This window comes from Cryptomeria japonica, chromosome 4, assembly GCF_030272615.1.
Source record: "Cryptomeria japonica chromosome 4, Sugi_1.0, whole genome shotgun sequence".
In the NCBI taxonomy this organism is placed as follows: domain Eukaryota; kingdom Viridiplantae; phylum Streptophyta; class Pinopsida; order Cupressales; family Cupressaceae; genus Cryptomeria; species Cryptomeria japonica.
Window position 1 is genome coordinate 717,128,452 of NC_081408.1, and position 288,358 is coordinate 717,416,809.

The window sequence follows — 288,358 nt, forward strand, 5'->3', positions numbered from 1 at the left end:
TGATTTTTTATTTACTATTTCAATTTTTTTTGTTTTTCTTCAGGACATTTATCTGAATGTTTTTGGTGTTTTTCTGATATGTATGGGAGCCTGATATTGTGTATAGGTTATTTACAAAACCATTTGAGGTGGATGTTGTTGATTGGATCTGCTAGCAGTTCTCCTTCTAAAGTAGCCAACTAATATGCCCTAGACCCAAATACAGCAGTTATAACATATGGACCCAGCCAGTTTGATTCAAAATTTCCCTAATGTTCTCTGTTTGGTTGGTTATGAGGATTCTCTCAAAGAACAAGATCACCTACCTCAAATGTACAAGGTCTAACTCGATGATTATAGCTTCTGCTCATGCGATGTTGATATGCTTTGAGGTGGTTGTATTCAGTTTGTTGTTTCTCATCAAGTAGTTCTAAATCTTGGAGATGTGAGACTCGGCATGCTTCATCATCTATCAGATTATGCAAGAAAACCCATAGAGATGGTATCTCGACCTCGATAGGTAGGATGGCTTCTACACCATAAACCAGTGAGTAGGGAGTTGCGCCTGTAGGTGTTCGAATGCTAGTTCGATATGCCCATAGTGCTGGATTTAATTGAACATGCCAATCACGACCAAAATCATTGACTGTCTTCTTGAGGATTCTCAATATGTTTTTGTTTGATGCTTCAGCCTGACCATTTCCTTGTGGGTAATAGGGAGTGGAAAAGCGATGTTGGATGTGAAACTTCTCACAAAGCTCACGGACATCCTGATTTTTGAAAGGAAGTCTGTTATCTATGATGATGGACATGGGTACACCATACCGGCAGATGATATAATTTAGAATGAATGATGCTATCTTCTTACTGGTGACTTGGGTAAGTGGAATAACTTCGATCCACTTTGTGAAATATTATGTGGCGGTAATGATGAATTTGTGGCCATTGGATGAAGATGGATGAATTTTACCCACAAGGTCAAGTCCCCATTGACAAAAAGGCCATGGTGTTGTGATTGGTTGCCATTTTTATGCTGGTGCATGTATCAGGTCTCCATGAACTTGGCATTTCTTGCATTTTCTGACAAAATAGTAGGAGTCTTTTTCCATGGATGGCCAATAGTATCTAGTGTGCATGAACTTCTTGGCTAAGGATGGACTGCTTACATGAGTCCCACAAATTCCTTCATGTACCTCTTTCAAGGCCTTTGTTATCTCATCTTGTTCTAAACATCAAAGGAGAGTACCATCAAGACTGTGTCGATATAGGGTTTCAACAATTATGGTATATCAAGCAGTTTGGCGAATGAAGGTTTTGCATTGGTTATTCGATTGGTTAGGAGGAAGTGTGTGATCATGGAGGTAGGTGTAGAACTCACTGTACCATGGGGATTCAGAACTGACAAAGTGACATATCATCTCAGATTCAGGGATATCATAAGCGGGAATCCAAAGTTGTTAGCTGCCCAATTCTGATCTTTGGGTATCTGTTCAAAGGTGATAGTAGTAAATGATGCTTTTAGATTGTCCACCATTTGTTTGTACGACATGAGTTTGTCATCCTTGGTCTGATATTCATCTGTTACTTGTCGGATGACCAATTGGGAGTCACCATATATCTGTAACTCTTTCAATTTCTATTTTATGGCTAGTCGGAGTCCTATGATCAAGTACTCTACTATATTGTTTGTGCATGGAAATGTGAGTCCGTAAGACTTCGAGATGTTGTCACCTTGAGGTATGATAAATAGAATGCCTGCCCCCGAGCCATGCCTAGTGTATGAACCATCAAAGTACAGTTTCCATGGTTGTGTTGCTATGATCATGAAAGATCTCTTCATCTAGAAAATTGGAAATGAGAGGATGATTGCCTATGAGAGGTGCATCGGCCAATTGATCTGCAATAACTTGACCCTTGATAGCCTTACAGTCCATATACTCGATGTCAAAATTCACTTAGAATCATTACCCATTTGGCCAAGCGGCATATCAATGTTGCTTTGTTGAGTAAGTATTTTAGTGGATCGATCTTTGCAATGAGTTGTACTTTATGTGTTAATAGATAGTGCCTCAGTTTAGTGGCTTCCAAGATTACTGCTAGGAAAGCTCGCTCAATAGGTGTGTAATTGACTTCATAGCCGACCAGTGTGCGAGAGATGTAGTAAACAACACACTCTTTCTCTTCTGCATTGTGTTGAGCCAGTAGTACTCCCAATGTTGTATTTGTTGCTGAAATATAGAGTAATAAAGGTTTACTCGGATCTGGTGGGATCAACAATGGTGTATTTATGAGATAGCCTTTAAGCATCTAGAATGCTTGCTAGCATCGGGTATCCCATTGAAAGCGTCTATTCTTGTGTAATAAGTGTGTAAAGGGGTGACACTTATCTGCCAGTTGTGCAATGAATCTTCAGACAGATTGTAGTCATCCTTGCAATGTCCTTAGCTGACCGATGTTCCATGGAGGTGGCATGTCCATGATTGCTTTGACCTTTGCAGGATTGACCTCAATGCCTTTGCTTGAGACAATGTACCCTAGAAACTTCCCTGAGGTTACTCCAAAGACACATTTCTTTGGGTTGAGTCGAACATGATATTGTTCCAGTCTATCAAATATTTTATCTAATATTTCCAGATGACCTTCTCTTGTGAGTGATTTTGCCAGTAAGTCATCAACATAATCTTCCATTATGGTATGCATCATATCATGAAAGATGGTTGTCATTTCTCTTTGATAGGTTGCTCTTGCATTCTTTAGTCCAAAAGGCATTACATTCCAAAAGTATGTCCCCCATCGACATGTGAAGGTTGTCTTATGTTGATCCTCTGGTGCGATCTTTATCTTGTTGTACCCTAAAAATCCATCCATGAGAGAAAGCATGGCATGTCCTATTGTTAGGTCTACAATTATGTCAATGTTTGGTAGGGGGAAATCATCTTTAGGACATTCCTTGTTTGGATCTCTAAAGTTAGTACAAATACGGATGCCCCCATTGGGTTTTTCGATAGGAACAATGTTGGATATCCAATCTGCATAATCAATTGGTCTAATAAAACCAACATCCATAAGTTTCTTAAGTTCTGCTTTGACTAGTACTACAATATGGGGATGCATCTTGTGAAGTTTCTATTTGACAGGCTTCGATCCTTCTGCTACAGTGAGATGATGAATGACCAAATCGGGATCAAGACCAGGCATGTCTGCATATGACCATGCAAAGTTGATCTGGCATTTTTTGAAGAATTCAACAAACTTAGGTTGTTCCTTTGGATTTAAAAGAGATGTCAGATATATGTGGTGAGGACTTTCAGGAGTCCCCATGTTGAATTCTTGTGTTTCTTCAATAAGGATTGTTGATCGTTCATGTTGTGTACTAGAAGGAAGGATGTCAAACCTTTCATCTTTCGACACCTTAGAGAGGTTTTCACCATTGGATACGCTCTTTCTTTTTACTTTTTTAGGATCAAACAGTGCCACAGTATGGTTTTCACTAGAAGATCCATGTTTTATTGTTATATTTTTGCAGCTGAAAGGTTTGGCATCCACTCCAAAGTATGTTGCACTATTAAGTTCAATGGTGAATCCAGCTTTGTGATCCTCGCTTGGTATGTTATCCTGTAGGTCCAAAAGGTCAATGATTGCCTCATTGTTTTAAAAGTGGTCAAGGCATGGGGGATTAGATTGGTTCCATTCAATGAGTTTAGGATGGATAATGGGCATTACCTCATCGATCAGGTTAAGTTCATGATATGTTTCAGTGAGGATCAAGATGTTGTGGTGATGGTCGTTGATGGTACTCTCCCTGTCAGAATTAGGCATAGGATGTGACATAGGGTCTGTGGAAGATGTTTCCAGTTCAAGAACCCAAGAGGTTTTTATCTGTGCTTCTATGTAAACAGGGATGTCTTTGTGAGGTGGAGGTAGTGATGCATCTTCCTCATCTAAAGTATTAAGTTGGATAGAATCAAATTCCCACTCATGCGAATCAGTCTCTGAGTCACTTTCCAGTATCCGATTACTATACCATACTAGGATGTCCTTTGAGTTAGACACTGCAGGTGTGATCAGTTGATGTACCATTGTAGATGAAATGATCGGTGCTGCAAGAAGGATTATGGGGATCAATGAATCCGATACAGGTAGTATCAACGTTGGTGAATCTGTTGCTTTTGCTGGAATTGTCAGTGTTGTCGATACTGTTGGTGGTTCTGAGACTAATAATGGTGTTGTTGATGTGGTTGATGTTGTTGATGGGGTGATTGGTGGGATGATTGGTGTTGTGGATGTTATTACTAGGATGTGCAACCGTATTGGAGTAATTGGTGTGGTTCTAGGTGTTGCTGATATAATCAAAGGTGACCTCTTTATGTTTGCAGTAGGCTGATATAGAGGTTTATTGGGTTTCCCTTTGAATATGAGTTTAGGAAGAATCTCCTTTTGAAAGCCTAGTCCCGTGTTATCTTTGGGTTTTAATTCCATCTGCAATGGCTCATGTCGTCCTTGCTTGCAAGGTCCCAAGGCCCTCTGACCATCATAACCCATTCTTTGCATAATGAGAAGACATTTTCCATACTAATATGTGGGAAGCTTAGCTTGTGGGACGTTCGTGGTGATTGGGTCTTTATAGATCCATTCTGCTAAGTCTTCATCTCTGGTTTCTTCTTCTTGACTCTTTCCAAGGATGAAAGGCGTTAAAGTGCATGTTGACTTGACCACTGGCATTTGAAGTAACCGTTGAGGTTTACTATTAGTTCTAGGAGAAGTGGGCATTTGTCCAACACAAAAGAGTTGGCTTAAATTGTCCTCTCTAGGACCTTCCTCTTCCATTTTCATCTTGAGCTTCTCTTGCTTGGGTATAGTGGTGTTTGAACTGGAAAGAGAGGTTGCACTAACGTATGATGTGGATGAGGTGGCTTCTTTGTTGTTAGGAACAGTAATCTTTGGTTGATGGTTGATATTGTTACAATATGCAAATGGATTTGCATCACCCAGGACTGTAATTTATACACCATTCTGAGTAAACTTGATACACTGGTGGTAGGTGGATGGAACAGCTTGCATGGAATGTATCCAAGGTCTTCCTAACAATAAATTATATGGCAGAGGAAGGTCCAAAACTTGACATATGATGTGCTTCACCACTAGGCCCACTCGGATTGGTAGCACAGCTACTCTTTTGGATGAATGCTCTGCATCATCATAAGCTTTTATGATTATCTTTTTGCGGGGATCCACTGATTCAATTGCATACCCCAATGCGGTGACCAATTGTAGTGTATAGATATTTAGGCTTGCTCCATTGTCGATCAAGACTAGCTTGATCCTATGTTGGCTGATAAATCCTTCAATATGGAGTGAGGCATTATGAGGTTGCTGGAAGGATGTATTATCACTTTCAGAGAACGTGAGACATGGTGATGACCTCAAATTTCCAATCATAGCTTGGAATTGATCAGTATTTAGATTCACAGGGACTGACGCCTCTTGGAGAGCTTGATCCAAGATTGTTTTATGAGATGGGGATAGGCGCGAAAGCTCTAAGATGGAAATAAGTGAAAACGTCTTATCTAACTATTCCACAAGGTTATACTACTTTGGGATGGAATGGGTGCCTTGTGGAGCTTCTTTAATGGTGATCTTGTTGCGACGCGTAACAACATTGCAGGTTTGAATTTTTTATGGTAATGGTTGCAATTTGTTCATTGGCATCATATAGGTGATTCACAGTGTAATTATAGGCGGCTCGTGTATAATCAATGGTATCTGTGTTTTGCCCTGAAGTGGAAGGACCCCTTTGATCTTGTGATGGAAGTAGATTTTTAAACATAAGATGATCATTATTTGTTGTTTTGGGGTCATGTCCTTCAATTTCAATCTCGCCTCGATCAATAAGATCATGAATAAGATCTTTCAATCTATGACAATCGCTTGTTTTATGCCCTTTCCCTTGATGGAATTCGCAATGTTCATTGTCCCTCCACCATGAAGGTTTAACCTGAGGTTCGTAGTTGGACGTCTTTGGTAAGGTCACTAGATTTGAAGAGACCACTAACATAACACTGTTTCAATGGGTTCCCCTAAGGGAGTGTACATTCATTTTTGTTTATAATTTTGTTAGAGGAACTGTGTTGGTCTTAGGAGGGGGGTTTTTCCCTGCAAATCGGACCACAGGTTGTGCACTTTTAATAGTTCTTGCATATACAACCCCATCATTGATGATGTTCTTATTTTTATTCCAGAAGTTAGGTTTATCACTGTTGAATCGCGAGCGAGGCGCATCTTTGGGTTCATTGTATATTTTGATAAGCCCCTTTTTGATGAGGGCCCTTTCACTTTTTAAACCCTATGTGATCATGTCATTGAAACACTCTGTACCTTTCATGTCTAAATGAAACTCCATTTCTTTGTTCAAGTTGAAAATAAATATTTCCACTAGCTCTTTCAGGTAGCTGAAGGGAACGCCTACTAGACATTTGTCGCCATCATTGCAGGAAAGTTGAAAATAGCTCCCCTGGTTTTTGCTTAGTGTTACACAGATCGGCCATGGTGATATCGTGTTCAATGTTATGTGAGTAATGTGCAATAAATTTCTGGACCAGTTCTTCAAATGTCCTAATGTCGCCTGTTAGTTAGGAAAACCATTGCGTGGTTGTCCCTACCAAACTTTGAGGAAAGAGTCGCATTAGGTATGTGTCCTCATATGCCACTTCTAGGTGAGTTGAATGAAATTCTCTAACATGATCACGAGGGTCTCCTTTTCCTCGGTACTTTTCAAAATTAGGTGTTTCAAACCCTCATGGAAAAGGTGGAATATGTATATTCCTATCAAAGGGATAGGGACAAATATCATTAAGTGAAAACAGGTTTGTTTGCACACCACTATGGAGTTGTTGGGCTAAATTTTTCATTTGTTTCTGCAACATGTCTATATCATTGGAGGGGGAGGAGGTGGGGGATTTCCTTGATGAAGGTTGTATCTGATGTGATCTTGACCTCTTTCTTCCTTATTATGAGTTTGGCATTCCGATGCTTTCCTTAGTTGTGCAATATCAAAATCAGAGGGTAGTTTGGCTCCCTCTTGGGCAAGTCTTAAAAAGTGAGCATCAAGGTTGCTCCTGAGTATCTCGTCAAAAAGTTGATTAAAGAGAGGGTTGTGTTGTGCCCTTTCTATTACTGCAAGAGTAGGAGTACTTGGATTTTCATCATTTGTGTTTCCTCCAAGAGCTTCTTGGAATTTATTGAGATTTTCCTCATCTTCCTCTTCAATTTCTAGTTGTCTAGACCTTGATCTGGTTTGAGCCATTTTGTTTACAAGTTTTTGTTGAAGTTTGGTGAAAATGATGATGAGTTGGTGATGAAATGAAAGATTGATGTTTGGTGAAGTGTTTTGCATATGGATCTCTAACACTAAAGGTATATGTTACCAAAGTCCTTCCTTGAATTGCTTGTTGTGTTTTGTTGACAATGTTTGATGTGATAAGGTTTAGAGAGGCCTGAGATGTGTTACAAACCCAACTACTTAGTAATGAGAGGATGCACTCATAGAGTAGTTTTAACCTACGTAGAAATGTCTCTTAGGATGAGTTTACCCTAGATGTAGAGACACTTTAAAAAGTGATATGTTGTGTTTGATGCAAGAATATCTAAGAAGAACTTAGGACAAGATCTCTTTATGTTTCGAGAGTTGGAATGGATTGATGATGTGTGAATGGATGAAATGTTAACTTCAATAGAAACTTTGTGTTACAAAAGGAACAAATTTTTCCTCTTCTCTTTCAGGGGTTGGTGGTTCTTCTCTAGCCAATTTATATGTGATGCAAATGTCTGGAAAGAAGGCAGGATTGATTTTGCCTCCCTTATTTTTATGATAACTCAAAGCTCTATATTGAGTAAAAGCTCTGCAGTTTAATGACTCTTGATCAAACTCGTTTGATTTTCCTTGAAGATATAGACGCATTTGACGTAAGAAGGTTCTATGTGAGACAAAGATTTGTCTATTAAGATAGAAGAATTTCCTTCTTTTGATGAAAGCCCTTGAGCTCAATGGTCTTTTCTTCAAGTTGTTATGTTGATGAATATTCTTCCTTCTCAAAATGTGAAGAATGGTCATATAGTTTGATACTTTGTTTTTTTGCCCTTTATTTTTTATTTTTGTCAAATGTTGGTGTTTTGAAAATTCTGTGTTGGATGAATTTACTTATTTTGGAATTTGGTGTTTTATTTTTCTTTGACAAGAAAACAAAGCAAGCACACAAACACAACAATGTTGCCTCAAAAGGAACAAATAAGTGTGGGTCTCAATCAACCCAATCTTTGGACTTTTATAACCCTTTCTTTCCAAATGTTTGAGTATGTTTTTCCAAAAATCCTGAAGTCGGCTCAGTTTATCACTGGTCTTGACACAAAACGAAGACACTTCAAACATATTTTATCCCTAAGGTCAAATGGCCAGTTGTGATAATTTCAGCCCACATCTTGATATTTATTCAACTTTGGTACTACATACCTTATGAATCTCGCTATGATAGGTAAGGATGTGATATACTAAGTCTTGCACGAGTATAACAAATAGATGATCCCTATGATGGGGGAGTCACCACTTTTATCAGGCTACAAGTAACCTTTCAAAAAGCTATGTTTCTACTCAAGGAAATATGTATGGTGAGTATCTTGGGAGCAAAACCATCTATGCTCTTGCACTAAACTTCTCACAAATATCCTCAATCAATAGAACGGGTGGGCTACAACTTAAAGGTGTTTAGTAATTTTAAATGTCTTTGGACATAAGTTCATTCTGCAGTGACTCACGTAAGAGCCTTGTAACTTGTGGTGGGGCCCATTTATTCTTTCGACAAGTTAAACTATAGAAACAGGTATACCCAGGGCTACAGCTTTCGCTCACACCTAATTTATATAGCAGCTCGAAGGATTTACTGGGCGAGGTCATTCCCAAGAGTGATGTGTCTCTTGGCAGGCCTCTCTTAAAAAGATAAAATTGTGAGTGTTATTAACACTTTTCTCTTGCACCTAGGACCACAAAAGCCAAGGGAGAGGATAGTGTGTGTTAGAAGTAGGACCACTCTACAGATTTTGCACAAGCATGCCAAACACAAAAGACATTTGTTCTTTTTAACCCATCATCGCAATGTGATCTATTTGCTACTTGGAGATGTTGATCCAACAACCATGGTGTTCTTTTTAGCCAAGATAGCAAAATGAAGTGTTCGTTTTATCCAAGATTTCAAAATGATTGTTCTTTTTAAACTCAAAAAATAACAAGTTGATCGTTCTTTTTAGCCCATATTGCAAGATGTGAATGTTCATTTTAGCCAAGATTGCAAGATGTGAATGCTCATTTTAGACCAAGATAGAAAAGTTTGTTTGTTCATTTTAGTCCAAGATAGCAATGTGTGATTGTTCGTTTTACCCAAGATTGTAGCAAAATGACAATGTGATTGTTTCTTTTAACCAATATTGCAAGATGTGAATGTCCTTTTTAGCCAAGATTGCACAATGTGAATGACTATCCTAGGATTAATCCATTTGCACTATTAAAGCATGTTAACCAAAAACAAGATTGGCAAAGTTGAAAGTCTATCCAAAACCTACAAGCAATGTGTTAAAAAAACGCTCCTTGATGTCCTGCACAAGATGTAAACCCAAAATTAGTCTCTAAAGTCAAAAATAGATTGATACTATCAAACAAATTAACATGTTGCCAAATATTAATCTAATCACACTTACTAAAATTAGACCTAAATAAAAAAAAAATCTAAATAAAAGAGCAAAACTTAACTACCAAACTGAAATTTAAAACTAATTAACAAACTTAAGTTTAAAAACTAATTTAAAAAATAAAATTAAAAACTAACTAAATAAAAGAAACTAATTAAAATCTAACTAATTAAAAGAAACTAATTAAAAACTATTTTTACAAACTATTATAAAAGCTATTCTAAAAAAAAAGTAAAGGAAATAGTACCCCCACGTGGGCTTTGAAAAAGGCTTCCATTTTTTATGTCTAAAATGGATTTGTTGAAAGAGTTTTAAACACATTCAAACAAATATAATTTGGGCAACACCCTTCCTGTACGTGAACTTTTTGCCAGCACCCTTATGATAATGAAAATACGTGGGTTGTAGGAGGCTTCATGAGACTTAATGGAGAGGCATGACTGAGTTTTGCTTTTGGCAGAATGCCTCAAAGAGACGTCATTGTTTGGATTGTAATTATGATTATCTGCGTTAGAAACTTTCGAGCAAATTCTATTGGCAGGGGTAGAAGCGAAAATTTTACAACCGTATTTTACAAAATGCCTGACAGAGATGATGTCATTTCAGAGATTGGATATGCATAAAATGGATTTGTTGAAAAAAAGCGTTTGGGAATTTGCTCAAGCAAATCCAATTGGTAGGTTGCAAACCAAAGTTCACAGGCTTCACCAATGTCCTCACCACCTGCGCTGGAAGGGATATTGTGTTCTTTAGACAAAATGCCTCAAAGAGATGTCAATATCATGGAAATGCATCGAACACATTGATTGTAATATAATTCTTCAGTGATTTGTCAATATCATGGAAAGCATTTTGAAGTGACAATGTTAAAGTTCCCTGCCAAAAGAAAATACACCAGAGTCGTACATGAAAATCAAAAGAAATAAGGTATGATCAAACATATACGCATTGTTGAAATCTCTTCTAAAGCACTCAAAAATAAAGAAGATTGTGACATGATGACAGAACAAGAGATCGAGTTATCTAAGCAAATATAACAAAGTAAAGATGGATTTTACAACTCAAAACGTATCTGAAAAATAGACTTTATGGAAAAAGCAACTTGAAAATTTATGCCATCAGTGTGTATATGTTCTAAAATAATGCATAAATCTTTCAAAGAGCTGCAATCTTGAGGAATACAATGATTTAACAATGATGGAAATGAATCTGCATACAAATGCGTTAATGGATTTCAAGAAAATGCACTTAAGAATTGTTAAAAAAACTCATTTCTACAACAAAGAGATATTAGCTCACAAAATGCCATAAGTGCAGGATCCGGTTCACGTCGGGTTCACCAAATGTAACGTCATAAAACGGTTAGTCTGGGGGTTAGTCAAATCAACATAAAACTAAACCATTAAAAAGCATTATCAAGAAAGATTAAGCATAGAAGCATATGAGAGATAAAAATGAATAAACATTAAGACTTCACTCATGATGCTCCCTACACCATTAGCTCTCCCTTGTTCCTCTCTTCTCCAAGCTCCCAAATGAGTGTAGCTCTCAGTAGCTTTTTGCACTATTTTTGGATGTCTTATGAAGATTCAAGAGTATGAAGTAAATGCTCATGAAAATGCAAACATGAACAAGCTAAGAAATGAGATATTATGTAACTAAGATTAATTTTAGACCAAAGTGAATTATGCTAAATGCTCTCTATTTAAAAATGACTCTAAGGTAAATGCATACAAGTTTTTAGGATCTAGATTATGAAGAAATGGGCTCTATTTATAGGAAAAATGGAGCAATGGATGGTGGAGATTGAGTAATCTCAACAAGGGTCAGGATTGAATGGTTTGAGATCCATGTGAGGGCTTTCAACCCCATCCAAGGATGACAAGTGTCAACATGAGATGGGTTGAGAGGAGAGGGAAGAAGCATTAAATACTTAACATGACCTAAGGGTTAACTTGGGAGGTAGGGTTAAAGTTGGGTTAGAGTCATCCATTGGATAAAGCTTTTATCCAAGGGGTAAACTCTTGTGCAAGGGTTAATTAATAACCAAGGGTTAAGATGAAGGTTGAGTTAGGGGTCAAAGTCTCTAACCATGGGTGCAAGTGGATTTAACCATAAATGGTCATGTAAGAGTCATTAATGATTTGGAAGACTTTAGAGGTTAACCATTTGAAGACTTCAAGCCTTAAATGTTTTTCAAAGACTTTGGAGTCTTTGAGAAATTACTCCAAGTTGCTTACGAATGTGACAATATCTAGGGGATGGATTAGGCTAATTAGGAAGGGGTTAGAAGAATCTAGAAGGGGATTAGAATTACAAGTGGGTTTGGTGGGTGAGGGAAAATAGGATTTTTATTAAAATAAAATTCATTTATTTCAACAAATAAGTGCAAGTTGCATTTTTACGAAAATGCAAAGGGGGGAGATTTAATGATTTGAAATAAATATTTTATTTAATTTATTTAAAAGAGGAAAGGGGATTAAATTGAATAAATAGGATTTATTCATTTAATTGATTGTGAATTTGGTTTAATGAATTAATTAAAATAAATTCAATAATTTATTTAATTAATAGGAGAATGTTTGAAGATGAATTAACTAAATATTAATTTAATTAACTGATGGCTAGTGGGTGTTTAATCAAATAAATCGCAAATATTCATTTAATTAAAATGGACAGATTTATGTGACTACAGTAAGCATGAAGGAAGGTGCCCAATAAATTTCATAAAGCCTACAAGCAACTCTAATGAGAGAATTCAAAATGTCGACATCATGTTTTTGTTGGAAAAGCAAGTGTCTCCCAATTGAGTCAAAGTCCTTAGAAAAGTCTATAAACAACAAAAGACTATGGAAGAGTGGTGGTGAGCCTTCTCAAAAATAGCCTAGAGTGTAAATATGTGGTAAATGGTTTGACAATCTCCCTCGAAGCTAGCTTTCCCACAAGCTTGAACATTACCTTTCTCTAGGTACTCATAAAAAAATTGCATGTCTAACATTGTGGCAAAAAGTATGACAAATGTATGACCAATCATTATAGTACTATAGTTGCTAGGATTGGAGAGATTCCTAGAGCCATGAATAGAATGAATTTATATTGAGATCAAGATTGTGGAAACCTTGAACAAACAACTCTGTTGAAAATATTTGTCGAAGGGGAGGCCAAGGAATTCAGATCATATTTGATAAATTCAACTTGGAGGCGTTAACAATCAGCAACTCTATTGGTACCTCACCTTAGAATGATTGTCTAAACATTACTTATGGAGGAAATGGTAGAAGTTGGTAGTGAAGTAGGGACCATGACAATAGGTCAGTTAGGCACATCGTAAAGAGAGAAAGCATAGGGAATCCACTCATTAGGGCTTATGTTAAAAGTATATTGGTAGGTTTTATTGGGAGAATAGTTTGCGAAAAGTTTGGGCGAATGCTAAAGATTAGCAAGAAGGGCAAGGTGTTGAGATGTTAGAAACTCCTGATATTGCACAAAGTCTTAGCATTTTTTATTCTGTGAGAGACATCAATTGAATTCAAGAACACAAAATAGCCATTAGAAGCCACTAGAAAGTTGACTAATATGTGGCTCCTTATATCTTTTCAAAGTCAAACAAAATATTTCAGCCCTTTTTGTGCCTAATTCTTTTTTGATCTTCTCCCATCACCACTCTATGTTTCATGACTTCCTTCAACTAGATTCTAGTCAATACATTGGGATTAGATCCCATGAACTTTTTTGACAACCAATGCATTGGCCAATGATTTTTAATATGGGTTCCTCACAACATTGAATTGTATGTTATAATACCAAAAATTTGTAGGTGACACCCTTGTCTCATGATGTTTCTCCTAGTTATAAGTAGTCTCCTTATTTTGTTGTTCATTGATATTGTCTGGCATGGTCTTTCTTCGCAGGCAAAAAAATCGGGTTATAGAACTAGTTATATAGAAGTTGAAATGTTAGTTATGAAATCACATTTCAGTATAATATACCAAATTAAATTACTTGAACATAGAAATAATGCAAATTGAACCAAAACCATTTAACTCTTCTTTTTCATCTCAAAATATATCTAATGTCTTTGTGGTGATTTAGAGTAGGTGATATGCTAATGGATTTGTGGTATGCAATCCTTGTATCATATCTTAAGTTGACTAATGTCTAATTGGGGTAATCCATAAGTGTCTAATGTGAATTCTTTATCAATGTTGTGAAGTCATCTAGAGTATGGTGATAGTCATCCTTATAGGATCCTCTCAATACTATCCAAATCAGTCTAAAATGAAAGTAACTATCCACTCCCATTCTCATGCATAATTACATGACTAATGATGCCCTTGTGTATCCTAAACATTAGAGAGACCTTATTTGACTTGCCTAATCAATATGGTTGTTGTCCTAATATGAAATATTGAGTTCTACCCTTGCCTCTGCATCAAACTTCTCACATCATGTTTCTTCAACAAAACACACTATTCTGATCCCAATCTTCCTCAATACCCTCAATGGAGGGGCATGTATAATGGTTTCAACATACAAAGTCAATGATCATACAATCCATTCTTCTACACACCCTTGGATACATTACTTGGCTTCTAGGCTTGGGAAAACTAATATGAATTGAGCCAACACCATGAGGATAGGGTCAAGTATCATGGCAACTAATCATAATACGTGAAGACAGGGTTCACACCTAAGTGTTGGCTCTCAACAATGCCACACTTCCAAAATTGTTAGTCTCAAGACTTCTCCTATTGGGTCAACACTCATTGATGGTCACAAGGCCAAATCAATGTATCTAGGCTTCAAACTCCTCACTCTAGGCTTGGAGGACCCTACACAAGGTCTAGGAACACTCACTTGATATTACAATAGAAAGAGCCTTCCTCTAGAACATTGTTTGCAACACACACATCATTGGTAATCATTGCTATGATGGATGGTCTATTAGGTCAGTAAATAAAATGCTTATTCTTTTTCCACCCTTTGAAACTACAACAAGGTATTTGACTTGGCAGGGACCCACACATCACTTCAACACCAAACATTAGGCAATTTAACCTTTTGCCTTCTCAATGCATTTTTTTTGTCTTTCACTAGTTTTCTCAGTCTGATATATAGGGATATCAGACCTTTCATGGCATCATCATGATGAATACTAAGAGGGGGGGGGGTGAATTAGTATACCCAAAAACTTTACCAAACACTTAAGTAATTTTATTGCAGACCAATATAGCCCTTTCAACAGTAAAATGATTAATACAAAAACAAGCCAAATATCAAATAAAAAATTCACCCACAATAACACAATCACCATAACACAAGGTATTTTGACATGCAAACCCAAATGGGAAAAACCATGGTGAGTAAAACTCACAAGTCTACTATCTACAGAATAGCAACCAGATAGATTAAGGTCGGACCAGTTAAGGCCTTACAATATTCTTCATCAGAACAGATCTTGTTAGGAATCCTGATCTCTGTCAGAAGATAAGTCCTATTAAAGACTACCTTGTTAAAGGATTCCAGATCCACAACTGTGAACCACCTTGTTAGAGGATTTAGAACAGGCTTAACTAAGCCTACCCAGTTAAGGGTTTCTGACTTGTCGAAGAGATTAGTAATCAACAAGTGATCTAGAAAGTAGCACAAAATGTTTAGTTAGATCCTTGATTTCTCTCTGTTAATGCATTGCAACATTACTTCAGTCTTTTATCCTTCGCACATTCAATCTCTGTTGCAAGATACCTTCTTACAAAGAGATAATCTTCTTACGCAACTTTTTAAAACCCTAGACATGATGTCCTCATATAGGAATCTGATTTCATGTCGGTCCAATGAGATTAGACTACAATTTTCTAGGTACAATGCATCTAGACACAATTTGTAACATGACACAGAATCACTACATCGGTGTCGATGGATGATAACTCATCACACTTTACAATTTTGTCGGTTAACAAAACAAGGTATATCAATTACCGGTTTACAAACAAAGACTAGTGAACAGGAACATAGTGTTTCGATCTAAAAAAGATTGGCTGCCGCTTGGGGTCCTCGTACCGCTTTGAGGTCCTTGGTCATGCTTTGACCGGTAAGCTCCTTCTGCAAACACCAATAGTCTTCTACAAACAAATACTATGCATACAATGGCATATTATACCGATTTAAATAATACATCACATACTACCGGTTGAGAATAACTCATACAACAAATAAGTATGTGTCTATCAATGACAATCACAACAAAGTACAAACATCATCAAAATGCCAACAATCTCCTCCTTTGGCATTGATGGCAACACTTAGGAAAATTTGACATCTAAGTGCTTACAAAACAAAAATGATGCTATAATCAAAATTACTCCCTCTAAGAATATACACTACTCCCTTTGCCAAATTACAAGCATGTAGATGTAAAATTTTCAATCAATACTACTCCCCCTTTGCCAACAATGACAAATGCAAACATGTCGCAGAGAGTTACCAAAATCAGATTGCATAACATGAAAACAAAGTATATGTTTATAACAATAATGAGTAAAACTTTTCAAAAAGGAATTTAAAGTCTTTCAAAAATTCCTTCATGTCTGTAGACCAAGTATCTAGGAGTGTGGCAGCAACTTCACTCCGATTCTTCATCTGGAATGCTAACTCCTCCATGGCATCAATAGTGCTCAATTCTTGAGTGACAATAATGGTGTCCATGTTCAGAAAGAACTTATGAAGAATCTGCAACTTAGGTAATAAAAGCAATTGAAGCTCCTGCAAATCTTGAGTCCACTTGCAGATCTCTGAATCAATTTTGGCAATCTGTTGCATGTAAGTCTATACAGTTTAACCATACACTGTGAAGGAATCATATGGAACTTTGAAGTTCTCTATATACTACTTTAATTCTGATTGAAGTTGACCTTTCTTCTTCATAGCATCATCACAGAATAGATCGGTCTGGCAGATTTTGCTCAAAATTTTATGTCCTTCATCCATTGCCAGACTGATAACATCTCTTTGATGAATCAGCTTGGCTCTGTCTTCCTTAAATTGTTTCACCAATGCAACTTTTAGTACCTTTGAATTCTTTTTCTCTGTAGTATCCTGGGTAGCATCTTCCAATGTTTGCACTTGATCACCCACTACTATGCATAGAAGCTTCAACTGGGCCATTGAGGAATCAGTAATGGAAAGATCAGTATCAGGGACTAAGGTTGAAAGAGTATCAACAACAAGTTGAATAACATCTTTTTATTTCTTCCTTCTTGGTTCCTCCAATATTTCTTGAGCAAGTTGAATACTTCTAAGTAGCTCATTTTCATCTATAGATTTGGTGAGACAGGCAAGAGTCAATTCACTATGACCGGTGAGATCAATCAGTTAGCTTGAACTTCATCTCCAGTTGCCTTGGGAGTCTTGGGAGTCTGTCCTCCTTCCTTTGCTTTGATCTCCTCTTGTCTCTTCTTCTCCTGCTCTTCGTTCTCCTTTTCTACTTTTTCCTTCTTCACTTTCTCCTTCTCCTCTTTTTCCTTCTCCATTTTCTCCTTCTCGGCTTTCTCCTTCTCCTCTTTCTCCTTCTCCATTTTCTACTTCTCCTCTTTCTCTTTTTTCGCTTTCTCTTTCTCTGCTTTCTCTTTTTCCTCTCTCTCTTTCTTTGCTTTCTCCTTCTCCTCTTTCTCTTTTTCCTCTTTCTCTTTCTCTTCTTTCTACTTCTCATCTTTCTCTTTTTCTGCTTTCTCTTTCTCCACTTTTTCCTTCTCTACTTTCTCCTTTTCAGCTTTCTCCTTATCTATTTTCTCTAGTTTAGTACCTTCATCATCTAATGCATCCACATCGATAGGGTCATTTTTCTCAATTACTCTTTCTCCCTGATCATTGAAGGTTTCGTCTAGTTTTGATTGGGAAGACGCTTGGCGTATATATTTGCTTTAGATACCTTTTTCATCTTCACAACTTTTTGAACCTACAGATGAGTGTCCTTTTCTACTTTAGATATTTTACCTCCAAGTAACTGAAGTCTTCTCTTTCTCATGAAAAAGATCCCTTTGTCCCGATCAAGAATCTCAAATAATTCAAAATTAGAAGCATCTAGGAAATATGGAGCAAGAATTTTCTCCCTAATTGTTTGCTCCTTTTCAATGACAATGCGCCATTTATTATCCAAAGAATCATACATATAATTAGAAACTATATGTTTAATGTCAATTCGAGACCGATCATTATCACATAAATACTTAATAAGTTCTTGCTCTACCTCCTTTTCAATATCATTAAGATCATCAAAATAATCTTTTAGATCATCAAGAATTTTCCTTCTAATATTCTTTACAATCCTTTGAAAATGTGTCATAGGCTTGTAAGAAGCAACGTGTATATTTACCAGTGCAGAGGTTGTAGGTACATTACCAGTTAGCTTGGTCTTCTTACCTGATTGCCTCTTCTTCTTCATTTCAGCTTCTGGTTCAGTGTCTTCTGAATCCTGTGCTTCATTCTTAGTTTTCCTCTTCCTCTCAAATACCTTTGGTGGAATAGCCTCTAGTTTCTTCTTGGTTGGTGACCTCTTGGTCACTTTTGGACTGGCAGTAGATGTAACTGGTGTCGATGTCGATGGAACAACTTTCTTCTTCCTCTACTTTGATACTTTAGTAGGATTAACCCTCTCAGAGTAGGTACCGGTCCTCTTCTTTGGATCAAGCGGTGAAGTAAGTAGAGTAGAGGCATACCCAATGAGTATATCATTCACCACTTCATAGCCCATAGGCTCAACTGCTTCCATTATGCAATGATCCACTTTGATCATGAAACAAATATCATCTTCATACTTCTTAACCAGGTCACCTGATAGCCTTGTTCTCTTGTTCATCTTTAATCTAAACTCATCAAAATACCTATTCAGAGTCTCCAGATAAGTAGATCCCACTGCTTGTAGACTCTCCTTGATTTGTCTTGTAACCGGTAGGTCACTTGACCATTGAACATCACCAACTCTTGGAAAATACCCTTGAAAGTAGAAAAACAACCCAACAAGTAGTTGACCAAACTTGAACCTTAGTGCCTTGTCCTCTTTGATGGATTTCAAATTCTCCATGAGTTATTTTTGCATGCAGGTACACAAGTCGCACTCTGCATCTTCCTTGATCATTCGATAAGCAGCATGCACCATAGCTATAGGAACAGAATTCATCCAACTGGCATAGAATACTCTATACCCAATCACCATGCATGTATACTTCACCAAGTCATCTTTTATGCTGTTTACAATCATTTCCTACTTGTCGCTCACAGAACCTATGAGATCTTCCACTTTGTCTTTTGTGATCTTACAAAGAACAAGGACTTCTCCAATACTGCAGAAACTAGTCACGACATGGATTATTTTAAATGTGATATCATGGGTTCGCTCAAGATACATCTTGTCACCATGAACCCTATGAAGAATAATTCTTATATGATATTCTATGAATTCCTCAAGAAAATATACTGCATTGTGGAGTTTCTTCTTCTCAATCATGTTATACTCTGGTTTAATCTTCTTATCTTCTCCACAGAACAATCTCAACTGGGAGTGAATCACTAGAGACCCTAGGTCTTCCAGTCTGCAATCAATATAACCAGAAACATCCCCTTCGAAATGACTCTGGTGGGAATTTGAGGTAGGGCATTGTATTTCAACTTGTTTCTAAGAGATTCGGATGACTCCTCAGGTGCGGAAGAACTAGAAGAGACTTTGGATGTAGAAGCCATGTCTAATAATTCCGAATGATAAGAGTGATTCGATGAAAAATACCTTTGCACTCTGTTCGTCGATGTCGAGCACAACACACTTCTCTAAAAGATTTCTTTACCACTCTGACCTCCACTTTGGATAACTTGAAATGATTATTAAGTCTTGCACAAGATTTCTTTCTAGATTTCTTTGAATGCAAGATTGATCGCTTTGTTGTGTTGCTCAAGTTAGACAAATGCTTCTTCAAAAATAGGTAAGTAAAAATGACTACAAGCGCTACCTTTATACATGCTCCTACCTACCATAATAAATGCATTATCGTTAGGGTACAAACCCTAATTTTACCTTTTACCACTTCATTTCTTATGTCGGTTGACAGGTAACCAAGATCGATAAAAGCACTTTACCGATATACTCTGGGGGTTCAAAACATTGTTACCGATATGTTCCCCCTTAAGCTTTTCGAAGCTCAATTTGTCGATTCAGAGGTCTCCACATTGGGTGTAGAAACCGGTACATCTTGTGGCTTCTCTTCAGATTTATTTTTCTAAGTTTTATTCATATCTGCCTGAATGGTTTCAATATTGATCTTTCCTTTACCTTCTGTGTCAACCGGTTTGTCTTTCGATGGATTTTGTCTCAGTCTGCATGCTTTGGCAAGATGTCCCAGTTTGTGATAACGATAACATACCATACCAGGTGGTCTCCATGGTCTAGTGTTCACCTTTCCATTTTTTCTCCTACATGTTGCACCAGTGTGACCACTACCACGACAGATCACATGGGTTCCACGCCAACTGTTTGTCGCTCCATAACCATTTGACCATTGGTCATAGGTTCTATACCATTTTGGGTTCCGGTTCATAACAGGTTCATGGACAACTCCTTTTGATCTCAGTGCATAACCTCTAGGGTTGTTCATAACCGACCTGTACTCAAAGGATCTATGCCCAAACTTGTTGCATGCATAATAATGACCATTAAATCTACCATTTCTAGCCTTGTGGTCATACACATTATTTTGTATGTAAGGGAAATTATTATAAATCTTTCTCCTACACACATTGCCAGTATGTCCTTCCTTATGACAATTAAAGCATACAAGTTTGAACTTTGACTTACTTTTTCTTTTGTTGTTGTTCTCAGGTATTGGTTGCTCTTTTGGTGCCTCAATCTTGGTTCCAAAGGATTCACCTTCCTCATGTGCAGAGAAACCAAGTCCAATAGTATCCTTTGATGGCTTCATTGATTCCAGCTATTGGTCCAGTTTTGTAGAGCTCAGGTTGAACTTTGCAAGTATCTCCTTCATCTCAGCAAGTTCTTTGAAAAGAGCTTCATTGGTCTTCATTAGGGTTTCATTTTGAGAAATGGTTGCATTGAGTTCTGCTTGCATTTCTTCTTTCTCCTCCTTACCCTCTTGTAGATAAGCGGTAATGGTACCAATTTCTTGATTCAACTTAAATATCTCGTGATCCCTGTCCTTCACTAGATCCTCAACTTTTCTTCGATTTTCCAATTCCTGACTCATCCTAATGGTCAGTCCTTCCAACTCCCTCCACGGGTTAGTTTTGGACTCATTCAATTTCTCCACTTCTTCAACTAGGGCATCCATGTCTGCTTCATCAGAAGAGTTGTTTTCAGTAATTTTCAGCCTTTTCTCAGCAAGTTCTCGTCTTTTGGCTAAAGGGGCTTTATACTTGACCTTAAGTTCATCATAGGCTCTCCCAGATTCATCCAACGGTGAGGGAGTTCCCTCATGTTGTATTCCCCCATATCTCCTTTCAAGTGGTTAGACTTCAAGAAAGGTTGGCTCTAATACCAATTGATGAATACTAAGGGGGGGTGAATTAGTATACCCAAAAAAATTACCAAACACTTAAGCAGTTTTACTGCAGACCGGTATAGCCCTTTCAAGAGTAAAATGGTTAATACACAAAAAAGACAAATAGAAAATAAATCATTCACCCACAATAACACAATCACCATAACACAAGATATTTTGACGTGGAAACCCAAATGGGAAAAACCACAGTGAGTAAAACTCACAAGTCTACTATCTGCAGAATAGCAACCAGACCGATTAAGGTCAAACCGGATAAGGCCTTACAATGTTCTTCATCAGAACAAATCTTGTTAGGAATCCTGATCTTTGTTAGGGGATAAGTCCTATTAAAGACTACCCTGTTAAAGGATTTCAGATCTACAACTGTGAACCACCTTGTTAGAGGATTTAGAATAGGCTTAACTAAGCCTACCCGGTTAAGGGTTTCTGACTTGTCGAAGAGATTAGTAATCAAAAAGTAAGTGATCTAGAAAGTAGCACAAAATGCTTAGTTAGATCCTTGATTTCCCTTTGTTAATGCATTGCAACATTGCTTCAGTCTTCTATCCTTCACACTTCAATCTCTGTCGAAAGATACCTTCTTGCAAAGATCTAATCTTCTTACGCAACTTTTTAAAGCCCTAGACATGATGTCCTCATATAGATCTATTTTCATGTCAGTCCAATGAGATTAGACTACAATTTCCTAGGTACAATGTGTCTAGACACAAGTTGTAACATGACACAGAATCACCGCATCGGTGTCGGTGGATGATAACTCATCACACTTTACAAGTTTGTCGGTTAACAAAACAAGGTATACCAATTACTGGTTTACAAACAAAGGCTGGTAAACAGGAACATAGTGTTCCGATCTAAAAAATATTGGCTTCCGCTTGGGGTCCTCGTACCGCTTTGAGGTCCTCGATCATGCTTTGACCAGTAAGCTCCTTTGGCAAACACTAATAGTCTTCTACAAACAAAGACTATGCATGCAATGGCATATAATACCGGTTTGAACAATACATCACATACTACCAGTTGAGAATAACTCATACAGCAAATAAGTGTGTGTCCATCAATGACAATCACAACAAAGTACAAACATCATCAAAATGCCAACACATCATGTGCACAAACTTCCCCATATGTCCCTATAAGTCTAAGATATTAAATACATTTCACCTAGCACTATCTAGTATAGATTTTTGTGTCCTATCCATATAGGATGTTTGCACACCACACTATCATCCTTGACTCATGTGTATGATGCAGAGGTAGGGGCATGTATAATGGTTTGAACATACAAAGTCAATGATCATACATTCCATTCTTCTAGACACCCTTGGATACATTAATTGGCTTCTAGGCTTGGGAAAACTAATATGAATTGATCCAACACCATGAGGATAGGGTCAAGTATCATGGAAACTGATCATAATTTGTGAAGACAGGGTTCACACTCATTGATGGCCATGACAATGCCAAATCAATGTATCTAGGCTTCAAACTCCTTACTATAGTGAAAGTCCCAAATCATCTTTGGTGGTTCCTTAGTGAGAATACAAATGTGTCTCATGTAGCATAGGAGCTCATTTTCTATGTGAAAATCAAGAACCTACCACCTAACTGTGAATTTTTGGTATATGTCAAAAAATTGAAGATCTCTAATGTTAAGTTAAGGTCATTATAATGTTTCATTCTTGTAAGAACCAAGTGTTGTTATCAAAGCTACAGATGAAAGATAAGTCAAGCATATATCTCTTTGTTATATTTTAGGTACTTACCCACTATGTTATAAAACATCTTATTATGGTAAATAGAAAAAGTCTCAGGTGACACTATGTCAGAAATGGCTCACCATTGTAGGTATATGGAGAACCTTTGATGGTCATTTTGCAACTCACCTTGAGTCTACATGAGCTGCAAAAGCTTGTGATAAGTATGGATGATTCTCTCCTTCCAATATGTAGTCCTTTCATTGTATACAGACCTAAAAAATAGCATAAATCTTTGTCATATTTTAGGTGCCTACACACTATGTTAGAAAGCGTCTCACTATGGTAGGCAACTAGATGCTAGTGTTAGCCATGATTTCTCCCCATACATGCTCTAAGGCATCTATTTTGATCTCAAAGGATTGCTAAAAATCAGACAAAACAAAGAGTGGTATTGAACAAAACTTCTATTTCAATTGAGTGAATTATTGTTGTTGTGGCCCTATTCATATGAACTTTTCTTAGGCCCCCCTTTTGTTGCATGTTTAGAGGTGATGCAATGTGAATAAATGTGAGCAAAAACCTAATGTGGAATTTGGTTAGCCCCAAGAAACTCAAGATTTTTATGAGAATCCTAGGAACAATATATTCTTTATAGATCAAGATATTCTTTAGGTCAACATGTACACCATCTTCATCAACAATGTACTTGAAGTACTTGATCCTTTCCATGATAAAAGAGCATTTCTCTATATTGGCATAAAGCTTAAGCTTATGCAAGTTCGAAAGAACTTGTCACGTGTTATTCCCATATCTTTTTTAACATAAGAATGTCATCCAAGTAGACAACCACAAACAACCTATGAAGAATCTAGGTACATCATTCATCATCCAAATGAATGTTGTTGGTGTAGACACCCAAAATTGTCTAGTCTAATTAAATAAATATTTTATTTATTTAATTATCTAAGCTTAATTCTTCTATTAATTAAATAAATCTTTATTTATTTAATTAATTCATTTATCCTCTTCTAGCCTTATTTCTCATTTAAATAAATACATTTATTTATTTAAATTATCATTTTCCTAAATTAAATAAATATTTTATTTATTTAATTATCCCGCTTCTTCTATTAATTAAATAAATCTTTATTTATTTAATTAATTCATTAACCTTTTCTACCCATGACACATGTCATTCATCTCTTAATTCATACACTACCTACCCCTTTCATTATTCTATTATTTCTTTTACCTACCCTCTAATCATAGCCAACCGCCTTTTACACCTCTCAATCTTATCCCTCCATTTCATATAGTTTCTTCTATATAAGGAGATGCTTCCTTCATTATCAAACCCTAATGACCCTAATCGTTCTATGCATCCTAACTACTTGATCAATTGACTACACTACGATCCTACTTGCAACCACATTCCGTTCTTTGTTGAGCTCTTGTGCATATAAAATCTGAGAGCAAATATATCAAGCAAGATCAATGGAGATAGGAAGAATGGAGATCAAAACCCTATTGGACATGTGATGGTATAATCTTTGTGATTTCATTTGATTTGCATTGTCTTAGGTAATCCTCATATGTCATGGTGGATCTTTGTTGTTGTTAGGCTAGGGTTTTGTGGTTGAATTCATTTAGCCTTTCAATATTGTTGTTATCCATTTTCACCATATACAGTTGGTGTAGTGATTATGCCAAAGGGCATCAATAACCACTCAAACAAGCCCTTCTTGGACTCAAAGAAAGTCTTCTAGATTGTAATTATCTCAACAAGGAATTGATGGTTCCCTAATTTCAAATCAATCTTGTTGAAAAATTCATCTCCTTGGAGTTGGTTCAACAAGGAATTGATAGTGGTCTTGATTAGGACCCAATAGTCGATTTGAATCACCATGTCTCATCTTCTTATTGGAAAGTACAAAATGGGCATCCACAAAGAAAAAGTAGTTGGTCAATATGACCCTTTTGAATCAACTTCTCAAGTTGTTATTAAGTATTGATGTAGTCAAATATAAATTTTCTCTCACAGTTGCCACAAAATTTACTTTTCTTCATTTGTATCTTTTGGAAAAATCTTCCTTGATGACCTCCATGAAACCACCCAAACTTAAATTAACCTCCATCACTAAATCAAGTGGATATACTTCAACTCCTCCTTGTCTAGCAAGCTAACAACCCAAAATTGTTGAACTAGAATTCTAATTTAAGTAGGGCATACATAATTTTCTCTAATATAAGAAATTACAAAGAAATACATCTCCAATTTAGAAATATAATCATCAACAACATCTACATCAATTTTCCCATCAAACTTAGGGATGTCACAACTTACCTAGGCTCTGAAGGGAGTCCAATTGCTAAATGAACTTTCCAATGGGGCCCACTACTTATTTTGGTTACTTTGGATCATCAACACAAGTCGGTTCATCATCCTTGATCTTTGTTTTCATCAAACCACCTAGATCAACAACTTGAAGGAATTCGAGGAGTTAGTAGCTAGTTCTTCAATATCATTGAATCTCATCTTTAATTCAAATATACAATATCTGACTGCATTTGATGGTACATGCAAGAGAAACTAGGTTGTGATAGCACGTATCTAAATTAAGCTAGTAATTTGGGGAACAATACACTAGTTGAGAAATTTATTGTACCGAAAGTAAAAATTGAACAAAATAAAACACAAAATTAATAATTACAATATAGCTGAACAAAATGATCTTTATTTTAATCGAGTGTGTTCACAAAATGGGTAAAATTTGTAGTAGAGATGAATGCCTTCTATTCTTGTTACATGATACAAATTCAGCCACTATATAGCTTTCAGAAAAAGGAAACCTTACTAAAAGTAGTATATTAGGGATCTTGGTGGAACCAAAGAATCATCACACCTAGTACTAACTAGTGTCCTTGGAAGTTGAAATGAGCATTCAAATAAGGACAAACCTAATGGAAAACTTAAAAATGTTGTTGGAAAATTATTTATTTGGCACCCCTATTTGTCAAGGCCATAACTCTTGTCTATAACTGCCATTAAGATGAATTGAGATATTTTCTACATCACAACACCACTTCCACTTTAAGCTATCTCTAGAATAGTTATACTATTAGGAGCCGGAGGCAACTGAGAAGAGGGGGGGTGAATCAGTTGTCTACTAATTTCATCCCAAATATACTTTAGCCAAACTTGATACTTAATACCGATAAACCAAACTTAATGTTGGTAAATAGATTAACAGTTAATAACAGTACCGGTGAAACTTAGTGCATGAAATAGAAAGAGAAACAATATCCACAACACATAACACAGAGATTTGTAAGTGGAAACCTTGTAAGGGTAAAAACCACGGTGGGAAACCCTACCCACAATCAAATGATACTACTGCAGATAGTATGTGTATACAAATGGGGTCTGCACATACAAATAGGCCAGCTGCATAGAGCTCACTGCTCAATCACAAAATGAGAGTCACACTGACTACAATTGGATGATTAAATCCAATGATAATGTACTGCTCAAAGTAGCATCTCCAATGTTGGATTCAGTACCAGTTAAGCTTTGATTGTCTCCTTCAAACCTTCCTTGAATCTTCAAATGATGTCTATGTGAGTATATCTTCTTATATTTGCATATATTGAATATCACAACCTTATAATATCTTATTTTATCTCCTATCCTATATCAATCTCACAATTGAGATCGTACATATATACCAAAATCTAAGACCAAATGTGTAGGTCGGCTTACTAAGAATAATATAATAAAATCTATTACAAGTAAATCAAGATGTGATGCATCATTTCAGCTCAACAACAATATTAATTGATTAAACCATCTCCATAATGTGTCGTGATGATCTGGAATAGATAACGCTTGTCGGTCCATAACCTAGACCAATTTGCCAATAACAACAAATATGTCAACCCGATTAGACCAATAACCAAATCTCTAAAACCAAGTGTCCAAACCATGTCTTCGACATAACCAAGTGATTTCCAGATGATAACAAGTCATCCTCAATGTTGGTGAACAATATAACCTATCGGTGAACCAGATACCGGTGACTGTGCATAAGTCACTAAACTTGTCGGTGAACATAACCAAATATCTTCAGAAGGATAAGTGTTGATAAGTGTTGACATCAATGACAAAACCAATGCAACATATCCATAATACCAACAATCTCCCCCTTTGGCATTGATGGCAACACAAGATGGAAAAACCATCTAAGTGCCAAAGCAAAAATGCCAAAAACCAAAAACCAACAATCTCCGAAATAGATCAATACCAAAAATCAAAGTACAGATCATCTCTGCATCTGTATAATCACTCCCCTAATAAATAATCTCTCCTCAAAGGATAATGTGTTTTTCCATAGATATCTCTCCCCCTTTGACATCAAATGCCAAAGCAAAAACAAATACCAGATACAACCAATTACAAGTACCAACTTATCCAACTACTCCCCCTAAGAAGTAGCTCTCCTCCATCAAAGCCAGAAAAAGGTTTCTCTGTAAATTCTATCGGTTTGATGCCAAGCATCAACTGTCTAATTCTCTACCGGTGAGGGTGTGACCCCAAGCTTCTCTCTGAGATATTCAAAAGTTTCCTTAGGCAAAGGCTTAGTAAAGATGTCTACAATCTGCTCTTTAGTATTCACATAAACCAATCTTACTTCTTTTGCTTCTACATTCTCTTTCAGAAAATTTTATTTGATAGAAACATGTTTAGTTTTAGAGTGAAATATTAGATTCTTAGATATATCAATTGTTGTTGAATTATCACAATAGATGATTATAGGTTCTTTGCATTTTACCTTTATGTCCTTCAACATTTGTTTAATCCATAATACCTGAGTACAATTGGTTGTTGTTGCAATATATTCTGATTCTGTTGTTGATAATGATGTACAACTCTATTTCTTACTCAACCATGAAATCAATCTTCTACCAAGAAAGAATGCCATGTCGATGGTGCTCTTTCTGTCATCTACATCTCCTGCCCAATTAGTATCAGTGTATGCACATAAATCAAAATTTTCATCTTCATGATACAATAAACCAAGATTTGTTGTGCCTTGTAAATACCGAAAAAATCCTTTTTACTGTTGATTCATGATTTTCTCTAGGATTACTTTGAAATATTGAAACAATACACACTTCATTCATTATATCAGGTCTTGTTTGTGTCAAATACAGTAAACCTCCAATCATAGATTTGTATCTTGTCAGATTAACAGAAGCTGAATCATCTTTCAATGATAGTTTATCAGTTGTAGTCATAGTAGTACTTACCGGTTTAGAGTTTTCCATACCAAATTTCTTCAGTAATTCCTTCAAATACTTTGATTGACATAATAATATACCTTTATCAATCTGAGAAATATGCAATCCTAAAAAGAATTTTATCTCCCCAGTCATAGACATTTCAAATTCTTCCTGCATCTTGTTAGAAAAGTCTTTACACAATCCATCTTCTCCTCCAAAAATGATGTCATCAACAAAAACTTCAATAACCAAAATGTCTTCATTAGTCACTTTTAAATATAAGTTGTTGTCAGCATTACCTTTAGTGTAACCAAGTTTCATAAGATATTTGTCCAATCTAGCATACCAAGCTCTAGGAGCTTGCTTCAATCCATATAAAGCTTTCCTTAACCTGCAAACCATATCCTTATCATTTGTCAATGAAAATCCATCAGGTTGTTCAATGTAAACTTCCTCTTCAAGATCACCATTCAGAAATACACATTTAACATCCATTTGATATACTTTATAGTTTTTGTGTGCTGCAAATGCAAGAAAAAATTTGACTGCCTCAATTCTAGCTACCCGTACAAAGGTTTCATTGTAATCAATTCCCTCTTTCTGTGAATATCCCTTACACACTAGTCTTGCTTTGTTTTTGATTACCTTACCATCTTCATTAAGTTTATTTCTGAATACCCATTTAGTTCCAATTACATTTTTATTTTTAGGTCGGGGAACCAATGTCCATGTATTGTTCTTTTCAATTTGTTCCAATTCATCTTTCATAGCCTTAATCCAATGTTTATCTTCACATGCCTTAATGACAAATGCTGGTTCAATTTGATAAATTAAACATACCTCTTCATTTGCCAGTCTTCCTCTTGTCATAGCTCCTTCATACTTATTCCCAATTATCTGACTTTCAGAGTGATTCAATCTTACATACCTGGGTGTGTTCATTTGTTGTTGTTCTTTAGTCACTATGAAATTCTCTGATGATGTCGGTGTGACTGGATCAACATTCTCTACTGGTGCACTCGGTATAGGTTCATTTGTGATTATCTCAACTGCCCATTCAGAATCCATAGACCTTGAATTTCTTCTAAAATGTTCATCAATATTCACATTTGCACTCTTAATGATTTTCTTCAATCTCTTATTAAAACATCTATATGCTTTGCTTTTAGATGAATACCCAAGAAATATTCCTTCATCACTTCTAGGATAAAATTTACCAATATACTCATCTCTCCTAATGTAACATTTGCTTCCAAATATTCTGAAGTACTTAAGAGTAGGAATATTACCAAACCATAGTTCATAGGGTGACTTACCGGTTTCACCTTTGATGTGAACTTTATTGAAAGTGTAAACCATTGTATTCATTGCTTCTCTCCAATACACATGAGGTATTTTTTTTCTTCTGATATCATGCTTCTAGCTACATTCAAAATAGTTCAATTCTTCCTTTCCACAACTCCATTTTGCTGAGGTGTCCGGGGTGCTGATAGTTGTCTTCTTATTCCATTCACTTCACAAAATGTATTGAACTCCTTAGATGTAAATTCACCTCCTTGATCTGATCTTAAACATTTGATTTTCTTGTCGGTTTCATTCTCTACAAGTGCCTTGAATAATTTGAATTTCCCAAAAGCTTCTAATTTCTCCCTGAGAAAAGTAACCCAACACATTCTAGAATAATCATCAATGATTAGCATAAAGTATCTATCTCCCTGTAGACTTCTTGTTCTTGTCAGACCACATAAGTTAGTATGAATTAAATCAAGAACATCATTGGTTTTCTCATAAATACTCTTCAAAAGTTGTTCTAACTTGCTTTCCCATTTGACATTCCTTACATACCGGATTATGAGGTTTTACAATCTTAGGTAAATCCCTTACTGCCTTAGATGAACTAATCTTCACAATGCAATCAAAATTTACATGACAGAGTCTTTTGTGTCATAACCAACTTTCATCAATGTGTGCAATCAAGCATGTCTTTTCAATGTTATCCAAATGAAAGATATTACCTCTAGTCTGATTACCGGTTGCAATTTCCAAACCAGTTCTATTCATGATTTTGCATTTACCATTCTTGAATTGTAATTGAAATCCCTTTTCAACTAATTGACCAACACTCAAAAGATTGTGCTTCAAACCTTCAACATAATAAAGATTGTCAGTGTTGTGCTTACCATCAAAAGATATAGTGCCTTTTCCTCTGATCAAACAAGCTTTGTCATCTCCAAATCTTACTAGACCTCCATTGTATTCTTGAAAAGATAAGAATCTACTTTTATCACCAGTCATATGATGTGAACATCCAGAATCTATAATCCATTCATCCTTTTCTTCAATTTTAGCTGCCAGGGCCTACTCTACCGGTGGAATAGTAGGTGTCGGTTGATCTTCTGTTATTGCAAGAAAAGCCCATCCATTGTCTCTCAATTCTTCATCAAAATCAGTAACTCCTTCATCAGCATAGTAACAAGATTTGTCTCTATTTTTCTTGAATCTGTATCTCTAATATTCAGGGTTAGGCTTGTATGTTCTTTTAGCTTCTTCTCTTAATCTTGCATGTCTATCCGGACATCTAGATGTCATATGACCAATTTTATTATAGTGAAAACATTTAAAAGGTGCTTTACCTTCATACTTACTTCCAATAGAACCTTTAGTCATTTTCCTTGGAAATAGTGCTTCAAGCTCTTCAAGTTCTTCATTTTCCCTCCCGATGTCTTCAAGTTCTCTTGCATAAAGTGCTTTCCAATCAGATTTATCAGTTGATGATGAAGATGTTGTAGATGATGATGCTTTGAAAGCTAAATCTATCTTAATTGTAGCAACAGAACCAAATTCCTCAAGCTCAAATGCTAAAAGTTTTCCAACCAAGGTATCTCTAGGCACTGATGTATTAGGCATAGTTCTTAACTCATTAATAGCAGTTTCTTTCATTTTGTATGTCGGTGGCAATGCTCTTAAAACTTTAGAAATAATTTCATCTTCACTTAAGGAACCTCCACAACATTGTATTCCCAAAACAATTTCATTAACTCTTTCCATAAAAACAAAAATTCTTTCATCTTCTTCCATTTTCAGATTTTCATACCTAACCTGGAAGCATTCCAGTTTTGCAAGTTTGACAGTGGTATCTCCTTCATTCAATGTTTCCAATTTGTCCCAAATGACTTTAGTAGTAGATCGGTCTAATAATCCCATGATTTGCTGATTTGACAAGGCGCTCAAAAGTGCTTCTCTTGCTTTGCAATCATTCTCTTGATCCTTACCCAATGTAGGTGGATTAGGTTGATTCGGTGTAGGACCAACATAACCATTCTGTGTAACATCACATATGTCTCTTCCAATGCAATTTAAATGAGTCTCCATTATGATCTTCCATATGCCATAGTTAGTTCCATCAAGTTTCAGACTATCCTTCCTGAAATAGTTAGTTGTCATAGAATCTCCTCAAGTTGTTAAACTTCTGCAAAAAGAGGACTAGGCTTTGATACCAATTGTTAGGACCCGGAGGCAACTGAGAGGGGGGGGTGAATCAGTTGTCTATTAATTTCATCCCAAATATACTTTAACCAAACTTGATACTTAATACCGGTAAACCAAACTTAATGTCAGTAAAGAAATTAACAGTTAATAACAGTACCGGTGAAATGTAATGCATGAAATAGAAAGAGAAACAATATCCACAACACATAACACACAGATTTGTATGTGCAAACCTTGTAAGGGGAAAAACCACAGTGGTAAACCTTACCCACAATCAAATGATATTACTACAGATAGTATGTGTATACAAATGGGGTCTGCACATGCAGATAGGCCAGGTGCCTAGAGCTCATTGCTCAATCACAAAATGAGAGTCACACTGACTACAATTGGATGATTAAATCCAATGATAATGTACTACTCAAAGTAGCATCACCAATGTTGGATTCAGTACCGGTTAAGCTCTGATTGTCTCCTTCAAACCTTCCTTGAATCTTCAAATGATGTTTGTGTGAGTAGCTCTTCTTGTATTCGCATATATCGAATATCACAACCTTATAATATCTTATTTCATCTCCTATCCTATATCAATCTGACAATTGAGATCTTACATATATACCAAAACCTAAGACCAAATGTGTAGGTCGGCTTACTAAGAATAATATAATAAAATATGTTACAAGTCAAGATGTGATGCATCATGTCGGCTCAACAATAATATTAATTGATTAAACCATATCCATAACGTGTCATGTTGATCTGGAATAGTTAACACTTGCCGGTCCATAACCTAGACCAATTTGCCAGTAACAGCAAATATGTCAACCCGATTAGACCAATAACCAAATCTCCAAAACCAAGTGTCCAAACCATGTCTTCGATATAACCAAGTGATCTCCAGATAATAACAAGTCATCCTCAATGTCAGTGAACTAGATACCGGTGACTGCGAATAAGTCACTGAACTCGTCAGTGAACATAACCAAAGATCTCCAGAAGGATAAGTGTTGATAAGTATTGACATCAATTACAAAACCAATGCAACATATCCATAATACCAATATCTACTAATGATTGTGGATCGATTTGGCTAGAAATAATTAAAAGAAAATCCAAATTAGCATGAAACCAATAGATAATGTCTATAGAATGATCAATATATCTCTGACTGAGACAAATGTCTTGGTAAATCCTACGATAAGTAGGGACCCTCTCCATATAAATATGGATATTCTTAGCAATTGATTAAATAACTTGAGCTTGGTGAATAAGATACTAGTGGTCCAAAAGCGAGAATAGGGTATTCTCGTAATCAAGAAACACAATGAAGAGATTACATAGTATCAAAAGGAAATAAAATAGTCTTTTAGGTTTCAATTATTAATCCTCATTATCTAAAATTAGTTATCAACAATAATCAATAATCAACTATTGATACTCATTATCAACCCCACAATCAAAGCTTTCCATAAAGGCATCTTTTAGACACAGTCAAATATTTAAATAAACATTGAGAAAACAATTTAACAATATTTATTTTTGTCACTTATATTGACAACCCTAGCCACCTTATTATCTACATTTATTGTTGTCAATTCAACCTAGGGTATTGGCTAATAAGAGTTAAGTTTCATGCTTCAATACCTTGCATGGTAGGTTCCAAAAAAGTATTATGTTGCATCATACTATTTCCTTAACATAGATATACCTTAGAAAAACATGTAATCTTATAATAGAAAATATATTTTGTATTATTTAGAATTACACAATCAACCATTTGCATTGAATTGCAAGTGTGATCTAATCTTACACTCTTAGATTCTCAAGGCTTATTTGTTAGATACATCTAATAAATTAGTGGGGGGGAAATGTGGAGGTACATATTTTTAGAAGAATGATTTGATGGTATTAGATATTATGTTTCTTGATAAAAATTTGTAGGTATTTTTAGTGTTAACTTTGATGGAGACATGTACATAGTTTGTCTTTTGGTTTGAGGATATTGATGGTATGCATGTGAGACTAGGATTATTGGTTTAGCGATAAGTACGGGTACAACAGTGATGATAACTATGATGTCATAGGTATTTAAGAATGTTTGAGAATTGACACAACATAATCATATATATGATTAATAAAATTATATTTTTATATTTTGATGAATTCATGATTATAGATGATAGCATGGTTTAATATCAACAAAATTGTTCTCATCTTCTATTTTCTTGTTTGGTTCCTAATAGAATCCCTACAATTTTCCTAGGATCTCTGATCTATCTTTCACTTGCCAAGAAAAATTGCCTAAGTGATAGAATTTCTGAGTCCTAACAAGCTCCCTTAAACCCTAATTCCTAGCGTTGTTGTGACTTGTTACATCTAGTTTCCTTGCTTTAAGTTATGATTTGAAGTCTTCAACATTATTTGTTTACTGATCTCCTTGCCTAGATACCATTTTGTCCAGTCAAGCTTTATTTTTTCTTAATTCTATACTCTTTTGATGAGGCCTATTTGATCAAGTTTGCAGCTGATCTAGCTTAACAACAACCCTAGTTGTGATTGAAACCCCAAGTCTCTACTAAGTGCACAAAAATGAGACAATCAATTGGACAAACTTCTACCTCAAGAAGAGGGATTGATGAACATCTTATATAATTTGGCGGATCATCAAATGAGACCTGTGAATGAATTGGTTTATTACCTCGAAGGTTGCAGAGCTGCAAATATACTAGTCACTACACTTGCATAGAAAGAGACAAACTGACATTCGCATCTTTAAGCTAGTTCGTGCCCCACACCCCTACTTTTTTTCTTGAACCGGATCTTAGCGGCATCCCCCACCCCCAACTATGGAAATTGAGAGATTGATTCCTAGGATTAGAGATCACCAAAGAAACTATAGGCCCATCTGAGAGATCGCCAAAGAAACTATAGGGTTGGGGTGGGTGGTAGGCCCTATCTACCTATCCTAGGTGACCTCAATCCAGAAGGTTCTATTTCCCTCCTTGTAATGCTTATGTTCTGGATTTGGGGAAGCTGGCAGTGCCCAATATCTTTGTGGATGCCAAAGGTCAATGAAGTCTAGGCAGGATTAATGATTGAGCAAATGACTTGCCCTCTTTCTTTTTTTTTCAAGTAATGCCCATGGTTGTCAGAATTTCGATGAACGCGAGCACTTTTTTTCAAAAAAAAACAAATTTCATTACTAATGTCTTCTCCGTCGCAACCAAATGTGAAATTATCGTTGGAATTCCGACGAATTTGGGCATTTTAAAAATAAATAAAAAATTGGTCACAATATACCTTCTCCGTCGGAAACCTTCGTCGAAAGTTTAGGCCAAATGTATTAGTGACATTGAAGATTATGATGAGCTAATTAAGCTAGATGAATATGAAAAAGCATGTATTGATATGATCTAAAACATAATGCAATTAAGCTAAATTCTATTATGCTAATGATAGAAGGCTTGGATGCTTGAAGGTGACCAATGAGCACCTTTGATGACCTGCAAAATACTATAATTTTGATGCACAAGATTGGGATCCTTGAATTGAATAAATGAGCTCTATTTATAAATAAAATAGAGAGATGGATGGTTGAGATTGAGTAATCTCGACAAGGGCTAGGATTGAAAGTTATCAATCCATGGGAGAGATACAATCCAATCCCAAGTTGACAAATGCCACCTTGAGAGGGCTTGAGAGGATGCTAAACAAGCATTAGATGTTGAGAAAGCAATTAGGGATAACCTCAAGGAGTGGCATCATTAGATAATGCCATTAACCAGGGAGGCATGCTATTACCCAAGAGGTAAACTCTTGTGCAACATGGGAAAATGGTTAAAGGGACGACCATAATGGCTAAGGGGTGTGGGCTTGTAAGAGGCATTAAATGTCTTTTGAAGACTTTGGAGGCTAACTTACTCAAAGAGGAAAACCACTAATGATTTATGTAAGAGCCTTACATGTTTGGAAGGCTCAACAAGTTAACTTGTTGAAATAGATAAAGTCTTAAATGTATTTTGAAGACTTTCTTCCAAATTTGGAGAAGTGACTCCCCCAAATTTAGGGAAAGGACATGATTAGGAGATTAGACATGATTAGGATGGGATTAGGAGGTTTCTAGAAGGATGATTGTGGAGGCAAGTGAGAGATGTAGGATTTTGCAAGTGGGTGAGGAAAATAGGTATTTTAGCAATTTAAAATAATTTAATTTAGCCAAAAGGGATGCAACTTGTATTTGTAGGATTTTGCAAGTGGGGGAAGTATTCACAAATAAATAATGATTTATTTATTTGCAAAGGGGATTTTCAATTAAATGTGAATTTAATCAAAAGGGGAAAAAGGGATTTTAATCAAATAAAAAAGATTTATTCAATCAAATGGCTAAGGGTACTTAATCAAACCTTAGTTTAATTAATAGGTTGGGCTAGAAGAAGGAGATTTAATCAAATCTTTAATTTGATTAAAAGGTCAATTAGAAGAATAGGGATATTAAATAAATCTTAATTTAATTAATTGAAAGAATTAGGGATAATTAAATGAATAAAATTCACTTAATTCATTGTGCAACTTTTAGGTGTCTACACAAAGAATAGGTTTGTACCATTCTCTTGATTCTATTATGGGCATCCTGGGTCCACTAGGTACCTATAGATACACACAACAACAACAAAAAAGAGGGTTGTGGATAGGGTTTACCAAGGTCAAACCCCAAGTTTTAAATTAACCCTAATTGAAATAGAAATTGTACCTCAACTGAAGTGGAAAATTTATCTTTTGAGGGCATGACTGTATCTAGAATTGAAATGCTTGAATTTAGTTTATTATACCTTTAATAGGTGGTGCAATTCTTGTAGAATATGTCCTCCATGTGTTGATGCAATAACATGATAAATCACATAAAATTCATCATGAAATCATAGATGAAACATAAATGGAAGATGCCTTGATGTACTTTGTTTCTCCTTGAATCAGATTTGCTCTTGAAGTGTTGGAATATTAGCATAAAGATGAGATAATAATAGAAGTTGAAATGAATTGAAAAGGATGCCTTAAATAGGGATTTCATCATTGAAATCACCTTTAGACCGAATTAGATTTGATATATTTTCACACATAATGAGATTTGAATTAGATAAGACCGCCACTTTATCCTCTTGAAATTGGGGGAAAAACATGCGGGACTAGGAGGGTATGGTGACCTAGTCCCGAGAATATTTTTTCAGCTTTCAAAGAATGAAAGATAACAAGGTTCTATTGCTAATTCCAACTCAGTGGATCAAACTAGGATGCATGGATATGTGAAATATGCTTTAAAAAATAAAATTGGGGTAAGATTAAGATTAAATCAAGATTGAACAATAAAAAGGGGAACACCTAAGATCAAGGGCTCAATTTATGGAATATGAATTGATTAAAAAAGGACGTAGGTTTAATTAAATTGTTAATTTAATGCCTAAGGAAGTCCTATAATGCATAGAGGAAAGGAAAATACTAAAATAGGTGCTAGGAGAGTGTGAAATTGGACACACTAATAAAGGTGTACAATTTACAACGTTGCATTTAGCACCCACATTAGTAGTGTATGATCTTACAGTCATACTCTTGGTAAAGTATAAATGAAGAGATATAGAATTTGAGAGAAAGATAAACCAAGGATAAGATAATACTGAGGAATGGCCAAGCCCCCAAGCATAATATTCTATCATTCCATGCAAGTAACCTTCAAATAAGCACAAAATCAATTGCTAATATCATTCTTTTGCACATTATTGCAAGAGAACAAGTGGACTTATATAAAGAACAAGGACATACACCAATTGAAAGCACAATAAACCATGATCCAACACTAGCAAATTTTGTTATGCTATGGGTTCATGAGAGAGGGAGAAGAAACATGGATTACACAGGCTAGTAAAGTGTGTTATGCTTCATGGAGGAAGGAAGAGTCAAAATAGTCTAGCCAGTTGTGTTATGCTAGTTTCACTCACCTTGATATTGTTGTACAAGGAAGGTTGAATGGTCTAGTAAGTTATGTTATGATAGTCAACCTACCTTAAAGAAGTTGAAAAATGAAGATTTGAAAGGTATAGCAAGTTGTGTTATGCTAGTCAACTCATCCTACTATATATGTTGTCGCCTTGATTCAAGAGTTAAACATCTCATCTAAGAATTTAGGTATGGTTTTGAGCATGCAAAAACCTATATAAGACACATGATGGAAAATATCTGGTTTCAAGAATGCAACATGAGGATGCAACAACCCATCCAAGACAAATGATACCTAAAATGAAGATGAAGCATGACAATGCCACAATCCCATAAATGATAGATAAGATAGGAATAAAACATGAGTACGCAACAATCCGATAAATGGTAGATAAAATGAGTATTAAGAATGAGGATGCAATAATCCCATAAATTATGGATAAAATAGAGATGAAACATGAGTATGAAACAATCCCAAATTGCTAGATAAAATAGTTGAAATGCAACTAGGAGGCCACATATATGCCCCCCCTTAAGATGTCAACATAGTCCCATGTTGATGTCATCAGGTAGATACAAAAAAGTATACCCACTGTCAACACTAAGGAGATATTTGTTAAGCAACAATGAATGCATTCCAAGCTAGGAATAAAGATGCTTGAATAGGATTTGTTTCTTTAAGAAAGGAAGAGATAATTGGAAAAGAGATATCCTGCAACAAATGTAAAGGGATCCTTTTGAGTGATGAATAATTGACAAAAGAGGAAGAGATATTTGCATAAATATACCTACCTCCAAGAGTATAAGAGATCCTTAATAAAGATGACATCTTGGAAAGGAGAAGGGGACTCAAAATACACACCTTCTCCAATGTATAGGAAAAAGTGGATTCTTAGTGAAGGATTGCACACTTTCACTGAGGAGAGATTACTCATAAAAGACAAACCATTTCAAGGAAGAATATGTCCTAAACAAGTGATGCAGAACATACACACCAAAACCACAATAGGGAGATTTATTTCTCCCAACTTACCTATTCAATAGGTCTAATCCTTCCATAACTTCACAAATCCCTCACTAGGCTCTTAATCCACTCACAAGGCTACAATAGCCCAAACACATCCAATCTCCTCAAACCCTTATCCAACCACTCACACACATTCCTCTATACATATTCAACCATCTTGAACCCAAATCCATGCTCTAAAGCACTCAAATACCTTCAAACCCCATTATGGTCACTCAACCTAGACTGTCCCCTATTAGGACTTTCACTCTTCCACCAATGCCAACTCACAATATGCAATGGTTCCTCACAAATACGCATACTCTCTTTTCACTCCTAAAAGGCTTCTCAACATGTTCAAGCTTGGGTCTCTCTACCCACCCAACCTCCTAAAATGACATAACAATATTTATTGAGGATTTATTGTTTTTAAGATAGTCAACAAAAATGGAGATGTTCATATCACTGTCAAATTAGGATAGTCAACTAAGTGTAGGGACAATTATAAACTTTCTTGGTTTGATTAGTGCTTAGAGTTTCCAACCTATTGGAACACATTTGAGACACCTTTAAACCCTCTTCTAATCCTCCACCAATCTTTCCAAATTCTCCTTACACTTCAACACATTTAAACACCACCAGTACACTATTGTTCACAGTCTGAGACACTGAAACCAGTCACATTACCGTCTACTTGCACGTGCCAACATTGATATGAGACCCTACAACAAAAGTAGAAATAAAATACACGACATTTCCATCCATTCCACCAATTTTTGTCCCTTGGTCAACGTGGAATGGAGGCTATTTACATTTTTTTTGAAAACATTGTTTACCCTACCTAGGGTTTTAACAGTTTTTACAAAAATTAGATCTCTCTCAAAACTTAATGAAAGGAAATGAAACAAAGATCAAACTACTGATAATTCACCCTTATATCATTACCAAATGCCTTATAATGAAAAAGAATGAATTTCCAATGAGAAAAACAAGAGAAATCAGTTTGTCACGTCTGAAACATACAACGGAAATGCAAGATATCACAATCTTTATTGATGTTCTTCTTCAATACATTGAACAACCAACCACACTCAACATGGGAAGGGACTTTGAAACATTCTCCAGGCCTCTCATCAATTGTAACCACCTTTACAACTTTATTTGAACAACCAACACATAATTACCTCCAAAATGAAAATTTTGCTTGACAACTTTTCTGTCAACTTTGACAATTTTCGCTCAAATGGAACCTAGACCTAATCAAAGACTTTCACGACCCAACAATGACTTAAATAGGTAAAAATAGGTTTAAAACACATTAATACATCATAAAACTCCATACTAGACCCATTTACACACATTTGTGATATCTTGATAATTTTTTACAATCTTGTCAATATGACCTCATTATGACTCAAAACCCTAGCTAATGACCTCAAAGATACTTATTACATCAAAAATGGTCATAATTGACGTTATTACATAAAATAAACTCAAAATCCTTAGGATATTTCATCATGGCCTCATTAAGGTATGAAGGCCTATTAGGTGCTCCTCCACCACCAAGGAACACACATGCACTCGCATGAAGGATAATTCTATGTAAGAAACAATGTCAATTTATGAATGATGCAAATCAAAAAAGAAAAATTGAATCCTTAAAAAGAAAGAATTATTGAAAGGCTATTCTTGCCAACCAATTATGGAGACAAAAATAATTCTATTATGTTGCTACCTAAGTATGATTGCACCTAATATTGTACCACCACGAATGATAATAAGCCCCCAAAAGTAAGCTAGCAATGTCACATAGCGAGGAGAAACATAATAGGAACTAAAATGTTATGTAAAAGGAATATGATGACAGTCCAACTTATTGTTTTCAAGTATTTGAATGATACCAGTTACAATAAGTTGTTGAAATTTATCTCAAAATCATGATGTTCATTGGTGTAATGGCCATGGATTTGCCGATACTTGCAAAAAGAAATATTGTGTTGATTTTTCTTACGATTCTTTCTTTGATTTTTTAAAATGAGAATAATCAAGTTGTCTTTAATAAGTTCATGCAAAATACTCTCTTGTTGTGATGAGAAGTTGTAAGAAGACATAGATGTATTAAACAATGGGCGAGGGGATGGCAACAAAGGAGGACTTTGGAGACCAAAACCTTCTTTGAAAAAGTGTGATGTATATTTCTCATGACCATCAAAACTTTGTTGTACACATCCTAAACCATGTCCATTATATCCTTCTGTAGAGTTAGATATAAGTGTCAAAATGTCTAGAGGAAATAGTTCACTCTTAGTGTCAAATTCTAAAGAGCTCTAATAATCATCAAGACATGTTGGCAGGGGAGATGGGAATTGATTTAGAAGAAGCTTGAATAAATGATACACGAGGCTTCTTCAATGCTTCATTCTTAGATTGAGGGATCTTATACCCATTGAAGGAGAGTTTAAAGTTTAAAGTATCCCAATTTCTTTCTAAGGAAGTGTCATTCATAGGAGATTGTGTTTTTGAAGGAATCATAGTATAAAAGGGAGAAAAGAATCCTACTTCATCATGAACAAAATTAGAAGGATTAGGATCAGCCTTGATTGCATGAAGTTCATTGTTATATATGAATTTCATTGTGCAATGAAGAGTAGAAGAGACTTCTTTCATAGAATGAATTCATGGTCTACCTAGAAGAAGGTTATAATTGAGATGGTTAGGTGTGACATGAATTGGAGTAGGTAAAGTGGTGCAGTCACAACAGGAAAGTCCTCAAAGAGAACAGTCTGGACCGTGTGACAAGAGTTACACATCAGAAACAACTCAATGTGATGGAGGCAATGCAGAAATAGACTGTATTATATCATGAAAATCAATTACAAACTGTCGGCAACATGTGGGCTAACAAGATTTGGCACACTGGCCTAATTGCATACATGCTCAAATATAATATCTAGGCTCAAGCAAGAATGTGAGCCAAATCTGGACCTCCTAACCTTCAAATCTATCTTCTATGTTTTAATAATTGACTTCTACATGCTTGATTACACGGATTTATATGATCAAGGATGATCCGTGTCGGCCCAAGATGAAACAATAGCCAATGAATCAAGATGTAACGTGTAAAACAACCAGGTTAGCCACAAGCCAAGGAACATTGGAAACAACGAATTGAAGCTTCGCAAGCTATGAAAATGATCCGCAAGATTCGCCAAAAGCAAATAGGTCCAAGCGGTTCTGATGCTCCAAGCTAGAAAACTGTCTCAGATTCCGGAAGCGATAACTTGTTGAAAAATGATCCAAACGTCTCACAGACTTAGGATAAGGTAGATAAATATGTCCACAATCAAAATCCAGCTCCACAAGATCCGGTGATCAAACGCAAAGAAACGCAGAAAGAAATGTTGAACTGCAAAACAAGAAACAAACTGAAAGAAAATGTTTTTGGTTGATGCAAGATTGCCAAGAACCGGGGATTCTCTTGCATCATAAAGTCACAGCTCCTACTTTGATAGGTAATATTACTATACAAAGTGACTCTCTACGAATATTATCAAACCCACAAACACAAAGAGAATCAAGCTGAATAGAAGAATAATCCCAATTTATCTTATCTAATAAGTCAATGCCACAAATGTTAAGTGTTGACCCATTATCTATTAAAGTACATCAGATCATTTGTTCATAAATGTGAGGAGTAATCATAAGGGGATCATCTCTATTTTTAACCTTTATAGAAGGCACTTCATCTCGCGAGAATGTAATATCGTGTGGTCTAGAAGAAGGATGAGGAACCACCTTTTGTAAGGCTTCTTGAATTAACTTATGGTATGAAGGTGAAGTTTGAATTAAGTCCCAAATGGAAATCTTAGCTAAGGTATCATGAAGTTTCTCAACAAGATCCTTATCAATGTGTTTCCTAGGATAAGGAGGGCAAGGAAGGGAAGTGAGAAGAACATTGGGATATTTCTTTTTGACACAAGCATTAAATGTGTGATGTATTTTGGAACCATATTTTTGTTCTAGTTGTCTTTCCATATCACCTTTTCCACATAAGTCTTTTGCAACTTTTAGGATATTGGGAGGTTTCTTGGGCTTAGGATTCTCATAACTAGAAACATGAATGGCATTGACTTGTTTAGGTTATTTTTTCTCCAAGGATGCATCTTTAGAAGGGAGAGAATAAAGTAAATTGCTAATGATTCCATCCTCTTGCTCCAAGGTATCTTTATGGGTAAGACAAGCTTTAGGAGAAGGACATACATAACTCATTAATAATTCATCTCTAGTGGAAAAATCATTGAAATGAAAAGAGGGTATCATATCGCTAGAAAAGGCAGCTACAATATCATTCGCTTGCACCAAATGATCCACATGGGAGAGTTACATTTTAGGAGAAAGATGAACACCATTCTTCAAAGCTTCATCCTTAGGAGGGAGTTCTTTGAAAGAAGTGTTCATAATCTCTTCTTGCACTAATGTGCCCTCATTGGTAAAGCCAAATTTGGGAGAGGGTAAATCATAGCTACAGAAGAAAGGAATAGCTAAATTGTCATCATATACATAAAAGGGAACGTCATGAACATATTGAATAAAAATTGAAATTGAACTAGTAAAAGAAGATAACAACTCCATATGCAATTATGATCAAACAAGATACTCATAATCCATAAAAGATGCAACCAAAGCAATGTTGACTCAATGTATGTAAAGAATTTATGCAAATTCACATTTGAAATCAGAAAAATATGCAAGTCTAGGAAGAGTCAGGTTCACCAAAATGTAAGGTGGTGAACTAGACCTCAAAATGCATGTAACTATAAGTGCATAAGATATATGTTTCAGAAATGATTGAAAATATGAATCAATTAGGTGCATAAGAATCAGATTTGAAAATGAAAATTAGAAGTAATGCAAATGTAAAAAGAGTTGGGTTCACTGGAAAATGTAATAGATTAAAATTTAGGGTTTCACAAGTTAAGCTTTGTATACTAGGAAATGACCTAAATTCCACACACATTACATTAAAGGGGGGAAGAATTCAATAGATTCAACCTTAATTATATTAGAAAGAGAGTTGAAAGCTTATTGGAATCTTTTTTTTGTTTGTTTGAGTCAAAGATGATCAATTGAAAGGATGCAAATTGAATGCAAAGAATTAGACTGGGAAGTGTACTCATAAACTCGCAATTTAGACTAATTTTACTAGCTTATAGTGGAACAAAAACTTCACAATAGGTGCAGAATTGGATAGGTAATTTAACTATGCACTTGTTACTAAAATATGAAGTTGATTTGGCAGGTTAAGGGCACCCAAAATGCCCTGGTCTTCTAAGGTTGAGTTGTTATTGGAAAATCTGCAACCTAAAGCAGACTAAAAGCCACCCATGAAATTTGATGATAAATGTAGAGGACAGGGATGCCCCCATCACCCTGGTCTTGGGGAATCATTTCCAAATCCTGAGAACAGGTTTGTACTAGGATCCTGATGTTGTTTTGGTCTTCCTAGCTCGATTGAGTACCTGTAATTGCACACAAGAGGAAAGAAAGAGGGTTGTAGATAGGGGTTTGCCAAGGTCAAACCACGGGTTTGGAATTAATCCTAGAAATTGTACTTGAATTGAAGTGGAAAACTTGCCTTTTGAGGGCAAGGCTATATCTAGAATTGAAATGCTTGAATGTAGATGGTTATACCCTTAATAGATGATGCAATGATCTTAGGATAAGTCCTCCATGTGTTGATGCAATAACATGATAAATCACATAAAATACATCATGAAATCATAGATGAAATATAAATGGAAGATGCCTTGATGTAGTTTGTTGCTCCTTGAATCAAATTTACTCTTGAAGTGTTGGAATATTAGCATAATGATGAGATAATAATATATGTTGAAATGAATTGAGAAGGATGTCTTAAATAGGGATTTCATAATTAAAATTATCTTTAGGCTAACTTAGATTTGATATATTTTCACATGGATTGGGATTTGAATTACATAAGACTACCAATTAATCCTCTTGAAATTCGGGGAAATAAGTGCAGGACCAGGAGGGTAGGGCGACCTGGTTCCGACAACATTTTTTTGACTTTCGAGAAATGCAAGATAACAGGGTTCTATTATTAATTCTAGCTCGGTGGTTCAAACCATGATATATAGATATGCAAAATATGATTTGAAAGTTGAAATTGGGTTAAGATTAAGACTAAATCGAGATGAAATAATAAAAAGGGGCACACCTAAGATCAAGGGCCCAATTTAAGAAATATGAATTGATTACAAAGGACAAAGGTTTAATTAAATTGTTAATTAAATGCCTAAGGAAGTCCTATAATACATAGAGCAAACGAAAAATACTAAAATAGGTGCTAGGAGAGTGTGAAATTGGACACACTAATAAAGGTGTACAATTTACAATGCTACAGTATTCAAAGAAAATTACATCTCCAATCATTAGGAAAATACCTTTTAATTGAGCAAAGGGTTTTCATTGATGTCAAAGGTGCTTGTCAATTTTGTCATTGATGTCAAGGAATCCAAAATATTGCAATTATTGTCATGTTTTACCAAAGCATCTAGGTTCCAAAAACATAGAGTCAAGCATATTTAATAACTCTACTAATATTATCATTATGCTCCAATTTTAGTTGCTCTTGATTTCTATCATATGGTGTTTTCTGGAAGTATTTGTGGTATGCTTCTAAGATTTGTTGCTCAGGAACAATATGTGCACTCAGTTGTATTGTTATGGTGTTGTGTTCTGCATTCTGTGGTTTTGAAGGAAAGTAAAGTTGCATATGATGTATTAGATTCTAGAGTTTTAGAGGTTGACCTTTAGTGGATAGAAAGTTAGAAGTGATAGAGTGTTCACTGTGTTAGTTTATGGACCGAAGTGATGTTTCGACACAATTGTAGCAAACATTATTATAATTTGGGCAAAAATTATATCTTCCTTCTTTAGATCTAGAATCTATAACATTATTACCAAACTTATTGCATGTATAGCAATAGCCATGGAAATATTGAGGGCACATAGAATTGTATCTTTCGGATGCGGCTGATATCCTATTCATGTGATCATTTCTTCTCATTCTACTTCTACAATCAAGGGCTTTATGACCAAACTTATTCCAAGAATAACAATAACCCTCAAAGAATTAAGAACACCTAGGATTTGCAATTTGTTTAGGGAAAGATCTCTTGAAGCCTTTCTTCTAATCACTTGCCTTTGTTTGCTTAATATCCAGTCTCTACTTGATATCTTTGGTGCTCTTGGACTCCTTGGCACAAGCTTCAGTCTTCTTTGTATTAGGAGTTCCTTTAGAAGTATTTGACATTGAGTTTTGACCCTTTTCAAATCCAAGACCACCCTTATCCTTCTAGTATTTTTGGCTATTGATTATTTTATCAAAAATGTTTGTGTTTTTCTTCAATTTCGTGACTTTGTCAATTTAATCTTTTGATGCTTCCAACTCTATCCTTAGAGAGACAATCTCTTCCTCTAGATTGGAACATTCAAGTGATTTGTCATTGATTTAGTATCCAGACAATCCTCAATTCTTTTTCCTTCTTCAACTTGAACTTTCAAGTTGGTGATTGTCTCCTCTAACTCTTTGAGTTTGATCTTAAGCTCTATATTTTCTTTATTTGCTACATCGAGATCTTCTAGTTTAGATAAGATTTCTCCTTCCATGTCAATCTAACAGTCTTCTTCATTGAAGTCTATCATGTCATTATCATCTTCCAAAGGGTTAGGCAGTGCTTTAGACACCATGTGTTCTTATTCCAAGTTCTACCTTAGTTGTTAGGCTTGTTCAAAGGAACCTTGCTCTGATACCAATTGTTGTGTGCATTCGGGGACTAGGAGGGGAGGAGGTGAATCAATATTTATTTTAATTCTGATTAGTTATTCATTCAATATCTTTGATTTAAACAGTAAGGAAAAAAATGCATAACCATAACACCAGATTTACTTGGAAAGTCCCACAAGGGAAAAATGATGGTAAGAAAAGTTTCTTAGATCTACTGTCGAAATCCAACCTCACAAGTGAAAACAACAATACATTATACTTTATGGGCTACAACACATAGGAAGCTCCAGCTCCCTCAAGACAACAAGTCTTTACAAATATTGACAATTTGAATTGTTATAGAAATGCATCTCTTCTATGTGGATGACACGGTTCTCTTCCTTTGCACACTATTTCATTGCCACTTTTTTGCAAATGATTTGATCTTCTATATATATCCTCCATGACTTCTCAAGTCATCAACTAGGTTGGCTCCAAGATAGCTCATATTTGAAAGCATGAAATATATTGACAGTCGGCCCCAAACATTTATATCATAAAAAAACAAACTATGGATCAAGATAAGGTTCCATCAGGCCAACTTTCCACCACATCCTCCAAACCAAGTGCAAATGATCAAGATCGAAGTATCAGTGAGATTCATGCCTTGTCGGCCTAACAATAGCAAATCACCAAACACTATCAACATTTATCCCTTGCGCTACTAAAGAGAGGCAAAGATCATTATATGAATCAAGATATGAACATTGTAGTTATTGCAAAGTATCCCTACAACCATCTTCTATAGTATTCAACAATTATGTGATGGCACAAGTAAAGAAACAATTTATACTAATGGAAACAAAGCATGTTGAATTAACTATATCAAACTAATTCTTTGGATCTTGCATTGCGGTACACCAAATCATCCAAAACTTGCATGAAACATACTTGAGACTTTATTGAATAGGTCCTCAAATCCACATAGCCATATCTACCATTCTAGAGTAATGCAAAGCAATCTAGTTTATCCCCTAAGACCTTTACTTAGCCTAGATGCAATCCGGTAATCTATCAACTCTAACTCTTTGTGCGAAGGAAGTTGTCACCCGAAACATTAGATATAACATGTTACTTGCTCAATCAACTTAATACCAAAACTGCAAGATCATATCTTGCTATGTGGAGGAATGCAAACCCAAACTCTGTGCCTTAAAATATGCTTAGTTTATGCCTTGGACAACTTTTCAAATCATATCACAAAATGCGATACATAAGACTAACAAGGTAATACTATGAACATGAAAACACACCCAAACAAGTGCACCCATCTCTGCATCATTACTTTAGACACCCAAAATAGACAATCCACCACTTTCAAACTATTTCATGTCATCTATAATGAACTTTCAGACGGCTTAACTAACCCATCAACCTTGTTGACTCTATGTATGCATCAAACCATCTACACAAACCCATCTCTTATTTATATCTGCACCAAATCATCTCATCGTCATACTATAAGTTGACACCAATCACATCATACTACAACAATCTCCCCTTAGACATACAAGTGTGTTAGCTAGTGTAGCATGGTTGACATCAAAGGCCGACATTAATGACAACCTATTGCATCCTATCTGCAACACCGCCTTTCTTTGATTGTCTTTAATTTATCAACATCCTAATCATACTCGATCTTTGCATAGGCCAAATCACAATACCCTTTATAGGCATCATCTACCTTTGTTATTTTAGTTAACATGTGATTAACTAAATTTATGACCATCTCGTTTATTCTCTGCATCTTTTATGCTTTCATTTTCTCTACTTCAGCCTTCATCTCTTTAATCTCAATTAGCAATGCATCTCTATCTAATGGAAATATTGGAGCAGAAGTTGAAGGGGCATCTACAACTTGGACTAGAGCACTTCAAAAACTCTATCTATTATTACAAGCCCTTATTCTCTATTACAAGTTGTATGCATTTGTTCTTCAAGGCCTAATGATCTAAGAAAATATTATTAGTTGTTTCCTTGCTAAACAATGCAACATTAAATGTTAAATTTATAGCTTTTGGTGTAGGGGTGTCTAATATCATTTTTACCAATGCACTCCCTTTTAAGTTCTCTACATTCTAAACCAAATTTGGCTTATTTGTATTGGGAGCCAATGCCCACATCACTAGAGTTTCATATTGTGGACTAAAAATAGAACCTAAAAACTCCTCCACTTGCTCTTGTGATGAATACATTGGTTTCTCAGACTTTCTAAAATTGTCAAATGCTAATGTAGCGCAGAGATCCCAATGTAACAATCCTTTCCTACTCTTAGGGTGGTGCCTTATTTCTTTCCTCTACAACCTTTTTTAGATACTCGTCTTACCTCAATGATATAACAAAGTCTCCGAACTCTTGTGTTTGCACAAAATTGTCATCATCAATAAATCAATTACAAGCCAATGTTTTGATATCATTTGTATGGTCCTGTAAAATCTTCAAATTTTCCAATGTTCTAAAACATAACAAGAACAATTACCCTTGATGTACTAGAAGGTGGTGAAGATAGTGGAGAAGGATGAGAAACAATGGGGGAAGATGGATCATTGTGTTGTTCAAGCTCAACAACTTGCACATCCTCTTCCAGGTCAACAATTTCAATGCCTTTACCTTTCTCATGCTCAAGAACAATTAACTTTACCTTTTAGCAAGTGACTCTTCAACTTTTTCTTCTTTTACCTCAACAACAATAGGTCGTTTATCCTTCTTGACAATTTTCTTTTGAATCAAAGTATCTACATGTTCTAATAACCTCTGAACCCTTACAAATGGATTGTGTTCTTTAACAAAGAATCCAAGGAAATTTGGATTGTCTAGTCTCCTCATTTCCTCAACCTTTATGTTTGTATTCCATCTTCTTCTCTTCTCATAAACTTCTTCAATTGTGACACAAGTTTTAACCACATCTTCACATAGCATCACACGGGCCATAAGAGGCCTCTCTTTCAAAGCATTGATATATAAAATGAACTTTTCTAGATAAAAATCCCTAAGATTTCCATATCTCATCCTATAGCATTGTAATATTGAATATTCCAAGCCATCCTTATTTGCAGTAGTGAAAACTGCAAATTTTCTTGAAGTAGGGACCATATAACCCTTCTTTGGCCTCTTGGATGTATTTTTTTTGCTTCATTCAATTGCTATAGCACTTATAAGAAAACAATCCTCCTTGGTACACACCTTGGCATTACATGAGGCTACACATTAGATCCATAGACTTTGATGGCAATAGTATTGGTATAGAGATAACATTTTCTCGAATTATGTGAAATCCCAAGATCCAGATATCTATCAGCAAGTCTAAAGAAATCCAACACATCTCTAGGAATCTTTATCTATAATTTTCAAAACTAGCTCACGGTGTTTTTAACAAAGTGCTATTTAGATGTCACGAAGTCAACATTTGGACAAGGACCATGTCACCTTTGCTATCTCTCATTTGGACCTGAAGCTTATTATGTTACAATCATCTTCCTGAATTTAAGAACATATGCCAAAGCAATGAATACCACTTAAATTCAAATTTCCTTGGATGTGGTTTTAATATAGCCATCTTTTCATGAATTCTCTCAGCCAGAAAAGTTGCAAAATCAAATCCAATGTTGACCATAGGGTTTTAAATGTCAGTTGCTATTACATAAAGAGAATTGGAATTTTGGCCTTACCATCATGGTCTAAAATTTGACACAATGTGTAATAGGTCTTCACAAAGTAGTCCTTAAATGGAGTCAACCCCAAATGGTTCCTTCTCAAAATGTGAAATTGGAAGCATTGTTCTCTGAAGACCCTTGATTCTGAATATAGGGATAGTCACACTTCTAAATACATAATTATGTATTTCATACTCTTCTTTGAAATGGTTGAAATTCATTTGCTTTGAAGCTCCCATGTTTAAGCCAAATATCTAGGAAATTGCTACCTTAGAAAAAAATACCATCTCACACCAAAAGCAGAGTACAACTCTCAATTTGATATCATACCTCTTCGCTACTACTTTTATAAAATTGGCATTCATATATGTGTTTGGCTTAGCTAGCTTCCCCATTACTAAGGGGAAACTTAGAATTTATCTTGTGATACAAGTGCTCAAATAGACCCCACCCTATCTCCGGAAGTTGAGCATCTTGAACTCCAACCTATTCATCCAACAACTTATCATTCAAGCCCTTAAGACAACTTAATATTGTTGAACAACAATTCTCCTCTTAAGAAGAAGCGAAGTCAAAGATGTATGCAAGAATTCTTCCAGTTCATGAAAGGAATATGAGGGAACAAAATATAAGATGTGTGAAGTCTCAAAACACTACTCAAGTGTCCCCATGCCAATGTTGAAAGGTGCCACAAGCGAAGTAAGAGTTTTGGACCTAATTAATGAAGGTGAATAAAAAATCTTAAAGAAATAGATATAGAACATAATCCAAAGATGGAAATAACTACAAATATTGCTCAAGAATCTCCAAGCCAACATCAAGCTCTAATAACTAATCATGAGAAAGAACAAGAGAGTTTGAAGTTGCACTCATGGCATGTGAAGGAGATAATGCAACTCCATAGGAGCTAACAACAAAGACGAAATGAATATCTCGAACAATGTCCTCCAAGTTGGAAATAAGACAATAAGACTTGCAATGTCTGTCATATAGTCATCCCAAATAGACGTATCTAAAATATGATGAATATTCAATTACACTAAATCATTACGAGCCCCATTCAAAGCAACACTAAACTTTGAAGAAGCAATAGGAGATCAATATAATATATAAATGCATGTCATTTCACTACATAACTCATACCATAAAGATGTGTCCACACAAGATCCTTGAGTGTGAACGTCAAGTGAATCTACTGGTACTAGAATACAAGAGTCCTTTACCTCAAGATGTTGACTCATAGATAAAGAAGATGAACTCTCTATACCTATATTAGGAGTCAAGAAATCAAAGTCTCAATTAAAGTATTTAAAGTAATATCAAGAAAAGTTGCTATGTCATCACTACACCATGAATTTCCCAATGATCAAGCACCATAGTTATTTTATAATTATATGGTGGATTGGCATAATCATCTAGTGGAACAAGACAATTAGAGGCAAGATCTTTTGGAAATGGAGGACTATTTGTATCTCTTTGCATCTCCAAAATTTTGATTGAAAGACATGAAGGTGCTCAATGTCAATTGTGATAGATGTTATGTAGTAATCAATATTATAGCCAATAAAACCAAAGACGTGATCAATCTACTCTTGCCATTCAATTATTGATGCAAAGCACTTAGTTTGAGAAAAAGTCCGTAAAGTTAGGGAAAGAGATTAAGCAACCTTGTTCCTTACTTTAGTTCCTTGGTAGGTCATAGCACACAGATGGGATTTCATTCAAATATACAAGCACTTATAATTGATCTAGCATTGACTACAACACACCAAAAATATCACACCTATGACTTGATTAATCATCATAATATACTTCCATAGAGGTGATGCTTGATCATATTTGAGTTGTCTATGTATCTCTAAGCCGAATGAACTAGTAGTCATTATGGATAGATTTACATTACAAGGAAAAAGTTTAAAATATGACCCTGAAGTACATTAACTTAGAAAAATAAAACAATACAACACTATAGTACATTTAAACATAATAAAAGTAAACATTTTTTTTTTTTAAAGTAACTCAGAATCTTTTTTAAAAAATCACAAAATATTTACATTTGATCAATAAATCTCCTTTGTACCAGCTCAATACTTCCTATAACACTTAGCAAACACCTTTACAATCCTTCACCTTCAAAAAGGGGAACCAAAAAATAAATAAATCAAACTCTAAAAATGTGAAATGGCAATTTGGAATGATATTGGAGGTTTTCATGATGTGTTTGTCAAATGAACCCAGAAAAAAGTGGTTTGTGTCACCTTTAGGGTTTCAAAATAAATTTTCGGCTTCTTTAAGAAACAAATTTTATCTCAATTTTAATTTTTATAAGTTCATTTTTTAATGTTTTTAAGCATTTGTCTCTCATTCACTATTTATTCTCTTGAAAACGGTTGGGCATGGCCTAACTTTGGCTAGGGTTCATCATTTCTGCCCCAGTACCATACCAAAGATGACAGGGTTAATCCCTAGGCATCTAAATGCCACTCCCACTCTCATTCAATATGGTGATAGGTCCATTTCTACAAGGACACAATCACTTGGTTGAAAAACATTACCTTTCGTGGGGTTTCCATCTTAAGAAGACAATCATTTTCCTTTTTGGCAGGGAAAGATGGCCTGATAATCTTCATATGAGGGTGGCAAAATATAAATTGCAAGTAATCTTCCTTTAAATCTAGTTTGTGTCATAGAAGACAACAAATTATGTAAAGGAAATTACATTCAAAGGGGGATTGCTCAGGTAAACTTCCTTGATTCAATCAGCATGAGATGAGCAATCATTTAGAGGGGGAGAAGATCTGAAAGAGTCTTGGCAGCTTCATATCTGAATTCCCAATTGTGCATTTGATAAATTCGTCTTGGCCTAATAGTGGTGAAAAAAATATTTTGAATCATCAATAATTCTTATATTTAAGGATAATTCATGGAAAAAAAATTATGCCATGATGTATACCCTCTGTGTTTCCTGAAAACCAAAACAAACTGTAAACAATTATAGATTTGATATTTCTACAGATCCATTACAATGAATTAGCATGCTTTTGGTAGAAAATTGTGTGCAAGTTTTTTGTATCAGCATCTCAGGTCACTCTGTGATCCTTCAGTAGATCATCTGATGAAGGATCACAATTTGTTAGAAAATTGTGTGCAAGTTTTTTGTACCAGCATCTCAGGTCACTCTGTGATCCTTCAGTAGATCATCTGATTAAGGATCACAATTTGTGATCTGAAACATTGATTTAAAAAATTGCTAAATCATAAACAACTTCAAAATGAAACAACATGAATAATTTAAAACATCTTCAATATAAACCATAACAAGCATTGGAGATAAGTCTATCTGTAAGATAATTTATTTTCTTCTCAACGATGGAAAAAATAAAATCCTATTATATTTCTGGGTCTTCCAAATTTTAGGTAATATAATAAACTTCTGAACTTTTGAAATAAATAATCAATAATGTAGAATTTAATAACTAGTTTTTTCATTCCCTTTGCACTAAAATTTCTTTTGCATGCCATTACTTATGATAGTTGCTCCACGTGAACAAGAGCCCCTTGTTTAGCACTTGACTGGAGCATAGCTTCAATCACGGCAACATCACGAGCTCCTTCAAGCAAGGAACTTCGAGAATCTGGGGAACTTGGCCCTTCCTGTTAAAAAGAATAAAATGCAATACAATAAGGACCCTATTTTTAATTTCAAATCTGTATGAACACTAATATCATAAAAGAGACGAACATTATATGGTTACCAACATCTAGATGCTAGGAATAATACATCAATGTGGTTTTCCTTATGTTTTTAATTCTGCTATAATAACTTCGAGCAAATAGTCATATATATGTTTGATGGTTTCAGGCAAAATGATGTCAAGCTTGTAATATTGCTTTTAAAATCTTGTTAAGTTTGTAGTAATGAAAGTTGTCTATACTAGAGTGGGAAAAAAAAGACTGTTTATGAAGATAAACAACTAAGAAAATGTTTTTTTTGAAACAACGATGGAGAGCAACATTCAAATTTCAAATTCCCTGCAAGGCGGGAACTCTGGTTCCAATGGTGGGAGCGGCCAGAACGATGGAGCTGGTCCTATGGGGGAGAAGGACAAGCCTCCGGATATTCCGAAGGCGGATGATATTCCGCAGGCTGTTGGTACTCTCCAGAGGAGAAAGTGGTTTTTGAAATCATGAGGGGGGGGTCCAGCCCACGTGAAGAGGCCTTGGAAATTGGAATCGAATCTAGAAAATGGTCATCCCTCTTTGGAACAAGACCAACTGGAAAATCCTCTTTACCTCCTGTCAAGAATATATCTGACCCTACCGGTGGTAAGTTCGCTATCTCTATCCCTGATTCGGTTCTGGACCATAATATTAGCAGCATGTCAACTCATTGTGTTGGTTGAAAATTTTTTACACTTGGGGAAATATACAAAATTGTGGTTTCAACCACAACACACGAGTAAAAGCTCTCCTAATTAAGGGAAGGCTCCCCCTATCTAACTAAAACTGAAATAAAAATAGGATGGGACAACAGTCTTCCTTCTTTTTTCAAGAAAGACAATATCCTTTTCTCTTCACAGAAAAGGATAGCGATTGAATATGAACAATAGTAACCACTTTCAAGTAAAATGAGAAAAAGGAAATGAAGTTTCCTGAAAGCTCAAAGACTCCTGTCACTTCCTTTGGGACGGGACAACAATATCAAGCTCAAAGACTTGACTATTGGAAGTCCTATCTACCCTTTGCTATACTAAATTTTACAACGAATAAAAGATAACAGCTCAAAGACTGGAATAATCTATTCTTTCAACACAAAGACAAGAACTAATGCAAGCTCAAAGACTTGCTGCTATTTCTTATCAAACAATAATTTTTCCTCAAGAATAGACGCAAGCTCAAAGACTTGCTGCTCCTTCAAGAGAGTTTCCTATTTTAATTAATCTTTTCTACTTGCAGCTCAAAGACTTCAAATCAGATTGGACTAAGCTCCTTTAGAAACACTTGGCATAGAAGAAATAAAAGATTCAAACTAAAACATGTAGCTCAAAGACTCAAAACTTGAGTAATCCTTCTTTATTATTCTTCAAAAACTTTCAATCCACATACATAAGCTCAAAGACTTCTTGCTGTAAATTTGGCAGAGTTTTTGCTTGCTTTCCAAAAGATATCGATTACAATGGACTCCTCAAGTATTTATACAAGAAGAGCCTTGAGAAAAAGGTGGGAGGATCCTAACTAACTTGAAAGATTCTCTCAACCACCAAGACTCATTCAAAAACTAACTGAGACTTCATTAACTAACTAAGAGTTACTCTAACCAACTAAGACTTATTCCAACTACAGTCCTAACCGGACACAACTTGTAGTTGATTCACATGTAATTATGAAAGTGCAAGTAATGTGTAACTTGCATTTTACAAAAAATACTTTTACATGCAACTTGTCAAAACTAAAATACAACTAAAGATTACAAAAGAGAGAAAATTCAACTAAGTGTTGAAAAAAACACTGAAGTTGCATTTTGTGAAGACACAAATCCTTGAAATTTCCCTATGCTCGCTTGTAGTTCCTCAAGATTTGGTTCATGCGTGTTCTTGGCAACAACCATAGTCTTCACAATAGTGTCATGACAGCGGAGGAGTGCGGAATTGTTTTTATCCAGGATAGACTGGACTTCATGCAAAAAGGCTTGGTGTTTCATCAATGCTTGAATTGAAGCTGCCGAGAATTGTTCGCTCCTCCATTCATTATGAATCCTCATCTGTAAATCAGCAAAAACTTCTTCTTCTGGAATCAGCTCTCCATCCTGACTTACTATATTGCAAGAGGCCCTTTCACAATGTGAGACAATACCTCGGTAAACTTCATCCCGGAATCTCCTTGCATCATCGATCTCCTCAATGAGAGATTTAAGAACAAGGGTCTTGTTTTCCATGAGTTCTTCAAATTCCAAGTACATGACCCTGGAAGAGATGATGGCATGCTCCTACAAAATACTCAGCTATTGTTGGGGTATGGTATGCCAGATTGTCAGACTTTTCTCAACACTTTCCACATTCTTTTTGAAAGTGTTAGAAGTCTGATCCAATTTCTCCTCAATGGTTTCCAACTTAGACATTATTTGAAAAATGTCTTTTACTACTTGTACACATTGATCATGAAGTTGATCAACCCAGGAATCCAGTGCTTGTACTTTCTGAGTAGCCCTTTCCACTCCACGAATCGATTCTTGGGAACCAGAAGAACCTATGGAGTTACTCCCTTCAGCAGCAGGTTTTGTGATTTTATGAATGGCTGCCATAAGCTGTCGGTTTTCCTCTTCTAGCTTGTCTTTCTTCGCAAGAAGATTGTCACACCTTTGCACCAGTGAAGCAACAAAATACTGAGCATCATGTTTAATGACCTCATGTGTTTGCTTGCCCAATTCTATCCTTGTAACCTTATAATCAGCTGACATTTCATCAAGTGGCTTATCTGCAATAGGCTCCACAATTTCAGCTACTTTCATCTTGTTGCTATCAACAGTTACCCTAGAGATAGTCTTGGCCTTCTTAGCAACTTTGGATCTGGACTGTTTGAGTTGCTGGTAATCAAAGGCATCTGGAGAGATCTCTTGCTTTTTCCTTTTCGGGGTGAAAGAACTAAGCCATGGAGGCAAAGTCATCAACTCACTTCCAGTAACAGCCGTAGGCAAAGGAGAAGCAGTTTCTGTTTGAATTACCGTGGTCACCCTAGGAGGAATATCTGTTTGGACAGCAACTACGGTTTGCTCAGTTACCAATGGACATGAAGATTGCCTCATGAATTCTTCAAAACCAGAAGTGGAAGTATCAATTTCTGATAACTGAATGCAAGTGGGATTATCTTCAGGAACTTTCAACACACTTTCTTTTTGTCGATCAGGAGAAAGCTCGTATGCTGAAATGGGAACTGCATTCTGAGGAGACTCATCTACGAGCAAATCAGGAGGAGAAAGAGGCGTCTCAATGGAAACTGGAGGAATGACCTCGTGAGGCGAGTCTGAAACTGGAGACTTAGGAGCATCGTCAGATTGCTGCCCCTCTTTTGAATTATCCAGATCGATCACCTGAACATGGAATCGTGATTTCTCCTTCCCACGAATAGTCATCTCCTCAGGAGGAAGCACTACTACACGACTGACTCGTAACTTGATCCTTGTGCCCAAAAATGAAGCACCCTCCTTGTTATCAATTTTGAATCTCAGATTTTCGTCCAAGAGGCCCCATAGAATCATCTTCTTTACCAACCTTGATTTTGATAAGTCTAACAGCATTACTTTTCAACCATGCGTTAGTGTTAGCCAAGATAGGCTGAAATCTGTCAAGGATGGAGACGCACTCCTTGTGTGACCATTGGATCAAAGGAAGTGTAGCTTCCTCAACCCTCCGTGAAGTGTATTCAGGATCAAGTATATGCCCGTCATCAATGCGCCAAGTTCAAGTCAACAATTTGCTCAACAGTGAGCCTGCAGTAATCCATCTTCAGAATTTCAGCCTCTGTGCGGAGATCTACCCAAATGTCTTCAATGCGATGGACATGCACAAAGGATTTCTTGATCTTCTCCTTCATACCTCTATAATCAAAATCAGCTCTAAGTTTGAACCTCTTAAGCTTGATTTCCTGCAATTCAGCCTCCATGGCCTTAGCCTTCATAGATGTGACAAGGGAGTATCGACCAATTTTCAATGGGTTTGTGGTAGAGATCCCCATTCCAACCTTGTGTCTAGCATACTGAAAAGTATGAACAGCCATGATCTGTCTTCCCAACTCCATAAGAATTATCTTATCAGTTGGGTATCTTGGAAGCATGTATGGCTGACCATCATAGCATCCAATCCTCATATAAGTGAAGGTGGGAAATTGCAGGAACAAACACCCATACTCAAACACCTTGACCCATGCCTCATTTGATACTCTTTTGTTCCTGAGATCCATGTCAAACTGACACATGAAATATCCGAAGAATGCATCTTGGACCCTTCTACAATGCGGTCTGCTGGGTTTCAATGGCAACTGGTCATAATATTCCCAAACTGGTATAAGCGAGCGATCACCCTTGGTAGAAAGATCTGGAAAGTGTCTAAGTGATGCTACTAAATATACCAAATAAGAATTCATGAAGAAGGTCATGGTGGTACGAACTGCTGCAAGTTGTTTGCACAAGGCATCGCTGATGACTTCCCCCCATGAAATGTGATGTGACTGCCGTATGAACATAATGAATTGATACATCCATGGCTCAAAGACATTGGAATGCTCAAGGCCCATCATCTTGCTGAGAAGAGTGATGGTGTCTCCTATCTCCCATTTGAAATCACAACGGTACAACTTTGCCCACCTTGAGAAGGAAGGACGTGGCTCTTGGATCCACCTATTTATGTGTCGCTTGCAATTTTTTTTCTCTTTTCACATAATACTCTACTGCACTTTCTTTGGTGATTTCCATATAAATAGGTGCAGGAGGTATTTTGAAGACCTTCTCGATTGTATCCGCATCAAGACGAATTATAGCTTCACCATCATCATTTTTTATGACTCTTGATTCCTTGTCAAAATGATGGGCGCATGCAAGAACGAACTCAGGTTCTAGGGCAGCCACTGGAAAGGAAGATGCATGATGGATATGGCTGTCCAACAGCCGCTGCAAGTTGTTATCCTGCGGATCTTCTACCCTGTTGATGAATTCAGCCATATCAACATGCCCTATCTCTGTGTTTCTGATGCGATCCAAAGGAAAAGAAACCTGGGAAGGTGCAACCTCATTCTGATATTTATCATATTTGTATTTCATTTTCTTTGGAGTTGGAGATGCCGGCAAATCTGACATTGATTGTGAACCTGGAATGCTTTCTTAAAAATGCAAATGCTTCTCCAATAATGCAACAATTCTTGGAATGAAGAAGCAAAACCGGTCAACAAACCCAAACCGCAATGCCAAACCCTTTACACGTTTTTGCAAGAATGTCTTATGTGGCAGCAAAATGCAAACTTGGAGGCACAAGAAGAGGTCAAATCTTCCTCAAATCCCAACGCCTTAGAATGGAAAGCAAAAACAATTCCTCTTATCAAAGATTCGTGGCATTTAAACCCTTCAAATTTGCAGCCAAAGGAATCACGTTTTTGCAAAAAACGTGGTATTCAATACATCATTAATGGATCATTAAATAGCTTGAATCTTATCCCAAACTCCACGCCTAGGTGAGAGAAGGGAAAACGATTTAGGAGAATGCAGATTTGTGGAGTAAAAAACGCCCAAAATGTGGATTGAAAGAACCACGTTTTTGCTGATTTAGCTCCAAAAACCAGTAATAATAAACTCTAAATGGCAAAAAATGTGTTTGTAAATGCATGAGAATAGGATAGCATCCTAAATGCCTTGCATCTCCAGCAAATCTCCCCAAAAAATCGCTTTGACATCTTCAACAAATCCATTTTTCATGCAAATCGGGTTTTGGAAGAAAAACAACAAGTTCGAATTGCCCAAAATCATGCAAATCGGGTTTTGGGGAGAAAATAACAAGTTTTATTTTCACTTTTTCCACTTACAAGCCAAAATCGGGTTTTTTTAGACAAATTGCAAGTTTTAGTTTTTACTTTTTCCACTTACAAGCCAAAATCAGGTTTTTTTAGACAAATTGCAAGTTTTATTTTTTACTTTTTCCACTTACAAGCCAAAATCGGGTTTTTTTAGACAAATTGCAAGTTTTATTTTTTACTTTTTCCACTTACAAGCCAAAATCGGGTTTTTTGGAGCAAACTGCAAGTTTAAAATACTTGTAAAAGGGAAATAAAATCCCTACAACAAGTTAGAAATACTTGCACATATGTAATAGGGATTTAAAATCCCTATTACATGTAAAAACCATTAAAGTAGGGGTTTTTTGACCAAACTGCAAGTTTACTTGCAGTTGAGCCAAAAAATCCCTATTTTAACTAAACATGACCAAAAAACAATAAAAAGATAAAAACAACAAAGGGGAAATTTAAAACAAATTACAAGTAACATATTTGAAATAAAAGTGCACATGTAATAAGTCAAAAATTCCCCTACAAAGACCAAAACAACAAATATCATTAAAACTTGCAGTTTGAAGAAAATTCTCCACCTGTAGTCGGGGTTTTAAAACCCACAATTGAAAGAAAGGCATAGCAAACGAACCCAGAATTTGATGAAATTCGAAACGTAGTTCGAGGATGGACTGAGGATTAAGCCAGTCCAAGGATTAGTTGAAATTTTGCCTCGGGAAGCATGCCATAGAGTAAAATTTTTCATTTTTTTACAAAAATTTTACCATAGTGGTCCTTCATTATTGGAAACAAAAATGAGGACAACACACTGGTAGGCAAGTTTATGGGTCCGCACCCAAACATCGAAGTTGTAAGGGCTTATGTTAAAAGGAAATGGGCTTTGAAAGGTAATGTCAAAATCTCGGCCTTGCCCAAAGGCTTCCTTACCTTTGCTTTCTCATGTGAAGAAGATAAAACAAGGATTCTCTATGGTAGTCCTTGGATGGTCGGAAAGACAGCATTGGTCCTTCGGAAATGGCATCCAAATCTAAACATGAATGATTCTCTTCTGGCACAGGTCCCAAATTGGGTAAATTTACCAAGTCTGCCTCTTGAGTATTGGGCAAAAAGCATTTTCTCTGGAATAGCAAGCTCCTTTGGCGAGCTCCTCTCAATAGACCCAGTCACAGCCTCAAAAAGGAGGCTTACTCATGCTAGATTTTGTGTAGGGATAGCTCATGATGCAAATATGCCGGAAGAGATAGACATTGTGTCAAAGTTGGGAACGTGGAAGCAACTGATAGAATACGAATCTATCCCCTTTGCTTGTTTTCATTGCAAGAAAGCAGGTCACTGGGCTAAATCTTGTCCTCTCAAGCCTAAAGGGGAGCTCAAGCAAGCCAAACCTTCGGCTGAAAGTAAAAAGGCTCCAGAAAAAAAGGTATGGCAAGTCAAAAACTCAAAAAATAAGGACGCTGACTTTGTTGATAATAACTGCTTTGGAACCTTGGGGGAAAATAAGGAAGTGGTATCCTCAACCCCCGTCTCTAATCTCCCCACTCAGGAAGTCCTGAGGAAGGAGTTAACAAAAGTAAACAACCCCCTGGAAGGGCAGATCCAAATAGAGGAATCTGAAGGACAGCCTGAATCCTTAAAAGAAATAGCTGAGATGGTAATTGTTGATACTTTGGCCAGCAAGGAAGCGCCCAACAGAGAGGAACAACCTGAGGAAGGGGAGATCACTAGCTCTCAAGAAGAAAAGACTGACTCTTCCCCGCTTTTGATTAGTTTTGAAATGCAAGAAGCTCAAAAATGTGCCATATTGGGAATGAATCTCTCGGATTCAGATCAAATTTCTAAAACAGTCAATAGTACTTCACAGGACTCCAAATTTCCTAATTGGGGTAATGAAGAAGAAATTTCCAGAATTCTCAGTAACCCTGAAGCTGTTCTTGAGAAAGAAGCTAACTGAAAAATACCAAAATACAGGAATAAGAAAGGATCCACTCCCTCAGCTTGCCAATTAAGGAAGTCTAGCAGAATTGCTCAAGTTGATGTCGGGTATGTTTCCTCTTCTCTAGGATGACCTTCAAACCACAAAGTCGGAGACAAGGAGGCAAGCAAGAACATAGCAGATGGGACTCAGAACACTCTGAAGGGGTTAGGAATTGGTAAGTAACTATGAAGATCATCTCTTGGAATATTAGGGGACTAAATAATCCCCACAGGCATGATATTATTAGGAATATGATAAGGGATAGCAAACCTGATATTTTTCTTATTCAAGAAACTAAGATGAGTAGAGAAAAGGTTGAATCTTTGAAGTTCTTTAAATTTGGAAGCATAAGTGGTGGTAGCTTGGAAGGTGCCTCTGGAGGCATTGCAACCATTTGGAATCTCAATAGTGTTAAAGGTCATGTTCTTATTCAAGAAAACAATTTCTCTTGCATAAAATTTGAGCATTTAAAAGATGGAACATCTTGGATCCTCACTAATATTTATGCTCCTAATACCTTGAAAGCCAAAAGCAATTTTTGAAATAAGGGTCAGCTTCAAGAATCTAAGCTGGCTGGTCATGGGAGACTTCAACACTCCCTTGAGAGAGGAGGAAAAATTTGGAGGAAGTCCCTCTCAACTCGAAAGTAGACTGGCACTCATGGATTTAATAAACTCTCAAGCTCTCAATGATATGGATATACAGGGATGCAGTTACACTTGAACTAACAAGAGGACTGGAAATGACCTTATTCAAGTTCGCCTTGATAGGGCTCTTATTTCTGATGACTGGTACAGACATTATTTTTGTTCCCTATCTACCCACATCCGGGTTGGGCCTGACCACTATCCCATAACTTTTTATGCTAACCCTATAAATAGAAGAAGGCACTTTCCTTTTAGATTTGAAAAAATGTGGACTCTTCATCCTGACCTCATTCTTGAAATTCAAGAATGGTGAAACATCAAAGTTGAGGGCACTGGTATGTATAGAGTTGTGAAGAAACTCAAAAGTATCAAAGACAATATAAGGTTATGGAATAAAACCAACTTTGAGAACATTTTTGAGGCCAAAGGAAAAATTCAGGAACACCTCAATAAAATACAGGTTCAAATTCAGAAGGATGGTTTCTCTACTATGTCAATTGCTGAAGAAAATGAGATCCTCAAAAAATACCATGAAATCATTGCTAAAGAAGAAACTTTTTGGAAGCAGAGATCAAGATGTACTTGGCTGAAGGAAGGAGATAAGAACACAAGATTCTTTCATATGTCGACTATTAAACATAAAGCGGCAAACATGATCACTAAATTGGTTGTGGACAATGGGGAGCTGGTTATGGAGGATGAGATAAGAAATGAGGCCAAAAGATTCTTTGCTGATCTCCTTTGTAGGGATCATAGACTGGATGTCGATGCTCAAAGCTCTTTCCCAAATAATATTCCTAGCCTCATTGATGAGCAGATGAATGCCTCCCTTTCTTCTATACCTTCGAACCAGGAGATCAGAGATGCTGTCTTTTCATTTGATGGTAACAAAGCACCCGGACCTGATGGCTTCCCCATGTTCTTCTTCCAAGAATTCTGGGATATTGTTGGGAAAGATGTTTCCAGTGGAGTCAAAGAATTTTTCAGGGCTAGAAGACTTTTGAAAGAGATCAATGGAACCTTCATTGCATTAATCCCCAAAATTCAAGGTGCCAACTCCATGGATAAGTTCAGGCTAATTAGCTTATGCAATTCCTTTTATAAAATTATTTCTAAGGTCCTTACTTCCAGACTCCTGACTGTTCTTCGGTCTTCCTCCTCTGATTAATCATCAGCAAAATGGTTTTGTGCCAAGAAGACAAATCCTTGATTCTATTATAACTATTCATGAGAATATTCATTCACTTGTTACGGCTAAGAAACAGGGTTTCATCCTGAAGCTTGATCTCTCTAAGGCCTATGACCGGGTTGATTGGTCTTTCCTCGTGAAGGTTCTTTTGGCTTATGGCTTCTCTACCAAATGTGTGGATCTCTTCAAACAGCTTATTGCCACTACCTCCTTTGTTGTTCTTATCAATGGATCTCCCTCCACCTTCTTCAAGCTTCTAGAGGACTAAGGCAAGGGGATCCCATTTCTCCTATCCTCTTCATAATTATGGCTGAATGTTTTGGTAGATCTATGGAAAGTATGCCGATGAGAGGAATTTTCAAGGGACTCCAACCTTCTTTAGTAGATCATACATGCTCCCACCAACAGTTTGTGAACGATACTATTGTCATGGGGGACTATTGTGACATATTCACACATCGCCCCATTATAAATGGGGACCCCTACTTTTTGTTTTCTGGGGTTTGTTTTTCTAGGTTATTTAGGGTTTTGTCTGTTAACCTTTGCATTTTGAGTGTCACCAAGGGGATCACTAGGATGGCAAGGTCTGTTTGAGCCAGGGTGAGTCCTCGGGGCCCCAGAATTAAGGTTTCTTTGAGAGTCTTCCTTAGGGCCTGGTTTTGCTCTTGTTGCTAATTGTGTCTTGCTTGGTGAGTGAGTATCATCCTTGAAGGTCTGAGTTAGGTCAAATTGGTGAGTGATGAAGTCTGGAATGTCATCCTGATCTTCAAATACCCTGAAATTTGGCTGTCTGGAATGCCTTCCTGATCCCGAAATTTGACTAAGTCTAGAAAACTGAAGAATCCTCCAAAAACTAGATTTTGCATTATAACTCCTGGAGGTCCGAAACCACTCTCAAACATCCTGACAGTATATATGGAATATAACTTAAAGTATAAGTGATCACTTATACTTAAATGTTATATTCCATACATGGATCTTGACAGAGAGACCAAAATGTCAAATTTCGCTCCTGACCCTTCCAAAGGATCCAAAGCGAATTTCGCTCCAGACCCTTCCAAAGGGTCCAGAGCGAAATTCTCCATAAGACATTCTAGTTTGACCCAAACTTAGAAATAACTCATTCCCAGGCATTATTGAGGGCAAAACACTTGTTTGTATGAAGAAATGTGAGAAATGAAATCAAGATTTGAGCCTAAATGTGAATTTTGCTCCTGACCCTTCCAAAGGGTCTAGAGCGAAATTCTCCCTAGACAGCTTTTTTCTCCTTGTCTGCATTGGAAACCTTGATTCCTTGGGCATGTTAAGGGCAAATTGACATATTCTTGCCTTAGGAAGTGATTTGAGGTGTTTGAAAGTGCGGATTTTGTCTAAAGCATGAATTTCGCTCCTAACCCTTCCAAAGGGTTCAAAGCGAAATTCACCTTTTCCTCTATTTTGCTCTTTCATATGGCCAAGTTTTGGATTTTTGAGGCATAGTTGAGGAGACTTGGATGCATGTTTGCCTTGGAGAGAAGGTTTAAGACTACAAAATGGTGAAAATCAACCTAGAATGGATATTTCGCTCCTAACCCTTCCAAAGGGTCCAGAGCGAAATCTTCCATTTGACCTTCTATCTTGCCTAAAATGATGAATAGAGTTTGAAAGGACCTTGAAATTGATCAAGTTTGAGAGAGAATTGGATAAATCAAAATTTTCGCTCCTGACCCTTCCAAAGGGTCCAGAGCGAAAATCCTCATAACGCTCATTTCCTTCCTAATTTTGGCTAAAGTGTTGGTCTCTAAGGCATGTTGGAAGGTAGATTGATGTGTTCTTGCCTTGGGGGATGATTGAAAGCATTGAAAAGTGAAGATTTTGTCCAAGAATGGGAATTTCGCTCTTGACCCTTCCAAAGGGTCCAGAGCGAAATTTCCCATAAACCTCATTTCCTTCCTTGTTTGGACCTACATTCTAGTTTTGAAGTGTTGGGATGTAAGAATGTGAAGGATTTTAGCCTAGAACATGAATTTCGCTCTTGACCCTTCCCTTACAAACCTATTTTGTGCCAAGTCTAGTGCAGACTAAGGTGCATTGTGATGGGAGAGGTCCTTAGGAATGACTTCAAGTTGCTAAGAAATCATGGAATTTGAAGGAATTGAGCTAAACCAAGATTTTCGCTCCTGACCCTTCCAAAGGGTCTAGAGCGAAAATTCTACAATCACCTACTTTCCCTGCAAGACAAGTCAAACTTTGGGTTTTTATAGCTTGGATGAGTGTGAAGAAGTGTTTTCTTGCCTTTTGAAGTAGATTGAGGTTGAAAGATGGAGGAATAAGCTCGAAACAAGATTTTCGCTCTTGACCCTTCCGAAGGGTCCAGAGCGAAAAACCCTAAAACCATCCTTTCTCCAAAATTTGTGTGAAGTCAAGCCTAGGCCAAGGTGAGAGAAGCTCTTAGGATTGCCCTTGAATGATTTTTGACCACCAAAAATGTGAATTTTAGGCTAGGACAAGGATTTCGCTCCTGACCCTTCCAAGGAAGGGTCAAGAGCGAAAAACCCTAAAACCATCCTTTCTCCAAAATTTGTGTGAAGTCAAGCCTAGGCCAAGGTGAGAGAAGCTCTTAGGATTGCCCTTGAATGATTTTTGACCACCAAAAATGTGAATTTTAGGCTAGGACAAGGATTTCGCTCCTGACCCTTCCAAAGGGTCCAGAGCGAAATTCTGGATAGATCCTGTCCCTAGCTAGGTTTTTGAGCGAATTTTCCTTTTCAAACCCTTTTGAGGATCAAGCGAATGTTGCCAAGTTGAGAGATGGATTCAAAATGAGGGAGTCTAGAGGAAACAAAGTGAAGAGAATGGAATTGAGTGTGGATAAGCAAGCAAAAGGTGAATTTCGCTCCTGACCCTTCCAAAGGGTCCAGAGCGAAATTCTTCAAATCCACTACTTCCTCCTTGTGTCAAGTTAGGATTTTGATTCCTAGGGTGTGGTTGAGATTGGAGTAAGGTTATTTAGCCTTGCAAGATGAGTTGAAGTGAAGAAGATGAAGAATTAGGCCTAAAAGGTGAATTTCACTCCTGACCCTTCCAAAGGGTCCAGAGCGAAATTCTTCAAATCCACTATTTCCTCCTTGTGTCAAGTTAGGATTTTGATTCCTAGAGTGTGGTTGAGATTGGAGTAAGGTTATTTAGCCTTGCAAGATGAATTGAAGTGAAGAAGATGAAGAATTAGGCCTAAAAGGTGAATTTCGCTCTTGACCCTTTCAAAGGCTCCATAGCGAAATTCACAAAATGTCATGTTTTCTTCAAGATAGTGTTGAGCCAAGTCAGTGATCAAGGTGAATGGACCTTAGAGATTGCCTTAGAAGAGATTGTCAATGAAACAAAGATGAGTTTTGACCTAACGAAGGAATTTCGCTCTTGACCCTTCCAAAGGGTCCAGAGCAAAATTCTCATCATCACCTAATTTGCCCATGTTAGAAGCTAAAGAATTGAATCCCTAGGCTTTGTTGAACTAAAACTAGCATATGCTCACCTTTAAGAGGATTTTGGAGTGAAAAAATGAGGCAATTAAGACAAAATCAAGGAAATCGCTCCTGACCCTTCCAAAGGGTCTTGGGCGAAATCCTTGAAAACTCCTACTTTTCACCTTGTTTGGGCCAAGCGAAGAGCTAGTTGTGAGATAATGTTGAAAAGAGGTCTAAATTGGGCAAAATAGCAAATTTTGCTCCTGACCCTTCCAAAGGGTCCAGGGCGAAATTCTTATAGGGCCTGTCCCTGGGAAGGATTTTGAGCGAACTTTATTTGAAGTCTTCTTGTTGGTGATTTAAGGTGGAAAATGCTTTGTTGAAATGAACATGTCATATGTACTTAATCGCCTTTTGGTTTATTTTGCAAACGGAGAAAATCAGGCCAGGGCAAGGACGACCACTTCCAGTCCAGCATCATCAAGGACGACCAATTCCAGTCCATCATCGTCAAGGACGTTCCACAGGCAAAAGGGAAGACTCAAGGTGTTTAAGGAATTGCCAGCTACCTCCAGAACCTTCACTTTGCCACACTACGGAACCACAAGATGACAATGAAAGGTGTTGCCAGCATTTCAAGGAAAGGTACACCACCCATCCATCACGTCAAAGACAGAGGAGAATCATGCAAGGGTCCATTGAAGAAGCAGATAGTCTCAGAAGAGTTAATCAAAGTTAGTTTCTCAGCATCATCAAATTCAACATCAACCAAGTTACAAGTGTCAGACAAGGTGGCATCCCAGTCATCATTCCTCCAGTTGGATTGGTCCACCTCAGCGTGTCCAGATTCAATGTACCTGACTCGTTGGGGACAACACAAACTTCGAGGCACCTACCCCTTCTTCCTATTGGTCCTCACCCTTGGAATGTAATTTTCTAATTGACTAAGGAAGTTTGTTGCAACAAACCCTAATTAGGGTTTCTATCTTGTAATCCTAGCCATTGATTCTAAATCAATCAGAGTCGTCTATTTGTAAAGGGTTCTCTATATAAAGCCCTAGCTCCTCATTTGTAAAGGTTAATGGTGGGTTAATAGTTGTTGGTTAATAGAAAATAGATAGTAGTGAGTAGTCAGAGAGTAGGAAATAGTTAGAGTAGAATAGAAAGAGAAGGCAAAGATTGTTGCCAAGATGTTGTTGTAAAGGACTTGTAAACTTCATTGAAGAAATGGTGAATTCTATGAGTCGATTCAACAATTTGCATGGTCTCTATACTTCTCAAATTTGATTTCATGTTATTAGATGAGTGGAAGAAATGTGTATGATCGATGGTGAAATTTGTATATCCATACTACTAGCATTTGTTGATTGCAGACTTGCCTTGTGTAGTCAACTGGAATCATTCGGCTTAAGCTTAACTTCAATTATCACTTCTTCATTGATATGCATCAGCCTGATGGTGTCCATGCCTGTAGCGGTGATCTGAACATCATAAAGCTTTCCTCAGAAGATCACACTAACCTTGTGGAGATGGTCCTGGGATGTCAAAGCAAGACTTAGTTCGAATTTCATCAAAGGTCATTCATTGCTCTTACATTCTTAGTATTAGAAATAGATCTCGTTTCAACCCTTCTCCTTTTTTTTTTTTTTTCAAAATGTAGGATCAGTAAAATCTCACGTTCCAGCAATATCCAAAGCAAATCAGACGTTCAGGTCGTCAAATGTAAGTCCCCTTGTGATTCCAGCAAAATCACATCATACTGCGAGAAGCTTATCCACACGTAGAGACCCTACATACAAGAACCTTGAAGTTACTTTGACTGATCCTTCGGCGAGATCTTCAGCAGTCGGGAACTTTGTTCAAGAGAGGATAAGGTACCTTTAGGTATTTTATTCTGTGTTCACATGTGCATGAAAAACACATCAGCAGAGACTCAAGCATCTCAGAAGCCAGAACTCTCAAGTACACTCTGTGTAAGTTTGCTTCTGCTTCTGGCCATCTTATCAATTGGGTTAAAAGCGAAGTGTTTTTCATCAACACTCCTGATAGGAGACAACATAGAATCAGCAGAATTCTGGAATGCCAGAAGGCTGATCTTCCGGCCATTTATCTTGGTCTCCCTCTGGGCATTGCACCGCCTGATTCCTTTTGGAGTTCTCTGGTGGACAAATTTCAAAAAAAACTAGTTGGATGGAAAGGTGCCCTTTTAAGTCAGGCTGGAAAGCTCCAACTTCTAAAAGCTTCTCTTCAAAGCATTCTTATTTATGCCCTTAGCCTCTTCAGAATTCCTGTTAAGTATGCTGATGCAATTGAGAAAATTCAGAAAAAAATTCTTTGGTCAGGGGTCGAGGAAAAGAAAAGAATGTCTCTTGTGGCTTGGGAAAAGGTGTGCAGACCGAAAAGTAATGGAGGCTTGGGCCTGAGAAGAATCCAGACCCTCAATGAAGCTCTCTTGTCTAAACAGGTTTGGAGACTGTTCCACTTTGACAGTGAATGGTGTAAAATCTAGCGAAGTAAGTACTCTCTTTTGTCTTCTTCTCTTCCATCTTTTATCAATTTTGATTTCAATATGAATGGGTCCCATATCTGGAATCATGCCTCTAAGTGTAAAGATAACATTGCCAAAGGGGTTAAATGGAATGTTGGCAATGGTAGGAAAGTTAGATTCTGGGAAGATCCCTGGCTTTTCGATAAACCTTTGGTTGATATCCCTGAATGGGCCCCTTTTGCTCCCTCCTATATTAGAATCTTTGGCCCTTTGGTTGAGGGGTATTGGATAGGTGATAATGGAAGAACATTGAAAGTATTCACTTGGACCTTATTAATCTTAAGAACCATCTTTCTTCTGTTTGGCTGAATAAAGAGGAAGACTCCCTTATTTGGAAATTTGAACCTAAAGGCAACATCACTATCTCTTCAATGTATGGTGTTCTTTCCCCTGCCCCCTCAAAGAAACCTTTTTGGTCTAAAGCTTGGATAAAGGGCCTTATCCCTAAAATCAATTTTTTCTATTGGACTATCCTTCAAAATAAAATCCTGACCTTAGATAATCTTAAGGGTAGAGGTTTTTCTTTCCCTAATATATGTGCTCTCTGTCTTGAGGAGGAAGAGTCTGTGGACCATTTGGCTATCCACTGCTCCTTTACTACTTCAATTTGGGAAAGACTTCTTAAGAATTTTTGCATTGATTGAGTTTTTCCTAACACTATCAGTGATTTGTTCCATTCTTGGAATTATCGCTGGGCTAACCCCTTTTTGAGATCTTTGTGGCAGCTATCTCTCCCTCACATTCTGTGGGGGATATGGAAAGAAAGGAACAACCATATTTTCAGGGACACTTCTCTCACCCAGGATGTTGTTTTCCAAAAAATTCAATGGGCTATTGTGGAGAACATTGATATCATTGGGAATCCTTGTATTTCTGCCAACCCCATAGAAACTCACATTTTAAGTTCCTAGAATCTGAAGAATGCTGGTAGTTTTGATCCCACTCTAAACAAAAGACTAGAAGCTAGATGGCATACTCCACCACATGGTTGGCTCAAAGTCAACTTCGACGGTGCTGCAAAAGGCAATCCTGGTCCTGCGGGATGTGGTGCAATCCTCAGAGATGAAAACGATAACTGTAAGGAAGTGATTGATGTTCCTATAGGGAGTCAAACTAACCACAAGGCAGAAGCAATGGCTGCACTCCAAGGTATTCTCCTGGCCAAAAGATGGAATTGTCCCTATCTATGGATAGAAGGGGATTCTAATAACATCATCAAATGCCTAAAGGGAACCTCTAAGCCTTCATGGACTATCAATAACATAATAAAGGCTGCTAGAGATCTCATCAACACTTTTGAGAAATGCTTCATATCTCATATCTATCGTGAAGCTAATGGTTCTGCTGACTAGGCAGCCAACGTGGCGGTCATTCAAGATAAAATGATCACATGGAAGGGTGAAGAGCACCTCCCCAATGACGTCAGATCAATCATTTTTAAGGATCGATACATTAGTACCCAAAAGATCATAAATGGACAAAGTAATGATGAAACGGATTAATAGGAGTGCTATTAGTAATTATAATAATGTCAGTACCATTTATTGCAAGACTTATGCTATCGCTTCCCACGCTTTTTGGGTATATTTGGTAGTTCCAAGAAATTTCTTGCCTAAAGTTCTCTACAATTCTCGACCTTTTGCTCTGAATAGTGAAAAAATGGGAGGAAATCGACGCCGCTGCAAGGAGTGGAAGCAAAAGGAGGTTGTCTGGAATATTTTGCAGAAGGGCGGGTTTTCGAAGTTTATGGAGAGGCTCCATGGGCGTGACGCCACAGTTACTAATTTCTTCTGTAAAAACTGGAGAAGGGCACTCTGAAGATGGGAGATCAATCAATCTCCATAGATGAAGACCTCATTGCTCAAGTTACGGGTCTCCTCAGGAAAGAAAGCAATTACTACAGAGACAGGAAATTGAGCAAGGAGGCCATTGAAAGATATCTTGAAATGGCAAAGGAGAAAAACCGCCTGGTCAAGCTAAGTAAAACTTACTATCCACCTAGGGCTTTTGTTAAACCATGGAGGGAGGTCTTATTTGCTATAATGCGCTATGTAACTTTGGAAGGTAAATTCACAAAAGTGTATGGCTACCATTTTGTTTTGCTGAACCATTTTAGGTATGATGAAAAAGTTAATATCTCATATTTTCTATTGTGCTCTATGAATGCTACCATTAAGGCCCATAAAAAGAATCCTAAGGGTGATACAGCCATGCATCAAGGTCTCATGGTATTAATTTATGACCACCTAAAAGCCAAACAAATTGCCTGCCCTCAGCCTTCTATCTCGGAGTCTGAGGAGGAAGGGTCAGATTCTGTTTTTTCTATGGGTGAGGAGTCAGATAGTGATTCGATGAGTGAGTCCGAAAAGAGTCTGGATGACTCTGAAGCGGAAACTGGTAAGAAAAGAAAACATGTGAGAACCAAGCCTTCCTCTCGAAGGGTAAGAAAAAATCTAAAGATAAAGTTCTCCAAATTAGCTCCTCCTCGGAGGAAGAAGTCTTTGAGGATTCTGAGGAGGAACCCCAGTCTCCTCGGAAAAAGAAAAAGAAAATTTCTATTCAAACAAGGAACAAACAGAAGAAACAGGATGTCAATGTTATGGAGCTTAAGGAACACGTGCAGAGAAAGAATCTAGATGTCGACCAGAATTTGGAGGAGGAGACCACTGGGGAAGGTTTTGAATAGAGAATCGGAAAAGTTGGTAAAATCACTATTGGAGACATCTCCAACAAGGAAAAGGACAACTCTGGTGAGAAATCACTCCTATCTAATCCTCCTCCTAAGGGTCACCCTCATCCAATCCTCCTCCTGAGGGTCTGAAAGGCTTTGTGGACACCATTGATTGGCTAATTACCAGTTACAAGAAAGTTGTGGAGGATGTTAAGAAGCTCAATCAAAGAGTCCAAATCTTGGAGACTATCAGTTTTGGCGGAGGCAAGTCAATGGCAGAACAGGTTGAGGATTTGACTAAAACTGTTGCTAGAGCCGAAGAGATCAGAGATTCCTTTAACCCCAGGTTTGAGCAAATCGAGAAAGACTTGACCGAGAGGAAAAATAATGATATTGGTATGGATCAAAGAATGGAGGAAACTGATAAAAAAGTCAATAAAATTGAAGAAAGCCTTAAAAGCATTGTAGAACAAAGCTTAAATATTTTGAAGGCATCAGCTGGCAATACAAAAATCCTCATCAGCAAAATGGAGGAGGAGAAGGACTCCCTAGAGATTGAACCTGACATTGATGGCACGGGAGAAGTGCAAGGACCTAGAACTAGGACCAGAGGTAAAAAGAAGGAGAAAAAGCCAAACAAGGACATGGAAGAATTCAAAGTTGTCGCGGCAAACTATGATCAGTTGGTGAATAAGGGGGAGGAGCTCCTTAAGTCTTTTTAGTTGTGTTGTGTTTTCTCTGGTTTTTCTGCTCTGTTGTTCCTTTCTTTTGTTGTCCTTTCGGTTGACTGGTTTTTGCCAGTCGTCTTGTAAGTTGTTCCTAGCAGATCTGGATGCTTTTTGATGAACTATTTTAAGCTCCTTTGTTAAAGATTTCGGGTCCTTAAAACCTGTTTTTCTTATTAATCAGAACTAAGAAAATGCTTTACTAGTGACATTAATGAAGGTGCCTTGGAAGGTTGTACTAATGAAATTAATATTCATAAAGATTAATTGCAGAGGCTAACATGGAAAGAACACATTCCTGAAGCAATATAGTCAATTACATTGCAGGGGCAACTTAACGAAATAACATTTTTCACTGGATATGGCATCTTTGATTTTTATACATTATAGATGTAAAATGCAGAATGGGAATGTGACTATGATACTGCAAATAGGAATTTGAAAAATGTATCTATTGCCTAAAATTTTATTTTTTGAAAAGGGCTCCCAATTAAATTTAAATATAAAAAAGAATAATACAAGGAGGAATGCATACAAGGACAAAACTAGGCATTCTCATGAGGTTATCTGATCCAAGAGTCTGAGCTGTTCCTTTATAAATGTATCTATTGGAGCCAACAGTGAAGATAACTAACCATCAATGATGTATAGGAGAGGAAAAATCCGGAAGTTTAAAAAAATTAAGTAATGATGTTAGAACATGTTTTGGGGACATAATCAAATTTAATCTAGCTGAGATACATAATTATTCCAACATATTAACATGAGTTGGCCTTAAAATGAAGGTTTCTATACTCTAAAGTGGAGTTCACCTGTCTGAATCTTAAGGAGGTAGAGTTGCAAACCTCATTTGAACAATATATAAAGTAAATGTAAAAACAAACCCCTTGTGGATTGCATAAATGGTTCCTCGTACACCAAATCGATGTCTCACTAGGCAGTGACCTAAAAAAATACCTTTACCTTCACCTTTATAAAAGCAGATGATGGTATGGCAATCTATCACTGAAAAGTAGAATGACAGCAGAACCATTGGATTGTAAAACCAGTGGACTTTTTTCATTCTAGTGAACTTCACTGTAATTAAATTCTTTGCAATGCTAGAATGCCAAAAAGGAAACTCTGAAACAGAAAAATGTAAATTAGTCATCAAGATTCCACCCAGAACTCTACCATGAGCCAGAAGACTGCATGTAGAAACTCAGAGAGTATTCATTTGCATTGTAAGAAAAACCATTAGCTTGAAGGGAGATGACTTTCCTAATGGGTTTGTTGATATGACTGAGCAGGAGTAGCATTGAGGTTGGGCTGATGCATTGGTCGCTGCCAAGTGACCACTCTCATAATTGCAGCAGAAAATCTTTCACCTCTGGTGACTTTGCACTTCAGGTATGGGTCAACCTCAGCCTGCTCCTGCACAATCTCAGAGATCTTCCTTCAACTATACTCTAATAAGAGAAGACAGTTGATGTCTTGGAGGATTTTCTCCTGTAGCTCTATAATAAAAATCATTATATCAAAGTTGTTCATTGCTTTAATTCTTTCTTGGTGTTTGTTGACGACATGGAGGAATCAAATCAGACCTGTTTCCAAATATATACGGCTCTGACAGAGGAACATTTTCTGGACATTTCAATGGCCTCAGCAATCTAACGAAGAGCATGCAGCAGGTTAGGATCAGCCTCTGTCTAAGTAGCAGCTGACAGAAGGTTGGCTATGACACTAGAGGTGCTTTTCCAAGCACTTTGGAAATATGAGATATCAAGCATTTTAATGGGTTTGGAGTTCCCAGGGGAAAATTAGGGAGCTTTTAAAAAACCAATGGTCAGTGAAGCAGCATTGGAGGCTCTCGGAAGATGAACTCACTTGGGTAAATGCCAAATCTAGTAAAAGTAGTGGGGAGGGGCACATGAGCTTTAGCATGGATTTGGCACATTTCAGCTAATAGAGCTGTTGTGGAGCAAGAACCGTGGATAATTGAGGAAGTGTTCTGGGGTTAAAAGATTTATTTGAGCTGTACAGTTCAAAATGAATCTTCTCAAGCTATGGGACTTTCTGAACAAAATGGAGCATAGTAGGACAAGTTTGTGGCAATATACAAAAATTACAGCCAGTTCAAAAATGGTTATAAATGTTTACTAGTAAACAAGATCTAATGGAAAAATTATAATATTGACTTCCCATAGACAGAGTTGACAAGGTGTTGATGGGCTTGTTAAGTCTACAAACACTCAACTTCCATTGTCAAGTCTAAATATCCACAAGTACCACATCTATCATCATGGGATCAAAACATTGTTCAGTAATTAGTGTCAATCAATAATAAAAAATACTAGGTTCCCCTGAATCTCTCCATCAAAACTATAATTATGGAGCAAGTCAAACCACGAGAGAGACAAGAGCTTTAAACTTTAAAGACAGGAACAGCAGAATCAAATAGAAACAGTCTCATGACAGGCATATTCAAAACTGCACACCTTACAGAAGGTAGAAGCAAAGGTCCAAATCCCGTGAACAATGCAAGACTCAAGAGTGGAACTTGCACAGGTTACAAAAGATAGATGCAAATGTGCAAGTTCTCAAACACAAAATACAAACACTCCAGCACGTTCAAATTGAGATAGGAGGATGTGCAAGGTGCTGGATAGTAAAACTTGATACATCATAGAACCTTTGACAATAAGACCTCATCAAGACCATTGATGATAAGCAATGACTTAATGCCAATGAAATAAGAATGCAGCATACATAATCAAAGTTGGAAACCACTAAAGTTCTATTAGAAAAATATTAAATAATTATTTGAAGATAAGGCTTACAGTTGTAATAAAGTCACCTGAGTGGCAAGTGTCTTTTTTCTGTTTTTTAGTTTGCTATTTTTAGTATTAGGTGAATCATGTCATGTTTATCCTTTTGCATGATTTCCTTCTCCATTCTCTACATAAGGAGATGAATCTCTTTGTAATTAGTATCTTGTTATTTAATAGAATATTCAAATATTGTGTTCTATTATTTTTTATAATATGGTGTCAAAGCATGGGGTTGCATGAATTGTTCTTCATATCTGAGCTCACTTATGATGGTTTGTATTTCCTCATTCAACATCTCAACTTGATTGTGTTCTCCAAGGGTGCTATTTGAAACCTCTTGCATTTCATTCTCAAGGATCTCCTTTTGTAGCATGAATGAAAATTCTTCAAGGAATGAGCCATCTTCTTCTTTGATTGCTTTCTCAACACTTGGATCGTCCTTTATCACTACTTGAGCATTCTCAACTACTTCTTCAACTTTCGTTTCATGGCATTCTTCTTTAGGTGCAAGGCATGGTAAGCTACCCACTGTAATACATTGGTTATCAGGTGCATTTGTATCGTCGACGTGCAACTAGTTCTTCTCACAATCAGGTGCTGGAGCAATGTCTTGTTCATAGGTTCTCCTGAATTCAGCTGCGAGATGTGCACCCCAAGATCTGTTCACAATACACTCTTCCTCGGACAAAGCCGGCATTCTAAACTGATATCTGACTTGGTTGATGGCCATTTCACATACTGAGCAAGTAAATTCAGGGTGAGATGCGTTATGAATCCTACACCACAATGGTAATAATATGCCCTCTAAATGCATTTCACCATTCAAAATAAGTTGACTCTCGATCATCCATAAGAAGCTTGAAAGAGGATCTTTGCTTTCTGGGATGCTGAAACTACCTTCTTCTACTTTTGGCCTGGGGACATCCCAAAAGAAGATTTTTCCCTCCGTTGTCGATTCCATCCTTAATAAGTATTTCAAGCAATGCATTTCATCATGTTCATTTGTCTCATGGATTCGACATTGCCCTGGCCATGCAAACTCGGACAAAACGGCGTGGATGAAGTTGTGTATTCAATCTCCACCAAAGTTGAGGAAAATCAACTTGTTTCTCGTCATGAAACTGTTGTTGCTCCATTGAGAAATCTTTCTTTTTTTATTTTTGGACTTTTTTATTTTTTGGATTTTCTAGTTTTTCACTTTTTTTTTTTTTTTTTTGGTTTTTTAACTTTTTTTGGATTTTCTGGAATAAGAGGGATCTTGAATATCTCAGATTCAACTTCGAAAGCTGAACTAGTTCCATCTGCACAAAGTGCTTCCTTTCTTCGCAAGTCCAATTGATGACTCAACAATCACCTTCCTTCTCTATACCACTTCGGTCGAGCATTGAAAAAAGGCTCTCCACTGATCTTCCTTGGATTCAAGAGTTCGCATTCGCTCACCTTTCTTCTGCTTCAATTTTGTTGAGCGTGAAGAGGGTAAAAAGCTCTGGATATCTCCTCTAAATATAACAATAACATCTGGATTTCAGTTGCTCAGTGTTCATCGCGATCAGCACTCCTAGCGCCAATTTTGTTGATGTGTTTTTTATGCACATGCAAACACAGAATAAAATACCAAGGTATCTTATCCTCTCTTGAACAAAGTTATTCAAATGTTGAAGGTTTGCCTAAGAATCAATCGAAATAACTCCAAGGTTCTTATATGTAGGGTCTCTATGTGTGGATAAGCTCAATTTGGTCTAATGTGATTATGTTGGATTCACAAGGAGACTTACATTTGAATGCTTGAGCGTTTGATTTGCTGGAACTCAAGTCCTATCTACTCACCGAGAAATAAAGAAATATCGAAAGCATAGGTTTTAGAGAATCTATTCTAAGATCTAGAATGTAAGAAGGTAGATGAATGATTAGGTGGAGTCCTACTGGGCTAGGTCTCACCATCAGACCGACCAATTTGACACCAGCTCAATGCAATCTTCTAAGGGATGCTTCGAATATGTTCAAATCGTTACACCATCAGACACTGATCACCATTCAAGTTAATGCATGAACAATAGACGCATAACAATTCGAGATTAAGCTCATTCAATATCAGTTGACCATGCAGAGCGCCCTTACAATCAGCAAGAGGCTAGTGGTATGGACTAGGCGGATTCCACGCGAGTGCATTCAGTAACTTCCTTCATTCAATCTAATTATCTATCATCTAAAATGAAGATTCAACAAGAGACCATGCACATTGCAAAGAAACGACATATTTCACCATATCTTCAATGAAAATGGGGTTCATTTACAATCAAGGCAACAATTTCTTGCCTTCTCTTCCTAATCTACTCTAACTTCTATTATATTCACTATTAATCATTAGCTATTGACTGATCTCTAACTATTAAACTTTACAAATGAAGAGCCAGAGCTTTATATAGGGAGCTCTTTACAATTCAATGGCTCGGATTGATTTACAATGAATGGCTAGGATTTCAAGATGAAAACCCTAATTAGGGTTTGTTATAACAAACTCCTTTAGCCAATGATAAAATTACATTTAATGCTCGCGAACCAATAGGAAATCGGGGTAGGTGCCTCGAAGTTTGTGCCATCACTGGTGAGTCAGGTACATTGAATCTGGACATGCTGATGTGGACCTATCTGACTGGAGGAATAGTGTCTGGGATGCCACCTTGTCTGGTACTTGCTCATATCTCTTTTGATACTCAATTTGGTGATGCTGAGAAGCTAACTTTGATTAACTCTTATGAAACTATCTACTTCTTCAATGTACCTTTGCGCTGGCTCTGGTTGATCCTCCTCTATCCTTGATGTACTCGATGAATGATGTACCTCCTTGAGTCCCATGTATTTGATGAAGCCTACTTCCCGGTCAAGTCACTCCTCCTCTAGTAGCTCATATCGCTTTGAAGTTTTATAAGATCTTTCTTTTGATATCTTGTGGTTTCTCCATGTGGTAGAATGAAGATCTTGAGGATAGCTTGCAACTCCTTGAACACTTTAAGTCTTCCAACACTTTAGAAGCACCTTGAGTCCTCCTCCATGCATTTGAGGCGTCTTTAATGATGATGGAACTGGAATAGGTCCTCCCTTGTCCTGGCCTGAGCTTCCTTCTAGCATGGCCTTCTTGATCTACAAAGAAAACAAAAGATGATTAAGTATACATAATATATTCATCTTAACACGGTATTTCTTAATTCAAACCATTAATAAGAAGGCATTAAGATCAATTTGCTTTGGACCCTCTCCAAGGACAGGACCTATAATAAAATGCGCTCTGGATCCTTTCCAGGGATAGGACCTATCTAGGAATTTTCGCTCAGGACCCTCTTTAGAGACAAGCCCTATAATGAAATTTTCACTCAGGACCCTTTGGAAGGGTCAGGAGCGAACTCCTTCCTTTAGGTTGAATTCTTCCTTCTTTTCACTTCAATTTGCATTGATTTTCACCTTTCGATCCCTCTCTCATGAAGACATCACATATTTGACCCTCAAAATGGCCTAAAAGAAGGACTTCACTTTGGACCTTGGGCAAGGTAGAGGCCTCAAGAAAAATTCACTCTAGACCCTTTGGAAGGGTTAGGAGCGAAATTTGCATTTTAGCTCAAATTTCATCATCTCTTTGCCTCAAATCACTTTTCAAGGGAAAGTACACATCAATCTTCCCTCAACTACGCCATAGGAACAAAAATCTTGGTCTCAAACATGGAGCAAAATAGAGGTTTTAGGAATTTCGCTCTAGACCCTTTGGAAGGGTCAGGAGCAAAATTTGTATTCTTGGCTCAAATTCATCACTGCCTTCACCTCAATTCACTTCTTAAGGCAAGAATATATCAATCCCCCCTCAACCATGTCCTAGGAACAAAACTTTAATTTGAACAAGGAGGAAATATGTGTTTTTAGGAGAATTCGCTCTGGACCCTTTGGAAGGGTCAGGAGCGAAATTCTTACTAGGTGTTAATGCATGATAGCCTCGGTAAGATAAATGATTGAATGAGAGATAAATGAAGTCTCTCATTCAAACATTTATTATCGTAAGGGGGCACGATCAAGTGATGTCTTGATCAGCCATGTCCAAAAGACATAGCCGGTCAAGGCATCGCTTGACTGTACCCAGCCCACTACATATACCAAATGAAATGTGTGAGAATGGACATTGAAATAAAAATGCTCCTCCTCTCCTGCAACATAAGAGAAGACAATCAGATTTATACAACAATTCAGTGATAGATAATACATAGAACAAGATAAATTTTAATTCTGATCCACAAAATTAACATGGTATCAGAGCCAGGTTTCCTTCTATAAAGCCTAACCGCCTGAAGGAAGATCCGATTAAGATCAGATTGATATCTCCTTGAAAGTCTCGAATATGGCCACATTGCAAGAACTTGTCCTCTCAAACTTAAACTACAAGCGTCCCTTGCTGAAGTCAGAAATTCAGACGTATGTTCAGAAAAATATGTTCTCTAGAAGAAACTCAAGATACCTTGTGATTGAGAGGGAGCTTACTAATCAAGATTGAGCACTTCTGAGGTAAAAATTGTAAATATTGATTATTATTATTAATACTAATAATTATTTTATGGGCCCTGTGTAAATCATAAGGAAGTGATGACTTCCAAATGATTTCCAATTGTATTTTTGAGGTTATTGGAAGGTGATGATCTTACAATAACTCAAGATTGTGGATAGAATCGCCAACTGAGGCAATCCACGTAAAAGCTTGTGGATAGAATCGCCGATAGAGGCAATCCACACAAGAGCTCATGGATAGAATCGCCGACTGAGGCAATCCATGTAAGAGCTTGTGGATAGAATCGCCGACTGAGGCAATCCACACAAGAACTCATGGATAGAATCGCCGACTGAGGCAATCCACGTAAGAGCTCATGGATAGAATCGCCAACTGAGGCAATCCACGTGAGAGCTCATGGATAGAATCGCCAACTGAGGCAATCCACACAAGAGCTTGTGGATAGAATCGCCGACTGAGGCAATCCACACAAGAGCTTATGGATAGAATCGCCGACACAGGCAATCCACTCAAGAGTTTGTGAATAGAATCGCCGATAGAGGCAATTCACATCTTGAAACTATGGTCCCAAGATAAGCATCATACGATTTATGAATATTGCTCCCAATACCTTTTACATTTATCTTACCTAGCTAAGAGGGAGTGTTAATGCATGATAGCCTCGGTAAGATAAATGATTGAATGAGAGATAAATGAAGTCTCTCATTCAAACATTTATTATCGTGAGGGGGCACGATCAAGTGATGTCTTGATCGGCCATGTCCAAAAGACATGGCCGGTCAAGGCATTGCTTGACCGTACCCAACCCACTACATATACCAAATGAAATGTGTGAGAATGGACATTGAAATAAAAATGCTCCTCCTCTCCTGAAACATAAAAGAAGACAATCAGATTTATACAACAATTCAGTGATAGATAATACATAGAACAAGATAAATTTTAATTCTGATCCACAAAATTAACACTAGGCTCAATTTCTTCATCCATTCATCCTTTCTTTGTCTTGAATTTAACTTACTACACCTCCCATCACTATCAAGTCAATTTGCTATCAAAAAAAGGTTTATCTAGTACATTAGGCAAAATAGAGTCTTGCTAGGAATTTCGCTCTAGACCCTTTGGAAGGGTCAGGAGCTTAAAAAGAATTTCGCTTTGGAGCCTTTGGAAGGGTCAGGAGCGAATTTTACATTTTGCTTGATTTTCCTTCACAAAACTCCATTTCTCATCCTTTAATCATCAAAAACAAGTGTTTTGTCTTCAAAAATGCTTGGGAAAGAGTAAGTTCATAGGTTTGAGCAAGATATAATGTTTTATGGAGAAATTCGCTCTGGAACCTTTGGAAGGGTTAGGAGCGAAATTCATTTTTTGGCTCAATTCTCATCCTTTTTCACTTAGCTTGCTTTAGACTTGTCTTTTTTGAATCCCTTCATTGCCATGTATGCCCACCATTTGATGTCCCTAGTGAAGAAATAAGCCATTTGAAGGATTTCGCTCTGGACCCTTCAGAAGGGTCAGGTGCTTAAAAAATTTCATTCTGGACCCTTTGGAAGGGTCAAGAGCGAAATTTGCAATTATGTTCAAATCCTTAACTTTTCATCACTTCACTTTGTTTCACACATCAATACTCTCTCAACTACGCCATAGGGATAAGGTTTATGAGGCAAATTTGGACCAGGAAGGGAGATATAAGGAAATTCGCTCCGGACCCTTTGGAAGGGTCAAGAGCGAATTTGAGGAATTAGTCTTAAATACCTTCCAAACACTCAATCTTCACCCTTATTCACATTATTCTCACCTCAAGACATGTTAACAAATCACTTTAAGGAGGTGCCTAGCTCAAAACATTGGATCAAAAGTGCATCTTAACCATTTCGCTTAGGTACCTTTAGAAGGATAGGACCTATCTAGGAATTTCACTCTGGACCCTTGGAAGGGTCAGGAGCGAAATTTGACTTTTTTGCATAAATTCCTCACTTTTCCTCATTTCACTTGGTTGCAACTCATTTCCAAAGGCATAGATAGATCATTTTTCATTCAATCAAGGTGTGGAATCAAGGATTTTAACCAATGTTAGAAGCAGGAGAGGCTTTTGCAAAAATTCGCTCTAGACCCTTTGGAAGGGTCAGGAGCGAAATGCATGTTTTAGGTTCAATTTCATCATCCCATCTCGTTCCAACTTGTTCACAAGGCAAAAATAGGTCATTCCTCACTGAGTCAAGATGTAGGAGCAAGCTTTGAGGTCTAGACTGAGAGCAAAAGAGGTTTCTAAGGAAATTCGCTCTTGTGCTCAAATTCTTCATCACTTCCTTGACTAAATGCCCTAGGTCCTAAAGGCAAGGCCACCCTAGCAGGATATAAGGACTTCCTCAAACTCAATTAAGACCTAACCTAGAAACAAAAGCAAGGCCTGACCTAGAGAAGGCTTTCAAAGAGACCCTAACCTGGACCACCTACTGACCCACCTCAGCTCAAGCAAAGCCTGCTATCCTAATGAGCCCCCTGGCGACCCTTCAATGCAAAAACTAATAGCCAAGACCAGGCAACCAAGCAAACTAAACTAACCCTAGAAAGCAAAAAGTAGGGGTCTCCATTTGCAATGGGGCGATGTGTGAATACATCACAACAATACCCAAAGTGCAAAGTCGTTAAAAGCCTCCTAAGCCAAAATTTGAGGAAAGAAGCAAAAATCGGCCTCAAAGGCCAAAATGCGAGCTCAAGACTCTAAAATCAGCCTTTAGACCTGAAGTGCAAGGTTTAGACTCTAAAATCGGCCTTTAGACCCGAAGTGCAAGGTTAAGACTCTAAAATCGGCCTTGAGACCCGAAATTCAAACAAAGGCTCAAAATCGGCCTCTTAACCCAAAATTCATAATCATTTAAAAAAACTCTCAAATCGGCCTCCTAAGCCAAAATGAGAGAAAGTTTGTCAAAATCGTTGAAAGCTAAAATCGGCCCAACACACCAAAATGAGAGCAGAAAAGACGAATCAGCCTAAAGGGCCAAACTGTGAGGTGTAAAAATGTTTTAAGAAGCCGAAATTCAAAAATCAGCCTCCAAGGTAGAAATAGTATAAAAAGAAGCTTACGAAGCCCGTCAAGCCGAAAAAATAACAACTCGAAAAGTTCACAAGTCGCCTTTATAAGCCGAAAATGATATGTTAAAATCACACATTTTCCCATAATGAGCTGAAACTCACCAAAAAGAAAGAGAGCTCGAATGTTAAAATCGCCAAAATCTCCCTCATAGGCCGAAAATTATGAAGCTTCAAAATCGCACAACATCGGCTAATGAACAAAAACTGAAGTAGAGGGCTAAGTCGCGCATTTTGGCCACTAAGGTTGAAAAACTCAAAAGCTCCCAAATCAGCTAGGTGTGCCGAAATTGCTAAAAGGAACAAACTTGCAAGGTGAAGTTCCAAGCCGAAAGTCGAAGAGACAAAAGAGAACTCGCACCGTATAAAGCTCGTTTAAATCGAAGAAAGGAAGTTTTAGAATCACGAAAAGGTCTTTCATAGCCGAAAATCTTCAGAGTATCAAAATCGTGAAGCCTTCATCCAAGCCGAAGACAATCATTCAGCTTCCAGGCCAAGCAAGAAAGGTTTTCTTAGAGAGCCGAAATCATTCAAACCCCCAGGGTGCCTAGAAATTCAGCCTTAGGCAGGATTCTTCCAAAGGGTTCAAGTCGCACCTTTTCCCTCCATAACCCAGAAACTCCAACAAAGAACAAAATCGAACAGGAGAAGTCTACTGGGCAAAGTTGTTTGAAACCAAAATCGCTAGGTGAGTTCGATTTTCCCCTCCAAGTGGCTTAAGTTTGTGTAAATTATCATGTTGTTAACCTAGGGTTTAAAATGCGAGATAAAGTTTCAAATTGATTTTTGAAAACCGAAAACCCAAGTAATCAATCAGCACAACCGTAAACTGTCAAAATCGACCCTCTAGCCAAAAAATTTAGACTCAGGCAAATTTAGCAATTCTGGTCCAAAAAACTGCAAACACAGGATCATCTTTTCAAAGCGCACATTCAACACAATCAGCACGATCATTGAAAAATTAAACAATTATTCACACAAGCCAATTGTATTGGCAACATTCAATCCTCAGCATATGATTTAGATTGTTTAGGAGGCCTGTTCAAAATGCTTTTAAATTTCAAAATTGTGTGGCTGTTTAAATAATTTCTCATGCTAACGCTGTATGTGGGCACTACTAACCCATATTTTTGCATTAAGGCTTGCCTCGTAATCCGTGTCTGGGTGTGCAGGATAAATGCCTAAATCGGCAACAGAGTCTTAAAAGGCACCCCACCGCGCTAGGAGCATCGCAGACCTCCAAAGTTGACATCCCTCGCAAGCTCGAGAAAATGAAATATCAGTACCAAAGAGGAGTAATCAAAGAGTCAAAAGTCCAAAGTGTGGGACAATATAGGGGATACAGACCTTGGACACATAGACATTCAGGATTTCAAAAACAGGGTGTACTCTCCTAATGCATATGGAAAACCCAGACGGATGCTAGAAAGTGGTATTGCTCAGGCTGCTGGTTTCCCACCAGTCGTGCAGAACTATGAGCTTGTGGTTGAAGCCTCTAAGCATTATCAATCGGAAACCAAATTAGTGGTGGTAAAGGGAATGGTGATGGCTGACTTCACACCTGAGGCTATTGGATAAACATTCGATATCCCACTTCCTGAGCACGCCACTGCAATAACCATTGATGAAGCCCAAATTGCTTATGACATGAATCCTAGTCAGTGCAAAACATTGATAAATGAAGAGTGGTTTAAAGAAAGAAAAGCCCTGAGCACTAGGATTGGCAAAAAGACCCGCAGAAGCGAGTTTAACAACAAATATGGGGACATGGTTACCATGCTTATCCGGGTCATGGGACTTCCGCACTCCAACCTATTTGAGGAATGGATGTTCTACTTTACCGAGCAAGTCTTCGATGGGAAGGCTAAGTTTGATTGGGCTCAAATCATCAACAATAACATTCATACACAGCTGGTTGAGCTCGAGGAGAAAAAGTACTTCACCATGACCTCCTACTTAGTCTATATGTTTGCTCGGCACCAGCCGCTACCAGGATTGATCAAAAGGGGTGAGATTGGGAATGGGCAAAATCAAGTGAAAGTATATGACTGCTACCCCCAGTTGCATTACTATGACATAACTCAGAGAGACAAGAACAACATTGCATATGCGATTGGTCAGTATGAGCATGTAAATAACGTTTTTACAATGCGCATGGTTGGGTTAATGCAAGGGGTTGCACATAAGACTATCAAAGCAGGCTACCACACTGATTTGGAAGTGCATCGTTCATTCAGTTCCCTAGATTCTCCTATATCAAAATATTAGGCTTTGAGGGAACACTGTATCGGCTTTCCCCGTTACCCATTAGATGGATTGGTCCTCATGGAGGTTGCACGACAGGCACACCCAACAGGCAGCATACTTAGGGACAAAAAGCGGTTAGGATTCATATTCCCTATGATCATAGGCAACCTTGATGTGCACTTCAAGAATTTTGTGCAAGCCGAAGAATCATTCGACGAGCTGGCATCATATTGTTTGCCGGAGCACTTCCCCAAGAAGTACTTTGATCATGCTGGATTAGGAAAGAAGGCCTATGGCAGGCATTAGAGGGCTAAGGCGTCCATAGAGGACTGCTGGAGAAATTCTTCAAATGATTTGAGGTCCGTCGGCGAGAATACTCAAGGTTGAGTGTTCAACAAATGCGACTTTATGAGTACTGCCAGGTCCTAGATCAAGTCACGGACTATGGGAATTGCTTGCAAGTTCAGGAGTTTGAGGTAGTCAATGACCTCCAGCCAGCCATTGATTGGGTTCAAGACCCAATCACAGACTTTGAAGCCGTCATGGAGGGTCCAAGAAGATATACAGACTACTGGCTAGCTGTTGACATGTATTTTATACACAATCATACACAGAATAAAATACCTAAAGGCATCTTATCCTCTCTTGAGAAAATAGTCTCTAACTGCTGAAGATTCGCGTAAAGGATCAGTTAGGTAGACTCCAAGGTTCTTTTAGTGGGGTCTCCACGTGTGGACAAGCTCCAGTGGTATGATGTGATTTGCTGGGATCACAAGGGGACTTACATGTGATGATTGAACTTCCGATCTGCTTTGCTGGACACAGGCTCTTACTGACTTAGATTTGAAAAAAAAATGGAAAAAGGATGAGGGCGAAGAGAGGATCTAATCCTAATACTAAGAATGTAGGAGCAATGATTGGATTTTTGATGAAACTCTAACTAGATCTTGTTTTGACATCAATGGAACATCTACACAAGGCTAGTGCGATCTTCTAGGGAAGCTTTATGATGTTCAAATCATCACCGCAGGCATAGATACCATCCAAGTTGATGCATATCAATGAAGAAGCGATAAATTGAAATTGAGCTTGAGCTGAACGATTCCAGTCGACTACACAAGGCAAGTCTGCAATCAACAAACTGCTAGTAGTATGGATATACGAATTCCACCATCAATCAATCACATTTCCTCCATTCATCTAATCATCTACCATCTAAGATTGAAGACTCAACAAGAAACCATGCAAATTGCAAGAAAAACGACATATTTCACCATTACTTCAATGAAAATGGAGTTTGTTTACAATCAATGGCAACAATTTCTTGCCTTGTCCTCCTATTCTACTCTCTAACTACTAACTACTTTCAACTATTTCTATATTATCTCTCTAACCATCTAAAAATTAACCTTTACAAAATGAAATGCCTGGGCTTATATAGTGCCCACAATACAATTTGATGGCTTAGATCAATTCAAGATCAATGGCCAAGATTTTACAATGAAAAACCCTAATTAGGGTTTGTTACAACCATTACATAACATTTAATGTTTGACCAATGATAAAATTGTATTGCTTGGACACATGTCCCTTTTAGAAAAATTGACCAATGGATAGCCGGGGTAGGTACATCGGAGTTTGTGCCACCTTCCATGAGTTAAGTACATTGAATCTGGACATGCTGAGATGGACTTCACTGATTGGAGAAATGATGACTAGGACGCCACCTCATTTGACACTTGGAACTTGGTAGATATTCAACTTGATGTTGTTGAGAAGCTTGCTTTAATTAATTCATCTGGAACTATTTTGCTTCTTCAACGAGCCCTTGTTCTAACTCCTTGCGTCCTTGATGTGCAGGAAGATGATGTACCTCGCCTTGGAATGCTGGATTGAAAGAGGTCGCCCATGTCCTGGCTAAGACCGTCCCGGCGAAGACCGTCCTTGATCCGGCTTGATTTTCCTTGAAGAGACCTCCATTTGATGCCTACACAACATTTCAAAATTAGTACCATGATTTTGCAATACATAACATAAATTAGAGAGCAAATTTTAGGAAACTTAATGATAAGTCCTTTATTAATCATTTCCTAAAAAAGACTGAGCTTATTGAAATTCAAAATTTCAAAATTCAAAATTTAAGCTATGACGATCAACGTTCAAAATCAAAACAATAAATTCATATCGCCATACCTCTCTTAAGAGCTTAACTCTAAAATGCAAAATGAGGAATTTGCCTAGGCAAAATTTGAAATAAGATGGTCTTGATGTGATCTTCAAAAGAACGTTCCTCTTATCAACTTCGCCACCCTTGGAATCTTTGATGTGTTCTTCAATGTCCTTGGCAAGTTCGCCTAACTTGAAACTTCAAGTTCGCCTCTCCTTTGGATAGTAGTTTCGCACCACCTTTGATTGAATTCGCTCCTCTTCTTGAATGATAATTTCGCCCTTCCTTTGTATGAAATTCGCTCCTCTTTTGCCTTCTCCAAGTTGCATATGAGAGATGATAAATGATGATGTGAAAATGAAATAAACACCTTCCTTTATAGGCGCTCACCTTCATATTGACCTTAGGCCGACTTTTTGCAAAATATAGCAATTAAAACAATTTTTAAATAAATAATAAAGGCCGACCTTGACAAAATAAACCCAAGCGCTCCCTTTTGATTTTTATTAAATTAATAATTAATTATTAAATGCCTTTATTTTTAATTAATAAATTTCGATTTTTTTACAAAGGCAAAAATAATTAATAAATACATACCATGCGCTATTTAAATGCTTTTAATTAAATATCGATTTTTTCTAGCATTTAAATAAATTCAAAAAATGTGTTTTAAACGCCAAAATGAAAAAGTGAGAAGATACGTACCTCATCGCCCTGGTCCCTGACTGAGGGACAGGAGCGATCCATCAATTTGGTCATGATTCTTGCAATTTTTACGTCCAAGGTCTTCATCCTTACGTCCAAATCGCCATTTTAGCTGGGTCCTTTGAGTTAGATTGACTTGCATGTGTGAATGAGTGCCTTTGGATGTAATATCGCCCTGGTCCCTTCCTGAGGGACAGGAGCGATCCTAGTGTCCTGGCTCAAATTTGCAAACTTTTGATCTTTGTTCTTCATTCATTGTCTTCCAAAGGACGTCCTTGACCATGCCTATCTTTGCCTTGTCTTGGTTTTGACGGAACATGAGTGTTTTAGTAAAAATCGCTTTGGTCCTTGTCCAAAGGACAGGAGCGATATAGGCTCTTTGTGCAAATTGGTAGCATTTTAACGTTCAACACTTTGGTATATCACCTTCAAAAGACGCCTTAGACCTTTTACCATCTTGCAAAACCTTGGCTTGACGTAAATTTTGAGAGACTTGGCCAATATAATCAATATCGCTCTGGTCCCTTCCTGAGGGACAGGAGCGAACTTCAAGTTTTTAAGCTTGTCCTTGCGTTCTTCAACTTGCCATTACCTTCAATGCGTGAAATGACGTCCCTTGATTCCTCTTGGTGGCTTGATACTTGTTAAACTTTCAAAATCTTGGTCTTTATGGAAATTTCGCTCTGGTCCCTTCCTGAGGGACAGGAGCGAATTAGGATATTTTAGAGCAAATCCCTCAATGTGGCGATCCTTGTAACTTTGTGCTTGATGGAGATGCTTCGAAACGTCCTTGGTACCTTGTTCTTCGCCTTGGAGTGTCCTGATCTTGGAGGGATGGCAATATAATCATCATATCGCCCTGGTCCCTTGGAGAGGGACAGGAGCGATCTTGGCTTTGTATGCTTCACTTCACTTTGCTAGCTTCCAGATTTATATTCAACGGGTTCATAATGCGTCCTTCCATTCATCCATGCCTTGGAATCGGTCGTAACTTGGCGAGAAAATCATCTATAATCAAAAAATCGCTCTGGTCCCTTCCTGAGGGACAGGAGCGAACTTAAGCATTTTATTGTTTTGATCAAGTCTGGATGCTCTATCATGCTCATTTCGTCCTTCACCATGCCTTTGATGTCTCGATTCGTCCAAACAAGGTCAGGAATGGCTCAACTAAGCATTTTCGCTCTGGTCCCTTGGAGAGGGACAGGAGCGCATTTCGCTCTGGACCCTCGGAGAAGGACACGAGCGAAATTTGACTTTTCGCACTCTCGATGAGGACAATTTTAATGGAATATAACATTTAAGTATAAACTTATACTTTAAGTTATATTCCATATATACTTTTAGGATGTTTGAGAGTGGTTTCAGACCTCCAGGAGTTATATTGCAAAATCTAGTTTTTGGAGGTTTTTTCAGTTTCCAGACTTAGTCAAATTTCAGGATCAGGACATTCCAGACTTAGCCAAATTTCAGGGTCAGGATATTCCAGACTTAGCCAAATTTCAGGATCAGGGCCTCACTCAAGCCGGACTTGCCACCCTATTGATCTCCCCGACAGCGCTTCAAGTTATATTCATTTGATAAAATGCACCTCTTTGGACCTTTTCACATCGTCAAGACGTTAAAATCCTGCAAGGACAAAGCAAAATCGGATTTGTAGCTCCGGTCCTTCACTGAGGGACAGGAGCGATTTTGCTCCTGGAGGCATTTCTGTGCTCATGAAAATCTTCAATTTATATTCAATGGAAAGATCTCGCCTTTCTCCATCACTTCCAATTCGTAATTCATCTTGACCCTGAAGGAATAGTAAGATATTTGAAAACGAGCTCCCGTCCTTCACTGAGGGGCAGGAGCGATTTTGCTCCTACAGGCCAAAATATCATGATTTTACACATTTTATCACTTTACAAGGCGAAAACAAATCATTTCCAATGCCCAGGATCAAATATCAAAAATGTCAAAATTTGGTCAAAAATATCCAATTGGACAAAAATTCACATTTCATCTTCAACACTTAAACAAATTTAAGCTCTGCATTCAACATTCCAATTGAAAATTAGACCATTCTGGCGAATTCATTGCATTCAAAATTTGCATTCTAGAAAAGGAAAATCAAAAAGCTCCCAAAACCGACTGGATTTTGGCCTGAAAAGACAAAATTTAAAACCCTAAGGCTTGGCCCTAAATCCAGACAACTAACTGACTAACAAAACCCTAAAAAAACAAAGCGAAAACGAACAAAACGAGCAAAAAAAACATGGGTCCCCATTTGCAATGGGGCAATGTGTGAAAACGTCACAACACTAGCCCAGCAAATAGAGAGGCTAACCCACGAGGGAACCTAATTTACATATAATATGATGGGTAGTCTAGAATCCCAATCTTCAAAAGATGAGGGAACATCAAGCGCACCGAGAGAGGAGGTTGAAAAACTTGAAAAGAAAAGAAAGAAGGCAAGGGCTAGTAGAGGAACCCGGATGTCAAAAAGGACAAGGGAAAAGATACCAATCAAGCGGCCAGAAGTTACTACCTCATCCAAGAACCCCAGTTCGGAGGATGATGTGGTCGAGCTTGATCACCTACCAACTCCACCTCCACAAAATGATTTGATTGCATCAGAGGCAAATGATCCGCAAACACAAAGTGAGCAAGAAATAGAGGCAAGGATCATTGGTTTGGATGGACCTGAAAATCAGGTCGAGGACGGAGAGATTGCACCAAATCAAGGGGCTGACAAACAAGAGTCCACGCAAGGAAGCAAACATGAGTTGCGGCAAGAGGAAGGTGGCAACAAGGATGATACCACAGTTGAGGGAGAAAAGGAAGAAGATAGAACCCAAGAACCCAGTAGAACTGAGGAGCATCCACTACTAGAAGCTACCCAGCAGTTGCTCAGTGAGGTGGGAGAAAACTCAACCGTAGTAAAGGATTGGACACCGCACTCATTCCTCCTTCTATGTCCGATCAATTGCAGATAGGCAGTGAATCGACTGGGGCATCCAAAGAACAAAGTGGGGATTTGGCAGTCACGTCTGGACAGACCATCCCTCATGACTGGTTGATAGCTCGGTCACAGCGGAAAGTGACCGTCAAGTCACCGATTAACCTGGAGGATATCTTCTCTCGGATAGGAGAAATGAAAGCGAAAGGAAAGAAAAAGCCAAAGACTTACTCCAGGATTACCAAGGATGAGAAAAGGAATTGAACGATTCATATCGCTGCCCCACCTGCAAACAAACCGGCAGATCAGGGTGCATTGGCTGACTATAGGGTCACGTCCATCCCAATAGGGCGAGCAACCAAAGAGCAGGAGAGGGAACAATTCAAGGATTCTGTGCAGAACGTGCTTAGACAGCTAGATGAAATAACTGCTGAAAGGGATATGTACCGAGCTCGTGCTGAGCAAGCCGAGAGATACATAGATCACCTGTTAAGACCGCTGCAACATACAGCTGAGTCCCACATTCCTCCATTGGTGTTAGCACAAAAGACTACTGCTGAATTCGAAGGAGTGCGTGACACCGCCAAGGATGTCAGAAAGTGGATCCAGGACATCAAAAGAAAAGGAGAGAAAATCATTATGGATGTGTGGGAAATGGCCGACAACCGAGAGTCCATTCGCGTCAAAGTGGTTGAGGTAAAGAAAGAATGTTTCAATGTCCAGGAGATGGTTGGCATGGTTTTGCCCATCATAAGGGCCCTATTTTGGACCCACACTCAGATTCCCACACTACATACTATCCTAGATCCCCATGACATCAACACTTTCAAGGAGTGGTTCTGGATTGTCAACATGAAAAATGATATAAGAGACACCATAAACAAAGTGCAGGAGTGCGAGGATGCTTTGGCTAGCATTGAGAGTATTGGGGAAAAGATCCTCAGAGCGTTGGTTCCTGGTTGGAATAGTGGCATGAAAGATAACGATTTCATACCACAGTGGGAGGATAAAATGAGAATTGATAAAACCACGTACTCATAGAGGATCTGGAATTTGCCAATGAGTTGTATGCAGACATGCTGGGTTTTGAGGCTCGTCGGTCAGTCTCGAGGGAAGAGCTGAAGAATGTGGATCGCCACTGAGAGGGTATGCAGTACCAAATACATAATCCTCCTATGCCTCCCAATAAGGAATTGTTCCAATTGTGCATAAGATTCCAGGATTATGTTCGGGTAGAACGTGCAACAGGTCGAGACATCTGCAAGGACTACTTGCAGGGGGGAGTTGAATTTTTGGAGAAAGAGTCTGCCTCGAGAAAAGAAAAAGTGCTTTCTTAAAAAGTATTTGTTTCCTTTAAATTTTAAATGCACTTTTTCAGGAAAAGTTTCTTTCCAACTACCCAAAGTCATTGCAGATTTCGAGCTCCGTGCGGGTGCACTTTTTGGGGAGCAAAGTTGATAGTTGGTGGGGGATATTTTGTTCCTCATTAATAGGTATGGGCAGCCATATTTTGTAGGATGAATCTGGGCCACTTGTAAGAATAGATCTTGGCCATTCATCCATTTTTGAAAATCTATATATGGTATGGTTTCTCCCTCATTTTGTTAGAAGTTTAAGATTGTTGCTGAAACTCTGGCGAAATTTATGCAAAATTAATGGATATTAAAGTTGTCTTGTTTCCTTGTGAGTGCAAGGTCTCCTTCACCTTTCAATTTTCTTGTTATGTATTTTGATTTCAAATAGTATTTTTTAGGATCATATTTGATAGAAACCTTAGTGTTCATACCATTAAGGATTGGCTGATTGCCATTTCCTCTTGCATGGTTAATCTGAACCAATTTTTATGCTCTTGTTCGGTTGTTAAACATCAAATGAATGGATGTCTGATTCTGTATTTATGTTTAATAACATGAAAATCCAACTCCCTTCGAAGATTGCACTAGATTTTACAGAAATGTGCTTTATTAGCTGATAATGTTTAATCTGGTTTTTTCCAAGGTTTTTGTCTATTTTTTTGAATATGCTATCTTAGGTAGATTAATTAGATATTCTCTCTCTTTCCCTTTCCTTTTCTCCTTTTTTTTAATCAAAATTGGAGTCTAAACAGCATCATGTTAAAGTAAAATCTGATGGAATCAAAACCGTAGAGTCTTAGGGAACTCGTACGAACAGAACCGATTTTGCCTAACCGTAAGTCACCTTTGTGTATCCAGCAAAGCACATCATACCGTTGAGTTATCCTGCAGTCATGATCTGACAGTCGAAACATTGAGGTTACGCCCAAATGATCAATCTAAACAACATTAGGGATCTCCTTATTTCAAGAGAGGATAGGATACTCAGCTAGTAAATTTTATTATGTGTTGGCCGGATAGAGTGGTAGCGATATGACTTTCACCACGTCAACACGTACTATCAAAGAATATGGAATTGAGAGAAAATTAAACAGAAGGAACCGTACAGGAAAAGACAAGAACACGACATAGGAAGTTCGTACACCGTACAAAGAGCACGAAGTTTGGTCACGAGGCTACTTCTGTACACCGTATGGGCACAACAGTGGAAGGCAAGAAGGGGTCGTGGAAGGAGTGGGTCATTCACTGTACGGACACAACAGGAGCGTACAACATCCATCGTACGGATAGAACAACAACATACATATATCTTACAGACACACCTTATGCCATCCACTGTCCAATCAAAATGGCATATGCCATCCACCGTACAGTCAAAACGACGTATGCCATCATACAGAACCATACAGACTAGGCCAACGTCGCCTTGTGAACCCGTACGATCAAAGCCAGCTGGGGTGAGAGTACCATATGAGGCTGTATGGGTGGAAAGCATCTCACAGGAATTGTCGTACGGATTTGTGGCAGAAAAATTGTCGTACGAATCCGTACGGGATCACGAACTTGTCAAGAGAGAAATATTTCATGCACAACCAAAAGGATGTCGTACAGACGGTACAAACAGTAAAGACATCCATACAGCAGTAATCTATACGAAGCATGAAGGAATACATGAAAAATTTGCAGACATCCGTACAAGGTTGGAGGGAGTCTGTATGGAGTTGAGAAGCGATTTTGGTGAAATCTATACAAAATAGTCAGGTAAGTTCAGAGAACTTTGGAAACCCGTCCAGGAAGTTGGAATATTGAATCCATACGAAGACCAATCAGACAAGGAATGGCAATCGAGGAAGTTCTTTCGACATGAAGCAAAAACCGTACGTGGGGGTAGTTTGCAGAAGGTCGTATGGGGGCAAGTTGTACACACAAAGATGGCAAAGAGAACTATACGGCTGGTTATACATTGCGAAATCTTCATTTTTCGGCTTCATCAACAATGTTTTTGGCCTCTTAAAAAATCAGAAAAATGATGTACGCAATCGAGTTTTGTATGGTTTTGAAGGTCTAAATTTGGTGTTGGCGGTGCCTCGAGACCCCGCGAGGGGCGCTACCCCTTGACCCCGTTGGGAGCGTTGCCCCCAAACCCCCATTTCATTTGGCAGGTCCATTACAAGTTGGGGTTGTCCAGTACAAGTCATTTCCTACACCCTTGTCATTAGTCTTTCCAGGTGTTAGTTGATGTTTACTTGTCGTCTAGAAGACGACTTTTTCATTTGGGGGGGATAATGTAGTTGGCATAAAATGCATATAATTATTTTTGGTTACCCGACAGTGTATTTATTAATTCTATTAAGTGGGTTGTCACTCTCGAGTAGTTGTGTTTGTTGGTCGACGGTTGTGTACCTCTCGGCAACCGTCGGGTCCTATAAATATGTTGTGTATCGCCAAGGAAAGGAGTACAGTATAGTCGGGTCTACTGTAATCCTTGGCCGACCATCTCTGGTCTCTTCTCTGTAATAATTGCATGTGCGAATGTTGTGACCTTTTCACACATCGCCCCATTGCTAACGGGGACCCCCTCTTTGTCGGCTTTCTGTGTTGTTAGGTTAGGGTTTTGGCTGCTTAGTGCGTAATTTTGCATTTCCCGTGCCCAAGTCTTGGAGTTTTGATCATGCCTAGTGTCGTCTAGGGTTTTTTTTGAAGTTATAGGATCAAGTTGTAAAACGTTGATATTTTAAGGATCCTAAGTTTTGTCTAAGTGCAGACCTATTGAACATTAACGTGTTTTTAAACATGTGCATCAGTGACTTTAAAGTGCCAAGATATTCACGGATCTTTTTGGAGTTGTTTTCTCGCTCCTAAGGTATTATTTAAATTGATTTCGCACTTTATTCCAATATTTTCCTAGCGTTTCGCTCATATTTTGGAAAATTAGCCTAAGTTCAATTTGAATTTAATGTTTCTAAGTGATTTTGAATGGTTAAAATGATAAAATCCCAAGGGAAATCCTTATTCCATGGGTTAAAGGGTCAAATTCCATGCTAGAGGTGCTTTTCCCCTCACATTCCAGACTACCCAACCTGTTCCCCCACTCAAAATCCACACTACACATGGGTTTCCCCTGGAATCCATACTGGCTACTATTTTCTCCCACTGTTTATCCATACCTGGTTCGAATTTCCCCTGGAAGTGCTAAAATTTGGCTAAGTGTCAGGATTTATCCAAACTGCCATCGATTTTCCACCAAGAGTGCAGACTAAAGTGCGGACAACGTTAAGGATAATTCCATGTCTAGGTCGATTTTCCACCAGGATTTTTGTGACAACTAAGTGAGGATTTTTATTCGGATTTCCATCCAAACAGGGATCAAATTTCCCCTAAGAGCATTTGTAAGGATTTTTGTCTGGATTTTCATTCAGACAGGGATCGATTTTCCACTGGGAATATATTTGAAGAATTTTGAGTCCGGATTTTCATCCAGACTGAGGTTGAAATTCCACCAGGGAGGTTTTTTTCCAAGTTAAGTGAGTTTTGAGTATGGATTTTTGTCCAGACTAATATCGAATTTCCCCTGGGGGTGATTTTTTGCAAATAGAGTGCATTTTTGTCTGGATTTTTGTCCAAGCTCATATCGATTTTCCCCTAGGAGGTTTTTTGTGTGCATTTTGATGAAATTGAGCATGGATTTTTATCCAAGCATGGGTCGAATTTCCCTTATGGAGTAAATTTTGACACTTAAATGATTTTTGAAGGGATTTTTCAGTCCCAACCCAAATCGATTTTCCCTTGGAGGCTTAATTTTGGATTTAAATTGCAATATTTTAATTGATAAGCCCCATTTTAATTGCTTTTAAATAATTATTAATGATTATTTAATATTTAAAAGCAAATTGAATAACTTGCAATAATTATTTAATATTTAAACCTTCTAGAAGCAAGTTAGGTTTTTACCAAGGAAGTATTTATACAAGTGTTTTATCCCACATTGCTTGTGTGGTGAAAGTGAGAGGTGAAAGCAAGTATTTGAGAGGAGACTTAGCATTATTTTATTATTATTTCTGCCAGGTGTCTCCATGAAAGCGATTTTTCTCCAAGTTGGGCGAATTTTTTAGCAAGGCGTTTTTGTGAGGTGTGGGATTGAGGATTTATTTTCCTCCATTTTTTCCAGCTTGCTGATCTATTCGTCTTGGTTGCCATTAAAGACCAGTTTCAGAATTTCGATTTTGCTAAGTTTGACGATTTTTTCAAACTTTAGCATTTTTTGGTGAAAATTGGCAATTTCATGTTTGGAGACTTGGGCGATTTTTCCTCCACCATTTTTGCTTGTTGTTCAAACCTTCATTGTTGCAGATTGTTGTCATTAACAACATTTTTCAGAATTCTAAAAATTTTGATTTTTGCCAAGGAAGGCGATTTTTTGTGTTTGGGGTATCCAATCCCAACTTGGGCGATTTTTCAGATTGCTGCCATCCTTGCTACTGCAGATCAAGGTTGCCATTGACATCAATCTTCGGATTTCAGTTTGGCACCATACTTGGGAAAATTCAATTTTGCTTAGGAGGTGATTTGGTGCCACGTTTTGATGGTTTTCGTGCATGCTTGTTGGCTGCCATCATTTCTAGCCTGCTGATTCGCTTCAGATCTGAGGTTTGCTTCAGATTTTGACCTCCATTAATGGCTGCCATTAATTTTCAAACTTAAGTTTTTATTGCCCAGCCAATTCCAACTTAAACATTTAGCATTTGGAGGTGTTTTATGGAGTTTTTTGTGCATTTTTTAGACCATTTTATCGTTGTTGCAGGTTTGAAACTCCATTGTTAGGCGGTTGTCCTCAGAAATTTTCATTTCCAGCCACCTAACCAATTTTGGCAAATTTGCTTGGGGCTATTTCCTTGGCAATTTTTCATCATTTTCAAGGATTTAAACCACTTTGCAAGGTGCTAGTAAGTCTGAAGTATTCGATTTTCAGACTTGTCCTTAGAAAACTAAATTTTACCAGCCATACATTCCAAAAAATGATTGTTTTCATCAATAAAACTGATTTTTATTGATTTTATGCACATTTTGAAGATTACAACATGTTTTAAAAGTCTGATTTTCAGGTTGTCTTCAGAATTTTGACCTCCATTGTTGACTGCGGAAGGTGTCTTCAGACATTCATTGTGTGAAAACACAAACCTTTCACACCTTTCCTTAGTCATCATTTATCCGGTATACTCCTTTGCATTTTAGCTTGCATATTTTCTAAGCATAAGGAGGTATTCAATAAATTTTATGGAAGGCTTCCATGCCTTAGTGTTGTCACACTTTGAACTTAAAATTTATCAAGTATATAGATTATTTTCCTGACTCCATGCTCTGAATTAACTAAATCTTTAGAAAGTCAGGAATTTTATTACGAATGTTTTCCTAAGTCTAACTTCAAGCTTCATACAAGTGCGATGTCAAAGTCAGGATATAAGGAAAGAAAAGAACTGCTGAAGATGTTGGAGACTGGATTTTATCCAGAGTTTAAGATTTTATCCAGATGGAAGGAGATAGCTGACACAAACATGCATTTCCTGGACTTCGACCAGATGTAGCGTCGGATGTTTGGAGTCAGAGATCAGGTTCCCTCCCCAGCATATGCGAATATTATGAAGAGTGGCATTTTCCATGCCATTGGATTTCCACAGTCCATACAGTGTAGTGAGCTTATCCTGGAATGTGCACGATGTTACGATCCACTCACGAGAATGATTAAGACTCCTAAGGGCGTTGTCATCGCCTACCTTGCTGAGGATGCCATTGTTGTGGTGTTCGGAATTCCATGCGGAACAAACATGAAGGATGTGACCAAGGAGGATTATGCAGAAAGATACACGAAGAAGATGGGTGTATGCAAGAATTTAATTAACAAAGAGTGGATGATTGAGCCTAGGTTTCATCATTCCAAGGCTCCCAAGACACTTATGTGCATAGATTTTAAGAAGGAATATAGTGATTTGATATTCCTACTCGACAGAGTGATGGGGATGCCGCAGGGAGCAATATTTGATGGATGGATGTTCTACCTCATCCAAGATTGTCTTAGAGGAACACTAGTGAATTGGTCCAAGATTATAAGTGACAATCTGGATTTTCAGCTGAGGAATGTAGAGCGGTCCAAGTCATTCGCCATGACTTCTTACCTGGTGTACCTGCTTGCACGATTTGTTTCATACAGAGGATTAATATGCAAAGGTGAAGTCAAGAATGGGCAAGGACAATTCAAGAACCCCAGCTGAGCATGCATAGAATTGAAGACTATAAGAGAGTGAATGATGCATTCACTATGTACATCACACGAATGCTGCAAGGCGGAATCCACAGAAGATTGTCCAAGCAGGCAACAGAGTTAATAGAAAAACATGGATCGTGGTATATACAGTTTCCCACTTTCACATACCTCAGGATTCATGGGTTTCAATCTGAACCCTACAGACTTCCTAGGTATCCAACTGACAAAAAGATATTGTTGGAAGTGGTGAGACAGCTTCTAGAGTTCGCTATTATCCAAAGAGAGAAGCATAGGACAGGAATGACATTCCATATTTCAATTGGGAAGACGTCAGAGGTTTGCAATCCACCATAGCCGCCAGCACTGCGGGTGAGGAGCTTGCATTCTATCGATTTGCTACCTATAAGAAGAGAGAAAGATTCGATCCAGACAAGAAGGTCAGAAGGATCAGAGGAGAAAAGTTCACTCATAAGATTGACATAGAAGATTATTGGGCTAACCTGATGGACGAGCAGGCAGTGAAGAGAAGAATGTGGTCCAGAATGTCAGTGGATTTCATGAGGAAGTGTGGACTTTTCCTCATTCCTGATCAGGTATTAGATGATAGAGATCATACAAATCCATAGTATGAGAGTGAAATGAAGAAGGCAATCCTATTGCCTAATTGGTCAGAGTCAGAAGAGATTGACCTGAATATATTGATGAGAGAGGTCTTAAATTTCTCCCGCCTATGGGTGGATATACAGATGAATAAGTTAGTTGACATGGGTGTTCCCTTCACTTATGAAAAGATGAAACTGGAAGAGTCTACTTCCGAGGATGATTAGAGGACTGTCAGTGATGTCGGGATTCATGCAGACGAAGAGAGTCAAGCTCCCAAGAGAAGGAAGAACATGCCAGGAGAAGTTAAGGCCAGAAGGAAGAAGATTGAGGATGTGAAGAAGAAACAAAAGACTATCATTCCTCCACTCATCATTCCTTCACCCCCTCCTAGTGTCTCATCAATCGAAGTGATTGAAGTAACAGAACAGAATAAGAAGACTCAGTAGTGTTCGAACACAGTGATACTACCAGAGAATATTCAAGAATTCCATGCCACAGCGACATCTGCACCTCCTGATGAGAATAATGATCAGTCGGAATCCCCTACTCTCCTTTTGGAAGTTAGCTTCGAAAATGAGGTATATGATTGGACCAGGGATAATCCTAATGACAATGAGGATGTTATCTCGGCACTGAAAGGACTTGATCGAGAAATATGTCTCGATGATGGTATGGAAATGGCCACTATTCCTGAATGGCTGAGGAGAAGTATGGAGAAAAGTAAACAAATGATAGAGGTACAGCCTATTGATGATATTGATGACTACCTAGCTAGAAGTGCTAAGAAGAAGGAGCCCAAGAGAGCGGAGATTTTGTCGCACATAGCTAGAGATGAGACAGGAATGCGGATTGCGCAGATTGTTGTTCCTATTGCAGGCGTGACAGCGGACATTGCTACTCCTATGGATTTCCAGATCACTTCAGTCTCCCTTGGTCGTACATCCAAAGAACAAGAATTCCAAGAGATTGGTGACAACCTCTAGGCAATCAATGCCGGTTGCGGAAAATGAAAGGTACAGAGAAAAAAATATTAGACTCAGACAGTATATTACAAGGACAAGGCGTGGAGATCCCACCCTTATTTCCCCTATTGCAGTTGACCATGGAATACATTCACACTGCGAGGTAGCGAGAGGTACACACTCAGAGGTGGAAAAGTGGATTGAAAGCACAAGAAAGCAGGCAGATGATTTCCTTACTCAGTTTGTTCATGCATATGATAGAACAACAGGGCTTATATTCAAAATCTAGTATTTTGAGGGAGTTTGGGAAGAATTCTGGCCTATTCAAGACAAGACTATTCCATGCCTCCAAGCATTGAAGAAGATTCCTAGTTCCACCTTGGTCAGCTAGAACATTGTGCACAGTGGAGACAAATACGATTTCCATGGCTGGCATTGTTCACTAGCCGTGAAGAAATCAACTTATGAGAACGCCCAATCGAGTTGCATGGAGATGGAAGGATTAATTCAGGACATTCAGATGAAGATCCTTGCCTCGATTGAGGAATTATTGGGTATTGATGTTAGTGATGCTAGTGGTTTACACTTAGCCGAATTAAGAGACAAGATGAAATTTATGTATTTTTGCCAGTTGGACTCTTTGAAGAAGAGTCAGATAGATGACTTGGTCTCTTTGTTGATTCATGTTCATAGTTCGCAGAAGCTCATGCCAGAATGGGAGAACACTTTGAATGCTTGCTCGGATTCATTGGACGTGATTGATTTACAGCAGGATACCTTGCCTAGCATTTCCATGGAGGAGCTAGATTCAGTATTGGCTAGATTCTTGGAGTATGCTAGGAGAGAGAGAGATGCAGGGAGGAATCTTCTAGAAGATTCCCTATATGATGACTAGGTATCTTTTCATTGGGCCATATGTTGGTGGCGCCATTTTTTATGTAACCCTAATTAGGGCAATTCTAGGGTTTTGTTGGCATGATCTCGATCGTTGATCTTAGATCGATCTAGGCCATCCATTTTGTAAGAGACTCTATATATGCCCCCTTGTCTCTCATTTGTAAGAGAGAGTTTTTGTAGAATTGTTGATATATGCTACAACTATTTGAAACCTAATCATTGTTCAATTGTTGGTGATTTTGCTCTTCAAGTGTTGTATTTGCATTCATGGTTCTCAATTCCTCCAAGTTAGATTAGAATTTAGATTATAATTTATTTTCATGTATGTTAGATTGAGTGGAAGATTTGTTGAATTTATTTGTGTGGAATCCTTAATCCATAACACTAGCCTCTTGCCGCTGGTAAGTGTGCCTTGTGTGGTCAACTGGAATTTGAGTAAGCAAAACTTCAACTATTATGCGTCCATTGACAAGCATCAACTTGGATGGTGTCTATGTTTGATGGTAATAGTCTGAAAATCTTTAAGTATACCTTAGATGATTGCACTAAGCTTGTGTCAATACCTGATTGTGAGACCTTGCCTAGTTTGATTCCACTAGATCCATTCATCATTTCCTACATTCCTAGGCTTAGAATAGATTTCCTGAACCCTATTCTTTTTCCCCCTTTTTTAGCAAGAAGTAAATCCAGAGCCATATTGACAAATCTTAAGTTGTCAGCACACCTATTCCGCATCATTCATGATAATCCAAACATTTCAGTAAGGCCCCAAGTGAAACACAGCAATTCACATCAACCACTAAACTTACCCACTTGTCAAGACCTGACATGTAGAAACCTTGGAATCATTTTAGTTGATCTCATTCTTAGCATCTAAGGTGATTTTGTTCAAGAGAGGGTAAATTACCTTGGTACTTTATTCGGAAATGTTTTGTGCATAAAAAACACATCAAGAGCGAATAAAGATATATTTTACTGTCGTGTCTGGTATGCATTGTAATGTACATTATTATTTCTTGTATTTAATTTATCAGTTGTAGCAGTAAACATCACCGTTGAAAAATTCTCAAACTCGGTGGAATGGAGGATTTGCATGTGCTTTCCATGATTTTGAAGTTGCAGGGGCAGGGGATGGAGTTTGGTGTGTTTTTGTTGATACCCTAGCCTAATATCTTCATGTATTAGGCTTAGAAGTGACAGGTAGAAGGAGGGTTTTGTGAATAGGTGAGTTGGTGGACGTACCAGTTGTTTCAGACCCCATGTGACTCGTTTGAGGCCTTGGAGTGAAGGATGGTGGTTGGAAGAGAGTCTACCCCATACTTGCTTTGTAAAAGTGGCCTAATTAGGCCTAGTCCACTACATAGCAATCAATTTGTTGATATGTTGTCATCTCTTGATACGTAGCAAACAACCCCATATCATCTCTTGATATGTTGTCAAGTGCCCAAAAGGGTATGTAAAAGTGGTCTTAGTTTACTGATATGGAACCTGATCTGAGAATTATGGTCCGTTGGCCCCTTCTGGAGGGCTACTAGGCTAGAGGCCTAATTGTGAGGAAAAGAGGGTTAATCCATGCTCGTAGGAAATAGTAAGTGTTTAATTGTGTTGAAAACAAGTCTCTGATCCCCTGCTCTGCATCATGCAGCACCAAAAAGATCAACCACTATCATGCGGACCACATAGAGACATTCTATGAACATTCAACAGCATTTCTATACACTTTTTTCATACTAGCATGCCAAAACAAGCCGACGCAACCAAACAAATACAGAGTTCTTTATACTCGAAAGGCCCAAAAAACACAATTGTGAGATAGAACATATCAAACATACTTGTTGTACACTTCATCGCCTAACTAAGACACTGCACAAACAATATAAGCACATGCACCAAGCCCCAGGAGCAAAAACAAAAATGTGGCGAAATGCAGAGCATTTTTCGGACCAATCCTAACAAGCAACCAAACTGCCAATATACTGCATTCACCAAAAAACTTATACAAGCTGACACCCAAATTGCAAGAGCATATATTCAAGCATGGAGGAATGTGGATCATTCTCCCAAATAGTCTTCAAAGCATTTTCCTACATTTTCACACTTCACCAACCTATAGAGACTAAAACATCCTTGTAGCACGATTTGCTCACTAAGGAGCAATAAGAGAGATAGACTAATAGCTTGTAGCATGCACAAGATCATCAACATCATATCCACTTCATCACAATGCTTCTAATCCTCATCTTAATATGATATCATCTTAATAACATCTCTGCTAACAACAAACAAGCCATGACATCCAATCACAAACTTCATCACCATTATTGCTTTTCAACATAACACATCATCATTATCACAAGTATCATCATACAAGTGCAAGCGTCAATGACACCACAACATACTGAGTATAGACATCAACATCATTGAGGGTTGACACCCAACCATAGACCTCATCAGCTTAGCAACATCTCTACACACAATTGCACATGACAACACAACACTGAGGGTTGACATCAATGACAACACCACAGTAGCATATGAGATATCAATGACAACACTAGTCTTCAAAAAAGATTACTTAGATCTACAATCCAAATCCAACAACAAAATAAAATACTCTTGCAAATTTTTGTAGGCACCAACCCACCAGAGACACCAATCCCCACTACTGAGCACCAACTTAGCAAGACAAACCAATCTCTTTTATTAGGACGCATCAACCTCCAAATGAGAAAATTCTTCGCCTTCTTGAAAATTGCTTCTTTGGTGTATGATGATCATTTAAGTCTCCTTCATAAAATCTGCTTGTAAATTATACAAAGGGGCAGCATAGGTCATCGATGGATCGGATTAGGATGGTCTCTCGGCTCTTCGCAATCGAACTATAGATGGGATCGATTGTGCAATAGGGATTGGATTCCATGGTTGGTTCTGACCTCTCCATACATTGATCTGCTGGATCGGAATTCTGCACAAATCGACCATTCGGGGGAACAGATCAACCATTTGATCCCCCTCTACTGTATTGTATATAGGATAGGGCAGCCAGCGCCGGATATGTAGATATGACCGAAGGCCAGATAGATAGCTATATAGTCTTCCGATGGATGGATTTCAACCCCAAACGGCAGTTATAGTTGCCTCCCCCCTACCCCTACTATATACAGCTTCGAGAAAGAGGAGGGGCCCTACTCCAACTTGTATTAGGTGATATCACCATTTTTGCTTGTATTACTCCAACTTCTTCCTTCCTTTTTATATCCCCCATATGCCTCTTCATGAAGAGGGGCAATTCCTCAAAGGGGTCGGCCTCATTTGAAAATAATAAATTTAATTTACTTCCACCACGAGGAGCAACTTCTCCAAGAAGGTTGTCCACTTTTTCAAAATAATAATTTTAATTTAATTGGTAAGACTTGAAATATGGTCCCATTCTAATAGGTTTGAAAAATAAATATTGTTTAATTACTAAAGTCTAAAAAGGGGGGAATTAAATTTAATTATTTAATATTATTACCAAATGGAAAACCAAAAGGTAATATTAAATAATTATTTAAGTGACTTTAGAAAATTAAAATTAATTAAAGTCACTTTTAATCATAATGGTTCGTAAATTGAAAAGTGCTATTATATTATTGTTCTCGGGATTGGTGAAGGATATGAATGGAATGATTTTATAATTTCTTCAATTGATTTGAGAAGTTTCTCAAATTTATTTTCTTGAGATGTGTGCTTGAGAATTCATTTTCAGCAATGAAAGACTTGCTCTAGATGGCCTTGGAGTGATCATCCGAATTACTCAGTTGGAGTAACAGTCAAATTGCAGAATAGAGGTATTTTTTATGGAAACCTGTGGAGGTTGGAAATTCAATTGACGATTCAATCTCAAATAATATTTTACTGGAGGAGTTGATTTTATAAGGTATGGAATATATTTTATCGAGTTGTGTATTTTGGTACTAGAATGATGCTTGAAATTAAATTACAAAGTGTATAGTCCACTATTGAAATATTTGGACCAAAGAAATGAGACTCACCAGAACTTGACAAGTCCCAAGCTAGGTAACCCTGGGCGAGTCCCAAGGGCACAAAACTCAGACTCGTTTGAGTCCTAGTGAGTCCAAGGACTCATCGACTCGGCCCGGACCCAACAAATCTTGAAGCTCGGACTCAACCGTGTTGGTGTGTTTATTATGCACGCGCAACTCAAAATAAAATACCTTTGAGATATCCTATTCTCTCTTGATCAAAATCTTCTAATTGCTGATCAGATGGCCCGTGTGATCACAAAGATGACTCCAAGATTCCAGATTCAATGCAGATAGTCTCAGTTGGTTCATTGTGAAAATGTTGGTAATCTCAAGGATACTTACACAGTTGTTCAAGCCTCAAGGAGATGACTGGTTTAAAGATTGTGCTAATTTTTTTGATTTATCTCTTTTTTGGGACGATTTTTGAAAAGTTCTACTACTACTTTGATTTTTTAAAAAATGCAAAAGATGAGAGTTTAGGAAGATAATTCTAACCCTAAACTAATTCTATGAATTCAAGAGACAAAAATTGCAAATGCGGAATTAAAAACAATTCTGGCTTCGCCAAATTCAACAACTAAGCAAAAATGGTACAATTTACTATGGAATTCCAAAAGATTTTCATATTACTTCCATTCACCAACATTTTGAACAATGAATGAAATAATAGAAGTTAAATTTATAAGTACTGGTTCAAACTAACTTTGCACAACGATTGAAAATCATTCAACCATCAAAAGTATGAACACACAATTCCACATTGAATAATTTCTATCAAATCCTTCATTCAATCTATCAACTTGGAAATAAAATATATTCTAAGGAGAGCCAAGAAACCATGCTAACTTGCAAAAGTAGACAAAAATTCACCAACAATTGAACAATGAATTATGTCTTGGCACTTGAGAAGTATTATTACACCAATTTCTCAGAAATCTCTCTTTACAAATGAGAGGAGGGTTTATATAGGCACCCCATTACAAAGCAATGGCCCAGATTGATCCAAGATCAACGGCCAAGATTAATAGATAAAACCCTAATTAGGGTTATTCGCAAAAGAAACTCTTTCTAACCAATGAGAAAATTACAACACTTCGGATAACCAATGAGAAAATAGGAGCTACTCATTTAGTCCGGTTCATTGCAACTAGACACGTCTGACTTGAAGCCCTTGGATTGGTTGATTGATGATTAGGATGCCACCTCAATTTGCCTTGCAGATTTGATTCCCCATAGGCAATATCTCTTGATACTCAACATTGTTCCAATTGCATCATGTGATGAAGCATACTCTGAAATGATTAACTCTTCTAGAAATTTCCCTCCCTTGGACTTGGAAGGTCAATGTAGAGCCTTTCATCCTTGGATGACTTAATCTTCTCGAATGTCTTGATGAAGTGTGAGTCTTTATTTATCCCATTTGTCCTTGGATTTCGGCTTGAAGCGTGAATGTTGTTCTTCCATCATCTTTTCAACTGGTTCCTTGTTTCATCGACACCTTCCTAGAAGTCTCTTCCTTGAGTTGACATCAAGAACCTGGAAATATGAAAAATTTCTAAGTTTAAACAAAATAAGTTTGATGTTATCTTGACAAATTTTGAAAGAATAACTCTGATTTTCTGATTAAAATTTCAAAATCAAACTCAGATTCAGACTGAGTATGGTTTGAGAAACAAAACTCAGAGCTAAATTGAATGAAGTTATGAAATTTATGCCTAATTTTGAACTCTGAATCGAAAATCAGGTCTACAAATGCTCTGGAAACTTGAAATCAGACTCAGAAAACTATGAAAATCTTGAAAGTTAGTCTGATTTGAGACTCCAGAGATGAAATTAGACAAATCGAGGTTCTGAAAATCAAAATCAGACCTCATAAACACCCTGGAAATTAAAATTAGACTCAGAAAATTTCAAATTTTAGGGCTAATCAGACCTGGAAAAAGGTCCCAGAACTTGAAATCAAACCTTATAAACATTCTGGAATTCCAAATTCAGACTCAGAAAATTCTAAAATTTGAAGAACAGAGCCTGATTTTGGGAAATTTCTGAGATAATTAGATTAGGCAATCAAATTCAGGCTTAGGAGTCATAACTTTGTAAAAACTAAGCCTGATTTAGGTCATCCCTGCATCAAATCACAAAAAGCACCCCTATCCTCCTAATGAAATTCGAAAATTAGGTGCAAAACACCCAAGCATTGGTCTGATAATGAGAATTTACAAAGAAAGGAGAGAATTTGGAGGTGAAAATCTCAAAATTTTGCCTTAGAAGTGCTTCAGACCTGCAAGAAATAGAGAAAAAATATCAGAGAATGTTGATGGTTGGTCTTTGAATGCCTTGAATTCTTCTTGAAACTTGCAATTACACCCCTAAATTGCCTATGAGAATGTGGAGAGGAACTCATAGAAGTTTGAACTTCACAAAGATGAGGAAAAAGTGTGAATAATGAAGTTGCCAAGACTTATAAAAAACTCGAACTCCTCCTAGAAGTGATTTTTGTTTTAATGAATCCTTTTGAGGCAATGCACTTGGTCACAATTTGGCCTTCAATTGAACTTTCCTTGTTTTATTGTTTTATTTATTTCAAAACTTTTTGCAATTTCATCTTTTAATCCTTCTAGAAGCCTTCTCTCCTAGGCGAATTCCTTCATGGGATGATAATATGCTTTAATCCACACCTTCTTCTCATCTTGGGCGAATTTTGCTTTTCATTGTTTTATGTTGACTTTGCCAAGTTCACAAAAAATTTTGAATTTCTCTTAGGCTGGGCGAATTTTTCCATGCCCTGGCCTTTGTGTTTTAATTGCTTTCATCCATTTCCATCTTGCCAAAAATTACAAATTCTTCTCAAATAGGGCGAATTGTTTTTTTGTCATGCTTTGGTTGCTTTTCATCTTTTCTTCATTGCCATTGCTTTTCCCTCTTCCTCGCCAATGGCAGACTTTGTGTATGCCTTAGGAATATTTCTAATTGGGAGGCGGACTTTGCAAGTGTCTAGGGAAGATATTAGTCATGCCAAAGGCGGACTTGGAGATAGATTGAGGAACATTTGAAGTACGCCTGGGCAGACTTTGCTTAGGGTTTGGAAATTTCACCAAGGAGGGGGTGGACTATGCTTGAGGGTAAGGAAGTCTATATCATTTAGCTAGGCGGACTTGACTATGCCTTCGGAAATTCTATCTCTTGCTAATAGCAGACTTGGAGTCTTGATAGGGATTTATCATGATGCTATACTTAGACAAAATTCCAAACCTTTCTTCCACATTCAATCACCTTCATCTCCCCTTCTTGGACGGACTTGTCATGTATGTCAGGAAGAATTTGATCATGCCATGGCGGACTTAAGCATGAGGTGAGGAAAATTGGATCAAGGCATGAGCAGACTTCATCCATTCCAAGGAACTTTTCCACCATGTTTGGTCCTTGCTTGAAAATTCTGCTTTACTTAGGTAACCTAGCGGATTTGAACAAAGTGACCTTGGACTTAACCATTTCACCATGATTTTCAACTTAGCTTCTAGAACACATCTTTTGAATTTGAAATATATTTCACAATTGGTTCATTCCGGATGAATTTTCCCAACCTAACACTTCCTCTGACCCTGAAGCAATCAAAGACCTCCAAAAAAAGCAAAAAGCAACTTTCCAGAAAAAACAACTTGCTATTTTTAGAAAAGGCAAGCCGAAAAAGCAAGTCGAAAAAGCATGTGCTCGGATTGGCCCCAAAATGCCAAAAACAAAACTTTCTAAATTTATAAAAAAAGAAAAGAAAAAAAATCCTAAAAAGCAAGTTGTTAGAATTGACCCCAGGAAATTGCGATTTTACTCCTTCATCCCATTTGAGACCATTTGTAGTATTAAAACATTCTTTTGACTATTCCTTCACTTTTTGACTCTGATGACTCCTCCAAATTTCATAGAACTTGACTCATTTGCAGAGGCTAGAGACTGGAGACCAACCCCAAGACGCAAAGACACAACCCTAAAAAGAAAAAAGAAAAAAGAGGGGGTCCTCATTTGCAATGGAGCGATGTGTTTACGTCACAACAGGTCGATGACAGCAAAACTTAAAGTCAATGAAAAAACATTAAAATAACGTGTTTTCAAATTATTATTTTTTGAAGAAGAGTGAGTTGTGAGGAAAAACCATAAAAGTGAGCTCATTTCATTATATTGGCAAAATAGGAGAAGAGTGAGTTGTGAGGAAAAACCAGAGTGCATTGTAGGGCAACCAGCAAGGAGGAAGACCAAGAGTTTGTCAACAAATCACATCGGGCAGTGTAATGCTCACATTTGGTGCATCAAGAGCTCCATACAAAGGATTGGAAAGAGGTTGAATTTCATTTAAGTTTGTTCTAAGAGGTAAGATTGAATTTTTTTAATTGTTTTGTGTTTCGTAAGCAAAAATTACATCTTTTTTGAATATTTCTATCCATTCCTTTCAAAGAAAGAGCAAACCCTACCTTCTTTTTTTTGAAATAAACCCTACATTGTTTTAAACAAACCCTACATTATATTTTGAAAGAAAACGTACAAAATTTTTTGTATTGATTTATAAATGACAATTCATAAACGTTCATTTTTTTGTAATATAAATGGCAATTCACAAATGTTCATTTTTTTGTAATTGTCTTATTGCAGTAGCCTTGAGCTTTTGAAAATCATATTTTTCACAATGTCTAGTGATAATCCTACTCCTAGAACAATCCTAGGTAGAAGGGATCCAGCTTAGAAACATACTGAAAGTTTTCCTAGGCCAAAAAGAGGAGAGACAAAATGTAAATATTGCAAAACAATTTTTCATGGAGGCACAAATAAATTGAAATACCACCTTGTCAGCATACACGGCCATGATGTTGACCCTTGCACCAAAGCACTTCCTAAGGCTATTAGTGAGTGCCATGTGCAACTAGAAACATTTGAAATGCTAAAAGAAATGAAGAAGACACAAAGGGAGGAGTTGGCTAGCATTGGTTGCAATGGAGAGGCTTCTACCATTTGTCCATATCGTCCTAGTGCTAATCTAGTGCACCTACCAGTGGTAGTGGGACTATTAGCATTGGTCATAGAGTTCGTAATTCTAGGATGGATTCGTATTTTGAGCCACGCACTATCCTAGTGCCCAATCGTCACTTGAGAGTATGGGTTGGAACAAGGAGGTACATGATGAAGCTAAATGTGCAATTGGGAAATTTTGGTACTGTTGTGACCTAATCACACATCATCCCATTCCAAATGGGGACCCCCTAATTTTTAGGTCCTCTTGGTCTTTTAGTTTTGGTTCTTTAGGTCTTTTAGTTTTGGTTCTTTAAGTCTTTTCATAGCAATCCCTTCGATCTCCCCATTCTGCAAGTGTTTTGGTGAAATTTGATCAAGTCTGCAAGTCGTTTGAGTGAATTAGGTTTTGCCATTCAGACTTAGGTTTGAGGTCTTTTCCTTAGGGTCTTGGAAAATTTGAACGTTGCGATGAAATCAGGGCCCCTCAAAGAAGCTACCAGTGAAATTTGAGCGAATTCTGAGAACTTACTATTTTTAGTAAGTTTCACTGCATCCCACATTGTCTTTATTTGGCCAAAAATCAAACTTACTATTTTTAGTAAGTGTCACCTTGTCCTAGTTTGCCCTAATTTGAAGTTTGGAAGTACTTACTAAGTAAGTTTATTTTTGGTAGGTCCACCTAAGGCAGTGGTCACGAAACTGAAGGCAAAGCATTCCTGAAAATCTATCTAAATCTCACAAGGCACAAAAATCCACTTCATCCTGAAATGGCATCAAAATCTGGAAAATGAACAAATCTATCACAAGTCAGGAAAGAATGACCAAATTCCAATTAATTCCTTCTCGATGGCCAAAATGGGTTCCAAAAGAGGAAGGGCACCAAATGAGGGTCTTGGAGGAATTTTCCTCCAAGACAAAGAATCCTTCACATCATGGTTTCAGCGCCCAAGTCAGAGACAGCGCCAAATTTGGATTATGGAGGAATTTTCCTCCAAGTGTGAAATTCCTGCAAAGCATCATTTTAACGCCCAAGGATGGTGAGCGCCAAAACACGGGTATGGAGGAATTTTCCTCCAAGGAACAAAATCCTGCATCAAGGTCAAATAGCACTCCAGGTTGAGAATAGGCGCTAGAATGAGGTCATGGAGGAATTGTCCTCCAAGCCAAAACTTCCTTCACGAGGTGAATTTAGCGCCCTACATAAGGATAGAGCACCAGAACAGGGTATGGAAGGAATTTTCATTCCAAGACTAAAATCCTCCTTCACATAGATTGGCATTCAGGAGGAAAAATCAAGAAATCATGAATTCCTCCACAACATGAAAATGGCGCTCATGGAAGAAAAGGAGCTAGAGAGAGGTAATGGAGGAATTCCCAAGGATTTTCAAAAAATTCCTCCTCAGGGGCGAAATTTCTTCCAACGATAAAATTGAAAAGAATTCCAAGAAAGGAAGAAATTCAAAATTCCTCTCTCAAGGATAGATTTCTTCCCAAGAATGAAGAAATTCCAAGGCACAAGAAAAATTGACCAAGTGAGAGAATTTTCTCTCTCCTAAATTCCAGAGCTCAAAAATGAAAAACTTCCTTAAAAATAGGAAAAGTGATGGATTGATCAAAAATCTCCTGTAGGTCAAGATGAGCTTAAAAACACAAAAAAAATCCTTCAAGATGAAAAATTCTCTCTACAAGAATTCACTCCAAAAATCCAGACGAGCAAAATTCCTGCCGAAGTGGATAGATTTGTTAAAATTCTTTCAAGGAAGGAAAATCTTTCAAAATATCCTTTTGAATCCAAAATGGAAAGATTTTAACAATCAATAAGTTGGCGACAGGCAAAGGGAATATTCCGCATTTACGGCACATAACTTAAGAATTTATGGAGATTTCCATTTTTGAACTCAATGTTGATGATGGGGCCCGTTTGCATGGCGAGTTGTCAAGGGAAACATGACGCATTTTAAATGCAACTACCAATTTTAAACTTTCGCCAACTTAGCAACTTGGAATGGCAAAATCCAGCAAGGCTGCAAGCACTTCCTAGCAGACACAGATCAAGAATGAGATGACAGGATTTCTTCCAAAGTCCAAGATTATTTCAAAGTGGAAGGAAATCATTGACACCAACTTAGGAACTTTCCAGTTGGGCGCGTTCTAGAACAGGATTTTTGGAATAGCTGGACGTGCTCCGTCAGCCACTGCTATCAAGTTTGTCAAGAGCGGAATTGTCTTAGTTGTTGGCTTCCCTCCAACCATTCAATGCCCAAAGCTGATTTTGGAGTGCGCAAAGCATTATAATCGTGAAAGAAGAGTAATTTTGGCATTGGATGGCAAGCTTCTGGCTAACCTGACAACCGAAGCAATTGGAAAGACATTCAAGATTCCAGCATACCAATCCATGACTTACAGAACCAAGGAAAGAGAAGCAATGATATATGATGTTGGCGTGGAAATATGCCCTGAAATAATCAACAAAGTCTGGATGCAGAAGTCAAGACCACATATTTCCAAGATGCCCAAACATATAACTGGTTTTGACTTCAAGCAGGAGTATGCTGACCTCGTGATGATGTTCAAAACATGGATGTTTTTCTTTATCAATGAAGTAATGGAAGGCAATGGGATAGTGGATTGGGCAAGATTGATCAACCACTACTTGGACGAGCAGCTGAAGAATTTGAAGCAGAAGCATACCCAATCTTTTTACGTGAGTTCATACATTATCTATTCGTTAGCAAGAATGGGCAAATTCAATGGCTTGCCAAGAAAGGGACCCAAGGGATGTAGACCAGGTCAATTGAAGGTTCACAAATGCTATCCATAGTTACATCTATACAGCACTACATCTTTCAAGTTTGTCAGCGACACCTTCACCATGCATTTAACCAGATTATTACAAGATGAACCCCACACAAGGTTGCCGTAGGCAGACAGAGCGTTAATACAGAAGTACGGAGCCTGGTATATTCAATTTCCAAAGTTTACCTATATCTAGGTCCAAGGATTCTCTTTTCAGTCACATAGGCTACTGAGGCATTTGGCGAACAAAATGGTTTTGCTAGGGATCACTAGACAGCTGACCGCTTATGACAAAAATTAGAAGAAGAAAAAGTTGTCAATTGAATTTCCTATTGTCATAGGTGATTATGTAGAAATGTGTCCAACATTGGCGGCAACTGAGAATTATGTAGATGAATTGGCATTTTATCACCTAGCATCCCATACGGCCAGATCCTACTTTGATCCGTACAACAAAATAAAGATGGTTGTCAGAGTGAAGTTCAAGCACAAAGTCCAACTGGAGGATTATTGGGCCAACGCTAGGGATGATCTTAAAATCAGGAAAAGAATATTTTCCAGATTATCCCTTGACATGATCAAACTTTGTGAAGTAATTCGGGTGCCAGATCAGGTTAAGGATGGAAATATGGTTCATCCAGGATTTGAGAATTTGAAGGATAGGCCTATTCAAGCTCTGGATTGGTTGGAACCAAAAATTGATGATTTGGATGTTTTGACTAGACCGGTCCTAAAATTCACTAGGCATTGGGTTGATCAGCACATCACGAGGCTAAAGGCAAGAAATGTTCGCCTAAGTTACCAATTGATGGGAAACCTGGATTCCCATAGTGAAGCCACGAAGGGGTCATCACAGGCCCAAGTTGAAGGGGAAATTCCATAGGGAGGAGCTAAGCAAAGTAAGGAAAATAATGTTCCTAAGAGGACATGAAAAAAGAAGAGGAAAGAGGTCCAGCTAGAAGATCCGCAGTAGAAAAAGCCAAGGGTGGAGGGAGCACCATCGTCGGCTAGTTCGTCCAGTGTGCAAGAAGTTGAGATGTTTGCACAAGAAGTCCCGAGGAATCAGCCACAAGACAATGTTCCTGATAATGTACAAGCACAAGATATGCTCAGCATCAATGCTTCTCACAAACCGGTTCAGCCCGAAATTCAAAGGCAAGAACTTCCTTCCAGTCCAAAGCAGCAGGAGCAGGATGGTTTCATAGAAACAATTCTTGGAGACTTGGAGGAAGTTTTGCAGGAGCAAGTGCACATGGAAGTTCAGGATCAGTCAGCAACCACTCTAGACTGGTTGAGGCAAAGAATGAGGAGAGAGTCAGAAGAAGAAATGGATCCTACACAAGAATTAGAAAAATTTTGAGTGAAATGGACAAACCTACAGAGAAGGCAACCAAGAAGTTTTCAAACATTACAAGGGACGCGTCAGGATCTAGAACATTGCATTTGGCTGAGCCTAGAGTAGATAAAGATAGAAGTGAAATCATGCCCTATGAGTATAAAATCAGAGAAGTCAATTTAGGGCGTGCTTCCTGTTGGTTTTCGTTTTATCATCTAACAAACATTAGAATAAGATACCCAAAGGTATTCTATCCTCTCCTAAAAAATCACTGCTGATTTCAAGGTCTATATGTGCAAACAAGCGACTTTAGTGGGATAGCTACTTGGGTAGTGAATGTTGAAAATCTCAAGGGGGACTTACGTTTATGAATGTCTTTCAAGCTTCTAGACTTACATGGACTTATCAATTTTAGGTTCTCTCTTTTTTGGATTTTTCGAGATTTAGACTTTCAAAAAAGGGAAAAAGGAGATAGGGTTAAGAAAGTTGATCTAAACCTAAGAATTATGGAGACGGTATTAACTAGGTGTTCTCGGGAAACCACACTTTGCTTCGCCACACTAAGAACAACTACACAAAGCAGGTGCAATCTTCAATGGGTTGTGCTTATGATCAAAGTTTTGACATACGCAGGGGATAGGCTCAAACTAACTTTGCATAGTGAAATGGAAATCATCCATTCACCAAAAGTATGAGCAGAGATACACCGTCAATTAATACTTATCAAATCCTTCATTCAATTCTAACAACTTTGAAAGCAAATCTAAATTAATTTTTAACTAATGTGTTGAGGAAATTGAAACCATGCTAATCACTCAAATAACAGAGATTACAAAGCCTTAAGAGAAAGTGCACATGCAATGTATTATTTGAAAAAATGACCTTCATGCAACAACATATCAAAAAACTCACACCCTCCAAATGAGAGGAGGTAGCCTTATATAGTTTTTCAGAAAATAATGAACGGTCGAGATCAAACAGTGATCAAAGGCCTAGATTGAAAGCTACAAACCCTAATTAGGGTTTTCCAAAACTAACCCTCTACCAATGAGAAAATTACATTTGGGACACCTGTCCTTCTTGCTAAATATGAACCGACAATAAAAATAGGTTGTTGCGTTGTGAAGTGTGCCCTTCTAGAACTTTTGGATAAGTCAGGTTCATTGAACCTAGATATGCTGATTTCGAACAATCTGAATGGTTGGAAGATGATGAGGCGCCACCTCAGCGTGTTGGATGTCTTTTCTGAATTCTCCAATTTGTGTGAAGAAATCGTCTAAGTATGGAAATTTGATTTCTTCTTGTCACCATTTGATTCTAATTGGGAGCTTGTCTTTTAAATTTGCTCAGGAGATGAAACCCTTCAAGAAGTTGGAAATTTATTTAGCTTTTCCATATCTTCACCAAGTCTAAGAACTTTTCTTTCTTGATGCCTTGAGATTCTTTCAAGTGTCATAATAGCTCTTCCCATACTTAACCAAATTTTGGCCATCTTTATGCTCGGACGAACCTTTCTTGTAGACTTGTCTGAATTTGGCTTGAAAATCCATTTGTGTTTTATGCGATGATCCCGCCTTCAGCTGCCAATTTATGTTGCGTGGGAGGAGGGTAAAAAGCTCTGGATAACTCCTCACAAATATGAATTGATATGATCGAAAGTTCTGTTGTTCATCATCCAAAACCTACAAAACCAAAAGAAAATAAATTAGAATCCTCATTTTGATAGTAAACTTTGAAGGTTCAATGGCAGAGTTCTCTGATTCTCCACTTCCGCAAAACTTTTAGCTTTCAACAAGCTGCGAACACTTAGGAATTTTAGAAACCCTCAAAAACTCATTCTGATTTAAAGGTTAGGGAGTGAAATTTGTCTTTGATTGTTCTGAGCAACTTAGTCCCAAAATTTGCGAATGTCAAAATCAGATTTGGATACAGGGAAAATATGTGAAAATCAGACTAAGTCCCTGAAAACTCCATCCAAAATTTGAAAACCAGGTTGAAAACTCAATAAATCTTCCTTAAATACCCCTGACATCTTTAGAATCTCAAAAATATGTGAATTTGCTCTTCAAGAATCTCCTTCAATCTGCGTGTAAACTCAGACCTGCACAAAATCTCTCAGAAACTCTTCTTTTGCTATCCAAAACTCGAACTTCATGTGAGAAAATGAAAGAATGAATTGTATTTGTATTGAAGTTCAGAAATCTCTCAAAAATTTGTTTCTAATTCATCCTCAGTCTTTCAAATCTGCAAGGAATGTTTCTAATTCAGTCTTTAGTTGACTTGTCACTACTGAAATCTTCATCTTGTCTTTCCAATGCAACTTTCTAAATTGATTTTCAGTTCACAATTCGAACCAAATCTGCAATATTCTTCTTTGAAAAAACCTTCTAATTTGGTCTCAATTCAAACTTTATCATCAAATCTTGCTAACATCACTCAAGAATATTCCTTTTTCTTCAAACTTGGCATGTATCCCTCTCCCTTAGGCGGACTTTGGAGGGGTTGGATTTGTGCACTCAAAACCTTGCAATCAATACAAGGGCGATCTTTAAGGCATAGGTGGAGCAAAACTTGGAGCAATCCTCAAGAAGGCGGACTTTAAGCCACTCCTTAAATTGCATATGTTCATCCTAAGGCAGACTTTGTAGGCTTCATGACACAAGGCAAGGAACTATTCTATTCATCCTAAGGCGGACTTTCAAGAGATCAAGGCAAAACACTTATAAAACTTTTCTTCACTTTACAAGGCAGACTTAGGGAGATAAGTGGAAGAAGACAAAGCCCCACACCCAGCATAGGGCGGACTTTAAGCAATAGGTGGAACTAAACAAGGCACCACACTTGCTCATAGGGAGAACTTTGAAGGCTCTGTGTCACAACTCTTGGCACCTCCATCATCATGCTTGGGCGGACTTTCTTGAAGACTTGGAACTCAACCATGAAGAGGGCGGACTTTTTGGCTTCCTAGGCAGCTTGGAGGGCGGAGTTTGAGGGGTACACCTATCATGGCGGACTTTGGAGTTCTTGGGCGGACTTTCTTGAAGACTTGGAACTCAACCATGAAGAGGGCGGACTTTTTGGCTTCCTAGGCAGCTTGGAGGGTGGAGTTTGAGGGGTACACCTATCATGGCGGACTTTGGAGTTCAACTTGGGCAGAATTTCTTGACTTCCTAGGCAGCTTGGAGAGCGAGTTTGAGCTGGTTCAAGACAAGGTAGGGCAGACTTTTCCCATCTCAGGCACCACATACCAAGGCGGACTTTTCTCAACTTGGGCACCTTCTTCATCATGGGCAGACTTTTGATCTCTCCTGCCATAACATTCACCATCACACATTGATTAGCCAGACTTAGAGATTTGGAAAACTTCAAAATTTCACAATTTCTCAATTTTAACCAGATTAACTTGAAATTTGAAATACATACTCAAGCAACCCATCTGAAGCGTCATGACCCTTAAAATGTAGGAACTTAGTTTTTTGGGTCAAAACTTGAAAATTTTCAATCGCAATCGAAGCAGGTCAGTGGTACCAATGCAAACCCTAGGCCCCCAGTTCGAAAAAGCAAAAAATAGACATCCCTAAAAAATAGGGAAAACTTTCTAAAAATAGCCATACTGGGGATCAGGCTAAAAATGTCAAGAACAAAACTTCCTAAAAAATAGGAAAAAGCAAAAAATCAAACTTTCTATTCAAATCAATTGCGTTCTTTGTCCTTTGGCATTTCTGGGCACTTCGACGATGTTTAGACTCTGTTATCACTTGGTTTGCAAAAACTGACTTTCAATCCTTAGGACTCAAATTGTTCAAAACTTGACAAAACTAAGCAAAACTGAAGCAGAAGGCCATGGGACACTAACAAAAACTCTAGAAAGAAGGAAAAAGGGAGGGTCACCATTTGCAATGGGGCGATGTGTGAAAAAGGTTACAACACTTCCACAACACAAGTGCTAGAAGATTTTGATGAATCTTCCTAAGCACCGAAGGAGCAAATGAAAAAGATGAAAGAAAAGATTAAGAGGTTGAAGGGCAAAAATAGCGCTTTATGAGAATATGTGCGGAGTTTTAAGCATCCACTCAGAGAGGAAGATCCATTCTTTGTACTTCCCTCCTTGCTTCCTAAGGAATCTATTGATGGTGTTGAGGAAGTCAGGAAAAGAGTTCAATTCTCTAAGGAGTGGGTGGAAGATGTCTTTGTTTCAGCCGGAAAATTCATCAAAGACTTGGCTCAATTCCAGTGGAAGATTCAGGCTATCTTGAACAGATCGGAGACTGTGGATAGTTCATGGGAGGATGTGCATATTTACGACTATTCCACAACTTAGAGCATTAATGAAAATCCCTAGGCAGATGCTTATTGATGGGAACGTTGTCCTGGAGAATGAGATTTATGACTTCCCGTGGTGGTTTTATGCCATTTGCACTAAAAAGGAATCTTTTGAAAGATTCAGTAAGGAGTTTACATCTTTGAAGGACTCAGTAAGGAAGACACAAGAAGTCCTCAATGCAGTTGAGGCATTATTTGCTAGGTTGACTGAGGATGAGTTGACAATTGACTTTTTACATGAATATTTCATTATGGAATCATTTTCCAAGGCACATCTGGAAAATGTTTCCTTGTTCTCCAGCACGATGCGGAAGACTCAGGAGGCAACGATAGGTTGGCAGAAGTTTTTTTCCAAGTGCGAAGAAGATATTTCCTTGCTGGAATTCCAAATGGAGAATTTGCCAAGTGTCTCTGTAGGAGAATTGGAGGTCGTCATTGCTAGATTCATTGCATTCGCCATTAATGAGCGAGATAGTGGTCATCCAATTTTGGATGAGAATCTTTTGACCACATGAAGTGGTGGAGCATTCATTATTGGGAATATTTGACCAAGGTGGTAGCTAATTGATTACATGGCAGTCGTCATATGAGATAGTGGAGCATCTTTTGCATGTAACCGATTTTTGAGGTGATGGTGCATTTATTGCACAATATGCGGTTCTAGCTTGATGGGGCATTTACTACACATTAGGCAAATTTGAAAGAAATGGTGCATTTAATGCACAATGGATGCCATTTTTGGCAGGAATGTAATTAATTAATAATGGGCATAGTGGGTCATTAATGCTTATTCCCACCTTGTTGCATCATGTGTGTGGAATCTTTTGGGTCAAACCCTAATTAGGGTTTGCATGTAATCAAGGTTGGAGGCCTATATAAGGGGGTGACCCCTTCATTTGTAAAAGGGGGAGATTGTATGAAATTGTTTTGATTAATAAGACCAAAACCTTTAACATAGGAGATTAAAAAAGATCATCATAGAGTATCTAGACCATATAAAAACAGCTTACAAAACGACTGGCAATAAAGCCAATAAACAGAAAGGACAGCAAAACAACAGAACCCAGGAAAACACTGCACAGTTATAGAGTCTTCAAGAGGTCCTCCGCCTTAATCACCAGCTGGTCAAAGTTGGCCGCAACAGCTTTGAGTTCATCCAGGTCCTTATTTGGCTTCTTCTCCTTCTTTTTACCTCTGGTTCTTGTTCTGGGTCCTTGAACATCTCCTGTGCCTTTAGTGTCAGGGTCAATTTTCAGGGTGTCCTCCTCATCCAATTTGTTGATGAGGGTTTTGGTATTGCCAGCTGAGACCTTCAGAATGTTTAAGCTTTGCTCTGCTATACTTTTGAGACATTCCTCAATTTTGCTGACTTTACTGACAGTTTCCGACATTGTTTGATCCATAGCATTAGCATTTGCTTTCCTCTCAATCAGGTCTTTCTCCATTTGCTCAAATTTGCGATTGAAGGAGTCTCTTATATTTTCAGCTTTAGCAACAGTTTTGGTCAAATCCTCCATATAATCTGCCATAGTCTTCCCTTCGCCAGTGTTGATAGTTTCCAGAATCTGGATTCTATGGCTGAGCTTCTTGTTGTCCTCCACAACTTTCTTGTAACTGGTGATTAACCATTCCATGGTGTCCATAAAACCTTTCATACCCTCAGGAGGAGGGTTTGAGGAGGGATCTATCTTACCGGAGTTGTCCTGTTCCTTATTTGGGGTGTCACCAATAGTGGCTTTATCTTCAGCCCTATGTACTTCCCCAATGGTCACCTCCTCCAAGTTTTGGTCAGCTTCCGAAATCTTTTTTTGCTTTTGTTCCTCCAGCTCCTTCACATTCTCATCCTTTCTCTTTTGTTTGTTTCCGGTCTGAATATGGAGTTTACTTTTCTTTTCCAGAGAACCTTGGGGTTTCTCCTTGTCAGAATCTTCAGAGACCTCCAAAGAGGAGGAGGAGCTAATCTGGAGAATTTTGCCTTTAGATTTCTTGCCCTTCGAGGAGGAAGGCCTGGTTTTCAAATGTTTCCTCTTCTTACCTACTTCAGCTTCCGTGTCATCCATACTCTCCTTAGACTCGCTCGTTGAATCATTGTCAGAACCCTCATCCAAAGAAAAAACAGAGTCCGACCCTTCCTCCCCAAACTCAGAAATAGAGGGCTGAGGGCGGGCTATTTGGTTAGCCTTGAGGTGGTCATAAATAAGAACCATTAAGCCTTGATGCATGGCAGTGTCACCCATAGGGTTCTCTTTATAGGCCTTAATGGTGGCATTCATAGAACATAACAGAAAATATGGAATGTTCACTTTGTATGAAATTGCTGCAATAAGCTATTGAAGTAATAAACTGTGATACATTGATCTCTGATGGTGTACACTTGTGTTATTTCTTAGTTTGGATGGTTTCACTTTCCTCACTTAACATAGATTTATTTCAGTTATTTAGGCAAACGAAGTTGATTGCAGTGTTCTAAGGAGAAGATCATATGCTCATACCTTTTGTTGGTAGATGATTTCTATCAATAGTGCAAGGTTGGACTGAGCTATTTTTATGTGTATGCTTAACCTGAATTGTTGGATGAACATTGTTCTCTAATGGTGTTCATTGATTGTTTAGAATCTTTCAAACACATCCCTTGAAGATTGCACCCACTTCATGTAGTTGTCTCCTAGTGGCAAAAAGAAGTGCAGTTGATCCTATCCTAAACATTGCTATCTATTGAGTTCTTTGTTTTAGAGTAGCTTTTTCTAAAACCCTCCCCTTTTACTTTCAGCTTTATTCAATCAAAAAGTCGCAAAAAAGAGCCAGTCATAGCCAAATCATTCGTGAAAATTTCCTTGAAAGTTATAAATTTGTTTAAATCTTCTTCAAAGTCTGTGCAAATCCCCTTGGATTACCAACGACATCAACCACACAAGCCTATATCCACATAAAGTCGCTAGTACGCAGTCGGAACATTGGAGTCATCATATGATCTTCTTGCAATCTTAGCATATATTTGACTTTGATCAAGAGAGGATAAGGTAGCCGTTGGGAAACTTTATTCTATGTTGGGTGTGGTCACAAAACGCACGTCAACAAGTACTATTGCACCATTCCATTCTTTGTAGCCAGGTAATTCCTTTTTATTTGATTGTTTTAAAATTTGTAGTTTGCTTTGTCTAATGAATTTAATTGGACATAATTATTTAATTTATTTGTGATGGATCTCCTTATTGATAAAGCATGGTTGATGCCATCACTATTTGTGGGGCGAGGTACAAAGGCCCTTTTGAATCTAACTAAGTGGCCCAATTTTGACAAAAATGATGCCTAATGTAAAAGCCACATAAGAGGAACCAGCGCGAGATATGGAGCAAGAAGGGTTGCACCATCATGACAAATGGTTGGACCAATAGGAGAAATAGGATGCTCTTGAATTTTCTTGTTTCTTTTGCAGGTGATTGATCATTCTAATTCCCTCAATACATTGAATAATTTGAATTTGATTTAGTGATTAGTACTTTAATTTATGATCTATTGAATGATCGTTGATTTTGCTTTATTTTCAAATTTCAGGTGGCACCATGTTCTTGAAGTCCATTGCTGCTTTCGAATATTCAAAAAATGCCACATTCCTATGCGAGGCTATAGATGAGGTCATACATGAGGTGGGTGAGGAGAATGTAGTACAAGTGGTGACCGATAATGTAGCAAATTATGTTGCTACAGGTAAATTTTTGATGGAGACACACCCATCTATATTTTGGTCTCCATGTGCTGCCCATTGACTTGACCTCATGTTGGAGGATATTGGCAAGCTTCCATGGATCAAGACGTCTAGAGAAGGCAAAAAATATTTGCAAATTTGTATACAATCATTCATGGGTCCTTTGCCTAATGAGGCAATACACAGGGGTAGGAGTTGGCTCATCCTAGAATCGCTAGATTCACCACCAATTTCATCACATTGCAATCCTTGATTTGGTGTTGTTGTGACCTAATCACACATCACCCCATCCCAAATAGGGACCCCCCTAACTTGTAGGCCCTTTTGGTCGTTTGGTCTTGGTTTTTGTGGGTTTTGGTGGCAGTCTCATCCGTCTCTCCGCTTTGTAGGTGTTCGAGGGTCATTTTGATTTAATCTGCTTTTCATTTGAGCAAGTTTGGTTAAGTCTAGGGCATGTTTTGTCTTTTTTAGGGTTTTTGCCCTTTGACCTAGAGTTTAGGGGTTTCTGTTAGGTTTTTGAAGAAACTAAGCATACAACTAGAATCAAGACCCTTCAAGGGACCTCCCAGTAAAATTTGAGCCAAAACGGAGCAACTTTCTATTTTTAGAAAGTTTCTATTTTTTAGGGATTTTATTGTCCCGAAATGTCATCATTTTGCCAAAAATCAACTTACTATTTTTAGTAAGTTTCTATTTATAGTAAGTCATTCTTGTGTCCTATCTAGGGATCTAATGCTGACACTTTAAAGGTTTCTATTTGTGGCAAGTTTGTTCTGACAGGACCATTCGGGCAAGTTGACAAAGGTTAGGCATTTGCGACTACTTCTAATTCCAGAAAGTCAGAAAGTAGACAGAGAGAGCCAAAAAATGGTTGAGTGCTGGAAGCCCATTCCTGAAATGGAAAGCTCGGGAAATTTGTCTAAGTCTGGAAAATCATCCCAAATTCTTATATGGTGGCCTAATCTGGAAGAGGCTCAAAATCCATCCAAGTCTGGAAGAAGCATGAAAAGGTGAATTCCTCCTCCACAAAGAAATTCTGCCCAAATCCTCAGCTGGGCGCCAAAATGAAAGGGTCATGGAGGATTCACAATTCAACAAAATTTCTCCTCCACAATGAAATTCCGCCCAAATCCTCAGTTGGGTGCCAAAATGAAAGGGTCATGGAGGATTCACAATTTAACAAAATTCCTCCTCCTCAGTGAAATTCCGCCCAAAACCTATGGAGGGCAACAAAATGGAGGTCTCATGGAGGATTCACAAATTGATGAATTCCTCCTCCACGGTGAAATTCTGCCCAAAACCTATGGAGGGCGCCAAAATAGAAGTCTCATGGAGGATTCAACATTCAATGAAATTCCTCCTCCAGTGCAAGTTAACGCCCAAGATGAAAGGAAGGCGCTAGGAGTGAAGTGTCATGGAAAATGGACAAAATTGTGAATTCCTCCTCCTAGGTGATATGGCGCTTGGACACTATGAAGGGTGCTAGATTGAGGATTTCTTGGAATGCGCAAGGAAGTTAGTGAATCCTTGACCAAGTCCAAATATCGCCTGGAAATAAAGGAAGGTGCCAAATTGAAGAATGCTTGGAAGGAAGGAATGAAGTGTTAAAGGAAAGTTTGAAAAAGGTGTGCATTCCATGACCAAAACAAAATGCCGCCTAGTAATGATGGAGGGTGCCAAAATAGACATTCCATGGAGAGCGTGGAAAATGCAAAATTCCATGCCCTATGAAGAATTGCGCCAGGCATCAAGGAAGGGCGCCAAAGTAAGAGTGCGTTGGAATTCATTCAAAACTTTAAAATTCCCTCTCTAAAGTGTAGATAACGCCTAAGGAAGAATATAGAGGCCAAACAGAGGTATCCATGGAGAACATGAAAGAAAGAATTTTATCCATCAAAGTCAAAATCCTATGCCCAGTCAGGAAAATTGAAAATTCTTCCAAGGCTTGGAAGTGATAAATTCCACCATGAAGAGTGAATTCCATGCTCAGGATTGAAAACTCAAAAAAATTGGCTAAGGCATGAAGAATTTCCTTCCTCAGGGGTAAGGAACAAATTTCTTTCCAAAGGAGAATCCCTTCACAACATGAATTCCATGTCGAGATGAATTGAAGGCGGAAAAAAACAATTTCTAAGGCAAGGAAGAAATCAAGGATGAATTGAACAAGAAATTTTCCCCCCAGGGAAAAATTTGAAAAATCCATTCTCACGCATCAAGAATCATCCGAATTTGAAAATGATGGTAGACTTGGAGTCGTGAGGGAATTTTCTCTCTCCTGGACCATGGAACCCTAATTTGTGGAAAATTCCTAAAAATTAGGAGATGGTGGAAAATCATTAAAAATCTCCTCCAGAGCAAGGAAAGTTCGAGAAACTTCAAGAAAATTCTTCATGGATCAAATTCTTCTCCCTGAAGTTTTCTCTCTCCAAGGTTTTCTCGCCAAGTCAATGCACACTGAATTAATGAAGCATCTCTTTGCATGCAGCCATCACATTTATGGCATTATGGCAGATTCCTTCTGCATGCAGCCGTCACGTTCAGGAGATGATTTATGGCATCATAGGCGATTTTTGCATGAGGGTACATTCATTGCATAGTGGGCACTTTTTGAATGTAATGGTTAATTAATGCTTTATGGGTGCCATTTTTGGAAGGATTGTAATTAATTGTATATGGGCTTTATGAGGTATTTATTGCTCACTCCCACCTTGTTGCATCTTGAGTGGGGAATCTTCTACGGTGAAACCCTAATTAGGGTTTTGCATGTAATCATGGCCTGAGGCCTATATAAAGGGATGACCCCCCTCATTTGTAAAGGGAGGAGAGATTATTATCTAAGATTGTTGCATCAGGATTGTTGAAGTAGCCAACTTAATACATTGTTCGATTTTGATGGTGTATTCTTGTTCTCTTTTAGCAATCTACATGGTCTTGCTCTCTTCAGTTAGATTAGATTTGCTTACATGTTGTTAGAAGAACCGGATTTGATAGGAGTACTTGTAGAATCCGAGCTCATACTTTTGGTGTGCAGCTGATTGTTGTAAACTGTGCAAAGTTAGCCTGAGCCTTTTGTTATGTGTGTATGCTTAACTTCGACCATCAGTGAAAATTGTTTGATCCGATGGTCCATATTGGTGATCTAAAAAACCTCTACACACCCTTTGAAGATTGCACTGTCTTTGCGTAGTTGTGCTCTGCTGGCGAAGCGAAGCGTGGTTTGATTTTGCATGAGTGATCCCGTCTCCTATTCTTAGGATTAGATTAGCTTTAGCATAGTTCTCTCTACCCTACTCTCATATACTTTCTGCATAATTCGAAAATCAAAAATCTAAAACTAGGGCTTTCATTGCAAATCATCCATATAGAAATCCTCCAGCTTGCATAAGTTTATCATCTTCTTCAATTGAACACACGTAAGGCCCCTTGGGTTAACAGCAAACCCATCAAACAACTGAGTCACATCCACGCACTAGAGGAACCTTAGAATTAGTCGTTTGAACTTTATGCAATCTTAGCATACAGACTAATTTTGATCAAGAGAGGGTAAGGTGACTGTTGGTAACTTTATTATGTGTTCGACGCTGTCAAAAAAAACACGTCAACAGGTGTAAGGTAGCTTTGAGGCGCATGTTTGTTGGTGAGTGAACTTCCTCATCCTATGCTACAACAGTTGCAGGGATTGATGCGGCAGATTGAATTTTTTATGAGCCAGGCTTTTGGGCCCCTTGTGCACACAAATTGTAAAGGTAAAAATTTTATAAATTCTACATTATGTTTTAATTTTAATTCATAATTTTCTTTTATTTGCTTATTTTCATTCACACCTAACTGATAATGTTTCACAATATTTGCAATTCATTGAACACTTGGTAATTCTCCTACGAGTTGCTAATGGGGAGAACCCACATTGGGCTCTACATATACGAGGGCATGGATAGGGCCAAGGAGGCCATCAGATCTATCTATGGAGGGGATGAAAGTAAGTATCGTCCCATTTGGGATATCATTGACAGGAGATGACAAGTCCAGCTTCACAAGCCCCTCCATGCAGCTGCTTACTACCTCGATTCGGTATTCCATTTCCACCCTAATTTCAAGGCAGATGAGGAGGTTCTTAATGGGCTCTACTTAGTGATAGAGTGAATGTCGCCTGGTCATAGTAGCACTATAATCCACAAGTTAGAGGCCTTTTCTAATGCAGGAGGGGAGGTCTTCTCTCGTCAAATTTGCAAAGACAATCGGACAAATGCAACTAGGTAAAAGCATATTTTAAGAGCATAATTTTAATTATATTATTCAATTTATTATTAAAAGAGACTATTTTTTTTCAATGTTCCATGGGTGTTGGGGACGGGGGTTTTGGGGACGAACTTCGGGGATAGGGGGACAAAGGGCTTAAGTTTTGGGGATGGGTTTCAAGGATGGGGGGACATGGGCATTGGGGGGGGAGACGCGTCCCCGTGGAACACTGATTTTTTTTCTTTTTCTCATCTCAAATAGATGATGGCAGATGTTTGGTCCTAGAACACCAAATATTCAATGGATAGCCATTCATATTTTGAGCCAACCATGTAGTGCTTTCGATTACGAGCACAATTGGAGTATGTTTGAGCACAAACACTCCAAGAGGCAGATAGGTTGCTTGTGGAGAGGTTGAATAATCTAGTCTTTGTTCATTATAACCTCCATATTGAGTCAAGTTTTGGGCAATGACTCCACCTCGATCATGCTAGAGGAGGTTGATCTAGAATCTAAGTGGATCACTAGAGCTACAGATCCTATCTTTAGTGATGAGGACCTTAATTGGATCAACCAGGCAAGTAGGGATGTGTTGACGTGTATTTTGTACACAATCATACACAGAATAAAATACCTAAAGGCATCTTATCCTCTCTTGAGAAAATAGTCTCTAACTGCTGAAGATTCGCGTAAAGGATCAGTTAGGTAGACTCCAAGGTTCTTTTATGTAGGGTCTCTACGTGTGGACAAGCTCCAGTGGTATGATGTGATTTGCTGGAATCACAAGGGGACTTACATGTGATGATTGAACTTCCGATCTGCTTTGCTGGACACAGGCTCTTACTAACTTAGATTAAAAAAAAGGGAAAAAGGAAGGGGGTGAAGAGAGGATCTATTCCTAATACTAAGAATGTAGGAGCAATGATTGATTTTTGATAAAACTCTAACTAGGTCTTGTTTTGACATCAATGGAACATCTACACAAGGCTAGTGCGATCTTCTAGGGAAGCTTTATGATGTTCAAGTCATCACCGCAGGCATAGATACCATCCAAGTTGATGCATATCAATGAAGAGGCGACAAATTGAAATTGAGCTTAAGCTGAACGATTCCAGTCGACTACACAAGGCAAGTCTGCAATCAACAAACTGCTAGTAGTATGGATGTACGAATTCCATCATTAATCAATCGCATTTCCTCCATTCATCTAATCATCTACCATCTAAGATTGAAGACTTCAACAAGAAACCATGCAAATTGCAAGAAAACGACATATTTCACCATTACTTCAATGAAAATGGAGTTTGTTTACAATCAATGGCAACAATTTCTTGCCTTGTCCTCCTATTCTACTCTCTAACTACTAACTACTTTCAACTATTTCTAACTATCTCTCTCTAATTCTAAAATTATTGCTAATTTATTGCTAATTAGCCTTTACAAATGAAATGCCTGGGCTTATATAGTGCCCACAATACAATTTGATGGCTTAGATCAATTCAAGATCAATGGCCAAGATTTTACAATGAAAACCCTAATTAGGGTTTGTTACAACCATTACATAACATTTAATGCTCGACCAATGATAAAATTGTATTGCTTGGACACATGTCCCCTCTAGAAAAATCGACCAATGGATAGCCAGGGTAGGTACATCGGAGTTTGTGCCACCTTCCATGAGTTAAATACATTGAATCTGGACATGCTGAGGTGGACCACACTGACTGGAGAAATGATGACTAGGATGCCACCTCATCTAACACTTGTAACTTGGTAGATATTCATCTTGATGTTGTTGAGAAACTTGCTTTAATTAATTCATCTGGATCTATTTTGCTTCTTCAATGAGCCCTTGTTCTAACTCCTTGCGTCCTTGATGTGCAGGAAGATGATGTACCTCGCCTTGGAACGCTGGATTGAAAGAGGTCGCCCATGTCCTGGCTAAGACCGTCCCGGCGAAGACCGTCCTGGATCCGGCTTGATTTTCCTTGATGAGACCTCCATTTGATGCCTACACAACATTTCAAAATTAGTACCATGATTTTGCAATACATAACATAAATTAGAGAGCAAATTTTAGGAAACTTAATGATAAGTCCTTTATTAATCACTTCCTAAAAAAGACTGAGCTAAGGCAAAACAAAATTCCAAAATTCAAAATTAAGGAAATGACGATGAACAATTCAAAATCAAGACAATAAAACCAATATCGCCATACCTCAGGAGAGAGCTAACTCTAGAATGCAAAACAAGGAATTTGCCTAGGCAAAATCAAAATTAGATGGTCTTCAACGTGATCTCCCCTTCAAAATAGCAATTTCGCCACCTTTAGTATATCCTTGACGTGATCTCCAATGCCTTGGACAAGTTCGCACTTCCTTGGATAGTACTAACGCCTTCCTTTGGATATAAATTCGCACCTCCTAGCTTGAAATGAAATTCGCACCACCTTGAACACAACTTCGCACTTCTCCCTTTGAAATTCGCTCCTCCCCTTGAATGATCTTGGCGCCTTCCTTTGTATACTCCAAATCGCATTTCTCCTTTGTCTTCCTCAAATCGCATGTAAGAGATGAAAATGATGATGTGAAAATGAAGATTTTCACCCTCCCTTTATAGCACTCATACCTCTTACCACCATATAGGCCGACTTGTGTAAAAACTAAGGCAATTTAAATGATTTTTAAAACAAATAACAAAGGCCGACCTCTAAAATACCAAGCGCTCCCCTTTTGATTTTTATTAAATTAATAGTTAATTATTAAATGCCTTTATTTTTAATTAATAAATTTCGATTTTTTACAAAGGCAAAAATAATTAATAAATACATACCATGCGCTATTTAAATGCTTTTAATTAAATATCGATTTTTTTTCTAGCATTTAAATAAATTCAAAAAATGTGTTTGAGCGCCAAATTTTGAAGATGAAGGATACGTACCTCATCGCCCTGGTCCCTGACTGAGGGACAGGAGCGATCCATTACCTTGGTCATGATCCTTGCATATTTTACGTCCAAGGTCTTCATTTCTACGTTGAATTTGCCATTTTCCTTGGGATCTTCGAACTTGATTGACTTATCCTTGCGATTGAATGTCCTTTTGTGGTGATATCGCCCTGGTCCCTTGAAGAGGGACAGGAGCGATCCATGTGTTCTAGCTAGAATTTGCCATCTTTCAACCTTTGTTCCTCGTTCATTATCTTTCAAATGGCGTCCTCGACCCTCTTGGTTGCTCGAAACTTGTTTGTCCTTTGAAATTTATGCCATTCTGTAGATATCGCTCTGGTCCTTCGGTGAGGGACACGAGCGATTCGCCTTGGTCCCTTGGAGAGGGACAGGAGCGCATTTCGCTCTGGACCCTTGGAGAAGGACACGAGCGAGATTTGACTTTTCGCACTCTCAATCAGGACAATTTTAATGGAATATAACATTTAAGTATAAGTGAGTACTTTAAGTTATATTCCATATATACTTTCAGGATGTTTGAGAGTGGTTTCAGACCTCCAGGAGTTATATTGCAAAATCTAGTTTTTGGAGGTTTTTTCAGTTTCCAGACTTAGTCAAATTCAGGATCAGGGCATTCCAGACTTAGCCAAATTTCAGAATCAGGACCTCACTCAAGCTGGACTTGCTACCCTATTGATCTCCCCGACAGCGCTTCAAGTTATATTCATTTGATAAAATGCACCTCTTTGGACCTTTTCACATCGTCAAGACGTTAAAATCTTGCAAGGACAAAGCAATATTTGATTTTAAGCTCCGGTCCTTCACTGAGGGACAGGAGCGATTTTCCTCCTGGAGGCATTTCTGTGCTCATAAAAATCTTCAATTTATATTCAATAGAAAGATCTCGCCTTTCTCCATCACTTCCAATTCGTAATTCATCTTGACCCTGCAGGAATAGTAAAATATTTGAAAACGAGCTCCCGTCCTTCACTGAGGGACAGGAGCGATTTTGCTCCTACAGGCCAAAATAACATGATTTTACACATTTTATCACTTCACAAGGCGAAAACAAATCATTTGAAATGCCCAGGATCAAAATTCAAAAAAGTCAAAATTTGGTCAAAAATATTCAATTGGACAAAAAAATCACATTTTATCTTCAACACTTAGACAAATTTAAGCTCTGCATTCAAAATTCCAATTGAAAATTAGACCATTCTGGCGAATTCATTTCATTCAAAATTTGCATTCTAGAAAAGGAAATTCAAAAAGCTCTCAAAACTGACTGGATTCTGGCCTGAAAAGACGGTAATTAAAACCCTAAGGCTTGACCCTAAATCCAGACAACTAACAAACTAACAAAACCCTAGAAAAAGCAAAGCGAAAACGAGCAAAACGAGCAAAAAAACATGGGTCCCCATTTGCAATGGGGCGATGTGTGAAAATGTCACAACAGGATGTTGAGGCTGTAGCCATGGTAGAGGAGGTTAGAGCACGAGGAGACACAGACACAACTAATGTTGGTGAGGGTGGAATGGAGTCACAGGCTGAGACTATGACTATCGAATCATCAAGGACCTACCTTACGTGCCTTCATAGGAAAAATGCAAGCTCTTCTAAGCCATAGGCTTCTAGTAGTTGTTTTGATATTTGTGTGGAACATTTGATGTCATGGATTTCATATTCCATGAGTTTTGTATACATTTGACAATACTTATAATTTTATACATCTAAGTTTGCTATTTCCTTCAGCTACAATTTGTGTTTATACTAATGTGATCAATGTATACTTGTGTAAATGATCAAATTAATTTCTATTTGATGATGTTATTGTGTCTTTAAAGTTTATTTAATAAAGGGTGCATGAAACAAGTTTTAAATCCTTAAAAATCTTTAAATTTCTTGGGTTTTTCACTTTGCCGACTCTGCGTCGAATTTTTTTGCCGAGTCGAGTCACCCTTGTCAAGTCCACACTGGGTCCAAGTCCCGTTTCTATGATTTGGACACTAAGTATTGGGCCAAAATATTTAATTATCGGACTCTTTTATTGGTCCATTTGTATGTACTGTTCATAATAGTATGTTCATCACTAGTGCATTGTGGATGATATTCTTGGTTTCTAGCTCATTATTGAGTCATTTGGAGTAAGATATTGAATATATTGGGTATTATGGTTTCCTTGGTAATTATACCTTCTTGTGATTTAATAAATTTGATTTGATGAAATGAGACTAAAGTTTGAAATTAAATATTTTGTTTGAGTTGGGGTTTTCATCAAGTATTTGAGTTCGTTATAAATTTAAGGAGGAATTTTATCATTGATACGGGCCACAAATATACTACTGGTTGTCCATTCCTTCTCGCGGAAGCTTGAGATATCCAAATCATGAACCTTGTTTTTATCAAGGGATGATTAATGTTGAAGATTGGTGAAACCAGAAATGTTTATTGCTGCCTCTAAGGCCTATATTGCAAGCTGTGTGGATATTAAGAAGGCGTGAACTTTTTTGGAGGGGTACTGTCCCATAGTGCCTAGCGTGCATGGGCTTTCAGACTAGAGTGGTATTGTCACTCCCTTGCATGAGTTCATACTGGCACAATTGGTATTCTTATTGGCACAAAATAGTATCACAGCATGTAATGATTTTAGCAGTTATCACATACAAAACCACTGAAAAATGCAAGCTTGGATTCTGGTTGCTAGACATGTGCCCATCAGCAAGCTGGTGATCATCAGGTGTCTATTCAAAGTGCATATATATCTTCTCCTTGCCATGGCTGTATACACCACACTTGCTAGACGAGTTATTTGTCTTAAACCTGGTTCCTTCCTGGATGTGGTGTAATCTTTTGTCTTCTGGTTGAATTGGAAGAGGAAGGAAGATATCTATTCTGCTGCAGTTTATAATCTCTACATTCTGTTTAAAAGAGGATTGCTGATAATCAGGTGCACGACGTATATATATTCACTGTATAAAGCTAATGTCTTTGCTTTTTTTGTTTGAAATCATGAATGATTAAAAGTTTGCACATCAGATTTGTCTCTATTTGGTTCATTTTTATGTCTTATCTTATTGGATATACTATTGGACGTCTTTATATTCATTCTACAAATGGTACTGGACATTTAGGCATTTGGTTTAGAGAAGATCTAAGCTATCCTAAAAGGAATGAATGAAGAATGACACAAGTGAAACTCAACTAGTTATAGCATCGCCATACATGAACAACTCCACTAGAACTAGTGCAATCTTCTAAGGATGTTTAGAGATTTTCAAATCACTACTAATCATAGACACCATTAGTTGAATGCATATCAATGATTGAGCAATAATCGAACTTAAACAATTTTAAGAGTTCCAGTTGACCACACAAGGCTCGCTTACAATCAGCAAAAAAGCTAGTGGTATGGATAACAAGCTTCAAAATATATCAAGTGCAACATTCCATCATTTAATCTAATGCTTAAACTAACATCAAAGATTGACTTGAGAAGATAAAAGAACCATGCAATAAGCTTCAAGGATTGAACAAAAACACCATAACTTCAATGTTTTATTGATCCAATAGCCAAACAACAACAATTCTTCAAGTCTTTCTCTTGTCAATATTCTAACACTATTACTCTCTCTTCTATTCTCTTCTACTCTATTGCTATTACAATTGCTTACTATTGCTTACTATTGCTTATTAACCATTACAAATGAAATGAGTGGAGTTTATATAAGACTCCCAAATACAATGAAGGGCCGAGATCGAATGGAGATCAAGGGCCAAGATCTTGCCACCTAAACCCTAATTAGGGTTTGATACAAATGAAAACCCTATCTAGATAATCATCATCATAAATCAACCAATGAGAAGATAACATGTGCTGACATGAAAATTGAGGAAGCATCCTCCAATAGAAAAATAGAACGCCAAGTGGGATCATAACAAACTTTCTTCTAGAACTTTGTTCCCTTTCTCCTTTTCCTTTCTGGTGTTGTAATGTCCCCACTTTGAAATAGAATTTAATAATAAATGATAATAATAAAATGAAAACATTAAAAATTAAATTAAAATATAAAAATAATATAATTAAATATGATTAATTAAAAATTAATTTAGTTAATGAAAAGTCAAAAGACATGAAAGTAAAAGTTGTGACTCCCTCAACAATGAGATATAAAAGGGAGAAGAAAACCTCATTTGAGAGGGGGGAGATAATTTGGAAATGAAAAGTGCAGATCTGATTATGAAAGGTTGTGTCCCTTTCAAAGGGTAGAAATAATGAAGAGTTGCACTCTTTCAAAGGGTGCTAATGCTGAAAGGGTATGTCTCTCGCCAAAGGGCATACATGATGAGGAGGTGTGACCTCTCCCTCAAATTGAGAGATATAAAGGGAAGGAATCAAAAGCATCTAGTGACATCACCATTGATCAGATCAGATCAGAATTGTTATCAAGTTACAGGCAGTAACATTTGTGTTCTTGGTGGTATGCATGGGGATGTGCTTAATATGTATGCTTAGTATATGAAGCCCGATAAAGTTGTTATGCAGAATCTAGTAATAATATTGTTATAAACTGCAATATGTATGATTGTCATACTTAATTTCATATATATTATAATACATGAGAAGTTAGTGTACTTATAGTCTAAATCATGTTATTACTGTCAGTATTTAAGAAGATGGGGATGAGATGTTCTAAAGAGGGGCAGTCTAAATCCAAGCAATAGGTTAAGTCCCAAGATAGGGTGGGGATCAGCGACCCATAAGCCTTGAGGGTATAGACCCAAGATAGGTAAGGCCTTGGATCTATAAACTTTGAGGGAACCTATTGTAGTTGGTCTCTAAGCTCTTTAGTAACATACGTAAACCCTTCTCCCTTAAAACTGAAGTAGTAACAGGGTCTGATATCTATATTAATAATGATATTAATCATCTAATGAGGAAATAGATAAGCACTTGTTAATAACTAATTGAAGAATATCAATCAATTTTAATATGTTGAAATAGATTAGGTAGGGGACATTACAAGCATATTCAATGAATCTGGACGTCATACTCTCAACTTCAGAAATTGGAATCTCAGGTAGATTCTTCATTCGTTCTTCTAGGTGGATCACTTCATCAAAGGCTGCAAGAAGTGTTATCTCTCATCCACGCTCAATTTATTTTGTCTTATCAATAAGGAACATAGTGGTATACATATGATCCAACTGTTTTTCTATGATTAGTCCACCTTCTCCCTGAAAGATGACTTTTATCCTGTCCTCCAATTCTTGAATGTCCACATTTGCTTCAATTTCTGCCCTTTTGTCAAGAATGATGCACATCACCTCAATTATCTTGTCATGAATAGGATGGACGGTATCTTCAACTTGAGTACATCTGTTACTAACATCTTCAAAAAGGAGTTTCTTCATTTGAAGCAAAGTAGACCACTGCAACAAATTAGGGGTTGATTCCTTTCTAATTATCCCTTCTTGTGCTAGTATCTGTCTAAGTGCTTTCCTTATTGCTTGCAATACTGGAATGGTGACGTCTTTAGTATGAGTGAAAGCATCAACTGTCACCATGAAGTTATGGACTATCTCAAGAACACGAATGGCTCTACCAAGTATTTTCATCATATTTCTCACAAACTCATTAGCCATTGTGAAGGATTTGTTGACCCATGCATCTAGAAGTCGTGTTGAGTTTGCCATCTTCTCCATATGGTTCAGCGATTCATGAGGAAGCATTGGTGGAGGTGTGATTGTTGGATCATGTTGCCTCAGTGGTTCCTTGAATTGATGGAAATAGCTCCTCCATGCATTTACCTCCTTTTCTAACCTTTTGTTCTTCTCTATTTCAGCCTTTAGCTTCTCATTGATTGCCTTCACTGAATTGGTTGCTTCCTCCATGGCTTATTCAGAAGTAAGTGGACCTAAGTCAAATGTCTCCAAATCATATTCATCTGCCATAATCTCATCCTCATATTTATCTACTGCCGGAGTGGCAATCTATATCTTCCTGGAGCCTATATCATCTCTTATTACTTTAGACATCTTTGAAGCTTTCTTCTTTTCAATGACTTCTTGAGGTCCATTTAGAAGACTCCCCTAATCAAAACTTGTTCTTCTTCTTCCACTATTACTTCCTTGGCAAGTCTTTCCTCTAGCTAGTCAGGGATAGATGACCTTCATTCTTTTACTTGCACTTCTTCTGGCAATGGCTCATTTCTAGGAGGGTAAGTTGCTTCATTATTATCTCCTTGTTCCTCATCATCACAAATCTGGATATGGAGGGCTGGATTTGATGATTCTTGTGGCATCTTTCCTTTATTTTGTCTATCATTCCTATCATTTTGTATTGTAGACTCCATTGATTCATCTACTTCATGGACCATGCTTCCGTTTATCCTTTGATCCTTGCCTTGATTTATTTCTCTTTCATGTCTAGAAGAAGTACTAGGAGGCTGATCAAAATTTGTATTTTGCTTCTTTTTGGATGTCTGTTTCTTTCCTTGTTCATTCTTCCTCTTTGATCCTTTGTAATGAGAAGTACTTTCACTTACGCTTGCCCTTTCTTCTTCTTCCGTCCTTGTCTCCAAATTGAATGTCATTGTTACATCTCGCTCCTTCAATTTTTGATGTTGAATATCTACCCATCTACGCGTGCAAGTTAAGACTTGATTCATCAATTCCCTCAAATTTGTGACTTCATTTTCATCCCAATTAATCTTTATTCCTTTTTCTTCCATTTCATAGGTAGATTGGATATATCTACCACTATCTTGTGCTTGGTCGGCTACTCTCTAAACTTTGCATTTCCTGATGAGATCAAGAGGTAGTCGTGAGTGCATCTTCTTCTTTTTCTCGAAGTCATCTCGTGCGTTCATCCAAAAGTCTTCTACTTGAAACACATGCTTATGCTTTCTTCCAGCCATTTCTTCTACATTACCATAGGGATCAAAGTTATCTCTAGAAGCAAATGGTGTAAACAAATAAAGAGATAACTCTGGCTCGGCACTTTCAGCTATTTGAAGGGAAGGACAAACTTCTATTGAATTCCCCAGTGAAATGGAATTAGTGATGACACCTCCATGTTTGTACCTCAATGACTTGGTACATGATAACAATTGTCTTGCCACCTCAAGAAGTACTACCTTGTCTGTCAGATAACGTAGCAACATATAACGAGGAGAAGGACATCCTTGGATCCTTATGTATGTGAATTTGGGAAATTGAATGAACCATGCACCATATTGTTTGACAAGTTCTTGTGCCTCCGGAGACAATCTGTGATGGATTCCACCTTGTAGGATCCTAGTGATGTGCATTGTGAAAGTATCATTGACCAATCTATAGTGCTTCTTAGGTGGGTGATGCAATATTTCATAGGAATCACAAACCCTTATCTCTCCAGGCCTCCTTCCAACTCTGCCTCTATGTGGTAGTCTCACATATTCATAACTCCTTGCTAGAGAATATATGACATATGAGCTCATGTGGAATGACTTGGTGAGAATTAGCCTTCTCAGTTGTACATCTAGGCTATTACTAATGATTCTTGCCCAATTGATCATTCCTTTCCCTTAAATGATTATTTGTATGAAGAAGAACATCCATTTATCAAAACAAAAGGCTTGAGGAGAACCTATAACTCGACCAAGCATGGTGATCAAATCCCTGAATTCCTCTTGGAAGTCAATTCGGTGTGGTCCATTAGGTATCTTGTTCAGGCGAGGTCTACTCTTTTGCAACCAATCTCTATTGATGACTGCTAGGCATGCATCAGGATCATCTTCATAAATTGACTTGGCTCCTTCCAAGCTTCTATAGATCATGTCCCTTTGTTCTAGTAGGTGGAAAGCTTCACTTATAGCTTTTTCTAATAGGTAAGCAAGAACGGTTCCATCCTCGGCCACAATTGTCCTTGAGTGTGAATCATAGTGTTTAGCGGACTCAAACATTAATTCATGACATCTAACTGCAGGAGGGAAGTCAGTTGCCTTGATGATGCCGCTTTCTGTTATCCTCTTGGCTATAGGTGATGGTCTGCCAATGTATGGTGCCTCGCGAAACTTCTTAACATTGAAGTTCCCAATGTTTGTATCTCCAATGTTGCTCCACCAGGATGTAATTTTGGTCTCTGTTGTGACCATTTCACACATCGCCCCATTAAAATGGGGACCCCCTCTTTTTTGCTCTTGTTTTGCCTGTTCTTCTCTCTGCTTTAGGGTTTTGAATCAAATGAGTGAGTCGTTTGGATTAGGGTTAAGCCTTAGGGTTTCCGTTGATATTTTCAAGCCGAAGTCCAGTCCAATTTTGACAGATTATTAAGCATCCTCGCATTGATTGCAATTTTGAAATATAATGAGCCTGCCAAGAAGTCAAGTTTGTCTCAGGATGGGTCCAGTTAAGATTTTGAAGGCAAATTCAAGTTAGGTCTAAAGTGTTAGCATTTCAATGATTAAATTATGCAATTTTGTCCGGGTGAATTTTGACCAAATTTTGGAAAGTTTACTAACTTGCCCCTGGCCTTGGAAATGGCCTAATTTTGCCTTGTCAAGTGATTGAAGACCAAAAATGTGGATATTTTGGCCTGCAGAGGTGAAATCGCTTTTGTCCCTCACTGAAGGACCGGAGCTTGATTTTCAAAATTACACTATCCTTGCAGGATCAAGACGATTTTATGATTTGAGAAGACCAAGGAAAGCATGATTTATCCATTGAATATAATTTGGAAGGCTAACTAAGGATGGATAAGCTTGGGTTTACAAAAATTGCTCGTGTCCTTCACTGAAGGACCGGAGCTTGAATTCCTAAATTGCATTGTCCTCACAAGATTTAAACGATTTCATGATTTGAGAAAGGCAGGGAAAGTATGTTTTGCTCATTGAATATAACTTGAATGGACCAAAATGAAGAAAATCAACCCAAAATTGCCTAGGCGCTCCTGTCCCTCTCCAAGGGACCAAAGCGATTTTCTCAAGGGGCAAGTTTTGGGCAAAGAAAAAGTGAATTTCAAGTTTGAGATAAAGGAAGGAAGGCTTGATCACCCCGTTGAAGATAATTTTGAAAGTTGGCAAAACACAAGTGGGCTTATAAATGCAAAATCGCTCCTGTCCCTCTCCAAGGGACCAGGGCGAAATCTAGGTTATCCTGCCTCCCCCTCCGAATTTGGACGAGTCCAAGTCTAGACACAAGGTCAAAATGATATTTGGAGTGCCTCAAAGAAAAACGAAGTTGCAAAAAATCACAGAACTTGCTCAAAGTGGCCAAGGCGCTCCTGTCCCTCTCCCAGGGACCAGAGCGAAATCTTTAAATTTGCCTGATTACCTAACATTTTGGAGTGCTACCTTCGTTTGCAAGACTCAAGATGGAATAAGGAACAATGTTTTACGCCTTGAAGAGAATTTGATGTTGATATGATCAAGGATTTGTGCCATGAACTAAAAATCGCTCCTGTCCTCCACTGGAGGACCAGGGCGATTTCTATAGAATCAACCATTCCCTTCAAAAAACTACGTCAAGGCAAGGTGATGCAAGGTCAAAATGTCTTTCGAAAGACGATGAACAAGGAATTAACCTCAAGAATCGACAATCTTTAGCTCAAAAGCAAAAATCGCTCCTGTCCTTCACTGGAGGACCAGGGCGAATATCCTTGGAAGAGCTCATTTGGTCTTAGAGAAACGAGTTGAACATGCGTAGAACGAACAAGGATGATCATTACCTACCTCGCAAATTGATTTGGCAATTTAAAAGACAAGGACCAAGGACAAAATCGCTCCTGTCCCTCACCAAGGGACCAAGGCGAAAATGATTTAAGAAGCATTCATTTCAAGGATGGAATAAATTAAACTCAAAATGCCAAGCAAGAATGCTATTTTGGACGTCCAAGACAAGACTTTGAACATAAAAGGCAAGAAATACAAGGCCAAAATACATGAGCGCTCTTGTCCCTCTCCCAGGGACAAGAGCGAAGTTATTAACAAGTTGATATTTTTGCCATGCCTAGATGCCAATATCCTCCAAATTGCATTAAATGCTAAATTCGCTAAAAAAACTTGAAATATTTAATTAAGTTGGCATTTAATAATAACGCATAGGCATTTAATAATTAATTTAGGCCTTTAAAAAATCAAAGTTTTTAATTACAAAGGCATTTAATTAATTATTATTAAATTAAATTTAAGAAAGGGAGCGCTTGGGTATTATTTTAATGTTTTTTGTAAGGTCGGCCCCCTCTTCTATTAAATTTTTTTTTTTTTTTTTGGGCCTATTTTCCAAGTCGGCCTAGAGGCAACTATCAAGATGAGCGCCTATATAGTGGGGGTGTGTTGAGCATGTTAACCCATCATTCAATCATTTGTCCAAGTGCAATTTTGAAGGAGCAATAGAAGTGCGAAATCTCATCCAAGTAGAAGTGCGAGTTTTGATTCAAGAGGGAGAGCGAACTTTGTTGAAGGCTAGAGGTGGAGCGAATTTTCCTTAAAGCGTTGAAGACCCCAAAGGGTGGTGAAGTTAAAGAGGAGGCGCATTTGCTAGAAGACTTTGATCTTCATTTTGCCTAGCAAATTTCTTAATTTTTTTGCATCCTTTTTTAGAGCTAGTTCTCAAAGAGAGGTATGGCAAGATCTCCCTCGTTCAAATTTTGAATTTTGAATTTTGAATTTCCAGTGGCTTAATCGTATTTAGGAAATGATAATTCAAAGACTTATCATGAAGTTTCCTAAATTTTAAAACTTAAATCCTCTTTCTAATCTATATTTCTACATTGCAAAATCTATTACTCATTATGAAATGTTGTGTAGGTGTCACGATGGCGACCCCAAAGACAGGAGCATCCACCAGTCGTCCAGCTCTCATGAAGGAAGATCAAAAGAATGAAGAATTGGAGACAAAGATCGTGTCAAAATGGAGCAACATTGGAGATACCAACTTGGGAAACTTCAGTGTGAAGAAGTTTCGAGAGGTCCCTTACATTGGCAAGCCATCACCTGTCGCAAGGAGAATAATTGAAAGTGGCATTATTAAGGCAGCCGGCTTCCCTCCAGCAATCCAGTGCCATGAGTTGATGATCGAGTGTGCCCGCCATTATGACCCACAGTCAAGATCGATCGTGTCCAAGGAAGGAAACACTTTGGCTTATCTTTCAGATGAGGCTATCAGTGAAGCTCTTCATCTACCAGAACATAAAGATATGATTTACAAAAGCTTGGAACGAGCTAGATCCATGTACGAAGATGATCCAGACACTTGCTTGAGCATCATCAACAAGAATTGGTTACTCAAAAGTCGTCCTCGCCTGAGCAAGATTCCCAACACACCACATAGGATCGACTTCCAGGAGGAGTACAGAGATTTGGTAACCTTACTCAATCGAGTTACAGGGGCTCCTCAAGCCTTCTATTTTGAGAAGTGGATGTTCTTCTTCATCCAAGTGATAGTTCAAGGAAAAGGAACAATTCATTGGGCTAGAATTATTAGCCATTGCTTGGACGTACAGTTGAGAAGACTGAAGGCTACTAAATCCTTCCACATGAGTTCGTACATCATGTATGCCTTGATCAGGAGTTTTGAATATGCAGGACTACCTCACAGAGGAGCAATTGGAAGAGGACCTGGAGAAGTCAGAGTTTGTGACTCTTATGTTCATTTGCATCATCCACCTGGGAGTAATTACAAGTTAGTCAATGATACTTTCACAATGAACATCACCAGGACACTGCAAGGCGGGATTCACAATCGGCTATCTCAGGAGGCACAAGAACTTGTAAAGAGGTATGGTGCTTGGTTTATCCAATTCCAAAAGTTTACATATATTAGAGTTCATGGGTGTCCTTCACCTCCATATATGTTGCCAAGATATCCGACAGACAGGATAGTACTACTTGAGGTGACTAGGCAGTTAGCAGCTTATGCGAAGGCATTCAGACACAGGGATGGAAATGGGATTCCTGTACCTATCATATTAGGAAATTCAGTTGAGGTATGTCCTAATGTTCCAGCTTTAGATGATGCAGAAAGGGAGTTGGCCTTATATTCATTTTCATTCTTTTCATTGAGGGAGAATTTTGATCCTTATGGGTATATAGAAGAGACAGTTGGTAGAAAATACAAGCATGAGTGTCAGGTAGAGGACTTTTGGATGAATCTCTCAGATGATTTAGAAGTGAAAAGAAAGATGCATTCCAGACTGCCTTTGGATTTCATCAGGAAATGCAAAGTTTACAGAGTGGCCGATCAAGCTCAGGACAGTGGCAGGCACCTCCAGTCATCCTATGATAGAGAAGACAAGGCAATAAAGATAGATTGGAATGAACCTGAGGTTGTGGACTTGAAGACTTTGATGGCTCCAGTTTTGTCCTGTACTCGCAGATGGGTTGATGTGCAACATCAAAAGTTGAGAGAGCAGAATATATCAATGACTTTTACTTTGGAGGAAAGGTCGGCAGAAGGAGCAAGCGTAAGTGAGGGCCATCCTCATCCTAGAAACACAAGCGAAGGCAATCCTCACCCCAGAAGCGTAAGTGAAGGCAATCCTCATCATAGAGGTGCGAAGAGGAAAGAAAGACCTGAGAAAAGAGAATCTTCCAAGAAGAAGCAAGAGGCCAATCGAGATCACTCATCCGGCACATCTTCTCGACAAGAGAAGAGGGTACTTGAAGTTGAGGAATCTATGGAGTCCATGGTTCAAAATGATAAACATGAGGAAGGACAGGCATCTCAACGTTCATCAAGTCAATCTCCCCAGGTCAATGAGCTACATGAAGACCAGAATGACGATGAAGCAACATCTCTTCGGAAAGAAGAGCCACTACCTAAAGAAATACAAGTTAGAGAGACAAGGTCCGCCATTCCAGATTGGTTGAAGGAGAGACTAACAAGGGTGATCGTGATCGAAGACGAAGATAATGTGATTGATTTAGATAGCCTTGTTGGAGATTCTCAGGGAGTAACAGAAAAGAGGAAGGCCACCAAAATGTCCAAGATGATCAGAGATGAGACAGGGTCTAGGAGGTTGCAGATAGCTACACCGGCAGTGGACAAGTACGAGGGTGAGATCCTTGCAGAAGAATATGATGTAGAAACCGTTGAGCTTGGTCCACTCACCGCCGAGCAAGCATTGGATGAGGCAACTGATTCATTTGAGGCACTTAAAGATAAACTTAAGGAAGAAATGGAAAAGAGTAGAAAACTTGAGAGAGAGGTCGGTGCTTGGAGAAGCTACTTTAGCCACCTCAGTCAACCTTTGGGACGTCAGGATCCAGCAGTATCTCCTATGCAAGCACTTCCCCTTGAATCAGTTGGTGAGGCAGAGAAAGTTAAGAGCTTGATCCAGCTTATGAGCTCTTGGATTGACAAATCCCATACAGTTGCCATTGAGTTTGCAACAAGAATGATGCAGACCATTCATCGGGCTATCCAGGTCCTTGAGATCATCCACAACCTGATGATAACGGTAGCCGCCTTTGCTCATACTAAAGATGTTATCATCCCTGTTCTACAAGTAATCCGGCAAACACCAAGAAAGATCTTAGCACAAGAAAAAATAATGGATGGAGGAGCTCATAATTTACTCCAATGGTCTACTTTACTCCAGATGAAAGAAGTACTTTTCGAGGACACCGGCACCAAATGCAATCAAGTAGAGGAGGTCATCCATCCGATCCAGGACAAGGTGTTTGGGGTTTTATGTACTATTCTTGGCAGAAGGATCGAAGTTGAGACAGATGTGGATCTTCAAGAATTAGAAGAAAGGGTCAAAGTCATCTTTTGCAAAGATGAGAATGTGATTACAGATGAGCAAAGAGATCAAATGTTTGCTACTATGCTCCTGATTGAGAAAATTAAGGAACTCGAACCTGAATGGGACGCAGCTCTTCTCAAGGCCTTTGATCAGATTATTCACTTGGAAGAACGAATGAGGAATCTTCCTGAGATTCCTATTGCCGAGATTGAGGGAATCGTGTCCAGATTCATTGCATATGCTAAAAAGGAGCATTGGAAAGGGAATAAGGTTCTAGAAGAGAGGTTGTTATAGATGACTTGGCACCTTAATTATCATTGGTCTATGTTTCCTAGATTTTTGTGCCAAATTAAATATTTGGCTATGCATTTAATGTTGTGCAATAAAAAGGGAACTTTTGTAATAAAACCCTAATTAGGGTTTAGGTGTCAGAATCTCAGTCGTTGATCTTCTTTTGATCTGGGCCGTCCATTGTAATTGAGGATGCTATATATACCCTCATTCATTTTCATTTTGTAATTAGAAAATTAGAAATAGAGCAATAAGAAATAGTTAGAAGATTAGAGCTTTTGGAGAGAAGAAAGTTATTTTGTAACAAGATTGAGTTTGAAGAAAGAATTCCAAACAATTGTTGTCTATTTTTGGCTTCGAGATCAATAAAATATTGAAGTTATGGTGTTTTATTGCAATTCTTGTGGCTATCTTCATGGTTGTTCGTTTTCTTGAATCATTCTCAGTCGAAGTAATATTTAAGTTTGGAGGACTAAGTGTTGGGCTTGATTTTGGTGAGATTCACGTTCCAAACCACTAGCTTCTTACTGATTGTAGGAACGCCTTGCGTGGTCAACTGGAGATACTTGAATTGCTTAAACCTTCAATCGTCATTGAGCTTTGGATATGTGCCTTTGTGGTAGTGTCTATGAGCCTTGATGAATTGAAAAAATCATTTGTTACCTTAGAAGATCGCATCAATTTCAGTTGGGTTGTTATTTCATGGCAATATTGAAATTGGTAGAATCTTGCCAAGACTAGCCTACATTAGGTCATTCATAGGATTAGATTAAAATTTATCCCTTGCAAACTCTACCCTTTGATCTTTTTTGAGAATTTGTTAGTTTAGAGAAATCTTGTTCCTACAGCTTAGAGGACGTAAGGCCCCTTGATGAAACAGCATTCACAACGACCACTGGTGCTTATCCACACGTAGAGACCCTACATAAAAGAACATTGGAGTCACCCTAATTGATCCTTTTTTGCGACATCTTCAGCAATCAGAGGCTTTATTCAAGAGAGGATAAGGTACCCTTGGGTATTTTATTCTGTGTATGATTGTGTATAAAATACACGTCAACAGTCTCCAAGTCATCATTCTTTTGATCTTCTTTGATGAGAGTCTGTCGAGAGGTAGATCCACTTGCCTTGGGCACTGCCATCATTCACCTATTAAGAATGTTCAAGTTAGGGTCTTGATAAGGTTATGAAAATTATAGACTTTAGGCTTGCAATACCTTAGAATGAAGATGAGATACTGGTTTAAACCAGTCCTACACTTTAATGACTCTAATCAAATGCTCAATAAGACTGATCTAACTCTATACATGCATCCTAACTTGAGTGAATTATGGTATTCTGCCTCTAATCAGACCTAATTTTTGATCTTGAATGCAGTCCTTACTTCTGATTTTGACGATTTGCTTAACTAATGACTTCACTATTTGGAATGCAATTTTGATGTCTAAGGCAAATCTGGGCTGTCCAAGGTGAATTTGCCGTATGGTAGGCTCCTAGCTGAATAAATTCGCTTCAACCTGATCTTCAAATGATAAGTTCACCTTTTTTAAAAGATCGGACCTGCATTCGATGATGAAAGTCGCCTTTTATAATTGTCGATGCTTGATGAAGTTCCCTATTCAATTGGAGAAATTCGGTGACCTGCTGGCAAAATTCGCTTTTAGAGAGGAAATGTGTTTTGAATTGATGTTAAAATGATTAATTTGATCCTCCTTATATATGCAATTAAGAGTAGAGTCATGACTTTTGGAGTTAAGGCCGACTTGGTTTAATAAAACAAAAAGATAAATTGCCTCTTTCATGCCAGCCAACTTGATAGATTAGAAATCTCCCTCTTAGTAATTCGAAATTGAATAAGTTTTGGCGTCAAAATGTTTGCCTTTGGGAATTTCACTTTGGGTCCTTGGCAAGGATATGAATCTTGAAATCAGTTCGCTCTATGTCCTTTGGAAGGACAAGGTCAAGATAAAAAGTTCGCTCTATGTCCTTTGCAAGGACATGACCTTAATCAAAATTTTGCTCCATGACCCTTGGAAGGTACACGACCTTAAGGTAATTTTCACTCTTGAACCTTAGGAAGGTACGCCATCTTGAAGTAAGTTCGCTCTAGGTCTTTTGGAAGGACAAGGTCAAGTTCGCTCTAGGATCTTAGCAAGGACATGACCTTATATTGCAATTCGCTCCAAAACCTTCGGGAGGTACATCAATTGGAAATAATTTGCTCTAGGACCTTGGTAGGGACATGATAAAATTCGCTATCTGACCTTGGCAAGGACAAGACCTAAAATAAAATCTCACTCCATGACCTTGGTAAAGATTTTCGCTCTATGTCCTTTGGAAGGACAAGGTCAAGGTAAAAAATTCGCTCTATGTCCTTTGGAAGGACATGACCCAAAAGTGAAATTCACTCAATGTCCTTTGGAAGGTACAAGACTTACTAGTTTTGATCTCAAATCTTCAACAAGGTACATGCTTGAACAAATTCGCCTAACTTAGCAAACTTTCGCTCTGGACCCTTAGGAAGGTACATCAATAAGTCTAAGTTCGCTCTAGGACCTTAGCAAGGACATGACCTTGGTGAAATTTTCGCTCTAGGACCCCAACAAGGTACAGGGTCAAGGTACTTAGACAAATTCACTCCAATGAGGGAGCAAGGTACATGGTCTTAACAAATTTTTGCTCTCAAATTGGGACAAGGCACGCAACCTTATGAATGACTCTTCACTTAGCTATTTCACATGACTTTACTTGGTTTGTTCGCTCTTCAAGTCCTTCATCTACGAATCATTCTTGCAACGCTTGATGACCTACTCCACATCATTCACTAGAAAAGAGCATAGAGAGACTACTCCTAGAGAAGGCAAAACCTAAAAAAATGGGGGGTCCCCATCTTGATGGGGCAATGTGTGATGTGGTCACAACAGGATGCATAAGCACATAGACTGATAGACCATATTCAGACAAGGCGCCAAGAAAATACCGCAGGAGTATAAGGATCAAATCAAAAACAGCAATCAAATAGAGGTATAGCCTCTTCACATACAAACACATGATATTAAGGTCATAATTCAGAAATAGCGATTGCATCTTCTTACGAATAATCAAATCAGACTTCATCATTTCGAACAGAACTTCAGAATTCATATCAGATGTGGTCTTGTCCATTATAAGAGGCGTGGCATCATTATTAATTACATTCTACTTTCTTCTATTAATAGGTGTAAGTGTTCAATAAGCAAGACTATTGTTACTTATTCAAGTTAGAGTTGTTTCTTTAAATAAGTTGAAGGTGACATAATAGATATCTATATACAATCCTTTAAAAGCTATCGGTTCCTTACCATATTTGATCTATTAGATTGAAGGCAATCTTAAGTAACTCTACAAGGGACATTACATGCTTCTCCAGGTTTGGTAAGCTTGGAACATATATTAAAACACATAATTTGCATAATTTTCCATCTAACCTTAGATGCTGCCTTGAACATGTCATTCACAAAAGCCTTCAGCTCATTATTTACTCCAGAAAATGGATAGAATGAATGCTGGGGAACGCCACCTGCAGGATAATATGCTACCTGCCAACAAAGACAATTATTTAGGCTTAAACAATTACCAATTTCCATGAGACACAAAGATTACTTATTCAAAGGAATTTAGATTTATTGCAATAGAAGTGAAGTATACATTCCACTAAATATGTCCATGAATTTTTCTCAAAATTTAGAAAGATTTGTTGCAGCTTAAAAATATTCTAAATTTTGCAGAATGATTTGAAGTGTGAAAGAAAATTTAGCTACTCATTAGAGTCCCTTTGCCACTACCCCCAATCCATGTATGAAGATTTCTATAGGTAATTCCTGCATAAATGTTGAAAAAGTACTCAATGATATAAATGAGACAAAGACAAAGCATTAAGACATTTTACCGTGTAACCATGTCCCCCATCTTTTGTCCCACGCCCAACTTCAACTGTGCCTTTTGATCCTACGACTCGCAAACAAATCTGCAATTTGGCGGCTCTTAAAAATTTAACATTATAGTTGGCAAAAACTGTGTATAGAGTTGTTATGACAACAACTTACCTTTCTTGATGTCGAAGACAATGAAATCGAAAAAACTCCAGCACAGCCATTATCCAACTGACTGATGCACCCAAAAAAAGGAGATGCCTCACTAGCTTGAGCCTCTGACAAAGATAATATCTAGCTAAATATTATATTCAAAACATATAATTTGTGCATTAAACATACAAAAGTGATGATATATTATCTGGTGGAGGTAAGGATGGATCAACATGACGAGAAATAGCAGCGACTGAAATGATCTCACAACCTGCGACCTGTTTCCAGAATAATGGGATTAGATCCACAGATCAGACAGAACATTGCAGTAATTACAAGCAACTATACAGAAAACATATACTGAGATACTTATGCTTAAAGTACTATTGAAACAACCACTTTCTTTCAAAAAATAAACCGATCCTTTCAAATACAGAACTTAGATGAAAAGAGAATAATTTCAGAACCTTACCAATCTCAAGCCTGCAATGAAGTGCACACCAACATCAAGAATAAAACCCCCCTGCACATACAAGCATGTAAATATTGAATATCATTGGACTTAAACTGATTAACAAGCTATAATGTGAGGTCATCATAACTAGTATAACAAATTTATGGCTTTCTCAATACATGGCATGTCAATACACAAGGAATACTTGTCAAGAATAATAATTAAAAGAGACCAGTATTGCCCAGCTGCACTGAATGGAAAACCTAGGAGTGCTTGTAACTCTGAACAATGAACTTATATAGTCAAATTACAGTACAGTTGAGAATACCCATGGCTAAGTAAGCTGAGAAAGAGACCATGAATCTTCTGTTCATTAACATTAAATAATTGTAAGACAGCTGAGTCTTTGCTTGTATAATTTGAACTACAGCATCTTTTGAAGCAAACAGTACAACCAACAAGATTAAAAAAGGTAAAATCTTTGACTAACAGCAAGGATACTGACATTTAGAGATAAAAGGTGATCATAAAACAGGTCTAAGAAGTAACCACAAAGATGGGCTATATTGCAAATAGAACGGGAAGATTGTAGATCTTGGACATACTAGGAGCAGAACTAAATACTGTCATATGACGAAACAAGGATTTTCAGAAAGAAAACATTCATGACTCAATTTTCATTTTCATGTGGATATTTAGTACTTAACATTTTAACTCTAGCATTACATAGTGAGTCATTTGAATCAGCATGGAGTAGGCTCACCTACAATGAAATTTCGCCTCCATTCACTTGAAAAGTAAGGGTTCAAATTGTTCATTGGTGCTTCTGCAGTAAATTGAATAGTCATTAGGTCACCCAAATCCTTTACCAACGCTGCAGCCTGCAAATGTTGGATGAGTTCATAAAATAACCCCTTACTCCTACTCACCAAAATAGAAGAAATCTATAAATCAGAAATTACATTTTCTCTACACATTTAAAGTTCAAACCTCTAAAAGAGCAGGTTCAAATCGGTAATTTTCTGCAATGGCCCATATTGGTGGCTGGACTCCATTGATAGACAGAGACGTGTAAAATGATAAAGCAGCTACCGCTGCTGTGACCGCTGCAGGTACAGAAAACATCTTATAGCTAACATAAAGTACAATAACTTCCTACATTTGGAAGATTAGTGAGCAAGTTGCAAGACTATGATTCATAAGACATAATCAATGCCACAAAAAATTTAGAAACCATTCCAAAAATAATAACAAAATCTTCTAGTTAAAGTAAAGAATGGATTCTTGATGTTTTCTTATTGTTTTTTTGTTGTTTTCAGTTACGCATTTACGGTTGACAATTCTTCAGAAGCTACTCCTAGTGCTGCTGTCAATTCCACTGCTAACTGCAATGATCCCTGCTTGTTGTACTGAAAGAAGATATTACTCAATGAACAGTCCAAATTGCTGTACCGAAAGTGGACAAGTCAAAAGAAGACATTACTCATCAGGAGTATGAAATTACCACTTTCCATTTGGGACCAACTACAAAGGGTCAAGAGGTGGAAGACTTAGACAATTGAGTTGCTTCCATGATTGCAAGACTAGACAAAGAGGTAGGAAAGAAGAGAGAATACAAGAAGGAAATTGAGCTCCTGAAGGAATACATTCAGCACTTGACCAGGCCACTTAACTGTAAGAACCCAACTTGGCTCTCCTCTACTGACTGTTTCTTTTAAATGCAGTTGATTTGAATTTGTTTTGGTTTTTGAATATTTATGGATTTTTTTTGTGTTTTTTGGTAATAATGAGCAATGATACAATACTGAAATAAACTCCTATGCTTAAAATAATTCCGAAACAATATTACTGCTGGAATTAATTTATGAGACTATCAAGGGAATGTTTGTTCTGTTCTATGGCCAATATGCCTGAAAAAAAAATTCATTACAATGTAAGATAAAAGCCTGATTTTTGCTGTCCCAGTAGATGAAAATCTGCAAACTGCAAATTTTAATCTTAAAATTTTTTACTGTTCATGCGGTACTGTAGCAGTCCGTACGGCGGCACTGTTCACGCGGCACTATAGAAGTCCATACAGAGGTACTGTAGCAATCCGTACCATACTTGTTAATCACCAAAATTTCTTCAATAAATCTGCAATAATTTTCCGTGAATTTATTCTTCAATTCGGCACAATTAGATGCAAATAAGACCTCTGAATGAAGTCTTCCTGAAACCAAATATCACTGAATATTTCATCAACTCAAATGGTGAACATTGAAGCAACTACGTCCTCCAATGGTGGCTGAAAACCCTAGTCTCCAAAGCAAAACCCTTTCAATTTCACAATGTCAAAATAGCAAAATAGCAATCCCTCCCCTTCTTTCCAAACTCAACGCTATATATCCGTTTTGCAAATCGTACCCTAATCCTCTTAATTACAATTTTGCTTGTAGTTTCATTTAATTTCACTTTGGGTGTCAAAACAATTTTAATCATTAAATGGGCATTTAATTTTAATATTTCAATAGTCTGGCTCAGATAATTAGTTAAGTGATTATAATATAAAGTCACTTTATAACTTTATTATTAAATCACTTAATAATAAATGCTAAGTTATTCAAACTTGTCTAACTCCATGAATACTTTGAATTTAGCTATGCCGTCTGAAATTGGAGCTCACCAGTTGACCACCCATATGACCGTGATGTCTGCTAAAAATAGCAGGGGTCCATCTCCAACTGCTAAAAATAGCCTGACCAAGCCAAACTCAAAGCAAAACTACTCATAAACAAACTCTGACAACCCAGAAGTGTACTCTGCTCTGTCCCCGGAAGATCTCCACACCAAGGTGACCCTCTATCCAATCCTACTAGCCTACAAGGGTCTTTGATAGGCTAATCACAAGCTAGAGTGATGTCTCTAGCTAGAAGGGGACATCACATCAACCAAGGTAATCCAGCAGCTCCTCCACTTTTGAAATCCTCGCAAGAAGCAACTAAAAATTTTGAAGAAGAAAAAGTGACAGCAAGAGAGACTAAAGAATGGATGGGAAGCAAAAGAGAAGAAGCAGCCACAATCGTGGACAGATTGATGCTGACATATGGGCAAACCTCCTCTTTACTCTCCAAAATTGGGAGCATGGCAGAAGCATTGGTTGACCTTCAGGATGTCCAGGACAGAATTATCCCGTGCCTCAGAATGTTGAAAGGCGTTCCTAAACAAGAATTGATTGGTGGAAAGATAATTGCAGCAGGAGTTGCATATGATTTTAACACATGGCATTGGGCATTGGTTGCATGAAGCGAATTCTTAGAAAAAGTGAATGCCGATGGTATCAAAGTTGAGGAACAGATAAGAGAGATTCAGAATAAGATTTTCCTTGTATCTACGGATGTACCTGAGAAAGAGACGATCTGAGAAAATGATATGCAACTGGAAAGTCTAAAGCTCAGAACTCGGGAGGTTTTCTTCACCATCGTTGGACCAATCCTGAAGCAGAATTTGACTAAGGCATCAAATTTCTTGTCCATCTGGGATGCCTTCCAAAGACAGGAATTAGAGTGGGAGATTGCTTTTGTTGTGTATGTAGATGAATTGGATGGATTGGAATTCAAGGTCAATATGCTACCTATTGTGACCATTTTCACACATCGCCCCATTGCAAATGGGGACCCTCTCTTTTCCTGCTTTCTAGGGTTTTGTTAGTGTCCTATGACCTTTTGCTGCAGTTTCACCAAGCCTTGTCCAGTCCAGAGCATTTCAGGCCCTGACAATTAAAAGTTAGTTTTTGCAAGTCATGTGATTCCGAAATGTAAACACCACCAGAGTGCTTAGAGAGGCCAAAGGACGAAGATCGCAATTTATTTGGGACGAATTTGGACAACTTTCTATTTTTAGAAAGTTTGCTTTTTCGCTTTTTCCTATTTTTTGGGAAGTTTCGTTTTTGGCATTTTTAGCCCAATCCCCGGTATGGCTATTTTAAGAAAGTTTTCCCTATTTTTTAGGGATGTCTTCTTTTTGCTTTTTCGAAATGGGAACCTAGGGTTTGCACTTGCACCACTGACCAGCTTCGATCGGAACTCGAAAATTCCAAGTTTTGACCTAAAAAGCTAAATCCCTAGATTTTAGGCTTTTTTGCTTTTTTGGGATGCAAACCTAGGGTTTACACTTGCACCACTGACCAGCTTCGACCGGAACTCGAAAATTCCAAGTTTTGACCTAAAAAGCCAAATCCCTAGATTTTAGGGGGCGTGATGCCTCAGATGATCCACCTAGGCATGGATTTCAAATTTCAAGTTAATCCGGTTAAATTTGATTAAGCTGTGAAATTTTGAATTTTTTCTAAGAAATTTGGCTAAGTCTAGAATGTCATCCTGATCCTGAAATTTGAATAAGTCTCGAAAATTGGAGAATCCTCCAAAAACTAGATTTTGCATTATAAGTCCTAGAGACCTGAAACCACTCTCAAACATCCGGACAATATATATGAAATATAACTTAAAGTATAAGAAATACCACTTATACCTAAATGTTATATTTCATATATAGTCCGCCCTCTTGAGAGCCTCCAAAAGTCCGCCTTGAAGAGCAAAGGTCTAGAAGTCCGCCCATGTTGGAGATGTCTAAAAGTCCGCCATGTTGGGAGGTAGACCAAAAGTCCGCCATGTTGAGAGGTGTCTAAAGTCCGCCATGCATGTTGGAGAGGCTATGAAGAGGGAGCATAGAACCCCGCCCTCAAGGAGACCTTCCTAAAGTCCACCTTGAGAGGCTTCAAGACTCCGCCAAGTCTTGTGGACTCTCCAAAGTCCGCCCAAACTTGTTGGTGAAGATGGTAAGGACATCAAAACTCCACCCAAGCATGTCAAATTGGTGGTCATGCCTCTTAAACTCCGCCCTATGCCTTGTGGAGTGAGAAAAGAAGATGTGGGAGCCTTGTCCAAACTCCGCCCTCCAAGCATTGAGAGTCCTTAGAAGTCCGCCCTACCCTAGCAACATGATGGAGAGGTCTAGAAGTCCGCCTATGAGGAGCAACCTCCAAAGTCCGCCATAGGTTGGGAAGATTTTTGAAGAGCAACCTCCAAAGTCTGCCCAAGGTCTTCAAAGTGGTGGGAGCCTAGCCTAAAGTCCGCCACACATGTTAGGGAGAGCCATGAGGAGAGGCCTCCAAAGTCCTCCATGCCTTAGGGCTCTCTAAACTCCGCCATGTGGGAACCAAGTCCAAAGTCCGCCCAAGGTAAGGGGACTCACCAAAACTCCGCCCATGGTGCTGGTCATCCAAAACTCCGCCCAAGGTGCTGCTGAGTGAATGGTCTTGAAACTCCACCCTATCCTACCATGTTGGTGGCCAACCCTTCAAAGTCCGCCATGTTTTGGAAGAGGCCATGATGGCCAACACTCTAAAGTCCGCCATGTGTGTGGGGTGCCCAAGGGGTGAAGTCCAAAGTCCGCCCTATGTTGGAGACCCATCAAAACTCTACCCTACCCTAGCAAAATGATGCAAAGGTCTAGAAGTCCGCCCATGTTGGAGATGTCTTAGAAGTCCGCCTAGGGGGTGTGTTCCAAAGTCCGCCTATGCCTTAGCCAAAAATTCGCCTTGATTGAGCTTTGCTCAAAGTCCGCCCTCCATGTTGAAGGGACCCTTCAAAACTCCGCCCAAGGAAGTAGATGCTAAGTATGATGTTGAAGAGCCTTCTCAAACTCCGCCATGCCTTGGAGAGGTAAGGAAAGTCCGCCCAAGTTTGAGGAAGATGAAGGTAAGCCTCCAAAAGTCCGCCTACACATAAAAGTCAAACAGAATCAACGAAAATACAAAGTGATGTCATGAAAATCCTTCAAGATTTCGAATTAAATCCAAAATAGAAAGTTTTCAAAAGGAGAATATTGGAAGATTGATAAGGATTTCGAACTTAAATCCAAAATGGAAAGTTTTTTTTAAGAGAATATTGGAAGATTAATAAATATTTCGAACTTATAGCCAAATTGGAAACTTTTGGAAGATATTTTCTTCGAATTTGGAAACATGACAACACTTTCCAAAAGAATGAAGTTAAAATTGGAAACTTGATTTGGAAGATTTTAAGGGTTTCTAATTGAGGATTTAACTTTATTTACAAACACTTCGTTGTAAACTTCATTTCTACACCAAGAAGTTCGAAAATATTAAGGAGAGCATAGTAAAATGCTTTCAGTTTGGAGTTCATCCGGAGAAAGTTTTGGATATTGCTGGAAGTTGGATAAACTTTTTTGACAAAAGTTTCACAGATTTTTGGAGAAAGACAACCAATATAAGGACGAATTATTGAATCTCTCCTGAATTTTTGAGTATTTTTGAAGGTGAAATTAAATTCATGATGCAGATTTATGTATTTTTTGAGTTTTTCCAAAGTTTGAGAAATGATTTTTAGTGAATTTGTTCGAATTTCTAAGGGAGGAAAATCATTTTTTTGGCTAAGTATAAGAAATTTTCGGAGTTATAACACTTGGTGTTGGATTGTGATCACAGTTATCTTGAAGGTTGGAGAATTTACATGTGAAAATCCCATTCGCATGGCTAAGTATGAAAATGAAGCGAAATTTTCCAAGCACTTAGCCGTTCGCAACCTCGATTTTCTTTAATCCAAGATAGATTTCTAACTTATTTTCCTTTGGTTTTACAAGTCGCAGGAGGAAATAGAAGCGGGATCGTCATAGAGATCGCAGTTGGAGTTTCAAGCCAAACGAAAGATTGAGGACAAGTTCACAGGCAAGGTTCATCCGGGCGTGAAGATAGCCAAAATTTGGCTAAGTAGGGGAAATGTTTCACAATGAAAATTACAATTTCCTCAATTATGATGAAGGCATGTCAGGGTATCAAGAAGAAGGACATGATCACAGCGAATGCCTGAACAACTTGACCCCATCATTTCATATTTGCAAGGGGTTACCCAGAGCTTTTTAACCCTCCTCCCACGCAACATAAATTGGCAGTTCAAGGCAGGATCGTCACTGTTGTTCACCAAAAGTGATAACCCAAGAACACCTGCAATTGATCTATGAAGTAGCCAATTCAATCTATGAAGAACTTCAGGGCTTGGACAACATGACAAGGATATGAATCCTTCTACTCTTCAGGCTCTGCAAAACCTAGGCGGGTATACCTTTGATGCTTAGAATTAAACCTATTACACACCTATGACAGCATCAACATAAACAGATAGATCTCACTAGGGCTCCAAAACAAGTAGTTTATTGCAGATGGGCTAGATCTACACATGAAACTCAACTATGCTTGAGCATGAGATAGATGAAACATTTCAAAACATAACATACTAAAGATATTCTGATTAGATTTTAAATTGGTTTGAGAACCCCTTTAATTGCAAGATCAGTGCCTTATCCAAGGGAAACAGAGTCATACATCAAACTATAAATGAAAGCTTCGATTGCAAATCCATCTTCATTATTAAATATTCATGCATTAATGCCTTGCATAAATGCATTACTAAGATCATTCACAAAATCATCAGATCTTGAAACTATATTCCATTTTTATGATTTATTGTAGAATTTAAATCCTTCCTTGAAGAATCCCTGCAAACAATCATAACTATCTCCTTGAGATAACAAATTTCATCCTCCTTGAGGATCTGATTTGATAAAATGGAAATACAAATCTAGAGACAATCCTGTGTGAATTTATGTATGCCTTACATACACAAGACCCTGCAACTAAAAACACCTATAGCAAGAATTGAACTCCATTACTGAAGGAAAAACCCTGCCCTGTACAATCTTCAAGAATGCTCAAAATTGGAAACCATGAAAACTGGAGCCATTCTCACAGAATTCTGGAACCCTTACCACTGAGAAGAATTCGGAATAAAAAGAGGAGGGAAGAAAAACAAATCCACAACTGAAAAATGCCAAGTGTCTCTCCTCCCTAACTGAATTTTGTTCCCGTGAAAACTGCTTCTAAAATACTTCACATTTGTCCAAATTAACTTCATAATCAGATTCCTCGCTCCGAGAGCTTTCCGGCGATATATAATACTTTATACTTTGACCAAAAATTGGACCCTGGGCGAATTAATTCTCATCATGGATCCATCATTTAAATATTTCGAATTTCAATATAGTCTAAACTATATCATTTATTCATTTAAAATTTGATTTTTGCCTCCATTTGTGCTCTGACGCCTTGCCACGTGGCGGCCTCTGATTGGCTGATGGGGTTGACCGGACGCCACCTGGGATGACACCTCATCATCGCCACGTCATCTGCTTCGTCACTGCCACTTGGCCGCTTGCTTGTATGCCACGTCATCGCCACCTCACCGGGACCCGCTTGCTGGACTGTCGACTGTACCCGCCACCTACGTGCCACGTGGATGGATCTCGTTCACTTTCGCTATTTCGCAGCCTTAACTCGCGTGCATCTTCCCTTTGCGAAATAGCGCGCACCGTCGATCCATCTCGAACCTGCTCACTCGTTAACCCGACCTTCGTCTGCAAAATTTTGCTTGTTTGCCTCGGGAAGCGTGCCTGCGTGGGGTCCACTTGGTCTTCGTCCAGTCAACTCTTCCATCGCCTCGGGAAACGTGCTCACGTGTGGGCCCGCCTTGGGCGCCCATGGGCATCTTGTGTCAAAAGCCCTTAAGGCTTAGACATATTACTACAGTGCGGATTTATATTTAAACATTTAAAAATGCTCTTGCCCAGCCAATGTGGGACAAAACGTTTTGCCTGGGAATGCCCTTTTGAAGCTTTTCCTGCGTTTTTAATGGCTGCCTTTCATTTATAACTTGAATGCCTCTATTTTTAGGCAAAGGAGAAGTCTTTGGCATCTTATTTGATTTGCATTCTCTTGAAAGGCTCACGTGGAGGGAAAATCTAATTGCTGTTTGCATCTACAGATCACATTTGGTTTAAAACTTATTCCTCTTCTCCCTTTCACAGGGGTTTTAACTTGCCAATTTCATTCATTAAACTTCTAAAACCTTCTTCATTCCACGCAGGCCCAATGCACAACAAGGGAAGAAAATGATTTGCAGCTGCTAAGGCATTTGTAGAAGATAATGGGTTTATTTTACACCTGAGAATGTGCATTTGCTGGAAGCTTTGGATGATAACTTCACTCCCCCAAACACCACGTGGCTGCTGTTTGCAATGGGCTTTTAAATCTCTAGAGCTCTACTCCACACAGCAGGGAGGAAAACAAAGTTTAGGCCATTTGGATTACCATTAACCAATTTGTAATTTGTGGGAATCCAACGCCTCAATCTGCATTTATTTGAAAAGTTTTGAATACCTCCTCCAAACCCAGGGACTAAATGGTGCTGGCTCTGGCATTAACTCAGAGTTTTACATGTTTTTCATGCCACGTGAAGGGGATTTGCTTGATGGTTTTGTAGCCTTTGAAACACTAGTTATGTCACAGACAAGGGGGAGCTGGTTCATTTGTTTGATTATTTAATTTGCTGCTGTTGCTACCCAAAGGAGACCATGTGAGGGAGGAAGTTAACTAGAATTTGGAATATTTGCTTTACATCTTCCTACAACCCCTTTGTCAAAAACATGATCTGCCGTAGCATGGTTTCTTTGCTACACTTCAAACACCACATAAACTTGCAATAGCATTTGACAGCAGCCCCAAAACACCACGTAGAAAGAAAAATCATTGGCTGACTTTTATTTGCTATGTTGCATTCGCTATTGAAATTGGCTGTGTGTTGTTCGCTGTTGTCTCCTTCTATGCACAGGATGAAAAGGCACATGAGGGGTGTTTGATTTGGTAGAAATTCATATCCTTGGGAGCCTTCCGTAGTTTTTATATGCTCAAACATTTCAACAAATATTATGCGATCAAAATCTCTCTCCATATTAAAACTGATATTGTCTCCAGCCATCTTTAATCTATGCCCTCTCACAATATAGTGACAGCATTGACTCCTCAACCTCATCTAGTGTGTTTATATTACTTGCAAAATAACATGAAGTGACATATTTCTCACTTTGGCCTACACATTAGCATTTTGGATATATGTCTATCCATCCACAGTCAAATGAAGTCGCCTTTTACCATCTTACTGGCGAATTGCAATCGAGCCAGGTCAGGCCCCAAAGTGGGTCTGACTAAAAAAAATTTCGTTTTCAAGCAACTGACCTTCAGAATGCTTCAGGAACCTCAAACACACCTCTGGAATCGATCGGCACCATTTTCGGATCATAAAATTGCATTTTACATCTTTCAGGCAATTACGCCACAATTTTCGCATTTAATCGCGAAGACGTAATTTTCAAACCTGTCAAAACACCTTTCTGGAGCTCGCCATCTGACAGGCGTGTACTTTGATATACAAGGATGATATCTACCAAACGGTTTCTCAAGACGAGTCCCGAGCGAAGAGATATTAATTTTTGAAAACGGCCAACTGGCTTTGTCGACACTGCGGACCTGATGAAGTCAATGTTCTGGCAACACATGATGCCTTTCTTAAAAATACCAAACGAACTCCGTAGGCCCTCAAATTTGGAACATAGGTACCTTTAAGTACATATTAAATCTTTGAATTCTCAGTTCGATCACCAGACTGACAGGATGCAAACGGCGCGCTCACCAAAACGGCTACATTAACTGATCTAACACTGGAAGTGCGGATAACTGAATTTGATGGCAAAATGAGCTCTTTTGAAAACCGATCAAACGGATTGGTAGAGCCTTGAAATTTGAAACGTAGCTCACCATTTATACCAACATTAGCTCGGAACAAACATTCTGTCATGATGCTCACCAGAACATTTTTACACTTGTGCAAACATCACAACCTACAAACGGATTGAGCTTTGAAAACTGAGCAAACGGATTCATAAGGACTTGAAATTTGAAACGTAGCTCACCATTTATACTGACATCAACTTGGAAGAAACACTTTGGCATGATGCTTACTGAGGCAAGTTTTACAATTGTGCAAAATAGGGCTTCGACTAGCTGTCGAAACAGGGACTTGCCAAAACACACAAACTGCAAACGGATTCGGTTTTGAAAACTGAACAAATGGATTCATCAAGACTTGAAATTTTGCAGGGTGACTCACATTAATGCATACAATTGAATCCATTTTGGATTTCTCCATGATGATCAACAGGGAAAAAAATATAATTGCTCAAAGTAGGCTACTCAATAAAATATGCATTTGTGCCTAAAATGCACTTCCAGCTCACCCCTCAAACTAGGTACCTCATAAACTCATCCAAATTGAATTCTGAAAGTTGCACATCACTAAATAGGCCAAATGAAAGGTGTGGGGCATGAATCCCGAGCCTTACCCTCTGAAAATCAACCGGCTCTACTTTGCCCTCTCGCAAACTAAGCCATTCAAACTGACTTATTTAGGTACTTTTCTGACATACTGAGCAAAATTTTGAAATAGGCCTACAAACTTGACTCAGTTTTAATTAGTCCCAACAGTCACAAAAAACAAAAATGGAGTTTCGAGCCAAATTCAGAATTGAAGACAGGACCACGAGCAAGGTTCGTCCAAGTATAGAGAGGGCCAAAATTTGGCTAAGTATGAAAAAAAAAAAACTTCACGAGGGGATTTCTTCTCCAAATTCAAGGCACTTGAAAGAATCTCAAGGCCTCAAGAAAGAAAAGTTCTCAGACATGGTGAAAATATGGAAAAGATAGATAAACTTCCAACTTCTTGAAGAATTTCATCTCTCCTGAAGGAATTAAAAAAGACAAGCTCCCAAGCAGAATCAAATGGCGACAAGAAGGAATCAAATTTCCATACTTAGACGATTTCTTGACACAAATTGGAGAATTCAAGAAAGACATCCAACACGTTGAGGTGGCGCCTCGTCATTTTCCAACCAATCAAATCGCTCCAAGTCAGCATATCCAGGTTCGATGAACTTGACTTATCCAGAAGCTTCTAGAAGGGCACACTTCACAATGCAACAACCTTCTATTTTCATTGATGGTTCATATTTAGCAAGGACAAGTGTCCCAAATGTAATTGGTCGAGGGAAGTGAAATATCCCAAACCAATTTTTTTCAATTTTTCAATTACAAAGAGTAATGCAACACACATCCGTTAGGGTTAGCACTTCAACCAAAACGATGCGGAAAACAACTCTAACCAAGAATGTACACCAGGATCCCGGGTTGGGCAAGGCGTGAGCATATGGTCAGAGGGTCTTAAAGCATTCTGAAAGTAACTCTAACCAAGAATGTGCCCAAGATGGACTAACATATGGTCAGAGGATCTTGGTGCAAGCTGAAAGAAACTCTAACCAAGAATGTGCCCAAGATGGACTAACATATGGTCAGAGGATCTTTACAATTACAACTGCTGAAAGGAAAACTCGACACCAAGCATGTGCTTTCAAACCCAGGGTGGGAATGGAGCTACCATATGGCGGAGATGCTAAGAACTTAGAAATGGAATTAAATGTAAATAACAAGCGTGAAATGAAAATGAGAAGAAATGCTGCCAGTACTAGTGTTCAGCTTACAATATGATAGTAAATGCTTGCCAAGATCATAGAATTAAGACTATACAATGCTGTAACAACATAGAAGGCTCTCTCGGGCTTAACAAAAATGATAAGTCCAAGAAATTCTACTCAAGGATCAATCTTAATATTCTGATTTATGACAGACCTGCACGTGAAATGCTTAACCAGCAACACATGGAATCACTAAAATGCTCATTACTCTCTCAATACTAGTCCGAATGACCCAAAACCAAAAGCAATGGCTTCCTATGAAGGAGGCGACCCAACCAATACCAAGAAATCAGACATTAACCCAACAGATTATTTATCACGAACCCCAGGGCAATTCCAAGCAATGACGCCAAGCAAGAATGGCGATTCTTCTCTATAAAATAAAACATTTCATATTAGAATCTACAAATTTGCACAAAGGAGCGCCCAGCCAAAACAAGAAGAAATATGCAATACCCAGAATGAATATGTTTTTATTTTGAAATATATGAGTGAAACTACAAATCTGCCCTGCTAACCGCAACTCCCGAAAATGAAATGAAATGCAAATAACTGAACTTCAAGCACAACTCAAGCTATAATGCAATCCCCACTACAAACTCTCACAACTACACTAAATCACCACTAGTTGCTATCTTTCAAGCAAGAAGCAATGCCAAGGCTAGGAGGCATTTATTCCTCGAAGCAACCCCAATACCATTCCGGCAGAGTAACATTACAATAGACATAAGATACCAAATGAAGGGAAGAGGCCTCCATTTATAAGCTTAACAAGGGATCTCTAGAGGCTTCTAGAAAGTCTGCCCTGATTTCACATTTGAATTTTCCTCCAAGAGATGGCGCCACTTTTAAAAGCTTAATTAACCTTTATTTTTAATTCACTTCTCTTCATAAAGTTGGCACCCCTTTTCATAAGCAAGATTTTAGACCTTAGGAAATATTAAATCCCTTCCATGATGCGTCCACCCTTGAGGACCACCTTTTAAAACAACTTGAAGTGATGAAGCTAGGCCAAGGGGTCAACTTTAAAATATAAAATTTAAACATAACATCATTTAAATAAAATGAACTTATCTCTCCAAAAACATCCCAAGGCCAAAAGTGACAAAGCCAACTGAACCAACTGAAGAAGAGAACCAACTGAGTCGTAATAATCAGGACCACCGCCAGAAATAGAATTTACTAAAAATAGTAAATTCCAAAAAGTGCTCAGAACGCAAAGCCGAACATACCACTGCGAAGCCCTTTGAAAACCCAGAAAGAACCCGTGATCCAAACTCTAATTCACGAGCAACAACAAACTCCAAAATTGGAAACCCTAATTTCACCCATTGAGTAGCCTACGGGTCTCCAAAATAGGCCATCGGTCAACTGAAACATTACGCCTGAGAAGGGGACATTACAGTCCGCCCTCCCCAAGATTGCTTGTCCTCAAGCAATTGCAAGTTTGGATGCTGCAAAATCTCCTCATTCTCCCAAGTTGCATCCTCCAAGGGCAAATTCTTCCACCTCACCAAGTATTCCTTGATTGTCCTTCTTCTCAAAGAACGCTCTCTGGAATCAATAATCTCCTCCGGAATCAAAATCAACTGCCCTTCTTTGTCCAAAGGTGGTAATTGTGAAGAAGCAATAACATTATGTCCAAGTGCCTTCTTGAGGCGAGACACGTTGAAGACATTGTGCACTTTACTACTCGAAGGTAGCTCCAACTCATAAGCTACTGCTCCAACCTTTCTGATGACTTGGAATGGCCCATAGAAATGAGGCTTGAGCTTCTCAACTCCACTCTTCTTGAGAGTAGACTATCTATATGGCTGTAGTCGAAGATAAACCATATCTCCAACCTCAAAAAAGTGCTCACCGTGTCGTTGATCAGCGTACATCTTTTGTTGATTCTGAGCAATCTGCAAGTTGTTCTTCAAAGATTTCAAGATGTCTTGACTTTGCTGCAACAAATCCCTAGCTTGAGGGGCTTTGCTATCACCAAACACCAAATCAGCAAACCTAGGAGCCTCATAACCATAGAGAGCCATGAAGGGAGACATCCTTATTGACATGTGAAAGGAAGAATTGTAACAATACTCACCTATGTGGAGCCATTTCACCCATGCTCTTTGCTGCTCGGAAACATAGTTTCTCAGATAGCCTTCCAACCACTTGTTCACTATCTCTGTTTGTCCATCGGTTTGGGGGTGATAACTAGTGCTTGGAGTAAGCACCGTACCACTCATCCTGAAGACTTCTTGCCAAAAGGTGCTTAGGAACTTGCTGTCCCTATCACTCACAATGTTTTTCGGCAACCCATGCAATCTAAACACCTCATGAAAAAACAAATCTGCAACTTGAGCTGCTAAAAAAGAGCTCGTGATGGCAAAGAAGTGAGCAAACTTTGTCAATCTGTCCACTACAACATAGATACAATCTTTGCCTTGGGCCTTTGGCAACCCAGTGATGAAGTCCATTGATATGCTTTCCCATTTTTGGTTGGGAATGGGAAGAGGTTGCAGCAGATCAGCAGGTAGAGTGTGCTCATTCTTGTTCATCTAACAAGTAGGACATTCCTAGATGTAGCGTTGAACTTCCCTTTTCAACCCTTTCCAAGCAAATCTTTCCCAAATCTGCCTATATGTCTTGAAGAAACCCTGATGACCAACAAATGGAATGTCATGGAATGTCATCAAAATCTTCTTTCTGAGCTTAGAATCAACCACCACAAAGATTCTACCCTTGTAGTGTATCAGCCTGTCAACCACCTTGTACCTTTCATCATGAAAAGTACCTTCAATGATGCTGATTGCCAACTGATTTTTGGCATAATCAGCGAGCAACATGTCCTTCCAATCAGCAGTGAGCTCACACAATGAACTCAGATGAGGTCTCCTAGATAGAGCATCAGCCACAATATTGTTTTTCCCTTTGACATACTCAATGTCAAAATCGTAAGCTTGAAGCTTACTCACCCACTTTTGTTGTCTCTCGTTCAAATCCTTCTGATGCATGAAGTGCTTGAGACTATTGTGATCAGTCTTGACCACAAATTTGCTCCCCACCAAATACTGTCTGAACCTAGCTAATGCATGCATGATTGCAAGCATTTCCTTGTCATAGATGGAGTATGTCCTTTCAACACCTCTTAATTTTCTGCTCTCAAACACAATGAGATGCTTGTCTTGCATCAAAACAGCCCCAACACCTTCTCCAGATGCATCACACTGTAGCTCGAAGGGCTTGGAGAAATCTGGAATTGCCAAAACCGGACAAGAGCTCATGATCTTCTTAAACTTATCAAAAGTAGTTTGAGCCTTTTCTGTCTAACAAAAAGCTCCCTCTTTCGTGAGGTCAGTAAGAGGAGCAGCGTTCTGTGAATAGCCCTTCACAAATCTTCTGTAAAAACCACAAAGACCCAAGAACCCTTTCAAATGAGTCAAGTTCTCTAGGGGTGGCCAATCAACTATTGCCTTGATCTTTTTGGGATCAACCTTCACTCCATCAGCACTGATTATGTGACCAAGGTAAAGTAGCTCCTTCATTCCAAATTCACATTTGGATTCTTTGGCAAACAGACTTTCTGATTCAAGGATGCTAAGCACTTCCTCTACGTGCTTGAGGTGTTCTTCCCATGTTCTGCTGTAGATCAGAATGTCATCAAAAAAGATTAACACGAAGTTCCTCAACTGCTTCTGAAAGACTCTATTCATACAAGACTGGAAGGTAGCAGGAGCATTAGTCAACCCAAATGGCATGACTAAAAACTCGAAGTGACCATAGTGACATCTAAATGCTGTCTTCTCAACATCAGACCCTCTCATCCGAATTTGGTAGTAGCCCGACCTCAGATCAATCTTTGAGAAGAACTTGGCTCCATGTAGCTCATCTATGAGCTCATCCATCCTTGGAATGGGGTATCGATTTTTGATGGTGCTTTGATTCAAAGAACGATAATCCACACACATGCGAATGGTACCATCCTTCTTCTTCACAAGAACAACTGCTGAAGCAAAAGGACTCTTATTTGGACGAATGAAGCCCATCTCCAAGAGTTCCTTAATGTTTTTCTCAATCTCATCCTTTTGCTTCTTAGGGTACCGATATGGGGTTGTGATAACTGGTTTAGCCCCTTCCTTGAGCTCTATGACATGCTCTGAGCCTCGTTCGGGAGGTGGCCCAAGAGGTAAATCAGCAAACACTTTACTCTTCCTGGTGAGTAAGGACTGGATATCAGGAGGGTAGTCCCTCTTTGTTTCAACCGGACTAGCTGGGAGAATCATACATTCTGCAGCCCACTCAACTTGATCATGCCGAATCAACTTTGCCATTCGCTTGAATGACACGATCCGAGGTCCACCGTTAGACATTCCTCTTAACACCACCTTCTTCCCATCGGATTGAAACTTGAGCTCCATGGTTTGCAGATTTAGGGAGATCCATCCAAGTGAACGCAGCCATTGAATGCCTAGGACGGCATCCGTATCTCCAATGTTGACTACATAGAAGTCATCCTTGACTTCATAGTTGCCCAATTGCATAGACATATTTGGGATCTTCTTGGTGCAAGAAATGTGAAACCCATCAGCAACCATAACCTTGAAGCCTTCAAAATCTTCTGTTTGCAGCCCTTTCTTTGCCACCACCACTTCATCAATGAAGTTATGTGTTGCTCCAGTATCAATCAAAGCAACTATTCGTTGCCCCTTAATCATCCCTCGAACCTTGAAGGATTCGTTTTTTTGAAAGCTCGAAAGTTGAGCCAAGGTACCCCCACTTCCTTTTTCACCTTCAGATTCTTCGGGAACTCTTTCCACTTTGCTGTCATCACAATCTGATTGCTGGTCTGAAGAATCAGAATCGCTTTCTCCAACTGAATAGTATTCAATTTGATGAATTTTGACTCCCTTTGGGCAAATATGATCTTGGGACCATTTTTCTCTACACCGGAAATATAACCCCTTTCTTCGGAGTTCGTTAAGTGTCTCTGGATCCAGCCTTGTGGCATGAGTGTAATGATGTTTGAACTCCTTATGGTGAGGTCCCTTTCCTTTATCCTTTTTGTGAAATAATGGCTTGGATTGAATTTTTGCCTTAGGAGCAGCCCACTCCATATTTCTTGCTTTTTTCATTGCCTCTTGTAAGGAGGGTGGATCGAAAGCTTTAATCCAACCCTTGGGTGGTTCCATAAGCCCTTCACTGAATAGGATCACCAACCGCCTCTCGGTGATTCCCGTGACCATTACTAAAAGCCTCTGAAACTCAGCTATGTAAGCATCGACTGTGCCATGTTGTCTAAGTTGTGCCAATTCTCTGAAATGCACTTTTGGATCCTTTTTCTCGAATCTCTCTGTGAGCCTATTGGTGAACTCATCATAGGTAGTGATCGACCGATGCCCCAAGGTGACTAGACCATGGTACCACCATTCGTGTGCTACCCCATCTAAATGAAGCGTAGCAAACTTGATTGCCTCCTCTTCTGTCATGGGTCTAAGAGCTAGATAGTTGTCTAACTTCTGTATCCAAGCTCTAGTTGAACTACTGTCACTCCCGTCAAAATGTGGAAGCATAACCTTGTTGATTGCTTGATGCAAATCCCTCTGTACTGTTGTTTCCCTATGTTCACGATGTCTCCCATGTCCTTTATTCTTCATTTTATGGTCCACGAAATCATTGTAAGACATGTCTAACTTGATTTCATCAGGAAGAGACTCATACTCAGCACGATCAAGTCTCAACTGTTCCACAAATGATGCATTCTCTCCCGGATCGGGTTGAGGGTTTACTGGTGCCAAGAAGGTGGGTTTAAAAGGCCTCGAAGAAATGTTTGTTCTATTTGAGGTATGTGGAGCAGCATGTTAACTATGCTGGTTGGAGCCGCTGTGTTCTCCGGTGTGCCCTTGATTGTTCTGTGAATTAGAACTCTGACCCATTTTCCCCATCGTGAGAGATACCATATCCAATAAGGCATCCATCTTCCTCTCGAACATCCTTCCCGGACTTGGTGTTCTTTCCCTTCCTTTTCCACTTTCATCCCGACTACTTGTAAACCTCTCAGTACCACCCACTGGCCTTTCACTATCCCCCATTTCTGTTTCCGGAGAAGGCTCCCAATGAGCCCTCAAAACCTCTGATGTTGTCTGACCTTCAGGAACCTAATACCACTGAAACTGAAACTGACTTGCAGCCTTCTTATCTTCCCTTGCTAAGTATCTTCTTTCTCTGTCGCTCATAGAAGGTTTGTTTCACAGGATGGCAGGATGTGAGGCTCTGATACCACTGAAATATCCCAAACCAATTTTTTTCAATTTTTCAATTACAAAGAGTAATGCAACACACATCTGTTAGGGTTAGCACTTAAACCAAAACGATGCGGAAAACAACTCTAACCAAAAATGTACACCAGGATCCTGGGTTGGGCAAGGCGTGAGCCTATGGTCAAAGGGTCTTAAAGCATTCTAAAAGTAACTCTAACCAAGAATGTGCCCAAGATGGACTAACATATGGTCAGAGGATCTTGGTGCATGTTGAAAGAAACTCTAACCAAGAATGTGCCCAAGATGGACTAACATATGGTCAGAGGATCTTTACAATTACAACTGCTGAAAGGAAAACTCGACACCAAGCATGTGCTTTCAAACCCAGGGTGGGAATGGAGCTACCATATGGCGGAGATGCTAAGAACTTAGAAATGGAATTAAATGTAAATAACAAGCGTGAAATGAAAATGAGAAGAAATGCTGCCAGTACTAGTGTTCAGCTTACAATATGATAGTAAATGCTTGCCAAGATCATAGGATTAAGACTATACAATGCTGTAACAACATAGAAGGCTCTCCCGGGCTTAACAAAAATGATAAGTCCAAGAAATTCTACTCAAGGATCAATCTTAATATTATGATTTATGACAGACCTGCACGTGAAATGCTTAACCAGCAACACATGGAATCACTAAAATGCTCATTACTCTCTCAATACTAGTCCGAATGACCCAAAACCAAAAGCAATGGCTTCCTATGAAGGAGGCGACCCATCCAATACCAAGAAATCAGACATTAACCCAACAAATTATTTATCACGAACCCGAGGGCAATTCCCAGCAGTGACGCCAGGCAAGAATGGCGATTCTTCTCTATAAAATAAAACACTTCATATTAGAATCTGCAAATTTGCACAAAGGAGCGCCCAGCCAAAACAAGAGGAACTATGCAATACCCAGAATGAATATGTTTTTATTTTGAAATATATGAGTGAAACTACAAATCTGCCCTACTAACCGCCACTCCTGAAAATGAAATGAAATGCAAATAACTGAACTTCAAGCACAACTCAAGCTACAATGCAATCCCCACTACAAACTCTCACAACTACACTAAATCACCACTAGTTGCTATCTTTCAAGCAAGAAGCAATGCCAAGGCTAGGAGGCATTCATTCCTCGAAGAAACCCCAATACCATTCCGACAGAGTAACATTACAATAGACATAAGATACCAAATGAAGGGAAGAGGCCCGCATTTATTAGCTTAACAAGGGATCTCTAGAGGCTTCTAGAAAGTGCGCCCTGATTTCACATTTGAATTTTCCTCCAAGAGATGGCGCCACTTTTAAAAGCTTAATTAACCTTTATTTTTAATTCAATTCTCTTCATAAAGTTGGCACCCCTTTTCATAAGCAAGATTTTAGACCTTAGGAAATATTAAATCCCTTCCATGATGCGTCCACCCTTGAGGACCACCTTTTAAAACAACTTGAAGTGATGAAGCTAGGCCAAGGGGTCAACTTTAAAATATAACATTATTTAAATAAAATGAACTTATCTCTCCAAAAACATCCCAAGGCCAAAAGTGACAAAGCCAACTGAACCAACTGAAGAAGAGAACCAACTGAGTCGAAATAATCAGGACCACTGCCAGAAATAGAATTTACTAAAAATAGTAAATTCCAAAAAGTGCTCAGAACGCAAAGCCGGACATACCACTGCGAAGCCCTTTGAAAACCCAGAAAGAACCCGCGATCCAAACTCTAATTCACGAGCAACAACAAACTCCAAAATTGGAAACCCTAATTTCACCCATTGAGTAGCCTACAGGTCTCCGAAATAGGCCATCGGTCAACTGAAACATTACACCTGAGAAGGGGACATTACAGGTAGTTAGTTTTGGGAAACCCTAATTAGGGTTTATAGCCTTCAATCTGGGCCCTTGATCACTGTTTGATCTTGGTCGTTCGTTTATTTTTGAAAACTATATAAGGCTACCTCGTCTGATTTGGAGAGTGTGAGGTTTTTGATGTATTGTTGCTTAAGGTCATTTCCAAATAATATATTTGCATGTGCACTGCTTTGTAATCTCTATTATTTGAATGATTTGCATGGTTTCAATTGCCTCAACACTTAGTTAAAATTAATTTAGATTTGCTTTCATTGTTGTTAATTTGAATGAAGGATTTGATAAGTGTCAATTGATGGTGTATCTCCGCTCACACTTTTGGTAAATGGATGATTTCCATCTTGCCGTGTAAAGTTAGTCTGAGCCCATCCCCTGTGCATCCCAACATCTCGATCATAAGCAAAACCCATTGAAGATTGCATCGGCCTTGTGTAGTTGTCCCTAGTGTGGCGAAGCAAGGTTTGGTTCCTCAAGAACACCCAGTTGATACCGTCTCCAAAGTTCGTAGGATTAGATTAGCCTTCCTAAACCCTATCCCTTTTTCCCTTTCTTTTGAAAGTCTAAATCCCAGAAAATTCCCCAAAAAAAGAGCCTAAAATTGCTAAATCCATCTAAGTCCAGTAGTTCAAGATACTTGTCAAACGTAAGTCCCCCTTGAAATTTCAGCATTCACTACCCAAGAAGCTATTCCACTAAAGTCGCTTGTTCGCACATATAGACCTTGGAATCAGTAGTGATTTTTTAGGAGAGGATAGAATACCTTCGGGTATCCTATCCTAATGTTTGGTAGATGATAAAACAGACACCAACACTACCACATGTCACGATGGAGGAGGTCAGCCCGATTGTGTCTAGATTCATTGAACATACTACCACTCAAAAGGATAAGGATGTACCTTCCTAAAAGATAGCTCCTCACACCACTTGTCTAGCATGCATTTGTCTCTGGTTTTATTTTGGGAAACTCTATCTAGGGTTGTGTTGTCTTAATCTTAGTTGTTGATCTTAGATCGATCTCGGCCTTTCATTTGTTTTCAAAAACTCTAAATAAACTCTCATTCTCTCATTTCATTTTGTTGTGGAGAGATTTATGAAATTGTTGCTTAGAGCTATTTTGATAATACAAGTTCATTTGCAGTTTGCTTTGAAGCCTTATTATTATCATATGGTTACATGGTTACATATCTTTCTTCAACATAGAATAGTTTTGTTTAGAGTAAATTTGCTTTCAAAGTTGTTAAATGAATGATGGATTTGATAGTATAGGTTGGTGAACAATTGCTCATACTTTTTTTGAATAGATGATTTTTATTCAATGTGTAAAGTTAGCCTGAGCTTATATCATGGATGTTTAACTTCTACTGTGGACGAATATTATTTGTTGGATGGTATCATTCATAGTTTGAAAATTTCAAGCACAACCTTAGAAAATTGCACCTACTTTGTTTAGTTGTCCTTAGTGTGGCAAAGCAGAGTACTGTTATTGGTTTCACCTAATCTCTACAGTCTCCCAAGTTCTTAGGAGTAGTATAGAACTTCTAAACCCTTATCCTTTTATCCCTTTTTTGAAGTCCAAAACTGAAAAATTAAATTAAAAAAAAAGAAAAGAGAGAGCAGTTATTGTCAAAAATCATCCAAGTCCTAACTTGTGAATGATATCAATTGAGCGTAAGTCCCCCTTGTATTTCAGCATACATAACCAAGGAAGCTATCCAACATAAAGTCGCCCGTTCACACATATAAACCTTGGAGTCGTCGTGTGGTCTTTCTTTGCAATCTTCGCATACGTAGTGATTTTGTTCAAGAGAGGGTAGAGTGTCCTTGACATTTTATTCTAATGTTCGGTGAATGATAAAACGTACACCAACAGGTTCCAAGACTTAAATCAGGGTTTATCTTGTTAAAAGGGATTTTTAATGATAAAGTTATACCTCTAACTATCCTACATTTCTTATTTGAATGGAATTGGTGATTCTAGGGCAAAATTTAGGGTAATCCCAAAAGTGAACATTACAAAGGCAGAAGGGGAGATCGAGGATTGGGCATTGGAGATCCTTGTTTCGAACTCAAAAAAAAGAAAGCCTGATGTCCAATCAGCAGCTAGACAAGAAGGGAGATCGGAGATCGAGGATCTCCTATCTCAACTTGAGACAAGGAAAAGCCTGAGGCTCGAACTCCGAAAAGGGGAAAACACAAAATCACACAAAGAAACAAGGGGGGAAACAGAGGGGAAATGCTACGAGGACAGAACTCCTAGGGGAATAAAAGAAAAAGCGGGGAGGGTCCCCATTTCGCCAAGTGGCAAAAATGGGGTGTGAGTGCAAGGCATAACACATACTACGCCCTTAATCCTATAGTGTGCATAGAGATATAAGTAGTCGGCTTGTGGCTACCATAACTCTTAATTAAGTTCTATGATCATTAATATAGTCTTATATTAAACCTAGGTGGCATTTGTGGCATAAGTATTGTATTTATAGGAAGTCGAGGATACTTATTATGATCGTATTACTAATTAAGTTCTTATTGTAGACTTTTAAAGGTTTTCCCTCCCAGAGTAGCTTATTGTTATCAAGTATTTGCAGCATATTTCCTATTATATTCTTCTTGTGCAAATTATATCATTACACAAACATTCACTACTATTGGATATCAATCTACGTATTTCTGGTTTGTTATAAACTTTGAAGGCATCTTATTTTGATTCTATGCATAAACAAGTCTCACTTCATTGCGTACCATTAACACAACGGATTCTTTGGTTAATTTTATCAATTAATTCTTAGTGATTAATTAATTAACTACCTGTCATAGGGGAGTTTTATTAATTTAGGATGTTTGAAATCAATTGCATGGGCACATAAAGTTAAGTTTTGTTGGGTTCCTTTCTGATGGGTTCATGTTAAGTTTAATATTTTTCATATGGACGGGTGCTTGATTTTATTAGTGTTGGGGTTTCAAATGATTTGTTTCTTGGTCAACCTCCATAAAAACACCAGTTTTAACCCTCTTAAACATACTTCTTCTTAATTTCTGCTGAAGATGGGCCATATGTTTAGGCCTAAAATATTTGTGTGTTCAAGCATTTGGTTTCATTGTAACACAAAGCTCACCAGAAGCTTTTAGAAATAACATCTGATACTACCAAGAATCTTTCAGAAATAATTTTCAAAAATTAACCAGTGTATGTTTCAGATTTAACTTACATAGAGCAGCAGGTTTTTCTTCAGACCAGCCATGACAATGACAAATATATTTGGACAAAACAATACGATGTCAGATTCATGAAATTAAGCAGAAAATTTCTTGATGAGCAAAGAGAAATTAGAGGGGGAAAAAAAAAAAAGAAATTACTAAACATGAACCAATTGTTGTCTATATGCAGTGTTTCACTAGACATGTAGAGAAAGCTCATATTAACTTAAAAAGAAAGTATACCTTGAAGGACATGTTTTCCTGCTTTTAACATCATTGTTGATATTTCTACCTGTTAAAGTGGCAAAATCTTCATAAGTTTTCAAATTATCCACAACTTATCAATCTATATATTATTTCAGAGACAAAATAAACATCCTCTGTACTGTGCTAATTCGATGTGTAAGAACTCAAGCTGAAAACAATATGGAAAACAGGTGTCTCTTTCAGACAATATCAGAATCTTTAGACCCCTGCCTAACTTTAGAATTAAAAATGACCCTAAAATTCACAACTTTCACACCATGTTCATCAGCATTTGGAACAGGACAGCAATATATATATATATATATATGGAAAATTTACAAGTTTAGCTGTACATGAAATCATGATTCAAGTTTAGATATTCACTAAACACATCAAATTTGAGATTCAATGTTCAATCAAATATAGCAGCTGCAAATATTGCACTTATTTCATTACAAATCTGAAATATTTAACAACAGGCCTGAACGTGCTATCATCGTCACATTACATTTCATGTCATCCTCTGTTTCATTATTGTTCTCAGCAGCATGTCCAAAAAGTTTGGTACCATGAACACAAAAAAGCACTACAAGCCCTCTAGAAGCAAACTAAATAGTCACTAGCAATAGAGGCTTTCTAAAATGCTAACTAGAATGGTTGGCATTCATCGAATGCATACAAATAGCAAACTGAGTGGAGCTCAAAACAATAAACAAAGATCTCTCATTACTTAAATATCAGTACCAGTGCCCAGCACAATGTGCCTCCTATCTATTAGTTGAACCAGAGTATGAATCTCTTACATCCTACCAAAGCACATGGATCTCTTGAATAATATCGTTCCTAGATCATCCATCTAGACAAGTACATTCTAGCAAAGTAGGTGCACTAAATCGTATTGAATAAATAATGACAATATTATTATGTTTTGATAACATTGGTTATCCGACTATGTATTAAGTGTCTATTGGCTTTGGGTAGTTATAAGCATTGGTTGATTGACAGTTGTGTTCCTCTTAACAATTGGCGGGTCTTTTAAATAGATTGTGTATCGTCAAGGAAGGCAGTATGATCTAGTTGGATCAACTCTGATCATTTCTGGTCTTCTTCTATAAAAATTTCATGTGTGAACAAAGATATATTTTACTCCTATATTTGGTATGCATTGTCATCTCTATTATTAACTCATGTATCTATTTTATCAGATAGAGCAGTAAAAACCTTTGATCTTGAGGGTGGCTAACAGGATTTTGAAGAAATTGAAGAAAAGAGGGTCATATTTCTTTCCATATTTTACTGTAACTCTAAAAATCTTTCACCATCACACCCCAAATCAATCCTTGGAACCTCTAAAATCAGAAAATAAACTATATTTGCTGCTATGAATAACAAGAAGAAAGGCTAAAACCCTTTGTTTTTTACATAAACCCTCATAAATAAAGTGTAAAAGTAGCATAGATTTTTTTTTAAAACCCTGGTTTTTGTTACAATTGAACTTTATTACGTACAATGTTTATTTCCAACCATGATATGCTCTATTTGACATGATATTTATATAACAAAATCAATTTTTTATTTATTTTATGAATATTGTATCATTTTTAAATTTCCCAAGTTTTTCAAGACTTCATGTTTTAAACACGTCACAGGTAATTGAACTATTTACACTTTTGCCATGACATGTCAATGCTGTGTAAATGGAATGCTTCTATAGCATAAGTAAATGCAACATCCGTTGATTTTAGTAATAGTAGACAATAGTTATCTAATATCAGAATTTAGGATGATGTTACCTGAGCTTGCCCTGCAAGAACAACTGCAACCCCATGTATTGATTTATCTTGAATTATTTCGTTAAGGCCTGCTTCACCCCACTTGATATCTATATTCGGAGAAAAATCTAGAGCAAGTGCTGCAGCAACCTTTGCAGATTTCTATAAAAAATAAAAGTTAAAATCATTTAAAATACAGATTATATAAAAGTATGATTTGTAGAATCTGTTAATGACCTAGACATATTCTTGTGTAAGTTACACATTCCACTGCTAAAATATTTTTGAGGATTTCTGTAATGACATGTTTTATAACATACATGGAACCAAAAAATGGCACTGGAGTTTATGTCTGTACTTATGAAATGAAATGCTTTGAAACTCAATTACTGGAAAAGTTAGACCCTTAATAAACACTTAAAAATCAGAGGCCAACAATCACAATGAAAAATCTAGAGCAAGTTCTGCAGGACCCTTTGCAGATTTCTATAAAAGGGAAAAGTTAAAATCATTTAAAATGAAGATTATATAAAAGTATGATTTGTACAATCTGTTAATGACCTACAAATATTCTTGTGTAAGTTACACATTCCACTGCTAAAATAATTTTGAGTATTTTTGTAATGACATGTTCTATAACATATATGGAATCAAAATAAGAGACTGGAATTTATGTCTGCACTTAATGAAAAGAAATGCTTTGAAACTCAACTATTGGAAAAGTTAGGCCCTTGATAAACACTTTAAAAGAATGGACCAACTGATCATAATGAATGGCAATATAAGAAACGGTAACTCGTCAATTTTCTGATTTTCAAATCACATTATTCATTCACCACTCACATGTCTTTACTACTAGTCTTGTTCATTTGGAAATTGTGGTTTAGGCATAAATTAGGGCATTCACTAATAGGGGGCATTACATGTATACTCATCTCTTCCATCAATAAATTCATTTTTGACTATTGTTTTTCAAAGGAAGAGGTACACAATCTATATTCTCCAAAAGAAACAAAAGGTCTAATTGTCATTGCATCTCTCAACATTCCTTCAAAATAAGGAGACCTTGCTAGATGAAATGGGATGGCATGGGCATAAAAAAAATTGGCAACTAATTCATTGGCTTACTCACATTTTTGCAAATTCAATAACCCTACCAATACATTTTCTATCAAATAGTAGAAGTGGCCTTCCCCTTCCCTCTATTGAAACCCTCTCCAAGTGATGTATTGGCATACTCATCAATAGATTGCAAATAGTATGAATAAACATTTCTTAGTAGTTCTAAGAGTATTTTCCTCACTCTCCCCAACCAACTTTACCATTTCAACCCATTCTCTAATGTTATATCATCAAAAACTCTAACCTTATGTCAACTCTCAGCATATAAACGATGAACAACCCTAGTATAGCTCCCATGATAATCAATTTTGCAAACCTGACACAACCAATGCTTGTTGCTCCTTGAATTTCTACCCTTATTAGTGCTTGAATTGATGGCAAATTGGAGCAAGGACTTTTTCAGGTTGAAAGGGTCTTCTGCAAATATCTAAAGAGAGGAAAGGCATGCAAAACTGTCTTATCATGTTCCAATAGAACTTGTATTTGGATTTTCAAAAGAAAAAGAACCTCCAACACTTCCTTAAAGTTCCATTCTGATTACTTCTTCACCACCCATCTCATTGTCATCATTGTTGCAAGCGCTCATTTTTTATGTCAAAGATGTTTCAGAGATTTGTCGTGCTGTTGACCTATGGTTTTGAAATTCTTGTGTGAAAGAAAATTGAAAAAAAAAAATTTAAATAATTACAAACTCACTCTCTCACAAGCTAACTGTTGTGTATAGAATTTTTTATTTAAAAAAACCAGTCTGATACCTTAATGGCTGAATTGTGAACTCTAAAGATCAAAAATCCTATGAAATCCTGCTGAATCCCCATGGAATCCAGCTAAATGATTATAAGATAGCACCTCTCTGAGTCTGAAGCTAGCAGCAAGGTTATAAAATTGGCGCGATTATCCTCCAATAACGTGTAAGAAAACTTGCAAAGTGAAATGAAAATTATCATTAGAGAGGCACCTTTCTATCATTTAGTCTTGAATAAAGGAAGTGGGAGGATCTGTGGAACCCCCACACCTCTTTTTCAAAAACAATTCCCTCCAGACAATTAGATTTTTTAAACATTATAAAAATGAAGATTGATGTCAAGGACGTCTAGTCATGCTCAAGGTAGTCAAGGGACTTCTCAAGCATTCCCAACTGCCTTGAGTACAGCCAAACATCCTCTAGACGTTTCCTACTGTTAGGTCGCATTTTTTAAATGTTTCCAGATTTCAGAGAATTTTGGGGATAGCTAGGGGACATCCCCGATCACCTTAAGGATGGCCAAACGCCCCCTAGATGTTTCCTACTATTAGGTCACATTTCCAAAATGTTTCTAGAGTTTAAAGAATTTTGGGGACAGCAAGGGGATGTCCCTTACCATCCCATCATACTCGAAATGCCACTAGGGACAGGGACAGGGACAGGGACAGGGGTTTGACGGCCAGGGACATGAACTCATGGAATATAGTTATCCTCGTACCAATATAATATTACCTACTATTCTATGAAGCAGGCCCTTACTGTAAGAAGTTTTAGATAAACACTAGAAAGGTTCTTTAAAATACTGTCTCATTGGAACTCTATGATTTAATGAAACATAAGTTATCTATTTCTCTAAAATTGAATATAAGATGGGGTGTGAATGACCCTGAAGTTTGATGGCAATACATTCTTGGTCCATCTAAATAACAAGATCTTCTTCTAAACATAAGGTCTCAAGTTACCTGTTGTTTCACCAAGGGCTAGCCATCAAAACAAAGTTGTGCTAAGCTGGTATTTCAGATTCCATGTGTATTTGATGTGGAAGAGAGGGGACAGTCTCCCATGTTTTTCAAGATGTTCAGTTACCAAGTCATTTTGGATGTAGCTGCAGGTTAAGTTTAGTTTTACTTTTCTCTCCCTTGTCTCTCTCTCATGGTGGGTTCGCTCCTATTGGGGGAAGGGATGATTCAAGAGAGCAGCAAAAGTACATGGACTCTATCCACTTGTTAACTATTGACTCTTGCAAAAGATGAGTTGTACAGCAACCTTTCGGTGGGGTATTTGCCCATCAGCCTAGGAAGTTGAAGGCTTTAGGTGGGATCGTGCTTTGGTTTTAATCAAAGTTCACAGGTTTCTGAAAAGATACTCAAGCACAAGTAATTTCATAAGCAAATATTCTCCTTGTAACTTTGTAGCTCTTTTTGTAAAATAAGATGTAACTTCCAAAAAACAGAATACACGATTACCTTTATTCAATTAAAAAATAAGACGAGTAAAAAACTATTTGAATTTGTTGTTAGTATATCCTCCAACCAACCACACCATATACTTTCTGCTCAGTATAAGTCATCCTTAGGTCTCTAATAATCCCTTTGGTAAGAAATTAACAAGTCCACACACCTTTGCCCCATAAAACATAATGGAAGAACTTGCCTTGTCTGTGAGTTTTGAACATCTTCGCAGTGGGATAGAATAGAATGATTCCAATAGAAATCTTACACAAGAGTGAAGTCTCCAATTTTAACTCGGGATTACAAAATGTAGAAGGAGGTAGCATTATCTGAGGAATGCTCACCCATTAACATATGGCAAAGCAGCTAAGTTTCATTGAGTAAAGATGAATAAAGCATTTTGACATGGGCAAAATCTCACTGTACCTGAAGAATATTTTAAATTTTTAATCAAAATTTGTCATAGTTATACCTGAAACCTAAGTTGCAAGGTTCACCCCCTCTAGGCCCCTGGTACTGGTCCGGTCTAGTCCTGGTCCGGGGTCCTAGTCCAATCCACCTGTGGTCCGGACAAGGTCCGTGACTCACAGATGTTCTAACCAGGTCAAACCTGGGCATCTGGCGGGACAAAAACCAGGTTTTTTTGGAAAAAATTTTAAAAAAATTCAAATCCACCACTTAAAAAATTAAAATGAAACCCTAAAAGTGAGTTTTAAAACATAAATTTGGCTCATTTCTCCTCATTTGTGCTGCAACAACAGTTTTTGGCTAGTAGGGTGAACAAAGGGTGAACAAAGTTTGGCTTCCAAAATCAAATAGTTGGAGTTGAGGACTGATTTTTGAAGCTTCGAAAAGTGTTGCAGCACAATTTCCACACATTTGCAAGCTCGCATTGGCTGAAAGAGGTAGGTTTTTAAACATTTTTTTCAACTATTTTTGTTTCACAAATTGTCAAACATGAAACATTAATTGTTTTTCATTCTTTTGTTTTTGTTTTGAATGTGTTCATATTATTTCTTGCCATGGGAACTAGAATGGCATCTACCTCTTCCTCCATTGGCACAAATGAACAATCAATATCAAAACAAATAAATGATCCAAATTCTCCCCTATGGAAGTATGTTGACATAATAAGACCACTTCCAAGAGGTGGGGGATTCCATTGGAGATGCCAAGGATGTGGTGTAGAATGTAATAGTTTATATTTTCGGGTGGTAGGCCATTTGTGTGGAATACCAAGAAGAGGCATCAAAAAATGCCCTGGAAAAATGTGATGTCCCCTTCTAGCTAGAGACATCACTCTAGCTTGTGATTAGCCTATCAAAGATCCTCGTAGGCTAGTAGGATTGGATAGAGGGTCACCTTGGCGTGGAGATCTTCCGGGGACAGAACAGAGTACACTTCTGGGTTGCCAGAGTTTGTTTATGATGAGTTTTGCTTTGAGTTTGGCTTGTCCAGGCTATTTTTAGCAGTTGGAGATGGACCCCTGCTATTTTTAGCAGACATCACGGTCATATGGGTGGTCAACTAGTGAGCTCCAGTTTCAGACGACATAGCTAAATTCAAAATATTTGTGGAGTTAGACAAGTTTGAATGACTTAGCATTTATTATTAAGTGATTTAATAATAAAGTTATAAAGTGACTTTATATTATAATCACTTAACTTGAGGGTCAACTCATCATTAGACGGGGCCATGTTTTTAATTAAATTATCAGAGCCAGACTATTGAAATATTAAAATTAGATGCCCATTTAATGATTAAAATCATTTTGACACCCAAAGTGAAATTAAATGAAATTACAAGCAAAATTGTAATTAAGAGGATTAGGGTACGACTTGCAAAAAAGGATATATAGCGTTGAGTTTGGAAAGAAGAGGATGGCTAATTTATTTTGACATTGTGAAATTGAAAGGGTTTGCTCTGGAGACTAGGGTTTTCAGCCACCATTGGAGGACGTAGTTGCTTCAATGTTCACCATCTGAGCTGATGAAATATTCAGTGATATTTGGTTTCAGGAAGACTTCATTCAGAGGTCTTATTTGCATCTAATTGCACAGAATTGAAGAATAAATTCACGAGAAATTATTGCAGATTTATTGAAGAAATTTTGGTGATTAACAAGTACGGTACGGATTGCTACAGTGCCGCCGTACGGATTGCTACAGTGCCGCGTGAATAGTGCTGCCGTACGGACTGCTACAGTACCATGTGAACAGTAATTTTTTTCAAAAAAATTAAAATTTGCAGTTTGCAGATTTTTCAACTACTGGGACAGCAAAAATCAGGTTTTTTATCTTACATTGTAATAAATTTGTTTCCCAGGCATATTGGCCATAAAACAGAACAACATTCCCTTGATAGTCTCGTAAATTAATTCCAGCAGTAATATTATTGTTTCAGTATTATTTTAAGCATAGGAGTTTATTTCAGTATTGTATCATTGCTCATTATTACCAAAAAAAACACAAAAAAATCCATAAACATTCAAAAACCAAAACAAATTCAAATCTACTACATTCAAAAGAAACAGTCAGCAGAGGAGAGCCAAGTTGGGTTCTTACAAAAAAAGGGTAAACCTATACCACACAAGAAGGTGATGAAATATATTAAGGAGCATGAGGCAACAGAAGAGAGAGATGCCCGCAGATTGAATCAAACCGCACCAAAAAAAACAAAGGGAATGCAACCCCCATCTAATCCCAAAGTTGTAGTAGAAAACCACCCCTTTCTTTTCCACGGCTAAACCTCAAAGCAAAGCACCCTTTACACGCAAAAGAACAAAGGGGCCTTTAGAAACCGCATTTCAAAATGGGAGTCGAGACATTGCCGACCAAGATGTAGCAAGGTGCATATATGCAAATGGGTTGGCTTTCAATGTTGTTCACTCCCCATATTGGAAGAAAATGTTGAGAAGTGTTAATGAAGCTCCAAGAGGGTATAATGGCCCAGGTTATGAGAAGGTACATGGAACCTTATTGGAAAGAGAATTGAAGGGGGTCGAAGATGCATTGAAACCCATAAGGGATTCATGGGCTGAGACAAATGTATCAATTGTTTCAGATGGGTGGAAAGATTCTAAAAATTGCCCCTTGATCAATGTAATAGAGGTGTCCCCTAAAGGGGCAATGTTTTTGAAAGGTGTAGATTGTGAGGGCCAAGTAAAAGATAATCAATTTATTGCAGATATTCTCATCTCCGCCATTGAGTCAATGGGACCCCACAATGTTGTCCAAGCCATAACGGACAATGCAAAAAATTATAGAGATGATGGTTTGTTGGTTGAGGAACGCTATCATCACATCTTTTGGACACCTTGTGCAGTCCATTCACTCAATCTTATGCTACAAAAGATTGGGAATAAATTTAAATGGATCAAAGATGTGTATGCAGAGGCTAAGGACATCTAGATGTTCATCACAAACCACCACATGTCTCAAAGGATTTTTAGATCCTTTTCAAATTTGGAGCTATTGAAGCTAAGTGAAATAATAATTTAATTTTACATTTTTTGATTTTTTAAATTTTCAATGCTCATAACATCATTGTGTAAGCTATATTGTGTATTCTTCTTTAAAGTTTGGTTTTATTTTTTAATCATTTTGGCATTAATTTGTGTTATAGGTTGTTGAGACCCGTTTTGCATCAAACACAATCATCTTGAGATAACTTGTGAAAGTTAAAGTGGCACTTTGCAATATGGTGATCAGCACAAATTGGACTATATCGAAGCAGAGCAGCAGTGAGAGGGCAGCAAGAATTAGGGAACGGATATTAAATGAGTCATAGTGGGATCTTGTGACATATCTCTTTAGTTTAACTGAGCCCATTATGAGCATGATTAGCTATACCGACATGGATAGGCCTTGAATTGGTGAGATTTATGATAGCATTGACTCGATACTTGAAAAAATGAAGTGCATTATAAATGAGAGAGAGAAAGACCCCGAGGAGAAATTCTTCAAACAAGTGGAGCAATTGTTGTAGAAAGGTGGAAGAAGATTATTACACAGGTAATTGGTAAATAATTGAATGAATTAAATGAATTCACTACTTATATTTGGATCCCTATGTTGGCATTGTGTTGTCATTGATGTCAACCGGTATGGGATGACCACTAGTAGATGAGATGTATGTGCAACACTGCTATGAAGGAGTACAGGATGTGATATCTTGGATATCATCTTGTGTTGTAGAACACCGGTAAGGTAAGGAAGATGACCTCAGGAGTCACCTACACACAAGTTAATGCCTGACTTGTGTGATGAGATAGAGAGGTGTTTGAGCGATTGTTTATGATGAAGAGCCAGAATGTTATCTGAATCACATCCACACCGGAAGAGAAGATTGAACAAGTCACTGGTATGCTGTGAGGTTGCACAACAGCAGGACTCCCACTGGATGATGCAGTCATCATGAGAAGCAATGACTGACAGTGTATGTGCTCACACCGGTTCACATATGCTTGTTTGAAGATATGCTGCACAAACAAGGAACTCACATGAGCAGATGACAAGGTGTTCCTCCACCAAGTAAGTGGAGCTTATCTCCTATATGCATTAAGTGCATTATAGTTTGGTGGGATAAGAGTAAATAGGTAAAGGCAAGAACTTGAAGGATCACTCTAGATCCACCGGTAAATTGAGGGAATGCCTTAAGTGCATGAGATCAAGGTTATACACTGGACCGACAGAGAAGGCTTGCTAAGATGTTGATACAGCAGAAGAGTGATGTGTTTGTCATTCAAACAAACCGGCTGAGCAGATACAGTCAGAGGAGAATGGTCTAACCAATGAAGGAGTCTAGTGAAGGATGATGACCGGTATCATCAAGAGTGATAACCAGTATGTAAACCGGCTGAGCAGATACTACAAGGAGGCACTCATAACCGGCTTTCTCATGAATCTAAAAGTTTGATCAAGCGATATGGATCCCGGTTTATCCAGTTTCCGAAGTTTACCTATATTAGAATCCAAGGTTTCACTGGTCATCCCTACCGATTGCCAATCTATCCAACCAATAGGATGGTCCTGCTGGAAGTTCTCAAATAGTTGGAGACATATCATGGTTTCAAAAGAATAAGACAAAAGGCAGTCGTATCTTTTCCATTCTTCATTAGAAACATAAAAGAATCTTGTTCAACTACGCAAGCAGCTGAGGGTGCCAGGTTTGAAAAGTAGTGGTATCCTTTTACCTTCTACCAATCCAGAACCAATTATGATCCTCACAATAACATCAGATCAGTAAAGGAGGAAATATTCAGGCATAGAATGGCAATAGAAGATTTATGGGCAAATGTTGTTGATGATTACGAAATCAAGAAAAGGTTACATTCCGGGTTATTCGTCAATTTCATCAGAGAAACTCAACCTTTTCTCGTACCAAATCATTTAGAAGATAATGGAGAAAACACTCAACCTGGTTTTGATGAGCATGCACCTCTTCCTCCTATCAAGTGGTCAGAGTCGGATCATGTAGACTTAGCCACCCTAATGCCAGTCATGAAATATACTAGGTGGTGGGTTAACCAGCAGTGTCACAAGCTGAAGCAGAAGAATATAACTTTGACATATAATCTAATGGGAGTAGTAGAAAGATATTCTTCAAATGAAGAAGCAACACAAAATGCCAGACCAAGCGAGAATGCTAAAAGGAGGGGGAAGGCAATTGAGAATGAAGAACCTGTTCAGAAAAAGTAGAGGATATAACCATCTCGTTCCGCCACATCAAGGAACGAGAAATACATATTAAATATTGATGAACCATTGGTTGAAATAGAAATTCCTTCTTCAGTTCATGAGGAAAATGCAGAATTAGTCCATCAGGATCATGAACAGCCACCATCACCTACTGACATAGAAATCCTAGAATCAAAGGATGACACAGATATTGAAGAGGAAGAGTTCCAAGAAGGGATGATTTCTGCTCTCCCGGGGATTGCACGTGACATAGAAACAAAGGATGACCAAGAGGTAGAAGGCATTGAGCAGCCCACTGTTCTTGAATGATTGAAGGAGAGATTGAAGATGAATAAACCAGTAGTAGAAGAACAAGAAGAAGATGACATGGCAGACTTCTTGGCTAGGTTAGAGCAAACCATTGTGAAGAAGCCAGCCAAGAGATATCCTACTATCCAGAGAGATGAGACAGGCAACCGCACAGTACAAATAGTTGTGCCTAAGGTGAACAAAGCAAAGGGAGACATCGCCCCTCAAGAGTTTGAGATCACCACTTTTGACTTAGGCCTAGTCACAAAAACCCAAGCAAAAGATGACTTACATAATTCAGTTGCTTCCATAAAGGCAAAACTGGATGAGGAGACAGAAAAGAAGAATGAGCATAAGAGAGAAGTAGAGCACCTAAAAGAGTGCATTCGGCAGTTAGCTACTAAGACACTTGATCAAGCCAACCCAGAAGCTCTCTTACTTTTGGACTCACAGCATGTACTCAAAAGTTCTGAAGAAGATGCAGTGACAGCCAAAGAAACCAGGGATTGGATGGAAAGTACAAAAGAAGAGGCAACCAAGTTCATGGAAGAAATATCATTAGCATATGAACAAACTTCTTCTTTGCTTACCAGGATTGATAACATGGCAGAAATGTGGGCTGACTTCCAGGATGTCCAGGAAAGAATCATTCCATGCCTTCGAGAACTCAAAGGAATCTCATCCCAAGAGTTGGTTAATCACAAGATAATTGAAGCAAGAGTTGCTTATGATTTCCACAGTTGCCTTTGGACATCGGTTGCACAAAATGAGGTCTTGGAAAAGGTTTAGATTGATGATGATAAAATAGAGGAGCAAATAAGAGCCATCCGGGATAAGATTTTCCTTATAGTTGCAGAAATACTTGAGAAAGAAACCGTGCGAGAAAGGGATATGCAGTTGGATAATCTGAAGATCAAAACACAGGAAATCTTCTTTGCCATCACAGAACCGGTCTTAAAGAGTAATCTGGCTAAAGCATTGAACCTCCTTTCCATCAAAGATGACTTTCAGAAACAGCAGCTAGACTGGGAATTCACCTTTGCTCTTTGTGCAGATGACTTAGAAGGATAGGAATACAAGGTCAACCTATTGCCACATGTCACAATGGAGGAAGTGGATCAAATTGTGTCCAAATTCAATGAATATCAAAAGAAAGGGATACAATCCTAGAAAATAGCATCTTGCAACACTTGTCTCTTTAGTAATTGATCTTTGATATTATTTTGGGAAACTCTATCTAGGGTTGGGTTGTTTAGATCTCAGCCGTTGATCTTAGATCGATCTCGGCCATTCATTTTTATTTCAAAACTCTATATAAACCCCAATTCTCTCATTTCATTGTGTTGTGGAGAGTTTTATGAAATTGTTGCACAAAGCTATTTGAATAATAAAATATTCATTATCAGTATTGTTTTGAAATCTTTTTTCTTGAAATCTTTTTTATTGCTAAATGGTTGCATAGTTGCATACTCCTTTCAACAATTAGATTAGATTTGTTTAAGTAATTTGTTTTCAAGTTGTTAGATGAATGATAGATCTGATAGTATTGATTGGTGAAATCTTGCTCATACTTTTGTTGGATGGATGATTTCCTTTCAATGTGCAAAGTTAGTCTGAGTTGTCTTTAATATGGATGTTTAACTTCTACTTGGAATGATATTGTTCAATTGTTGGTATTCTTCCTAAGTATGAAAATCTTAAACATAACCTTAGAAGATTGTACCCACTTTGCGTAGTTGTCCGAGTGTGGCGAAACAAAGCATCGTTACCAATTTCATCCAGTCATTGTCGTCTCTTGAGTTCATAGGAATAGCCTAGAAGTAGTATAGAATCCCTAAACCTTCATCCTTTTTATCTTTCTTTTTTTTAAGTCCTAAACCAGAAAATCCAAAAACATAGAGCATAAGTTGTTAAATCCGCCTAAGCTCAACCTGTGAATGATATGAGTTAACAAACGTAAGTCCCCCTTGAGATTCTCAGCACACACTACCCAAGCAACTATCCCACTAAAGTCACTCCTTCGCACATATAGACCTCGGAGTCGCCTTGTGGTCTTCTCGCAATCTTGGCACAAGTAGTGATTTTGTTCAGGAGAGGATAGGATACCCTCGTGGTATTTTATTCTGAGTATTCGGTAGATCATAGTTTAAAAACTCGCGGACTCGCCACGGACTCGTGAGTCCTTGGGAGCCACGAGTCAACTCGCCAAGGACTCGCGAGGCGAGTCCAAGCGAGCCCCTACGAAAGACTTGCGAGTCTTTGCGAAAGACTCGCGCGAGTCTTTCGCAGGGACTCGCCTGGACCCAGAAAACACGCAACAAAAGACTTAAAACACTTTTTTTTTTAATTTTTCACCTCATTTGTGATTTTCTTTGGTTATAACAGGTTTGTAGGGTTTGAAGGAGGACGGAAGAAAAAAAAATCAGCAAGAGAGATCTAGGTAAGGATTTTTTCTCTTTCTTTTTTTTTCATTTGAATCATTTCAATGTTTTGAAACTCAAAAAAAATCTTGAAAAACAAGGGGATATGCTACCAAATTTTTTTCTATTTCCTTTCCTAAGTTATTTCCTCATATTTTTTTCTTGTTTTTGAATGCTATTTTTCCCAAATGATTCATTGTCATTTTTTTTGTTGCTTTTCCATAAAACCCTGCTGATTTTTTTTTTCATGTTAAATCAGCAATGGCAAGTTCAACTCCAAGGGCAACCCCAAGGTCAGGAAGACAAAGAGATAAAGCATGGAAATATGGGATTCCAGGAAGCAAAAAAGGGGTGGTCACTTGCACCGAATGTACAAAATGGATGACTGGTGGAATAAATAGACTAAAATACCACCTTGCACAAATACCTGGATATGGTGTGGAGGCATGCCCCAAATCAACTCCTAAGATTATTAGAGAGATGAAGGCCATTCTTGTTGAGAATGATATGCAAAAGGAAGAAAGGCAAAAAACAAAAGAAGCCATGGCAGCTGCAATGAATCCCACATTGTCCACTTCGGGTCCCATTGGTCACACTCGGGGTCGTCAGTCACTTTCATCTTTTGGTGACAATGAGGATGAGGCTAGTGGCACTCCTGTTAGATCAAACCCTAATGTTTTTGTACCACGCAATGTTCCAGGTGCACAACCTTCACTTGAAGGTACAAGATGGAATATAGAGAAGCATGAACAAGCACAAATAGCAGCTTCAAACTTTTGGTTTTACAATAATCTATCTTTCAATGCAGCAAACAATGTGTATTGGGAAGGTTTTGTTAATGCAGTAACAATTGCGGGTAAGGGGTTTAAGGCCCCAACAGGTTATGACTTCAGTGGGCCATTGCTAGAGAAAGTTGTTTAAAATACACAAGGTGTGGTTGATGATCAAAAAAGGTATTGGAAGAGAAAAGGATACAACATTTTATCTGATGGATGGACAGATGGACGGCATAGGACTCTTCTTAACTTCTTGGTGGCTTCAAATGGTGCAATGGTATTCATAAAGTCTATTGATGCCTCAAATGAAATAAAAAATGCAAAGACTTTGTGTAATCTATTGGATGGTGTGGTTCAGGAAGTTGGAGTTGAGAATGTTGTCCAAATTATCAAGGACAATGCAGTTGCATATGTATCTGCAGGTAGAATGCTTATGGAGAGGCATCCTTCGATTACATGGAGTCCTTGTGCTGCACATTGCTTAGACTTGATGCTAGAGGACATTGGGAAGATTGGATGGGTGTAGAAGGTGGTTGAAGATGCAAGAAGTGTCACCAAATTCATCTACAACCATACTTGGGTGCTTGCTTTGATAAGAAAACACACAAATGGCAAGCACCTTGTGCGACCTGGAGTGACACGATTTGCTAGCCACTTCATCACTTTGCAGAGCATTCTTAGTGCCATTCCTCATCTTAAGCAGATGTTTGTGTCAGATGCTTGGTTGGGGTCTACATACTCCAAAAGACCTGAAGCAGAGAAGATTGTGAGCATTGTTTTTGATGAAGGGTTCAATAAAAGTGGAGAGGAGTTGACTGCGGTACGTAACAAACACAAAAGTAAAGTTTATACAATCTTGTCTATTTGCTGATTTTATTTTTTAGGGGTTGATTTTGTACTAATTTAAAATTTGTTTTCATTTTTTTAGGTGACAGAACCTTTGGTAAGGGTTCTTCGTATGGTGGATGGAGAGGGCATGCCAATGGGTTTCATTTATGAGGCCATGGATAGGGCCAAAGAGGCCATTTCACAAAGGCCATTTCACATTACTATCGTGAAAATACAAGAAAATGTGAAATCCTTTGGCGCATCATTGATCGTAGGTGGACAAACCAACTCCACCAACCGATACATGCCTTCGCCTACTTTTTGAACCCGAAATTCTACTTCTCTTATTCATTTAGGGCTGATGAGGAGGTCATGGAAGGTGTTATTACATGCATTGATAACATGACACCTGATCCTGAGTTGAGAGACAAGGTTCTTGATGAGTTGGAGGTGAGATTTGACATTTGCAATTGCTCTATCTTTATTTATGAATTCGGAAATGTTCATTATTGAATTTGAGTTTGACACTTTGACCATCTATTTCTGAATTTGGAAATGTTCATTGTTCAAGATCTATAAAAGTGTAGAGGGGAGACTCTTCTCATCACAACTAGCAATTGATAGGAGAGGAAAACAACAACTAGGTAAAAAATTTAGTAACTTAGTTCAATAGTGCAAGAAAAAACCTACAAAATTGATTGTTACATTTTTTTCTCAATTCTAATATTTCTAAATGTTTTTTGTAGATTTATGGTGGGAGAATTATGGTGTTGGCATGCCGAATCTTCAAAAGATAGCTATCCGTGTTTTGTCTCAGCCATGCAGTGCTTCTGGGTGTGAACGAAATTAGAGTGTATTTGAGAGCATTCACACAAAGAAGAGAAATAGATTGACACAAAAGCGGCTCAATGATCTAGTATTTGTTCGGTACAACCTTCGCCTTCGAGTTAGACAGGTGGAGGGTGTTTCACATGAGGCCATTGACTTGGATGAAATTGATCCATATGGTGATTGGACCATGAATGAACAAAATGATGGTGACGATGTCCTCCTTACCGAAGAAGAAATTGCAGAAATAGAGAGAGGAGCAGCACAAGATGCAGAAGGAGCAAGATTGGATGAAATGGAGGATGAAGATGAGGACGAAGATGAGGACGAGGATGAGGACTTTGACTTTGAAGAAGAATCATCTCACCATTTAGATACCACAACACCCATTGCTACTACTTCTAGCTCAAGGCCTGAAAAATTGAGCTATATTAGGAAAAATACAAAGAGGAAGATGTAGTCTTCTCTTTGGTTTGTTCATTGTTGTTTTTCACATTCGGAGTTGGACTTGGACATATCATTATATGTAATTTTGTAAACATTTATATATGCTGCCATGAATGATGAAATTTTGTGAACATTTTAGAGTTGAAACTTGAAACTTGAATATGATGCGAAACTTGATTATGCTGCCATGAATGATGAAATTTCAAATATTGCGTGTTTGTTGATCATATGACATGTGTAATGTTTCAATTATGGCACTTATGTTCTCTAAATGCATTAATCTCTTTATGTTTGTTTTTTTGTAAAACTACGGTGTCTTTTTTGCCGAGTCTTTCACGAGTCCAAGTTTGAGTCCAAATTTTGGGTTTGCGGAGTCCGTGGCGAGTCCGAGTTTTTGAACTTTGGGGTTTATTATTTTCTCTTGGAGAATTTGGGAGCTTCTAGCTTTCAAATTCGTGCCCTAGGACAGAAATCCTTGGGTTCTTTGGATTGGACGAAAACCCAATTCCATCTGATGGTGGATTTATTTCAGAATTCACATTGTGCTTCAGTTTAGTTGGTTCATTATCAGCATATGCATATAGCTCAAGAGGTTCAATTTGAAGCATTTAAGGAGTGGTGGCTGTGAACACATCTATTGCTGGGCTGTATTACTTACTTTGCTGGGCCGTATTTCTTTCTGTACTGGGCTGTAACACTTCTTTGTTGGGCCATATTTCTCCTTTGCTGGGAGTGTTACCTTGGTTGACTGTTTTATCTGATTTGGAGACTGTATCACCTTGCTTGGGGCTGATCTTACAGCAGGCCAATCCTTGTTTGCTGTGTTTAGTTACTGTTACACCAGCTGGGCTGGAGATTGAGACTGCAGAGGGTTACGTGGTGACTTGGAGCTGTTCCCAGCAGTTAATGACAGTCCTTGAAGTGTTGTAATAACAGCAATATTCTTAGCATCTACTGAAGCTACATCAACTCATGCATAATCAGCTCATCAGTAATAAATGTTGTAAGCATTGAGGTCAGGTGTTGTTATTTCTGAAACTAGTTATAATCTGAGATTTTAATAAAGAAAGAGCTTATTTTACCCTAGCAAAAGTAACTTTAATTTCTGTTATGCTTCCTCTTGTTGCAATATGTTATATGTCTGCCCTTTATTAATATATCAAGCGATATCTATCATTTGCAAGACTGAACCACTTTACATTGAAGCAAGCAACTGTTTGACAGAATGTCTAAACAGTAGAATTTGTGAAAAGATAAAAATTGGGACAGAACAGGGGTGGTTATTACAATAGAATTCTGGAGTAAATAGAATTTCTATGTTCCAATGTGTAAGTTCAGTCTCCCATGTTTAGAAGTCCCCCCCACCTTTTAGCTTTCTACATATAGGTTCATGTCATGTTTTTTTCCACTCATTTTCTGTTACTGTTCTACTAGTTTAAATGAGTAGACATGCTAGCTGTGTTCGAATGGAAAGTTGTTTGTTCGTAGAGTATTAATTTTAAAAGATTCTTCTGTATAAGACAGCACAGATATCACTACTAGATCTCTCATCAGGGTAATGCTTAAATACAATGCTGGTAATGCTATGCCAAAGAAAGAAACACACCTCACTACGACTCCATAAAACTTTAAGGGAGACCAAATGAGCGATCTCTCTAAGTCTAGGAATGTATTGAGTTTGAACAAAGATTCCTCCACCAAGTAGTGCTAATTGAGGCACCTCCAACTTTCCTTGTTCCATACTGTCCCTGGCAAGACAGAATTAAATATGGCGTTAAATCAAGCAGATAGTAGAAAAGCACATAGGCACATCAACTAGATTGATAATAGAGTTTATTGGTGTTAAAGTCAGAAAAACTAATATAAAATAAAGCCTTACTCTGCATCCCATGGATTTATATCAATAATTTTCTGGAAGTTCTAGGTAGAAGGAGGAGAAAAAGATCCTATTTTTATTAGGACTAATGATACTTGAATGAAATTGTACAAGAAAATACTGACTAGGCAAAAAGTTGACCAGATGTGACTTCATATCCCAATGAGAACCTACTTGTTTAATTTACCAAATGAACATATAATCTTGTAGACACTAAAAACTATAACCTTATTCCAAATAAGAAATAGATAATGTTTTGAGAGTCAGTTATATTGTAATATCAATAATAATACAATCACTCTCCAACAGTGCCATATATAAAAATGACTTGTGAGGATTAAATTTTATGCAAACTTATGGAGAAAATGAGCACCCACCCTCGTTATTGTCATGTTTAAGATTAATACAAAAGCTATTATAAATGGCTGCCTACATGAATGTGCACATTCATGAGCAGATACGCACACATATACAAGCCAACATATGAATCTTATAATTAATTTTTTGCTTGTTCAATTGGTCCTTCATGTAGGAAACAATCATGCTCAACGATTAAACATGGAATCTCCTCTCATTACTGCCATCACTCAAAACTCATAAAGACCATAGGCAAGATGTAGATTAATACCTAAGTTGCCGGTTCAGGTTCAGGTTCGAGGATCCAGTACGCCGGTTCGGCTAAATGTTTTGGGGGGTTTGGGTTCGCTTTGGGTTTGTTGAATATATATATATATATAGATGCAACGAGTATGCTTATCTGCGTTAATAAATGCTAATCAATGTGAATCATAAATTTGTTATACCAAGACCAGATATATGAACAAATCTAAATTAACAAAATCATTCATCTACAACCATAAATAGCTGTTATTTACTTTCATTAATGATGTCTATTGCTTGCTGTTGAATCTACTGTATTCTGTGTTATGATGTAATATATGTTAAAAATTTAAAAACACAATCCTGAACCTGGGTAGTACCCTGGGCAAACTCAGGGACATACCAGGACCAGAACCAGTACCCGGGCCAAACCAAGACCAGCACTCAGGCCTGCATGGAAGAACCCGGTAACTTAGATTAATACTTATCATGCACATGTTATAATATGAACTATGAAACTTATTAGGAACAAAATGAGTTTGATAGAGATGATGAAATAATGAAATTGGAAGTTTAAACTTGCAAGCAAAGACATGCAAAGATATTGTTATCTGGTTATCTGCCACTTAGGTAATCAGTTGAATAAGAAATCTAAAGCTCTTCGAATGTATCAAAATGGGGAACAACAGTATTGATAGATTAGCTACTAGCATTGGTATCTTTATGAGCAACATTGCAAGAGAATATTTACTTCCTTAATGTTCCTAATGACTGGACACAAAAGTTAGGGCTAAAGAAAGTATTATATAGGCGTGACAAGCCCTTCCAAATCCACCCTTCAACCCAGGCTTTGGGGGTAAAGGTTTTAAGAAAGGAGGGTACATTGAATCCAATCTATGCTTCAGACAAAAAGCTTTGGTGGTTGATGTTTTGATGAGCATGTGTTCTCTTATCAGTGCAATTATCTATACACAAATAAAGGAACTATGGGGTCCTATGACTTATATGTCCCTCAGTCCCTGCACCATCATATTGTAATGTACCCTTTTTGGGGGGATTCAATAATATAGAGTTGTGACTCCCTCAAACATGAGACATAAAAGGGAGATCATTTCATTTGAGAAGGGCAACCATGGATTATCAACATTGAATCATAAATTGGGTAATGAAGGAGAAAACGATTGAGCATATGAACAAGGGAAGGATTAATAAAAAGGAATGGGACGAAAATAAGGAAGTGACTGTTTCAAAGGGCAGAAATTATTAAAGGTTGTACTCTTTCCAAGGGTGGTAATTGTGAAAGGTTGCGACTCTTGCAAAGGGCAGACATGATGAAGAGGAGTGACTTCTCCTCACGTTGGAAGATATAAAGGGAAGAAGGTTTCATTTGAGGAAGACATGGAAGAAAGATCAATTTGAAAAAATAATTTATTATTTTCAAAAGGCTGCAACGGAGGGTGGTGACTCAATTCTTATGAAAGGTGGTGACCCTTTCACCAATAAAGTATAAAAGAGAAATCATTCCTGTTGTTGTGTAGCTAGGTCGGATCCCTTCTAATGCCGACCTAGTGCACAAAATGCCAAGTGGCTTGTCAGCCTTGGCATTTGGATATCTCAATTGTATGAGTCTAATTTGGGGCAGGCCCTATTTGGGCGAACCACTTGTGTGTAACTTGTGATCAAGTTAAATGTAACTTGCAACTAAGGGAGACTCATATGTAACTTGTAATATATAGGCCTGACCCTATCCTTGGCGCCAAAAGTATATGGCTGACTTGAGGTTTATTACGAGGTATTGATTCATATATATGCAAGGTCATGATTGCATCAATAGATATGAATTCAATAACATGAAGGACATGTAGTGTGCTGGGGGGTGACGATAAGAGCTTATCGTCTATGGTTGGGAAGGCAACAGATTTGATGTTTGCCTATGGTTAACGAGCACTACCATAAAATCAACATGGTATCAAAGCAGGTTCCTTCTATAGAGCCTAACCGCTTGAAGGTAGATCTTGTGCTTTTGAGGGAGTTCAATCAAAGTAATTTGCAGAATGAGAAATCTAAGTGCAGGCAAAAGTTGATTACCGAGCCTTTCAACTCAGACCTGAGCATCGCATATGCTCTGCAGCGAGTAATGACTGTTGAGGTCTCGATGATTGCCATAGTTCTATTGTTAGTACTCAATGACAGATTCAGTCTGATGCCTTGGCGTTGACAGTCGCCAAGCCTGGTATTGAATGTTGGCGGTAAGTGGAGTCGCTATGGACATCTCTGTCCGTTTTAACATTCTATATTCGAATTCTTCATTCGGGGAGGAGAACGTTGTGGAGGATTCTCTTTGGCAATCGTAACATTTTACTAGCAAATTACGGAGATCGCTCGCTCCACGACGCTCGTGGCTAGAGACATCGACAAGGTGGCAGCAAGCATTCTGAGGATTCAACGAAGCGACACGAGTCGATACGCGTTCTATCGACTGCTCAGTGTAATGGAAGGTTGAGATCGAGCAGCAGCATAGTGGCGACTTTTGTGATGATCTCATTAAGTCGTACACAAATGTGAAATGTGTGCATATGGGGACAAAAGCAAATGGAGGCACCTAACAATCAAGAATGATCGAGAATGATCAAGAATGATGGAGAAGGCCTCCGTGCAATAACGCCTTGCAACAGCTCTCACATCATCCTAGAAGCTTCAAGAATCACATGAAGCATTCGTTTCGTTGAAGCTTGCATAGGCATAATTGGATGGGGTTGCGAATCGGATGATATTGCAACTGAAGGTCCAGTTATTTGAGTTCTTACTTATGTCGCTCTTGAAGATCATCTGACGTTTGTCCTAGGATGGGCACTGCAACTTAGCATTCTGGCACACCTTGCTACAGGTGGATTTCTAACGCATTTATGTGGTTGGTCAATCACTTTGTGGACAGATGATGAGAGATGGTGAGGGCCAAAGGCCACACAGCCATCAGATCATCACTAGGTGCTTCGGTGTGATCAATCCAAGTGAATGGAAATTCCATTGCTGAGCAAAATTATGAAAGGACGAATCAGAGATTCCATTCTAGGAAGGAAGATTGCTTGCATTTCTTCGCAGAGGAATAATCAGCATTCAGAAGGAGTCTGACATATCGTCAGAAGTAACCTTGGACGAAGAGATCAGAGGGTTGATATCTGCTTCATAGGTAGCTTGACATTTCAGCTTCATAGGGAGCCTGACATTTCAGCTTCAGAGGGAACCACGTCATCATGAAGATTTGGTTAATGCATTTTTCTCTATGATGGAGAAATTTGACGTGAAAGCCCTTGTTAATGAGTTCTTCTCTGTGAGGGAGAAGTTCGAGGTGCAATCCCTTGTTAATGAGTTCGTCTCTGTGATGGAGAAATTTGAGGTGAAAGTCCTTGTTAATGAGTTCTTCTCTGTGAGGGAGAAGTTCGAGGTGCAATCCCTTGTTAATGAGTTCTTCTCTGTGATGGAGAAGTTCGAGGTGCAATCCCTTGTTAATGAGTTATTCTCTATGAGGGATAAGTTCGAGGTGCAATCCCTTGTTAATGAGTTCTTCTCTAGGAGAAGTTTGAGGTGAAAGCCCTCGTTCCACCCTCTGCGAGTAGGCATGGTGGAGATGCATTCTTCTCTGGGAGAAGTCTGAGGTTAAAGCCCTCATTCCACCCTCTACGAGTAGGTATGGTGGATCCACCCTTTGTGAGTAGGCATGGTGGTAATGCACCCTTCTCTAGGACAAGGTTGAGGTGAAAGCCCTCTTCTACCCTCTGCGAATAGGCATGGTGAGCCCACCCTCTGCGAGTAGGTATGGTGGGTATCATGAAAGAAATTCCATGTTGTGCTTGTTCACCCTCTGGGAGTAGCTATGGTGAACGTATTATTCATGGGAGTATCCATGGTGGTAGTTACTATGTGACTTGGTTATTCAGAAGGAGTCCTCCCTAGCTAAGAGGGAGTGTTGTTCTGTAGCTATGTCGGATCCCTTCTAAGGCGGACCTAGTGCGCAAAATGCCAAGTGGCCTGTCAGCCTTGGCATTTGGATATATCAGTTGCATGAGTCTAATTTGGGGCAGGCCCTATTTGGGCGAACCACTTGTGTGTAACTTGTGATCAAGTTAAATGTAACTTGCAACTAAGGGAGACTCATATGTAACTTGTAATATATAGTTCTGACCCTATCCTTGGCACCAAAAGTATACGGCCGACTTGAGGTCTATTAGAAGGTATTGATTCATATATATGCAAGGTCATGATTGCATCAATAGATATGAATTCAATAACATGAAGGACATGTAGTGTGCTCGAGGGTGACGATAAGAGCTTATCATCTATGGTTGGGAAGGCAACAAATATGATGTTTGCCTGTGGTTAACAAACACTACCATAAAATCAACAATTCCAAGCATTCATGGATCACTTATTCATCACTACCAATACATCTAATCAGAACTCAAATAATCATCACTCATGAATCCAACAAAAGCAATCATCAATTATAAGTCACTTTATAATTAAATGTTCAACTTTTATAAAAATAATTAATTAAACCAAAATTCCCTGAAAATTAAGGATTTAAGAAAACTTAATTAATTAAATATTCCCTTGCCAACATCTCGGTTAGCCTATAGGAATAAAATAAGCTAAGGCCTTCTATCGAAACTCACTCTTGAGAAGGGCGCATTACACATAACTACTTTACCTTAAATTGATTGGTTTTTTTAATCTTAACACTCTAATGCCTATCAATTTAAAAGGAAGGCATATATTCTATATCCTTCTCTCTTTTACATCGTCATGATGATGACATATCCAATTACAACTTAGGCCTAACCTAGCCTTTTATCAAATCAAGTGGTTACCACATTAATATTGATGACATCATCACTTTTACCTTTTTAGCTTGGACTACACTTTTTGGGTGACAACCTCAAAGCTAGTTTTTACCATATTTCCTTTTGTTGATTGCTATCATCAACATTTTGACCATTGGCCTAGCTTGGTCTTATTTAAGTGGCAAACTTAAAGCCCTTATTAACATGAGCATTATCCAATATCCAGTATCTAGTTTCCACTATCCAATGTCCATTTTCCAATTTACAATTTCTATTTTGCCTTTGCCAAGGTACCTCTTTGCTGATCTAGTTGCTCTCTTTTTCCCTTCCATTTGATCCCCTTGCATTCATTTCCCAAACGAAATGGAGTCCCTAGCTTGTTTAACCCTTGTGTCATTTTCCAATAAAGTGCTTATGTTTAGAGATGTGCTTTCCTTTTGTTTATTTGTGATGTCACCTTTTTGGGGATATTCCTGATTTTTTCCTTAAACCAATATTATTTACTCAAAATTAATAATAGTTTTATCAAAGTAAGAATTTATAATAATGTTCAGATCAATAAATCATAGCACAATACTCAAAGTCAATCATATCTTGAATTCTTCGAAAATACTTGCAAATCTGCTGAATCAGAGGTTTTCATCCCTAACTCAATAGTGACAATACCAAGCGTTTTCAATAATGTCCCCTTCCAAATTTACTTTAGAATTTACCCTAGAATCACAATTGCAATAGGTTAGAGTTAGGGTTATATCTTTACCAAGTAAAATATCTTCTTAAACTAATATGAGTTCAGAATTCAGATCCCGCAACCACAACCAAGGATACAAATACATATTTATTTATACTTTCAACCATTAGGGTTAGATAGTAACATGTAAAAAAATTTAAATCAATATATATTTACGATATCTATATCACTCCCTAGTCCCTACTATTGAAACACATTAGGGTTTGGAGGAAGAAACATGATAGGTCTGCTCGAAGCCATCCCGCACTAAGCCCAAGAGTGGACACTCGCCCTCTTGGCCCCAATGGCAAGCAACATGGACATCCACTCGAGGTGGCCTACCTAGTGGGGTGCTTGTACCTTCTTTCCCTATCCATGCCTCATCCCCTAAGATCAATAACCCATCATTGTAGAATCATGCAGGAGATCGTAATGGGCGCTTCGTAATCGTCCTATCGAAGCCCAAGAGCAGATCTTTGCCCTCTCGGCCCCAATGGCAGGCAACATGGACATCCACTCGGGGTAGCCTACTTAGATGACGATCTCATGCCTATCCTTCTTCCTTACACCTACTCCCCTTCCTACAAGATGGGGGATTTCAAACAGATTAACAGTCATATGCATCCAATCATACATATATATAGATAAGAGATAAATGTTGACAAATTGTAATGTCCCACCCCAAGTGGAACACTGGAATTTGAAACTGAGTAACCTGCTTGTGAGTTTTAATTTATTAAACTATGTTCTCCTGTTATTTGGTGGTCTTTAGAGCTAGACAGAAGTTGCAGAAGATGTGATTTCTATGATTTGTTTTGAAGTTTTTGAAAGAGAGTGATAAATATTTTCTTTTACAACAATGAAGCAAACTGAAAACTAAATTGAAAATTACATTCAAGCTTGTCTTTGTATCAGATTTCTATTGAAGATTAGTACATTAAGCACTTTGATATGAGTGCTATTACAAAGCCAATGAAGTCTTAAAAAAACTAACTACATACCCGGTAGCTTGATGTAGATAAAGTAAACTTGAAAGGTAGCACACAACCAGGGTGCACACTCAGAAAATGAGGTGCTTACTCAGAAAAAGACTCACAGAGATCAAAAATATAATCCTTTCCTCTTCAAATCACTAACATATGATGGTCTGCTCAAGGCAATAATGATGGAATATATAAACTCTACTTTCCCCTTGAGATGGGGTTTGTTGTGACCTCCAAATCCTTGGATGGGACGGCTTGCTGATGGACTGATTTTTATGTCTTTAAATAACCTTTAGACTGCTGCATCCTTCCAAAACTTGTCTGCTGTATTGGGATGATTGTGTGACAATAAGGAACTGATGAGAAAGAAGTTTGTATTAGTATTGAACTTGCACAAGGAGAAGAGTGGTTGGTTAGGCACACAAGCACCTCACTCTGCCAATCCACAAATAACTTCAAACTGCTGTTCCAAATACAACTAAACATTGTTGTATGGTATTCAACATTTAGACAAAGTGTTGCTAGTGACAAACACAACAACTATGGTGCTGAAAACTATATTTCTTGAGCTCCCTCTACCCTGAAATGGTATGGCCACACAAGCAAATAGGTGGCTTCAGATTTGCTACAACTTATCCAACTTTGATGCCCAAAGTGTTGATTTTAGATCAGAATGATAGCAATTAAACAAATTAACACAATGAACAAGGAGAACACCAAAATATCCTGGGAAAACCTTCCTCTTGAAGGTGAAAAACCCAGCAATCAAATCTCTGATTATATTTAGCAAATCAGAATGAAGAATGAATCTTTACAAGTTTGCTTCACCTATTGAAGCTATATGAACAAATTAAATCATCATATGCATTTGATCTGCACTAGGGCATTCAAACTGTCTTCAATCTACTTCGCACATGCTGATGATGTGATCCTATCTGCTGAGGATGAGTTCACTTGATTGAGAAATGTATTCGCTTGACTGAATACTGAACTCGCTTGCCAAGGAAAGGATTCACTATGCTGGATGAATTCGCTGATCTGGGTATATTCGCTCTGCTGGAAGTGTGTTGTAATTCACTGAATGAATTGATACTAATGAATGACATTTACACCTTGTATATATATGCAAGAGGCACCCTTTCATAGTGGGTCGGCCCTTAAGCAATATAGGATAAAAACAATAACAATAATATAATAGGGTCGGCCCTATAAGCAATATGGCATTCCATTATAAGGTCGGCCAAATACAAGTTATACAAGTTATATTTTAATCTTGCACATCCATCATGACTAAGGCCGATAGGCCAATTAGTCATTCATACGCTAGATCGGATTATACGCTAGGTCGTCCTTAGAAGGAATCTGACCTAGCTACAAACATCAACACTCCCTCTTAGCTAGGGAGGAGTTGGTGCAGGGCACCTAACCCTCCAAGTATAAAAGCTTTGTTTTCTTTTAAGTTTGTGTGTTATCTTTGTGATGTAATAATGAACCAACCATTGAGGACTCAATAGAGCCATGGTTGAGTTGTCCAAGTTTTGGTTTGAATCAATTGTGTTCAGGATGCTGATAGCCTGAGAAGTTGGATGCTTAGGTAGTTCACAGGTAAAATACTCCAGATGAATACATTCATGTATTAGGGGTCATTTGAGTTGTGTTTAGGTCTTCTAGGGTGTTTGAGGACCTTTAGGAGTCTTAAAATGCATTAGAATGCAAAATTGCATCCTGGAGCAAAAGTTGTAAAGAGTTGTTGAGCAACATTTTGCAATTTCTTGCAAAAGTTGCATTTTTGGTTTTAGGCATTAGAAGTTGGTTGAACCGACTGAAACAAGAGCATATAAGCCAAAAATTCACTTCATTGTAAAGGTTAGAGGATTGGAAATGCAAGAGCAAGTTTTTGGTTTGTGAAGCAACCTTGTTTCCACCGGTTTTTAACAGTTTTACTCTTATTTTCATTGTTTGTACAGTCCAGTACAGACTAGATGGTGTAAATCCATTGCAATTCTGAGTATTCATTGTATTTGTCTTCTTTAAGGTTGATTTGCAGGTTTGATTGTCTTAAGTTGTAGAGATTACTTCCATTCTTTGCAACTAGGAGCAAAACCCTTGCAAGTAGGGTTTAAGAGCAAGAAAATGGCTCCAACCTTGGCATTCTTTGATGGCACCTGTTGAAATCACTAAGAATGCTAGGTTAGGGTCTGTACATAGCTTTAGAATAGGGTGTGTGGTGTTGCAGGTCCAGGAGGAGGAGAAACAATGAATCCCTAGGCTCAGCACTGGGAGTAGGTGAGTTAGGACAGCAAGAAAGGTGTGATTTATGAGCACATGGGGATTGGTGCAAGACCAAGTGACACGTGAATGGAAAGCCCTCTGAGTGCCCTTGAAGGTTCCCAAATTGTTTGGAGCAGGAGATTTGACTGGTGAAAATTTTTAGACCCATCTTGTCAAGTCATCGGTGAGGCCTAAACCCTTCAAAATAGTGCAGCATTGGAAACCCCACTTGTACAGATAACCCAGATGCACTTTTCCAGTATTGTTTGTAACTTCCAAAAGGGTACTCAAATCCATGATTTATTTCAAGGCTTATTTGGGACTTTTGCAAATTGAGACCCTAAAACCGCCTAAGGAGGGCTAATGCAATTAGGCCTATTTTGGTGCCGGTAGAGACCTAGAAGGGTTAGGAAGCCAAGGCGATGGATTTGGTGAGCCTTAAATCTCAAAATACATTGAAGACACCTTGCAGATGCATTGGGAAACCATAGGAAGTGATTGTGTGTTGAGATCCTAGCAGGAGTGGTTGGAGCCCAGGAGAGGAGTGAGAGAGTAACTGATGTGGCAACCTCAAGTGGTGGAATTGATTGTCCAAAAACCATTGGCTATACCTAGGAGCCAAGTCAAGAAGGTTCAGACCTTGGAGGTCTCATTATCACAATCCCTGCCAAGTGCCATAGGAAGGACTTGAGTAGTTGAAGGGTTGAGTAGGAGAAGTCACTCAAGAAGGTGTAACAAACAAAGCTCCAAGACTCTCTGCATCAGGAGTCCTTCTCAAAAACTGGGTCACCTAGTGACATCCACCATGGCTACTCCCAGAGGATGGGTCCATCATGGCTACTCCCATGTATGGAAATGCAAATAAACACAAGTGCTCATAACGGAATCACTCAACATGATGTCGTCATTTCATCATGACGTTCACCATGGCTACTCCCAGAGGGTGAATAAACACAAGTGCTAAGTCATGGAGTCTCTCACATGACATCCACCATAGATACTCCTAGAGGGTGGATCCACCATGGCTACTCCCAAAGGGTGGAACAAGGGCTTTCACCTCAAGCTTCTCTCACAGAGAATGAATGCACTAACAAGGGCTTGCACCTCAAACTTCTCTCGCAGAGAAGAATGCATTATAGTACATCTCAAGAAATCATTGATGCTAAGGCTCCCTCTCAGCAAGGGCTTCATTCTCCACAACTCCAAGCTTGTCTCAAAAATGCACAAACTTCACTTTGGCAAGAGGCTTGGTGAGAATATCGGCTATCTGATCATCAGTGCTAGTGTACCTCAACTAAATAGCATTCCTTTGCACCATATCTTTAATATAGTGATATTTGATCTCCTCATGCTTTGATCTATCATGAAACACAGGATTGACAGATAGCTTCACACAACTTGATTATTACAATGAATAACAGTCAGCTCCAATGATTGCTCAACCAATCCTGCAAGGAGCTTTTGAAGCCACACTGCTTCTCGAGCTGCCATACATGCTGCAATATATTCTGCCTCTGCGGTGCTCAGTGTCGTTGAAGACTGCTTCTTGCTACATCAAGTCATCAAAGTAGACCCCAAACTAAAGCAACAACCAGAGGCGCTCCTCTGATCAGTTACACTCCAGCATAGCAAATATCTAGTCTAGCATCAACAATCCAGTCTGCTACATGTACATGGTAGGATCTACCAGATCTTCATGATGATGTGACTCCCTCTGAAGCCCAATTTCTTGCATCAATCTCCTGACCTCCTCGCCCAAGGTTACCTCTATTTGGTTTGTCAGACTCCCTCTGAAAGCTAATTCCTCCTCTTCGAAGAAACTGATTGCAAAGGTCAACCTGAATAGGTTCTTCCTCATTGAGAGATGTCTCTAGTTATGCGTTGCCAACTCAGTCCAAGGCAGAAAGTTGTGACTCCATTCTTCAGCCTACGTGACTTCTTCACAGGATGCATCAAGTTCTTCCTCCCTTGAATGCAATTTCTCATCATCCTTATGCTCCTCAGGCCATCCTAAAGACTTTAAGAGAGATTATTAATAGTTCATAGAATCAAACTATCTCGAATAGAAATATCAATGCTAGAAGCATACATGATTCACTATTCCAATGCATGAATTAATAACTTCATAGAAGATTCATGAACATTATTCAATGATACAAACATAAAAAAATACTTATCTCTTTATTGTTGGTACCCATGGAGTTAGTCCTAAAACTGTGTCTCATCTTTTCATCCACAGAGACTGAGACTCTCAGTCCAGGAACATCGCCCTTCAAGTCTGAGACACACCAACCCTTTATGAGTGTTGGAACTCATGCCAAGGGTCTCAATGATACACAAAGATTCAATAGGCTGCCTTGTAGAAAGCTCAAGTTCAGCTCCTGAATCTTCATATGCTCCTCCAACAGATGCATAAGCCTCCAGAATTACTCGCACGGATGTAATAATGATAGCCAAGACAACAAACAATGATAGCCAACGCAACGACACACAAATTCAGCACTGGCAATATAATTTCAGGCAATAGAGAGATCCCATGAAGGCAACAAATAAATTGTGGTCTGCAACAAATATGATGCCCCAGCAAAAAGAAACGTTGCCTCCAGTATAGATATCGCATTCAACAAACAAACAAGCAGATGGATATAGCAAACGCCCCTTCGCAAAGCCTGGTGATGGCCAACCCAGTTGCAGATGCGTACGGCCAACAAGAAACGAAACCATCTAATAATGGAAACACGGCATGAATAAGGAGCAGACAATAGGTTCGTTGACCAATACATCAATCATGCGGATGTTGATCAAGTTAATGCTGAAAATAAAATCACCAAAGAGGGGTCAATTTGTGCGCCAAATGGAATGGCGCATCTCGAAACCACAATACCATTGCTATCAAGAGCACCAAACACATGGAATGGTATGCTCTGAAATGAGCCAACCACGCATATGATCCAAAATATGGGCCGATCTATATACTATCCATACAGCTCAAAGAAATAGATGCAACCAACCCTTGACCATGCCACTAATAGCTCCAACCCAAAAAGAAGATACAGGCCTACACAATGATAATATTAGAGCTTGTTCCCCCAAGTCACAGACCTTGTGATTTGACCACCAAGAGGTCGCCAAAAAATACCACAAAGATGTAGCTCCTTAAAGAAATTGCGCAACCAAGCAAATCAATGCAATGACGAATCAAGTTCGCAAGACACTGGTTGGGTCAAATGAAATGCCAATCACTGAGGTATATAAACTAGTCTCCAATAACCCATGATCACAAAGGAAATATGTACCTACAATCACGACAGTAAGGAAAGACTCGCTGCAACCAAGCAATAAGAAATGAAATCGCTTGATGAGAACTAATGCCTGATGCGCTACCAAATAAGACAAGTGGGTCTAGGACCTTGTCTCCAAATATGCCTACACACTTAATGTCTCTGGAAACTCTCGATGCCAATAGTTTGACCAAATGTCCTAAGTTTCAGAATAGTACAAAACTACCAATATTGTGATAATATCATTATGTCAGACAAACTCCTAGCAAATAGTTCCCACATCTTCAATAATCAAAGTGAAATTCACGACACCACCGATATAATCAAAACAAACCCTATATCGGGTAGAGAGGGATCCACGTCAGACCGGAATAATAAATCCCGCAAGGCTTGTGCAAAGAAGGTGACGATTTAACACCGATAGTGGGTTTCGTCAATTATGAAGCGTTTCACGCACTTTTCTTATTTGAACTGAATTCGGTAGAACAAATATCACTAATATTTGCCAGATGTCTCAACGGACAACATTCATAGCCAACTCGATACCTCCTTTCAAGTATCTGACGTCAATCAATTTCTTATTACAATGTGGAGCATTAAATATCGTCCCGGCTTCACACTTGCCCTTCCAGTCAAAAAGGCAATGGTAGTAATCTCTTCCCTATTGCCACAAAGTAAGTGCATCTCCTTCATCTCAAGCAGGATCACCAGACACAATCCAATCTGATCAAATATTCTTAAACCTGGCTCTGATACCATGTTGATTTTAGATCAGAATGATAGCGATTAAACAAATTAACACAATGAACAAGGAGAACACCAAAATACCCTGGGAAAACCTTCCTCTTGAAGGTGAAAAACCTAGCAATCGAATCTTTGATTATATTTAGCAAATCTGAATGAAGAATGAATCTTTACAAGTTTGCTTCACCTATTGAAGCTATATGAACAAATTAAATCATCATATGCATCTAATCTACACTAGGGCATTCAAATTGTCTTCAATCTAATCCGCACATGTTGGTGATGTGATCCTATCTGCTGAGGATGAGTTCGCTTAATTGAGAAATGTATTCGCTTGACTGAACTTTGAATTCGCTTGCCAAGGAAAGGATTCGCTATGCTAGATGAATTCGTTGATCTAGGTATATTCGCTTTGCTAGAAGTGTGTTGTAATTCGCTAGATGAATTGATACTAATGAATGACATTTACACCTTGTATATATATGCAAGAGGCACCCTTTCATAGTGGGTCAACCCTTGAGCAATATAGGATAAAAACAATAACAATAATATAATAGGGTTGGCCCTATAAGCAATATGGCATTCCATTATAAGGTCGGCCAAATACAAGTTATATTTTAATCTTGCACATCCATCATGACTAAGGCCGATAGGCCAATTAGTCATTCATAAGCTAGGTCAACCTTCGAAGGAATCTGACCTAACTACAAACATCAACACAAAGGAAACTTCTGAAATGAAGCTTCTCCTCACACCCTTGGCTGGTCTCACAGCTGTAGATGTGCAAACAATGGAGGTTTTCATCTCCAAATTTCTCAAAACCCTAAGGTTGCCAAGCTCCTCAAAGGAGACATGAAAGAGAAATGATATCCAAAAACATGAATAGAATTGAGTCTCCAATGACCTTTGAATAACCTTTCCTCAAGTTGCCCTAAATTAGGGTTGAAACCCTAACACCTCAATCAAATTTAATGAATTAAATAATAGTTACTGTTATCACTTGAACCTGCACCCCTATTTGCTAAGCTATCAACTCAGCAGGCTTGTGACACATGGGAACCCTCCTAGGCCTGTGGGTTGCCTAAAAAATGGAGTAAACCTCCAGAGTAAGCTGGTTCTTTTCAGATTCTGCACCTAAACTAACAATTTCTTCAGGGGAAAAGAGTAAAAAGGAGAAAATGTAAAACTAAAACCTGAATCTAAGGTGATTGCACCAGATGGTATTCTTTTTGGAATCTATCTAAGCAAAAGACACACAGTACAACAATGATAATAAACCCTTTTTTACACTGACCAACAACTCATAACCCTTGCATCAATGCTTCATAAACAGGCTGGATAATCACAGTCCTAAGAGGGAAAAAAAATCCTTTTTCACAACCTAAGACTATTAATCATTAAAACACAGCTTATGACCTGCAAGTAGTATATGTATTTCTGCATAAGGCATCAAAAGGAGATGTAAATTTTAAGGGGGGCAAAAGCCAACCACCAAAGAACTGACTAACCCTGAAGATGCAGTAACAAAGAAAGATGAGAAGTAGAGCAGCAAACCAAGCTATTATCCTTGCCAAACAGGTATCACCAAGCTTTATAAATCCTGAAAATGTGTTACAAAGACATCCATTCTTGCAGAGAGAACCAAAAATTACAGTCTGCTCCAAGATGAATGAATCAGAACCCTTACAAAAATGAAGGCTCCCAGTATATATGCCTTTTTCCAAAGTTATCAAGAAGACTCCACCTCCTCATTTTAGGTAAAGGAAGGGCCAAGATGGCACTTATCCTCTCAGGATCGATGGTAATACCGTGCTTGGATACCACGTACCCAAGCAATTTGCCCTCATGGACAGCAAATATACACTTTTTCGGATTAAGAGATATCCCAAACTGTCTGCATCTTTCGAAGATCAGCCTCAAATGGTCTAGATGATCCTTTGCTTCTTTTGAGAACACTGTGATATCATCTAGATAGACCAGCACTATTTTATACATCAAACCTTGAAACGCCATATCCATAGCACGCTGGAAAGTTGCCCCTGCATTGGACAACCCAAAAGGCATCTTCTTATAGGCCATAGTGCCCCATTTAGTAGTAAAAGCTGTCTTGTACTGGTCTTCCTCTTTAACTAAAATCTGGTTATAACCGGAAAAACCATCTAACAGAGAAAACATCTCAGAACCTGAAACTACTTGCAAAATTTGCTCCATAGAAGGTAAAGGATAATGGTCTTTCAGTGAGGCTCGATTAAGGTCTCTAAAATCCACACAGAGCCTGATTTCACCATTCCTCTTCCTTACCGGAACTAAGTTTGAAACCCACGAAGTATGCTTGATGGGAAAGACTATGGCACTCTCAATCAACTTGTCTAATTCCTTTTTCATCAGGGGCTCCAATTTGGGATTTATTGGCCTCTGTTTCTGTCTCACTAGTTTGGAATTAGGCTCGAGTTCTATTGTATGTTGTGCAAGCTCAGGGTCAAATCCCCTCAAATCAGAATATTGCCAAGCAAATATATCATTAAATTCCTGACAGAGGGATACAAAAGCTGCTTCTTTTCCTTTGGTATGAACTTTGCCAAGTTTAAGAAACCTACCTCTCGAAATCTCAACCTCTTCATAGTGGTTTTGATCAATCTGAATGCTGGACCTTTCTTTCCTAACTTGATCGTCAGAATTGAAGATGGATTCCAAGGAGACCAATCCCTTGGGTAACTTATTTCCTTTCAGCTGAATGATCTGGTCACCATACTGGTGTTGTAGTTTCTTCTGGTTGGTATGACAGAACTCAGCTTCCTCTCTTAGGAAACTCACAATCTGCTGGTCACTTTCAAAAACCTACCAATGTATATCATTATCTGGTACAGCAGGCCTAATAACAATCTTCACATGCTGATGACTACCACTGCTACCAATTTCCTTGGGAATATCATATTCTGCCCCTATGGCTGCTAATCTGTCAACACACTTATTCTGATTTCTGGGTATGGATAGCAGATTGAAGGCATCAAATCCTTCCAAGAGGTCCCACACCCTATGCTTATAAGACTTAAGCAAATCATTCTTTGTAAGACAAATGTTCCTCACCTGATTTGCAACTAACTCGCTGTCCCCAGACACTTTCAGACAGTTAATACCTCTCTATCTTGCCCATTCCAAACCGTGGATAAGAGCCTCGTATTCAGCAACATTATTAGTACAGCTGAAACAAAATCTGAAAGCTGAATAGTATCTCTCACCTCTTGGGGAAACAAGCATGCATCCACCACCTGTACCAACTTTGTTCCTTGAGCCATCAAAAAAAAGCTCCCATAGCTCACAATCTTGCTAATCACCGTGCTGTTCTGGATTCTTTTCTATATCAGGCATGAAAGGATCAGCCTCAAGTATCACAAAAACACCAAAATCAGTCTCTTCGTGTTGTTCACATGGAACAGCAACGTGGGTCTGAGCTGCCCACTCATCAAGAAGGATATCAGGTATACCTTCTGTGGATGTATTGCCTTCTTGAACTGCAGATTCCTCCTCACAGTCACTTGCAATTAAATTGGCATTAAGGGGAGGCGGATTGTAAGGTTCTATATGATCCTTGGCTATAGGTTCTGACCTTATAGTTACTTTTGTGCCATACCTAGTCCTAAACAGCATATGGGACCAATCTGAAGATAAGTAACCTCCTATTTTTGCAGTAAAATCTCTTGATAAGCATATAGCGAAATAAGGAGGCAATTCTATAACGTAAATATCTTGTGGAATAGAGAAGTTTGGGCAAGCATGAAGGGTTAAACTCAGATTTTTAATAACTCCTACTGTGTTAACAGCAGTCCCGTCTAATTGGACAACTCCCTTTTCTAAAGGTTCGTATTTGATCCCCAACCTATCTACAATCTGTTTGGGCATGACCGAGCTGCTAGCACCCGAGTCTATCATGCAGTTATGTACTAATTGATTTCCAATGATTAAGGACACATAGAAGGGTGGGGGTTTAACCTTTGAAGCTTCTTTCTCTTTATCATTTGTAGTAGCATTGGTCAACACAGCCTTGGGTTTATTTTCCTTAAGTTCTTCAAATATGTCTAAATTTGACAAGGCTGATTGGAGTAAGTCCCTTTGGCCGGGGATACACAAGGAATCCCACATAGTCATGGATACGTTTGCTTTCTTCATATGATCAAGAATATTGAAAGACGCATTTGACTTTGCTTGTATTTTAGGGGCAGCAACCTCACCTTGAGCAGCAGCTGTCTGGACTGATGGATTAGGTTGCTTCTTGCCTACCAAGGGCTGGCTTGTTGGCGATTGCCTAACATTTTCAGTGGTTGATGGGCCAGCAGCATTCTGATCCAAGTTCGGCAGCTGGTGTATCAAGGTTTGATTATTATCCAGTTGCTGCCCTCCTTCTATGGCTCTCTTCTTGGACCTTGTATAGACCAAAGCTGCTGGATCAGCTTGGTTAATCCCACAAAATTCTCCTCCCTGCCAATTTAAAAGAGCTGTCTCAGGTTGTTGATCCCCCTGCTGCTGGATAGAATCTTCGTGGGGCGTATCCAATTGCCCACTTGAATTATTTTGGACCATCAAGGCCTGGTTAATCACCCCATTTGCACAAGTGCTTTGGTTATGGGGCAAATTGCAGGGAAAACACCAGTCAAAGTCCTGTGCCAAATTGTTTTGAATGGGCATGAGCTCTTTTGAAGAGCTGGCAGCATTGGGGCTATAAGCTTGATAAGGCCTTGGCACGTAGGCTTGTCTTGGGCCTTGATTATTTGGCTGATAAGGTGGTCTGTTTGACTGATTTTGCTGATAATTAGACTGGAATGGAGGCTGGTAAGGCCTGAAACCTTGATTTTGCTGCCTCTTCAAGTTTACTATTTCGCTGCCAAATGTTTGCAGCAGTCCCTTGATCTCCTGTAGATCACTTGATTGTGCTGGAAAGTTATTTTCTGGTCTAACAGACTGAGAACTTGGTGCTGGTAAGGCTGGTGCAGCTGGGATAATAGCTATAGGAGGTATTTGCATTGCTATCGGTGGCTGGATAGTAGGAAAAATTGGCATGGCAGGCCTTGGGGCAATTTTACCAGCCTGTATAAGGCTGTTCTCTGCTCTAATGGCTATAGAATAGGCCTGAGGCAATGAAGTGCCTCCCATCGATTGCACCATCACCGAGATATCACTATTCAAAGCTCTTAAATAGTATAAGAAGGCGTGGTCAGCTGTGGGTCTTACCGTTTGTGGGATTCTATCCCAAGTTTTCTGGAAACGGTGGCTGAAATCTGACATGACTTCGTGGGGAGCCCTCTTTATTGTTGACAGCTGCTCCATTAGCGACAAATGGTCTGATTTGTCCTCGAAGAAACTGCATAATTGGTTACCCAACTGGTCCCATGTCGCAATAGAATTAATAGGGCCTCTGAACCATTGCAAGGCTTTACCCTTGAAAGATGCTGCAAGCAATCTGACTGCAACATTCTCCTCTATCACATGGTGAACAGCACATAAGTTTGCAACATCTTTTATGTGTTCAGCTGGGGTAATTTGATCTTCACCATGAAAATATGGTAAGCTTTTCAAAGCAGCCACTGGAATATCATCATGCTGTGTTAAATTCAATGGGCTGCCCTGGTTAAATGCAACAAATGGCTGATTTCTGCCTGCTGGAATCATGATTACTGGGATTATTTGTGACACAGTTTGAGCCCTAACAGCAGGGGGAGTAGACTTAGCTCTCCTGGAATAAACACGGTTCTCTTTCTGTTTCTCAACTACCCTCCCTCTTCTTCTAGGGGGGGATAACTGCAAAAATTCGAAGGATGAAGAATTACTCCTGGTTTGTATCCTTCTCATAAGCAAAATTGCACTGACTTTACTAAACCAGAAATCAGAGTCGCCAGGTATGTTGTAAGAATGTCTCTGAAAGACTAAAATTACTGCTGTACACACCAAACAGCACCATAAAACATCTTATAAGGGCTGAAAAATTATGCTCTCAGTCCCACCGGGCGTGCCAAAAACTTCATGCACTAATTTTGAATTATTTCTATGTGCTCCAGGGATGACTTTCTTATCTCATCCCTCCCTTTGCCCAAACAAAAATATCTAATAAAGTGATTTTTTTTAAAAAAGATTTATTATTCTCTGGTCAGACATTTGTTTGACTTTATTTTTATTTATATTTAAAAGCTTTAATAATATAAAAGTAATAGAATTGTTTTATTTAAAGCGACAAAATAAATAAATCACTTTAATAATACAATTTTATTATTTTTATTTATTAAATAATAAAGTGTAATAAAAAATATATTTAATAAAAGTGTTTGATTAACACTTTAATAAATAAAATTCTTTATTATATTTTATTATTATTATTATTTTTTTTATATATAAAGCAAAAATAAAATCAAACCTATGTTTGATCAAAAAATAATAAATTTTTTAATAAAAAGAAAAACTTTAAAAAACATTGCTTACAAGTCTTAGAGGGCGCATTTCTTGAGTTTTTAAGGTCATCTTGCTAGGAAATTTGAAAGGGGAGGCGTTAAGTGATATGAAGTCACTTAGGAAACAAGAGATTTACAAAGTTTTTTTTAAAGTGATTAAAATCACTTAGAAATATATGCGAACCTTGCCATGTCCTCCATGCATATTGCGTGGCATAAGAAGGGAAAAGAAATGATTTTTTAATAAAGACATTTTTAGGGAAACATAACCCTAAAATATTCATTCGCCTCTTCACTTTTGCTCTCGATAATTCTGGAAACGGCTCTGCACTTCTGGGCGCCGCTTAGGGTTCGAAGGGAAAAAAGTCATGCATTCTTCAGTTCTGGGCGCATTTTTGAGCGCTGGGCCCTCTTTTTGCTTGAGACCTGTTCTTCTCTCTTCGTATCTGCTAGTTTCGGGCTTATTTTGCGGAGCCGCTGTGAAAATTCCTTGCGTTTCTGGATACTTTCTGGGTGTTCGGAGTTCGGCTTCCTTGCTGGGCGCGATGCTATCGCTTTGCATCCATTATTCTGCACAGGGCCGCCATTTTTATCGTTTCAGGAAGGAAAAATGCACAGGTCCGCCATTTTTATCGATTCTGAAAAAAAAATGCCCCTTTTTTTTGTAATATGTATGGCTTTCCTCTCTGTCTTTCTGAAATCTTTCATGTATTCGAACCTGTTCGGCATTTGCTTGCATTTTTTGAGAAAATCCACTTATGTGATCTGTGGTTTTTTCTGAAAAACTTCATTCCTTGGTACTGCAGGATTATTTTTCCCCTTTCTATCATAATTATGAGAAAAAATAGTTCGAATTACTGCGTTTTTTTTCATTTTTCTGAGCACTGTATGAAGCTTTCGATGAGAACTCTTTGTCTTGAACGGGTAATAGCAACATATAAATATTTCACTTCACTGCACAAAAGATTATGCTTGATATTGTCAAACTTGGGATATTGATTTTGCTCACAGCTGTTGAAACCCTTCTGATTCATGAAGTCATATACTACCCGCCACTTCATGCCCAATGGAGAGCCACTGAAAAAATTATATAGCAACACATCCTGAAATTCAAGTCCTTTGCATTCAAGTATAGTCAACACAAGAGACTGCTTCCCCACTTGCTCAAGGACCTGGACTTTCTGATTATCATCTCGTACTAATATTGCTTGTTCAGCACCAAACTCATACTTTGCACTTCCTATGTTTCCTCCATTACCAAAAATAGTAGTGATAATACTTTCCTCTTCCCCAGTATCCAGAACTGTTGGAGCTTCTCCATATATTAGACTGGTTTCTGGGTTCAATTTATCTACAGCAAAAGGAAAGAAATGATACAGCACCTCCATGACACTTTGGGTGATTCATAACTAATGACTGCAATCAAAGTGCTATGATGGTATGCTGCTACTGTGAATGTCTTATGATCTTTGAAATCACCTTTCTGCTGCTCTATATGTGCTCTTCTTGGCTCTTATTGGTGTCTTGAATAAGGTTCACTAACATTGTTATTTTCCCTTGAGGGACCTGTGACTGCTCTTTTACTAACTTTCCCATAGTGTACTTGGACTGTATTCATCTTTAAAGGTCACTGAGACTTTGTGTACCAAAACTATGCTTGCTAGACACAGTATGAAGATTGTGACATACATCATTTGTCCTTAAAGCTTTTCTTCTCTGTCAAACACCATGGCTGCTCATACTCACAAATAGCCCTTTACTGCGATATACATCATTGTGACTATATTCTATGTCACAAGGTCTCCTTTGTGTCTACATGATCTTAATGCTACAATTTGATCTCATTCATTGTCATCTATGTGTGTAGTTGCCCTATGATTGTGTCAAACCCTTTGGGTGCAAGACTGTTATGAACATAGGACTGTCTTTCTCTCTTTATATTCTTCCTTTCCATTCATGCCACAAATGTCTTATTTGAAATCCCTTGAGACTGTCTCAAGCCTTTATAACTGTATTTACCCTCTTCATAGATGCTCTGTCTACACTAGCCCATGCAGCCCTTGATTTCTGCCTTTGTTTTGCAACTGGTGTTGATATCTCTGTATTTCTGTCTACCAATGTACAGTGGCTCGTGCATAATTTCAATGCCTAAACTTCATATTCAAACCTTGTATTTCATTCTCAGAAAGAAAAAACAAAGCAAGAAATCTTCATGCATGTACAAGAGGACTTTGTTTTCATGAATGGCAGAAAAGAGCTTGAAGAAGTATATGACAAACTTGATCAAGAAAGGAAAGTGTACATGACGCTTGCATGGTTCGACCCCATTGATCACCATGCTTCACAACCACTTCTTCTTGTTAAAGCCCATTCCTTCATTGGCAATTTCATTCTGGCCAGCAGAACGAAGTCTTTGTTTATTTCGAACCTCTTGTTTGATTTTTTGGTTTTTTCCTGAGACTCCTTCGACATTTATTCTCTTTGAAGTGGCTGCTACCTCATGATTATGCAAAGGCGAGGGACTTTTGTTGCCAAGCAAAAAATCAGAATGGCAGTCATACCTTTCCGTAGTGTCCTCAAGAGCTTAAACACTCCTTTCTTCTTTGTTGAAGGTTCTTCATCTAGTGCTGCACCAAGATATGTCTGTAACTGAAAATCACATGCTTCAAGCTTGATTCAAGCCTCCATCCTCTTGGCTGTCATGTTCATAGGTGCGCCATTGATTTTTGTTTTGCCAAAGTGTGTACCACACCCAAAACCAATCTCCTCCAGGTTGTCAACTGAAGTACTGTTGTCAATGATTGAAAAATCTGAATTTTCTGAATTTTCTGAATTTAGGGCAGCATCATGCACCACTATCAGTTGATGGCCCAGAAGGAGTATAAACAATCTTTTCATCTTTGATCATAGTTTGGGCCTTCATTGTAACTTCTTCACTAAGAAGCTGCTCTTCAACAAAGGCTGGTCCAAAAGAAGTATCTAACTGAAAATGGTTGCAAACTAAATCCTCTTCTCTTTGAAGATCCTCCATCCCGTCTACTATTTTCTTATTTTCCTCTTCCTCAGGTGTGGCTGCAAGAGATGATTCATCTTCTTTTCTTCTTAATGTATTAAAATATATCTCATCAAGCTGGAGGCAATGATCTCTATCCAAAGTAGGTGTATATAATTTAATTTCATCACAACCAAAGCTTCATTGAATACTTGTAAAAATGCAAGAGGTAGTTCTCCTTCAAGGCTTTTGTGTCCTCCTAGAGTCTTCCAAAAATAAGCTGCCAGCATCTTATGAGTGTCACCAACGTGAGCCAGGACAACAATAATCATGTCTTTGTTTACCCTCATTTGACCTTCCAAGTGATGTGATTCTTGAAAACTAACATCTTCAAACAAATGTTCTGACTTGCCTTCATCATCATGCCATTTAAAAACAGCTTCCTTCGTAACTTGTCTTCCACAAAACTCACGTTTTAAAGGTAGGTCAACATCATATTCAATCAAGGGAATATCGCCAAGCAAGAGAGAGTAGGATCATTTACCTCAAGCTCTTTTTCAACTGCTGATGCAAAATCAGACTGTGAGAAGTCTGAATTTTCATCTTTAACTTCATACTTATCAATCCATTCTTGAGTGGTCCTCAATGCAAGGCTCATGTGATGGCAAAGGACTACTGGTCACTTTCAAAAAATTAGAATCATGTGCATGCTTCTTCAAAGTGTCTTCGTTGTACTTAATTGCATCTTTTTCCAGAGTAGGTTGTATCCCCATAAGTGCTGGTCTATGAGGTGTCCAGCTGGAAGACACACGTTTTCTTAGCTGCCTTAGTTGTCATAAAACTGATACATACCTGCATCTCCTTAGCTGTTATTTTATTTGCCTCCAACCAACCCCACAATGGTGAAGTACCCATGACAAACCAATTTCATTATCAAATTGTAGGACCTTCCTATTAGGCAATCTCCTAGTTTCTAAAATCAGCTCTCTTAGACCATATTGGTCATCTGATCTTAACAAGTATTTCTTAGTGTAATCATGTGTATGAAACAAGGAAAATCAATCTCACTGTAGACTATCATACCTCGCATGTAGCTGGAATCTGATAATTGGTTTGATTCTTGATTGTCCACACCCACATAAGGCTGAAGTGAACTTGTGAGCAGGGCTTCATCCTCATTCTGGTGTGGCCCAGGTGACTGATCTCCTATAAATCTGACTTTATCTTTAAACAATGGCTGCCATTGTTTTGCAACTAGTACCACAATCTGAATATTTTCTGACAGTAACTCCACCCCCGTAATCAGGATAAAGACTGTTAATTTCAAATGGAATAATGACTAGAATTTGAATGTCTTCTCCCCTTTATCACCAGCCCTGACATGATTTGATTGTATTAAACCTTGATTTTCCTCACATGAGCTGGGCTCAACCCTTGTGGGAGCCGCATTCGTCTCCACTCATCTTAGTGAATTTTATGACCAGCAAACTGTCCTTTTTCCTTTTCCTTTTCCTGCACATGAAACAAACTTGTCAGCAAAAAATGCATATTTATGGTGTCTTTCCTTTGATCTGATTTTGCCTTTTGGAGATTCCTTTGTGATGCGAGCTATATGCATTCGATGTACGTAGGGATCATATATATATATGCGTGCATTAGTACATATGTCAGAAATGCAGCCAGCTATTGCTTAGAACAAAATGTTCTAACACATTGTTTGTTTCAACCTTTTTTTTTGCAGATATCAGAAGGAAAACATCAACGGACCAGGGTGGAGCAGCAAGACAAAGGCTACGACGAGCGCCTCTCAACTGTTCCAGTCATTCAGGCAATGACTGGTTCCACTTCTGACATGCCTTATTTTTTCTTTGTACTTGCATACATATATGTATATTTCCCTTCTGCATTGGATGTACGTAGCTAGTCCCACGGCTCCTTGTGTGGGACGCATTTTTGAAAATGAATAAAAAATACTTTTCTTTTGCAAATGAGATGTTTTTCTTTGATGTTACAGAATAAAAGTACTTAGAAACATCATCTTTAAAACACAAAAACAGAGAATAAGTATCCACTAGCTTTCTTTTGTTCATGCTAGCATTTCTCAACCTATTTTTCAGCCAGGAGCGAAAAATAGGTAACAGTTACTTTATCCTCATAACAATTCTCCCACTTAGAACATACACCTTATGTTATATGCTTTCTCCACTTATACTAACCTTTTAGCTCTCTCTTCCCCATTCACTCTCTCACTAGGAATAGGTACATAGGAAAGGTGAAACTTAATATTATAAATATGTTTTAAGTGACCCAAGGAGAGATTACAAAGTAATATGCATCAACTTTAATATCTCTTTTAATCTTTTTTTTCTCTCTCTCCTCATGGATACCTGGCAAGGAAACACCTCACTTTCTCTCTAAACTCATGTATGCCTTTGAAGGAGATATTCTCTCTTTTAATCTTTTTTCTCTCTCTCCTCATGGATACCTGGCAAGGAAGCACCTCACTCTCTCTCTAGACTCATGTATGCCTTTGAAGGAGATATTCTAAGGTTTAATGCAGTTTTAGACTGGCAACTTGGAGATAACAATATTGTCGACTGATTCCACCCATGTTTACTCTTAGTGCCCTTTGAAATAGGAGAAAATCACCAATCCAATGTCCTTTGCCCGTCCTTATCAATCTACGAGGACTTCGTTAATAGACTGATCTTGATCTGTTGATTTTGGCTAAGAAGGGGAAATTACACAAATAATGTATATGCAAAATATATACCACGAGCAATTATTAAGGTTATTAGATGCTTGTTATAACAAATCTGAAATGGTTAGAGACCAAATGCTCTCATACTTCTGATTTGGGTGTATCTTCTTGATCAATTGTTGTAATTGCTTGTATTCGCTAATATATTATGGATTGATCTGCTCTTTATGAGCACCAATACTAATTCAATTGCTTTCCTTGATTGATGGATTGTTGTTAAATGATTGATGTTGAAATGTGTGATTGATTGACGAATGTTGATATTGAAATGTGTGATTGATTGACAAATGTTGATTTGATAGAGTGATGCTTGAATGATGAATTGATTGATTGGATAGATTGATTGATTCCTTAAAAAACATTTGATGATTGAATTCTGATTTCAAGATGTGAATTGATGATCGAAAGAGTGAATTGATTGATTGATTCCTTAAAAAACATTTGATGATTGAATTCTGATTTCAAGATGTGAATTGATGATCGATGATGTTTTGATTGCTTGTTTATCCTCTTGTTGAATTGATCTTTGCTAATTGATAAATTGTTTGATTTGACCTTTGCTGATTCATAGATTGCTTGATTTCTTGATGCATTGATGAGTGATGATGTATTGAGCTTTGCTTGGAGTAATCTCCCTTTTATACTTTATAGGTGAAAGGGTCATAACCTTTCATAAGATTTGAGCCACCACTTTTCATTGTTGCCTTTGAAAGTAATAAATTATTCTCCAAATTAATCTCTCTTGGATGTCCACCTCAAATGAAACCTTCTCCTTTATATATTTCCCAATGTGAGGAAGAGTAACACCTCTTCACCATGTCTTCCCTTTGCGATAGTCACAACCTTTCACAATTACCACCCTTCGAAAGAGTCGCAAACCTTCATCACGTCTCCCCTTTGAAAGTGTTACTTCCTTATTTTCTTCTCATTCCTTTCTTCTGCCATTAATCCTTCCTTAATTCCTATGTTCCCTTCCTCCTTCCTTCCTCTATTCCATATCCTTTTATACTGTCCTATTTTATTTGGGAGACACATCTCTTTGGAAAGAGACGTCCATTTTAAGGGTCATGTCTCCTTATTGTTGTCTTATTATTCAAATCAAATCTGCACTTCTTATTCAAATCAGATCTGCACTTCTGATTATTGATTAAAAAATGCCCCTTCAAATGAAGTTATCTTCTCCCTTTTATACCTCATGTTTGAGGGAGTCACAAGTTTTCATTTCATGCCTTTTGACCATTCATTAAACTTAACTAAACTTTAAGTATTTTAATTTTATTCTTTATATTTTAATTTTATTTTATTTTATTTTTATTTTTATATTTTAATTTTATTGTTAGTATTTATTATTAAATCCTATTTCAAAATGGGGACATTACAGTCCACCCCACCCAAGATTGCTTGTCCTCAAGCAATGATCATGGAGTGTTAAAGATGATTCCTAATCTTAAATGGCTTTCGAAATACACATGGAATAAAATTGCTCCAAACACTTTAAACATGAAACAAACATATAAATATGCATAAGATAGGAAGCATATCCATAAATACATATGAAGCATATATACATGTAAGGTATGAAGCATCTATGTAAGACATGTATGGCACAAAGTTTCTATGTAAGACAAGGCATGAAGCATAAATACATGCAAGGCATACACATAAATATGCGCAGGTCATGAAGCATACATGTAAGGCATGTAGTAATGCACATAAGGCATGAAGCATACATTTGAAATGCACACACATATAGAAGTGCAATGTTGGCCCATTTCATTCTATTTTTGGACTGAGTTTATAGATCCCTTACTTAGGCCTTCAATGTTCATTGAATAGAATGCATCTATCGTTTTAGCTTTACCCTACAAGCTGGCAAGATCAAAGCTTTGGTACCAATTGTAATGTCCCCTTCCAAATTTACCCTAGAATAGGCCCTAGAATCACAATTGCAACAAGTTAGGTTTAGGGTTATATCTTTACCAAGTAAAATATCTCCTTCAAATAATATGTATATATATCACTCCCTACTATTCAAACACATTAGGTTTTGAAGGAAGAAGCATGATAGGTCCGCCTGAAGCCATCCCGCACTAAGCCCAAGAGTGGACACTCACCCTCTTGGCCCCAATGGCAAGCAACATGGACATCCACTCAGGATGCCCTACCTAGTGGGGTGCTTGTACCTTCTTTCCCTATCCATGCCTCAATCCCCAAGGTCAATAACCCATCATTGTAGAATCATAGAGGAGATCGTAATAGGGGCGTCTTAGTCATCCTATCTAAGCCCAAGAGCAGATCTTTGCCCTCTTGGCCCCAATGGTAGGCAACATGGACATCCACTCGAGGTAGCCTACTTAATTGGTGATCTCATGCCTACCCTTCTTCCTTACACCTCCTCCCTTACCTACAAAATGGGTGTTTACAAACAAATTAACAGTCATATGCATCCAATAATACATATATAGAGAGAAGAGATAAATGTTGACAAATAATGTATAGGCAAAATATATACCACGAGCAATTGTTAAGATTATTAGATGTTTGTCATAACAGATCTGAAATGGTGAGAGGTTTGATGCTCTCATACGTCTGATCTGGGTGTATCTTCGTGATTGATTGTTGTAATTGCTTGTATTCGCTAATATATTATGGATCGATCTGCTCTTTATGAGTACCGATACTAATTCAATTGCTTTCCTTGATTGACGGATTGATGCTGAATGATTGATATTCGAATGAGTGATTGATTAAACGAATGTTGATTTGATAGAGTGATGCTTGAATGATGAATTGATTGATTTGATAGATTGATTGATTTCTGATTTCAAGATGTGAATTGATGATTGATGATGTTTTAGTTGCTTGTTTATCCACTTTGTTGAATTGATCTTTGCTAATTGATAGATTGTTTGATTTGACCTTTGTTGATTCATAGATTGCTTGGTTTCTTGATGCATTGATGAGTGATGATGTATTGAGCTTTCCTTGAAGCGATCTCTCGTTTATACTTTATAGGTGAAAGGGTCATAACCTTTCATAAGATTTGAGTCACCACTTTTCATTGTTGCCTTTGAGAATAATAAATTATTCTCCAAATTAATCTCCCTTGGATGTCCACCTCAAATAAAACCTTCTCCTTTACATATCTCCCAATGTGAGGAAGAGTCACACCTCTTCACCATGTCTTCCCTTTGCAATAGTCACAACCTTTCACAATTACCACCCTTCGAAAGAGTCGCAACTCTTCATCACGTCTCCCCTTTGAAAGTGTCACTTCCTTATTTTCTTCTCATTCCTTTCTTCTTCCATTAATCCTTAATTCCTATGTTCCCTTCCTCCTTCCTTCCTCCATTCTATATCCTTTTATACTGTCCTATTTTATTTGGGAGACACATCTCTTTGGAAAGAGACATCCATTTAAAGGGTCATGTCTCCTTATTGTTGTCTTATTATTCAAATCAAATCTGCACTTCTTATTCAGATCAGATCTGCACTTCTTATTCAGCTCAGATCTGCACTTCTGATTATTGATTAAAAAAAGCCCCTTCAAATGAAGTTCTATTCTCCCTTTTATACCTCATGTTTGAGTCACGTCTCCTTATTGTTGTCTTATTATTCAAATCAAATCTGCACTTCTTATTCAGATCAGATCTGCACTTCTTATTCAGCTCAGATCTGTACTTCTGATTATTGATTAAAAAATGCCCCTTCAAATGAAGTTCTCTTCTCCCTTTTATACCTCATGTTTGAGGGAGTCACAAGTTTTCATTTCATGCCATTCATTAAACTTAACTAAACTTTTATTATGTTAATTTTATTCTTTATATTTTTATTTTTATTTTAGTTTCATTATTCTATATTTTAATTGTATTGTTAGCATTTATTAATAAATCCTATTTCAAAATGGGGGCATTACATTTTCATCTTTAACTTGCCAAAGAGCATGAGAAGTTTTTGTCCTTCCAACTCTTAGCCCACCTTGGAGGGTTTTTGTCCTCCTTGAACAAGATTTAGGTTTTGACTTTTCATCCATTCGTCCTTCCAATTCTCATGGACCCGGAAAGGATTTTGTCCTTCCAATTTGCAAGATACTACCTAGAATTCAAAACTGATAAATTGATGTATTTGCTAGACTATAGCTGATGTGATGCTTTAGTGGATTATGTTTCAATGAATTTCTGCTATATATTTATTGCTGGATGAATTGATACTTGAAATATGAATTTCTAAGTTGATTCTTGATGAATTTCTGATTGATTGAGTTTCTTGGATGAATCCTTGGAATGATGTATCCTTTATACTTTATTGGTGAAATAGTCACCACCTTTCACAAGAAATGAGTCAACAGCCTTCATTGCTGCCTTTTAGAATAATAATATATTTCTAAATTGATTCCTTCATTCCTAATTGATAATTGATGGCTGAATGTTCTTTTTTCATTGAAATGATCTCTCTTTTATACCTTATGTTTGATGGAGTCACAACTCTTCACCATTATGGCCTTTGCAAGAGTTACAACCTTTCATCCTTAATCGCTGCCAATCATGAGTAGTGTTAATTTAATCAAATACTTTGTTTTAGGAATCGCTGTCCATGGTAGCATTTCTTAGGCACCACCTTCATTTGCCTTTAATTGCCTAGGTTATAATTTCAAAGAAACGCAATCTTGTTGTGGTGGGGCATGACATTATTTATTTTCATTGTGCACGAATTGTATTAAATAAATATTATAATGTTTCTATAATGGTCATCTTAGTTGGTTTAGTAAGTTTCCTTTTTTGTTGTTTATGATTGTTTCCTTTTAGAAATATCCTCTTGTAATCTTTTATAAATAGAGCCTTTCATCTCTATTGTATATTGAAATGTCATTTCATAGTATCAAAGCTTAGGTTCTTTTTTGGTAAATTTTTTAGTACAAAAAAATTGTGGGTTTTCCGATTTTTTTCCACAAAAAATCATGGAAGGGTTTTGCTTGATTTTTTTGACAAAAGTCAAGGAGTTTTTATTTCTGTTTACTACTCATGATGGCTGCAACTAAATTTTTTGAACAAACTAGGGGGTTTTGTACGATTTTCTCCTCAAAAATCGTGGATAAGTTTATGATTTTTCTCCACAAAAAATCATGGAGGGTTTTGCACAATTTTCTCTTCAAAAATCATGGGTTATTTCTCTACTGAAGGGTTTTCTAATTTTTTCCACAAAAGATCAAGAAGGGTGTTGTTATTTTCTGGGTTTTCTGATTTTGTTCCAAAAAAACAATCATGATGGACTTTTTGCACAAGTTTTGAGAAGCTGATCTCGGTGTCTCTAGAAAAATGGAGGGATGGCTTTGTTACCCAACTTCATGTTGGAAGGATTATGGTAAAATTGGTCATATCCAAAAGTTCTACAGAACCAGAGAGGGTCTCAGCAGGCTCATGTCGCAAAGCATTCTAAAGAGAAGGGGGCAGCCTTCTTACATTCATGGCCAAAAGTCTTGCAGATTATGTCAAGTCTTCTGTAGGGTAGTTAGCAAAATGACCTATACGGAGGATATTAAAGTAATTATGTAATGTTTCTATAATGGTCGTTCAGTTAGGTAGTTTAGGATATTTACTTTTCATTTTAGTAAGTTTCCTTTTATGTTGTTTACGATTGTTTCTTTTTAGAAACATCGTCTTGTAATCTTTTATAAATAGAGTCTTTCATCTCTATTGTATATTGAAATACCATTTCAAAATCATGTTGTATGTTTCCATGGATTACTGTCATGCTTGGCATATTGTCACATAAAATCATTTCCATGTATTGTTTAGTAATGTTCTTTGTATGGTGTATAGTGACTACTCTCTTAAAATGCATTATAGTACCATGTACTTGCACACTTGAACAAAGATCACAAAACAATTCAAAAGGATTGGTATCTCTCATTTGGTTGTGTATCCACTATATCTCATGATTTTATATATGTTTACAATAATCTTTACTTTAGTGTGCTTCTTCCCTTTTAGCGTATCATATGTTTGTTAAAGTGGGGGCAAAATGTAATGACAAAAATTGCATACTTACGACTTTTATCATGTTTTATACTCATTCTAGGTGTTCCCAAGTGTATGTGTTTTTAGCCTTGTTCACACTTTGTCTAGTCAAGTGAGTCTTTTGATTATGTAATATCCCCTTGTTGAAATAGGATTTAATAATAATTCAATAAATAGTAATAGTAACTTAATATATAAAAGAATAAAATAAAATTTAATATAATTAAAATTTAGTTAAGTTTGATGAATGGTCAAAAGGCACGAAAAGAAAAGTTGTGACTCCCTCAAACACGAGATATAAAAGGGAGAGAAGAGAACTTCATTTGGGGAGAAAAGGGATAAGGAAGAAAAAAGGGAGTAAAGGAATTAAGGAAGCATTAATGGGAAGAAGATAAGGAACTGACTCTTTCAAAGGGGCAGAAATGATGAAAGGTTGTGACCCTTTCAAAGGGTGCTAATTGTGAAATGTTGTGACCAATATGAAGAGGTGTGACTCTCACTCACATTGGAGGATATAAAGGGGAGAAGTTTTCATTTGAGAAGGAAGGATCCATGGAATAAAACAAAATATCTGAAGCATTAAAAGCAGATTTAGGAGCAGACTTAAATCAGAATTATAAGAAATTTGGATGAATGATATGAACATTATCAAAGATATCAGAACACAAATACAAATCTGCACTCAATAATCAAGCACGCATCGAAGGAAAAGAAGAGAAAACATTAAATCAATAACCAGAGAACCAGATCCGATGGAATAGAAAGGATTCTCATACACCGATATATCTGAGTATAGGCAGCAGATCAGATTGGTATAAACGGCAGACCTGTGCATTTACAAGGTGCTTGGGCAAAAATATAGGAATATCCCATTAGGGGACATTACAGATTAGCCCTTCTTGTGCACACCTAGCTTTTTCTTGTTGCTTTATGTTTATACCTGTGTTCTTATGTGATCCCCTTTCCATGTGTTTTTTACCCTAGCTCATTCTTTTCCATGTGATATTTATACCACCAACCTAGCATTTAATTTTTTACTTTTCCCTCGTGTGTACTTAACCTACACTTTTGTCTCGTTTTCCTTATTTCTTGTTTTGGAGATCTAATTAATTTAAAAACGCTTCCAATAGCCTTAGATCATCCCCATTCATCTTCCCTGTGAATTCAAATGCCTTGGAATCAAATGCCACCCATGCCTAAATTATGACATCTACCCCCCTTGGGACTCCTAGTTTTGGTGAGTTTAGTCACCAAACTTCATACTAGGCTCATCACTTGCCTCATATCCCTCCAAACCTATAATAGACCCTATTTCCCCTCCTTTTGACTTCCACATGAATGCAATCTTGTACTCTTGCTTTCATTTTGCTTCCAATTGTTCATAAGAGATCTTTTGGGCTTGGAGAATCAATTTGGTGTTTGAAGTCTTCAAAATTTATTCTTGGGTGCTTCATAGTTCCCTCTTTCTAGTCATAGGTATATTATATACTTTCCCCCCTTGTTGAATAGGTCTCATATAGTATTTCCTTCCATAGATCGCTCTAGTATTTTAATTTCTTACATTTTGTTTTTATCATGCGTAGCTAGCTCAAGTTTTCTATATAGGGTTTACATTTCTAGTATATTTTGTGTGTTTTGACCACCTTGTTTGTGTTGTATCTCTCTATTTGTACAATTTCAAGACAAATAACTAGCACTTCTAAAACCAAGGTAATATCAAGATTCTTTAGTTCCAAACTAAGAGCATTCCAAGACAATGCTACCAACACTCCAAATAGGACATCCTTACCCCTTTATTAGACGACACCTCTTGGAGCCTCCAAACTTTCTAGGAACACTTTTGGCATCATAGGAAGCATCCAATTTCACATACTTTCTATCTATCAAGTGCACAAGTTCCTATTTTCATACTTGCGAGTTCATTTTCCTGGCGTAGTTTCCTGTTTAGATTCCAATTTATGTTTCCAATTTGTGATGTCAATCTCAATTCTTGTATACTATGATTGGTTAATATAGGGTCCTTTACTTATTCTATAATCTACAAGTCCTTAATTTCAATCTAATTGAATACACATTACAAGAAAGAGTGCATCTATTTAGTATACTTAAGGCTTAATTTCTGTTTCTTTCATTGTCAAAATTATGTTTTTTTATTTTTTAGCTTTTGTACTTTTCGTTGGAGAATAAAATTTTAAATGTTGTATTAACTTTGTTTTAAATCTCAACAGGTTGCAAGTTCCTCTCCAACTAAGCATAACTAGAGTACATACTCCTTTATTGACTTATTTAAACGCAACTAGTTGACAACCAAAAAGGCAAAGGAGTAGATTCATGTTTATTCCAACATGCACCTCCATTCACACACGTCAGTCGAGTAAAACAAGCAAACAATGGGCATTGGGATGTAACCCTTAAGCATCCCAACTTGGATGCTTTTGTTACCAAATTTTCCTTGGTCTCAAATGCTACACATGACTTGCATTGTGGAGCTAGTGGGAGTGATACTGACACTGTGCATAGTTCTAACAAACCAACTAATGACATTGATGCTCTTGATGAAGAGCCATGTGGATATTATTGATTTGTATTGATTTTTATGTGCAAATGCACTATTATATAAACCGTTTTTTATTTATCTTTGACATTTAAGATTTGACAATTGACATTGAATAAAAAATTATCAGGCTATCAGCTATGTTTTCAATTCTATTTTAATTTTGTATATTTGTGCAAATTATGGTTATTAAAATATACACAAAATGACCATAATTTACAGTTGCACAGCTGAACCTTGCCGTACCGGGCCTGAGAAAAAAAATCAGCAATCCGCTAAACTGGAAACATAGCAAAATGTATAAGGATGGAGAGTTTGTTGTACCCAAAGCATAGGGTATGCATAAGTGACTTAATCGGGGCCTTGATAGCACAAACACAAACTTTAAAGTATAGGGTATGCAAAAGTGACTTAATCAGAGCCTTGATAGCACAAACACAAACTTAAGAGTATAGGGTATGCATAAGTGACTTAATCAAGGCCTTGGTAGCACAAACACAAACTTAAGAGTAACTTTTTAGGTTCTAAGATTCTAAGGCTCTTTAGGGAATGATTAGGTCTATTCTTCCCCACTAAAAGGATCAATCAAATCTACCTATCAAGCATTCATATATTCCTATTTTGGAGTTGTATTCTATGCCAGAAACATGGTGCTTCCTTAGCATATTTGGTTAAGTAGGGTTGTCCACCCTATCTTCTTCCTTTCTACATTGTAATAATACCTTTACTTCCTTTCTACATTGTAATAATACCTTTACTGTAATATCTACCATAACACAATTCATATGCATGAAAGACACTGTATTTACAATTCCCATTCATTTAGTTACCTGTAATTATTTTTATAATAGATGCTAACAAGTGACTAGCACATTTTCCATAATTGTTGTTCCTTTTTCACCTTGGGTCTGCTAGGGCTACCCGTGGCTATATTCACCTCTCTCACTTCTCTATATCAATTTCTTTTAGTATTTTACTTCATCCAATAAAATAGCTAACTTCAATTATGGAAATTCTGAACATAAAATGGATGAATATGACTCTGATTATTTCACAATTAAAATCGACTTGTCTAAGAATTTAGCAAATGACAATAACGCATGCTTATTTCGGGAAGATTAGTTCAAATAAATAGATCCCCACAACATTTGGGTTTGTGGTACTCCACAGAAGGGTCTACAACTATTGACTACCATCTCAGGCCAATGAGGATTTTTGTTGTGGAAAGAGGAGAATCAATGTTGAGAGATGGCAACTGCAAGTTAGTAAAGGGCAATGGCAATGGCCAGTTAACAATAAAATTTACAGGGCCAAGGCTCAGTTGATCTCATTTTCAGGTCAGCAAATCTCAAAGTTTAACTGTTTACTTGTTTATTGACATTTCAGATTACCATTTGATTTGATGACCATTTGGAATTGCACAATGAAATGGCTTGGATTTCTCTTCCTACCTTAAGAAGATGCAGATGGCAACTCCCGCCTGTGCCTTACCCTTTCCTTGGCTCATAACATCAATCATTTTGATAAACACCTGACTGATAAAGTGTCCAAACAAGTCCCATTTGAATTCTTCCAACACAAACTGGCCAGGCCATGTTAATGAGTGTACCATATGGTCATGTTGAAGTGCATGGTCATCAGCATCTGATGGGTATTTTGGTGGTAATGTGCCACCTTATCAGTGGAAGTTCTGCACGCATTGACTGTGCCAAGATTTGTTTTTCAATACATTTTATTTTCCAACTTCATATCAATTCGCATACCAGTAAACAGAAAGTGCCCTCAAAGATGATAATATAAGAACAGTCCCCTTTAAAGATCTCAATGCAAAGCTAATGCATTAATTAGTGTAAGATAAATTGTAGTTCATTCTAATTGAAGATTCAAGCAAGAATACTCAACAAAAGATAATTGCTTGGAAGATCCAAACACAGAGAGATGCCTCTGATATGTGGAAATGCAAAACACAGATAAAGGCTATCAGCACTGCTCAGAAAAATCCATAATACTGCAGACTTAAGCATACTTCCTCCATTTGAAGAATAGCATTATATGATACTTAAACATATGAAACAAGATAAGTCGCAACTATATGCCTAATCCTGAATTGGGTTCGGTGACGAAATGATCGTGAACAAAACTGGATAGCAATGTATGAAACTGTTCACCTTTCAAGTAAATCAAGATATGAGCTTGTTACTCAAATAAACAAGCGTGTCTTTTGTGAACTATGGACAAAAGCTATATTAACATAGATAAATAATATAACAAGCACACTGATAACATCATTGTATATATAGTACGATAACACCATTTTTCATATAACGTTATATAATTTTACATGTTATGGAGGTCAATCTCAATCACGATCACCCAAAAGATGTTATAATATCAATCAGCGAACACTTATGTTTCCTGAATTAGTTCTGATGACAACATATCAGGTACATACCTAAGTAGCAAGGAATGGATCTGAAAACCTACTATCAAGTAAATCAAACAATAAGCTTGAGAATCAAATTAACAAGCATGCCTTCCGAATTCTCTGGACTAAAGATAGAGTAACATTGATAAAAATTTAAACACCCAATGAGGGTAACAGGAGTGTTAACACTGATAATACCATTGTCACACAGGTTTTGCAATGAAAAGTGTATAACAGTTTGTTTGAGATAGAATGCAACGAATTGTAAAAGATGATCAAGTATGTGGGAATTTCGCTTGCCTGGTGGATATTGCTCTAAAATGCTGAATTTAGTGGCTGCACTTCAATTCACTTCACAGATCCCAACTGAGAGGACCCTGGCCCAAATGCATTTAACAAATGAATCGCGATCTGAAGAAACAAATCCTGACTCTTTTGCAGTGATTAAATAACTGAAAATCCCATTTAACTACGTAATAATCATGCATGAAATGAAAAAGACGAGGATACATGCAAGGAAATGGTTTAAGATTTTAGGCTAGGGAAAGTAACACGTTTAGAGGTCTTGGATATTTTTCTTAAAGTGTTATTGCATTTTCTTGTATCATAGGATTTGTATTTATAAGAGGTTGCATTTTGAGATCTATGTCGATGGCAAAGAAACGGGATTCGGACTCAGTTCGGACTCAGCAAGGCCAACTCAGACTCGAACTCGGGACTCGGCATCAGAGTCGGCTCCAGACTCGGGAAAGTGAAAAACTCAAGAAATTTAGAGATTTTTAAAGATTTAAAACTTGTTTCAAACACCCTTTATTGAATACACCTTAAAGACACAATAACATCATCAAACTCGGCTCATTTGATTACATATACAAGTATACATCAATCACATAAGCATAAACGCAAATTGTAGCTGAAGAAAATAACAAACATAGATATATAAATATTGTCAAATGTATACAATATTACAAAACTCATGGAATAAAAAATACATGTCATCATATGATCATCATCAAATGTTTCATACAAATACCAAAGGTAAATACAACTACAAGCCTATGCCTCAAAGAAGCCTACACGGCAGCACCCTCCGACCTCGGCCCCCTGCGAAGGCGTCTAAGGTAGGTCTTGGATGATTGGATAGCCATGGCCGCTCCCTGTGACGCCATGCCATGCTCACCAACATCAGGAACATCTGTGTCACTATCTGCCTCTGAATCTCCTATCTGTGCTCGTGCTCTCCGCTCCTCCTCTGCCATGGCTACAGTCTCGGCCTCTATATCTACCTAGTCAATCCAATCAGTGTCAGACTCGGAGGTTAAATTTTCCCTACTTCTATCGACGCAGTTTCCCCCCATATTTTTCGACGGGGGTTTGGGGGCAGCGCCCCCAAGGCGGGGTCAAGGGGCATCGCCCCTTGCGCGCTCCTTATCGCGATACAGGGCGGGGTCGAGGGGCAGCGCCCCGCGAGGCCAAAAAAACTTATTATTTAATAAAGGCGTCGGGTGTTATTTTTCTATTGGCTGACATGTTGTAACCCCAATTTTTCTCATTCTTGGGCGGAGGTTGTAGTGAACAAAGACGAGACCATTCATTTTAAAAAAACTTTTTAAAATATTTTTTTTGTCATTTTACTTAAGCTAGGCAGTAGCCGAGTTTGGGGCTCAAGACTCGCCGAGTTTGGTGAGTTTGAGCCAAACTCGCCAACTCGGCGAGTCTAGCGATTTTACTCGCCAGACTCGGACGAGTCCAAGTCCAAGCCCTTAGGACTCGCCGAGCATGACTCTTACTCGGACTCGCCGAGTCTGGGTGAGTCTAGGCGAGTCCCGTTTCTATGGTCGATAGTATTAATGATAAAAAAAAATTATGTATTTTAATTAGTATAATGATCAGAAGCAAATTTGAAATATTGAAAATAATATTTTCATATTTTTCTAGTTTTTCTATATGTTAATAATTGGTGTTTTTGAAGGCCTTCGGGGCATTTTCAGTCCTTGAAACTTTGGCCTTTTCTTCAAGACTTCACCTTAAGTTCTTGGAGACCTTTCCAATGAGTTAAATGGCTCATAATTTCGAGTCCTGAGTAGAAAGTTATGCCTAGTTAAAGTTACGACAAAATTTCATATAGTTTTTTTGAAATTTTTGTAGTTTTAGATTTTATTATGTAAATAAACAAATGTGACCGTTAGGTTTCCATTCTCAAGGGGTTTTGGTGACCCTTGGAATCTCATGAACTGATATATGTTGGATTTTCGAATTGAATAGATTACTTTTTGGCTTGCTTCAATTATGTGTTTATCTTGTTCATGTAAACAAATCCACAATACCATAGGTTCTCACTCAGGTGTTGTCATCTGAATCCATAATTCAGATCAATGGTATCAGAGCAAGTTCGCTCTTGTATGTCATATCACACGCGATCAACATATCAAATATTGGGGTTGGAAACAAGGAATCCTTCATACTACCTTCCTTGAGATGCACACGATTGCAGATGGCTAAGTTGCAGACCGACGATGACATTAAAGCGTTGGTTGCAGATGCATTAACAAAACAACATGAAGAAATGATGGAGCAATACAAGCAAATGCTGGAAAGTTGTGGGTCACAAGCAAACCCACCATTCATAGGGTATACACCATTCAAGGTGCAAGTGAATTTCGATATACCCACATTTCAAAGAAAGATTAATGCGAATGTTGTTGATGACTGGGTTTCGAAACTGGAAAGGTAGTTCTCTGTTAACCAATTCTCAAATGAAGAGAAAATAGCTTTCGCTCTTCTCAAAGCTGAAAATCATGTGAAAGATTCGTGGAAACCAAAGCTAGCATCCAAGGCAGCAGAAACTGGCAGTACTTTTATCTTTGATCAAAAACCCACATGGGGAGAATTCATGGAGCATATAAAGGAAGAATACTTTCCTGTAGATACATATGAACAGAAATATATGCAGTGGCAATTGCTTCGACAAAAAAAGGACCAAATTGTTCAAGAATATACTAATATGTTTCATGCTTTAGCAACAAGGCTTGACATCAAAGATTGTGAGAAGCACCGAGTTTTGAAATATCAGAGTGGACTTCATAGGTATATCCAAACCGAAATGGAATTCCTGAACATAGAGACTCTACCTAATGCATATAAATTTGCTACAAAAATTGAGGAGAAATTCAAATAGAAAGGAAGAAGGGATAACTTCGCAAACAACAGATGGAAGGGTGAAGGTGGCAAAACTACATGGAAACAAACCTCCAAGGAATCTTCTCCCAATTCACCAACGAAAATGGCATGGGGTATGAAGAAGACACAAGAGAACAGTATGTGTGTGAATTCCATAAGAGTCCCTCGCATAACACAAAAGATTGCAGAACCATAAAAATTTTAATGATGGAGACGCATGAGGACAAGGCAGAACCTAAGGTGGCAGAATCTTGCACAAAAGAAAGTCATGAACAAGTCATTGAGGCTGATCCATATGCAATGGTAGCTACTACAAAGATATTGCCTCAGGAGGATGAGGAGAGATTGTTCCACTCACAGATGTGGGTCGGAGGAAAAGCCATGCACTTTATTGTTGATAATGGAAGTCAAAAGAACCTAATATCAGCAGAGACTGTGAAGAGATTGAATCTGAAAACAATAACACACCCGCAACCCTATTCAATGGGATGGGTAAGTCAAGGGAGAGATATCCAAGTGCACCAGCAGTGTCGTCTTTCATAATATATAAAACCTTTCAAAGATGAGGTAATATGTGATGTGTCTCCTTTAGATGTTTGTGATGTTTTGTTGGGACAACCATATATGTACCAGCGCCATGGTGTTTATGAGTCCAGATCTCGCAGCGTGACAATCAGATTAGGTGAGCAGAAATACCGAATACCAAAGGTAAGCCCTACATACTCTACCTCTTTGATTAGTGCTAAGCAATGTAGGAGGTTGGTTGTCAAAATGGGAACATTCATATTATTGATGATTCATTATGAGGAAGAGAGAAAGTCAGTATATAATTCCCATGCCATCACAAACACCACAACCCTGCAGAAAATATCAGTGGATCAAATTTTGATAAAATATGAGAATCTGTTTAAGTTACCAACTGGGCACATTGCCAAGTGAGACACACTATTTATTTGATATCAGGAACTCCATTGCCTAATGAACCAGTTTACCATAGATCGATATTAGAAAATAATGAAATTAAAAGGCAAATACAAGAATTGATTGAGAAGGGACGTATTCATCCAAGTGCATCACCCTGTGGTAGTCCCATTGTTCTGGTAAAGAAAAAGGATGGAACTTGGAGACTTTGTATTGACTATAGGGCCTTGAACAAAATTTCAGTCAAAATAGGTATCCACTTCCCCGGATAGATGACCTCTTGGACCAGCTTAGAGGGGCCCAGTTCTTCACAAAAATTGATTTGAAATTGGGATACCATCAAGTACCAATTGACTCAGCTGATGTGTGGAAGACAGCTTTCAAATCTAAAGAGGGATTGTGTGAATGGCTAGTGATGCCTTTTGGTCTAACAAATGCCCCAGCGACATTCATGAGAATTGTTGGTGTAAATAATTATTCATCATGGATATTATTTCACTATACTTAAGTTTACTTAGGAAATGCATTTCATAGTAGTTTGGGTATGAGACACTTGGGTGTTTGTGCCACATTGGGATAGTGTGTGTAGGAGAATTTCCACCTTTTATGGTGTTGATTTTGTTACTACTTTATCATATCTACTTATTGTGGAGTGATAATTCCACCTTTGGTGGGTGATCCACCTCATGTGGAATATTTTATTGTTTCTCCTACCTACCCTTGTTTCTTATTGAGCCACATGTCATGTTTGTGTGCTCACATATCCATGTAGCCTTGCCTATATAAGCAGACTCATATTCATTGTTTGTTGATCTATTGATCATTTATCTATTGATGAGAATACAGTTTATTCATGTCCTATATTTTGTCTCTCTATTTTGTTCTTTGCATTGCCTCTAGATCTTGGCAAAATCTCACATGGTATCAAATCCATTAGAGTGTCATTGGTTTGTCAATTGAGAGAAATTTGATGTTATTTGGGGTTGTGTATTTTGGAGCTTTCTATTGAAAGTTATTATTGGAGCCTGTTGGGTCAAATATGAGGTTACCATTGGATTGAGAAGGTCCAAGAAAGTCAGTTTTGTCTATTGTTTCATCCAAATCGGACTTTGAAAGCCAAATCTAGAGGCATTTGAAGTCTGAAGTTGCGACGGAAATTTTCCAGAAATTATAAAATTTTGCAGACAATTTTCAAATAGTGATATCTCACTCATCCGTACTCCTTTTTTCAAGCAATATTTTTTTGTTTTGGGGTATAATTTCGTGTCCTGTACAGTAGTGCAGGAGTTTTATGATTTTCGGATGCGGGTTTTTCAAAAATCGTAAAATCCTTATTTTTACAACTTTGGAGGCTTCGTTTGGGCTCATATGGACTCCTTTTTAGGTGTCGTTTTCTTTTTAAAGTGCATAATTTTTTATCTAATTTCATAATTTGCCATTTGTTTGCAGTGATTTTGAGTATAAATTGTACTTTCAGTGTTTGGTCATTTTTTGGCCTATTTGGTACTTATATTTTGCTTGGATCTCAGTTTAGATCACTAGCAGTATTTGTTGAAGTCTCTTGTATCTCATTTTGAGAAGTTGTAAAATTTAAATCAAAAGTCCACCTTGCTTTGCTTTGCAAGTGGCCCATTGTACATGCACTAAGTATAAAGTGTCAAATCATGATTTATTTATTTATCTTTTTCGGGGGGTTTCTTGATTGAGTAATTTGGGGGGGTGTCTTGTGTGATTGTGCCTCTCTCTATCTTGTGTTTTTTCCTTTTTGCTGCTATGGGTTCCCCTAAGTTTCCTCTCTTAACTCCTCATAATTATGCTACTTGGGAAATTGATGCATGGAGTAAACTTATGGAAAAAGGACTAACTCATTATATTGATGGAACTATTGTTGCTCCCGCTGATCCTAAGGCTAATCCTGTTGGTCACTTGGATTGGCTCACTAAAAATATCATGGTAATTGGTACCTTAAGAAAGTATGTATCAAAGCATCTCATTTTTCATATTGAGAAATGTACTCTAATCAAGGATGCTTGGCAAAAGTTTCAAAACTTGTATGGTCAAGTTGATGAGATTAGGGGATATCAAATTGATAGTGATCTCACCATGTTAGATCCTAAGAACTTTGATACTATACAAGATTATGTCACTAAGGCAAAAGAGTTGAGGGCACAACTCAAAGATTGTGGCATTGATAAGAAGGATACTCAATTGATCTTCAATTTGATGGGCAAACTTCCACAGGAATATGCAACATTTGTTTCTAGATTCCAAACCCATAGGATGACAGTGGGTTCAAGCTACACAATGCCTACATTTGATTCTTTCGCTGAAATGTTGATGATGGAACAAACTAAGTTGATAAGCATGGGCATTCTTAAGACTTCTAAGTCTCAAACATTAGTGGAAAATCAAGGAAATCAAGGAAAGGACAACTCAAACAAGAAGAAATGCCAGTCAAAGCCTGAGGACAAAGCATCACCTTCTCCACCACAAGGAGATTCATCCTCTTCCAAGAGGTACGATTCACCAAAGAGGGAGAGACCTACTTGTGCCTACTGTAAAAAGTTTGGTCATGAGGAGCGTCATTGTCATTCTAAGAAGATTGATTAGCTCACACACATCCTCAAAAAGCATAACATTGATTTGCCTAATGTCTACAAGAAGGATGATTCATCAACTTTCACTTCCACACATTCAAAAGGGAAAGGGAAAGAATTCATGGCTTCTACAAGTGGGAAGACTCACTCTTTTGGGACAAGAAAAGGAAAAGCTCTTTGTGCTACTACAAGTCATGATTCAGGGAGATGGCTTCTAGATTCAAGGGCTTCTCATCATATGGCATCTTCACAGTCTATGTTCTCTACATTTGAGCCTTGCACCATGCCGATGATTTTGATGGGAAATCATACATATATGGATGTGATTGGGAAATGATATATTGCTATTGGGAATAACTCCTTCAATGATGTGTTGTGTGTACCCCACTTTATAAACAATCTCCTTTCCATCTATCAAATCACACATGGTGCAACTAAGAGAATTGTGGAGTTCACACCTGAGTCAGTTTTCATTAGAGGCTTGGAAACTAGAGCTATCATTGCGACTGGGGTGGTTGATCATGCATTTCAGTTATACTCCTTTTTAGATTTTGTTGATGATGATGATTCTACACATGATGATCACACTTCTTGTGATAATTCAGATTTAGAGGAGAACTTTGGGTACTTGAACTTGGGGATTCTCACATGTGACCCCGTTCTTGAGCCTTGTGTTTCATCTCCTCCTATTGATATCACATCACCTATTGCACCTGATGATGCGGATAGTGTGACATTTTTGCCTTCATGTGATTCAGTGCAACAGGATATACCTTGTCTTCCAACTTCAGTTTCTTGGGATGACTACTTGACAGACATTACAGGTTTGTTTCAGGAATCCTACATTGCAAATTTAGGAGACATCATTGATGATATTCATCTTGTCTTTGATGAAGATGATCCTTTTTCAATTGTTGCGAGGGACCACTCTGACCCTCTTGTTCATTCTCTACGTGATCATTCTTTCAAGGTTCACATGATCATGGATACTTATGTACAACAATTGGAGGAGGTCTCTTTCATCTTCAACATGGGGACACTTGAGCAGTTTTCAGAGATTCCTTTCATCATGATTTTTTTTAATTCTTCTTCCCTTCATGATTGGGGAGACTTCATGGATACACCTTTGGTTTTGTTTCTTCCTAAGGGGAGGAATGTTGTTCGACATTCGTGGAGTAGTTTCTTCATACATCATCGAGTTTCTATCATTGGTGTAGATTCTACATTGAGGGGGGGCTTCTCTTCTTCCCTCATATGGGGGGGGGGGGGACTTTTTCCTCACATGGGGTTTTGTTCCTCACATACTTCTATGAGAGTTCTCTTTTATAGCTTTCATCTCTCTTTTGGGGGAGGGTTTTTTCCCATTGGTTTTTTATCTCTTTCCCTGCTTTGTGAGAGATTTCATTGTATTGGTTTGCATGAATTTGCATTTGTACATGGGTACCTAACATGGCCTCATAGTCGGACCCATCTTGCATTGCTTAGATGCATTGTAGACTTAAGTGCATTCCCCTAAGTTGCACTTAAGTGGGGGTGTTGGTGTAAATAATTATTCATCATGGATATTATTTCACTATACTTAAGTTTACTTAGGAAATGCATTTCATAGTAGTTTGGGTATGAGACACTTGGGTGTTTGTGCCACATTGGGATTGTGTGTGTAGGAGAATTTCCACATTTTATGGTGTTGATCTTGTTACTAGTTTATCATATCTACTTATTGTGGAGTGATAATTCCACCTTCGGTGGGTGATCCACCTCATGTGAAATATTTTATTATTTCTCCTACCCACCACACCTATTTCCTACCTACCTTTTTTTCTTATTGAGCCACATGTTATGTTTGTGTGCTCACATATCCATATAGCCTTGCCTATATAAGCAGGCTCATATTCATTGTATGTAACAATTGATCTATTGATCATTTATCTATTGATGAGAATACAATTTATTCTTGTCCTATATTTTGTCTCTCTATTTTGTGCTTTCCATTGCCTTTAGATCTTGGCAAAATCTCACAAGAATAATGAACGATATACTCAAACCATTCACTGATTCCTTCACGGTGGTATATCTGGATGACATACTCATCTTCAACAAAACTTAGGAGGAACATTTGCAACATGTGGAAAAAATTCTCTCAACTTTACAAGATCATGGGCTTTATGAAAACAAAGAAAAGTGCTCATTTGGTATGCAGAGTATTTGATACTTAGGATATGTTATTGACAGTGAGGGTGTTCATGTTGATCCGAAGAAGATACAAGTGATTAAGGACTAGCCATCTCCTAGAAATCTCACAGAGTTACGAAGTTTCCTCGGGTTGGCAAACTTTATCGCAGATTTGTGTTGGGGTTTTCCCATATTTCTTGGCCTCTAAATTAGTCATTGCGGGGGGGAACACAAGCAAAGTTTAAATGGACAGGTGCTCAACAAGAAGCATTCAAAGAGTTAAAATGAATGTTATGTTCTGCACCAATTTTATCTCTTCCTGACCTGCAACAGTCATTTGAAATGCAAACTGATGCATCAGAATATACCCTAGTCTCATCACTATCAACATGCAACATGGTCACCTAGTTGCATATCATAGTTAGACTTTTTCCGGATACAGTGCGTCGATATGCCACTTATGACAAGGAACTGTATGCTATTGTTCAAGCTTGTAAGCAGTGGAAACATTATATTTTGGGTAAGGAGACTGTCATCCACACAAACCACAAACCTCTTCAATTTTTGCAAACACAAGGGAAATTGTAGAATGATCGACATCAACGATAGTCAGCCTATCTTCAACAATTCCATCTTAATATTCACCAGAAGAAGGGAAGCACTAACAAAGTAGCAGACTGTTTGAGCAGGCCTCCGATTGTAGCTATAAGTATGGTATTGGACTCATGTGGTCATCAAACTGAAGCCTAGGCTTGCTTGTATGAGAATGATGTTGAATTTGCAGATGTTTATAATCAATTGGTGAAGGGACACCAAGTGTATGTCTTCTATTTGCAGGATGGAATGCTTTGACACCTTGGCCAAATATGTGTGCCCAATGCAGAAAACAAAAAGTTGATATGGGAAGCTCACTATAGTAAGGTTGCTGATCATTTTGGCATAGGTAATACTACTGATATACTTTAGAGGTATTTTTATTGGCCAAAGTTGAGAAATGATGTCATTTCATATATTCAAGCTTGTATCGCATGTGATATTGCTAAGTCTGCCAATCGTAAACTTGGACTATATTCACATCTTCACGTTCTTGAAAAACCTTGGCATTTAGTTTCTATGGACTTTATGTCTGGTCTTCCTACCACCAAAAGAGGCCACGATTGTGTGTATGTTGTGGTAGATGGGTTCTCAAAAATGGCAATAATAGTGGCTTGTAAAAAAATAATTTCTGCAGAGGACACTGCAAAGCTTTTCTTTGAACACATTTGGGTTCATTTTGGTCTGCCGAATACCATTATCTCAGATAGGGACAATAGGTTTCATAGTAAGTTATGATTTACATTATGGGAAAAGATGGACGCAAAATTAACAAAGTCTACTGCTTTCCATCCTCAAACAGATGGCTAAACAGAGGTAGTGAATCAGATGATCATTCACATCCTACTCATGTATCACTCAAAACATCCCCTCACATGGGATGAAAGTCTTTCATATGTTCAGCATAGCTACAACAAGGCAATTCACAGTTCGACTGGTCATAGCCCATTTGAGGTTTGTCTTGGTTATCAGCCACTTGCACCCATGGATGTTACCATAACACTTATTCAACCCGATCTGGTTCCACGTGTTGGTAAGGAGGAAGATAAGGCAACCCAGTTCATTGATAGAATTCATCATCTGGAACAACAAGTTCGTGAAATATTGGAGCATACCAATAAGAAATATAAGGAGAGACATGATGAGCATCGTACTCCTCACAATTTTCAAGTTGGGGACAAGGTGTGGTTGCATATCCAGAAGGAACGATTGCAAGGTCCCAATAGGAAGCTTCATCCTCTACATTATGGGCATACACAATCATCAAGCAAGTTGGTGATAATGCTTTTGAGCTTAACTTACCCCCATTTTTGGGTCTTCATCCAGCTTCAATGTGGAACTCTTGAAGCCATATTTTCCTCCACTATTAGATGTTTCAGAAACAATTTCCACTACAGAATTGAATCCAGATGCAACTTCTCCATTCCGATATGATCAGATTGTGGACACCATGGTGAAAACACTCAAACAACAACAAATATGTTTGTAGAAAGTGGTTCGAGCAGGGCAGATTGTTCAACAAGGAAAGTGGCTTACCAGGGAGCAGCTTCAGCTACGTTTTTCTCATCTTATTCAGAGTGTTGATGCAATGGGGCCCATTGCTTTTCAAGGGGGAAGTAATGATCAGAAGCAAATTTGAAATATTGAAAATAACATTTTCATATTTTTTCTAGTTTTTCTATATGTTAGTAATTGGCGTTTTAAGGCCTTCGGGGCATTTTCAGCCCTTGAAACTTTGGCCTATCCTTTAGAACATTGTTGTAGGCACGTTCTTTTACGACTTCGCCTTAAGCTCTTGGAGACCTTTCCAACGAGTTAAACGACTCGTAATTTCGAGTCTTGAGTAGAAAGTTATGCCTAGTTAAAGTTCAGACAAATTTTCATATAGTTTTTAAAAATTTTCGTAGTTTTAGATTTTATTATGTAAATAAACAGATGTGATTGTTGGGTTTCGATTCTCAAGGGGTTTTGGTGACCCTTGGAATCTCATGAACTGATATATGTTGGATTTTCGAATTGAATAGATTACTTTTTGGCTTGCTTCAATTCTGTGTTTATCTTGTTCATGTAAACAAATCCACAATCTAGCAGGTTCTCACTTAGGTGTTATCATTTGAATCCATAATTCGGATCATATAATTATGTCTATGATTAAAATTGACACCCGTCATAATTATAATTAGTTTTACTATTACTTAAATAAAAATAATTTAAATAACTTTAAATAACCTATATTAAAATAAATGTATGAAAAACTAAAAAAGTATTTTATTTATTTTCTCTCTCAACTACCACCTGAGTTTAACTATTAATCAATTCTATTTATCCCAATCATACTAATAGTTAACTTCGTCAAAATAATATAATAATAATCAATCTTAATAGATTTTTTTAGTTTAATAGAAATATTAAAATATTAAAATATAGTAATATCTTAATAATAATATAATATTGATTATAATATCATAATATAATAATAAATTAATATTAATTATAATATAATAATATAATTATTTTTTAAGTGCAATAATAAACAAATATGATATCTTTCGGTGTACTTTACCTATATTTCTCTAAACATAGGTATACTAGTTTATAGGAAGATTATATTATTATATTTTAATTAATATTAAATTATTATTAAGATAAGTATAGATTATTATGTTTTAATATATTCTTATTTTTATATTTCATTAAAAAAAATTACAAAAGTAAAAAATTAGTATCAAATTATTATTTTGATATTTTTATTAAACTCTTGATCAAAGTAAAAAAATATATATATTAAAGCTACATAGAACTGATTGGATAGTTAAACTTATAGTGAGTGATAGTTGAGAGGTGGAAGTGAAGATTTTATTAATATTAGACAAGTAAAAATTATTTAATTAAGTGCTTCAGAGGAGAAAATAAATAAAATTAACACGAGTTTTTAATTTTTATTGTTGGAGTATGATTCTTTATGTGAAGCATCCTTTTTAGAGTTATTATATATTATTATAGTGATATGTTATAGTAGATGGAGTATTATTATTATTTTAAATTAATTTAATATTTAAATTTAAGTGGTGAACAAATTTGTAAATAAATAAATATAATAAAAACTAAAAGTAATAGCTTAAATATTATAGGGTGAAAAGTAGCATGTGTAATAGTCTTAAAATATTAAAAATAAAATTATTATAAATAATAATATCATAATAATATATAATTATATATATAAATGTTAAACAAAATAGTATTAATATTTTAATATTTTACCCCAGGGTTAATCCTGTTAGTGACCGACTGGATAGAGAGATGGTTAAATGGTCAAAACTAGAGAAGGGGTGGGTGAAAATAAATTTTGATGGAGCATCAAAAGACAATCCAGGGATCTCAGAAGTGGGATGTGTGGCTTGTGATGATGAAGAAAAGGTCTTGTGCAAGGGGGCTAGAAGACTTCAAGATGACACTAATAATGAGGCGGAAGTTCAAGCGGTGCTACTTGCAATTGATTTAGCAGCTACTCTGAAGGTGTTGAAATTACATTTAGATGTGATTCCCAAATTTTTGTCCAGGCTTTGGTTATGTCCTATGTTGGAAATTAAACAAATATGTAAATATAATAAGTGAAAAACTGAAAATGTTCAGTAATTATTGCATCTCACACGTGAAAAGAGAGGGAAACACTCTTGTAGATGAGCTGTCAAATGAAGCATGTGGCCTCGAGCCAGGGGAGGTGAGGTGACAGAATGACATAAATGAAACCGTTAAATGGAGTTAAGATGCATTGCCAAGTTGGTACGACAATAAATTCAAATCCCTTGTCAGAAGCTAGCTTTTTTTTCCTATGCAAGTGTGTTTAATGAGCAGTTATTGTGACATGCTCTGAATTGGCAGCGATGGTGGAGAGCCATGCATTAAATGTCAATTTTGTAATGCCCACACTGATAATGAATAGACCTGGAAAGTTGGTGAAACTAGTTTCAAATCTGGTTTTATTAGAAATCTCTGTAATTTTTCAGAAATCTCAGAAATGGAAGCTTTTACCTTGGATTCTTCCAAACTGATACCGACATTTTGTGGTCCTGTCCTGCCAAAGAAACTCGAGAGAATGTTTCTCGTTAAAGACCCATTTCTTTTAAAAGCAGTTCAGCTGGTTTTAGGAGAAGAGGTGGCTGTCATTAGTCACCACTACAGGTGGAAAGCAGACATCTACTCGCAGCTCATGGCTTGGGGTCTAGAGCTAGGACACACGGTTGAAGAGGTGTGAAATGTGTTGTAGAGACTAATTCCAGGGGAATATCTATTAAATTAGGAATCCCTGGTGGAGTGGGCGGTGCCAGGATGGGGATTTAATCTTGCAGAAGGTATCCCGGAGGTAAATGAGGCGATGAGGGCGTGTCACTTGTGCATTCAGTTTCTTCGACATCGTGAGGAAGTTAAATTGTGTTTCAAGGATGACACGAAGAGAGGCTGAGAAGGGATTTCAATCTTCATCCAGATTATGGAGATAGAAGATGTGATCAGGCAGGAGGGTGGCGGGAGAGCGGTGGAGAATGTGAACCCTAGGAGGCGGATAACAAGGAGACTATCTGCAAAACTAGCTAAACAGGCAGGAGATGATGTAGAAGGTGGACAAGATGGCGGGGTGGTTTCTCCGAGCCGACGAGGTGCAATGAGTAAGAAGGCAAAAGGAAGAAGGAGGTGACAAATTATCGGAAGAGGAGGCTCGCACCATAATTGGGTGGTTGGTGAATCGAGTGCCTTGGCTGCAAGAGACGTGAAGGAGGAATCATGAATAGATTATTACAAGCACGATACCCATAGGTGTCATTTTCTTTTCTCTCATTTTCAGTTAATTTTATAGTTGAACTTTAAACTTCATGTTGAAATGCCTATTTTTTGACAGACAAGATGTAATAAGTTTTTTCGTACTTTTCAGTATGGGGGTGGATGTGTGGGTGCTAGTTACTGGTTTTGAAATCCAGGTTTTGGGAGGGTGGTGATGGCAGTGTCATGGATGTCTTGTTTTGGGAGTTTTTTGATAGTTCATTATCTTTCTGAAGTTGTAATGCTTATATCTCAATTAAATAAAATATATATTTTACCGATCAAAAAAATATATTTTAATATTTTAAATAATATTAATATAAAATATCTATCATAATGTATCATATGATACAACATTCTTTCCATAGTGTGTTGGTTAAGTGGTGGCGTTGTTGTTGTGACCACCAAGGTTCAAACCCTTGCTATGTCATTATGATCACAAGCTTGTGCATTTGTTGATCCAATTCGCTCCAAGTAAAAAATGTTTTATGTGGAGTTGAAGGGCGTGTTGTGCCAATGTCACCATCACATTAAAATTTTTACTTAACACTTAAAAATAAAATATAATATAATTATAATAATATGTAATATCATATCATAAACAGTAATATTTAGTTATAAAAATAATTAATAATTAACTTAAATTAACTTATCCACAAAGAGAGAACAATAGGGTCTTGATAGCATCAATGACCACCTAAGCTCTCACAATTTGTTCAAGGGGGAACAAATGTTCATCCTCACACATCATATACTCATAAGTCTCTAGGTTGTTCCTCTCCAATCCATCTCTCATGTAATATCCCCTTTCTAGCACATGTTGTATGAGGTTGTCGTTAGCCTATTTCTCCATGGTCTCATAGGCTAACCAGGACATTTAAGGGATCTTGAGGTTATTTGGCCTAGATAGTTTCAATTGCAGGCGATTCTGAGGTGTTTTGGTGTGTTTTTTGGATACTTACTATTTATAGTAAGTCAACCGGGCCAGGTTTGGATTGACAAAGACCTCGTGAATAATATCCTATTGATGATAGTGTTGATTTTGACTGGAGATTTTAATAATCGCTTGCAATTATTAAATTATTTAAAAATAAAGTTAAGTTATAAAGTTGAATTTAAATATTTAACTTTATTAATGTGAGAACTTAAGTAAAGGGAAAAGTTATTTAAAAATTAAAAGTTTCCTTTCACTAAAATTACTTGGAGACTTGAATATTAAAAAGAAAAGTATATCTATTTATCCCACATTGGCTGGAAAAGTGTATGATCTCTCCCAAGAAAGTTATAAAAGACTCTTAAGAGTTCATTTTCAGCATGCTTGGATGAGATGCAAGTTATGCTATTGGATTTCTCACGAATCTGATTATTGGGCTTGGAGAACGAAATCCCTCTTTGTCAACATTCTTCTCGTTGTTGAAAGATACAGTCAAGAGAATTTATGGTGTTTTCATTCAGGAAGCACATTGGGCTTATTAGATTTTCAAAGAGAATATTTGGAGAAGATATTAGGAGCGGATTCGAAGGCGATAGTGAAGATTTATGAGTTGCTACAGTGTCGTGAATAGTGCCCTGAAAAGTGTTGCTACAATGCATGAACGGTGTTTTGGGCAGATTTCACACTTGTGGAGTTCAGATTTGAATTTGTTTCATTATCATATAGTCTTTCACATAAGTTTGAAGCATATTTGAGTGACACTATGAGTTTGAAGACATTCCTAGGCTTGTAATGTTGTTCGAATCCAATTTGTATGTCTGGAGTTAGAATTAAATAAGAGTTATCAGCATTAATCTTCTTGTCATTAGTATTTGTTATGTATGATTTTTCTATATTGAATGAAATATGAAAGTAATTCAACGCAGATCAATTTATCCAATTTATTTTATTGCAAATTAAGAACCAATTCAAAAAACTAGTAGTCAGCTTGTAAGCCAACTATTTGACAAAATTACACTAAGTGAAAAAGCATAAAAAACAGTCTAGAATAGGGGTGTTCTTATAGTGGTATAAAAGCTAAAGTTCCTGCTAGCCTATGGAGTTTAGTGTAAAATTCATGTTTATCTTAGAAAACAAAATGAAGCCAAGTGCAGATCAGAAAAGTGATCTTTTCTCAAAAGAATTCAATGATACATTCAATGGTGATCAGCTAAGGGACTTGCAAAAGGAAAAGGAAGTAGAAATTTGACTCTTTTTAATTGGATTACAATTAGAGACCATGAAATTTCCTGATGGTGTTCTCTCTGAGTGGAGGAATTAGATTCATATTTGTCCAAAGTAGACCAGTTAGATTGGAGGCTTTTAAATTGGGCTTTGTAGCCCTCAATGCTCACTTTGGTCCAGTACAAGTTTATGGTGTTGGCATTATGTTTTGATTTTCATTGATGGACACACACTTTCTTGATGTATGAGTTATGCTCAACCGGTAATTGTTCCAACCGGTACTGTGTATTATTGAATGTATAGTCTTCAGACTATCGATATTTTGCAAAAGATGGTTTACCGGTCACAGATTGACTGAAGATCCCAAGCGGTATGAAGACCCCAAGCGGTTCGAGGATCTCAAGCAGTACGAAGGACCCAAGCGGTAGTTAACTTTTGATCGAAAAACTATGATTTTCCAGTCTTCATTTTTGACAACCGGTACTCGGTATATTGTATTAACGGTATATATTTGTGATGAGTTACCAACTGATATTACTGTAATGTGTGATGAGTTATCATCCACCAACACTTTGGCGGTGATTTTGTGTCTTGTTACCAAATGTGTCTAGATGCACTGAACCTAGGAACTTGTAGTCTAATTCTATTGGACCGACATGAAATCAGATTCCTTTATAAGGACATCATGTCGAGGGTTTGCATGTATGAGATGGAGTGTGAGATATAGAATAGAAAAGGTTATGTGCAATCATTGAAGAGAAGATTAGGTTTGTGTGAAGAGATAGAGTGTGGAGATATTAAAGACTGAAGTAATGTTGAAATGCATTAACAACGAGTTGTCAAGGATCTAATTAAGCATACTGTGCTAGCATCTAGATCATTCACTTGTTGATTACTAATATCTTCGACAAGTCTGAAACCCTTAACTGGGTAGGCCCAACAAAGCCTCTGTAAATCCTCTAATAAGGTGGTTCACAATTGTGGCTCTAAAATCCTTGAACAAGGTAGTCTTTAATAGGACTTATCTCCTAATAGAGATCTAGATTCTTAACAGGATATGTTTTGGTGAAGAACATTGTATGACTTTAACTGGTCTGACCTTAACCAGTTTGGTTACTATTCTGCAGATAGTTACTTGTGAGTTTCTGCTCACCGTGGTTTTTCCCATTTGGGTTTCCATGTCAAATATCTTCTGTTATGGTGATTGTGCTCTTGTGGGTGAATGCTTTGTTTGCTATTTGGTTTGCATTTATCTTAACTGGTTTATTAGTGAATCCGTTGCACCGGTTATCTGCTAAATTGTTTAAAAGATTGCTTATAGTATTTTTTGGTATACTAATTCACCCCCCTCTTAGTATTCATCAATTGGTATCAGAGCCAACCTTTCTATAAGTCTAACCACTTGGAAGGAGATATGGGGGAATACGGTGTGAGGGAACTTACTCATCATCTCACTCAGACTGAGAGAGCCTGTGATGAACTCAAAGTCAAGTATAAAGCCTCTTTGGCCAAAAGAAGAGAGCATGCTGAGAAATTGATGGAACTCACTAAAAATAGCTCTTCTGATGAAACAGACATGGATGCCCTAGTTGAAGAAGTTAAAAAACTGAATGAATCTAAAGCCAACCTGAGAAGGGAGTTGGGAGGACTGACTATTAGAATATGTTAGGAGCTTGAGAACAGAAGGAAAGCTGAAGATTTGGTAAAAGACAAAGATCATGAGATTTCCAAGCTGAAGCAAGAAATCAGTACCCTTACCGCTCATCTCCAGGAGAGTAAAGTGGAAAAAGAATAAATGCAAGGTGAACTAAACATGGCTATTTCTGAGAAAGCAACCTTGATGGAATCCAATACTTCTATTTCCAAGGAACTTACTGAGTCAAAGGAGATACTTGCCAAATTCAATCAGAGTACTGCTAAACTAGAGCAAAAGCTAGAATCAGCAAAGCCAGTAAAGAATACCACTAGACTTGGTTTCTCTGGGTATGAGGAAGGTGAGACCTCTAGAACAAAAGCTGCAACATCAAAGAAGCAACTGACATCCAAGGATAAAGGTAAGCAAAAATTTAAACCTGTTTGCTTTAATTATCTCAAAGAAGGACATACTGACAATGTGTGTAGAAGCAAGGCCTACAACAATTTTCCTTATTTTCAAAATAATATGCCTAGATCCAATAGATTCAATGGAAAATGTTATGCATTCAACAATTTTGGGCATAGAGCATTTGAATGCAGGTCAATTTTGCACAACACTGGGAGATATCCTCCAAGGACTCAAGGAGTTATCCCAAAACCTTTTGTGAACCGGAATCCCAACCGGTACAATACCTATGACCATCGATCAGGTAGTTATCAAGCAGCAACTAGTTGGAGAGAAACTTGTTTGATCTGTCGTGGTAGCGGTCACACTGCTGCAACATGCAGAAGGAAGAATGGAAGTATGAATAATGGACCATGGAGAACACCTAGAATGGTATGCTATCATTGCAACAAACTGAGACACACTACCAGAACTTGCAGACTGAGAAAGAACCTGTCAGGTGATATACTGATCACTCCAGAAGGGAAGATTGATGTTGAAACCGTTCAAACAAAAATGAATAAAACTTAGAAAAATAAATCAGAAGAAGAGTCACATAATGAACCTGTTTCTGCACCTAGTGTGGAAGTCTCTGAACTGGCAAACTGAGCTTCAGAAAAGCTTAAGGGGAACATATCGGTGAAATATTTTGAACCCTCAGTTTATATCGGTAAAGACCTTAACCAATATATGTTACCTGTCAGTCGACAAAAGATTTGAAGCGGTAAAAGGCAAAATTAGGGTTTGTGCCCTAGCGGTGATGCATTTATTATGGTAGGTCAGAGTTTGTTTAAAAGGGTTTTCGTCATCATTTTCACTTATCTGTTTTCAAAAGAAGAATTTTCAAGAGCAGAGCAACTGGAGCGATTTGTTTGGCATTTGAAGAAACCTTGTGCGAAATCTTGCAATCATCTTCAAACAATCAGTGAAGAACACTAAGCGGTGAACTAGCAATCGAAGTTGTGTACTGTGCACAATATTGGAAAACCTAAATTTCAGATTGTGAAGGTATTTTCTAAAATTCTTTCTTACCATTGGGTTATGGCTTCTGCATCACATTCTAGTTCTAGTACACTTGAAGATACACCTGATTTTCTTCAAAAGAAAATGAGATACAATGTCCTATCTCAAATTCCCGCTGGAGTTATTATCGAGGGAGATGTTTTAGGGTATATAGATTGTAAGTTGGAAGACCTAGGATCCCTAGTAATTCATTCCCAGCTAAGTTTGTTCTTTGGAGATGATAAGAAGATGAAACCAGAGTATAGCATCCTTGAGAAGATGAATCTGCACAATGCAGTGTACTTTTTGGAAGAATTTACTAAAGAACATATTCGCATTATCCTCAACAGAGTGCATGGTGACAAGATGTATCTCGAGCGGACCCATGACATCACATCGGAAGCGATTCATGTTGTAACCAGATTCTGCAATGTTGGAGAAGTGCCATTTCTACGGAAGGTCACCAAAACTCAAATGACACAGCTCACCGATTCTGTGAGTGACCAACGGGCAATGACCGTCAACACCATTTTTTATGATCTGGTAAAATATGCATGCATGGTGATTGGTTATAGGATATTTTATACCAGCAGAATGAACTTTGTCCCTGTTGCTGCGGTGAATGCCGCTTACAGGATGATCAAGGAAGGTACTAAATAAGACCTATGTACCTGCTTACAGAAGTAATTGTTGGTGAATTTGAAATCTATCAAACAAGATAAATCTCTGAGGTTCAAGTTTGGACAACTTCTGGTCGGTCTATTCTTCTACTTTCAAGGTTATTTTCCTGGAGTAGGTGATGTTCAATGGTCTACTGACCTATCGGTCTCCAGATAGATTAAGGAGAGTCTACAAGTAGTGGGAACTACATATCCCGAGGTTCTAAATAAGTATTTTGATGAATTCAAATGAAAGATGAGCCAGAGAATGAGGATATCTGATGATATTGTGAAGAAGTATGAAGATGACATCTACTTCACAATAAGGATAGATGACTGCATAATGGAAGCGGTGGAACCGAGAAAGGAAGTAGTTGGCCCTATGGGGTATGAAGTGGTGAATGACATGTTGATCGGGTATGCCTCTACCCTACTTGCCTCACCACTGGATGCAAAGAAGAAAAGAACCGATGCCTACTTGGAGAGGGTCACACCGATTGAGGAACCAAAGTAGAAAAAGGGCAAAGCAGTGCCATCGATATCTGCATCGATTACATCTGCCAGTCTGAAAGTGACCAGGTTGTCACCAGCCAAAAAGAAACTTGAGAGTATTCCGGTAAAAGTATTCGAGAGGAAGCGGAAATCCAAGACTCACTCACCAGAGTCAGAGGACATTGAACTGGAGATTCAAACAAAGAAGACAAGGCAATCAAGCAAGAAGGCGAAGTCTACTGGTAATGTACCAACAACTTCTGTACTGGTAAATATAGATATTTCTTCTTATAAACCAATGACACATTAGCAGAGGACAATAAAAAATATTAGGAGGAAAGTTCTTGATGATTTAAAGGAATATTTTGATGATTTTAATGATAGTGAGAAAGAGGAGGTAGAACAGGAGGTCATTAAATATTTATGTTTCAATGATCAGTCACCTTTTGAGATTAAATCTGTTACTCCAAATTCTTTATATAATTCTTTGGATAACAAATGGCACATTGCCATTGAAAGAGAACAGGAGATCAGGGAGAAAAATTTTGCACGATACTTTCCTGATGCTTCTAATTCTGAGTTATTTGAAATTATGGATAAGAACAAAGGCATCTTCTTAATGAGAAGGAGGTGACTCAAGTTACTAGAAGGTAAAACTTCTAAAGTAGAAAAAGATACACACATACATGTTAAAGTTCCTGTTAATATGCACCGAGTATCTGAAGCCGCTAGATAGGCTGACCAAGCACCTGACCTATCCTCAAGCAAACCAGATGAGGTATTTGACAGTCAAGGTGAAAGAGTGAAAAAAAAATTGATCCTATTGATGTTGATGCATTAGATAATGAGGATGTCACTCCTGACAAAGAAAAAGCTAAGAAAGAGAAACAGGACAAAGAGAAAGCAGAGAAAGAACAAGAGGAAAAAGCAAGGCAAGAAGAAAACAAGAGAAAAGAGGAAAAGAAAAAGAAAGAAGAAGATAAGAGAAAAGAAGAAGAGAAGAAAAAAGAAGAAGACAAGAGGAAGGAAGAAGAAAGGAAGGAGCGGGAAGAGAAGAAAAATAAGGAAGAGGATAAGAAGAAGGAAGAAATGGAGAAGAAACAAGAAGAGGAGAAAAAGAAAGAGTCAAAGAAGAAGAAAGAAGAAGAAAAGAAAAGAGTGGAAGAAGAGAAGGAAGCAGAGAAGAGAAAACAAGCAGAGATCAAGACCAAAGAAGGAGGGCAGACTCCTAAGGCAACCGGTGATCAAACCAAGCAGGTTGATTCCACCAGTCCTATTGATCTAACTCTTGCATGTTTGACTCAATTAGTAGATGAGTCTGAGCTACTTCGAGGCATCAAACTTGCACATGAGAGACTGGAAGAATTACGGAGGAAGAAAGAACAAGATGTCATACAAATTGTAGTTGACACCCTTACCAGTCTAATTCCCGATACTAACCTCCCCAGTACCAAATCCTCTCTATCCAAGCTCAAACTTATTTGTACCATAGTAGAGAACCATGAAAAGGCACTTAATATTGCCTTACTCAAGCAAATGAATGACCTTAGACACAACTACTAAAGCAGCTGAATGATATGAGTGTTTCTATGGGTGAGGGTAAATTACTTCTGAGTAAAATCTGCCAACCCCATCAGTTTTGTGAAGATGTGCTCAAATAGAAAGCTCAACTCCAATCAGAGTTACAGGAATATATTAGCACCTTCAAGATGCCCTATGATTTATTCACTACCTATGGACAAATTGTTCATCATTTTCAGCATCAGACTGCCAAGATGGACTTAGAGATCAGCAACCGGACTCAAGATTTGCAGGAGCTTCAACTGCTCGTATTGCCTAAACTGCAGGTTCTTCAGAGATGTTTTCTCAACTTGGAAGCCATCACAGTAACTCAAGATCTGAGTACCATTGATGAAATGGAAGAATTGGCATTCCAGATGAAGATTGAAAGTGAGGTTTCTACCTCATTACTTGAGTCGTGGACATTGGACATGAAAACTTTTGTGCACAACTTTAAATCTATTTTTGAGAAATTCCATTCCTTATTGTCATGAACATCTACTCTATTTTATTATAAGGAAAAAGGGGTTATTTTTCATTACTTTGTCATTGTTGGCAAAGGGAGAGTAGTGTACATACATTAAAATTTTGATGAATTTTTATGCACTTACTTGTATTTTTTGCAAAAGGGGTAGTGTATATGCTTAGGGGGAGTAATTTTGATTGTAGCATCTTTTGTGTTATTGTTGTAAAAACACTTAGATGTCAAAATTTTCCTAAGTGTTGCCATCAATGCCAAAGGGGGAGATTGTTGGTATTTTGATGATGTTTTGATTGTCATTGATGGACACACACTTTCTTGATGTATGAGTTATGCTCAACCGGTAATTGTTCCAACCGGTATTGTGTATTATTGAATATATAGTCTTTAGACTATCAGTATTTTGCAAAAGATGGTTTACCGGTCACATATTGACCGAAGATCCCAAGTGGTATGAAGACCCCAAGCGGTTCGAGGATCTCAAGCGGTACGAAGGACCCAAGTGGTAATTAACTTTTGATCGAAACACTACGATTTTCCAGTCTTCATTTTTGACAATTGATAACCGGTATATTATATTAACCGGTATATATTTGTGATGAGTTACCAACCGGTATTACTGTAATGTGTGATGAGTTATCATCCACCGACACTTTGGCGGTGATTTTGTGTCGTGTTACCAAATGTGTCGCACTGAACCTAGGAACTTGTAGTCTAATTCTATTGGACCGACATGAAATCAGATTCCTTTATAAGGACATCATGTCTAGGGTTTGCATGTATGAGATGGAGTGTGAGATATAGAATAGAAAAGGTTATGTGCAATCATTGAAGAGAAGATTAGGTTCGTGTGAAGAGATAGAGTGTGGAAATATTGAAGACTAAAGTAATGTTGAAATGCATTAACAACAAGCTATCAAGGATCTAATTAAGCATATTGTGCTAGCATCTAGATCATTCATTTGTTGATTACTAATATCTTCGACAAGTCTAAAACCCTTAACTGGGTAGGCCCAACAAAGCCTTTGTAAATCCTCTAACAAGGTGGTTCACAATTGTGGATTTGAAATCCTTTACTAAGGTAGTCTTTAACAAAACTTATCTCCTAACAGAGATCTAGATTCCTAATAGAATTTGTTCTGGTGAAGAACATTGTATGACCTTAACCGGTCTGGTTACTATTTTGCAGATAGTTACTTGTGAATTTCTGTTCACCGTGGTTTTTCCCATTTGGGTTTCCACGCCAAATATCTTGTGTTATGGTGATTGTGCTCTTGTGGGTGAATGATTTCTTTGCTATTTGGTTTGCATTTATCTTAACCGGTTTATTAGTGAATTTGTTGCATCGATTATCTGCGAAACTGTTTAAAAGATTGCTTACAATATTTTTTGGTATACTAATTCACCCCCCCCTTAGTATTAATCATATGGAACATCCACATAAAGATGTTAGACTTGCAGTTGCTTCATGTCTCGATGAGATTACACGAATAACAACTCTTGTAGCACCCTATAATGATGATGTATTGAGGAAGGTTTTGCAAATGATTGTAAAGAGCTATCATGGGTTACAAGATGTCAAAGGCCCTACCTTTAGAAAGAGGGCTAAGATTTTAGAAACTATGACAAGAGTTAGATCATTCATGATGGTGATTGATCTCAAATGTAATGATACAATTCTTCAAATGTTTCAATGCTTATTAACCGAAATCAGGAAACATTATCCAAACAATGTAAGAGTTTTCATGCAAATTATTATGTCCATAATCTTAGATGAGGATGATGATATTTGCAAGAAATTGCAATCAAACTTGTTGCCCATTTGGAGGAAGAAGAAGGCTATATCACCTATTGCTTATGAGCTCTGCAAGAATTTGGTTAAGCATAAAATTGAGAAGTTCAAGGAACTATTGACTAAAGAGGAGCTAACTTCATTGGGTTTATAGACTTTAGGATCCCCAAAAAAGAGCAAGAACCAAATGAGAAGAGAGCAGATTTGTTTTACATGTCAAAAGGCTTGGACACCATATCACAAATGTGGAGTTATTGAAAAAAAAGATCTATTACAACCAAGTAGTGATGAGGTCAAAGATACAAATGTGAAGGTGCCTTGACCCATGAAGAGCAAGCTACAATAATAGCTTTGGATACATCTATAATTTGGGCATGTTGAAAGAAAAAAAGATAATGGCATCCACTCAGCTAAAGATGATATTATGGATGAAGAACCAATTACCACAGGTGAGAGGTATACAAAACTCTTAATTGGTGACCTACAAATTTTTATTGATAAAACTAATGAAGAGAATATCTCCTTTGATGAATCCATATATGATCACAATGGTGTTTCACTATTACTAGATGAAGAGTGCATGGTATCATCTAGAGATACAATTGTTGACATTTGGCATTATAACAAACAAGGAGAGATTGTTGGAATTTCAATAAGGATATTGAGAAGGTTGTTGATGATTATGGATATAACTGATTAAGGATGTTTACTGTCTTAATATTATTATTTTGTCATTGATGTCAAGAAATTGATTTTCTAATTCAGTATGATGTTGCCATATCTTGAGAAGTATGATTTGATGAGTATAAAGATGTCGGTAAAAGACACAGAAAGAATATGATGAATAAGGGGAGAAATAAGTTATTCAAAGGGCAACTATTACCGAGTTAGACTGATGAGATCATGATGATTAGATTGTTTTGATATCCTACATATGTCATTGATTGAAAGGTTAATACTATACTATGTTACCGAGCAAAGAACCTAGTCGGTAAACCCTAAGGTTATCGCTATCGTTTAATGAAGGCATAATGTCTACCAAGTGAAGTTTAGTATTTACCGAGTTGCAACCGAGTAATAACAAAATACATTAAATGATTACATACATTATTTAATGAAGGAAGATGATAAGCTGGCTATGATTAAATGATTGGTATGCTGTGAATGAAGTTTGTTAAAGAATCTATGGCAAAGGAAAATCAGCAGGAAGATCTACAACTTAGATTGAACCGCAATACCCTAGCACAAGTTCCAAGAAATCTATGCAAGTTCCAAGGCAGGGTAAAACGTTTTCAGATCGAAAGATACATTGAACTTGGACAAAGTTTGAAGATCTAATGTTTATGATTGATCATGGGAAATGTGATCAAGGAGATTAAGTGGTTGGCGAATTGTTTATAAATAGAGAACTATTGATGAACAATGTATGCGGGCAAGTGTATGCACAGGGATGCTACATAGTGATTACCGAGCACAGAAGCTTGGAGATATATTTTGAATAACAGAGTATAGAGCCCAGCAGATGGACAAGATTAGTTCTATGTCTATATTGTATTGAGCAAATAAGAATCTGCTTTAGCATTTTAGATGTGAAGTTGCAGATAGAATTTTATTACTTTTATTTAGTGAAGTAACAAAAAATCTCTTAACTGAGTGGACTTAACAGTCTTATTTGTAAAACCCTCTAGCAAGGTGACATTCTGATTGAGTGTTTGAAATCCTTTAACAAGGTCACTTTTAACAAGGTGAAGATCCTAACAGATCTGAGGGAAATCCCTTAACCGGGTCAAATCTAGCAATGTGTTTTGTAATCTTTAGCGGGATTTGTTTTTAACCGAGCATACTCTAGAAGAGTATATTTCTTAGTGGGTCCGAAATCTCACAGTGGTTTTTCCCTATTTGGGTTTCCACATTAAATCTGGTGTTATGAGTGTTATGATGTTTATATGCTTTTGAGTTTGCATGTTTAGCAATTTTGGTTATATTACTGAAGTATATGTTACTGAGGTTGAATCTGATGTCATTATGGAAGATTAAGTTTGTATGATTCAACAACCACCCCCCCCTCTCATCTTATTAGCTAGGCATGTGTACTTATCTTTAAGTATTAGAACCATCAACAATTAAGTGTGATAGTGAAAATGTTCCTACACTTGAGAATGAATAAAAAAATTCAATGTGTGGCAATCCTCTTTCTTTAGATGAATTTGAACAAAATCCTTTAGCACTGCAAGATTTGAAGGATAGGTTATTGGTTATAGAGGAGAAGATAATGCAAGTATTAACAAGGGAAGATGATTCTCACAGATACATTGATGATCTTATTTGGAAAACCCAAATTGAGGAAAGACAAAAGGGGGCTGTGAATGGAGTCACTAGTGCTCAACATTACATAATCAAAGAAGCATCAGAAATAATGAAATCATTATTTGCAATTACTCAAGGACAGGGATCTTGCAATCAAATTATTTGAAGACAAGGAACAAGAATCTGATGATCTTTGCTTACAACTTAGCATGACTTATTGTTCATTATACAAAGCAGAAAATTAGTCATCTATTGCAACCACTACTATGGAACGGAAAATGAACAGTAGGACTATGGAAATCATGCAATTTGTGGAAGGGACCAATGCACTTGGTAAGGATGAAATAAGATATGATGATTTTGATATTTTCTATCCTAAGGGGATACAATGTGTTGATGAAGAACAATGTGAACCACAAGAAGTTGATCTCATGAAATTTGATGAACAATTTTCTCATGATGATATAGTTTGCAGCCATAACAAAAAAGATTTAATAAGTTTGGTAGGTGGCTTTCATAATGACACTCTTCTTGGATCATTAGTTGATAATAAATATCCAAAATTGGAAGAGTCATGGCATATTCATATGATCCCATATGTTGAGAATAATTGGGAAGAACCTCAAGAGTATAAACTCTTGAGATTGGAGGAGGAAGTCTTACAAGATGGTGCAGATTGCTATTATAAAAAGGTTGATACAAATAGTTTCCAGAGAAGAACACTTGATAAAACAATCATCATTGATGATCCACCTACATTAGAAGAAGAATTATTTGATCACTATAAAGACACTCATGGAAGGTGTGAAGCACATACTGAAGTGGTAATGGTAAACAACAATCCTTATACTCTTATTAGTCATGAGATGCACTTTCGGATTGACTTGGGTTTGGATGTCCCTATTGTTCCATGTTCTTTGCAAGGTATGAATTTTCCTTTGTTATTTGAAGATTAGCATATTTAAAGAGCATAAGGTATATAAAGTTGTTACTTGCAAAGATTTACTAAGAAGTTTGAATGAACATGGAATCATCATATTGAAGAGTTGGTTGTTAAAAATAAGAGGAAGATAATGCAATTTGAAATTGCATGATTTGTTAAAAGCAACACTATTTCTAATTATGATGAGCTTTCGGATTTGGCTCATCAGTTTCTGTTCCTTTAATGTTTAAAGGTTGTCCTACATTGCTAATCAAGAAGATTCTAGATTTTGTATTGATTACAACGACTGATTGCATGATTTTGTGTACACATAACATGATCTTCATAACAATTGGGAGTTGGGTGTGGATGATAATTTATTAGTCCATGACAACAAAGACACTCTTGAGGTAATCAACAATTAGATTCCCAGAATTAGCATTGCTACTATAATTTGTTCCAACAACTTTGAGGAAAAGGAGAATGCAGATTTTGAAGATGAAAAAATAAGGTATGAATCGTTCCAGTTTTTTATATTTTAGTTTGGCATCACGGAAGATATTTCAATTGCATGTTTACATCAACATTAGAGGCTAATATGTGTTTGGGTTTGGTGGTACTAGCTTTGCATTGGGAAATAAATTGATGCAGCAGCCACATAATCAACAAAATCATCTAGTGTTGAAAGCTTCAATGGATGATATATCAGAGATGGAAATGGTTGTAGGTGTATATAATGAGATTGCATGGGTAGCCCATCTTCATGAATTTCTTCCATTTCCTTCCTTAGAGGATATGTTAACTCAAGGAATTGATGTTGGTAAGTTGCTCTCATCAGGTATGTCTTTGGGTAAAGAATTTGTTATTCTTGGTTCCATGAGTGCATATATTTGTGACAACTTGGATTTGGTAAGATGTTTGGATTGGCAAAGGTGTATGAAAGGAATACTTCATGAGGGTCAATTTTTAGTTTGGAGATATCAGTTTCCAGCTTTTGCATTGTTAAATACTGTTGACTATGTGGTTTGGTGTCAAGAGGATTATACTTTTAGTTTTGACCGATGGAGCATTGATGAGACACCAGCGTTTGGAGTTTGGATGAGAGATACCCATTTCATCTTGCATGTGTATAACAACCTTATGGTTTGGATTCCATTGAGAAGTCAGTTGCTTCAAAGGATGTTGCAATAAATTGGTTGTATCGGAGTGGTGCAACATCAACATGGTGGTTCCTTTTTAGATTGATTTGGAACCTTGGGATCACTTGGGTTTGCAATTCAACAGTTAAGTATGAGGAAGCCAATGTTGGCTTACTAGGGTTTTTTCCCATGGTGTTCCAGTTTAGTTTTTTTGGAGAGCGGTTTCTTGAGGAGCTGATAGAGATGGTGCAATATTTGATTGCTCTACTTACTAGTTGTTATCAAGAGGTCTTTTGCGTTGTTATCTAGTGGGGTAGTTCTTTTAGCGGTTGGTACTATAGATCTACTAGGTTGACTTGGAACCCTAGGATCATACTCAATTTCAGTTTGGTTCAACATAGTGATCTTGGGGTTGCATTGGAATTGCTTGAGGACAAGCAACTTTGGGAAGAGAGAATTGTAATATCCCCTTTCTAGCATATGTTCTATAAGGTTGTTGTTGGCCTATTTCTCTATGGTATCATAGGCTAGCTAGGACATTTAAGGGATCTTGAGGTTATTTGGCCTAGACAGTTTCAATTGTAGATGATTCTGAGGTGTTTTGGTGTGTTTTTTGGATATTTACTATTTATATTAAGTCAACTAGGCCAAGTTTGGATCGACAAAAAACTCATGAATAATATCATATTGATGATAATGTTGATTTTAACTAGAGATTTTAATAATCGCTTGTGATTATTAATTTATTTAAAAATATAGTTAAGTTATAAGTTAAATTTAAATATTTAACTTTACTAATATGAGAATTTAAGTAAAGAGAAAAGTTATTAAAAAATTAAAAGTTCCCTTTCACTAAAAGTACTTGGAGACTTGAATATTAAAAAGAAAAGTATATGTATTTATCCCATATTGTCTGGAAAAGTGTGTGACCTCTCCCAAGAAAGTTAAAAATGACTCTTAAGAGTTCATTTTCAGCATGCTTGGATGAGATGAAAGTTATGCTATTGGATTTATCAAGAATCTGATTGTTGGGCTTGGAGGACAGAATCCCTCTTTGTCAACATTCTTCTAGTTGTTGCAAGATACGATCAAGAAAATTTATGGTGTTTTCATTCAAGAAACACATTGGGTTTATTATATTTTCAAAGGGAATATTTGGAGAAGATATTAGGAGCATATTCAAAGGCGATAGTGAAGATTTGTGAGTTGCTACAGTGTTGTGAATAGTGTCGTGAACAGTACTACTACAGTGTGTGAACAGTGTTTTGAGTAGATTTTAGACTTGTAGAGTTTAGATTTGAATTCATTTCATTATCATATAGTCTTCCACATAAGTTTGAAGCATATTTGAGTGTCATTACGAGTTTGAAGGCATTCCCAGGTCTGTCATATTGTTCGAATATGATTTATATGTTTAGAGTTGGAATTAAATAAGTGTTATCAACATTAATCTTCTTGTTATTAATATTTATTATGTATGATTTTTCTATATTGAATTAAATATGAAATCCACTCAACAAATATCAATTTATTTTATTGCAAATTAAGAACCAATTCAAAAAAATGTGTAGTCAACATGCAAGCCAACAGTTTGACAAAATTACATTGAGTGAAAAAGCACAAAAAACAGTCTAAAATAGGTGTGTTCTTACATCTTAACACCATTATGGTGTCATATATGTGCCCATTCTTGAGAATCTCCTCAACATTGAAAGCATCCATGACTAAACCTATGAAAGTTGTCGAATTCAACTCCCCCAAGGCTGCCAGTGCTTGCTCCTTGAACTGATCTGCTACCAGGCAATTAATGGCCTTCTTCATGGATTCATGGCTTCCCATAGTCCTTGTAATGATATAAATAAATCACTCAAGCAAGTTTTCATTATGGACATGTTGCCCTCACATCACTCCTTCCCCTCTAATATCTTTAACGACTTCCATTGCTACATCTCCTTCTAATGCAAACAATATTTTCAACTATACTTCCACATAATCCTAATAACGCCGACACTCCACTCCTTGGACAGTAACCCACTCTCCCGCCATTGATGCTCTTCTTCAAAACTACTTCCCAATCTCTAATTTGGTGAAATTTATAAGTTTGAAGGAACCAAAACACTCTATTTTTTTCGTGGTTTCCAAAACCAAGAAAATGTGTCTAATCTTCCTTAGAATCTCCTGTCAGCTCCTATTTCAAAGCTGGTACTTCAAACTTATCTTTTCATTTGCAAAAGCCTATCCAAACCCTGCCACTTTCGTGAATCATTAGCTATGATCGTCTCTTCACTCTAATCAATAGTGTGGTTTGAAAGGAAATCTACCGCCAAATTTGCCTCCCAAAAAATGTGTTTGATGGATTACTCTTCATAATCTTTTAGAATCTCCTGTATCGCCTCTACCCACATTTTGACTTCCAGCTAGGAGTGTGACTTGTAATAACAACTCGAATGACGTTCAGGGAGTCACCTTCTATATCTAACTTGTTTAATCCTTTCTCTCTTCTCAACAACAAACCTTTCAATAGGGCAGAAATTTTTTGAGTCATTTTTGGTACCCACTAGCAATTTGATTGAAATTGTTGAGACAAGTCTCCCAGTATCATCTCCGATAGTAAACCCAGCTTTGGAGAGTCTCGGATTCGCCCGGGCTACATCATCAAAATTCAGCTTTAGTCGGCCTTTCGGTGGTAACATCCATCAACATTCATTCACACTCCTATATTTTTTATGTTCTCTACCTTAGGAGGAATAAGATGAGGCTAGTCATGAATAATACTATCATCCAATGTTGAATATTGACTGTGAACTTTTCCTTGCACAACCACTATTAAATGTTCGCATATAGCTATTTCTATTTTATTTAGCAACGCTTTTGTACTTAATTACATGTTATTAGTACTTGTCGTTAGGCAAATACTATTGTAATGAGTTTTTCTTTTTTACAGTTAACTAGTTATTAAAAAATTTAATTTGAACCAATTACAAACAAGGTTTTATTTTTGTTTTTAAAAATATTTTATTTTCTAAAGTTACTTGTGCAATTTTTAAGTTTACATATTATAAAAATTATTTTTTTGTATCCTGATTGGCCAATACAACTTTTGTTGTTATAAGCGGATTTTTCGAAAATCTAAGACAAATAATGTTCGTGATAACCATTTAGGCGGAGACAAATATTGTTCGTGACAACCATTTAGGCGGAGATATAGGTACCGATTAATAATGTAATTTTTATAATATAAAAATTTGTCAATTAAAAGATATCACAGTGAGGGCAACTAGATTAATCATTCATTTTTTCCGGTAGCTCAATACCAAGCATATCAGTAGTTTGGTGTTAAATATTTAGATTAATTAGTTTTATTGATGTTTTTTATAAAAATATTATCATATAAAATTTATTTTATTTAATTAATATACATAAAAAACTAAAAAGTCATGACAATTAATCTTGAACTATGATCTATTAGGAATTATATTATATTTTTTTAATATATATAATTTATCATATATTTATAATATTAAATAAAAAATTTATATTGAAAATTTACTTGATAACAAAATTAATATAAAAAATAATAATAAATCAATTTATTATTGTAAAACGTAAGGAGAGTAGGGGTCTTAGCAAAATGAAATACTAAAGATTAGCTCATGATTGAGTTTTTTTTCTGGAAAAACATCATTTTTATGAAACTCTTCAAAATTTATACAAGTACCTTTGATCCCCATTACAAGTCACAAACAATAGCAAATTATTTCAATTACACTCAATTAAAAAATTAACAAAGGCAAGTACTCGCCACTATGTGGCACTTGTTAAATATGTGTTGATTTCTCTATTTCCACACATTCTAGATTATGGTTGTCCGAATGGTGTACCACAATCCCCCCAAATCGCTCATTTATTTACAAGCGGTCAACTCACAAAAATATCCTTAAGTATCGTTAGGCTACCAATGGAGTTTGATATTTCATTTTCCCCAAAAAATGTTCCCAACATTCCTACGTTATTTTGCACTAGTCTAGAAGCAATTAAAACCATAAGAAATTATAGAATATTAATATGGATTATGGAAATTTGATTACTTAAATGGTCTAGAGTTTCTTCATGATTCGAGCACATTGGACATCTAAATGGGCCTTCAAGCCCCATTTTCATCAATCTATCACCTGACAAGATCTTACCATTGACTGCTAACCATGCAAAGGCTCTGACCTTTGTGAGAATATTAGAGTTCCAACATAATTTTGGATTCCACTCACACCATTCCCTAACACTCCAAATGACACTATATATCAATTTCGCAGCACACCAAAAGATTCCATCTTCCCCTTCTGCCAAAATAAACTATCTTTTTTCTAACTCTTCTTCCAAAATAGCCTTTTATCTCTCCTTCTAACATTCCAAAGTCTTTCCATTTGAAGGAAACGAGACCATAGTCTTTTGATGTGATCATAATTTCCTTAACTTTATTCTCTCATTCTCGAGATAATACTTCATGGCCTCTTTCCATTCCTGGTATATCTGTAATTGGTCTATAACCATTCCACGAATCTAACCATAAATCTACTCTGGCTCCATCTTTAATTCTCTAAGATAGATGATCTGTGATTAGATTCCTACATTTGATCATATAATTCCAAATAGCAGATCCATGGGGGGGATTGGCTAGATTGTGAATATTCTTTCCCGTGAGTCCTCATCTAAGTATGTATTCCTAAGTACTCTACTCTAAAGAGCTTATGGTTCTTTGAGCATGCGCCAAACTAGCTTAGCCACCAGTGCTTTATTTTGGATTCTTATGTCCCTTATACCTTCTCCCCCTTCTTCTTCCAACCTCTTAACTAGGTCCCATGTCATGAATGGTATCTTATGATGTTCATTAGCACTATTCCAAAAAAAAATTCTAATTTTTTTATTTAAATAATCAACGGATTTATTGGTTAAATCTATAGTTGACATCATATATATGGGAATTCATGTTAAAACTTATTTTTATCATTGTTATACTTCCAGCCAAAGTAAGCCATCTGCCCTTCCAATTTTTCATTTTTTCCCCATACTGCTCCACTACCTCCTTCCATAATCTACTCTTGATAACCCCATAAAAAAATGACATCCCTAAATAAGTGCCAGGCAATTTCTCCACCCTGAAACCCAAGATTAAAATAATCTTCCTTTGTGCATTCCTACCCATATTGAAAAAATATATCCTAGATTTATCCTTATTAATTTGTTCACCAGACACAATGCAATATTGTTCTGATACTTTGTTGATAACTATTGCTTCATCGTATGAAGCCTTCATGTACATGATTGTATCATCAACGAACAACTAACTTGGGAAAAGGGAGGCAAAGTTTGAACAACATTAATGCTCACCTAGTCTTCTGATATCTGCAAAGATGCTATTTTTTGATTGAGTACATTAGCCATTATCACAAATAAAAATGGAGATAGAAGGTCTCATTGACATAGTCCCCACCCTCCTTGGAAGAAGCCACATGGAAGACCATTAATGAGAATAGAGTACCTTGGCGTTGAAATACAACTGAAAACCCACTCCAACCAATGATTGCAGAAACTGAATTTCTTCATTACTAACATAAAAAATCTCCATTGCACATTATCATATGCTTTATTTACATGATCATTGCTCCTTATATTCCTTGTCTTAATTGAATGAAGAATCTTATGTGCAGTAATTACCCCATTCGCTATGTTTCTATTTGGAACAAACCCACTTTGCTCAAGCGATATTATTTTAGGGCGTATTTTTTTAATCTATTAGCCATTACCTTCGCTACTATCTTGTAAATAGTATTGCATAAAGAAATGGGTCGATAATCAGAGAAATCATGTTCCTCTTGTTTCTTTGGAATCAATGCAACGTTGGTGTTGTTCATCTCTCTAATCTTCAATATTCACTTTCTGGACTCTTCCACCACTGCCACAATGTCTTTACCCAGAGTCATCCAACATTTTTGAAAGACCAATGCAATAAATCCATCGGGCCCTAGAGCCTTATCTAGGTTCAATTGAAATGTAGCTTCTTTGACTTCTTCTATAGAGGTCAATGCTATCAACATTTGATTAACCTCTTCCGACACTAACGTTGGAATTTCATTTATGAAATTGCTACTCAGTACTTCTTCCTTTCCCTCTCCACCAAGAAGGCCATTGAAAAATTTAACCCCTTCTTCCTGTATACCTGCCACCTCCATGATAACCTCCCCATCATTCTTCACAATTTCTGTGATTCTTTCCATCCTCTTTTCATCTTCATGGAATTGTGAAAAAAATTGTATTTTGATCTACTTTATCCAATTCTCTCACGATTTGGATCTCCAATAACATTCTTCCCTTGCTAAAATTTCTTCATACTCCATCATTAAACTTTTCTCTCTAATGAATCGCTCTTGGGACATTCCTTGTTGTATGACATTCTCACTCAATTATTCTAAATCTCCTTCAATTCTCTTTTTTTCTTCAAACATATTTTTAAAGGTTGTTATATTCCAAGTTTTTAAAAATTCTTTTAATAAGTGTAATCTCATACAAAAAATTAACATCTTTGTGCCTCTAACTTCATTTGACTTCATCCACCAATTAGCAATAATATCAGCTAAATTGAGCCATCTAAACCACATCCTTTCAAACTTAAATTAGCTTCTCCCATGACGCACTTCTTCAATTATACTCAATTCCACTAGAAAGTGGTACGATAGGGATTGGCCTGATCAAAGTGCTTGGAACCATGTCATCTCCCATCCATTCATCTGTCATGAAGAACCTGTCTAGTCTTTCTACAATATTCAAAAAGCCTAATCTCCTATTGATCCATGTGAATCTCCCATTTGGAGGGACAATATCTGACAACCTAGTCGTGGTAACAAATTGATGGAAATCAACTCGTTCTTGCAACATTCTACCTAAGAGTATATGCATGAAGTTGTGGTACCAAAAAGGTGCCACACTTCAAAAAAAAATTAAAAAGCGCATAAGGCGCATGCACTATAGGACACACGCCCTATAGTGCGCACGCCTTATAAGGCATGCGCCTTATAAGGCGTATGTGCATTGTAAACAACAAAAAAACCTTGCTTCGCATTTCTGCATTCCAAACCTGCGTTTTGGCATTTTTGGGTGCTATTTTCTTGCGCTTGCCCTTTGTAAAAGCTTGAAATTGGGCACTAAGAAGTTGTCCATCTCTCATCAAAATGCCGCCACGCCATCGAAGAGCTCGAAGAGGTATGTATTTTTATTTTCTTATTGTCATTTTTTTTATTAATTTGAAGATTAAACTAGGTTTATTGATTTAAATTTATTTTCATTATCAGGAAATGAGATTAGACAAGAAAATATTGAAAACACTCAATCACCTCCTCATGAAGACCATATTGAAGAAGAAGCACATCAATCAGCTCCTCATGAATACCATATTGAAGAAGAAGCACATCAAGAACCTCCTACAATCCCTAGACACCCCATAGGTACACAAGAAAACCTATTAGGTCAAATAGAAAATAGCCAAAAAGATCTTGAAGGTTTGATCACAAGGCTAAAAGATCCCATTGGAACAAACTCCCATAGGACAAACCTTGCCATTTCTTTGCAATCTATTGTATCTCACATACAATCTGTGAGTGGGCAAATAATTTTTTGGTCCTGTAAGAAGGAAGAACAAAAGCAATTTTATGCTGACAAATTATCATATGTGGCAGTAAAGAAAAAGAAAATTAATAAATTTGACTTGTGTGCTCTTTTTACAGACCCCCGAATGAATCAACCTTTACACCCTTGACGTAGGAGATTCCCTATTCATTGGTGTCATCATGAAGGGATTAAGTACAATTTTTGGGATAGGTGGTGGATGGTATTTGATCAGCCCCCATGCAATAATCATGAGGTACCCCAATACTTTTTGAGAAAACTGTACTGTGAGTTTGTCCTTAATGAGATCCCAAACTATTTTTATTTTCTAGATTTCCAAGGTAGAGGTGGGGGTTCCTCGCATGATAGAGAGGGTGCACAGCGTGATCCAAATCTCCCACCAAGACCCTTGGCCAGACCTATGGTAGAACATGTTATTATTCCTTCCATTGTGAAGGAGAGTATTGAGGTCGAAACTCTAGACTCGATTAGCTCACTCACTCAGACCCTTATACAGTATGCTAGTCCTCTAGTAGAGAGTGATGCGAGTGATGATGTTGATTCTTCTAGGCATCGAGTTCCAGCTCATTTTTGTCGATCTTGTGGTTCTCTTTGCACTTATGATCCTAATAGTTCTGAGAATGCACGTGCACGAGCGGAGTTTGCTACAGAGAACATTGTCATGACATAATCCTTATTGAACGAAACATTTGGCATTGATACCTAGGTGAATTTCATTACAAGTTCATTTCATTCTTTTTATTAAATCTTATATGTAAATTTGAGAATATATCTAAATTAGTAAATTATTATGATAAAAAATCAGGGTCAAAGTGTTCACAATACTAGCAACATTCCTGCAACACCCTTTTTCACTACTTCGTCGACTCCACGGGTATACAATGAGTGAAAACATATAATTATTATATGTAGATAGTTGAACCTTATGTGAATGATTTTTTAATTACTCATTTTGGATGTCAAATAGTTTGATGCTAGAGCTTCAACATCAACACCTCGTAGTGTATTTCATCGACAATCTTTCACCCAGGTAAACAATTTATCTTTAATTTGTTGTTATTAAATAATATAGATAGTTTTGGCGATTAATCAATATACTTTGTTTAATTTTTAGATGTTGAATTCAGAGACTCCTCCTACTGTCCGCGCGTCAATGGAGTGCAGTGTTGCTGCAGCAGTAGCAAGTTCAATTGCTTTAACAGAAGTATGAGACATATTTGTAAATTTAGTAAATTTAACATTACATTTGTTATCTTAATAATATGTTATTGAAAATTTTAACGACACTTGTATTTAGTTTAATTTATATTGTGATGCTTACAGGAGGGGCTTGTCACTCCAGATCATGAACGTGCACCTATTGTGGATGAACATCATGATTATTTGTATGCGGTAAGTGACTATTCTATTATATGTCATTCTAAATTCAATTTTTGTATATGCTAACATCATTCTTTTCATTGTATCAGGTGGAGTTACAAAAAAGTCTGGAGAGGAGGTCGAGTGGACATACTCGAAAGACACCTGCATCATATACATCTCCATCCCCTCGACAGGCAAAGAGATCTCGTGATCTGTTTCCTTCCCCTAGAGGGAAATGAATAGAATAGGGTCCTATGTTGTATGCCTATATGGCAATTTTGAACATATGTTTTGTATTACGAATATGTGACATTCTATCGCCATATGGCTTTTGGCAAGCTCCTATTTGACTTTATTGGATACCATGTTGTATGCCTATATGGAAAATTTGAACATATGTTTTGTATTATGAATATGTGACATTCTATGTCCATATGGCTTTTGGCAAACCCCTATTTGACTTTATTGGATATCATGTTGTATGCCTTTATAGCAATTTTGAACATATGTTTTGTTTTTATGAATATGTGAAATTCTAAGTCCATATGGCTTTTGGCAAGCCTATTTGTTTGTATTGGATATATTTGATAGTTTTAACGGTATACAATGTTGCATGGATTTGTAGCTTTTTGGTTAATGCAAATCATTTATCATGGTTATCCATAATTGCAGTACAAATGATTAGACGAATAATTGCACAAAGTTTATTATTACTTAAGCTTTGAACCTAAATATGTGTTTGTAATCCAAGACACAAGCCACCCCAATGCGTACGAGCTGACGGTTCGGTGCCGCAACATGACCTCGCAAGATTAGACGGATCGTTCTTATGATTAACGGGCATGGAGAAACGTGATGCTGAATATTGACAACTTTGAGCAATTTGAGCACTTGGGCGATTTGGCTGCTAGGGTGTGGCCTGCAACGATCGGGCGAGTTGGAGAGAAAAAAGAAGGCATTCCTAGCGTAAACCCGACCACCTTGATGCGTACGAGTTGATGGTTCGGTGCCGCGATGAGCAGATTGAAAGATGGGGCATTGTGCAACTTTTCATTGAACTCATCTGTCGCTTTTTGTCACGATTGAGAAAGATTCGCCACAAGCAAATGGATCCGAGTCTACCCAAACCGAGAGAGTATTTTTTAGAGTGCCATAAAATGACCCCGTAGGATCAGACAGATCATTCTTATGATTAACGGGCACGGAGAAACGCGATGTTGAATATTGACAACTTTGAGCAATTTGAGCACTTTGGTGATTTGGCTGCTAGGGTGTGACCTGCAATGATCAGGCTAGTTGGAGAGAAAAAAAAAGGCATTCCTAGCGTAAACCTAGCCACCCCGATGCGTACGAGCTGATGGTTCGGTGCTACAACCAGCGGATTGAAAGATGGGGCATTGTGCAACTTTTCATTGAACTCATCTAACGCTTTTTGTCGTGATCGAGAAAGAGTCACCACGAGCAACTGGATTCAAGTCTACCCAAACTGAGAGAGACTTTTTAGAGTGCCATAACACAACCCTGTAGGATCAGACAGATCATTCTTATGATTAACGGGCACGGAGAAACGCGATGCCGAATATTGACAACTTTGAGCAATTTGAGCACTTGGGCGATTTGGCTGCTAGGGTGTGGCCCGCAATGATCGGGCAAGTTGGAGAGAAAAAAGAAGGCATTCCTAGTGTAAAACCAGCCACCCCAACACGTACGAGCTAATGGTTTGGTGTCGCGACAAGCGGATTGAAAGATGGGGCATTGTGCAACTTTGCATTTAACTCATCTGTCGCTTTTTGTCGCGACCGAGAAAGAGTCACCATGAGCAACTGGATCCAAGTCTACCCAAACCGAGAGAGGATTTTTTAGAGTGCCATAACATGACCCCATAGGATCAGATGGATCGTTCTTATCATTAACGGGCACAAAGAAACGCGATGCCGAATATTGACAACTTTGAGCAATTTGAGCACTTGGGCGATTTGGTTGCTAGGGTGTGGCCCACAATGATCGAGCAAGTTGGAGAGAAAAAAGAAGGCATTCCTAGCATAAACCTGGCCACCCCAATGCGGTTCGGTGCCGCGAGGAGCGGATTGAAAGATGGGGCATTGTGCAACTTTTCATTGAACTCATCTGACGCTTTTTGTCGCAACCAAGAAAGAGTCGCCACGAGCAACTGGATCTTAGTCTACCCAAACCGAGAGAGGATTTTTTAGAGTGCCATAACACAACCCCGTAGGATTAGATGGATCATTCTTATGATTAACAGGCACAGAGAAACGCGATGCCGAATATTGACAACTTTGAGCAATTTGAGCACTTGGGCGATTTGGCTGCTAGGGTGTGGCCCGCAACAATCAGGCGAGTTGGAGAGCAAAAAGAAGGCATTCCTAGTGTAAAAATGGCCACCCCAACATGTACGAGCTGATGGTTCGGTGCCGTGATGAGTGGATTGAAAGATGGGCCATTGTGCAACTTTTCATTGAACTCATTTGACGCTTTTTGTCGCGACCAAGAAAGAGTCACCATGAGCAACTGGATCTGAGTCTACCCAAACCGAGAGAGGCTTTTTTAGAGTGCCATAACATGACCCTATAGGATTAGATGGATCATTCTTATGATTAACGGGCATAGAGAAACGCGATGCCGAATATTGACAACTTTGAGCAATTTGAGCACTTAGGCGATTTGGCTGCTACGTTGTGGCCCGCAATGATCGGGCCAGTTAGAGAGAAAAAAGAAGGCATTCCTCACATAAAAATGGCCACCCCGATGCATACAAGCTAACGGTTTGGTGCCGCGATGAGCGGATTGAAAGATGGGGCATTGTGCAACTTTTCATTGAACTCATCTGTCGTGACCAAGAAAGAGTCGCCACGAGCAACTGGATCTGAGTCTACCCAAACTGAGAGAGGATTTTTAGAGTGCCATAACATGACCCTGTAGGATCAAACAGATCATTCTTATGATTAACGGGCACGGAGAAACGTGATGCCGAATATTGACACCTTTGAGCAATTTGAGCACTTGGGCGATTTGGCTGCTAGGGTGTGGCCCGTAATGATCAGGCAAGTTGGAGAGAAAAAAGAAGGCATTCCTAGTATAAACCCGGCCACCCCGACACATACGAGCTGATGGTTCAGTGCTGCGACGAGCGGATTGAAAGATGGGGCATTGTGCAACTTTTCATTGAACTCATTTGACGCTTTTTGTCGCGACCGAGAAAGAGTCACCATGAGCAACTGGATTCGATTCTACCCAAACCGAGAGAGGATTTTTTAGAGTGCCATAACACAACCCTGTAGGATCAAATAGATCATTCTTATGATTAACAGGCACGGAGAAATGCGATGCCGAATATTGACAACTTTGAGCAATTTGAGCACTTGGGCGATTTGGCTGCTAGGGTGTGGCCCGCAACAATCGGGCGAGTTGGAGAGCAAAAAGAAGGCATTCCTAGTGTAAAACCAACCACCCCGATGCATACGAGCTGACGGTTCGGTGCCGCGACGAGCGGATTGAAAGATGGGGCATTGTGCAACTTTTCATTGAACTCATCTGACGCTTTTTGTTGCGACCGAGAAAGAGTCGCCACGAGCAACTGGATCCGAGTCTACCCAAACCAAGAGAGGATTTTTTAGAGTATCATAACATGACCCCATAGGATCAGATGGATCATTCTTATGATTAACAAGCACGGAGAAACGCGATGCCGAATATTAACAACTTTGAGCAATTTGAGCACTTGGGCGATTTGGCTGCTAGGGTGTGGCCCGCAACGATCGGGCTAGTTGGAGAACAAAAAGAAGACATTCCTAGTGTAAACCCGGCCACCTTGATGTGTATGAGCTGATGGTTCGGTGCCGCGACGAGCGGATTGAAAGATGGGGCATTGTGCAACTTTTCATTGAACTCATTTGACGCTTTTTGTCGCGACTGAGAAAGAGTCGCCACGAGCAACTGGATCCAAGTCTACCCAAACCGAGAGAGGATTTTTTAGAGTGCCATAACAAAACCCCATAGGATCAGACGGATCATTTTTATGATTAACGGGCACGGAGAAACGCGAAGCCGAATATTGACAACTTTGAGCAATTTGAGCACTTGGGCGATTTGAAGGCTAGGATGTGACCCACAACGATCGGGCGAGTTGGAGAGCAAAAAGAAGGAATTCCTAGCATAAAACCAGCCACCCCGACACGTACGAATTGACGGTTTGGTGCCGCGACGAGCGGATTGAAAGATGGGGCATTGTGCAACTTTTCATTGAACTCATCTGAAGTTTTTTGTCGGGATTGAGAAAGAGTCACCACGAGCAACTGGATCCGAGTCTACCCAAACTGAGAGAGGATTTTTTAGAGTGCCATAACACAACCCCATAGGATCAGACAGATTGTTCTTATGATTAACGGACACGGAGAAACGCGATGCCGAATATTGACAACTTTGAGCAATTTGAGCACTTAGGCGATTTGGCTGCTAGGGTGTGGCCCGCAACGATCAGGCAAGTTGGAGAGCAAAAAGAAGGCATTCCTAGTGTAAAATTGGCCACCTTGACGTGTATGAGCTGACGGTTCGGTGCCGCGACGAGCGGATTGAAAGATGGGGCATTGTGCAACTTTTCATTGAACTCATTTGACGCTTTTTGTCACGACTGAGAAAGAGTCGCCACGAGCAACTGGATCCGAGTCTACCCAAACCGAGAGAGGCTTTTTTAGAGTGCCATAACATGACCCCATAGGATCAGATGGATTGTTCTTATGATTAACAGGCATGGAGAAACGTGATGCCAAATATTGACAATTTTGAGCAATTCGAGCACTTGGGCGATTTGGCTGCTAGGGTGTGGTCCGCAACGATCGGGCGAGTTGGAGAGAAAAAAGAAGTCCTTCCTAGCATAAACCCAACCACCCTGATGCGTACAAGCTGACAGTTTAGTGCCGCAATGAAAAGATTGAAAGATGGGGCATTGTGCAACTTTTCATTGAACTCATCTGACGCTTTTTGTCGCGACCGAGAAAGAGTCACCACGAGCAACTGGATCCAAGTCTACCCAAACCGAGAGAGGATTTTTTAGAGTGCCACAACATGACCCATCAGGATTAGATGGATTGTTCTTACATATCACTAACATCGAGAAAAACCATGCTGAATTTTGATAATTTTTCACACTTTGAGTGATTGACAACAAATGAGCGTTTTTTACATCTTTTACCATATTAACAGGGTATACTTCACGAAATGATCCCATGTGATCTCTAATGGTCCAAATTGACATTATTTACATAAAATCACACAAAACAAGACAAAAACATAATTTCTTATATTACAATGCCTCGAGTAGTAAAAAATACAAGTCATGTACATATATCCAAATAAGATTGATATTACAATTTTTTACATTTACATTTAATCCAATGAACCATCTAGATCTGCTCTACTCTTTATCGTGTCTAGTATGGCCTCATGGTCAGACTCACAAACCTTCCATAGGTTCTTGTTTAGTGGTCTACCCCCATATCTGATCAAATGAACATTTGAAGCTACAACAAGGTTAGAATAATGAAGAATCTTCCTATGTGTCTCAAAGTCCTTGAACAACCAGAAGTGAGACTTCTTCACTGGGTACCTTCTAAGCCATGTACCAGTAACAACTACTGATCTTGTGGGGTACTCAATATTTTCTCCATCTACCACAGGGCGATCCAATTTCTTTTTTGCGTCCACACAATGACACAGGTAATAATCTATTCCTTCTTCACTGTCTTCAGCTGCAATTACTGCATAAACATGCCTTGCAATGATAAAGTGAGAAGAATTTAGCAAACAACTAAGGTAAAATATTAAAGTACAAAAATTTGCATGTGGATAATGTTGGTATTTTGGTATGGTTTTGTCATTGATGTCGACACCTACTGGAACACTAGCACTTTGGAGATCTAGCAACATTCACTGGCAAGCAAGTAACTATTGCACAGTTACTGGTATATGGTTCACCGGTAGGATATAATGTTCACTGACACTTGGAATGATATGGAAGACACTTGGTAATGTTGAAAACATCGTGTGGACACTTTGTTTTGAAGAATTAATCATTGGTATATTCATATTTGCATATTTGCTTTTACCGACAAATAGGTCCAGGGTTATCCAGGGTTACACCGACAGGTTTATCTTTTCCAGATCAGCATGGCACGCTATGGAGATGATTTATTATTATTGTAAATGCATTAAGCCGACATGTTCAATCGGTTATTGCATCGGATTTGTAAAATGTTTTTTTGTAATATCTTGTAGAGCCGACCTACTAAAATTGGTCTTAGGTTATGGTATAAATGTAAGATCTTATTTGTAAGATCAAATGTGGAATGCGAAAAATATTTGTGTGAAGGTCTATGCGAGATTAAGCAGAGGTATACACGAAGACATCATTTGAAGGTGAAGCTAGGTTTTTGTAGAAGCATATCAGCATTACACCGGTACTGAATCCAACATATGAAGATGATATTGTGCAGTACATTCTTATTGGATTTAACCATCCAACTGTAGTCAGTGTGACTCCCATTTTGTGATTGAGCAGTGAGCTCTAGGCTGTTGGCCTTTCTGCATGTGCAGACTCCATTATGTACACTTACTATCTGCAGTAGTATCATCTGATTGTGGGTAAGGTTTCCCACCGTGGTTTTTCCCCTTACAAGGTTTCCACGTACAAATATTGGTGTTATGTGTTGTGGATGACTTTATGTTTATGTTTCATGCATTAATCTTTACCGGTATAGCAATTTACTATTAACACTGTCTACCGACATACTTAACTGGTTTACCGGTATTAAGCATTAAGTTGGTTAAATGGTTTTTGGTTTGAATTTATTAGACAACTGAATCACCCCCCCCCCCCCCCCCTCTCAGTTGTCTCCAGGACCTAACAATTGGTATCAGAGCTCAGTCCTCTTTTGCAGATGTTTAATAACTTGAGGAGATCTAATGTTTACTAATTATTTCAGGAAGGATAGTACTAAACTTGATGGAACCAACTATGGGATATGGAAGATTGGGATGGAGACACATCTGAATTGCATTGGTAAAGACATTTAGGAAGTTACAAAGAATGGTTATACTGCTGTTGTAGCTGGTCAGACTACTCCAACTACCTTAGCTAAAGATGAGGAGAATGATTGCAAAGCAAGAGAAGCACTTCTGAGTGCATTATCAGATCAACAAATCATGGGATTATCAGATAGGTCTACTGCTAAAGCTATTTGGGATCATTTGGAAACACTGAATGAAGGAGATTCCACAGTCAAGATTGCAAAAATTGAAAGCTTCCGAGTCAGGTATGAACATCTGAAAATGGAAGAAGATGAAAGGATTTCTACTTTTATGGAAAGAGTAAATGAAATTGTTTTGGGTATTAAATGTTGTGGAGGAACTTTGAGTGAAGATGAAATTGTTTCAAAAATCTTAAGAGGTATGCCACCGACATATAAAATGAAGGTTACTGCTATAAATGAGTTGAGAACAATGCCTAATACATCAGTAACAAGGGATACATTGATTGGAAAACTTTCAGCCTTAGAAATTGAGGAATTTGGTCCTGTTGCTACTATAAAAACTGATTTGGCCTTTAAAGCATCAACATCATCTACTCCATCATTTGACAAATTAGACTGGAGAGCCTTTTATGCAAGAGAACTTGAAGAATCCAGAAGGGAGAATGAAGAGCTTGAAGAACTTGAAGCACTATTTGCAAGAAAAATGCCAAAAGGTCCAATTGGAAGTAAGTATGAAGGTAAAGCACCCTTTAAATGTTTTAACTACAATAAGATTGGTCATATGGCTTCAAGATGCCCTGATAGACATGCTAGACTAAGAGAAGAAGCAAGAAGAACATACAAGCCTAATCCTAAATATCAGAGATACAAATTTAAGAAGAACAAAGACAAATCTTGTTACATTGCTGATGAAGGTGTGACTGATGATTCTGATGAGGATCCAACAGACAATGGATGGGTTTTTGTTGCTATAATAGAAGATCAACCGGCACCTACTGCTCAACCGGTAGAACAAGCCCTAGTAGCTAAAGTTGAAGCAAAGGATGAATGGATCATCGACTCAGGATGCTCACATCATGTGACAGGAGACAAAGGCAAATTATTGAACTTTCAAGAATACAATGGAGGTTTAGTAAGATTTGGGGATGACAAAGCTTGTTCAATCAAAGGTAAGGGTTCAATATCTCTTGATGGTAAGCATAATACTGACAATGTCTACTAGGTTGAAGGATCAAAGCATAATCTTTTAAGTGTTGGTCAATTAGTTGAGAAGGGATTTCAGTTACAATTTAAAAATGGAAAATGCAAAATCATGAATAGAACTGGTTTGGAAATTGCAACCGGTAATCAGACTAGAGGTAATATCTTTCATTTGAATAACAGTGAAAAGACATGCTCATAATACAATTTGTAAGGAGTGTCAATTTGGAAAACAAGTTAGAGCTAGTTTCAAAAGTATTCCAGAAAAATCCAATAATGCTCTTGATTTAATTCACACTGATTTATGTGGTCCAGCTAGAAGTAAAAGCTTACAAGGTGATAGATATTTCATGCTAATTATTGATGATTATTCTAGAATGTGTTGGGTTACTTTTCTCAAGGAAAAATCAGAAGCACTTGGAAAGTTCAAACTGTTCAAAGCAATGGTTGAAAATGAAACCGGTAAGAAAATCAAATGTTTAAGATCAGATCAAGGAGGAGAGTTCACATCTAAGGACTTTAATACATTCTGTGAAGTGAATGGAATCAGAAGACAATTATCAACACCTCAGACACCACAGCAGAATGGAGTTGTTGAAAGGAAAAACAAAACTATCTTGGATGCAGCAAGAAGTATGTTATTTGAAGCAAATTTACCACATGTGTATTGGAGAGAAGTAGTTAGCACTGCTGTCTATACATTCAACAAAGTTCACATCAAAGGTGAAACCGGTAAGACCCCTCATGAGCTATGGTTTGATAATACTCCTACTCTTAAGTATTTCAGAATTTTTGGAAGTAAATGTTATATTAGAAGAGATGAGTATATTGGCAAATTTGATCCTAGAAGTGATGAAGGAATATTTCTTGGTTATTCATCTAAGAGCAAGGCATATAGATGTTTTAATAAGAGATTGCAGAAAATTGTTGAGAGTACAAATGTAAAGATTGATGAACAATTCAGAGGAACTTCAAGGTATATAGACTCTGAACCGACAACTGCAATTGTGACAAATGAACCTACACTAAGTCTACTGGTACAGAATGAAGATCCAGTTAACCCGGTACCATTAGAGGATTCCATAGTAATTGAAGAACAACAACAAACTAAGACACCCCAATATGTAAGATTGAATCATTTTGAAGATCAGATAATTGGAAACAAATTTAAAGGAGTTATGACAAGTAGAAGATTGGCAAATGAAGAGGTATGTCTTATTTCTCAAATTGAACCATCATCTATCAATGAGGCATATGAAGAAAAATTTTGGATTAAAGCTATGGAAGAAGAATTAGGACAAATTGAGAAAAATAATACTTGGACATTAGTTCCCTAGCCTAAAGATAAAAATGTAATTGGAACCAAATGGGTATTTAGAAACAAACTTAATGAAGATGGTAAGGTTGTCAAAAATAAAGCAAGTCTAGTGTGTAAGGGATATTCTTAGAAAGAAGGAGTTGATTAGAATGAAACCTTTGCACCGGTAGCTAGAATTGAGGCAGTCAGATTATTCTTGGCTTTTGCAGCTCACAAGAACTACAAAGTTTATCAAATGGATATTAAATGTGCATTTTTGAATGGAGATCTTGAAGAGGAAGTATATATTGAACAACCTGATGGATTTTCTTTGACAGATGACAATGATATGGTTTGCAGGTTAAGAAAAACTCTGTATGGATTGAAACAAGCCCCAAGAGCTTGGTATGCAAGGTTGGATAAGTATCTTTTAAAGATTGGTTTTACTAAAGGAAATGCAGACAGTAATTTATATTACAAAATAACTAATGATGACATCTTGATTATAAAAGTATTTGTTGATGATATAATCTTTGGAGGAGAAGATGGATTATGTAAGGAATTTTCTATTAAAATGCAGCAAGAATTTGAAATGTCTATGATTGGAGAAATAAATTTTTTTTTAGGATTACAGATTTCACAGACTGATAAAGATATATTTTTGAGTCAATCCAAGTACTTGAAAGAATTAATAAAGAATTTTGAGATGGAGAACTCTAAACCGGTAAGTACACCTATGACTACAAATGACAAATTATCTCAAAGGGATGAATCTACACCTGTTAATCTAACTAGATACAAATCTATGATAGGAGGTTTACTATATTTGACACAAACCATGCCTGATATTATGAATGCAGTATGTATTGTTTCTAGATTTCAAAGTAATCCTAGGGAAAATCATGAATCAACAATAAAAAGGATTTTCCAGTACTTAAAAGGCACTGCAAATCTTGGATTATGGTATCCTAGAGATGAAAATTTTGATCTATGTCCATACACAGATGCAAATTGGGCAGGAGATGTGGATGATAGAAAAAGCACCATTGGAGGAGCATTCTTTCTTGGAAAGAGATTAGTTTCTTGGTTAACTAAGAAACAAAGTTGTACATCTTTATCAATAGCAGAATCAGAATATGTTGCAGCAGCAACTAACTGTACATAGGTACTATGGCTCAAGCAAATGTTGAAAGACATAAAGGTAAAATACAAGGAACCTATTACTATATATTATGATAACACTGCAACAATTGATATATCTAAGAATCTGGTATTACACTCTAAAACTAAACATGTTTCTATCAAACTGAATTTTCTAAGGGAAAGAGTTGAAGAAAAGGAGATAAAACTGGTTTATGTGAATACTAAAGAATAGCTTGCAGATATTTTCACAAAACCTTTGCCTAAGGAGACTTTTGAATATCTCAGAGATCAGCTTGGAGTCATACCACCACCGGTAAAAACTTAGACAGTTGATGATTGTCATCAATCGACAGAATGGAAAGACAAATCTTTTACTCCGATCTTTGATGAGGAAGCTACTTCTCAGGGGGAGTAGTTGGTATATTTAATTGATTGGTGTTTTGTATATGAACTTTGGCATTTGATGTCAAAGGGGGAGAGATATCTATGGAAAAACACATTATCTTTGAGGAAAGATTGATAGAAAGATTGGTATTGAAAATAAATCTTTGGATAAACACATGTTGCTCCCAGGGGGAGAGATTGTTGTTTAGGAGAGATTGTTTGTTTTTGGTATTTGGCATTTCTGTTTTGGCACTTTGATCGTTTTTCCATCTTGTGTTGCCATCAATTCCAAAGGGGGAGATTGTTGGTATTTTGGTATGGTTTTGTCATTGATGTCAACACCTACTAGAACACTAGCACTTTGGAGATCCAACAACATTCACTGGCAAGCAAGTAACTATTGCACAATTACTGGTATATGGTTCACCGACACTTGGAATGATATGGAAGACACTTGGTAATGTCGAAAACATCGTGTGGACACTTTGTTTTGAAGAATTAATCATTGGTATATTCATATTTGCATATTTGCTTTTACCGGCAAATAGGTCCAGGGTTATCAAGGGTTACATCGGCATGTTTATCTTTTCCAGATTAGCATGGCACGCTATGGAGATGATTTATTATTATTGTAAATGCATTAAGCCGACATGTTCAATCGGTTATTCCATCGGATTTGTAAAATGTTTTTTTGTAATATCTTGTAGAACCGACCTACTAAAGTTGGTCTTAGGTTATGGTATAAATGTAAGATCTTATTTGTAAGATCAAATGTGGAATGCGAAAAATATTTGTGTGAAGGTATATGCGAGATTAAGCAGAGGTATACACGAAGACATCATTTGAAGGTGAAGCTAGGTTTTTGTAGAAGCATATCAGCATTACACTGGTACTGAATCCAGCATATGAAGATGTTATTTTGTGCAGTACATTCTTATTGGATTTAACCATCCAACTATAGTCAGTGTGACTCCCATTTTGTGATTGAGCAGTGAGCTCTAGGTTGTTGGCCTTTCTGCATGTGCAGACCCCATTTATGTACACTTACTATTTGTAGTAGTATCATCTGATTATGGGTAAGGTTTCCCACCATGGTTTTTCCCCTTACAGGGTTTCCACGTACAAATATTGGTGTTATGTGTTGTGGGTGACTTTATGTTTATGTTTCATGTATTAATCTTTATCGGTATAGCAATTTACTGTTAACACTGTCTACCGACATACTTAATTGGTTTACCGGTATTAAGCATTAAGTTGGTTAAATGGTTTTTGGTTTGAATTTATTAGACAACTGATTCACATCCCCCCCCTCTCAGTTGTCTCTGGGACCTAACAAATAATTTACCTGGTTGGACTAAATCTAACACATTGTCAAAGTCAATTGATGCTTCCATCTGTGTGAGTTGTAGTGCACTCGGAGATCGGTATGTCTCAAGTGGGATTATAGGTCTCATACACCATTCGTCCACCCACTCCTTTGACTCACAGTCATTATAGGCACCATCTCTACATGAAGAACAATAACATGCCATCCGTCACGTATGGATAGTCCATGAACCTACATTAGAGCTTTTGAAAGAGTGTAGCTCACTCAATCTTGTCAATGTACAACAATCTTCTAATTTTTCAATGTTAGTATCATCTACCAGCCAAAAAAATCTACGAACTAAAGACTTACCTTGATTACCTGGACCAATTGTACCATTGCACCATTGAACAATTGATTTTGCATCTTTCAAGTTTGCATTCCCTTTGTACTTTAACTCTTCTCGTGCTAAAGCTTTTTTAATACACGCTCCTGCACCATCATCCCCCCTTTTCCATGCCCAGCCTTAGAGAAATTCCACATATGTTGAATAGCAATCAACTTATGCATCCTACTCAACCAATAAAACATCCGAGAGTTCTTAAATTGTGATGCACAATTATTTTACCATATGATATGTTGACGGAATGATATGCCTCGGCTAGCCAAATCATCGTAGAATATCTGAAAACAACCTTGCACAAACTTTGTAGAGTGAGAGCGATCATCACTGATGTAAAAATGATACTCCCTCAATATCTTCCTATCCTCTTCCATACTATCATGTGCATGAATGAATGTTATATGCACAAATATGGCAACTTGTGTGGAGTTGTAATATTGTGATTGCACCTCGTTCTGCGGTTGTAGTGTGTAGTTCTCTGCAAAGTCAACAATTGAAACGATTGTATGAAGTGGAAATGTGTCCTTGCATAGCTTAAATTGTGAGTCCAACGAACGAGCTCGATGGTTATTCCTTGCATACTCATACACTATATTCTCATAAAAGATGCCCATAAACTGATACACTGGAATCTTCTCACTAACCAATTCACACCTTTTTGCTTCTTTTCCATCTTTTAGCATGTAGGCCATTGTCTTATATTTTCCAAATTCTACTAATTCATTACCAATTTCTTGTCCAATATCCATATGTTGACAAATTTGTAAATGTCACAATCCACCACAATCAACACATGTGCCATCCAAGAAACACTTATTGTAATATACTTGACCATCTACTCTTTCACATAAGATGCTAGATATGAATTCCCTTGAAGATGTCGGTGGACCATTTATGTTGCATTCCTGCAAAACATTGTTAGCATGCAAATCTATACATATGCATTGATAAACATCATAATGGTTAGAAAATTCAATATGTACTCTACAACAACAAGTTGTGCGTGTGTGATTTATTTTGACATAAAAAGGCTTTACCATTTCAAAGAACCTTTGACTAATTTTTATTTGAGGATACATACGTTGAAACTTGGCAAAAAATTGTGTTTGAGTCATATCCAAAAAATGTTTTGGATGTGGATCATGGATTTTACTACCAATCCTCCTTCTTACAACATCTCTTTGATTTGGAGAGACCCTTGTGTTATTCTTCCAAAAATCTTCAATTAGGGATCTCAAGGCTTCAACAATTGCTTTATCTTTCCATGGTAATCTATCAGAAAATGCCCATAACTAATTGTTATATGGATCCTCCGCTCTTTGTCGCCTTCCCAAAGCTCTCATTAGAGTTTGTCTACTTATCTTCAATTGTTTACTTGCCTTTCTAAGGAGGCGAGCTTTCTTAGTTTGAGTGCTTACAATTGTTGATGTAATGACACGTCGTGTGGCATTACTATCTTTTGTGTGTGAATTAGAACCAACAGTATCATATGCATTCATCAGATTCTTCACAATAGATTTGTCGCTTGATCCAATCGATGTTCTTATCCCAAGAATCTTCATTATAGGCCTAAATTTCAGATTTCTCATCATTTCAACAAATAGTTGACATCTTCTTGTCTCATTTAAAGGCTCAAAAAATATTTTCCATATTTGGTTAGCATGTCTTTGACAAGTACGCTTCGGAAACTTGTCAACCATTGGTTTCAAAACATTAGCATCAATATCAATCAAATACTTAGGCTTTCTATGCAAAACTATAGGAGGTGTTCTCAAACTTTGAGTTATCTCAAGATTAGGAAGGTCAACAACATTAGGGATAGGTGGCATACCTTCAATCGGAGATGAAAATGATGACATACCTTGAAATTGAGGTGTAGAAGATGGTGTAGCTCCAATACTTGATGTCAGTCGTGAAGTACTTGCAACATCAAATGTCATAGAGGGAGTGCATTCAATATGAGATGTTGTAGACACCAACGGTGTGCCAATAAGAGATGGTGTGCCTTCAACTTGAGAAGTAAGAGATGGGGTGCCTTCAAATTGAATTGTGGTAGACATGCTCTCAACCTCGGGATTCAATTGTCTCATTGCATGAAGGTTTTGCATCCGTTGCCTTTGTGTGGCCAATTTTGTCTCTCTCTTAGATTGGATGGATATTTCATGTTCCTCTTCAATTGGCACCTCTTCAATTGACACCTCTTCTTCTATGGTATTCAATTTCCTTTGTTCACAAAGTTGCTTCATTCCTTCTCTTTTTTTTGCATTCTTAGCTTCACGCTCTTCCGGTGTTACATTTTTTAGCCGTTTCCTCGGCATGATGATGAGTATGCATATGTTAAAATGGATATATGAAATTGAAATTATTTCATGTATTCCTTTTCTAAATTATTTCATAAGATCTTAAAAAAGATGTATGAAATTGCAAATTTTGTTTTAAACCACTAAACAAATAATTTTCTTATGTAACTTCCTTCAAATGCATTGTTAAATTTAATGTAAATCTAATAGGATTATAATCAATTTTGACTCACACTTTTATTCTAACATTTAAACAAAATAACACTTAATAAGTATTTGAATTCTAAAAAAAAGAAAATATTACCTCAATTATTCAAATTTGATAAAAAAACTATGTCCTTCCTCTTTGACGTTGCCAAATGAAAAAAAAGGTGGTGGAGAGCTAATGGAATGTATAAAATAACCTTGCATAAAATGTCTACACCATGCAAAAAGCATTTTTTTGTCTGATCATGTGCAGAAAGACGACAAAATGAGAGAATGTGGGCTTGGATCACGGGTCAAGGGTCCCATATAACTGTTTTTTAGTGCAGCTCATTTGGCTAGCGCCAAATATGGCGCTAGCCAAATGACTTCCATTGAAATTTTTTACTTTAAGGGTCCCCTATAACCTTTTTTTTGTGCAGCTCATTTGGCTAGCGCCAAATGACTTCCATTGAAAATTTTTAAGCTTTGATAAAGCGCCATATTTGGTGCTAGCCAAATGACTTTCATTGAAATTTTTTAACCTTTGATAAATTTCGACTCTATACCCTATAGTTTGATAGCCACAACCATAAAAATTAAACCATATGACTCTTTAGGACATAATATGGTGTCTTAGGACACCATATGACCCCTTAGGTGTCGTTATGGATCATATAGTGTCCTAAGGGGTCATATGGTGTCTTATGACCCCTTAGGACACAATATGGTGTCGTTATGGGTTGTAAGGACACCTAAGGGGTCATATGGTGTCCTATGGGGCCATAGGACACCATATGACCCCTTAGGTGTCGTTATGGGTCATATGGCGTCCTAAGGGGTCATATGGTGTCTTATGACCCCTTAGGACACCACATGACCCCCTAGGACACAATATTGTGTCGTTATGGGTCGTATGGTGTCCTAAGGGGTCATGTGGTGTCTTATGACCCCTTAGGACACCACATGACCCATTAGGACACAATATGGTGTCATTATGGGTCGTATGGACACCTAAGGGGTCATATGGTGTCCTATGGGGCCATAGGACACCATATGACCCCTTAGGTGTCATTATGGGTCGTATGGTGTCGTAAGGGGACATATGGTGTCCTATGATCCCTTAGGACACCATATGACCCCCTAGGACACAATAGGGTGTTGTTATGGGTCGTATGGTGTCCTAAGGGGTGATATGGTGTCTTATGACCCCTTAGGACACCATATGACCTGTTAGGACACAATATGGTGTCGCTATGGGTCGTATGGACACCTAAGGGGTCATATGGTGTCCTATGGGGCCATAGGACACCATATGACCCCTTAGGTGTCGTTATGGGTCGTATGGTGTCATAAGGGGTCATATGGTGTCCTATGACCCCTTAGACACCATATGACCCCTAGGACACAATAGGGTGTCGTTATGGGTCGTATGGTGTCCTAAGGGGTCATATGGTGTTTTATGACCCCTTAGGACACCATATGACCCATTAGGACACAATATGGTGTCATTATGGGTTGTATGGACACCTAAGGGGTCATATGGTGTCCTATGGGGTCATAGGACACCATATGACCCCTTAGGTGTCGTTATGGGTCATATGGTGTCGTAAGGGGTCATATGGTGTCCTATGACCCCTTAGGACACCATATGACCCCCTAAGACACAATAGGGCATCGTTATGGGTTGTATGGTGTCCTAAGGGGTCATATGGTGTCTTATGACCCCTTAGGAAACCATATGACCCGTTAGGACACAATATGGTGTCGTTATGGGTCGTATGGTGTCCTAAGGGGTCATATGGTGTCTTATGACCCCTTAGGACACCATATGACCCCTTAGGACACAATATGGTGTCGTTATGGGTCGTATGGTGTCCTAAGGGGTCATATGGTGTCTTATGACCCCTTATGACACCATATGACCCCTTAGAATACAATACGGTGTTGTTATGGGTCGTATGGTGTCCTAAGGGGTCATATGGTGTCTTATGACTCCTTACGACACTATATGACCCCTTAGGACACAATACGGTGTCGTTATGGGTCGTATGGTGTCCTAAGGGGTCATATGGTGTCCTATGACCCCTTAGGACTATTGGCATATGCACACTCCAATGAGACATTATATGTGATTGAAGGTTTTGTCATTGATGGCAACCTTGCAATCTTATGAAACTGACAAAGACATTATACCAGCATCAACATATCACACTCTACACCGGCACTCAGGACACCGACACCGACACAGAAGAAAGGAAGTATACCGGCACAGAGGCCGACAGGATTTTGTTATATAATATTTTGTTTATTATTGTAAGCCGACTTGGCAAATTGTAAAATGACTCTTATATATAAAAGAGATTATTGTAGACATTTTGTAATGTGAAGAATGTGATGTAGAAGCATTAAGGAAAATATTAGGTAGACCTAATGTGCGAAATATAGGTCAAGGGGTATATGTAAAGAACAGAGTAGGAACTGGTACTGAATCAGGCATTGAAGATGCTATTGTAAAGCAGTACAAGATATTGGATTTGTATAATCCTTATTGTAAGTCAGTGAGACTTCCCATTGAGTAGTGAGCTCTAGGCAGTTGGCCTTCCTGCATGTGCAGGCCCCTATTGTAAGTAATATTCTCTTATTGGCCAGTGAGTGAATATTGTGGGTCACAAATCCTACCGAGGTTTTTCCCACACCGGGTTTCCTCCTTAACATCTTGTGTTATGGTGTACTTTTCATGTGGATGTTCTTGATTATGTTTATTGCATTATTTCGTGCATACTGGTACACTGTTATATTATGTTCTGCATGTTTTAAGTTAAAAAATTCTTATCACCAGTTAGATACTGATTCACCCCCCCCTCTCAGTATTTGTGGGACCCCTAACAATTGGTATCAGAGCCTGGTCCTCTATTTTCAGAAGCCTAACAACTTGAGGAAGATCTTGACACTGGTAAAGATGGAAAATTTGATGAAGCAACTTGAAGGAGCTCTTACAGACTATGATGCAGAGAAATTGAAAAATATCAAACTAGAAGATGATTTAAGGGCAGCTCAGGATATCATTCAGGCACTTCAAGAAAATTTTATTGTTGCAAGAAATAAGAGAAGAGAACTTTGTGAGAAATTACAAAATGAGAATGATGAAAAGGAATCACTTAATGATATGATAAGCAAGTTGAAACAAGAGAACATGACAACAAAGAATGAGATGCAGGATATGACTATGAGATTTTGCAAAGAGATTGAGGATAGGAAGAAGAATGAAGAAGAATTGACCAGAAGACTAAGTGATGCAACAAATGAGAACACAAGACTCAGCTATGAAAATGACACGTTGAAGACAATTCTGATGCATACTCAGAATGACTCAAATGAACTGATGAGACAAAAAGAAATCTTGGAAAAAGAACTAGAAACTGCAAATCAACACAAAGAAAAATTCAAGAAAAGCTCAGAGGAACTTGGCACCTTGCTGAAGAATCAAAAACCTAAAGGTGACACTTCTGTAATTGGCTTTGAAGTTGGTGAAAGCTCCAGTACTGCAAATACTCAGGATCATAGCAAACCGGTAAGACAACCTAATGCTTATAAATTCAATGGAAAATGCTTTAATTGTAATAAGTATGGTCATAGAGCAAATGAATGTAGATCTAGAAATTATCAGAATATCAACACACCCACCGGTCAATGTTCTAAATGCAACAAAGTTGGTCACAACTCTGAAAACTGCAGAATGAATGTGAGATGTTATGTTTGTGGAAGATTTGGACATTTATCTAATCAATGCAGAACACAAACCGGCATAGGTTATGGGAAAGCTATTCAGAAAAATAATGTAACTTGTTATGCATGTAACAAGATTCGACATATTGCTAAATTTTGTAGAAGTAAAGGAACATCGGTAGACAACAAAATTTCTAGCTTGAAAGGTAAAGAAAAAGTTGAAGAGGTTAAGCAAGAATTCTCAAAACAATGGATTAGAAAAGCTGATCTAAATATTGGGAATACTTCTCCACCGGTAGAACAAACCAATGCTTCACCAACAGGATAGAGTGATGCTTCACCGGAAGGACAGAGCAATGCTCCACTGGCAGGAAGTTCTTCATTTAATTGAAGAAACTTTCCTTGAGGGTTTAGCAATCTAATGACACATGTGCCATTATTCCCTCGGTTAGAGATAAGAAGTTGAAAAATTACTTATTACCGGCAAATAATGTTAAGTGAATACTTAACCGGCATGCAATTAATGTGGTAGATGGTGAAGAGACATTATAAAGTTAAGGTTTTGGCTCCTATTTCATTTCACCGAGATTTCAAATTCTCTAAGAGCGCGAGGACTCCAAGCTAAGGCATTTCGAGCAAGAAGCAAGCACACTCCAAGCAATCATCCATCCAAGGCAGTAAAAGGTATTTAATCATGGCATCCATCTCTACAATTGAATACATAGCAAACCCTACTATTGTTGAAGTAATAAAAAGACCTAGGCCCGTATTTCAGTTAGTTCCTGAGATAGCAAAGAAGGATGATACCTTAGGTGTTTTTTGTCAAATTCCTAAGGGAGTTGTATATGCTGAAGACCCCAGAATGTACATCCACTGTAACTTTGAAGAGTTGGGAGATGAGGAAATTAAAACCATGTATAAAACTGTGATATGTGATAATACCGACAATGTAAAAGATGAACACAAGATCATTGAGACCCTAGGATTTACAGAGATCCTTAGCATTCTTGAATTTCCAAAGGATGTGATTAGGATAGTTTTAAGCAGGGTACATGGAGAATTTTTCTGGTTAGATGCAATCCACAAGATCACCAAGGAAGCTATGAAAGCTATCATAGGGTTACCGACCACCGGTAAAAGACCAGATAAAACCAAGAAGGTTTCCAATGACCTAGTTATAGACCTAACTGGTGCAACATTTGACAAGAGGTCTCTAAGGGTTAATGATGTAAAAGATATCAATGTGAGATTCATCAGTATGATATTAGGGTATAAAGCTACTCATGCTAATAGACTTAATTCAGTTTCAAGCTTATGCATTAAGAGTGCTTATGATATGGTAACAGATAATGCAAAAATTGACATATGTGAATGGTTAAAGGATGAATTAATTGACATTCTTGGAAAGATCAAGAAGGACAAGAAAGGAACTTTCAGATTTGGAAATTTGTTGGTATGCCTAATGCTACACATAACAAAACATGTTCCTGGTATAGGTTACAAAGAACTTGGATATGATATACCGGTAGGCAAACAATTGACTGAACTATTCAATAACATGGGTGAGAACAAGGAAAACAATATTAATGACTTCTTTCAAGCATTAAAAGCCAAAATGAATAAAAGAGTAAGGTTATCACATAAGATTGTGGACAAATACAAAGATGATGTATGCTTTGTCATCAAGAAAAATGAAATCTGGATGGAAGCGGTCATCCCAAGGACAATTTGGGTAACTGAGATGGGCTATGAAACAAATGATCACATAGTTGAAACATATGCCAAAGCACTTCTGGAAGCCCCCAGAGAACCAAAAGAAGAAATATTTGGTAGTGCCGAAACCATAGAAAGCCAAATTCAATCAAAGAAAAGGGTGAAAAAGGTTGAGGCAGTTGTAAGGAAAGGGTCCAGACAAGCAAAAGCCATTAAGGAAGATGTATTGAAGAAAATCGGCATAACAGAGGATGAGTTAGCAGCTCCACAGCTTGAAACTCACCTATCACTGGTAGGTACTTCTTCAGGAAGTGACATGCCTGCAAATTTCAAAAGAGTTGTAAGGAAAAGAGATCCCTCACTGGCAACCACACCTTCACCTAGGAGGACAAGGCAAAAGCAACAAGTAGTGAGATCTCCAGTTAGAAAGGCCACACCAAAGAAGAAACTGACACCCAAGAAGAAGAAAAGGACAAACAAAGACTTGGCCCCTCTTGATATATTACTGAATAAAATCACAGAGGAAGGTAAACTGAAAAATATAGAGAAAATATATGACACTCTAACAGTTGATGAGAAAGAACAAGTTGAAAATAGTGTTATATTGCACATGGATATGTACAAGAAATTTTTGATGGAAGTAGTCAATGAAATTCCTGATGAATTATTCAAAAGACTAGAGGCAAGAAGATAGGCAGTGATAGAATTGGATAAGAAAATAAAAATTGAGAAGTTACTTGCTGTATATCCAGTAAACTCTCCACAATAAATTGATGATCTGATTGCAAAGGCCAACCGGTCAGTATTCTCTACTGCACACCGACATATTCCACTAATGGCAGGAAGAGTTAATGAAGTGACAAAGGAAACAGAAGATGGATGGGATATATTCTTGGTTGAGAAAGAAAAGCAGGAAGAATACAGGAACCCCAAACCTATAAAGGTATATCAGAAAGATAGAGACAAGGGGAAAGGTAAAGTTGGTGGATGACCAAGTATCAAGGTTAGAGACAACTTACCCCCACCTTCTTTAAATACTCCACCGGTAAAAATAACAACTACTGAAGATCAACCGGTAGCTGAGAGTATGGATGTAGAGGATAATAATCCTAATCTTGAAGTCCTATATACTGTGAATGTTGATACTCAGAAAATCAACATAGTAGTAGACAAAGATACAACTGTTAAGTCAAATATGGCTAGTGAGCCTCCAGTAGCAGGGGAAAGTGATAAACCAACAGAAAATAAAGAGCAAAAGATAGAGACTGAGACATAGACTAAGTCAATGAAACATACAGAGAAACAAATAGAGCTAAAGGCTCCAGAACAACAACAACCGGAACAGGTACATAAGGAAACAGTGCCATCGACAACTAGTGAAGTAGGAAAACCAGTGCTTAAAGAAGTGCAGACACAAACAGACCTACTAGAGGTCAATACAAGCTTGGTTACTTCCACTAGTACTCAGATTGTTGGATCATCATCAAGATATAAATCAACAAATGTGATTGAGGTGCTATTAGATTCTATCAAGAAAATAACCGACTGCAGCTCACAAGCTTACAAAGCAATTGATGATTCCATACCAATTTTGAAGGTAATAGCTCCCAACTGTAATATAGATAACAAATATTCTTTAGGAAAATTGGATACATTGTGTAAATATATCTCATAAAACATTGAGAAAATAAAGGAAGATTTAGTGAAGGATAAGGTAGAAATTGAAAAATAGAAATTCTTTGATGAACAAATAAAGAAGTGTAATAGAGATTTTGACACACTTCTACCAGAACTATGTAATTTGTTGAAAGAATACAAAAATTTGTATAAAGATACCTATAAAACAAACTTTTTGACTGTAGATATTGACAAGAAAATGAGCAAGGTACAAGATGAGATAAATAAACTTGCAGACAACTTTGTCAACTCACTTGATACACTATCAGTTTTTGAGGAGAAGATAACAAATTTTGAGGAAGAACTACTCAAATTGGAAAGAGAGAAAGAAAGAATAATAAATAAGGCAAAACATTTGAGATCTAAACTAAGTCCAAGATTGGACTATCTAGCATCTCTGTGGAAAGAAATTTCTCAGGCATTAATACAGGGAAGCAAAACACCGGTAGAGCATTTGTAGCATCTCACCGGTACAGTAAAGAGAACAGAGACAACAATAAAAGATAGCAAGAAGTTTATGGATAGTATAAACTTGATTTTGGGAGATCTTTTTCAAATTGTAACTACCCAGTTACAAGGTTGAAACCACAAACTCTACTGACATCTTGACAACCTTTGTCATTGATGCCAAA

General features: G+C 37.8%; 1 protein-coding gene and 1 long non-coding RNA gene across 8 annotated transcripts; both read right to left on the reverse strand.

The window, feature by feature from the left end:
• Positions 1-9,347: 9,347 nt before the first annotated feature.
• Positions 9,348-228,023, reverse strand: LOC131032105 (dehydrogenase FPY6). Of its 7 annotated transcripts, XR_009103379.2 has the most exons (15): positions 227,736-228,023; positions 190,530-190,671; positions 174,341-174,481; positions 172,545-172,593; positions 172,313-172,330; positions 149,467-149,582; positions 149,244-149,357; positions 148,495-148,545; positions 148,212-148,300; positions 148,044-148,104; positions 147,887-147,964; positions 147,426-147,536; positions 53,760-53,894; positions 25,320-25,445; positions 9,348-9,621 (listed from the first exon to the last, which is right to left on the reverse strand). XR_009103379.2 is itself a non-coding variant. In XM_057963026.2 (14 exons), the coding sequence occupies exons 2-13, from the start codon at positions 190,662-190,664 to the stop codon at positions 53,766-53,768; spliced, it is 1,092 nt and encodes a 363-aa protein (XP_057819009.1). In that variant the 5' UTR covers positions 190,665-190,671; positions 227,736-228,023; the 3' UTR covers positions 9,348-9,621; positions 53,760-53,765. The 7 variants fall into 7 exon arrangements, 6 of the variants coding, with proteins under 6 accessions (XP_057819009.1, XP_057819013.1, XP_057819012.1 ...); XM_057963026.2 differs by lacking the exon at positions 25,320-25,445; XM_057963030.2 differs by lacking the exons at positions 9,348-9,621; positions 25,320-25,445; positions 53,760-53,894 and adding an exon at positions 52,869-53,352.
• Positions 156,505-157,085, reverse strand: LOC131875520 (uncharacterized). The gene is made up of 2 exons (XR_009372376.1): positions 156,813-157,085; positions 156,505-156,769 (listed from the first exon to the last, which is right to left on the reverse strand). It is a non-coding gene; the product is annotated as an uncharacterized LOC131875520 (long non-coding RNA).
• Positions 228,024-288,358: the final 60,335 nt, after the last annotated feature.

Excerpts from the sequence above, each read along its gene's own strand:
- LOC131032105 (XM_057963026.2), bottom strand. The coding sequence starts at position 190,664 with ATGGAACAAGGAAAGTTGGAGGTGCCTCAATTAGCACTACTTGGTGGA. Across the intron at positions 148,105-148,211 it reads GATAATATATCATCACTTTT|TCAGTTGGATAATGGCTGTG; the intron begins GTATGTTTAATG and ends TGGGTGCATCAG. Across the intron at positions 53,895-147,425 it reads TGTTCAAGGCAGCATCTAAG|GAAGGGCCAAGTTCCCCAGA; the intron begins GTTAGATGGAAA and ends TCTTTTTAACAG.